This window comes from Poecile atricapillus, chromosome 1, assembly GCF_030490865.1.
Source record: "Poecile atricapillus isolate bPoeAtr1 chromosome 1, bPoeAtr1.hap1, whole genome shotgun sequence".
Classification (NCBI taxonomy): domain Eukaryota; kingdom Metazoa; phylum Chordata; class Aves; order Passeriformes; family Paridae; genus Poecile; species Poecile atricapillus.
In genome coordinates this window covers 70,782,023-71,070,380 of record NC_081249.1, presented here as the reverse complement: position 1 = coordinate 71,070,380, position 288,358 = coordinate 70,782,023, and the positions used below count along the sequence as shown (strand labels likewise).

Below are 288,358 nucleotides of genomic sequence, written 5' to 3'. Positions count from 1 at the left end.
ATATTGTATAAGTATCAAACAACCAGCACAAGTCAAAGAGATGTTTTTACCATCAACAGGAGTAACCAAAACAAACCAGAAAGCAACTTAAATAATTTAAGTTCTTCAGCTCTTAAATCTACTTCACTGTGGTGGACCAACAGTGTTAGGCTGAGATCCTGACTGACACAGGGTGGGGTAACACAAGCCAATACCAAGATCCTGGGAACCATTTTCAACACCAGTCCAATATGTGTGTGAAGGTAGTGAGCTGAAAAATGCTGGTACCTGGAATGAGACTACATCACTATATAGTGCAAAAATCATCCTCCAGTGCACATCTTTCTCTCTCTTACCTATGGACTGCCCTAGACAGAGAGCCTGGCTCAGAACACACAGGCAGGAGCACGGCTGCACCTCTGAACACAGAGAGCTAAGGACATGAGCAGTACTTAGTTCCCTGCCTCTTATTTAGCACTGCATCTGTGGCCTGGAGAGTAAGAGAAATGCAAAATGCTTCTGGAGGATTGGGGCATGCTGGGGACACTGCAGTTACAAAAAAAACCCCATGGCAGTTGGTCAGAAGTGGTGATTCATGTGGGAATTGTCCTGCTATGGAGACAAAGAGCAATATGAAGGGAGAAATTTGAGAAGGAAGGGGAAGGTTTACAGAAGGTATTTTATGGGGAAAGGGGAGGTAGCACAAACAAGGATCAAGGGCACAATCCTGCAATTCCCCTTCTCTCCCATCTGACATTAGCAATTTCTTTCATAGTGTGAATGATTTTATGGGATAGGATTTGGCAACAGCTGGTGTTTTCTTGCAAAGTGCATTAGACCACTCTGAAGTGACTATCACATTCCCCAGGATCTCAGCTTACATCGTTTAAAATCTGACAATAATTTTGCTGTTATCTCTGCAGAGCTCCACATTGCACCACACATAACTAACAAAGAGACTAACAAAGACATAAATTAGCCTGTCCTAAGAGATAAATTAGCCTGTTCTAAAATGAAAAAAGTACAGGCTGTTCCTTTTGCTTCACTGAAGCTTTAACTAAAACTCTGGTGTGGTTTAATCCCAGCTGGCAACTAAGTACCATACAGATGCTTTGCTCACCCATCTTCTCCCAGTGGGATAAGGAGAAAAATCAGAAAGAATGTGAAACCCATTGGTTGAGATGAGAATAGGTTAGAAAATGTAATTAAACAACAATAACTTTCATGCAAAGGAATAAAACAAAAAGAGAGATAGAAACAAAACCCAAGTGAAACAAGTGATGCACAACACAGCTGCTGACCAATGTCCAGCCCACCCATGGGCGGCAACCAGCCCCTCCCACCAGCTTATATACTGCACATGACATTCTGTGGTATGGGATATCCTTTTGGCTAGTTTGGCTCAGCTGTCCTTGCTGTGCTGCCTCCCAGCTTCCAGTGCGCCTCCTTGTTGGCAAAGCATGGAAAACTGAAATGTGCTTGATTTAGAGCAGGCACTACTTAGCAACAACTACAACATCAGCGTGTTATCAACATCATTCTCATACTAAATCCAAAACACAGCACTGTGCCAGCTACCAGGAAGAAAATTAACTCTGTCCCAGACAAAACAGCAATTTAAATACTAACTTTGTTATTTCCTTCCTCATGGGAGACCAGAGTGCTAAAGCTCTGACCTTTGCTATTTTCCACCAGCTGTCATATCTGAAATAGGTGGTGATTGGTATATGTAGCCAGCTGTAACATTCTCCTGTAAGAAAAAATAAACTAGATCTTACCACTGAGAGGGGCCTGAGGCACATTCATGCCCTCCTGTGAGATCACCAGAGGAGATCAAAACACCTGGCCCATCCTCCCATGAGTGTAATCATCACCTATCAGAAATAATGCCTTATTTTGGTTTCACTTGGGTGGAGAAAGTTTCTACAGGTAATTTTAGGGAAGACAACTAAGCCTCCTTTGTTTCTAGTCTGACCTTCATGGCTGCACTTTTTTTTTGCACATAAACAAATCTAGGTCTTCACAGACAATGTGAAATCCTCCTTTCTCACAACTCTGGTGTACCTCCATCCCAACCAACTTGCTCAAAGTTCCAAACAATGACCATCTTCTGCTAAACTGATCAAAAAGAAGACAAAAAATGCTAATGAACTAGATCACCCCATTAAAGATTTAGCTCAAGACTGCTAAAGGGTGAATATATCCATTAAATACAGACTTAGAAGAAAAATGTCAATCTACTGTACCAAATAATTGTGTGAGTTGTTATATTTCTTAGCTGAGGCAGAAATAATTGCTGAATAATCGTGTGTGTAACAAAAATATTGCTGAGTGAATTAACACTTTTTTCAAAAAATATTTTAAAATCTTACAAAAGATCAAATATTTCAAAATCTGACATGCATGTCTTCAATTCTGTCTGTTATTCCAAGGGTTCATACAAACTGAGCAACTAGACACTGTTTAAACTCTTAAATAAAATGCTCTTTTGCCTTATAAAGCCTAGAGTTTGTGTATTTTAACAGAAAAACTAATCCAGTATTTTAGAAACTCCGCTTTTGAGAGTAGGGTCCAAGGGCCCCCAAAAACTGTGAAGTTCAGTGATCATGGGCTAGTTTTAGATATGTTATATATCAGGTTTTTTTGGAAGTGCTGCTGTGCTTCCATTAATGGAAAATACAATCCAAACCTGAGCATCCATATTATACTTTATAATCTGTATTATACTTTATAATTTATAATTATACTTTATAAATCTGTGCCTGTTGCCTTGGAGGTCATGAAAAAAATCACATCTAAGAAACAGGAAAACAATCAAGAAAGGACAGAGAAACAAAAGGTTTTTGAGTTGTCCCCAAAAATGCCAAATTCACCCCAGTGTAATTCTGCTGAAAACAATGGAACTACACAGGAGATTAACTTTTCCCACTGTCTTTACACAACAGTAAGAAGATAGGAAAACTATTTTATCCTGCACATTTTCATGTAGGTTAACAGAATTTTGCTATGTTGGATTGAGGGGATTTTTATTACTTTTGCATTCCTGCAAATGATTACTTTCTTAATCTTTGGAAATCCTGTTTCCAACAAGAGATTCTGCGTGGTGTTGAGAGGGTGACAATCCTGACACAGGAGAGGAAGGGGCAAGAATGAACACTGACAATACCAAGCCTCAGCATTCACAATGACTGCCAGAGCACTCCCCAGGTAACAGTAATTTCCTATAAGCTCATTAAGGGATAAATCTGACTTCTTATAATTCAGTTTCTGATAGCAAGCAATAAGAAGTTGTTTTGCAAATAGACAGCTGATGGAGCTCTCGTACCTCTGGGAATACAAGGTGAGGGCAGCTTCCAAAGCAATGATGGTAAAAGCTCCCTGTGAGCTCCTTGGTGTGAGGAAGGCTCTGCCTTAAATCCCCACCGAGATGATCAGTGTGATGGGGCAGAAATGCATTACCTTGCAGCCCTCAGCATCAGGAGCTGCAGTTCTGCCAGGTCCTAAAAGAGATGCACAAAGGAGGCTCCTCCTTGCAACAACTACCCACCCTCCTTAGCAGGCCCACACAGGCTGCTCATCACCATGTCACCATCACCCCGCTGTCACCTCCCCGACACAGCAGTGAGATCACAGGATGAGATCTCCCAAGGGTTTCTGCAGGAGCTGCGTTAAGCACCAAGGTGCAGCCGCAGAAGACATCAAGTAGACGAAATTCTTTGGCTTAGATCAAATCACCACAGCTTTATGCAGTACTTATGAAAGCAAAATTAATATTCTCATGAAATAACAAGGAAATACTCACTACTTGAGTTTTTTCACTCTGCTGATGTGTGTGGTTTTACCTACAATAAAAAATTTTATCTGATTACCAAAATAATTTGCTGAGAAAGGCAGTGCAGTAAACTTGCCCTAGCTCTGCTTTTTCTCTTGTTTTTAAAGCTAGATCATTACTAGATCATTAGGGCATATGCAGAATAGAAAAACAGCAAATCATTTGCCAGAGAGAAAGGCATTGGATTTCTGTAAGAAAAACGCTTACATTTAAAAATATATACATCTACTTCAGCTAGCAACAGACCGAAGTGTAAGAAAGTGTACATTCCTTTGAGTAATAAATCATACTTGGCAGTCTCTTTGGGAGAGCTATGTTAAGTACTAGTCTCCCAATAGTAACACACAAGCTATTGAAATTTCATAAACTTTCTAAAATGGCATACATGAGAAAAAAATCAAAGTAAAGCAGTTGGCATGAAGTAAGTTTGTATAACAAATAATTCCAGGAAGTGTGAAAAAATGTATTGTGCATCCCTGTGCTTGAAGGCAGAGCTGAAATTCAGCGAGAGGCCTTTGCAAAGGGAGGGTGGTGCTGCAGCAATCTGCTAGCACATCTATAGAGCAGAGCCCAGATAAGCCATCAGAAAAGGAGAATAAGCTCATGTGCACAGTCCTGCTCTTCATCCACCCTACCAACACACTGCAGCCTGTGAGTCACTCAAAAATCCTGTAGAGACACAGACAATAGTTATTTGCTTAAATACACTATGAAACGTGTCGCAGTTAGTGCTCTCTCCACCTGTAAGCGCTAAAAGCATCAGGATACTCATAAAACATCTCCCACAAACAACTGCAGTGACCACGGGATCTGCTGTTTAGCTCGTACTTACATTACAGCATCGGCCGGGACAAAACTCAGCATTTAACTATTTCTTCGTAAGCTGCTTCCACATGCTCGTCTGCTCATTGTGCCATTCCTTCCATTGATTGCTTGTGTTTGACAGCATCTGGACTGCAAAATGATCCTTTGCCCCCCACTTTTGCAAAATCAGCAGGCTGCGGAGGGATGCGTGACCACTGCTGCAGCCGATGTATTCAAACAGCCCAATGCAGCAGAGGTTTTAGCTCCCCCTTCCCAGCCTGGGCTTTTTCTTTCTTTGTCTGTGTGGGGTTTTTTTTTAAAGAGATATGGTCCTGAATAACCTCAGGTTTCAGGAGCACAATACAAGTTCCAGACATGGGATAGTCAAACAGATGTGGAAGGATATCAAGACAGAACGCCAAAATAACACAATTTTAAGAGATGTTACTAAAGGCGTAACATGCATTTGAACTGTTTCCTGTAAGAGATCAAATTTTGTGATTGGTTCTGTTTAATTCAAATTTTTCTTGACATTTTGCTGCTTTATTTCTTCACTTTTTTTCATTTTTCTAACTTACACAATAAATAGGCTTTCTGCTTATTTATTTCACTCTTTGACTCCCCTTCTGTGTCAAAAAATGTTTACATTTTAAATGTTCACAATTTGAAGAAGTCCTCTGTTAAAACTTCTGTCTATATAGTAGTTTTAGAAAATATCTTTACTGTTCTGCCTCTGTTTTGCCGACATGGTATGCTCACAGTCTTTAGAACTTACTTTAAAATAATTTTGTCGGTGCTGATTACATCAAGAGTCAAAAGTCTGTGGGCTACCAGTAGCATCTCCTGTGTGGTTTCTCTTTCCCAAGCTAGCACAGGTAGCTGTTAGCACTTCCGCATTTTCAAACTTATCTCCTGATTAACTTCGCATTCATATTCCTATTCATGTGATCAATTGCTTAAAGCAGACCTCAGCAATTAAGGCGTTTCTAAGATTTTTCATTCTCTCCCCTTGGTCACTCATGTTAACCTGTCAGGTTGTCCTCCAGGAAAACCAAGAAACCTTTCCTTTGAGAGCCCTTCTAATCTTGTCAGTTGTGTTTTTGAATGCCACATTCAAGTGCAGAATGCTGCCCCTCCCCTGGATCTAGCAGCCTACTGCCAGAAACACATCATTCCAACCTGTCAGTTTTCCTTTAAAATGCTGGACTAACACAGCACTTCACAAGAGCTTCAGGACTGGCTGAAAGGATGAGATTAGGGATTTCTACAGAATCTGGAGCTCTCTTTTCCCTCTGCACTCCTGAGCTGCACAGGTGATGGACTAGAAATATCTGCTCTATGGGTAATGTCAGCAGAGGCAGAAAAAACAAACACAAAGTGCTAATTCAGCTTTGTACAGACAGAGGACTCCTCCTTAGACAACTCCTGGACTTTACTACAACTCTGCTGCTTTTGATTAGAATAACTTGTTTTCCTGCCAAGGAGCTGAGGCTGACTTCTGTCATGTTGAAGGTCAAAGTAACATTGCAAATACTAAGAGGTTAGTGCTGCATTGTATAAAAGAAAATATTACTCTTCCAAGGAAAAGAAGTCTGTTCTATATTAAAGTACATCTGATAGTAAGTGAAATGATTTGTGTTATCAGGAGCAATTTAACAGAGAAGGACAACATCCTTATATTTGGAGTCCTGATCATGAAAGTTCAAGAGGATCTGAGCATAAGTAAGCAACAACACTGTTGCTACAATATTGCTTTTTGCTGCATAGAGATCAAAGAAAACACATTTTTCTGGTCATGGTATCTCACCTTTAACAACAGAAACAGCAAGAAGCCCTCTCTGAGTTCAAGTAAACAAAAGGACATTGTAACCAGGCAGAGCATACTGTTTAGCCAGGAAAACATGTGGTGCCAGTCTCCAGAACATTGCTCCACTGGATAAGCTCCTGCAGCACAATGATCTCACACAGCTGTCGTGTTGCTCCTAAGTTTCACTGCCAAAAGGACTGGCCCCAATGCAGTGGCACTCTGAGAACGATCTTCCTGAACAGGACACGCGTGTCAGCCGCAACTGCCCGTGGCCATGCTGGCCACATAGGCCAGCAGCATGGCATCAGTCCTGTTTATCAATGTCACATTCTGCATGCAGCAAAAAATCCATATAGGGGGGTGGCAATGAAGCTACAGATGACACAGGAAGCATTGCAAGGATAGGAGGCAATGGTCAAAATAAAAATGCTTTAAGAGCACTCTGTCACAAAGTGCTCAAATCCTTTTTAAGCAGCAGGCATAAAGAGCCCTCCTTTGAAATTCCATTCCTAGAGTGAAAATAGATTGCGAACGACTAGCATTATTAGCAATCTTCTTATAGAAGAATGTCATCTGAGGGCAGCCCTATGTCTGAAAACTGAGCCTGGAAAAAGCAGCTGGGCTTCCCTTGTGAGAAGCTGGTGAAGGGCAAATTTCCCCTCCAGGGACATTTAAAAAACAGAGGCAAAAATAAATATTTGATTGATGCATTCAGCATCCCAGCTGTGAAAATCAAGTAAAATTAGAAGGCTCATTGCTGCTGCTGAGTTTGGTATGACTTTTATGGTGCTGACATGGGTGAAGTGCAGCCAGCTACTCAAACTGATGGCCTGTGAGGCTGATACCTTGTAAAGTTCACCTGCCTCCTCTTTCAGTCAGAAACATTTTTCTTATTTCTCTTCCTCTTTAATTTCACTTCCCTCCTCCTCAAATGGGACAGCTCCTCTCACACAGCACCCTCAGCATTAGCAGCCGCTCTATGTTGTCCCTGAAGGGAGAGGCACAAAGTCACATCCCCTGATGCCCCTTGGGCATTCACTATGGCAGTGGTGGAATGGGGACAGCTGGGTTCCCACTGGGCTGGAGACAGCCAAAACCACCTCACTCACCCTGCCACGTACAGGGCCACTGTCACATTCCAGTACAAGCAAATGATTTCATCATCCAGATGCAACTCACAGCCACTCCTGTAATGAGGGGAACTGAAATCTTCCTCAAGTGGTCGTGTATTGCATCTAGGTAACAGACCCAGTTCAGAAGGTACAAGAGCACTCTGACAGCTTTAACTGTGGAAAATCTCATAAGAGCTGACCCAACCACCCTGAGAAATATGAAACAAAATGCAAAATCTTAATCAAAATTAGTTTTTATAGTGAGCTCTATTTCCTCCACCGTTTTATTGGATTTTCCCAAGCATTGCAAGATCACACTCCTCAGCTGTAGAAGGAGGACTTGGCAATTTTCTGTTTAATTCTTCTCCCCAGCCCCCAGCATAGCCAGCCTCCAATTAAAGGGAATAAAAATGAAAGTCAGCCATAAAACCTTCCTACAAAATCCATGCACTATGTGACAGCCAAGATTAAGTGGAGTCTTTGAAGCTGGTGAAGGTATAACAGATAACTAATCAGTGACACTTGGAGATAAGTTCAGTTGTTGACCACCTGAAATAATTTTTCTAAATATCAACAATACTGACAGGGTTTTAATCCTCTGAGGTTAAATATATGGAGCTGCATTAGCTGGATCTTGTAGTAAGATCACTGTAATACTTGGAACAGCAAATTCTTCACAACCTGCTTCAGCTGTCTCAAATGACTCACGTGTGGTTTAAAGCTGCTGCAAGGAAGAAGTTTTTTAAAAAGACAAAATATGAGGAAGGTGTTATCTAACTGAAAATTCTCCAGTACTGTGAGTGCCAAGACACCTGATTTTCTTCTGTTTTAGGTTGAAATTGTGAATTCTCATTTTGTAATTGATCATATCTGCGGTAGACCTCTTGTTAACCTAGATAAAAAGACAAAAATGTAATAAATTAACATTTCTAGGCTGTGATCCAGGATGATTAAAATACCATCTTGCCCAGGCTATTAGTGCCATAACAATTATAATGCCAGCAAGGCCAGGCAATTAGTGATTGTGTGATTAAAATACCAGCCTTGTCTTCTAGAGCCAGAGTGATTAGTATGTTGCCCGTCCTAGCTATTAGTGTTAGCACCACCAATGGTGTGGAATTTTATATTCCTTTGAGAATTAATTTAGGCTCATATTAGCTTGACATGATGCTTTTCTTTTACCTATTCTTTACCTCATTGAAATACGCATATTTCAAATATTTACATAATCATATGAAAAAAAAAATATTTTTGTTTGTTTGTACCACCATGATAATGGAAGGTTTAACATATTGTCTGTATAGGAGGAGTCATGAAAAGACTGGATTATCAAGTAGGAATTCCAAGAAGGGAAATTAAAACAATGATGAAATTTGTTCACCCTCTGACTAAAATGCCAGCTCAGTCAGTCCCTGGCATGCAGCCAGAGCTGTGCAGCCTGACTGACCCCATTTGCCCAAGGCAGTGGATGCATTAACCACTGCAGTGCACTGCAGCCCTCCCTCCATCCTGAGGTGGATGCAAAACGTGTGGGTGGCTCAATGGGGAGAGTTGGCTTTGATACCAAGTGTTCAAATCCAGGAGATGGGCTTTTTCTATGATAAATACTGAAAACATCAATGAAAGGCAAAATTTAACATTAAGGGCAAAAATGTCATGGCAGAGACCTTGGCTTAGGCTGTCCAGAAAAAGTGGTGCCACCTTTGGGTGGGGTAGAAGCAGAGACCTACAGAAGGCTGAAGCCATGTCACAGCAGATTGTTGGGCTGTAGCACTCAGGCCATAGTCTTCAACTCAGAATTGCACCTGAACTGCATCCTAGGATCTGTGTAGTATTTATATTTATGTATTTCTATTTATACACTCCATACTTACTATATAATCATATATGTATATTGGCCATTTACTGCAAGTCTGCATTTTCCATTATTTAATCCACTCTCCGGATATCCATTCAGTCTTATTCTGTGACCACTTTGAATTCCTAAAAAGCCTTTGTCAGTGGACTCAAATGCCTTTGGAATTGTAAATAGACAGTACTTCCTGTACCCCCTTATGCTGTTCCTCTCAGTTCAAGTAAGCATGTGAGCTGTGATTCACACTCACAAAATTCATGTTGGCTTTCTCATAGTGTCACAGTTATTCATGTGTCCTCTTATTTTATTCTTTATTATAAATCTTGTAGAAGTGTCCTGTAGAGATAATGAACATACCAGTCTGAAGTTCCTGTTGGAACCCTTTGTGAAAAATGGTCCCATTGGTTGTTTTCCAGCACTGTGAGAAGCAAAGGGTTTTGAAGGGAAAGTTGCAAGCATAGACAGCTATTCAGGTATTTTCTTAAAGAGTTGTTAAATTAATTGATTTTTGAAAATGTCTAGGCCCTGGCGATCTGTTATTCTTCATTTTCTCTACTGTTCTATGTATATTTCACTCCAAGGCAGCAACTCTGCATACTTTCTGTCTGGAAAGATGCCAGCATGGAGATTTTCCTGTGCTTTATTGTGGTGAACAAAGATACAAATAACTGAATCAGCTTTTCCTGTGATGGGCTTATTTGTTTTGTTTACCATGGAAGAGTTTGAAAAACTAGGTAGAATTAGTTTTGCACTTTTGCAGGTTGTTCATCAGCAATCAGCTCAGAGCTGTGTCACTTCCAGTCTCGGCTTATTTATTAATTTGCCTCTCCTACATGAGAAGATGTTTCACCTAAGCACTGGTAGCTAACCTTCAACATGACATCACAGGGAGTGTAAGGTAGGCATGAGCTAGCATGAACTACTGTGTTCAACAGTCAGGCAAGAGCCATGCTTAACACATTATTTCCCACAATTTAAATACCAAAGAAATTTATTCCAGAGAGAAAGATGAAGACCCGCACATAACCATTTGCAGACCCCCAGTGGATGTAAGTAAAGCTTTGGGAAAAATTTTAGGGGCCTCTCTCTCTTGTACCTGCTCACAGGAAATCATGGCAGGACAGAAGAGCAGGCTGTGTGAAATGAGGGGTAGCATGAGTCAGATTGCAGGGTCAACACTCTGCACCCTGCCTCCATACAGCAGTCAGAGAAAATATTATTAATTATTGCAGCAAATAATAGTAAAAATACCATGCAAAATGCAGATATGTTATATTTAATGTGTATATTCAATAGATAAATAAATACAATGGAGTTTTAATGTACTTATTATTTCTTATTAATTATAAGAAACAAATCTGTTTATTTCCAAAAACTAAAAACAAATTTGATAATCTTAATAATTATTATGAAAGTTGTTGATAACATTTATCTGCTGACATAGTGCAGCTATGAAGAGGGAAAACGTGATCTACACAGGACAGAAAATGGTAAGTTACTAATGAGTGAGAGCTAATTACAAGATTCTATCTGATTCTGATTTAGTCCCAGTTAAGCAGGATGCCAAGAAGACATGGAGAACAGATTCAGAGAAGCCCTAGCAATACAGCTAGAGAAACAGTACTCACCTTAAAAGAAAGAGACTAAACCTGCTTAATTTGTTCATCAAATGAAGGTGAAAAAAAATAAGACCGGTCATCCAGAAAAAGCCATGGATAGCCAGGAAGCAGAATGTATTTTTAATACTGGACAGTATTCATTCCTTATTTGCAAATGCTCTTCTCATTTTTTTATGCATTTTTTTTTCCTTTTTTTGTGTGTCTGTTCCACATTTCATCTTTTTTTTTAGCAAAACTTATCCTTGAGTGTAAAGTTAAGAAGTATTTCCCTCCCAAACAATCTTCCTAAATCAGCTTTCACAAACTTCTTGATAACCAGCTCTGCCCTTTGTCTTCCAAGGGCATGTAGTGACAGGACAAGGGGCAGTGGCTTTAAACTGAAAGAGGGCAGGTTTAGATTAGATATTGGGTTACTGGGAAGAAATTCTTTGCCATGGCAGTGGTAAGACACTGGAACAGGTTGCCCAGAGAAGTTGTGGATGTCCTGTCCTCTGAAGTGTTCTTCAAAACCAGGTTGGATAGGGGCTTGTGAGCAAGCTGGTCTAGAATCCCTGCCCACAGCAGAGGTGTTGGAACTGAATGATCCTTAAGGTCCCTTCCAACCCAAACCATTCTGTGATTCTGTGAGAATTGTTCCAGTGAGTCATACCAAGCTCATGAGCCACAAGATCAGCACTGTCATTGCAGGGCCATTTGGTCAGAGCTCTTGGTTACATTCCTGTCTCTCTCAGGTGCAGTCTCTGAAGGGCTGGGCACCTCTATGATGAGCTCAGAGAAAATAGATCCCCTGCACCATTCAGTGGTAGTGGCACCAAGTGTCTGAGGGCAAGGGAAACTGAAGTGCTTTAACAGTGCTGATACTCTCAAGGCTTTTAGTCACCTGTAAGAAGAATGGGGCAGCTCGCCCCTCTCTGAGCCACCTTGAGCCGGTGAACTCAGGAAATCTGCCTACGATGATGGCACAGTAGTTCAGATATTTTCTTCCTGGTCTCTTTGTCAAAACAAATTTTGTTAGTTTCTTTGTGCTTTCTGCAGGAATTGTTTGACAATGACAGCTGGTGAGCAAGTCTTTAAATGGTGCGTAGGATCCTAGGGGGCAAAACTGGCAACTATAGCAGAGGAACCACATCACTGCATCACTTAATTCAGAGCCTTCACGGTAGAGTTATGGCATCTGAGAAGTCAGGACACTAAAACAGAGCAAATACTGACTACGTGATTAGCTGTGATTAGCATAATCTTGATCCCAAGCTATTAAACTCTGCTGAGAAGCAATATATATTAGCTTAGGCTGGCTGCCACATAAACACTTGGAGCAGGAAAAGTGTGAGCAGATGTTGGTCTACAAAAAATCATGTAGCCATATCATTTGCCTGCATGCACGGATTTATCTCTAATTAAATTTTGCAGATGACACCAATTTGGGAGAAAATTACTGAATACACTTGAGTACAGGCCATTCAGAAGGATGTAGACAGGATGGAAGAATGGTCCAGCCTTGTGAAATTCAAGGACAAATGTTCCTGGAAAGGAAGAGCCTCTGGCACCTGTGCAGACTGATCCTGCCTGGCTAGTGGTGGCAGCCCTGTGGAGAAGCAAGTGAGCAGCAAGACGAGTGTGAGCTAGCAGTGCTCTGGCACCAAAGAAGGCCAACAGATATTGTGCTGGGGCAGAGCCAGAGATTGTTCCCCTCTACTCTGCACTTATTATATTACTGCTAGGCCCTGAATACAGGAGAAGTATTGACTATAATTGGATCAAGTTCAGCAGAGGCACCACTTTGGTGAGAGCTGGAGCACTGGCTCTATAAGGAGGAGCCAGTGGACTGCTGGGAGGATTGGCTCTATAAGGAGGAGTGGGATTGCTCAGCCTGAGCCAAGATAGAGAGACCTAACTGCTCCTGGTGCCAACAGGGAGGTCACTGAGGCAGAGCCAGGTTCTTCAGCAATGAAAGACAGGAAGATGGGAACTAGTAGGTATACTTTGAAAGAATAAAAGTTAAAAACAGTGTGCCAGTTTGGGCTGGAATAGAGTTAATTTTCTTCACAGTAGCTGGTAGGGGCTGTGCTGGAAACTGTTGATACCACAGAGATGTTTTCCTTAAATGCTGAGCAGGGCTTGCACAGGGTCAAGGCCTTTTCTGCCTCTCATACCACCTCACCATCAAGGAGGCTGAGGGTGCACAAGGATCTGGGAAGGGACAGTGCCAGGATATCTGACTTCAACTGGCCAAAGGAATATTCCAGACCATATGGCATCATGCTCATCAATAAAACTGTGAATGGAGGTTGGCAGGGAGTCAGCTGCTCAGGGACTTGACTGTGCATTGGCTGGTGGGTGATGAGCAACTGTTTTCATTTTCATACATATTTTTTTTCTCTGTGTGTGCTTTTTTTTTGCTCTATCTTTGATGTTTTGGTGTTTAAGGTTTTTTTCCCTTACAATTAAAAAAAAAACAACTTTTAAAATATTGAACTGGTTTTATCTGAGCACATTAGTTTCTTTCTCACTTTCACCTTTCAGATTCTTTCCCCCATCCCACTGTAGGGGAGTGAGCAAGCAACAGTGTAGTGCTTTATTGCTGGCTGAAGTTAAACTGCAACAACTGAATAGAAGTTTGTCCCCATGAGGATACCCAAGCAGAGGCACACGTTGTCCAAAGAGGTGATACACTCTCCATCTTTAAGGGTTTTCAAGCCCTGATTGAATGAAGCTCTTATCAGCCTGGTTTGACCTCAAAGCTGACTCTGCTGGGAGAGAAAGTTGTACCAGAGGCCTCCTGTGGACCCCCTGTTTATATTGCAGTCCTATGATCCCATGATCCTTCAAATCCATCCTCCAGTCCATTGAAATTCTGGGCAGACATCACAGCAACAGCTCCACTTCTGCCCTGGAAGCTTGTGCAGAGCCACCTCTCGCTGTACCTTAACTTGTACTTGCCTGAGGTCCAGTCTCAGCGCTGCAGCTGCCCGTCAGCAAGCAGGCTGAAACATTTCTCAGATTTCTTTGGTCACTGAGTGGGAGAAGCTTATTCTTCCCTCCTCATAGTAGTTCTTGGCTTAAAAAATCCTGAACAAATAAAGAAATTAACAAAACATTGCACCTTTCTCTTACTTTCATATATGCAAACAAGTAGGAAATGACTGATGAGAGCTCCTTTATCTCTCCATTTAGAAGCTTAAATGGGAATTTGAGCTATCTGCCTTGAAGACACACATGTAGGTACGTTTCCATTAGATACTCCAGAAGGTAATAAAAATCCCACTTATGAGCAGTATGTGAGTTTACATTTGTATCTGATTCTCTTCTCAGTTTGTCTCATGCATAGTTCATGGCTAAAGTTTTATTCCCAGACCAAATGCATTGTTCATATTTTTTATGAAACTAGAATCTTCAAATTTCTTCAAACTCATAGTTTCAGTATTTTTGATTGACAAAAATCCAGAATGCATGATAAAAACAAGAAACATTGAATTATATAAGCGTATACTGACATTTCTTTAACTCCAAAAAAATAATGCTACAGGAATAGATAAAAATTTGCAACATTACTGCCAGAGGAAGAATGAAAGAATGTCCCTCAAATTGTGATGAAAAAACTCTTGTGTTGGGACTCTGTGTCACTGAAAGGACTGAGAATTACATCTACACAATGAATATAGGCACTAATTACTCAGAAAACTGAATTTTCATGCTATATGTTTTCTAAATATAAGCAGGTGCTCATGTTTGCACCAGCACTGGCATTGAGTAATAACCATAGAATCATAGTCATAGAAAGCCAGTCATACCCTGGGCTGCATCAGAAGAAGTGTGGCCAGCAGTTCAAGGGAAATGATTCTGCCCCTCTACTCCTCTCTCATAATATCCCACCTTAAGTGCTGTGTCCAGGTCTGTGGCTCCCAATACAAGAACGATGTGGCCCTGTTTGAGCAAGTCTGGAGGAGGGCCATGAAGATGATTAAAGGGCTGGAGCACCTCTCCTGTGAAGACAGGCTGAGAGAGTTGGAGTTGTTCAGTCTAGCTAGAGAGGAGAAGCCTCTGGGTAGACCTTAGAGCAGCCTTCAAGTACTTAAAGGGAGCCTACAGGAAAGACAGGGAGGGACGGTTTATCAGGGCTTGTAGTGCTAGAACAAGAGCAAATAGTCTAAAACTGAAAGAGAGTTGATCTAGATTAGAGTTAGGGAGAAGTTCTTCCACTGGTGAGGCAGTGGAACAGGTTTCACAGAAAAGTTGTTGCCCATTCCTGGAAATATTCAAGGCCGGGTTGTATGAGGCTTTGACCAACCAGTCTCTCCTCATGGCAGAGGGTTTGGAATGAGATGAACATTAAGGAACCTTCCAACCCAAACCATTCTACGGTTCTATGATAATCATAGAATCATGAAATCGTTAGATTGGAAAAGGTCATTGCGTCAAAACTTTAGCCAAGCACTGCCAAGTCCACCAAAAAAAAAAAAAAATGTAACTAAGCCCCACATCCACAAATTTTTTGAACACTTCTAGGGAAGATGATTTCACCACATCTCTGGCCAGTCTTTTCCAATGCACAACCATCCTTTCAGAGAAGAAATTATTCATAATATGCAAACTAAACTTTCCCTAATGCAGGTTGAGGCCATTTCCTCTCATCCTGTCACTTGTTACTTCGGAGATCAACCCCCACCTGGCTACAACCTCCTTTCTGGCAGCTGTAGAGAGGGACTAGGTTCCCCATGAACCTCCTTTTCTCCAGGCTAAGGAACGCAGTTCCTTCAGCTGCTCCTCATGGCAACTATGTTCCAGACACTGCACCAGTTTTGCTGCTTTGCTTTGGACACACTCCAGCACCTCAATATCTTGCAGTCACAGCGTTGTTTATTTTCTTCTTGTTAATTTGCGCTTATATTCCCTTTTTCACTTCCAGTCGGCTTCCCTGGTGTGCGCAGCTTTGCTGCGGGAGCAGAGGAACCGAGGGATGCTCTCCGTTGCCACCAGGAGAGGTCCCCCCAGCCCCGTCAGCAGGGGCTGCCGGCCGGGCTGCGGCTGAGCCCGGCGTCACCTCAGTCTCCACAGCCGCTGCTGGCATCCTGAGAAAGCCACCTCGTCAGTCTTGGGCGCCTAAAACGAGCACCTGGCTACGAAATTTATTTATGGGGTTTTCATCCCCCCACAAGGGATGTATCTGTATTGCGAATAAGAACAGGAATAGTAAGATCCAGCAGAGAGCAGAGTCTGCTTGTAGCTAATCCACCCAAAGTGTGTCATGGTTCTTTTACCTGAGAAGGTATTTAAAATAGTGGTCCTTGTAAATTCTTGCCTCGTAATCTCATCTTTGCACTTATATGTGCCTGTGTTTGAAAGACTGGAGTTACATGTGTGTGTCTTTTAATAGAGTATGTTAGAAAAAAGAACAAAACAAAATAATAAAACTAGAACAAGGAGGCAGAAAAAAGACATTGACTAAATAGTTAAAGTAATTTAGAAAAATATTCTTTCTCTAGTAAGCCCTCAAATAATTATTGTCTCTTCTCTCCAAAACTATTTTTAAAATTATAAGTGGTGTGCAAATATTTTACTGCCAAGCATGGGCCCTTAGCAAATGGATGTGCAAAAACTTTTTCACACAGCACTTGTCACTGAATCATATTTGGAGCTGCGTTTTGGTAGGCACCAAGATGACTTCAGGCAAGGGTGTGCTCCAGGTGAATTTTGAATATGAATAAAGGTCCGTGGTAGTGAAAGTGACACATACTTCTGCAATATTCATCAACATGAAAGGCAGGTGCAGGCAGCAGCAAATTAACCATCCTGTTAGGTTTGGTAAATGTTGCATCTCAGTGGTTGTCACTCATTTTTTAAAAATTAATTAAGAATCATGTGAGAGACCAACTTGTTGCAAATTAATTGCTATTGCAAAAGGTAATGGGTGAGGAACAGATTGGCCTAGTTGTACAATTAGAAAGAACCAGGGGATAAATTCGGTGAGATTGTGCCCTAGCCTAAATCCAACAAAGCATGCATTCAATTTTAAGTCTGTAAGCAATTCACTGACATCAGTATGATTATTCTCATGTTTGAAACTATGCACCAGTAAAAATGCCATACAGGATTGGACCTCTCCCTTCAATACCCTCAGAGTGTTCACACAATAGTGCTCTTTGTAGTGTCTGAAAATCTGGTTCCTCAGCTTCCTTTGCCTGCAGTGATACTGTGTCCTGTGAGAAACAGGGCATTTTGGGCCTGGTCCTGCCATGATCTCCCCTTAGGCAGATGTCAAAGCCATGAAGAGTTTCTACAGCCCAAACCTCTTAAAGCCTGTTTGCACTAACTGCAGTGATGAATCCAGGTGCCTGTTGCGTTCTTTCCCCACCAAACTGATTTTGGAAATACAGCAAAACTACTTCAAGTAATCCAAGACCATTGCTGCGTCAGGGGAACAGATTTAGCTTGCAAAAAAATTAGGCAGTGCCTTGTCTTGACAAAATGCCCTGTTCACTTACAGCCTCAAAATTCCATAAGTGACTTATGATTAGGACACTGTAAGAATACAGTCCGGTAGACTTAAATGTTTGTTTACTGTCATGGAGTTACTTTACCTTTAAGGAAAGTTGGAGTTGCTGGGGACTGCCTGGAGTCTTTCTCATGACCAATTATCGGTCATTGCTGAGAATTGACAGCAGTTTTAGCCATTGAAAAGTGGGATCAACTTGTGAACCCCACCTTAAAGTAAAAAAAAAAAAAAAAAAAACCAGAACTCTGTTGTTCTCTTTGTTGCTTGGTTGTGAAAGGTAGCAGAGCTCCGGCTGGCCTCCGGTTCCCTGCCCAGGCCATGCGGCCGTGCGGGGGCTGGGCTGGGCTGGGCCTGCCGTTCTCCCGGCCGGGAGATGGGGCCTGCGGGGGGCTTGCCCCGGGCCAGGTCGGGCCGGGCCGGGCCCGGCCCAATCTCTGGCTCGGCTGCAGGTTTTGCTGTAACTACATTCACTAGAAAACTGCTGAATGAAGAAAGAGAGGGGCTCTGGGCCTGCAGCAAGCAGAGACAGTGACCACACTCTCTAGAGCAGCTATAAGGAACTTTTCATCGCAGACGGCTCCAGCTCCTGTTCAGCAGAGATCACCGAACCATCTACAAAAGCTTGGGCAAGATTTTAACTCTTTCTTATCCAGATGAGACTTGCGGATTAATCTTTTTATCCAGAGAGAGAAAAGGAGAGTGATCAACATGAAAAGAGACTTTATAAACTACTAGTGGCAAGAAAGAAAAGAAACTTCAAGAAAGGTAGAGAATTAAGAAGATGCTTTAATTAAGCTGAAATATCTTTCTTTTAAAACTATGGGGATGGACAATGAAGTCCTGAAAAGAACTCCTTTAATTCATGATGGAGTATGGGGAGGAATAGAGTGTTCAAAGTGTAAATTTGAGTAAAAAGTAGAGTAATTATGGTATAGTGAAGTGCTGAGAGATTTGAAGCCTTGAGAGGCAATGAGAAAACTGTTTTCTAGTGAAGCTCACAGAAACAGATGAAGAATACTTTTTGCCTTTCAATAACTTATCCTTAAAAATGCTATCCCCAAACTAATGACCCATAACACATTTCAGAGTGATGTGGAATGGGAGGGGTGGGCTCTAATAACAGCAGCTCTGAGCAGCTGATATCAGAGAAACGGGAAACTATAACAAAAATAGTTTTCTTGTGAGAAACTCCATAAATTAACAGAAAGGAACTTCTGTTTCTCTACAAAGACTGATGAAGAGACTGTAGAAGGAATTGGGACTGTTTAAACCATCAAAATTCTAAAGTTTTTGTCTCTGTTGTCATGTGAACAAAAGAATGGTGGGCAGTAAGAAATGAAAAGGTTTTTCTGGAAGTTTATTCTGGTGTTCTTATTATTGTAGTTTGTCAATAAACTTTCTTTATTCCTTTTAAATTTTATGCCTGGTTTGCTCTTGTTTTAATCCATATCTCACAGCAAAAAATAAGTAATTCTTTTTTCCCCTTTTTATTAATTACTGGTTTAAAACCACGACATTTACTTAAGCTCCCTAAAACTCTTGCTTAATTCCCAGATAAAAAATGTTCAGTAAGTACACAGCACTGTTACCAAGCGAAACCGGGGAATGAGGCTGTGCTGGAATGTGCCTCAGTACCAAACCCCAGAGAGGTACTGCAACACACAGAGCACAGTGCCTATGTTTGCATGCACTAGTCATAAATGCTTCAGCTTTAGCACTGGATGACCCTGGGGGAAATGAAGTAACCTTTTAAGTGACTGATTAGAAGGGGAAGATGCTGTCCTGTCATTAACGAGTAACTGAAAAGAGGAATAAATTTCCAATCCAAAGACATGAACTAAAAGAATTTGAATTACTTTCTGATGCTAAGTATATCAGGCATTTGGACAGCGGCCATCACTGCAAAGCTCCTGTGTGGTGAGCCAGGAGTCAAGTTCACCACAGAACTGTCACCACGGAGGAGTGGGTGAGGAGTGTCCTTCCCAAAAGGCACCAGCACACTGGTCACATGGACTTGTGTTGGAGCTCAGTAACACTGTAAGTCAGAAGCTTTACAAAGTGCCAGGTTGATGTTTCACAGTAGTGCCTTCAGCCATGGCACTGGCTTTTTGTTTGGATATTAAAGTTAGGAAAAATATTTGTGTGTATTCCTGCAGGCATCTTATTCCACTCCGAGAAAGGGGCTGACCCTCTAAAAGGGGCTGCTGCAGAGATTAGAGCACAAATTTCAGAAGCAGTTGCCTTGAGTCTGCTGTCAGCTTTGTACTTAAACAATTTAAAGTTCTGAAATTTGTATTTAGTGGATATTTCTAACGTGAATGGAAAATGCAAGAGAGGGCTTATATACAAACACAGATTGGAGTTTTGAAGCCAAGTGTCTTCTAAAAATCTTATCAATTGTGTAGAAAGAACTTGAACAAACCCATCCGTTTGCATCAGCTTTGAAGAAAGAAAACATATGAAAACCTTCTTAAGGCACACATTCTGTGTTATTAAACTATGATCACACATATTTGTATAGAATGGCTTTTCCAATTTTTTTTTCATATTTCATTGTCTTACTTTACAATGATTAGTACCAGAATTACTGTAGAAATGAGCAAACTATATCATATAAAGTGCATATGTCAGTGAAAATTCATGATGGAAGCACATGAAATATGTAAATAGATATAGAAGGCAATAGTAAAGTCTCAGTAGCAGAGTGTGTGCTACACAATTATCACCACTGCAGTTGCTCTTGGGTGTTATGTTTTCCCCCATCACTTCATTACCTCTTTGTTTTTTATTCTCTTCCACAACATGGAAACAGTGGTTCCAAGATGTGGTTGCTGCCATGGGGTGCAGAAGGTGCCTTCTGTCCTTTCTCTTCACCTTCTGCACAACTCTGACTTTACATTAGGGAGTGGCCCTCCTGCTGCTTTATGAGCTGAAGTGTAGGACTGACTTCTCCAAAACAGATGTTTCTAGAAATGCCCCATAATCTGCAAAAAACCCCAAGTCCCTGAATATGTTTTTTATGTCATTGATACTAATTCAAATCTCATCACTGCAGCACAAATTACAGCTTAATTTGGCCTTTGCTGGATTTGAAGCAATAAGGGAAAACGTGTGTAATCATTAACATCTGTGAATTTGCACATTTTGAGGCACGATTTTAAATTAAATGAATGTGCTCTCTGAAGATCTTATATCATAAGATACAAGATCCTACATAAATCCTACAGCTATACTGAAATCTGAGGTGCAAACAACAGTAAAGCTTTGTCTTCAAATGCTCACAAGAATGTTCATAAAATATTCTACATTGGGCAGTTGCTTTATCATAAAAAATCAGAAAAACCTAGAGCCCATTGTGTTGGGAGTAGGACAGATCAGAAATACATACATAAAGACAGTGTTTTTAGGAAGAGGTAATAAAGACCATATTTGGATAATATAGACCATATTACCTCTATTCATGTACTTCATCTTGTTTATCTCCTTAAATGGTCACTGCTACTGTAGCACTAGACACTGCCCAGAGGCAGGATTCTTAGTGTGAATTTTCATTTTTTTTCTTTAATACATTCAAAATGTTTTAACACATCTAGGAGTTCACTAGTAACCCGCCTGTTATGTAGCAGACATTTTGATTTTTAAATAATCATTGCACATTTGAAAATGCCTAATCAATCTGCTCTGTGCCTCTGCTCATTGAAAAGTGGGGCTGCACAGAAGTGTTGTTCCCACAATCCAGCAAATGGGTCTGGACAATAGTGGAAATATTCCAACCATTTCCCCATCATCCTATTTAAAACTGTACCCACACACTGAGAACCATTTAAACATTTTAATCCTGTTAAATGTTTGGACCCATAGAGGACAAATTTGTGCCTAAGCACTGGAGTTGCCTTTGTAAAGTTTAAAGGGTTTTCTTTTTATTTTTTATGTCTCTGCCTGAAGCACAACTAGTTGCCAAGGTTGCCAAGGTGCTTCATCATCTGCATCCAGCTCCCTGACTGGCCAGGCGAGGCATCTCTTGGAGTTCACTCTAGCGTTAGCCTGACTCACATCTCCAGATGTCCTTCCTACGAAATCCATGTATCTGAGGTGAAATGGCTGGCATGCACATGGGTTCACCCCAAAATGTGATCCAGACATGGCCTTTGTGCACATTCTGAGCCAGAAACTCAAATGTTTCCCTGGTTATGGTGTCTAGACATAGGCTTAATGCTTCTGGGACAATAATTTACCTTTTCCTGCACATAGGTTTCTCATTGGCATAGTGGAGGTAAAATGGTGCTGCTGTCCATGTTGCTTGCTGTTGGGGGTAAGAACAGTCTCCTGAGCTCCTTGTTGAGAGTTGACATGCATACTCTAATTTCTGTTTAGATCTTTATCCAGTATTGTAATTAACACACACACAATAATTTGTTGCAAGGTGTTAGGGCATCTATATAGACTATATCATACTTCAGAGTATGAGAAATCAAAAGGGCAGATAAAATTGAAGTTTGATCTCTCTAGGATATGTAATGTGTGTTTCTCTGCTACAACCTGGCTGTGGTGATGGCTGTGGTGATGCCACATACCACAGAAATGTAGAACGCTTATAAAAAAAAGTATGTCACACCACCTGTTCTCATCCAGCTTTTCTTTTTTTTTTAACTAAAGCAACTGCAAGTGAAAAGTAGACTTTCAAGCCAAAGAAACACTTCAGCCAGCATCCAATTTCAAAGGGTTCATATTAAAATTGTATGAAGAGAAATCCAACAGGAATAACTCTGGGAATTCAAAAGCACAAAAGCTGGCAGTTTCAAATTCCATTCTGGAAGATGACCTATTTTTAGAGACAAATGAAAAATTCTGCTTCAATTTAAAACTGTTCTATTTCTGGAGCTCCAGACATCTGCCTTCTCAATAAAAATGAGTAATAATAATAACTACAACATGTGAACATTTTCCTTCTCTCAAGGTCTTGCAACCTTAAAAAAAAACATTTCTAACAGTTGCTGCAGTGATTGCATCCATGGCCACACTCACCATAAGTGATGTTAACTTAAACTTCTGGCAGAAAATTTTGTTAGGAATTATTCTGGGAAAATAAATTAAATGCAAGCTGTCAGGAAAAGTGTGCATCTGAACACCTGATTTTCATTTATAACATTGGATTAGGTTCATCTCATCCTGAAGGCAGGAAAAACATCATCTGAATCCATCTGTGAAAAGCTGAATAAATGATAACTATGCAAGAATGTAGAAATTCCCTTTCAACTAGAAGTAAACAAAATGGGTCACTGGTAATTAAATTATTGATTAACTTGGCCTGCCACACATTCCACAATGCTAACTGATGTTTATGTATTTAGACAACGCATCTCAGCACACTTTTGAATACAGGAGCCCTGATCATTTGAACAGGTAGTAACTTCACAGTTAATATATAAATATTGTTTTTAAAGTTCAGTTCTTTCTGGACCCGAAGGAAAAGGGAAAAAAGATGGTGAGTTTTAGTTCTGTAAGCAGGAGTACTCTGTGAGTAAAGCCTTTTCTACCATCACATTTTCTAACCAAACTCCTTTGGCTCTACATTCAGAAGAGCTTTATTACAGCTGAAGCAATGCTACACATATAAAGGAAGATACAAGTGTGGGGGCCAGGCTGCCACATACACACGTGTATCACACAGTTGTATATACACACAAAGGTGTGTGATAATTTTGCATCCTTCTCTAGATGAACATGCCATAGCTATTGCCTTCAGCTAACATGCAACATCCATATTATGCTGATATCACTAATTCATGGCTGATGAATGTGCTTTCAGCCAGTAATTTTGGTAAAATAAGTAAATACACATATAAGTACTTCAAAACTATTATCAGTTTTGCCCAAAAGTGTAATAAATTACATTCTTACAACAGTGAAGAAGTAGAATATTACAATTGCTACATCACTTGAATGATTTTTTTCAACAAAGGGTTACAACTCTCAAGTAAAAAGTCATTGTTGTGAAAGATGACACAATTGTCTCAAAAAAAAAATTAAGGCAAATCCATCTTTATGCAACTAAATGTGTATTTCCTTAAACAGTCACATCTGTAAAGAAGACATTAGTTCTGTTTGTGGACAGAAATAGTCTCAAATAAAAAGGATTGAATCCAAAATTAGCTATCTCAGCCAAAACCAGGACAGCCTCACTTTCAGTGTGTTTGCACCTAAACTAGTTCTTTTTTTCCTCACTAGTTCCTGTATTGCTAGTTGCCAGTACAGCAACTCATTTTCATTACAGAAATCTGAACTGTGAAACAAGAGCAATATAATAGTTAATCAAATACTATACAAATAGAAGCATTTGTACCATGGCCTTAAGGGCATTGGCTGATTTTAGATCGGAGTTTTATCTTGTACATCATATCATCTACTGTAATATTTGAATATAAATATGAGTGAAGACATTGAGGTAAGCAGCACCAAAGCAACTTCAGCAGCATCTCCAGTGTCTTGGTTTTGCAAAACAGCTGCATATAAGGCCACTTTTTTTTCCTTTCTTTCTTTATTCATTATACTAATGTTACCTAGGCTTACCCATTTTGAGGTGCCTGTTCCAATTCCTTTTTTGGGAACATGTCAAGGTGAGAAGCCAAATACAGCTTCTGACAAGAATAACTCAGCAAGAGTGTTCTCAGAGAGGGACCCTTAGATGGGTTTGTTATTTCATCCTAAGCAAAATTTGCAGCTGTTAGGTGCTGACTGAAGACATTCCAAATTTTTCCTTTTTGTTGTGGATCTTTGGCTATCGTTAGTTTTGTATATGTCTGCCCAACATGTCTTGACAGCTACATGATCTCATATTATCTGATAAGAAAACATAGAATAATTTACTATTATTAATTATAAACTCCCTTAAGTGCTACTTTGCAAATGCAAAATGAGCAAAGTCTACTCACATAAAATGAGCAACATATGAGTATGCCCTGACAAGTTTTGCCTTTATTCCCAGCAAAATCTCTTTTCCTTATGACTTCACTCCATCTGGTTCTGGGGAAGGAAAGATAAAAGGGTGCTGGGCTCTGCTGCACATGCTCTGCTCACCCATGGGTACCTCTCTGAGCTACCTCAAACTGTGCAGGCAACACAGCTGTTGGGATGCTGAAGGCACTCTGCCTCTTGGTGTCACGCTTCCCAGCACCCACAGGGCTGGGAGCATCCTGGTCTAGGAACACAGCTATAATAAAAGGGCTGGAATAAAATTTAAAATTAAAGTAGACATGTAAAAAATCAAAAGAAAGCCAAGTTTTCCCCTCTTTCTACAGCTGCACAGAGGCTTGTGGGCATGTCTCTGTGCTTTACTACCAATGGTTGCACATCTGCCAAACCCATCTCCCAAGCCTGGCAGACCTTCAAGGTGCCTGTATTAACAGAGTCCTGAGTTTTAGGGAATAAATTTTTCTGAGAAGCATTAAGTATCTCATACTACACTAGCATGTTTACATGGATGTCAGTCCTGAGCTGGCCCTTGTCTGGCAGGTTCAAAATGCAAGTGCCCACACCTGCCCATACAGACACAGCACAAGGGTCTGTATTTTTCTTCTCTCCATATACATGCAGATACATTCCTTCCCAGTCCCTCAGAACTGTTTTTCCAATGAATTTAACATCTCTAGCTCTAAGATAAAGCCTGTGCTTCTTTCTTTTTCATTAAGCCAAACTCTCTCACGGTGAATATGGATATAAACTTGCAAACCATTATTTCTTTCTCTAGTAGTTTTATGGATGAAATTCAGCTCTGGCACAGATGGCTGTATATATCATCTTGTCCTAGATGAAAAGATTGCAGAAAAAGGCACTGCAGGATTTTCTATCCAAAGTAGCTCAAACTCTTAGGAGAAAGGTCCCAGCTCCACTACTTAGTTGCTGCATAGTGCTCCAGCCTCCAGCAGTGACTTTGGGGGTGTGTTGCTGTGAAGTCAGCGACCCCCAGAGCTATGCAGTTTGCCTGGCAGCAAGACATGAAGGTCTAAGTCTGCAAATGCTAAACCACAGGCTGCTCTCTCCTAACCTCTTTGTGCTGAACCTCTAATACTGCTGCAGAAAACTTTGTGATCTATCTGCTCCTGGCACATTGCTCCTTAGACTTCAGTAACAGAACTCACAGGAGCCTTTAAGCCTACCAAAAAACCCCAAAAAACACCTCTCATTTATCAGGAGCATTTATGATCTAATATTTCAATCTCTTCATGGATTAAGCTAACTAAATGGAGGTAAAAAGTGGTTTTGCTGCAATGCCAATTCAGCTGTGAGGTTCCTGCAATTCAGCATGAAGGAGGTTTATCAAATCCCCTGTTAATACACTACAGTAGTGAGTCCCAAGCTAAGACTGATAGAATGAAATACCTTTTGATTATAGAGCAGACTTTCAAATGAAGCTGTAAGTGCTTAATTCTTTGCCTTGAGATTATATCTGAACATTTTTTTACAAATCTCAATCCCTCTGAACTTTAAAACTTTACAATAGCGTAATTGATTTTAATCTTTCCTGAGCATTTATCTGATATATGAAATGAGATATTTTATATTGTGATTCAGCCCTCAGGCTTTAACATTTGTAGATACAGTTACTGTGAGAAATAGAATGTAAAATCAAAAATCATATCTCTAATGACAGTGTTAGATTTCTCAGTTTATGATTTTAATACTGTGATTAATATACAGCCTCTGTGCTTGATGTAAAAGGAGCCCACAATTGGGAGATCTTCTGTCCAGTGTAGCACAAACCAATATTAATATTTGACTTCACTGAAATATATTATCAAGTACACTAACTCAGCTATGCAGGACTGTTTATAATACAGGATTTAAAAAACAGTATTTAGGCTCTTCAGCACTTCTGCCAGTGAATGTGACTGTCATTTTAATGCAATGTCAAACTCCACAGAAGGGTTAAATGCTTGGAGCACTGCTGTGGAATGAGGCCACATGAACATCTAGGTGATGGATCAAAAATCAAATTCATTACCAAAATTAGATATTGAAGTGTCCACACTACATGGTGGAGTCTGAAGCATCTACAAATGGGATATTTACAGGAGAGCACATTGACTGTGTAGCCAAATACAAGAACTAGTAGAAAATGGGAAGGGTTGGTCCCATTGTCATCCTGTGGGCCTGAGGGCCCTGCTGCCAGATCTGCAGCCAGCTTCAATCAAAAACATGTATGGGTGCACTTTGATTAAAAAATAGTTTGAATTGCATAAAAATTTTGCATTAGATTATCCCATCTTTCAAGCAAACAGATTAAAATATGGATTGGTTGTATTCAGCCAGAATCACTGTTTCATCTACCATCAGTGAAGCAAAGCAGGACACTTTGGGAAACTACTTGCAGCTTTCAGATTGTCTACCTAAATCTAGCCTGCTTAGACTTGTCCTCACCAGAGAACAACCATGGCTCATGAGATCCTCCACAGCGTCAGGGCTGGCTATGATGAGGGCAGAAGTGGGGTGGCTGGAAAGCAAGAGGCTTAGCCCTTTCATCAGTCTTTATGCAGTGGAGGAATGTTAAGGAGCTTTCACCAAATACAGCTGCTCCACTCATCCAGAAATTGTGAAGGCAGTTGGGGCAGTCAGGTGAATCCCCCCAGGGCTCACTTGGCCAATGCTGGCACAAGTAGATGTAATTTCAATCTCACAGGTCAGCAGAGGTGAAGTTGTGAAAGGATGTATCTCCTGCTTTTTAAGGCAGGAAAATCATAAATTATAAACTGAATGTAATGTCTACAAAAAGCTAACTGAGGTATCTTCACCTTGATTTACATGATGCAGTACTTAGAATTGTGCCCTAATACTGATTGAAAATGGAGGGGATGCATGCTTCATAAGAAAGCTATGGGAGCCAAACCTAGAAAATACACCAAAACATTTGTTTGTTTGTTTTCTCAGTTTTTCTTTTTTCCTAAATTACTTACTTTATGGCTACACCACCAGGTGCCAGTCAAGAGTGGGATGAAAGGATACAAAAATAAAGCTGTAGTTTGTGCATTTGAGGACCCAGGTGCCATTCTAATATGAGATGTTGTATTCTGACTACAAAGCATCTCAGGGTTTAGGACACAGAAAACAAACAGGATCAAGTGCAAACACTACAAAGACTAATTTTAGCCTTTAGCTTCTTATTTCCCTGTTTTGAACTGAAACAGAAACTGCAGGGAAAAAAAAATCCTGGGTGCTAAATCTCCATCTTGGATACATGGATATTTCTCTGTTATATGACACTCTCCAACCTGTCATGTTCTGCTATCACTCAAAACCATTTATAACTTGTTAGCAAGGTGGCGAAAGGGAGGTGAATATTTTCCCAGAATAGTATTTCCACATTTTATTGAAGATAAATGTCTTGATCATTTTAAGACCACATAAAATAGTGCAGCAAAATAGCCTTCTTTGACATCTGGAAAAAAATTCATTTGCTAGAAGATGCTAGAATGTCAGGCATAAATTACTTCAACCAAAGTCAGATTGACCATTGACAGGAACAAAACACATGCCACAGATTTCTTAATAATTTCATAGCTATTATTAATATATTAGAAATAATATTGTAGGAAAAACTCTGTGGAAGCTAGAGGAAACTCAGGCTGGGGAAGAGTAAGCTACTGTGGCCTTGATGCAGATTTCCCTAGGAAACATGCATTGCTTAAATTCTGAAGGGAAATCAATTTATGATTTTTACAATGTTCATGTATTTTCATCATGCTTTTCAGAAACTGCCCCAAATTATGTATTCAATTATTATATTTATATAATGTGAGTGACTGAAGAAGGTACATTTGGTATGTCTTTGTGAATTAATGTAGATGTAAGTCCTGCCACCATGTATAAAAACTTAAGATGTAACTAATAAATAATCAGTGAAATACAGTGAGAAAAATAGAAGGCATAATGAAAAATACAATGAATGTTGACTTCATCTCTGCAGTCCAGGTAAGAAAATATAATCCTCCTTAAGAGCTTAGCAAAGCATCTATAAAAGACTCAGTCTTGAAGCCCTGAATTAGAAGAAACTTGGCATCTGTGCCAGCATCTGCTGAATCAAAGTTCACATTGAAATTAGGTTTCCCTCTTCCAAATTTTCAGTTTTCTTTGTTTCTTTCAACCCTCCTTTCCCCTGCACCCAACACCACACAGCCTATTTTTTCCTTATTTGTTGCCAGAATGCAGAAAAGTTCTTTGAGCATTTTTCCCAGCCCCATCTGAGGGAAAACATCAAACTAAGTGAAATGCAAATAAAAATGCCATCTGTTTTCACATGTTTTAAAGTGTCTGACTTTTTTTGTTTATAATTTTTAAAATTGCCTAATTTTAAAACCTCAGACTTTAAATGATATCTTCATTATGCCATGAAAACTAGCAAGAAAGCAAAGGATGAAGAAAACAGGTTTTTAAATGAACATTTTCTTTTTCCCTGACAAGCTTTAACAGAAGCAGCTGCAAGAATGAAATAGTTAATTAGCTGTATGATAGCTAACCCTTTGGATGCCAACTTTAATCTACATTTTTTAAAGCAATCAAAATGTTTTGTGCACTTGCCCTACTTGCTTCCCAAGTTAAGCTTTTGGGATGAGTACATTCTCCTCTCCTCAGCTGAACACCAAAATGAAAGCTCTGTGCTCTACTTTTGCATGTGTTTTGCTACTAGTTACACTGCTGTCCCAGAAGAATAACTGAGAGAAGTTATGACCACTAAGTCACTGTCACTCCTGTGTCCAAAAATGCAGTCTTTGTGTGAAAATAAATTGCTGAGGTCCTACTCCAGACACAACTGGGCACTATGATAAATAAAGAAAAAAATGACAAACAAAAAAAAATTTAAACAAAAATACCCCAAGGTTTTGTGGGTTGTGTTTCTAACATTTCCTGAAGTCCGATCTTGAGATGATGTACATCAGTAAGGGCATAAAACTAGGCTGTACAACAATCACATATGGTGGAGAAGAGATGGGGTCCAGAAAATGAATATCAGCCACTTTTGCAGCCCCTTTATCCCAGGCTTCTAAATGGCCAAATTAACCCCCGGCATCACATGTAAGTCTAATTCTACAGAGTGAGAGCAAGACCACAGTGGGAGGTACTACTGAGGCTGTCCCATGTCCTTGGGATCCCTGTCCCAATGGGCATACATTTCTTCACGATATGGAGGTCCCCAGACAGTTGGGTTTTTTGAGCACCACGTGCAGCCTGCTAACACACAAAGGCTGAAGACAGAAGGATTTGGCCTGATTTAGCTGTACATCACTCAGGCTCCCATCTGATTTCTTTAGGAGCAGGAAACCACAGGTGCCTCGAGGCAGAGCAGGGCTGGGGCACAAAGAAGAAAGTGGCAGTGGCAAGCAGCCACAAGCCTCCCCAGGCACCACCTTGCAGAGATGCCACAGCTGCAGGAGCCACAGGCTGCTCTCAGAGCTCCAGCCACCGCTGCTGCATGGGACTCTCATGGCAAAAACAGAAAAGCCACCCACCCTTAGTTAAGAGGCATCGTGGTCACCTCCTGGGGCGATGCTTCCTGCTGCAGTGCGGTGCAACCTGCAGGGCTGCCTGTCATGCTGAGACATAGTTTGCTTTTCTTTGCAAAGCAGAAGTGCCTTTGATCCACAGCCTGGATTAAAATTCAACTTTGAAGGTTTTTTAAGCGGTGCTACATTTAAAACTTTCCTATAAAATAATTTCAAGACCCAACAATTACCTTAGAAAAAGGGTTTCCAAGTTCCACAGCTGTGTTGCTGCAACCTTCTTTCACAGACGCTTGGCTTGGAGTAGGATTTCCTTTCTAAACTCCAAATATAGCATCCCCCAATCCACATTTTACCTTTGGACACCTCAGGTAGGTCCCAAGATACAAGCTGAAAGTTATTTCCCTAGATAAATGCAACCACCTCAAAAAAAGTGGGGTTAGATGGAAACATGAATGGCAGCCATGAGCTCCAGCACACAAGCCTGGTGCCAGTGAGATGGGCTACTCCTACTCCTCTGTGAGCATCAAATATAGCCCAGGGTCCTACACACATCTTTCACTGAACAAGGAATTAGCCAATTGTATAAGAAATTTGATCCTTTGCACTACTTTGGAGTACTGTTTTTTGGATACTTTTGGCAGCCTATTTAACCTATTTGGTTAAAGACACTAAAACCAGATCAGGCTGCCTGATTTCATTACTGTTCTAGAAGTGTATTATATCCTTGTTGGCTGAAAACTGTTAATTAATGGCAGTCGCTGGGAAACAACCTGCCAAATTAGAATAAGGTCATTGCAATTTGCACCCAATAAAGGAGAAAATGTATTAAAATACATCCCCAGGAAAACACATCATTAAATGGATGGCACACAAGATAATTCAAGGGTTGCATAACATTACAATCTAGCCAAGTACACATGCACTGAAAAATATTTGCTGATCATCTAAGGAAATGTTCAGGAATTTTAGAAGATTTTTAGAGCACATTACTGTTAGTCCTCTGTAAACACCATTTACAACACTTTAAACACCTCAGTGACTTTTGCTGAGCAAAAGATCACTGCTGTTCCAAAGTGTGTTTATGTGTTTTTACTACTCTGGTTACTTTTACATCTTTAACTGTTTGTCTTCCAAGACCCCTATCCATCTGCCCAACTCATACTCCCTCTCTGAGGCTACCTTTTTTCTGAAATCCTTTGTGATGCTCTATTTGTTTCAGATGACAGCTAATTCTCCTCATTCTACATAGACAAAGTGGGGTTGGTTAGATTAATATTTAACCAGGCCAGAAATTACTGAGATCATCTAACCTAACTCTCTGAATAACACCAGCCACAGGACTGCCTTGAATTAAATTCCCTCTCAACTGGAGGAGACCTCTAGAAACACATATGAACTTGATTTAAATTATTCCAGTGATGGTAAATCCACCACAACCCATGATAAACTGTTCCAGAGTTTAATTAACATCTCTATTAAAAATGTGTGCTTTATTTGTAGTTTACATTTATCTGCTTCATCTTCCACCAACTGGAGGCTATTAAAGCCTAGTTTGTTTCAGAGTTCAAAAAGCCTTTTCACAGTGAGTTTCTGGTTTTGATATAGGTACTTAAGCATTCATTGAGTCTCACCCCAAGGCAAGTTTTTGAGGACTCTGATCATTACTACAGCCCTTCACCTTCGTGACATGTAGACATAAGACCCTGGGACTATATTTTTTCTCTAAGTTCTGTGACCATCTAAAGCCATAAACAATATTTCAGGTTAAATTTTCAGCCTATATTCCACTGGTAGCACACCCAAAGAAGGAAAGTGTATTTTTCAACAAAGCATCATGTTCTGATAAAAATAGTTTTAAAAATTTCCTGCATAGGAGACTGAGACAGGGTGACAAACATCACAGCAAACATCTATCAGGACACCATTTATGAATTGGAGTGTTACTACTAGTAGCATCAAGCTGTTCTTACTAATGGCAGGTAATGGTACACTCAAGTACTGAGACACAGATGATCCTACATTTATAACCTCTCTCTTTCGTAGTTTATTTATTCCCCAAGCATCTCAATATCAGAACAAAGTTTTATATAAGAGCACTGAGAATCATTTTATACTATTTTTTACACAGATCAGCTTGACAGACATATTAAAATATATAAGTATATTTCAGTATTTAAAGATTTTTTTATTTTTTTTTTAAATGTTCTTCCTTCCCTCAAAAGATCTTGAAGTGAGCTTTACATATTCTGAGTCCATTACAGATATATCACCTTATATCTTCATCTACAAAGATAATCATGAGTGGAAAATAAATCACATTTTTTCTACAGCTCCTTGGAACTTCTAGAAACTTTGACATTTGGAATATATCAAAACTGTCTTTAAACAGTAAATCATGGATTTCTGAACTGAAAAATATTGCTCCCTCATGATGTGCTCTGTAGAATATTTTAGATTTTATTCTTTCATAGCTGTACATCAAAGTAATATTAAATTTAGAAACAAGAACATAAATATCCCCAGCAGTAATTTTCTGCTACTTCCATGAATTGTGAACATTTTGGACAGGAACAAGGCACACTAATCACAGATCCTCAAAGTCTGCTGAGATCAGCAATAGAGCTACCTCTGGCTTCAATGTCTCTGAGCCAGTCCCTTAACACTAGGACTGAAATGTTTCATCCACAGGTTTTGAAAAAAAAAACCGTAAAATTATTTTAAAAAATAATTCACTGTTGTACAGAATAGCTAGTTTTCCTGATTATCTGAAGCTGTTAGTTTTAGCAAATAAATAAGTAAACCAAAAAAAAAAAACCCCAAAACAGAACAGCTCAGGTTGGGAAATAGAGAATATGGGTACTCGTGTAAGAGAGTGCAGACTCCCCATCTCACAGATCAGAAGTGACTCTACCAGTAAATCTCTAATGGTCACCTTAATACACTGAACTTTTTTTATACAACTTCTCCCATATGGGCACATGTTTGAAATCAAACTCTTCTTCACTGAGGTGGAAGAGAATTTATTAATATTTCTGGAGCTCTGTAATATATATATATATATAATATAAATTCTACATCCTGGGGCATTCTGTTGAATTGAGCAATGTTTCTTCTGATTGTTCCTATAGGACTGAGTCACCTTTACCAAGAGATGTTCACATGTGAATGTTTGCAGGACATAAGGTTGTTATACAGAGCTGTAGCAGTTCGGGTTTGAAAGTGTGTGTAGTTTTATCCAGTAAGACAACCTTACTAGCAAGGCCTCAAGCATGACATGCAGCTTCTTTTGAAATCTTAGTGTGCTCTGCAGAAAGCTGGGTATTATTTATTTTTCAGGAAAGATCCCAAAATATGTGAGGGAAAATTGCCAGAAGGCTATGACTTCAAGGACCTTCAAATTTTTTAAATTTTCAAGCATTTTCAAGTTTTAGTCTGATGATGAGGCATCCATTCTATAATCTTGCTTCTGTGCTATCTGATAGTGAGTTGTTTTTATTTCATCTTTCAGTCTACATTTCATCTTTGCTACACTGTGGACTTGCCTTTTTAAGTTTAAACAAGCCTGGTACAGGGCAGATCCCATCTCTCAACTCTCTTATTTCTGGCTTTCTCTGTGACCTCAGGAAGGCAATTCTATTTCCATACAACCATACAAATAAACTCACATACTTTCTCAAACTTCAGGGCCAGAAACATTTTAAAACTAGGACTGGGAGTTTCTCTGGAAACTTACCAACTTATTCTGGAATAATTACTTCAATAAATTCCAGTAGCTTCGCAAGTGTGGGCACACCCTTGAAATGGAGACAACAATTCTGCAGTAAAGGGTAAATTCCACAACAAATCCTTTCCATAAATTACTGCCTCAGCAAGGATATAACGATTCCTCTACATCAACACATCTGGTCTTGTTTTTAATATCTGCCAAAAGATTTTGAAAGGATATTTTTGATATGAGGTGACTTTGTCCTCCTTTGTTGTTGTTATGGTAATAATTCTGACCTGTTCCTTTTAAAAATTATTTGAAGATCTTTACCTAGAAGGGTTCACCAAATCAAGACATTATTACCATAATTACTCTTGTGTTAATTGGAAATTTTATTTGCTCTTTTCATGACAGTAAGAACAAACTGGCTCTCTTTGCTTTTTTACATCAACGGGGTGCCCTTGTTATACAGTAATTATTTTATTCTTCAATACTTCTATTACTTTGTAAATGGTTTAGCTGTCTTTTGGGTAACTGGTTGCATTCCACACCCAGTGTGCTTACCTATCATAGCATTAATTTCTGGATTCCATCTTGATGTTTTTTGAAGCCTTTTCAGCAGATAAGCAATATTTTAAAATACACCTTTTTTTCTCCCTGAAATTGTGATAAACATATTTAAACATAACAATATGACAAGTATGCAGTGAAACAAATGATAGCAAAATTTCGCCACATGGTACCTGTCTGCAAGCATGCACATGTCTGTATGTGCACATGTATTAGCCAGTGTAAACACTGGCAACTGACATTTTACCATCCCAAAGTCATAAATGTTAGTTTTAAGGAAATTGCACAGAGAACGTGCCAAAAACATTTTCCTTTGATCAAAGTTGATAGTTCAATCGACCATTGAACCAAATGAAAATCATTTACACCGGGGATGACTTAGAGCAGTGGAAAAAAGTGAAAGGTGTTGTTATTAAAATATGATCAAAAGGAAGAAGTGTTGGTAGTGCATTTAAAGAAGACAAAGTGAAATAGCTTTCCATTTCTTTACCTAAAAGTATTTTCAAGACTTGCCATTAGGGTTCCCATTCTTCTCCTGTAAGCATTTAAAATCTTCACAGGAGCTAAGGCCAAAGGTCACATAGTATATACCCTGAGATCTGAAGGACACAGGAAACTCCAGGCATACTTCAGAGAATGAGGGTGATCATAGCACAGTGGGAATTCATCTGTCCTGTGGTTATTTGGAGAAGTGCAGAGCACGGAGCTTGGAGTTACATTTCCTGCTGGTGTTGTTCCCCCCACCTCCTGCTTGTTCACCTCCTCCTGCAGCCAGAAGCTACAGCAGTGCTGGCAGCCTTCTGCTCAAGTCTTATCATGAGAACTGCATCTGAATCACCTGCAAGTCACGGCTGAAAGGCTACAAGCTTCCTCACCCCAGGCTATGAGATACATGGAAGTGTTTAAACAAAGCTGATTTCAAAGGCCACGGTAATTTTTGGTCCTGATCCTTTTGGCCTTAGTGCAATTCCAGAGAGCTGAGTAGTCGGTCATGCAGCACAAGTGGTATAATGCATTTTGTATATCTTATCCAGTTTTACCACTTAAAGCAGTAGAATTAAAAAGCAATCAACCAAAAAGTAGTTCTTAATCACTACTCCTTGGTAGGGTGGGAAAGGGCAGGAGGAACGAAATCACTATGAATATCAAACTAACCAAGATCTCATTAAGTGAGTACAGTCTTCTACAGTGCTTCAACTACTGGCCCACCTCAGTGCCTTCAGGGAACTTTTCACATCCTCATGAGGCCTTCAGGCCCTCATCCTCCTCTGGAAAAAGAGACATTTGAGGGTGTGTCTGCCACTAACCTCTCTCTCAGGCACCCCCAGGAGAACCTGTCTCAGGTGGCAGAAGGCAGGGCTTGTGCAGCAAAAGTCAGGACTAAGAACCACTTCAGGGCTTCCTCCACTGGCCAAGCAGCATTCCCCGAAATATCTGCGGTAGAGCTTCAAGTCATTCTGTTTTGCAGAGAGCTGGAATGTCCTCAGAGGAGGACAGTGCACCCCCACACTGCAGACTGACACGTGAAATGGAGATAACACATCTTGCTTACAGATGGCTTCCTTGGACCCTGATAGCAACATAGGATGACAGCACAGTGCTAAGTCCAGGAAAATTTGTTCCTCACCACGCTGTTCATTCAAATTGCCTCTGCTTGAGTTAGGCATACTTTTCTGCAGTTACCTTGGGATGAGCACTCAGCTGGACCCTGGAATAAACACAAGGGGTAGGGACTGACATAATTCCCGATGAACCAAGGAGGATATGAGATATCTGCCCAGAGAGGGAGTCTCTAGGTTCACAGAATGGCAAAGAAAGTGTTATTTCCTTTAAAAAGACCTTTACAGGAGATTTTCACACACACATTTCCCAACCAAGAGTATATCACATAAGTTTTACCATGGGAAGGGGAAACCCGGGGCATTCTGATAACCCAGAAAAACCTGTTTAAAACTTCTGAGCTTAGGGCATCTGCATATAAAATATTCTTAAAAGGTGGGCGTATGCATGGAACAACTACATCAGATTATACCCACTTCCACCTCCTACAAAATTACAAATGCAAAATAGGGAGGCTACATGTAAAAGAGAGAACTACAATTGTCTGCATCAAGATAGACACAAGTTTCAGGAAATTATTTTGGCACGAGACTTGGAATACTAAATTGAAATATAATGATAAAGCATAGAACCATGACACATCTTCAGGTTAGATAAGGCTGCACAGCATAAAACTGTAGAACACTGTTTTTGTGCCATGGCAGGTGGCTAAAGATTCCTGCCAGACAAATGACAGCTGAGAGACAGCAGCACTTAGAGAACATAAATCACACTAACCAATTGTAATATTCAGAAATTCTAACTAGTAAGAGCTCAAGTTACTCTATGGGTGGGCAGAATGAAATAGACTTTGAAATCCATAAGGAAGTACAAGACTTAAAATATGGGAACAGGGCTGATTTTTCATACTAATTGACGAACCCTCTAATTCTGTTCACGGTATCTTCTATCTTGCCCTCCTACTGAAAGGAGCAGATACTTACTGAGAAACATGTGAAAATGTGCTTCAGCACACTGTACACATGATATTTTGAAATTAAAATTTACATTAGGAAGTCTTCAATTTAAAGTAAATAAATGTTACTTTCTAGTAAAGTGAATAGCTCTATTTACTTCAACCAGCAGATGAGGCAAGCAAAAAAACCAAAAATTCCCTATGTTTTCCACCTTTTGTAACTTGAGTACTTTCAAATTTCTTAAGTAATTTAATTTAAACACTCGTATTTTATTTTCCAGCATCTGTGTTGCTTGTTCAGTGATAACATTTTGTCACCCATGTCATAAACATAAGCATCTTCATTTTGTTTTGTTGTCAGTCTATGTCCCTCACGCATGACGAAAAGCTTATAAGCTGAATAGGAGTTTCATGCATTTTTAATAATTTGAATACATTTTCTGGAGAAATTAAAAGGAAAGACTAAATTAAATAGAGGGATCACAAATAACTCAGAATTTACAGCACACTGTATCTTTTGTTTGAGCAAGCATATTTTTACAAAAGAAGTCCCCAACATAATGCCTGCATTTGATGAGAATATGTAGAGATTCTACCTTAGAGAGAGTCCACTTCTTTATGTATGGACTATGAAACTGGATGTCAAGCACAAGTCAACTTGTGGCTTTCAGGAATTTTTGTGAGGATTTTATATGCTGGGATTTTTTTCTGCTATGATCTGTTAAAGGAATTTGTGTTTTATTTTGAAGCATCTTTTGAGGCTTTGGGCTATGCCATCTCAGTAGGACTTTGTATAACATCAGGGCATATGTAGAACAATTCAATGAGAAAGGAAGTGTCAGATTACTAAAAAATTTGGGCTTGCTCTAGTTATCACTGGTTTACACTCCAGTAAGGGAATAGTGAACAGTGAGAAGTCAGAGTAAGGAACTCTCTGAAGAAAACTCAGCAGTCCTATCAACGTGAGGAGAGTGGGAGACTTCACAGTGTGATTTGTAGGTAATGTGGTAAAAATAAGACCTCCAGCAAATTCAAACAAATCCAGACTTGTCAAGACTTGCATTTATTTTTGCAAGTAATGGAATTTTCAATTGAAAAAGGTCTAAAAGGACAGTAGGGCAAACTTAAGAACTGTTTTTTGAAGTTAATTACCCTTTATATAACTCCTTATGTCTCCACCTTCTATGCTATTTGTAAAAATACCAAAATTATTATCATGCAAGGAGACTCCTTTGCTCCCTTTCTCCCTATTGTACTGAAAATTATTTCCAGATATCAATAAAGGAATACACTTCATATTAGTATCAATACAAAATTCTTACATATTCCCATACCTACTAGCTTATTTTGACAGCTGTCCATTTTGGGGGGCTAAAGAATTTATTAAGTAGATCCAGGTATTTCCTTGGTACAAAAATTGGGCAAGGTCTCAGCTCCCTGGCACAGCATCATTCAAGCAATGGGAAGTAGAGTTGCAAATTCTGCACCTAAGCCAGCCTTCAACCCAAGAGCTTTCTCACCACATCTTTTTCTGCAGTGCTGGACCACAGTAGCCTTTATTCTGTTCTCACTTTCTGCTGCTTATTTCAGAGTTCCTTCAGTATTTCTATTGTTGTGGTCATCAAAGCACACATTCTCCTGTACATCCCCATACTGACTTCATACTGACAAACATCTGTAAGATGCTTCTGATTCTTTCAGGCAGTTAAAGAAGTTTATTTTTCTCTTCTGTTTACCTCAAAAGAAGGATCTCATTGCACTAAGGGCTGAGAAAGAAGTTGATGTGTCTCAGCTAAGTTCTGGTAGCTGCTTATGCCTGTTCTAAATGCAAACTTCAACAGAACAAAAGGATCTAAGCCAAAGTGTGTAGTAATACCATAATCTAGCAGCGCACATAGGGAAAATTATTCTGTTTCAACTGTTATATTAACAAGATGAAAAGTCCAAGCTATTGCCTTCTAAAGGATTTAACCCATTACAGATGCTAAACCTGCCACTGTTACGTGAACTGTAGCAGATCACTATTAAATGTGATTAACAGTTGCCAAGTATTTGTAACAGTTACCAATATATTTGTAATTATTTGGAGGAAGTGCAGCAGGTATTATATAGAAATAGTGGCACTTTATACAGGAGACCTTGTGACAATTAAATCCGGTCCCACCCTCAGCATGGCTGCTTGCAGCAGTCTCCTCCCTATGGGCTGAAATCTGGCAGCTGGACAGGCATAGAAATCCTATGTGGGCTGTATCCTTTGGCTATTCCAGGGCACTTTGTCCATTACAGCAGTTCCCTGAGATACACATATGGCTCTTCGCAAATGCCAGAAAGGGAAGAAATGGGCTTTTGCTTCAGACCTCTGTGAGGTAGCATTGACTAACCGCACCATCTAACACAGAGCTCAAAAATTTGTTGGCTAAATGGAAGTCATCCCACCATGCCCACGCATACTGCAGTCACATCTCCCAATGGCAACGTGTGGATAACATGCTTGTTATTAAAGACCTTTTTATTTTGTAAAAGGACTTTTACAAAAGGTGTTGTACTGCTTACAGCAGTAGTAACTTACTTGTTACTACTTGGGGTGAAGCCTTCCTGTGCTGAGGACTGCAGAGCGATGGTGTGGCCACACAGGAATACCCAAAACCTTCCTAGATAATTCTGCTATGGCAAACCCACATCAAGGGAGAGGCTTTGGTCTTTCTAGATAAAGTGTTATTTAAGTTTCTTTGCCCTCTCCAATCCCACCAGAGTCAGCATGCAATTGTACTTTTCTCATTCCTTGTACTCAAGAAATTTTAAGAATGTAGGGAATTATGACTAACAGCCCCACTTTCCCTGCCTGAAAGCATTCACAAAGGACCGGTCACATCTGTCAAAAATGTTTAGAAATCAAGCCAGACAACATTACAAATCGTAGGTTAAATGGGATCTCAGATGTAAACTTTATTGCCTTCTAAAATAGCTGTAGATAAAGCATTCCTGTAACACAGTTTTTAAAGATTCTCAGCGTCTCACAAAGCATATTTTACAAAAATAAATGATCAAGTCTTTCCAAACTCAGTGAAAGTTATCCAGTCTTCAGCCCATCCCACAAGTTCAGCAAGTAACATTTAACCCACACAGTCGGAACAGACTAATTTACTTCCATTTTTTACAGCTGAGCTAAGGACCGTCTTTTCTTTCATTCTTGTGTTGTGTCCCACATATATCAGCCTACTTTACATGTGAAAAGAATACCTTCAAGATGGATTAATTCCCACAAGAGATTATTACTAATATATATGCATATGAAGCATGAAAAAGATGAAATAACAGCAAACTAAAAAATACCAGTTCAGATTTATCCTCCTCTAACTAGGTAGGGAAGGAAAGTCATCCCCCATAAAGTGTTTTATGGACTGGAATTTAAGACCTCCAGAGGCACATCAAGTGAGTGTATTGCTGAGCATTCATAGTTTCAAACAACAGGAGTAGCCAAGGTAATTTTTTCATTTATACGGCAGGAGGATATATTGAATTTTCAAATAGTGATAGTTCATTGTGAAAGAGTGGCCCTCACTCTCACTATTTCTTCCCTTTTATAAAGACACAGTTAGCACAGATGCAGGAAAATTTCATTATGCCTGAATATCAGATATAAAACAATCTTTTCAAGAAATATTCAGCCTTGACAAAACACAAAATAATTTCAGATATGCACATTTGTCTCTGGCAGATTTTGGTTTTCATCATGAGGATGCAAAGATGTCATTCACCATCATCCCATTCTGCTTAAGATGCTGACAGAGCACTTCTAGTACACATTGCTGTGGTGGCTTAGCAAAACTAGGAGCTCCAACTGTCTGCTCCACCTCTTTGAAAGAAGAGTCCTTTAAGGGTGATCTAAAACAAAGTCTTGCCACTTTTGTGCCAAGTCTAGGATTTTGATAACCCCTCTTTATGCACTGCTTAAATGAAGTGAAAGACCCTGTGTCAGGAGAGGTTAAGATTGGATATCAGGAAAAGGTTTTTCCACCAGAGGGTGGTTGGGCACTGGAACAGGCTCCCTGGGGCAGTGGTCACAGCACCAGTCTGGCAGAACTCAAGAAGTCTTTGGACAATGCTCTCAGGCACATGGGGTAGTTCTTGGGCTGTCCTGTGTAGTGCCAGGAGTTGGACTCGATTATCCCTGTGGGTCCCTTCCAACTCAGGATGTTCCATGATTCTATGCTTCTAAGAGGTAGGTCTGGACAGAAGCCCCTGAAGAGCTGTTCCTGCTCTCTCCATTGGGAGAACACAAGCAGTTAGCTGGGAATGGTGTGGTGACCTCTTGGAGGTGGGTCTCAAGATCTGTGTGAACTCATCTGTGTGGTTTTCAGTGCTACCTTTCTTATTTTGCATCCAGTGAATCTTCAGCTTTTACCAACTTTCTGCATGTTGTTTACATACCAGATTTCCTGAGGGATCTTTGCTCTCCATGCCAGAAGAGAGAGGGAAAAAAAGAACCTTTGGCTACTTTTGCTGCCCTCCTTTCTAGAACTCCTTCATCATGAAACATTAAAACTTTTTCCCACAAGGCATCAAACAACATTATCATTATCTTTAATTACAAACTAACCTGCTTTATTTTTATAATTAAAGGGAAGTAAATCACATTTAGAGTTTAACCGTGAGCTTCTGTGGAAGACAGTGGTTAAGTTAAATCACTTATTGGAAATACAAAATACTATTCACAAAAGATGAAGGTGAAATGGACATAAGGACAGACAAATATGAATCATACTCTCAGTACCTTCTATTTCAACATAAGTTTCTGTATGTTTTCAGCATGAAGAGAAAGAGCCTAGCTCTCAAAAGTAGTTGGGGTAACCATATCATGACACTAAAATACAGCTTTAGAATTATGTTTCTTGTGAAATAGGGATGAAAATTACTGTTGGCACATCCTTAATTAAAAGGTAGCTATCAAAGCCTTTTAAACCAGAGAGATTACCAGTTCCCAAAGTGTAAAGCTTGTAGTCTCCTCCTTCTGTACAATGCACATGTCTGTTCTCAAAGTGTGTGTGCTGGCGAAGCAACACATGAAAGTTGTAGATATCAAAATGGCAAGAGATACAGAGCACGACCATGACTTTCAAATGATTAAAGATCCAGCAATTAGCACAACTATTTATATTGATTCTGTCCATTCCGAGGTGGCATGATATGCTGCTCCCTACGTGTCAGGCTGAAGGGATCAAGGAGCACATGATGTGCTGCACACTGCCTTTCCCACAGGATGGCAGGCAGCATCTGCTGCCTGACTCAGAGCAGATCACAGCCCCACCAGGCAGCCCAAGCCAAAGGCAGCCAGTGCTCACTGACCAGAGACCCAGGGGCAGCTACTGCCCATGCAGGCAGGGCCCCAGGGAACCTGCACAGGCTGTGCCTTGGCACAGAAGGGCTCTCTGCCGAGCAGAATATGCAGGCAAGCTGTTTTTCAGCACAGGAGTCAACAGCCCCACAAAACCTTTGTGTGATCTGAGTCTGGCAACACTGAGCTTTAGCCAGGCTGAACCAGCAGGGCTGAAGGAAGAGCAGATGTGCAGAGCTGATCTACACGCTGTGTTGGCATAGCCCCAAACTTCTGGCAATTAAGTCACTTTCCCATAGCTGCCTGAAAGATAAGCTTTTAACAGTGTGAAAATGCTGTAGTAAATCATAGTGCCAATAACATACACAAACATATTTACAGCACTAAGGATCCTAAATGGTTCTTACATCAGAACCTTTCATTTTATGTTGCAAAAGATAGGGTCTTTATTATAGCGCTTGATTTTTGTAATTCTGTCTATGAGTTACTGTAACATTATTACATGAGTTACTGTAACTTTTCAGGGTTGCTCTGTAAATGTAAAGTCTTGCATGAAAATGTAGCACTGATCTGTAAATCTCTGTGCATTTTCACAAATACCGCAGCAAACCTCTTAATTGCAGATTATTGTTTTAATGCAAATTTCAACACATTTTCATCTGTGTTCACCTGCCACTCTGCCCACTGAATTTCTCAGTGCTAGAGATGTCTTCCAGTGATTTATGATGGGAGATTTCCATCTTCCACTGGCTTTCATTCTTAGAGTGATGTGTGGGCCATCATCAGGAAAAGACAGAAAAAATTCCTATGTAATGGGATTTGGCCTATATTTGCACACTCCTATCAACATGATGAGTCTAGGAAATCAGTGTATTTGAAATGACACAACAATTCCTCAAATGACGAGTATTTTATACATTCAGATAGTAGAGGTGTTCTGAGGCTTCTTGAAGCTGCATCTGTCATCAAGTATATCCTGAACCCACTGCTGGCTAAAGATTTTTCCTGGCAGCATAAATAGCATGAGCGGTACTGGGCACTTCACTATTCAGACAGGTTTACAGAACAAAAGCCTCTTGTTTTCAATCAGCCAAAATTCTAACACCACCAAGCACCAAGCCTTTGAGTAATTAGATCTTCCGCCAGGTACAGCGTACAGCTTTGTGAAGTGGGACACCAGGAGCAGGTTGGGCTCTCTGAATGAACAATGAGCAGTTGTCCTGTACATTTATCGGGATGCTGTAAGATCCCCTCTTGTCCCCTAGGTATACCAGTCTCAGAGATATTGGATGTCCCATCATTGCCTCCTTACCAGTGTATGTTCACTGTTTTTTCTGTGGCTGAAGAAGAGGTATAAAATGAAATAATACTTATTCTTTATTTTTGAACTATTTATGTATATTTATCCAGTAGAGATAGGAAGTGAAATAAAGAGCACGCATATCAAATGGATTGTTCTAGCTGTTTCCTTATGCCAGTAAGGTGCTTGTTCATCAATACTGCATGGATAAATCACATGAATAACTGCCTCACAAATGCCCAGCAACACAAATTTTCTTTCTCCAACCAGAACATCTCCAGGTAGCACATGACAGAAGTGCCTGCTGCCCAGCATGACAGAACTGAGGAATGCCTGCATGAAGCCTGACAAAGTAGTATCAGACAACTTGCTTCTGATCACCTCAGAAGATGGCACAGCTATTAAACCAGCACTTGGTGTCGATACAATGCCAAGCCCATAGGCAAATCTGCATTTTCTTCCACCAGCCCCTCACTGAATCCTCCAGAGGAGAAGCCAAAGCTCTTGATGTTGGTGGCCTTTCTGCCTCCTACAGAAAGAGAAGCTGCAAGAAAGTGCTGCTCTTTGGCTATGGCTGTAACTCAGGTCATAGAGTGAAGTAAGACTGGGCATTGCCTTATGTGCTTTATTGAATTTAAGTGGTTGGCACTTTACAAACACTTTCCAGCATTTGAAAGGGAAGGTAAAACAGGTTCTTCCATTAGACTCTCTGCAAAGAAATTTGAATACTGGCACAATTTTGTTCGGCACGAAGGTTACCTCTGTAGGAAGCCCAGTGCCTCACCAAGGCTGGAGAAGTCAGTGTTGCTGCAGTTTACCAGAATGTGAGTACAGCATAGCTGTACAGAACAGGTACTTACAGCTGATCTGAATTATTTGTTTTTCATTATCTGAAAAAACAGTATACCGTGGACAGACATACAGAAGCTGATGAAATAACAAGTTTTATTCACTTTAAGTAAGCAAATACAGCAAAGATCATCAAAGATCAGGAAATAAGAACAAACCTTTCTCAGAAATCGTTTCATACATGTTTTTCCTGTTGTAGTGATGAGTGATGTTTTGTGAACCTTTCACTGATACTAGTACTAAATAAGTATCATGAAGTCATAAGTGTTTTAGTCTTACTACAATCTTTTGCAGAAACAGTCAGTGCCATTCCAGAGCTGTCACTTTTGTACCATGGAGGATAGAGGATGTCTTCTTCTAAAATACTGTACTCAGTTTTGATCCCCACTACACAAAAAAAAAAATTGAACAGGTTGGAGAAGGGCTACAAAGATGATCAAAGGACTGGGAAACCTGCCATTTGAGGAAAGACTGAGAGAAAAGGGCTTGTTTAGCCTTGAGAAAAGAAGGCTTAGGGGAGACCTTATCATCATATTCCAGTATTCAAAGTATGGCTACAAAGAAAATGGGGACTGCCTTTTTGCAAGGAGTCACATGGAAAAAATAAGAGGTAATGGGCACAAGTTACTCCTGGGGAGATTCCAACTGAACATGAGTAAACATTTTTCACAATGAGAAAAACTAATCACTGGAATAGTATCTTGGGGGAAGTGGTGGATTACCCAACATTGGACAATTTTATGATTTGGCCAAACAGGGTTCTGGGCCACCTTGTCTTGGCCATGCTTTTGTGGAGAAAGTTTGGACCAGATGACCCTTGATGTCCTTTCTAACTTGATATTTTATGATTGACTCTATGCTTCTATGATTGAAAATAACTTATGACAGTGGATGCCACAAAGCAGACTGATTCTCAGAGGCCTGAGGTCTGCTCTGTGTTCACCTCTCCTGTCTCACAGGACCCATTTTGTCATCCCCTTCCTCTTTTAAGACATACAGATTCTCTACTGAATACTCCAGTCTGCTCTGAGAAGAAGTAGGTATTTCAGAAGACAGAGAAAAGGATGTGAAAATACAGAGAGTTTCAAGCATTTCTGCTCCTTCTTCTGCTAGAGAAGTAACATCTACTCTGCAAGTAACATTTGTTCTGGCTTGCAGGAGAAAGGCAGGGGCAGTGTACGGCCAGATGCTGCAGGTTCATGAGGAACAGAATAAAAGATCTGTATTGTGATCGCTGCAAACTGTTACACTGACATAGCAGCAGCATCTAAAATTTCTGAAAACACTTATTACTGCTGATGGTGACCTCAGTAACCAACCCAGAATTACCCTATAGATATATTCCCATTCTGCAGCTTCTTGTAGACTGCATCTTCACATAACTCCTGCTTTAAAAAGCAGCCCAACATGCCAGAGGGCTTAGCCTAGACATTTGCTGTGGTCTTGTGGAACATATAGGAATCCAATATCTCACAGATCATGGCACCCTTCAATTGCTAATTATTACTACTAAAACTCAAAACAAAATCCCAGGTGTTGGTATAGAACAAATTTTCCCTGCTTATTTCAGGATGAGAATTCACGGGTGTCAAATAAAACAAGTCACAAGGTCTAGAAAAAACAAAAGAAGGAATTGCTTCATCCAACATGATGTTAGGTTGCAGAACAATAGGGGCATTATCATGTTACTGGTGGTTTTGGCCATGATATGAAGTTCAGTTCATTCCTTGATAAAAGTGTGTATTTAATAAACAAGCACATAGAATAGGTCAGAGGCTGGGATATATCACTTAAATAACAGCTCCACATTTCTACAGCTCAACATGTTGAGAGAGAGCAAGTTTGTCACGCAAGAATATATCAATAAATAAAGCACTTTGTTATGCAATGGCATGTTCCACAGAATAATGATTCTAAGAAATCACTTTTCTGTGGAAAATCAGTAAGGAATTAAAAAAGCTGCCCTCTCATCACTTATGGCTTTGAAGATATTAGAACTTATGGTTGCTTTTCCTGAGGCATCTTCACTGAGTCTTTACAGTCTCTTGTTTTTTCCATTGTTTTCAACTATTTTTTGAAAGCTGATTGCTTTTTAGAGGAACGCAAAGAGCTTTAAGGTGAGGAAGAGTGCAAAAATGTATCTAGGGAAAACATACCAAAACTTTGCAAATCATGAACTAGGAAATGTGTGTTAAAGCAGATACAGAACTCCAGACTAAAAACAGATGAATGTCAGAAGAACATCTGCTTTGAAAGAAGTTGGCAGCAGATTAGCTGAGCCTGATCTCTTTTATAACCTCTGCTCTTTTGTTTATATTTTCCTTATTTGTTTGATATTTTTATGGCTGTAGCTAATATGGAAGATTTCTTAAGGACACTAGGATAAAGCTGTGAATACTTCATACAGGAAAAGTATAGTTTATCATCTATAACCAGGAAACGGGGGGAGGGGGGGAAGAAAAAGAGCAAATCTATCAACTCTTTCAAAGTCAAATATGTGAAAAAAAAATAATGTATTGCAACTGGGACTGCAGACAGTTGCTTAGGGATTAGATCTAGTTACTATTTCTTCTGAGACATCGATCCTGTTCAGATGTCTTCTTAATGATTGTGCTGTTTATCAAAGCTGCTTGTTTAAGAGTGGTCACAATCTTCTTGTCTTTAATTTCTTCAAATGAACCTACTCTTCTCTGGGAGATGAAACTCAGCCAAAAATTACACTAATGCTGCTCTACAAGTTAGTTACCATATCATCATCTGAGGACAGGTTCTTTATGTCTGAATATCCAAAAATAACATGCAGGTTAGGCCTCAATTCAGAAATATGCATTTATTTATGTCTTATTGACTGTCTCCTACTTAAAGATATGGCCATATAAGCACTTTGCTATATGGATATACGGATGGAATTAAATAAATCTCAAGTCTCTCCCCCTTTTGACTTTTGAATACAAGTTTTTAGTGACTAAGATTAGGCTCTTCACTGCAGAGGGATTAAATGCCCACAGTTTGTGGTCATTCCATAAGGAACTGGAACTGCTCAGCACAGAAACTTGGATTTTTACAGTATGTAAAATATCTATGTACAGTATATATTCCAAAGTACAGTATGTACTTTGGAATATAGGATTTGATATAGGCAGCACAGGGTTTTTCATTTGAACTACTGAAGTGAACTCCCAGATGCCAAAGTAATGACAAAGGAAACTAGAATTGTATCATTAAGGGCTGCACTAATATAATTCACAGGAAACTACAAGAAGTATTTGAGCATCTTGACTAATGCATTCCTACAGGTTCATACTTTAACTAAATAGGTACTGAATCAAAGTTCTGGTGTAAAAGAGTATTTTAGAAAACAACTTAAAATAAAGCAGTAATGAAAAAACAATTCCAAATAGAACACTGACCAAAAAGAAGTCAGTAAACTTGTTCTTAGTTTGTTCTTGATTACCTGTGGGGAAAATAAAGGCTGGGAAAGAGGGCCAATTCTGCTTAATATTGGCAGAAAAAAGGGAAAAGGAAGGGAGAAGTAGTACAAGATCTGTGAAATAGACTGAGAGTGTTCAATTTAAATGGGGAAAATTCTGAGCTATGAAAGGCAAAACTGAACAAATTCTTGAAGAGAGAAATGTGGTGATGTGATTGCAATGTCTCTATGATCAGACGTGTATTTATAAACAACATTTTGTCAAAAATAAGGACATTCTTTTTAGTTGCAGCTAACTAATTATTTTGCTAGAGTTTCCTTAGGGGAATGCTTCTGAAACTCTGCTTTGATAACAACTAGGCAGGTGGCCAGCTATGATCTCTGCTCTGAATCACTGAATTGTACATCTCAGGTTTCTCTATTCTCTCTCTTTCCACTTAGCCAGATTTCACTGCATCTTCTATAGAGCAGTTACAATTGGATTTGGAGTTCTGGGGAGTTTATATTGTTTTTGCAAAATTCGGCATCTCATGGGTGAAACCTCAACATGCTTTAAGAGTAAAGGCTGGATAATAAAGTGCTTTGAAGAAAAGAGTGTGTTATAAGGTACGTAATTTTTCTTTAAAGTAGGATGAGAATACAGTGCTTCAAAAATATCTGCTGGCTTCTAAAACACAAATTACAGAATCATCGAATCTCCTGTTTCAGCTGCATGAACAATACTTTTAATCAAGCTTCAGCAGCCTTGGGGAAGTCAATTCACTGACACAACTCCACCAGCACCTCTGGAAAGAGTGCTAGGTTATTAAAGTTTGCAGGCTGGTGCAGAACTTCACCCACCCTAACAGGCAGAAAATCACAGTGGACGATTTCAGTACAAGTGAAAAACTATGTGGAAGAAGGAAGGAACGTCCTGTCTTTATTTAATGAAACAAAAAAGAATGAAGACATGACAGAAGCCTCTTTCTTTACTTTTTGGATATGTGTGAGGACAGGTAAGGGCTGTGAAACTTCAGTGCACTGATATGTGTGAGGACAGGTAAGGGCTGTGAAACTTCAGTGCACTGTAAAGTGAAAAGCACACTATTGCCCTTGGAATGCTTGTTATTCATGTTAATCTTCAAGAATACTTTTAATACAGAAACTTTTGAAGTTTCAAAACCAGATTATTTTGGTTTGGAATTCATGAAGAATTGTTTTGCATTATTTCAGGTATGGTATTGCAAACAATTATTTTTACATTATTCTAAGGGGATAGGAAAACATACTGAGGGGAACTGGATGGCCATCCAGCATAAATTGACACAATTCCTTCAATATAATTTTAGCTAAAACTTACACAGCTGAGAATCTAACACAGTGAGAAAAGGTAACTTGCCTCCAGTCATAGCCATGTAATAGAATCAGGAATAAAACCACAATTTCTGACTCCCAATCACAGGTAAATTAGCTATTACTTCCTACAGCATGCATCTACATTATCCTTGAAGACAACCTCAAAGCCAAATTCCCAACCTTCCACATTATCTAGATGTGGCAATGCCTTTGAGGCTTCCCTTAGAGTGATCCACCTGGTGAGCCAAGAACTAAAAATCTCCATTTTGCTTAGATCTTAAGGTACTCATAAGGGAACAAATCAAAGCTGTCTCCTATGAAGACCCATGGAGCGAAAAAACCCCACAAGCAAACTGCAATAAAAATTCAGGACCAAAGACAGGCAAAACAAAGCTGGTTTTTTCCACCCAAGTCATGGGGTCAGAGATCTGCTATTGCAGAACACATAAATGGCAGACAGAATTTTTCTCCTTGAAAGTCAAAAACTAATGAAACTACATCCAAAGCTAGTATTAACTAGAGCAAGTTGCACTGCAATTGACTGTGCAGAGTGTTGTAGATTAGGATGAGTCTGATGACACTCTAGGTGATAACAGTGAGCCAGTTTTTCAGGAAATGCCAAAGGGTCTTGGTTTTTCTGCCTAAAGGTTCTGTATCTGAAGTTCTTAAACATTATGACTCTTAAGGAGCTTGCAAGTGATGAAGCAGGAAGTGGGAGTGGGTATCAGCAACACCTGGACTAACAACACCCATGTGAGCAGAAGCAGGATGTTAGCTTTTATCGGGATGGCAATGCAGATAATGCAGGAGGTTGGATTTGGGTATTCTAAAGCATCTCTCCTGACCACAGGACTGACTTGCCTCACGGAACAATATCCTCTAATGCTTTAGGAGAGTGATGATCACTTCTTACATCAGCTGGGACCAGGACAGATAAGCATTGCTTCAGAGACAGTGCTGATCTGCCATAAAAGGTGAAAATGGTCTTCCAGCTCTATAAATCAGCATCTCACCATTTATTATCAGGAGACAGCAGCCACAGTAGCTGTGTATGATGAAGGCTTGTAACTGCACCAATGCTGCTTGTGTGATATTTGTGCCACATTAAGAAAGGCTGCAGCAAGCACAAACAGTGGCTGCATGGCCAGTGAGTGGGCCTTAACAACAGCACTGCTTTTCTGGTGGTGATTCCTGGCCTCCTCTCTGAACATCTGCTGGAGCTCCCATGTACTGAGGGAAAGCAAAGGGAAGAGGTGCAGACAGCACCTGTATAAAGCAACATGATAAATCATTTGATGTATATGATTCAAGTATATAAGGCATAGCTTGAATATTAGATATGCTAAAAATGGAGCAGGGGTACAAACCCCTTTATTTGTTTTGATTGTTTCTTCCACAAATAATTTTTCCCAAGATTTAGTTATATTTAAGAAACTTCTCCAGAAAGTTCTTATTTCTATCAACTATCTTTCATGGCTTTGACCCAGTTAAGTGCTGGATATGAATAGCAGCCCTGGACTTTGTTCCATTTCCCTAAAAATTCTTAAGGAGGAATCTGAGAGCCTGAGATCCTCATACGGTAAAAAGAGAAGGATAAACCCACTAAATGTTACTCAAGGAAGATTCTGTCTAAATTTAGAAAAATTCAGGTAATTAATTAGGAAGAGAGCATCTCCCTCTGCAGGACTTCAGAGACACCTCTCTGGTTTTGCACAGGAATCACAGAAAAGCTTCTTCCAGAAAAGCTTTTTAGATACCTAGAGAGTGAGTAAAGCTGGGTCCCCTGTTTCAGTAATTTCTGTTCCTACCCCAATCATTTCAGTGATTAAAATCAAGCATCTAGAGAGGAACCTAGTGTATTTCAGGCCAATTTTGCTTCAACGCCTTGCTAGGTTAGTGACTACAGGAGAAAGCACGAGCTGATGTTCAAAAAGTGCAAAATTGAAGTGTCATCTTAGGTACATTCTGTCTCTGGCTCTAGTCTGTTCTGTCCTTTATACAAATCACAAAATATCATTATCAGCTTTTGGAAAAATATCGAACTATAGAGACAATTGTTTTTACTGTTACACACGTCTGGCCAAATTTTGAGGAGCCATAGGATAGGAAATAGCAGATGGTTCAAGCTGACAGGGTCCACAGTGAATGGTAATGTCATAAATGCAAAATGCAACTCTTAACCTTTAGAAGGTTAATAATTAATAATTAAGGCAACATTTAACCTTACTTCTATTTTTCATATGTATGAAAGAAAGATCAAAGATCTCTAATAAACCATCAGGACTTGCTTTTGCTTAAAATCCAGAGAAATAAGAAGTGCTTTCTGTGAAGAGCATTGCTCTTAAAACTATTGAAATTAAAGAGGTTATTTTAGTTCTGCACAGTCCACCCATAAATTTTATTTCAATATAAGCATTTCCAGTTTTACCACGAAAGCTACAAATGGAATTTTATCAAAAAACTTTCTGGTGATAGAGAGTTGTAAGTCAGAAGAGCACAAATTAATGTTGAAAGAGAAGTAAGCAGCCAGGATAATTTTCTTTTATTTATAATAGATGGAAGTGGAAATTAGAGAAAGAGAGAAATATATGGTTTGTTCCTGTTTCTTTCCCAGCAGTGTATACCTGAAATACCAGATTCATAATCTGCATCGTACTCCTTTGTACGTGCATCATCTCTTCTCCGCCTCAGTTACCTGAACATCCCTCAAAGGCCCTCCTGGATAGGTGACACAAACCAATATTTAAACTCCGTCCAGCTAGCAACAAAATTACATTCTGCAGCACCCTTTGTAAGGTTCTCGAGTCTTTCTAGGAATGTTCCTTGCCATCTCCGGGAGGCAGAGTGCTCCTTGGTTGCCCGGTGCTGCCCACAGTGCACCATCCCACCAGCAGAAGGCTCCCTATCCCACCGAGTGCCGGGGAGCAGCATCCCCGAGCAGAGCCAGGCGAGGCAGGAGGCTGCAGCTCACACACCAGGAGCAGAACGAGGGATCTATCCTCTCCCCATTATCCTCTGAAGCTTTGCTTTTGTTTTAAAGCTCAAGGCGACTATGTCTAGCATATCGCCTCTTTCTACTTTTGCCTTTTAAATGAATTCTCGGTTACTCGGTGTGCAAATATTTGCATGCCTCTGCCGGTTGACAGGGTGGTATCACTTTCATCTGCACGTGTGGTATGCCCAAAGTATGGGGCATGCGTGGATGGGAACTTCGGTGACACCTTCAGTATGGCTGGTTATCCTAAAATCCATCCTGCTTGATGCTCGTAGGTTTCATTAACAGATGAAGTACAGAGGGCTGCATTAATCTCTGTGCTGAAAGCTAACTTAGCCTCAGATCACAAAATGTGAAACTCAGTAGTACATTTCTTCAGCCATTTTTCTGCACTGCAAGAGACAAAGTCACAGCAGCCTTGAGGATTCCCCTGCCCACCAGGGCTACACAGAACCCTCGAGCAATCCCAGGGACTATGACCTGCAGCAGCACAGAGAATGTCTGCCCATATATTTTCATGCCCCAAAAGCCTCCCTCTGATGAAGCTTCAAATCTACCCTAGCTAAAAAATGCCTTTACACTGAAAAACACTTCTGTGAGTTACTTATGGCAGCTTTACAGCTCATTTACGCAAAGGAATCATGAACCACAGATGAATCAGGCTCAAATAAAATGATTTGCAAAAGGCCACACAGTAAGCAGCAGGGAGGACGTGAGCCAGGGACTAAGAGCATGCTCTTTTGTGCTTGGTTTTGCCAGTGCAAAAATCCAATGCCAGTGTGCAAAATACACAATTTTCTCTGCTCCAAAGCTCAACAAAGAGACAAACAAAAGTAGTTTTCTCTCGTCTCTTACAGCAGCCTAGCAAACCGACCTTCATGTCTGCCTTTCAGAACTTTATGGAAAATTGTAACTTTCTTTTGCAGACAAAATTATAAAGCATCTTTTAAAGAAAACTTTATAGCTGCACTATTCTCCCTTCTCTGGAGGAAACTTAAATGTGGTAAAGACTTTGAAGTGAGCCTTGGGTTTGTTACAATGGACTAACCTGATTAGAAATCATGCAAACTCTTGCTGCTCTTTAGCTGCATTCCCCCACAGGCTGTATTACAGCTCTCTAACCAGTCCCACAGCATTGAATGATGTCATGGGATCTGCAGCTCAGCGAGATGAAAGGGATAAAGCGGAACCCGCTGGCACTGGGGAAAGCTTCCAACACACAATCCACAACACAGCTTGGGAACTCAAAAGCTACAGATCCAGCCACTCAACCCCAAGCATTTCAGAATCGTGTGCATTCTCCCAGCACAAGCAAGGAAAGGGAGAAAAGAGCTAGTGCAGAGCACTGAGAGGCAGAATTTGAGTGCAACTACCTGCTGGAAAAGGAGCTCTTTTTCCTCGCCAAAGCACTGCCTTTGATGTACGGCAACTGATCACTGATCAGATTACAGGCATTTGGTCTCAGTGCTCGTCTGCCTTTGATCTGCATGGTTAATTTTATTTTCCCGGATTTGGAGTTTCGTCTGGGCTTGTGCTGACATACTTTTTTTTTTTTTTTTTTTTTTTTTTTTTTTTTTAAGGACGTAAAAGCATTTAATACAGAAGTTCTGGCGGTGTGAAATTAAGCTGCAGAAACTCTGGCACTGGAAAACTTCATCAGATAACAGGTACTGAATTTTGGGGTTTTTTTTCTGTTTTGTGTTGCAAGATTTTTCGAAATTATAAAGTTCACATAATCGATAATACTACACATCGTCGTGTGTACAAAGTTCAAAAGATTGTAATTTATGCAGCATTTTGTTTGCAGCTCTTGGGCAGAATTATATTGAGAACAGACTGTCTAGAATAATAGAAAACTGAAGCAAACCCTGCTTCAATGCTTTGGGGATACAAAGGGTTTTGGGTTGCACTGCTCATTCATACCATCTATAGCTTTGTAAATTTATATTTGAATACATGTATGACATGACTCAGGGGAGTACTTATTTTCTAAGAGAAGACCAACCTTATCTCCTACACACTGTCGTACTTTGTTTGCTCTCAGTGTTTATTAAAACAGCTTATTAAACTGTGCCTTCTTCAAGAAACACTTTTAAGCCTAATAGTTCCATACTTGAGATGAAAAAAAGTCTCCACTTCCACAACTTATTAGAACTAAATTTATAAACATGACATCCTTATACACAAAAGGAAATGGCTTTAAGATTGTAGAGATTATAGTTCAGCTGTACCATATGAAATCTTGAAAATAAAAGTAATCTTTTAACCTGATGATAGAAGTTTCCTCTAAGGCATTTTAATAAATATATTAGAGATCCCTTAGGTTTGTCTGGAGCCAGAAGCTAGTTTTGCTGAACTCTGTAGAAGTTTTTCTGCATTTTAGTGATGCAATTTCCATTCACAGTGTTTGTATTCTGTTCCTCAAACTCATATTTATGAAAAGTATTGTGTTGAAGAAATTTTAAGACATCTACTCCAGGAATTCATTATAAGGGAACAATCTTTTGAAGGTTTAGGATTATTCACATATTTGCAGTTTTAAAGGGCCAGGTCTCTGTGTGAGTTTGGGCCAAATCCATGAGTGTTCTGTGCCTGCAGCTGGAATCAGACTGTTAAAATAAGACAAACTCCTTCTGTAGTATTTAAATATAATTTAGATTTTCAGAAGAACTTAGAACCCATAATTGGGACCAGACTTGCAAACATTCCAGACACTGAGGTCTTTGAAGGTCTAGTCTTAATGGTAGCTAGTAATACTGAGTTATATATTCTTAAATCCAAATTTAAGTATTTATAAATCTTAAATACATTTATAACAAATTGCAACTAATAGTCAGCATAAATTACAGCTGTTAAGCATTACTTGAAAACTATTCTTTGAGAGGTCTACCAGTCCACAGGACCATCAAGATCTTCATATTTCAGTATGCACCACAGTGCAACATGCAAACCCAAATTTTAACAGTCTGCTTGCATCTAAGATCAAGTTATCAACACTTCCAGATAAATGTAGTTAGCTTTCATTAGTCAGTCTGCAAAATTTGTTTCTTCTAATTAAAACTATATTTGTATATATAGAACTTCCATTTACTGACTATCAAGAGATAATATGCCAGACACAGATTAACTAGGCTTGACTTGGTATCATTTAGTTTTCTATGCCACCAATTAATTCATATTCTCACTTAACAAGTCAATTATAAGGAAAGTAATTAGCACTGTATGAATAATATGTGTATAGCTGTCAAGGAAGAATATAATTTAAGGCATAGCCAAAGCAAAATTTAGTATTTCTCCCTAACAATGATGCACTAAAACATGTTCCTTTAACCCTGAAAAGTTACAGGGTTTATGGCTTTATTTATTAATTCTGTGCTTCACTGATAATCTTCTCTTCCTTTCCAGTCCCCTCTTGCTTATTGCTTGTTTTCCAATATGTACAATTATTTTCTGAGGAAAATTGTTTCTAAGCCTTATCTCTTTATTTAAAAAAATAACACGAGGAGTCTTTTTCTCAGAAGACAAAATTACTATGGAAGTCTAATACAATTAAACTATCACTACAAGGATCTGACCTATCACACACATGGGTGAAATTGCACACAGAAGGAACACTGGTTAATCAGATAGATTACAGTGTTGAGTAGGATTTGCATAGATAATTATTTGCAACATTTGGGCCCTGAAAATGTATTTAAGAAACAAAGTTTTTTTCATTTTGCAAAAAGTCCCTAGGATTTTAGGTAATCTCCACAGATATTTAAACAAAGATGGGCGTCGACCCAATTAAACTGAAAAATATCTTTGTTTGTCTTTATGTAAGTGAGGCTGAAATGAAAATACACTTGAACACATTCAAGCATGGTGGGAAGAGGATTTTCAGCATTTTTGTTATTTTACATAGCAGTTCTCTGACAGTTTAGCCTGTCATTGATCTGACTTCTAAAGATTAAATAGTAATAATTCTTGGCACTAGTAACTTGCTTTTACTAAGAGCTGTATAAACATTAATTAATCCTCAGGCTTAAGCCTTCAGAAACAAAAAGTTCACAATGCTTTTTCAAGCAAATCTGACTAGGAAACTCACCAGTGTATGATTTATTTATTAAAATAGCTTGAGCAATTTCTGATTATAAATGGATCCATTTCCAAACAGTGTGCCTTAGATAACATCATAAACATATTTTAAGGTTTGTAATAGTTAAGATTATCAAAAGACATTGCACAGTTATACTGACATCAGTTTCCAACAGCTGTCATAACAAGAGTAGATCTATCTCACAGTTGACTGGGGGAACTGTGTTAGCATTTGAGATATGGAGATAACAACTTCCTATTGCTGTACAATTTCTGCTTCCACATCAGATATGTCACGCAACTTAGTCTTATCAAAGGGGTCAGCTGAAACTGCTTTCCAAATATTTCTTTTTTGCTTTCTCTGTTGTAGTGAGAATCTCTGTACTAATTTCAACAATTCACTTTTTCAATTTCCTGAGAAGCATCATGATTTAAAACAAAGTAAATACCACAATTTTCAACATCTTTCAGTGATGAATGGAACTGATTAATCCATTTTACATTCAGAGGAAAGATTTTACATGCTGCAACAAGGACTTAAAGACTTAAGTTTCAGTGTTAGAGACAGCATGTTGCTCTGAGTTCATTAGCATAGGAACCCACTGTCTGATGAAAGTCTTAATGTTTCTTTATATGCTAATCCTGGGTGTTTAGTCAACACTTCAAGAACTCTGGGGTATTTTAATACCTTTGTCTAACTATAGTACTTTAAGACAAGTATCTGAAACATACATGATGATTTTACTAAGAAAAACTCATGCAATAGTTTCACTGGTGGCTCCAGAAAATAGATAACATACAAAAGATTGTCTGTAAACAGTGAGACTGTGTACAGTGCTCAGTGCTGTGCAGCAGCTGCTATTCACAACAGATGCACTGCTGTCGCGCCATTCCTCACTGACATTCCAGCCTCTTGCAGATCTCCTCCTGGCAAGGGTCCTGAAGCAAAACTCTTCTTTGAAGGCCCTTTAGAAGATAATTACATGAAAACCCCTGTTCATTCTGAGTTGTTTGGGTTTTATAATTGAAAACAACTAGTTTTGTAGCAATCATTTCTCTCTTTGCATACAACTTGCTGGATTTCAATGAGCTCTCCTTGTTTTTAGAGAAGCCCATGAGGCTGGTGATCTTCAAAATTTTGTCTGTGAGGAGGTCCAAATATTCTGTTTATTTGAAAATGTTTTACTTCCCAGTATTAGCATTTGTTCATTTTTTCAGAGCCTAACACAGTTCCTTATGTTTCTATACGGTTGTCTAGACTGTAAGTGGATCATTAACCTTTTCATTAGAAGTAAAACTAATGACCTGAAACCCCTGCAGCAGCAGTTCTTTTACCAAGGTCCCCAAGACTGGTTTCACCAATGCTGGAGCATTACTAACTTCAGAAAAGCTCCTAATTTGTGTCACAGTAAGTAGCAGTAACACCCAACCTTGCGACTGCAAAAAATTTACTATCCATGAAGGGCTGGATTTCTCCATTTCTCCATGGATACTCGCATTTGGTATTGACACTGTGCTTATATCTGGGTAACTTATTATTTGCAGAGTGGATAAAATATTCCAGGCTCTGAAGTAGAAGGAAAAAAAAGCTACTCAAGTTCTTTGGAAAGGAGGGCTTGCAGAAAGGAGAATTTGCAGTGTGTTGTCAGAAAGCCTCAGTCATGTTTTTTGGGCAGGAGAGGTGGAAAGGGCTTTGCTGAGTTACAAAGACTCATTCTACACTCACCTGAACAGTGGCCAAGGGCCAGCCCCTTTTGAGCAGCCCAGCAACCACAAGCCTTGAGCATCCTCTGAGGGGGAGCAGCAATGCCAAGGCTGCAGTCCCAAAGCCAGACATGGAGTCCAGGCAAAGTCCAGTCTGGAGGCAGGGGTGGGCACAGGAGTGCCTGAGTGAGTGCCCTGCTATCCCTATAAAAGGGACACCAGTGCCTCACTTGTGATTCACCCTGGCTTCGTACCGCTGGTATGAGGCACACACCCCAACTCACACCCTCCCAGCATGGACACACGGCACAATCCATCCATGAATCCATGATTCTGTGACTCCGTGATTCTGTGAATCCATGAATCCATGAATCCATCCATGAATCCATCCATGAATCCATCCATCCATCCATCCATCCATCCATCCATCCATCCATGAATCCATCCATCCATCCATGAATCCATCCATGAATCCATCCATCCATCCATCCATCCATCCATCCATCCATCCATCCATCCATCCATCCATCCATCCATCCATCCATCCATCCATCCATCCATCCATCCATCCATCCATCCATCCATCCATCCATCCATCCATCCATCCATCCATCCATCCATCCCATTGGCTGCCCGTGCTCAGCTGACGGCCGGGCCCGGGGCGGGCGCGCCGTTGCCGGGGTGACGGGCCGGGCGCCGAGGGGCGGCGGGCCGGGGCCAGGGCCGGGCTCGGTCCCGGGCCCGGGGGCGGTGCGGGGCGAGCGCTCCTGGGCCGGTCGGGGCGGCCGCAGCCGCGGTGTGGCAGGTGGGTGCGAGCGGCAGCCGGGCGGGCCCGGGCCCCCACCGCAGAGCGGGGCGGCCACGGGAGAGCAGCGGCTCCCCCCGCCACCCCCGGGCCCCGCGGCCCGGCCGGGCTCCGCGGCCGCCCCGCCTGGCACCGACCGGCGCTGCCTGCCCCCGGGGCCCGCGGCGGGCGGCGAGGGGAGGGAGGTGATGGGAGCGAGCTCCGCGGAAAGCGCAGGCTGCGGGGCAGGGGGGAGGGCTCAGCCGGGCGCCCTCCTCCCCGAAGCCGTGGCTCCGAGCCGGCCCCGGTGGGTACGCGGGGCACGGCGCAGCCACGGAGCCGCGGCTGCCGCTGCTGGGTTCTGCGGGTCCCGACAGCCCAGGAGGAGCTGCTCCGCGCCCCGGAGTGCGGCGAACAAAAAGCCCTGGAAAGCTGGCCTTTCATGTTCGCAAGCGCTTCTCGCGTCTGCTGCGTAAATAGGCTGCTGTTTGCTTCAAACAATTTTATAGCCGGAGTTGAAGGAATAGGAGCACCTAACTTTTTCTTTCGGCTGGTAAGAGGTTTAAAAGCCCCAGTTACGGTTCGGTTTATTGAAAAGGTTTTGATTGTTCGGCTTCCTTTCCTTATGGCTGTCCCCATGGCTTGGACCGCAGGCTTTACCTGATGTTTGTGAAAAGTCTAAGTACTTATTTACTGCCTTTATATTTGCAACTACTTTAGGTGGGTGCTTTTATCAAGTTTATAAAGTGGTCCAATAGCATTTAATATAGTGGCAAATTGATTCAGTCTGTAGGTAGGTTTCTTAACTACTGCATAATCTCTTTCAAGCATACCTTCACCACTGTGTGTAAAGCAAGTTACCTGGGTATGCTACCTGGGAGCTTGTAACCATAAAAGAAAAGGGTTGGGGTTTGGGGGGTTGTTGTTGTTTTTGTTTTCAGTTGGTTGTTTGGTTTATTGGGTTTTTTTGACCTCCTTTAGACCAAGAAGTAAGCTTCTTTATTAATTTACTAGTAAGATGCTTAAAATGTCAGTTAAGGAGGTAATAAGTCACTTTTGCTCACTTTCAACAGCTTGCAATCCTAATAAAAGAGAATGGTGTGAATGAAAGTAACTCATGTCTGTGGTTTTTAAGACATTGCATGCCATCTAAAACTGCTCAAGGCTGGCTGGATAAATGTAGCGTATTGGCATTGCACCATTGCAAGGTGTAGTAACTGTTTTAACCATCCCAATGCTTTATAATTCATGATCCCTAAAAATTATTTTGAAAAAGAACTATTAATATATTTTTGGTGTAAATGAAGTGTGAGTATGGCATTCTCAATGTATTACTTGTTCACATATCTGAGTACAAAAGTACAAGTGCATCTTAACACTGAGCTTTCATCTAGCAAACCAGCATCTGCTAGAACTTGAGACGGGCGAGATGTATTAAATAGAAGCAGCAACATTTTTTTTTTACCACAGTTTTGATGTTGTAGGAGTAGGCTCATCAACTTTGGTGAGAGTGGGAGTTCTTGTGTGAATCACAGGCTCTGATCATCTAAAAAAGCTTTGTTTATGTGTAGGAAAAATGTTGCCACATTGCACCTTTGTTACAATATTTCACTCTAATGTCAAATAATGATAAGCTGGATATGTTGAAGAACACAAACGATAAACTGCTTTATCACCATTATTCCTGTAAAGACAAGTACTTCAATCAACATAACTTGAAGCATGTGGTACTCAGAAGAAGCACAAATATTTCCTGGCTGTGTCTTGTGGTCCTGTCTTTTTGTCACCTCCGTCAGCTCCTAAAATACATCTAAGTGTTTTCACTAGCAAGGTTCTAACTTTAATTTGCTACCTTTATCTTTACAAAATCAGAAATAAATCCATAGCTGCCTAATACAATTTCATGTATGGCAGCTTTGTAAAATACAGATCTCTTCAATGTGATATTTAATGTGATGAATGTGCCCTAGCTGACAGTATGGAGTTTTTTTCCCCACATTTCTCAGAAAAGTTGGAGCAAATGTGGTCAGACAAGACCTCTGAGGGAAGAGGGAATAGGGAAGACTACAAGGGTTGTGGGCAGCGTGTAAAGGGAAGGTGTTCCAGACCTGTGAGACAGAAATAACAATGTGCAGCGCTGTAGTGGAAGTTCTTGCCCCCAAATTGCTCCCTTTCTTTGTCTTTGTCATTGTAGAAGTGTAAGTACTTTCCCTTCTCTCGTTTCTTGCCCGGGGGGCACTGAGTCTGCTAAAACCATCTGCCACTCCTTGTTTTATTGCATGCAGTTGACAGCTGCGGGTGGGAAGTAGGTGGTTAGAAAAGGAGCTGAGACCCTATATGTTGGATACCAGAGACCTCTGTTGGCAAGATAAGATGATTATGTTTTCATCCCTCTTCCTTACCCAGAACTTCTCAGAGTACTCTGCCAGTGTTATAGAGCGTGTGAAAAGTGGCCGTCAAGTAAAAATATCAAATCAAATATGGGAAATTTCTAAGACCTGTGAATTAACTGGGAATTCGCAACTTCATGTTAAGTGAATGTAAAGCTGTGACCCTTCACCATTTCTGAAGTTTCCCTTAGAAGATGGGATGTTGACTTCAAGGTTTTGATGCTTCTGTGTCTAAGAAACCTGCTAGTCAGCCATAATTTAGTCATGCTGCTTTGATTCTTGAGGTGGTGTGTCTTTCACAGTGGAACTTTTAAGTTTTTTGGAGAGAAAAAATAAAAATTTTTCTGACATGGACTTTGAAGTAAAATGATGACTATTTAAGCAAGCTGGTAAATGTAAGAGTAAATTTTAGGGGGCAATGGATTCTAGAACCCGAAAAGGCCGGAGGTTCTTCCACAATACATTTATTACATGTTTCTAATTTATTGTTTGATATTGCCCTCTTTATGCATATGCATAGTAGGCCCCAAATGGCCTTAAAATTATGCAACCACATTTCCTAACACGTTCTCCATCCTGTGTTCAGAGCATTATCAGTAATGATTGCTTTTCCCTGAGTATTTTAGGCAAGCATATTACTGTTAAACTAGTAAGATGTATTTGGAATGATTTAGTGACCTCAAAAAACTCTGCCCACAGGTTTCTTTCTTATAATAAAATCGAGTATAACTGAACTCTACATTTTAATTATCTGTATCTGGACAAGAGCAAATAGTCTTTAAAGGTATGGAACTTCTGTTTACTCACACAGGTTTTAGAGTCAAAAAACTGCTAATAACTTCTTACTTGAAAGCGTGAGGTGAATGGCTGGCGTCCAACAGACATCAGTATAAAGCCACTTGACATCATGAGAGAAGAAAGTTGCCCAGTAGCAACCTATTATTAAGTGCTGCAGTCTCTGTTTTTTAAGCAGGACTTTTGACCAAACTGGAGATTGAAACAGGAAACATGCAGCTGACACAGTTCTCTCTCCTTTGGGACTTGTATTCAATATAATGAGTTATTAATGTGCCCTAACCATGAAGGTGCCTTTCAATTATTTTTATCAAAATGTTGTCATAAAAGAAACATTTTATTTGTCCTCTTAACAATGGTTATTTCTTGTACACTGGCTCATTTCTTTCTCACATGTTAGCGTATAGTCTTTTATATTGTTTTGGTAGGAGTGGTGACAATGGGCACAATGATGGCACGATAGAGTACCATAGGCATTCATCCACATCTGCTGAAATTATTTAATTGTGTTTTGATGCTACTGAAGTGCTCTGAAGTTTAAGGTCTATAAATCTGCAAGCTTCTGTTGGAGTCTTTGCTGATTATAGAAGACGTATTTTATAGAAGATATCTCGTATTCTCGGCGTGAAGCTATAAGATCTCATGAAACTAGTAATGATCACTGAAAAACACTGAAGCTTAGTTATGTGCAGGATAAGCTGGAGAAGTCCTTGATAGTTTGATGCCAGTTATAAAATACTTGATTTTGAGAATTTACTCTGGGCCATGGAACTCCTGGTGATTAGACTTGCCAAGACTTTTACAAAGGCAGTAGATTTTCTTTTAAATAGAGAATATTTCACAACTGCAATCAAATTTCACACCTAAGTGGGCAAAAAGTATTTTGGTGCAGGATGGTTTACCACGTTCTTTTTATGTTCTAAAAGTCTTTGAGGTGCTTGCTATAAGAAGTTCATCTTATAACAGGGCAATTCCAAAACTGAAATACAAGATGTCAGCATGACTAGAAAGATTTTTAATGCTGCTTTTTGTTCTGTTCTGGCATCTGTGATCCAGAATACTAAAAGATGAAAATACGTAAATATTAAATCTTCAAGTTATTGCATATTGGAGAAAAGGGTTAATATACCTGAATTACATTAAGCTAATATAATTTTATTGCAAATAATTCGTCTGCAGGACAGTTAATTGGGCTGTTCTTAATTTTCTTTATTTTTTCCATGCTTCAGGTGACTTGCACAGTAAAAACAGACTTCTTAGATTGTTACAGCTCCATATTTTAGATCATTAGGCTTAGAACAGGTCACCGCTATTTTTTGTATTGAAAATTCTATGTGAAACTTGATACAAAAATATACAATTATTACACTCTTCAGTTTCTTTTTGATATGTTACACATCTATTTTCAGAAGGAAAAGTAAATATTTAAACTTAAAATAAAAGTAACTTTTAACCTTAGGAAGAATCCTGGTTTTGAAATTTTGGTAGTATTCTAGAGGTGGTCATAATTACATTAGAACTGTAGTATGATTTAACTGTTTTTTAATTTTTAAAGAATATATATGACTTGGAGTAATCACTTGACATTCAAATCTAAGAAATTAAATTATATTTACAACTTTATTTCCCTTGCACACTTCTGTAAAGTTTTAACTCCTATAGCAATTAAGAAAACACATTAAGTATTTATTTTTTCCACTAAACTCTATTACATTAAATCAAAAAGTTAATGGGGATTTTCCTCCCAAATCCCATTAATTTCAGCATGATTCTTTGAATCAAAATTTAATCAGTTTATTTAATTTAACTCTTAGACTTTTAGCTTTACTTTCTCCGAATCAAATGAGGTCAATCTTGTTTTACAGGACTGCTTTTCTCTAATGCAGCATAGAGTTGTTTATTGTATTATGATTCTTAGTTATTTTTTTATTTCTTCATATATTACTCTTGAATTTCTGTAGCATTTCAAAGGGAATGAACAGCAAAATTGAACAGGATCAAAATTAAGGTTTTCTTGATACTTATTTCAAGGTTACTGAGGCGCAAAGTCTCACAATTTGTCTCTTATCTAATCTGGTTTTACTTAGAAGATATACAGTTACTTTTTGGATAGAAGATATAATGTATGGTGAGTGTATTTACCCATTTTGTATGCATGGAAAAACAGATGAGAAATGTTTCTTGGACTTTCTGAATTCCCTTAACAGTATTTTTACTGTTTCTGTCCACTGTTTGCTATTACTAGAAATCGTTTCGTTCATGCATACCTATTTTTTTCAGCATTAGAATTGTCAGCTTCTCACGACTTCAAAACTTTAAATTTTTTTTTGACTCTCCTTTTTCATTTTTCTACTTGTTCTACAGTACTTTTTACACTAAGCTGTATTTTGGTCATCCAGAATTATTTCTGAGTTTTTTCCATTTAATGTTTCTTGCCTTAATTTTTTTCCTTCAGACTTAAAAAATAAACCTATGTCAAATACTATATCTTCATGTATTCGTATTCCTTGAGAGTATGTCCTTTTTACCCATGTTGACATACATTTAATCTGATAATTGTCATTAGCCCATAGACCATTACCATCATTAAGTGAGAATAATGCTGTCTGACATATGTCTACCTGCTCTGTTCTTTCTAGTATAGTTTTGCTCATTTTACACTTGAAAATACAGCTTATCTTAAAAAATATCAATAGTGACACTGAAGCATAGTTCCTTCTTATCGATTAGAATTCATTGACTAGGATGTTCATGCAGTAAAATGTGAAATTGTGTGGTAATTATAGTTTGTGTTCATTCTGGTTGTATATTTTTGAAAATGTGTTATGCTTGCAGTAGTTCCATGTTGGAAAGCATTTTGCAACTGTTCTTAATGTTTTTCTCTTCTTTTCCTTTTGTTTTGGGTTCCATCCTTTCATTTGTCAGTCTCTACTCATAAATTATAAAAACTACATGGCATATTTGAAGAAATTTATTTTTGTCTGTTGATCATATACTTATTTGAGTGTCTAACAAGGAAGAAACATGTTAGGGATGTTAGATTAGTAAATGTTGATGTTCTCTAATCTAGACTGATAGCCACCTTTTCTTTTGAGATTTTAAACTATGGAAACTTTGTGTTTATTTTCTTGTCTTCAAAAGGCATATGATTTTTATAGCATATGTTTGTTGCTTAGCAGCTTCCAGGAATCCATCTGAAAATATTAATGGCATTGACAGATTGTATTTTGACATGCCAAGTGTCATGAAGTATGATGGACATGTGACTTCTGCAGTTTAAAAGATGTAAATATATATTTTTTTTCTTTTTATATTTTTCTAGGGTGAAAGGTTTAATCACAAGAAATGGATGCTAAAGGATTACAAGGAGATGATAAACTGAAGGTGCTTGTCATTTTAATAGCATATTTGGTAAGTTAAAGATTAATATTTTTCCCCCATGTTGAAAAAATTGTACTGAACACAAGATCTGTGTCTTTTACACATGACTGCTAACACTAAAGGTCTTCAAATGCTGCATGCAGACAATTGCTTATACATTTTATTGATTTCAGCTTAAGTTTGGTCTACTGATTCATATAATTTTTGGCTGCTCCTCACACACAATTATAAAATTTTACCTTGTGAGCCTCTTCATGGACAAAGGAATGGACTAGAACAGAAAATAAAGGTGAATATAGTGCTGGGGAGGTGATCCTGCTTCACAGGTGGCCAGCTGTTACTCCACTGTGCTGTGTACATAGTTTAGGTGTTTGGAGTATTCAGTTTATGGACAGAATGTAGCATAGCACACAATTACATTGCCTGTTCATTGTACTTTGGCTTGCTGTAGAGCAAAGGGTAATTAATAATTCAGAAAGTTATTTTTAAGATCAAAGCATGGATTTATTTCTCAGATTTAATATATTTTGATGAATTTACCCTTTTTTTGGTTTTGTTGTTGGTTTGGGTTTTTTAGCTAAGCAAGGTAATTTGTGAGACTGGAGACTGCAGAGAACAAGAATTTAGGGACCAGTCGGGAAACTGTATCCTCTGCAAACAATGTGGGCCTGGAATGGAACTCTCAAAGGTAACAAAATCATGCTTTCTTGAATTTACTTTATTTCTGATAAGTGCATTTACATATGTGATCGAAAATAATGGATATCTGCACTTACATGAAAAGATTTATTGTTTTGGCATTTGAGCCTTTTGCAGTTTTTCAAGAACCATGTTATCTGCTTCATTTTATACTAAATGCTCAGTTCATAAAATGATGATGCCACTAATAAAGTAGGCAGTACCATCTGGATGGGCTCTCAAATTATTGATTTAAAGGTGAGTTAGTGCTACAAAGGAGGAAAGAAACTACAAAGGGCAAAAAAAAAGAAAACTACAAGGAGTTAAGACTGAATAACCTTACTCTGTAGAAGAGAATGTGAAAAATTAATTTCAAATGTGAATTTCTACCAGTGATTGGTAGAGACTGCTGACATGGAGTGCCTTAATTCTTACAGTGTTGACATTGACAATCGGTTCTGGATTTTAGGTGAGAAAGTTTAAATATTTTATATATGACTCCTAGTTTTAACAGAATGGTTTATAATAAAATGGTCATAAGTACACAAATACAGAATAAGATTCAAATGAGAGCTAATACATTTCCTTAGAACAGGAGGGAGATAGGTGATTGTTCTGTTTTCACTAGGTTTCTGGTTGGAGCACTTTTGGGAGCCATATTTGAGTCAGACTTGATTTCTTTGTTTTACAATTCATTAAAAATGCTATAAACCTAATTCTTATCTTTATACCATGCAAAGTAATTGAAAAGGTTGAGGCCAGAAAAATACATGATAATATTTAGAAATCACATAAGAAATTCTTGTTAATATCATGGAGAAGGAAATACTATTGTGAATCTTATGCAATTGTATTTTGCTTTTATAACAACTGCATCTCTTCCAAAAGAAAATCCCCATAAAAGTTTTTTAATTACTAGGTTTTTAGGACAGTGGAAATTAATCAATGGAGATGAATGCTGCCTGGGATTATGGGCTAGGATTCAGTAGAACTAGAAAGTTAACTTGGCAAAATTTTCAACAAAATTTCAAGTCTGAATGCAAGTCACAAGGTGAATCTTAGTTGTTTTCAGTTCAGAGAAAGCAGGTGCTGTGCATGAGCAGGGATAGTGAACAATGAAGGAAGATATAGCTGAAAGAAGGAGAAGGCAGGGGTGTGTTGGGATTCACTAACTCAGTTACTGGAGGTGAAAGAGACAAAATGAGTTGCATGTCTTGGGAGACTGGATGTCTTCAGGAGGGAACATGTCCTGCCAGAGACATGAGGAGAGTATGGCAAAAAAAAGTGCAGGGTGGTGTAAGGAAGGGTGAGTAGACCTATGAAGACTCATGCATGTGTAAAACCCTTTCTTCAGTGTCCAGCTCTAAACCCACATCTTGCCCATTGTTGGAGGGTGAAGTTGTGACCCTGCCATAACTGTGCAGTCAGATCCACACCTGAGAGGTGGGGCCATGAAGAGCATGCCCTTTGCTTGCTGAAGGACAGACTCTGACTTTCACTTCTACTGATAGTGTAAAAAGGATGGTGCAGGTGGAACTTAGGGTGTTTAGGGGAATTCGAAATGTTCTTTTGAAAATTTTTAACAAGAACCATTACTAAGTTTGGTGTGTGTATGTTCAAACTGCAGGGGGGAAAAGAAGCTTTCAGTTGATGTTTCTATCCTACTATGTTCAGCTGTGAAAAAAGGCACAAGTTAAGTATTGTTGCTTGCCTGCGATTTGAAGGGATTTACTGAAATTGAGTGACACATTTTCTCTATCTCTTGACCCCCTGTGGTGAGTGTTCAGTGCGTTAACAGAAATATTTGGTTTCACACTTTAGTTGGAATCCCTTTGTATGTTGGGCGGTATTAGTTAAGGTTTGGTCATAAAAGCAATGCTGTTAAAGCGGAGATTTGGACATGACTTACGACATGGATGTGGTTTTGTTTGGATTTTTTCAGGTTGGCCTTAAATTTGAGAGCTCAAAGGTTCTAGGGGGTGTTTTAATTTATAAAGGCACTTGTAAATACGGCACTTTGTAACAGTGGCCAGTACTATGTGCATTTATATAGTCAGATAATATACTTATCCAGTTGGCAAATAAAACCCAAAAGCATAAAAATTAAGGCCCTCAATAATTACACTCAATTTAATAAAGAAATACTAAACAAAATCAGCAAGTTTATAGTTTACAGTAGTACATTATTCAAGTTATGGTTTTGCTTCACCTATTTTTGTTTGCTGTCTGATAGTCCTGATTCTTAGGACTAGTTTGGTGTTTTTGAAAATATGAATGCTTGATTAATTTCACTATGTAAGCAATTACTTCTCACAGACATTAACAGACTTTCAAAAATATTTTTTTCTTCTATGCCAGAAATGAAATAACAGATTTTGCTCAAACCTAAATTAGTGGAATCATAATTTCCTTCATAAATATAGGCACAATTTTCTGTGAATCATAGTGAAAGATGTGATGCTGTGGCTGTAACTGAAATGTGGTTGAAAATAGTCATGTAGAACTACAGCTTGAAGCAACAAATATGTAAAGTCAGTGGTCAGAACACAAAGGGAAGAGGTGTTTAATGATACACTTGAAGTAATTTGGAGCCCAGGAGAAGTTTTGTTTCCTTGGTTTTTTACATATGAGAAAGCAATGGTATATTAATGCTATAGTTCAATAACAGCTTCTTAACACTAAATAATGTGTCAGTTTTCCTATTAAATATTTAATGCTCATGGATAAAGCTAAATCTATTACTGGATGGGTGAGCAGAATTGTGCGTCTAAGTGTATAGTAAAATACAATGTTAGTGGTGGGGATTTTTGTTCTGTTCCCCCTGAGTGTTCTAAGTAATTGACAGACAGGTTTCTTTTTATCTTCTAACAAAACACATCAGCCTATATTGTTGAATGCAAAAGTCCAGCTTTTCTCATTTTGTGTATGAGAAATTACTCTATCTCAGTTACAATCTAAATATGTAGTTTTCTTTCTTGTCATGACTGACTTTACAGAAATCCAGGGCAAAAACCCAGCTGTACAGAGTGCATATATGTATGTCTTTGTATGTATATACTTATTTTTGCAACTATTATTTACAAATTCAGTTATATATATATATATATATATATATAATATATATATATATATATATATATATATATAATATATATATATTATATATATATATATATATTTGTTGCTATAGTATATGAGCATTTCACCATTCTAAATTAAGGAAATATCCTTTCTCAATTTATACATGAGACACTAATAAAAATCAACTTGCTCATAGTAATGCAGGAATTTTTTGGTAGAACTGAGTAGACAGGCCGTAGAGTGGAACAGAAGCTTTCTCTTCACAAAGCACCATAAGATAAAGGGTGATGGGCACAAATTGTACCAGGAGAATTTCTTTTTTACAGTAAGAACATTTGTTCCCTGAAGCATTCTCCCTAGAGTCGTTGTCACTGGGAGCTTTTAGGATGCAACTGGACAGGGTGCTAGATCAGCTCAGGCCCCTGAACCATGAAAATTTGAATCCGACGTTCTTTCAAGTTTCCTTCCAACCTGGCTTTTCTGTGGATTCAATAGTGAATGTTTTAGTTTTTTGGTTGCTCAGTCTATTGGACTGACCTTCCTGTATAGGTAAGCAACTTCAGACACCCTTAATAGCATGAAACAAAACAAAACCAGCAAAAAACCCAGCTGTATTTCATGTAACTAATTTTGAATCTAGACCATTCTTGTTGGCTTTTCTTGTCACAGTTTAATGGGGCTCTCTTTTCAAAATGTTTTTAAAGTAACTTTTTCTTCCTTAAAGTAAGAAAGAAATAGTACCACCCTTAGCTTTTCCTTTCTGATTTCCTATATACTGTTCTAACAACAATGCTGCAACATTACATTAGCTTAGAATTAAAATCCAGTGATCAGTTATGTAATTGTATTTTTATTAAGTACTTTTAACATATTGCTATCAGAAGAAAGGAAACTTTGTTAATGTATCAATAGAACTGATGGGGAAGAGAGTGAAAGCTGCTTCCCGTATTTTTTGCTTCTATTTGTTAATTAAAATTAAAAAATCTCTGTATAGCCTTTTCTTCTCATCAACATGTGTCTTTGGTAATGTTTGTGAAGCCTTTGAATCACTGAATTAGCTTAGTTTTCAGTGTGCAGTCTTTGTTTCAGGTTTTTTTGTTTGGGGGTTTTTGTTAGGTTCTTTGTTTTTTTTCCTTTTTTTTTGTTAAGCTGTGCTTTCTTCTGGGGTGAGAGACTGAAATGGTTGTGTTGATTCAGAAGGAAGCGTTTGCTTCATGTGCCTCAGCATTATTGTATTTCTCATTCATTTAGAAGAGAGCAAAGCATCCATCACACAATTGAGCACAAATCATTTAATATCTTTCATTCTTGAAGTGGCTTCAGTTTGTCAGTGCCTGAATAGTCATTGGTTTGGCTTGATAGTAACTACCTTTCATCCTATCTTATATAAGTTTCTGAAATAATCAAACCTTATTGAAGTTTATACAAACCACAATTAATGCAGAAAATGAACAAACAAGCGTGACACAGTTTGCATTTCAGCCTTTTTTAAAAATGTTCAAGTACACAAACGAAGTACCAGTCCTTTCACCATCATTTTAAGTTATCAGCTGAACCAGTACCCTGAGGACAATATATGACAAGGAAAGAGTAGAAACCAAGGGATGAAAGGGAGAGTGCCTGAAGCCAGCATAGCCATCAAGTAAGCCATGATAAATACTGTCACTGAGAGACAGCTGCTGTACACAGAGCTGGTGCTACAGAGGCAGCCTGATGGTTGCTAAGCTGGGGCTGTGTATCACAGCTTGCTTCCTTGTACCAGGGATATGGTGAAGAAAGAGACCTACCTGTTGTCTCAGAAAAAGGAATTGTGAATTAAACAGGCAGGTACTGTTTAAAACTACTCCTGGATGTGGTAGTCTTGACACAGAACATCAGAGTGCTGTGCTGGGGCTGACATGTTGTCACAGCAAAGCCACCGAGAGCAGCTGCTACCATGTTTAGCAGTCACTCTTCACTTTTCAAAGCAACAGAGCTGCTTGTGAGGAAGCCTGCCAGATCTCAGCTCAGGAGATGCCAACATGTGTTTCTGGAAACTGGAGCAGCTGCATGTAGGCATGTCAAACCATCTTCACTGAGAAACTTTTCTGACCCTAGCTGTGCACTTTGACACAGCAGCTAAGTCATGCTGTTTCAGCCTGTCCTGCTCAGAGACTTCTGCTGATATATCCAACTCATTATTGGATTTTAGATGAGGCTGACCCACAGCCTGAGGTACTTTAGGAAGCTAAAACTGTGTGCTATTTAACAAGGCCATGTACTCAAAGGTATTAAGAAAAACTTCATTTCCCAGCACCAGTGTAGTGACGCAACAGCAATTAAAAGTGTCTTAATGCCGGGAAGACTTTTTCTTGAGAATACCCAAGTATTCTTGTAATCATCATGGCATTAGTGGAACTGCTCTGCCGGTGCTGTCTAGGGACTTACATAGGTTGTGGATAATCAGTGGAATGAGAAACAGTTCTAAAATGTACTTGCAGATTATGATCTTAATGATGCCTTGTCATGGGGTAACTTTACCTTTAAGGTGGTTTTGAGAGCTAAGGAAGTTAAAGTTGCTGGTGACTGATGGGAGTCTTTTCTCCTGACCAATTATCGGTCATTACTGAGAATTGACAGCAGTTTTGACCATTGAAAAGTGAGATCAACTTGTGAACCCTACCTTAAGATGTAAAGCCAGAGCAGTCTTGGCTCCCTTTGTTTCCTGGCTGTGAAAGGTAACAGAGCTCCGGCTGGCCTCTCGCTCTCTGCCTGGCCATGCAGCCCGGGCGGGGGCTGGGCTGGGCCCAGCGGCTCCCGGCCGGGAGATGGGGCCTGCGGGGCTTGCCCCGGGCTCTGGCCGGGCCAGGCCGGTCCCTGGCTCGGCTGCAGTTTTTGCTGTGACTGAATTCACCAGACACTGCCGAGTAAAGAAAGAGAAAAAGCTCTGGACCTGCGGCGTGCTGAAACAGCGACTACACTCTCCAGAGCAGCCATGGGGAATTTTCTATCGCAGACAGCTCCAGCTGCTGCACCGGCAGAGATCACAGAACCATCTACAAAGCCTGGGCAAGATTTTAACCCTTTCATTACCCAGATGAGACTTGCAGATTAAATTTTTTTTATCCAGAGAAGGAAAAAGAGAGTAATCAACATGAAAAGAGACTTTATAAACTACCAGTGACAGGAAAGAAAAGAAGCTTCAGAAAAGGTAGAGAATAAGGAGATGCTTTTATAAGCTGAAATATCTTTCTGTTAAAGCTATGGAGATGGACAATAAAGTCCTGAAAGGACTCCTTTAATTCATTTTAGAGTATGTAGGGAGGAATGGAGTGTTCAAAGTGTAAATTTTGAGTTAAAAGTAGAATAATTGTGGTACAGTGAAGTGCTGGAAGATTTGAAGCCTTGAGAGGCAATGAGAAAACTGTTTTCTAGTGGAGCTCACAGAGACAGATGAAGAGAACTTTTGCCTTTGAATAACTCATTCTTAAAATGACATGTCTAAACTCATGGCCCATACACACCTCAGAGTGATGTGAAATGGGAGGAGTGAGCTCTGATACCAGCATTTCTGGGCAGCTAACATCAGGGCAATAGAAAACTATAACAGAAATAGTTTTCTTGTGAGAAACTCTATAGATTAGCAGAAAGAGACTTCTGTTTCTCTACAAAGACTGATGAAAAGACTCTAGCAAGAATTGGGACTGTTTTAAACACCAAAGTTCCAAAGTTTTTGTCTCTGTTGTCATGTGAACAAGGGAATGGTGAATAGTAGGGGATAAAAAGGATTTTCTGGAAGTTTATTCTGGTGTTCTTATTATCATAGTTTGTTAGTAAACTTTCTTTATTCCTTTTAAGTTTTAAGTCTGTTTTGCTCTTGTTCTAATCCATATCTCACAGCAAGAAATAAATAATTTTTTTTTAATTACTGGTTTAAAACCATGACATGCCTGAAAGCATTTTTTTAAATGAAATTTGAGGTTATTTTAATTGAAATAATGTTTAAAATCTAATTTACTTTTCATTTAGTGTCTGTGTTGGATTCAACTTTTAGGGAAAAACCATACCACTTAACTCCAGTACCCTTTATAGTCTGCTCGACTTAGATTGTTCTGACTGGATCAGTGTTTGGGTAGTACATAGTGAAAGAGAATTTTAACAGTGGCCTGGGAGTTCTTGAAGAGGTGTCTGCATTATTCTGTGCTTTTAATATTTTTAGCAAGAAACAAAATTATGAGTTTGGTTAACTAATGTGCTACAGATTTCTAGGCAGCCTTGACCAATCACCCCACTTGATACTTCAGTGAAACACTTCTGAACAGATTTGTTCTGGAGATACATAAATTAAAGGTAAAGAGATGGCACATTACTGCAATAGTGAAAGCTGTATAGATATCAAGAAAATTGAGGTGCATTTGAATTTTGAAGATTTTTTTTTAATTGACTTGAATTCAGTTTTCTAAAGAAGTGTTTCAGTTTTTTGTGGCTTGTGCTCTGCAACTTATGGAGAGAAAATTTTCATTAATTAAAAAGGGAAAGTGGAAAGGGAGGAGTTTTCTAAGTGTTCTTCACAAAAAACTTCACAACAGCAAAAATAAAGACAGCATATATTTGTGCTCTTTTTTTTTTCTGGCACAAAAATAAAAAACGTTTTTTTGAAATCTAGTTAATTGATATTACAAATTTTGTTTCTCTTTTCTGCAGTCCTAAGGTAAAATGCCACAAGAGATAAGCTCTCTTTTAAAGTTAAGAGTGGGAGGATGGAAAGGGTTAGGGGAAGATGGGAGCTATTCAGATCTCACCAGCCATATAACTTGACAGCTTTGTAAATAGAACGCTGAGAAAACTGGTGCACATCAGTTTTGCACATGGACTGATAAAAGATGAACATTCAATTGTTTGTATCTTTGCTGGACTGCTAAATTATAAAGTCCAAGATTTCAAAGGGTTTGAATCCATCATCTAAATCATATCCTTCAGTTTAGGGAATGTGGTTAATTATGAGTACAGATCTGTTTGAAGTTCTGCCTGGTCTACAAACTTAAATGTTTATTTGCACCTGCCAGGCAGTTACCTCAAATATTATGTGAACATAAAAAGCATATACATGAAGTTTTAGTTGTTATGAATTGGTATCTGTGGAATTCCTGGCAAGGACTTAGAAGCCATCTTTGACAAGATGGGAGACTGTAAATTCCTTGGGCAGAAGATTTCTTTATATTGCATCCACCATTTTTATAGCTTTAAAGTAAACCATTCCATGATGCCATGGATCACTAGGATGTGTCCATACATCCAGCTATAGCAAAGAGGTCTGATCTAGAAACAATCTACTCAGTTTTGATAGTTTGGGCCAGTGAGTGAAAGCATTTAATTCTAACTTTTATTTCCTGCTTGTTTTTTGGTCCAAGGCTTCAAAGGTAGTCTAGAAAGGGAAAACTTATAATTAAGTTAATTCAAGTCTTGTATTTGAAAGTTTGGTAGGATTTAGGAGGGACTGATTCCAAGTGATTTATCAAAAGATCCAAATAGATATGGTTTAACTGAGTTGTAGAATATATTCCATAACACTACTATTTGGATAAGCTAACTGGAAAGATTAGGTATTTAGAAAGAGTGTATTAAAGATTAATGATATTCAATGAAAAAGCTTAAATAAACTTAGGGAGAGCAAAATCTAACACAAGTTAGTTTGGTTCCAGTCCCTGGTGGTAATCATATAGCTTTGTATACAGTCTTAAAATTACATAAATTAAATGGAGTGTAAAAATTAACACAGGAAGATACAGCTACAACTGTCATGGCTTTGGCATTGATTCCGAGTAGAAACTTGTCAATTTTAAATAAAATGGTACAAAATGTTCTACATCTGAAGGAAGTAAAAAAAGAAATATTTTTATATATTTTTTTAAACTTTTTGCCTACCAACTTTAATATGGTCCCAGTGTATCACAGGAGGACTGTGCCATGCAGTACATGAAATTGTAGGATGCTTTTTATTGTTGTTTCTAACTGCAATGATTTGCCTGTCTGCTCCTTGATCTGAAAAATACTCAGTAGTAACAAACTATATTTCAGCTAAAAGAAAGCAAAACAAAAACTAAAAATGATTGTTCAAATTTGTGGATCTAGAGACAGAGGAAGAAGATGATTTTTAATGTCTTTTTGTAGTTGCTTTCATAAATTGTTCATTTTCTGCATACTTGAGGGATTGTTCTTCAGAGGAAAGTTTATTCTTATCATAAAGGAAAGTAAAAATTCTTAGAATGTCCTGTAAAATGCGTCCGAAGTTGTTTATTGTTACTTTATCATTGCAGGTAAGAGACACTATAAAATTCATATTAGCCAGCTTGATCACAGAGCTTGTCCCATAGATGCTTTCTTAGCACAAAGCCTTGGAGAATCCAAGCATGTTGGATCATGGAGAATCTGAGTGTTTCTAAAGTTTAAAAGCTTTTTTATTGCAGCAGATTTTGTTAGGTTGGTGACTTTGGAAAAAGTTGTTTATATGCATCAAACACATGCATCATGCACGTTTATATGCATCAAACTGGTGGAAACTTTCTCTGAAGTTGCCCTAGTTGAAGATTTCCTGCAGCTTTCCCACTGGGAAGATGCTCTATGCTTCCACTGAAAATAAATACAGGAGAGCAAGTTCCGCATATTGTGCGTTTCCTAATAAGTTCATTCTGGCAATTTGTTGTATTCCGTTGCGGTTTTGTGGTGTATCACTAATGCATCAAATTGAATTTCAAAGTACCAAAAAAAAATTGATAGAATATATGGATGTTGAGAGGGAATAACAGCTCCTAGTAACTTGACAACTCCTAAGAAGTTGATTGTTAGCTCTTGGTAATCAGCTCATAAGATTCAGTCCCCGAACTATTACATATGGCTTGGTGTTTATCTTTCAGCTTGTCCATTGTATTAGGTGTCCTTTTGCAAAGGAATGGAAGTAATACATTTAAACTGCTAAATTTGGCAGAAATAACCAACCATAAAAATATTGCTTGGGTAGTAAAATATCGTGCCTCCCTGTGATCTGCAGATCTATTAAACTTTTCCAACAGTTTGAGAACTGTTAGAACTGTAGTGGGTTGAGTTTTTGAGATTCTTAGTGGCTAAGCAACATTTCATGCCGAGCTGATGGTCATTAACCAGCTCTGGTTTATTTGGTAACAGAAGTCCTAAGCTTTTGAAGATCAGTGCACTCTCTTTGGCAATTAACTTTGTTCACATTAGCTATGAACCTTAATATCAAAGTGCTTCTTTGCTGTTTTTGTAACTGAGTAAGTGCCTTTATACCTCACTTGTCCCAGTTTCTTCTCTTTCACATGACTGACCTAATTAAAAAACAGACAGCTCAATAATTCTACCATAAGCTAGTAATAATGAAACTGTGGGAGTCCTTGAAGCCCTTTATCATTCAAATACACAGTGGTTTCATGAATAAAGTGGATGACTAAGTATTACTTATAGAAGTAAGGGAGATTATTAGCAGTGGAAGACACATTTGAACTTGCTGAAAGGATGGCTTTTGTCTCAAGAAAGACCTACTCTCAGTAATAATTACACTAGGTCTTCATTTTATCCCAGCATTCTCTTCTTGTTCATGCTTTCAGTGACTGAATAGTTTGCTATTGCTTGTTAATCCCTACAGGAATGCGGCTTTGGATACGGGGAGGATGCACAGTGCATGACATGCAGGCCAAACAGATTCAAGGAGGACTGGGGCTTTCAGAAGTGCAAGCCTTGTCTGGATTGTGCATTGGTTAACCGGTTTCAGAAGGCCAACTGCTCTGCCACCAGCAATACGCTGTGTGGGGACTGTTTACCAGGGTAAGACCATTTCTGAAGATGAGACGTGAACAAATTCTAACCTAATTTACATTAAAATTACTTGCTCATGTTTTCTGGATAAATGTTGGTACCCTTAGTGTATATATGTCCTATGTTCTAATCTTGGCCTTACTGTATTATCTGAGCATGTAATCTCTGAATTGTTGTAGTAATTACCTACAAAAATGGTTTTATAATTACCTACTTGGTCTGTGAGAGTACTGTCTTTACAGCACCTGAGCAAAATCTCTCAAACAGCGTTACTGGTGACTTAGTTTGTTGTTATAAATAATTAAACATTTGGAAACACGCAGAGCTACCTTCTTCAAAAATGATCACATTATTTGTTTGCATTTTTTCTCCAGCTTAGGTCAATGCCTAACACTTCTCATGCACATACATTCTTAAGTCAAAAGCAATGTCTGTGCTTTACTGTCTGAAATTTCCTTTACCTTTCTTTTCTTTAAAATTCATAGAGCCTGATCCTAGCTGAGACTCATAAATTAAGCTGAAAGAGTTGTTTACAGAAACTGCTGTTAAAAATCAAGAGCAGTGCTTAGTTTCTTGTCCTGCCATCCCAAAACCCTGTTGCCAGTTTTCTCTGCTTGTAGTATTAAATCTTAAGATCTCTAAAAGGCTATCCTTTACATTGTTGCCAAGTTCCAATACTATAAACACCTGCCGTGAATTTGTGAAAAGACATTTTTGTTGCTTTTCTGAACTGGATATTTAACTGATAGGAGTAGTGTATGTGAACTGATTTGCAATTGTAACAGCCTTTGTATTTTCAGAGTATATATTTCAGACACACTTAAAAGTTCATACATTTGTTTAGTTATCTATATTTCAGCTGTTTTATTTTATTTTTTTTTTAATACCAACTATCAAATATCTGAACACTGTTGAAGCTTCTGCCGTTACTCCTTCTTGAGCCAGAGGTGAAATCTCTTCATTTAAAAGCACTTAGTAAAGGTTTGGTAACTAATCCTAGCTTAAGTCACTGCATAAGAAGGTGCAGCCCCAGGCATTATAGATGTTACAACCACTTTTGATACTGCTTGCAGCCACATGGTGAATTGATTTATGCTCTTATGGCATATTAATATATATGTATTGTAGGACTTACTTGGTTGTCAGCAGGGAGAAGATTTTCTTCTTCTGCAAACAATATAAGCTGAAATTTGGAAGATGAGAAAGGAATAAAAAAGAAGCCACATTAGGACTTGAATTAAGGGTAAAGCTAAACTGGAGGACCTGGGAATGCTTCTCAGTATTCTGGTCTAGAATGCATCTTACACAGGTGTGTTGAGCGTGTTTTAAAATGAGAGCTGCTCCCACAACCTGAGTTTTCTGGCAGCAAAATTGGAAACAGGAGGACGGAGGGAGTCATGGCCATGGCAAGGGTAGTCACAAGGCATCTGTTCTGGATGTTTTGGGTAACAGAACTTTAGAGCACACCACCACTCATACCTGTCCTTTAGTTAAGATGCTTCCTAAATGAATGGATGATACAGCTAGCCTGACCGAATAGTTTAGCTGATATTTTACCTCTCAGCACTCTTATTTAATTCTGTTTTGCATAAGTTTGTTTCTAACATGCCATTCTCTATTGTTCAGCTTCAGAACACTACAGTGAGCTAAAAACAAATATTAACATATTTTGTTCAGAGTAAATGATCACAGTGACCCCTTCAGTCTTGCAGCCTATGGATCTGTTTCTGTTCACATTGTTAAAGCAGGAGTTTCTTGAGCAGTTGGAAAGCTGTTTGCTTTAGCTGATAAAAGCTTCATACTTTAATGGCATTTGCAATGTTAAGGATATAACATCAGTAGAGTTAGTACCTCTTATTTGATGTGCCACTACCACTACAGAAAAAATATTCATGTACTCATCTTGAACAGGCCACTGCTGCTGATTCTGTCTTAGTACTAATGAATGGTTGAAAGACAGATAGACCTGTTTGATCAGGAGCTGTAGGTTAAGTTCTTTAGAGGATGTCATACCTAAAAATTTGAAATACAGCATTCTAAAGTTGTGATTTTTTTCTTTGGTGCTACTCTTTTTCCCTGATTTGGAGCGTAGGGTTTTGCCAGTCACTGCAGTTAGTATGCTCTTTAAACATAAGCTCAGTAATAAAGTTCTAGAAGGGTCTTTAAATAAAATATCACTGATATCCAGCTTGTTATGTATTTTTAGAGGTGATAATTACCTTGTAATATATTGATCAATCACTTCACTTTTATTTTTTAGACATGTAACTAAGCTTGCATAAGGTAAGTTCTTAACAAGTGTAATGTATGTTGTGATCTGTGTGGAAAATGAGATCTTGCTTTCTGTCCAAAATATCCGGATTTTTTTATTTCTTCTGTGAATATGAGACTATAGTGACCATGCATTTGGACTAACAGATCAAGAAATCTTCCTCAGTTTATTTTAGATCTGTCTTGTACTATTAATTAATAGCTACTGTACTTTTGTTTACTTTTATTTTCTTCTATTTCCTGATTATTTGCATTGAGACACAGATTGACAAAACTTGCAGTTATAGAAGATTTTGTTAAAACACCTGATTAATTTTGTGAGGAATAATAACTGGTTTTCATTAATACTTTTTTCACGTTCTTCTGTCTTCTAGATTTTATAGGAAGACTAAGCTTGGAGGCTTTCAAGACATGGAATGTGTTCCTTGTGGTGATCCTCCTCCTCCCTATGAGCCTCACTGTAAGTGCTGATTCTCCTTTAGAGTGTTTTCTCTTTTAACTTTAAAGCCTGGCAGAAAAAATGAGAAAAACTCATTTTCTTGTTAGTAAATGATTTTGCTCATATATTTCAGCAGGTCCAGTACTGTCATTGAGAAGTTCCCACAGATAGCCAGTCCCTTGTCCTGTCACATTCCTGTCACACCACGTGGTCAGGGAGTCTTGACTACACTTCTGATCTCGTCTTATAATTTTTTTAATTTCTGTGTTAATGCCAAAAGAAAAGCAATCTTCCTAGACTCTCTGCCCACTGTCAGGTAAGGTAGTATATTTTCCTGACACCAAAAAAGGTGTTTGTTGATACCTTTAAAAATAAATTTTATATTAAGGTTACAGTGAGAGTTATATAGATAATAACTTTATATTCCTGTATACTGTTAAAAGGAAAAAAGTAATTGATTTCTCTATTTGTTTTTGCCAATGAGAGAATTAGAAACTCTTCAAAAGGAGAGAACCTCTTTATTCTGTAGCAGAAGCCTTGTTTACCACTTCTTCCAAGACTGTTGGTGGTCTACATCACATCATGTTTTTAATTCAATGAAGAGTGAACTATTATTTTTATGTTTATTGCTGTCTACCTTATAAAATGAAAAATACATGTAATTCAAGATAATTATGTGAAAAACCTTGGGCTTACTTGTTTGTTTCTGTAACTGTGAAGTTATGTTTTAGGATTTTTTTCCTGTAGTTCAAACAGAACATTGTTTATAGAATGAATTGTCAGATTTGTGAAATACTTTATGCTACTTTAATAAATACATACTGTTTTTTATAAATATGCTTTATTTTTTTAAATTGTGTAGAACTAAAATAGAACCAGAAGTATATTATTGTGCATTTTTCAATAGTTTTATATTGTATTAACTTCAATGAAATAAGGATTGTTCCTCTTCAGCATTTCATATATTGCTTAGATAGTCTTTTTTCAAATAAACCAAACTTTCTTCTTCGTTTTCCATCCTAGTTTTAGTGCCTTTTAGGTAATAAACTTATTAAACCAGATTTTCAAACATTTTCCACATTTATAAAAACTCTTAAGAACTGCAACATTCAAAGCCAGTAAATCAAAGAATAAGTCAAATAAGTTCTAATGTTTGTAGCAGTAACTCATGCCCATGTATAGCATAAGCTTAGAAAGTAAATTCAAAAATGTTAAACTATTCTTGTAGTCTAGACAATATCTTAGAGTGTTTAGAAAGAATGTTCTTCATATCAAACACTGTTAGATTTGATGCCAAGAATGAAAATGAAATACTGGTCTGGACTTACTGAAGTAAATCACTGAAATTCAATGAGTTGCAGAAGTTATTTCTAGACAGAGTATGAAACAGACAGGCCATTTAATATATTCATGTATTTTAATTCTTTCAACTGGCAAATTCAGTATTATCCCCTTCATCTGCTTTTACTCTTTTTATCTGAAAAAAAAAGAAAGTTAGTGAAATGTAAAGTGCAGCAATGTTGTTCAAATGGAGGATCTCTAACTCATAAATTCATTTTTTGTGGTTTTTTTCTCTTTTCTTGTTTGTTCCTTTCCAAGAAAGAATGCTCTTCAAACATCAGTTCTGTTCTCTAGCATAATCAAAGAAAGGGAAGAAGAAATTATCTCCCTTATCATTCGGCTTTGACTGTAATTAGTGACTTGTGTATTTCATATTTTTCGAAGTCAGAAATTATTATTTTGAAAAGGTGATGAAAGAACAGTTTCCAAGTATTCTGAAATAACTCAGATTGTTTAGTTTATAGTGATTTGGCTTTTGTAATTGAGCCTAAGCTTGGATCTTAAATTGAACCATTAGGAAGCTATTATTCATTTTAAATGGACAACAGGCAACCCCATGGAAAAGAGCATTTTCTCTGGCACAAGCTGTAGTGGTAAATCCAGATTAGAAATGTTTTTGTTCCCTACTCTCATGGCTGGCACAACACCTTTGGCTAAATAACAGAAGTGGTAACAGCAAAATTGTGGGAATTGGCAAATATTTCTAGCTTTTACAAAAGCAGTAATAATAAAAGGTTTGAAATCATTAAAATGTTTGTTATTTGCATACTATAACCGCCCATTAAAATCCTAAATAGCAGAAATCCTACCATGAAGTACGGTTGCCATATGGTACTGTGGTTTTCAGAAGGCTTTTGTTCAGAATTTGTGTTGGTTCTTCAGGTTCTAACAGCAGTTGCTTCAGTTTTGGAAAGTGTACATGCCTTCCTCAAGCAGCCTAGGAAGTTTTTCCTACAACAGTAGCTAAATGAACTGGAGTACTTTTGAATTTTACTTAGCATAAATAGGGAGAAGTCTAAGTCCAAGTAAAAAACATGATTCTGTAAGGATACATAAATAACAGTGTGTGGAACTTTTTCCATGTAATGCTGAAAATGTTAGTGGTCTATTTCAACAATGGATATATTTTGATAGTTAAGACTACATTACTTGAAGCTAAGTGGAGAAAGACTATTAAGTGTGTGGCACAAGCCCTCAATGATCAGAGAACTAAGTTGTAATTCTCTGCCTTTCTTATCCTTCTCTCTTTCCACTGTGAAACAGAAAGTCAAATATTAGTGCAGCTAGCTCTTATGTTACAGATGAAAAGGAAAAGTTTAAATGTCCTGTTTCAATGAATTAATTGTCCTTCAAGGTGTGTGGCAATCTTTTGTTTGCTTAAGAACATTACCATAAGGGCACAAAGGCTCACAGCCCCCTACCTGGACCACAGGTTCATGTTAAAGCTGAGACGTGGATCAAATTCTTTCTAGTAGCTGTTGATTATTACCCGGTTAGCTATAAATCTAAATACTTGCTTTTATCTCCTTTCTGTAGACATTTTAAAACAGATCTGGTTTAAATATTTACTCATGAAAAAATGAGTTTGTGAATTGCTAGAGGCAAAGTTGAAAGGATTCTATAATGAACAAGTTAAGAGAGTATTAGAGGCCAGGAGAATTGCTATCACCTTTGTGCAAACTTTAAAGGGGGACACAATGACTTATGTGTGGTTTTAAAATGTTAGAAAATTAAATACACAATTATATAGTTATATGTTAATTTACTTAGTTTCAGGTAAATAAACTGTAAATACCAATCTTATGTATAAGGTCAGCATCTAAACATTAGAAATGAAAGCATGTTTTTAAAATTGTGATTTTTGCTCACTTCGTAAACTGAAGACTTTTTTTCATCTGCATAACAGAATATGAATTTTTTGAACTGGGAATTAGAGTGGAATTAGAATTTATTAAAGATGTACATTCTGAAATAGAAGGTAATGTAGAGTGTCTAAAAATGTTGAAACAAATGTTGATATGGTTCAATGATTCTTTTCTCTTAGTACAAATTTAGATTTGCAGAGTTCACTCTCGTGTCTGCTCAGACCTCTGTTGTACTTTCAACATGGTTATGCTTCAACTGTTACTGAAATTGCTCAGTAAGCTAGATTATGAAGCTATCTGTGATAGAAAAATAATTAAAATAACTCCCTTCTTAGGGTTATTTTTAAATCTAATGAGCTCATTGACCTCAAAACAACTGTGGTGGCACAAGTTAAGGAGAGATGTGGGAATGATTCAGGTAATGAGCAGATTTTTCAAGATATCATTGCTTTCTTGGAACAACCACTATCTTTTCAGCTACTCTGTCTTAAAAAATAAACAAAAAAAACCCCACCATTAGAAACCATACTTACTTTCTTTCTGTCGTCAGAAGATGGCAGATTAAAATTGAAGCAAGAGAATGATTAAGTCAGCTATTCTTAAAAGTAGTTCCTTTTGTATTGTTCAGCACAAAATGCAGAAAAGCCCCAGGGTCACAAGAATCCTTTAGGTTCTGGACAGACTTTCTACTAAGCAGAAGAGCCTGTGACATGGAACTTTTTTGAGATGTATTACAAAAATAGTTCCTAGAACTTCCACATTACTGTTCCCTTCTGTATCAATCTGAAATCAGTGGTGCTCCTCTTTTATGTGCAATTTCAGTGTAGAATTTGGCTGTACAAACAGTTAATTTGGAATAAATCGTGAGAGTCAGGGAAATGAGGAAATTAACACCTAGGCACAGGGGAACATTTTATAGCCAAATGGCCACCAGAAGAACAAACTTGTCCCTTTTTTTTTATTCCTCTAGTAACCACACTGTTACATTTATAAATATACTAATTGTTTACACCATGAAAAAATTCACTGTCTGTCCAGGCAAATTCCTTCTTTCTCCAGGACTATTTCTGCTTGTCTTCATGGCATAGATCAAGGAGCATGGGAAGCTGGCGGGGGACAGTATGGGGGAGGGATACCAGTCTGTGTGGAGCTTGGGAAACTAGCCTCTACATGTTCCAGGAAATAAACACATTCTTTGCTTCAATGAAGCAGAAATGTTTTGTTGAATAAGTCACAGCAGTAGACATATCTGCAGTTTGATTGTAACATCATGTGCATTTGAAATAAACTGGCATTCCAGTCTAAAATTGTGACTTTTTTTGCCATGAGCCATATTGATTTCAATTATGGAGTGTCTCAAACTAGAAAAGAAAAGTTTTTTACTAAGTGAGGAATAAAAGTAGAGACTGTGTTTTTTTAAGACAAAATACATAAAGAAGATCATTAAATGTGGAAACATTACATATTCTTGAGGCATCCATACCTGCTTTAAATTTTGTTCATTTAAGGAGCTCCTATGGCATTTTGACTGCCTTAACTAAGATTGATCACAAAGCTCCGTTTACAGTTTTCATGTGTAGATTTTTTTATTAGTTACTTTCTGTATGTTTGCAGTATTGTTTTTTCTGAGAACTAAATATAAGTGTCCTGGAGCTGAGTGTCACTCTTCAAATCTATAACGTATGTTGTTTCACTAATGGAAAGCACTATTTAAGGGACAAAATCTGGTGTTATTTCCTTCTTCCTGGAGTTAAAAGTAGATGGTGTAGGAAAAGTAAGATTCCATATAAATCTACTTATTTTCATTAACAAGATTAGGATCTGTGACTTTGTAAACTTTCATGTGAGTGTAGTGGGTATTGGAGATGTGCAAGGACTAAACATCAGAACAAAGATAAAAAGCTAGAAATTGCAGTCTGCAGAGTTATAACTTACATTGTTTTGTAAGGGGGGAGCTAGAAGCTTGCTGGAAACAGGACTATTCTGAAAATGCTTTCACTAGTGGTAAAACAAAAAATTACACTGTCTCAGCTTTGCTGAAGCTTTCTTATTTCATTAAACATAAATACAGCTTTTTAACTTGAGAGTAATTTTTGGATGACATTCAACTCCACATTAGTTCCACTGTTTATAAAGGGGAATTTTTATTTATTTGTGTCACTTTCTTCTTTCTGTTTACAGAATTTTGTGATTTTAAAGCTGTCAGACTCCAGATAATGTTTTTCCATCAATTAAGTTTTTCTGTAATTTTATTTGGTTGCTTTGCACAGTAAACTTTGTATTACTAATGCAAAGCAGCCTTTGAAGGAGGTTGCTTACATGCACATGAGGCAACTGGCATCCGAAAGTATATAGCAAGTGAAATTATTCTTAATTATTTGGTTCTGTTCCAACATATATCTCCTTCTTGTTTCAGTGTTTGTTCTGATTTGAGGTTACCTAACAGCATCTCTCATAATCCTCTTTGCCATTTTGAACACTGTGATAGAAAGCAGGTGGAATATTGTATAAACTTTTCACAACATTCATAAGCAGTTACAGCTAATTTAAGTACAGATAATAGCATCATTAGCTTATAAATATCAATACGGTTTTATTTCAGAGACATTACCTTCCCATTATTTCAAAACTGAAATGTAGACTTTTGTAAAAATGTAGCAAGCCAGTCTGATATTTTCCATATGTGACCTGATGGTAGAGTAACTTATCTTCAGGAAGTCTGAAAGGAATTCCACAAGGTATTTCAGAGAGATGAGAATTTTTATTCATGTCTTAAAAGGTTTTATTACAATTTTAGTTTTTCACTCATCATAAAGAGAGTTAACCTAGGAAACCTAAATGCTTTCAATTCATTGTCCTTGATAATTGAGATACTTCTGACCCATTGGGGTTCATGTATAACTTAGAGTCAAACAGTTCCTTTTCTTACAGTTCTGAAATTACTTTATTTATTGGGCTCCTCTTCTAAAAAAAAAGTTGCAAAAAAAGAGAGGGCAAATTTTTCTTTAATTACAGAGGTATTACCGCTAAAATGAGTTTAAATAGTTAAGTGTTACTTAGTGGAGAGGAAACTCAAATACATTGCATTTTAACCATGTTCTAAAACTTCCCCAACTTACTGTCATCAACTTTCCTTGCGTGGACCTCTCATTTCTCTGCCTGTATGTATGGAAGTACTTCATTATGTAGCTTGTTACCACTACACATGTATTATAGTTAGTAGACAGAAAAGGTGTTTCCCTCATTTCTACTTGCTATCCTGTCTAGTCCTCTTAAAAAAAAATAACAAAAGCTCTCAGGGAATCAAGTCATTTTAAACTGTTGAACTCCTGCCCACTTTTTGCACTATCCTTAGATGTTTTCTACCATTCAGTTTATTTTTTACAGTGGAATGGGGTTTTTTTAGCAAAAATATTTCTAATCATATCTGTTACAGCTTAATTCTGCCAAACTGTAGGTGTAAGGGCTCTTCCAGTGAATTGATTTACTGACTAGTAACTTCTGTAGAAGTACTCAGTATGCCATATCTGCTCTATTATGAAAGCCTACAGTAACCTCAAGTAATGAGTGTTTGAAATTTCTTGATCTTCTTTGAAACTCTTACAATAAGCAGAGTCTTTATTTTGTGCCTGCTACCTAAAGTCTAACCTAAAGCTAACCTAAAGTCTTTCTTTGCACAATGAAATTTTATTTCACTAAGTGTGTTTGAAGTAGCCCAGTTCAAGCTACAAACTGAAAGAACTAGGTGGGTAGTGAATGCTTTGGGGGTATCTTAAGTTAGGAAACTGCCCTGTCAAGTATCTAGAGCTATGCAAGGCATAAATGCTCAAATAGTCCCAAGATTCTGACTCTAGAATTGCATCACCAACTGTCCTGCTTGACAGCTGCCTAACTGTGCAAACATTTAAAAGCTCAAGAGACCTACACCACCATTTCATTTGGTCTCCAGGAGTATTCCACTAATTCTGGGTCCAGGTGGCTTGGACACATTGCAGCTTTAGCTTAGGCCAAAAGGTTTGTGATTCAGCTGCTTTGCCCTGACTGCCCGGGAAGGAAGTACATATGCATGGACTGGGCAGGATGCTCTAAACAGGTGTATAACTGGACAATATAGACCCCTTTCTCTATCACAGTTGATCCAAGGGGTAATGGAATTGGAATTTAAGGAGGCACCTCCAAATTTCTCTGTACCCTTCAGTGGTCATCCAAAGACTTCTGCAACACTGAGCTGTTGCATGTGCCGCTGGCACTGAAGCCATCAGGATCTACTGAATAAGCTAATTGCTCTGTTGCTCATCTCTGAACAGTCTGTTCTATGGTGCCCTCCGATGCCAAACTCAGCAGACCAGGTTGGGATAATATCTGGGAGTCCTTTTCTTGGTGACTTCTTTGAGTCCAGAATTCTTTGCTTTCCATGTGTAGTGTGCTGTTACTCTTTGATTCTGACATCAGAAGTGTGTTCCTGTCACACGTGGGTTCCCAGCACTGTGGATGCAGCCCAGGTATTGCCATGCTTGGCACTGCAGGGCCTGGGCCTGTTTGTGATCCTGGTTTCATGCCTTCTCAAATGAGCAAGTTTCAGTACAGCTCAGTGGATCGAAGATCACTTGTTGAGATAATTACACTATACATAATTTTCAGATTCTGACTGCAACCCAGTCATGGTTAAATAATAGAGTCTCATTTACTACTCACAGCTTTTCAAAATGAGGGGGAAAGCATATTTGCAGTATTTCCTGTTTGGATATCCTGATAAAAGTATACCAGTAAGACTGTTCTTCTTAAATAGAAATTGTTCAAACAGTTAAAAATTTTGGTTGTGTTTTTGAAGGACAGTTCAGGCTATAAGTCATTGAATTTCCATTTAAATTATTATCTGACTAATCAACTCAACTCTATTCCCTATTTCTGCTTTATGTGTGTAAAGTACAGGTGACTGGGTCAGATTTTCTATTTCAATTATTCTTCTCTTTAATCTCAAATAATGGGCAGTCCTCTGTTTTGGTTGTCACTGCCTTTGTATTATTAGATGCATTGAGACTGACTGGCAAATCATAAAGGTCTGTTGATAACATCCAGTGGAAACTTAAAGAGCTGACTATGACACTGTAAAGGCTCTGCAAAGGTTTAATGCATTACTTCATGCACTGTAATGAGTAATCCTCTACATCACGGAATGAATCTACACAAAAGAATCACTAGAAGACATTCTGCTTTGTTAATTGGTGTGGGTTTAGCCTCTTCTAATTCAGAAATGTATTGTCTTTTTGTCTTTCCTTCATGTAATTATTTTTTGTGTAAAAAGACAAAATATCCTTGATACACAAGTAAATATTTCTGTGGAGTATGCAAGACCAGGGTATGGTTCAGTAACAGAGCTTGCAGTTGAGGTATAAAGCCAAACAAAATTTGGATTTTAACACATATGTCTTGGTAGTATTTCTTTCTGGAGGATTTAGAGAACTTGCTTTGAATCCCTCTTTTCTGTGTGTCATTTTCTAAGTAAATTGTTGTACCTTTCCTTTAACTACATATGGAAATTATAATATGTGATTTTTCTTTTGACTAAACATGGTTTGTTAGATTGATTTCACACAAATATATTCCATAATCCCATAATTAGGGCTGTGTGAGACAGATCCTGACACATTCTTCTGGATCAAAATATACGTAAAAAGTGCCATACTGAAGAGTTTTTATATATATGAGTATATATGACAGACCACTGTAGCTCTTGTAACGGAGGAAAAACACCAAACTGGAAAAGCTTGGTTCTTTCCTAGTCCTTTCCTGCTGTTACTTTGTGCAGGCTTGTGATGTAACACAAGTGGGATGCAGCCATAAGGTTTTCTCTTCTAGAATTGGGTGAGCTTGTGTCCCACCCTTGTGCTGATTGTCTCTCACAAACATTGCTGCAGTTACAAAAGGCTTTCTTACAGTCAAACATCTCCTGTCGTTCTACATCGCTCTTTCAAGTTCTGAGTTAAGAACTGAGTTTGCTTTGTTGATTGAACACCTATCAGAGCACTTGCTCTTTATTATTGAGGATATGGATCATTTCTTTAATGCCTGCATCACACTAATCTCTGGATCTGTGCAAGACTTTTCCTTCCTGACAGTTTTGTATTCTTTGGGAAAAACTGCTTTTTCCTTCCTTGCCATGGAAGGCTAGATTTTTGAGAACAGGGAATTTGCTTTCCATTGCTTTTAACTATTACGTATTTTAAGCATGGTGAATGTTGCCAGTGGCCCATAGGTGTGATAGTTGTCATTTTTGGTTGCTAAAAACAATTTCAGAATTGTAAATTTAGGAGTTATTGTAAACTTTTTAAGATACATGATAAGAATAGAATTGTGGGCTTTTTTTTTTCAATTTGCTTTCCTAGGTGAACACAGTGTATCCATACTGTTGTCACTTATCCCTATTTAATCCTTTTGACCATGATGACAAGTTTCTGTCTGTGCTGGCAGAATAACAGATCTCAGACAAAGAATTTTCAGATTTCACAAAAACAAATGAATGAGTAGTGAAGAGAGAGCCACATTAGTGCACTTACTGAGGTGAGAAGGTTGTAGCATAAGCTCCTATCATATTTGTTGATGGCAGAACATGTACAGAAAAGAAAATAATGGAAAGCAAATTATAATTTCTGAACCTCATGAAACTGTTCATTTATTATGATTGGGTGGGGAAAGAACAGAAAAATTTGAATACTAAAGTCTGAAACTTTAAGAAAATCATCTGCTCTAGTATAAAATTTAGATTAGTATTAGCAGTCCCTACTTAGGGAGGTGTTAGCAATATAAATAATAAATTATTTCAGAGTGAGCAGATATAATGTAAATGGCTCCATAATACAGATGGAAATCATAGAATTAATTAGGAATAGAAATGTCTTTTTTTAACACTACTTTTTCATAATCTCTTGAAATGTTATATATAAAATATATATGGTAATAATCCAGTAAAACTTAAAGCAGATGAAGTTGATGGGATGTTTGGCCAAGCTGAATTGCAGAGAGGCCTTGGCTGTCTAGTTTCAGCATGAGAATTGCACTAATTATATGTAATCCGTTTTTCTCTGCTAAAGCATATATTAATGTATTTTGGAGAGAACACAGTATTCTACAGTGTTCTTTGAAAATATATTCCTTGTTTCTTGCTAGAATATGATAGAAAGTAGACATCTTAAAATGAAAGTACAAATGTCAATGTGTGATTTTTAAAATAAATTGAATCAAATTTTATTTATTTAATGAATTCACATCAGAAGCTCGTGCAGCTGATAATAGGAGTTCACATAAGCAGTGTCCATCTGGCATTCAGAAGGTTGTATCTGATCAGTTCGTGACAACATATAGGGCATATTTTGTATCTTTGTTCTAACTCACAGCTGGCAACTCTATCTGCTAATCCCAGTGAAAGCTGCAGCTGGAAGTGCAAAACTACCTTTGAACTTGCATATCCTTCCTCAGAGATGTCTGAAGTCTTAGAGATGTGTTTCTTTTATGCTTCCTGTTAAATTAGGGAATGAATTGTTGCATTAAGAGTGAAGTCAGGCAATTAATCCTCAAATATACCAATTGTAAGACCATGTTTAATATAGTGAAAGAAAGCTAAGAATGACTAAAAATGCTTAATTTTGCATATTTTTATGTAATAAAAACTTACTGTAGAGTTCACATCATTGTTACATCTAAAAAAATCCTTCTTATAGAATGATGAGGTAATCACTGTATTCACTTCTAGCTTGTTCATCTAAAATATGAACAAGCAGTTTGCAAGCATATTTAGTTTTGTTTCTTGACACTTTTAAGTACAGTTAGAACATTAAATTCTCAGCTGCAGAGTATGAGAATTTCAATATGTTTTTTCAAAGCAGCTTACCATACTTCGGTTTCTAGTAGTAACTTGTGCAACCTTTCATCTTATGAGTCAATCCTATAATTAGTATCCTTCTTTGCCAGAGGCATACTGCATGTTTGTTTTAGGTACAGAAAGTCTGCAAGAAATTTAACTTAATCATTACTTTTTAATGTAAGAGCTGGTTAGCTCAATTACGCTAGATTAAAGTGAACTTGAAATTCCTGAGTTACAGAGAAGGGGCTAATCTGTGACCTGTAGTGAATAAGTACCATTTCCTATGTGTTTTTTCATTGTGTGCACTTACTAATGTGGGTAGCCCTTCAGCCCAGGCTTGCAGTGACTATAAGCAATTATCTATTTTCTGTATGGAGTGGATTTGCAATGTTCTTATTTAATTTAGGTTATTCAAAATTATTCCATGATTGCACACATTGCAGCAAAGATGCAAAATGTTTTTTTCTGTAAACTTTTGCTTTATTGTTTTTAGGGGTAATCTGAAAAAAATAAATAGTGGTTACAGCTTTTCAGTATTTTTTAGACAATTTCTAATTACAGAAGCATCAGACTGTTTTAAATATATTAATTTAATAACACGCTCTTAAGCTGCATTCAGACTGAAAATACTGGTTCAAATTTATCTCTCATGATCACACAGGGAATAGTTGCATTAAACAGCACTTCAGAAGCACTGAGTTTTGGTACCTCTGGTATAAATCCATTCTGACTGTGACTTTGGGTATAGAGTCCAAGCTGTGACTGCCATTTGAATATTAAATACTGCTAAACAAGTGCATAGTAGTGTGTTGGGGGTTTTATTCTGCTTGGTGCTGGTAGGTACTATTTGACTCGATGATCTTAAAGGTCTTTTTCAACTTCTAAGGATTCTATGATTCTAAGTTGGTCAGCTACAAAATTCTTTGGCTGTGCACTTGAATTTATTGTTTTTAAGAAAATACAGTAGAAAATGTATCCATCTGGGATCAAACTTCCCATACTGCCAACTCTCTATTAAGAAAGCCATTGTCAAGTAAAAGAACACTGAAATACAGCAGTGGTAGGACTGGAGTTACCTGGAGGACTGAAATGTATTTGAAGAGGGATAAGATGCAATAACCTAATAACAAGAGTTGTGTGCTGAGGACCTTAGCAGTAATGATTCATTATAAACCAACGCCTCATGAGCTGGGAGCAGCCTAGGTCCCAGTCTCAGAAGGGCCTAGTGTTCCTACAGATCACTTTTATCCTTCAAACTGTTGTCCTCTGCTTTGTTCACCTTTAATTTTTTCGTGTGACAGACCTCACACATTCTCACTCTTCCTAGTTCACTTGTGCTAAAGCAGTGTCCTGCCAAACTCCTCTTTTACAAAGATCATAGACTAATCTCACATGTTATTTTGGGCAGCGACATGTTCCTTTGAGGTATAGGCTGTGACTTTACTAAAAACATGAGCTTTTTGTTAGAGCTTTTTTAACTAAAGGGTTGTGTCCACCAGTTTTAGTAAAGTTTCATTTCAGTCCAGTGGTATGTTTCTATGTGCATATTACTGAAAGTGATTTATAGTTACCCTGTCTGCATGTGGAAATTTAAGATGGAATTAATGCACCCTAATTTGGGCATCTAAAAGTTAATGCTTGGAACTGAAGTTGTTAGCCCAAAATCTCAATCAGGGGTGAGAATTAGGTACCTCAAGAGTTCAGGCAAGCCAGATAAGGTAAGCTTCAGTGACTAACACTAAGCATAGTGTTAGTTAAGCTTTTTAAGTCTTCTAAGAATAATTACTTCTCAGGAGATTCTGTTCCTGGCTTTGTTTTAGAAAGAGCCTAAAATTACTAGCTCTGGCTTTGTCTTCAGACCTTCAGACTTCTATACTTATGAATTTCACTTAGATGCCAATTTCAGGTTGGATGAAAACTGCAATTCAACATTGAATGATTGTGTCTGACTTGCTAAAACCTGATCTTACTCTTTTTTCTTTTAAATTAATTTTAAGGAGGAAAATTACTTTTTAGAGTGTAGATTTTTTTCACTCCTGCTATATAAATAAAAACACAAATAAAAATTAAGAAAAATATTTTTCTTACTTTTTGATAAAATGTCACTTACAAACCAAAGCCCATATTCTAGGAGAACTTGCTAAAGTTGGAATATGCCAGAATTGAGGCCTGCAACCATAATGAGATTCCCTCATGTATAGTGACTCTAATACAGATTGTGTTTGCATTGTTGCATATTTTTTCCCACTGGGCCTTTGTTCATTTAAGGCACAGAATAGGCAAAATCTATAGTTCTGTAAGTCTCACTTTATTTGCTACACACTATTTTATATTCCATGCAGAATGTGAGGTATTAAATACTGCTGGACTTTTCTGGGTTTCTGCCACTTTAAAGAAGTTGTTACAGATTTTGCAGTTGTGACTGACTTTTATCTTCTCAATGGAAGTGGCGTAAAATGTTTAACATCTGTTAACAAAATGAAACAGAGGAAGTCAAAGGCCCTCAAAACCCTTCATTGTTTCTTGACAAAACCAGAGCAGGATGCCACCTTCTAGACTGTGAATATGTATAATGGCTACATCTATGATTTGGTGATCAGACGTTCTCTCTATATTCAGTGTAGAGATCAAGGGTGGTGTTTAAAACAAATCAGACCCTAAAAGAACCTTTCTCCTACCCACACTACCCCCTGCCCTCCCCATCCCCTGTAGAGAAAGTGCAGGTGATTCCCTCCAAAGCAGATCTTTGGATTGGTCAGATGAATCTCACTTTCAGAGCTTGACTTTTCAAAGACAACCTTTCAGAATGTCTTCTGTATTCCATGGCTAATTCCTATTGACTTCTATTAAAGAGGGGAGGTGTTAAGTTTCAGATTAAGTAATATACTAAAGCAAGGATCTTGTATATAGCAGCCTTTTGTTCTGTATAACTTGACTTTGTCCCCACAGCTTTAAGTGGTGAATCTATTACTGCTTTTCATAGCTATTGTTATTTCTGGTGTCAAAGCTACAGCTTTTTCTTTTGTTCCATTAATAAAATTTGCATGTGCATGTGTGCACAGGATGCACACTGATGCACTGTAGGTAACTTTCTTTGCAGTAAATCAAAGATTTATGCATTTATGGTATCTGCAGTAATACAATGAGCTGAGGATGCGTAGCTGACTTCTAAAGGTGTTAACCTCTGTGTTACAGAATTTTGAAAATTTGTATTTAATCCCATGTATTTCACATTACTTACTCCACAAAAAAGTGTTTTTAAAAGATCCTGAGATTGCAATGTTAAAAATTAAAACAATTAAAATCTAGTAGTGTTAGTTATGCAACTCTTAACCTTAATTCAGAATTCTAATTCAGCTCAGTGGAGTGTATTATGAAACTGTCTTAATTACATAAACATACTTTTTGTTTCCCCCAGTGCAGACTTATTTCTCCCCCCAACTTGTGCCTTGTGTGGAGAATTTAAGGTATCCTACTGATATTTAAACATAATTGTAAACAAGAAAAATGTAAGTGCTGAGCAAGCCTAAGTCTAGTTTATTTAGTTTTGTTCCAGTCAACATATCACGTGATTGTTGGCTGTGCAAAGAGGGGCCCTTACTACTTCTGACAAAACTTTTCAACTGGGCAAATTCTACTGGAGAGAAGAAAAAAGCTTTTACCTAGCTCAGCTTCTAGCCTAGTGGCTAAAACAATCTCCACTAAGGTGGTAGAAGAGTCTTCATTTCATTTTTCTTGGCAAAGAGCTCTTAAACTTACTCAGAAATTACCTCCTCTTTCAAGAGTTGCATCTGAAAGGCATTATAAGCCATGCTTGTGATTTGTCTCTAATTTCAAAATAAGATCATGGACTTTTGTTCTCCGTAGAGTTTTAAGAGAAGTGGAAGCTCCTCTCTGCCTCTGAGTAATTTATGGGAAGAGCAAAGTACATAATCCTTCTCCAGGTTTCTGTAGCTATAGGCTGAGCATGGTGACATAAGGAACTGTGTTACTCATATGACAGATATTTCAGATTCTATTCTGTATTTAACCTTTTCTTCACAATGTATAGGAAGTATGTGACCTAATACAGACCTCTAGCTTCACAGTTTGATTTGGATTTTAGAATTACAGATTTTTACACCTTAACTTTTGAGTACTTAAGCCTTGTCCCTTTGTCACTTTTCCAAATGGATACCAAAATACAATGGCGTCAATCTTTTATGTGATTTTTAGATTATTCTAATTATTTGCAATCTGAAAGTTGTAGGTCTTCTGTATTTTATTTTTCATTTATTCTCTCAATCTGGAAATAACCTTTTTAAAATGTAATGTAATAAATTGTCCAGTGTTGAACACACATGCACACACACATGTATTTTCAGATCTCTTTGAGTACTGATTTTTTATTAGTCATATCTCATAACTGGGCTCTTTCTGTGTGGGATTTCTAATACTTGGAAGAATTTCCTTAGCATTTATATTTTTCATATTTAGTAACAAAAAATATTAGTACATTACAGAGAGTTTGAAGAGAGAAGATGTTTCTAGCTATCAGGATTTCATTTTCCTTCCCCAGCTATTTCAGATTTTAATTTTAGGCCAGGAGGCAACAAGGGAAAAGTTTATGAAACTTTATTGAATTTTCTGGTAGCTGCTGGAAGATCTAGCTGTCTGGAATAGATAAGTTATTTGGCCAATTCAAGAAGTTTCTTTTTGAGCAAAATAAGGAAATTATTACTGCACCTTATTTGATATTCAAACAGAGTAGTTTTTTAATTGTATCATTTATTGATATATTTGTTCTTTAATATATAATCACTATTTTCTAGAGCTTTAGAAACTTTATGAATGAAATGTATCACAGCATACTCTGTTATTCTGGTGACAGAACAGCTTGCAAACAGAAGTGACATACCTGAGTACTGTTGCCATTACAAAGCATTTTTAAAGCAAGAACAAATGCCATAGTTCTTGAAAATGTATTGCATAGACTGACTATTAGTTATGTTTATGGAAATTTGTGTCAACAAACTTAGGACACAGGCTTGCAATCATTATGAAATATTTTGCTTTACTCCCTGGGTGTTACCACAGCTGAGCCAGGGTAAGGAGGGAAATATTTGGGATGGAAAGTGAAGTGTTAGAATTACTTCTTGTTGAATCAGAGAGGGACAAAAGCTCTTTTATGACCAATTTACATTTCATTTTGTGCTTTACTGGGATTTGTACAAATAAATACATAGATAGATGTATGTTCCCTGCCTAGGGGCAGGCTTAGGTCCTCTAGCAGCGCTCAGTCATGGTCACAGCACAGAGCTCTCCACACTGTCATATTTCAACCTACTGAAAACCAACCTATGCACCAATCTACAACCTCATCACACAGCAGCTATAAGAGCTTGTTTGAATCTTTTGGAACAGAGCTGTAACCTCTCTGCATGGAGTTCACAATGTTCAGTTACAGATTTGATTAAGGAAAGAGGATTATTCTCCATTGGCAAATGAGACAACCTTCAGACATGCTTATTCTTCTACTTACCTGTGTGTCATTGCCATTTTACTAGTGAATATACAGGTAGATTCTGAAGGGTTCATGGTCCCCCTCTCCTCCCTTAGCAAATAGGTGATGGCAGTAGTTCCCACATGAACAAGGTTTGCTTTTCAGCAATGCAAACTCCTCCTCTGCTTATGTGAGCAGAGTCTGGTGTGTTTTGAGACTGAGAGCAATAGAGTGTGTACAGAGACTAAAAAGAAGAGAAACTGTCATTAACAGACCAAATGGACTCAAATTCTGCACAGGGACGTTTTTGTTCTCTAACCAGTCCTAAAGATTAAATGGGACCACACATACAGAATGCAAAATAAAAAGATACAAAAAATACTTCCTGCTTTCATTTTCTGTTGAAAAGATGAGACAGCTTTCATAGCCTGTGTGGGATAGATACATTCTACAGTTGGATTTGAACAATGGAATAGTCTAAAATAGTGAGTTCTATTTCACACAACGTCTGGTAATTAATGTGGTTAAAAGTACAAATTAGAGGTGATGTAAGAAAATAGATTTTCTACTGTATCTAGCAATCTCATATGTTCTGACATAAGTTTTATGGGACATTATTTTAACACATTAAAACACCTAAAAAAGAAGTTGCATTTTCAAGAGAACAGACATTGCCCACCTGTCAGAGATGCAAAGGTACTTTCTAGAAGCAAAAGTCATAAAGGTAATTGTTGGCAACACTGCAGTCATTTACAGCAACATAGACTTACTGCCATAAGACCATGCTGGGTGTTTCCAGTTTATGGAGGAGAGATTTGTCTTTTCTTATTAATAACCAGTTATGTTGTGGGGTAGAATGTGTAGTTTAGTGATGACACAAATTTTATCCCACTTCCTCTGATTTTTTTTTTTTCTTACTCTCAGGGTTTTTCAGGTTATTTGAGGGTAGCAGTCCTTTGAGCTCTTACTGTCATGGACTTTTATATTCACATGGCTAGACAGTTCTCAAAGTCAAAAGTTTTATGTATGAAACAATGTTACTTTTGTACCCATATAGTGGCTCAATTTAGATCACCATGGTAATATCGAGATTTCACATGTCTGAATTGCTAAAAGGAAAATGTGTGGCAGAGGTTGGCTATGCCTTACAGACATTGTGGTGTGTGTCCAGTACTGTGGAGTTCATATATATTTTAAATTCACATACACAGTGCAATTGTTCTACTATTTTAAACATAAAAGGCTGTCAGCAGCTGGGGTTTGTGAAAATACACAGTGCAAGAGAAATGGTCTTGGAAGGGAATAAATCACATTTCAAAGATTTTAATTTATAAGCATATTTCTCAGGATTTCCAAACAATGGATAAATACTTGAATAGTCATTTTCTCCCCTAGGGCTTTTTGGTACATTTATTAAAAAAATAACAAAACCAGCAAAATAAAACAAACAAAAAGAAAAAACTGTAGGCCATTAACTAAAGGCTTTATAGTCAGCACTTGGAGTACGTTTGAAAAATGTGGTTTGACATGATGAACTTTTGGGTGTGGGCCGTGCATGCAAAAAGCTGTCTTTTTACAGATGCTGGGAGACTCTGTCCCCACCATTTACCACAGTCTCCAACAGTAATGTTTAATAAAGTTTCCTACCTCCTGCTTGAAAGATCAGGAGAAGGGAGGCAATCTGCTGCTTTGTAAAGACTCAAAGATATATTCAGGGAAAGTTGCTTTGTGTTAATGCTCAGTAGTATATAAAACATATGCATTTTATCTATATATACAGATCTTACACATGTAGTATTTGAAGTGTCTATATCATATATAAGGGTATATAATACATCATTTTGCTTATTTGGGGCTAGGTAAACATACTGACTTCTTATTTTTAAATGAATATAAACATCTTTACTTATTTTTTGGTGGTTTTCTTTTTCAAAATGAAGGATTTTCAAAGTGAACCACATTGCCTTACATTGACTTGCCTGTTCTGCAGATCAAGAGCACACACACACAGATAGCCACTGCAGTTCAGCTGACAGGCAGTGACTTGTTAAATTACATAGCTTGAGGGTATGTCTGAGCCCTCAATTCTTGTCAAATTAAGGTTGATATCACTGAGTTGGGCCATTCAAGTAAAGGTAATGGGCAACTTAATATTCCACATTTTATTCTCCTCAACTTTACAAGTTAGTATATGTTTCTTGTATCCACGGAAGAAACATACAGTGTTGCAAGTTCTGTTCTCATATGCTTGATCTACCACAAAAAGCTTTCTTTTTGGTTTGCTGATTCCAGTAGCAACTGTAGTTAATCATGGTTCTGGAAAAAAGAAAAAAAAAATGGAGAAAATAAACATAAAATCAGTGACAAAGGAAGTCTTTTTACATTTTGCCCTGTCTCTTGTTGTTTGGTATAATAGGCTGAAAATTCAGCTATTCTGTTTATTGGCAGAAATTTTAGTGATACAGCTGGGATTCATATGTTCCATATTAACTGAGTTATTGCTGTTTAACTGTCTTGGATTAACAGAAACTTTACTTGCTTTTAAGGACCACACCTTTGCATATACTGCCATTATAATGTAATATTGGTAATTAAGGGAAGAATGTGTATTTAAACTTACTGCTCAAAATTATGCAGGAGACATTTTGATATTTTGGGTAATTCTTCAACATTAACAAATTTTCAGAATATGTTAAAACTAAAAATTAAAAAATGAAATAAATTTCTTAAATAAAATATGGATAATATGCCCATGCTTTCCAGAATCAGAAAACAGTGTGCACCTCCTCCCTCCTTTCTGAATGTATCCCATCCAGTTCACAAAGTGTTTAATTGCATATTTTAATTTAATCATGTAACCATCTAATAGATGTAAGTACAAGTTCAAATTTAAAATGCAACTCCTTGCTTTACTGAAGTGGAACCATGAAGTCTGTGAAAAGAAAGAGTTTATGAAAATGCATACATGTGTGAGTAACACTGAAAGCAGAGTTCAGCAATGCCCAACGGGCCACTTCTACAATAGCAATCCACTTCTGAAATGTTGGTCTCTGCAGGGAAGATCACTATCATTATAATTAGAGCTAGACTACAATGGACTGCTCAGAGTAGCTATTCCAAAAAGTTCTTTGAAGGTGAAAATGAGTGGTAGGCATTCTCAGGAATAGAAAATTGCTTTCTCAAGTGAAAAAAAATCCACCAAATAAAACAAATCTTTGATAGCTAGATGGCTAAAAAATAATTAAATTTTGCTCATATTTAAAATTAAATCACTGCACTTCCTGTTAGAATATTGCTGATGGTCATTAAGAAAATACATAATTTTTATTTTCCTAGAATACATAATATGTAACCATACTTGAAAATAGATGTGTTTTGTGAGCAAATGAAGAGACAAAAATATAGAAACTCCATCTCCTATGCTCTATTTCTTTTTTGCCCTTTAAAATTGCCAATTCTTTTTTCTGGAAATTATGAAGGCCTAATTACTAAGAACTGTTTAGTGCTCTTGTGTACATTAATACAAATAGATGTATTGGTATGAAAAATATTTGAAGATGTTCTGATCAGGTTTTTTTTTGTCTGGTTTTTAAATACTTGTCCAGTCTGTCTTTAACCTTCTAAAAGAAACTAGATCAGACAGTTGACTAAAACTGAAAACCTGATACCAAAGCACAGTCTGATCATACCAAAGCCAGCACACATTGCTATACAGACAGGATTTTATATAGATTTACTGCTTCTCACAGATATCCTGGAACTTCATGTAGAAATTTCTTCAGTCTGCTAAAACTATAAACTTAAAACCACAGTTGCAAGAATCCTAGAAACTGAGAGAAAAGTTTTCTCTGTGGAAGATTGAGGTGCCCCTGCCAAGAGCATTCAAATTAGGACAAAATGATTATGACACTTACTGCATTTTCATTAAAATTAACATTGACAATTTGGAAAAGAGGCCATAGAACTTAGCTCTGTGCGTAAAGGAGTTCTAGAAGAACATGAGGAAAAGGATAGGTAATAACTATGTAAGAGAAAGTATAACTGAGCCAGTGGTCAGTCAGTCTCAGAGTTACTAAAGTGTCCTGATGTTCAGAGTGCACCTCCTGTGTTTTAGTTTGTGTCCATCACCTCTGGTCTGAAAAAAGAACCTGGCTCTGTCTTCTCTGCACACTCCCTCCAAGGGATTTATTTATATTTATACAAATACAATATATTTATAAATTTATACAAATTGATGAGGTTCCCCTGAGCCTTCTCGAGCTTGAGCAATCCCAGCTCTCTCAAACTTTGATCGCAGGAGAGAGCATCTCCAATTCCTCAGTCATTTCTGTGGCTCTCTGTTTGTACTTCTTTCTTCTTGCTCCACTCTGTGCAATTTGGCAAGTTGAAAGCATGTAAAAAAGATCTGCTATAAATTTGCTCTTCAGATTTTGATGTGACAGTGGAACATAATAGTTCAAATTGAAGGTAAATGGAAATGTTTTAGCAGATGTAAATGCGGCAACCCTTGTTTCTCTTTATGCTGAAATCAGGAAATGAGCAACTAAACTTTTTTTCTTCTGTATAATGGCCATAATCTGATCTCTCTACCTTTTTTAATTACCGTATTTACTAGCAACTACATGATACCATAAGCTCTAGAAACTGTGTTTATTTAATACATGTGGTGGGTTATTTCTTTAATTTTCTGGAATCTTTATTTCATAGAATATAGTGTTTTCTTTGGTACTGAGTGGTCTAAAGTCTTAGAATTAAGTCGACTTTTCAAAATGCCTAGGTTTTGTCAGTCCCTATAGGCATTATAACAAAGCAATATGGTATCACAAACCCTTTGGTGCCCATGTTTGATGTGTGTAGAGGAAATACCATAACTATTGCAGAAAAGTATTCCTGAGTAATACAAGTCCACTCTTTGCACTGACTAAGCTAGGAAGTTCTCTCCTGCCATTATGAAATTGCAGTAACCATATTGAACAATTGTATTTACGAAAAATTTGATTAGAGGTTTTAATATACTCTGGCATTTATCTCACAATTTAAACTTATGACTGCATGGTCCATTTCTAAGGATATTATAGTCTTTAGGTTTTAACCAAATATCTTCTGGGGTAAATAGGCACAGTAACTTATTTTTGTAAGTTAGTAAAATATGGTTTGTGGTTTCTTAAAATTTTGCTGCCATAGAAGTACTCTATGTTTTATTCCTTTTTCTCATTGAATTTAGAAGGACTTCAAAGTAAATTGAAATTGGTGGGCTGACAAGATTCAGAGGCTGTTTAAAAAATAATTTCATTTAAAAATCTATAATTTAAGACAGTTTCAGCAGCTGTAGTTAAAGTTTTGATCCTTTAAAAATATTTTTCACTTTCCACCTAAAAACATCTGTGGCTGGAAACGATGGTTGAGTCTTCATTAATTTGGGTATGAAGTCAATCTGTTGAATGTTGACTAGAGGTATCTAGTATTAAAAAAAAAAATCACTGAAGAAAAAGAGTTGGCAGAGTTGAAATCCTGGGTTTGGTCTTGGAAATGACCATGGTGTCATGACATATACAACAAAGCAGGATCATAATTTTGACTGCATTTGGACTTCTGCGGGTGTCTCAGTGCCCAGAAAGTTTCCTTATTAAGGGAAGTTCATGTATTTGTGACTCCCTCTAGTGGATCACTCTCTCACCTCTACCCTAGGAAATGTTCTCCATATTAAATTCATGTGACATTATACATTCAGATGTCTTTGTTTTCATGGTGAGGATCTGATTCCATTCTCATGGACAGTATGAATGTGTTTGTGTACATCTTCACCCATTATCACACAGTTTGCAATATATCTTTTCTAAGATTCCTTTTCATACTGAGCGTGCTGACAATATATCTATCTGTGCAACTAATGTTGCACATAGAAATACATTCTCTTTTTTTCAGAGAACATTCTCTTCTTTTCTGTGCCACAAACAAAAGTCTGTTTCCCAGACTTTCTATTACATGACTATGCTCTAGAAATGACTGCAGACATTTGCCTTAATTATTATTTAATTATATTTCAGGTACCACCAAGGTAAATCTTGTGAAGATCCCTTCAACTGCTTCCAGTCCTCGAGACACTGCTCTGGCAGCTGTTATCTGCAGTGCACTTGCAACAGTGCTCTTGGCTCTTCTCATCCTTTGTGTTATCTATTGCAAGAGGCAGTTCATGGAGAAGAAACCAAGCTGTGAGTTTCCAATTATTACTGTTTCTTGGTAATATTTTTAGAGTGGTATTAGTTTGGCAGATATCTCTGTAGGTAAAGAAATGAAACTTATACATCATTTAAGCAAGTTTAGCACTGAGCTGGTCAACGTAGCAGAGCCCAGGACTTCATCCAAGTTTGCCAGCTCAGTGTGGGAACATTTTCTCCTGCTACAGAGAAAATACTGTGGAAATGCCCAGAAAACCTCCAGTTGTATCAACTCCATGCCATACTCTGCTAGATGCTGCACAGATGCATTTGGATCATTCATGATCCAAGATGGGACATTACAGAGTTGCAATGTCAATGTGGAAATACCAGTTTGGAAGATCTGTGCATCAACTGCTATTGTGAAACACAGATTAGGTCATCAAGACAATGAATGTGGCCAGTGTAGATGAGAGATTTGTCCTTAAAAGTTTTGGTTTTATGGGCATATTCAAGATTAATTAAATGCCTAAGACAGATTTGTAAATTTCTTTTAAATCCCTAACAGCTCATCAATGTAATTTGTTTATAATAAACATTTTTTTGCTTCTTAATTTAAATTAAGAAAGAAAAAAGTGAAAAGCACTTTAGTTCCCATTTATAGTTTTAAAAAAATATATTTAAATATGTTTATAGCGTCTAATAGATAACACTGGATGTGAAACTAGAATACTCTCTAGGATGAATTGATGTTATTGCTGCTTTCAGCACAAACAGAAGTTAAAAGGTTTATAGAGGCATTGTAAGAATTGTTCCTAACCTAGAATTTGCTTTACACATGAGTTTTGAGAAATTCTGACACAGTGAATTCAGACTTCATTTAGTGAAGTGCAATAACTTGTTTGCCTTGGCCTGCAATTATAGAGATTAAAGGAAGTCTGCTGTTAATATAAAGCTCTTGAAGATAATGTAAACAAAATCCCAGTGGCTGAAAGCTGACTCTGGAAAATTTCAGATGGGAAGCACTGAGAATCATTCACCACTGCAAAAATGTAACAGTGAATAAGATATACTCTCAAATCATCAAAATGAGAGCTGATGTCTTCCTAGAAGAGGCTGTAGTTGAACCAGCTCTTCTAGGGTTTGTTGCAAACCTGGGGGTTAAGTTATTGGAAGCCACATGGTCACTGTGGATCTTTCAACTGGAAAATGTATGGACATACTTTATAGCATGACAATTACATGTTCTGTGAAGATAGAGGGCTCTGAGCAGGAAAAAGGGTAACACTTTACTGATATAGATTTTTATTCACTTTGTTCCAAGGGTCTCTGAGATCACAAGACATTCACTACAATGGCTCTGAATTATCATGTTTTGATAGACCACGGCTAAGTGAATATGACCACAGAACATGTTGCCAGTGCCAAAGAAGTACATCACAGACATGTGGTATGTTAGATCTACTGAAAGGTGACTTTATTTTATCTAACACTTGAGTTGTGAAAATAACATTTAACTGCAGAGCTAACACTGTCAAACTACCCTTTGTCCTAGGCTAATTTCTTAATAAGCAGAAACAATTTTTAAGAAGCTATTTGGGCTTTTTTTTTGTTTTTTCCTTTATTCATTTCAGTGTCTTCACTTGAAAAAAAAATTGAAATGTCTATTACATTTATTTCTGATAAAAATAGCACTGCGTCTGGCTTTGAGACTTAAATTAGTGTGAAGGATTTACCAGAGAGTATCTAAGAATGTGCAATGTATTCTAAAGTGCATTAACAACCCAGACAATTGAAATCCTTGCCATTTTTTTAAGTTATATCAGAACAGATGCAGTTATGACATTAAGAAATACGTAATTTAACACAAAAGCACAGGCTTAAATATTATCCTGATAGCTTAACTCAGAATGTTTCCACTTATGTGTATTCAACTGAGAAGAAAATTAATTTAAAAAATAGGTATTCATGACTGACTTCTGTATTACTTCTAGAGAAAGGACTTGGCTTTCATAAATATTTCAATTTTAAAGGAATAAAGTTTTTTTAAAAAATGTTTTTACAGCAAGAAATCTCTTTCCTCAATCCATGTATTATAATGTAACTGGCAAACTAATACTCAAGTTTGAAAAAGAACAGAGACTAAGTTTATACAGAGCTTTGACAGTTTTAACACTATTGAATTAATTTCCATTCCCTAGGACCAGTTCACTTGATTCCCTCCCTGTGCTGTGATGAAACCTGTAGCATGGAGCACAGCAGTCACAGCTGTGCTTTCCACTCACAAACCACGCTCAATGAAAGGTAACTTAGTTTTACAAGTGTGTATTAAACATGAAGTATTTTTTAATTAATATACAGAGACAACAGCTGCTTGAAGTGGAATGAGGGATTTTGATGAACTGTACCCATATCATCCCAAGTTCTGCAAGAATAGGTTTATGGTGAAAAAATTAATTATTACTTAGTAAATGCTGACTTGATCCATGTGTTTCTCTGAAGAAGTGGCTTCTCTCACAAACAGATAATATTCCTTTTACTCTGTGGCTTCTTTGGGGCTTTGGCCACCCCCTCTTCTGTTAATGGTTAGCAAGAGTTGCTGCATAAACCCATGAATTGGGGGAACTGAGGTACAATTCACAAGTGGCATAGAGATTATTATTTTTTAAAGAAAGTGTTTAGGACTGCAAGATTTGAAATATCTATTATTTCTGAATTTCCAGCAGGTTTTAACCTTTATTTTCTCCCGATTAGCTGAGTTTACGTGCAGTAGTAGAGTAGTTATTTTTACAGCAGGGCCATGAGCTAAATATATAACATTTATGGTGTCCTTCAGAGTTTCCTGGTTACAGATTTTAACACAGGATATATTTATTTCTTTAACTAGAATAATTTTCCATATAAGGTTTAAATTGTTCTTCAGCTGTTTTGTTCTTATGGCCACAAGTAAATAAAAATGTAGAGGGAGCTTCTTCATAAGTACTGTTTGTGTAAGGTGACTTAGTGACCTAAGTACAATATCTAAGTTTTCTATAATAACTTGTTTAAATACCAACAAGCTTGAGTCATCTTTGTATACCACTGAGGCTGACAAATTGAGAGTTGTATACTTTTTGAGAAGTCTTTTGGTTAAGGCTTTAAAAATAACTGTAATATCCATGCTATGTGGACATCAAAGATTCTGTGGTTCCTTCCAGTAGAAATGGAGCTTGTGCCAATTTCCTTTGCCAGAATAATGTATTTCCTTCAATTGTGGTGCAATGTCCTGACTTTTGGCCTCATCTCTGAAAATGCTTTGTGTGTATGTCAAAGCTATTACAGCATTATGTGTTGGAAATGAGTAAGGCTGCTCAAAAACTGTTATAGGCCTGTTAATGTGGGATAAGTTTTGTTACACTGCATATCAGACTTAATATAGCCTTTGCATTTTAAAAATCTGTAGAAGGTGTTTGGAAATAAAACATATTGGTATAAATTCCTGGTTTTGTTAATACTTATTTTGGTGTATATATAGTGAAAAACACTAGTGGCCTTTCAACAGTGTTTGCCACATGTCACTGTTATTGTGCACTTTAAATTTACTTGAGGTAGATAACACTGAGTTTCCATTCTACTTTCTTCCATTTTCCACAAAATAAAAATAATGCTTGCTCTTCTTTAATATTATGTCCTTTCCACATAAAAGAGAATAGAAGAAAAACTTTTTGCATTTTGAAGGCTAGGCAGAACAAACTGAAAAATCCAGTTTTCAGGTTTAAAGCAAACACAAGGTTTCAAGAAGCCTTGTTGCCTATTCCATTCTCCTAGTCTGAAGCCACTTTATTTCTTTTACTTCCGTATTAGATATTACTTCCATACTTAGATATTTGTCTATCTACAGTTTGGGGAGAAAAAAAACCCAAACCAACCGAACCTCCCCTGGTGTTGGAGACTGTAGACTCTGCTCAGCCATCTTTGTTGCTGCACTTTAAGACTGCTACATCTTAATACTCCCCTCTCTGTGCGCTCGGAAAAAAAAACTCCTTCTTCTTTGTGACAGTGTTTATATCTGAACAGTACTATAGTATTTTTTGTCATATTTCTGACCCTAAACAACCCCAGCTGTAGTTCATGTTTTGTGGAATCCTGGATTCACTGTCTGAAGTAGTGTTCACCAGAGCTTTTGTCATTTCCAGACAAGGAATTAAGTAATTAAAATACTGATAATATTTTCTGGAATGCTTTGTAAACCACGTGCCTTTTATCCTTCCACAGAGCTCCTGATTCTGTTGGAGAAATGATTCCTGCTTTCCTTGGTTCTCTTTCACACTCTACCAGTGGAGACATTCCAGATGCTTGGCCTCTTATGCAAAACTCAGCTTGTTGTGACAGCATTTCTCTCTGTGAATCATATTCAGAACTGACTGGAGGATCTGCAAAATCCTGCAGCCTTGAGACTGAAAATGCAGCTGCTGTTGAATTGGATAATAACCAGGAACTAAGTGAAATACTTATTTCAGCTAAGTCTCTTGATGGAAATGGTGCAAAGTCCTTTGAAATCTCTGAACACAGAACATGCAGAGAAGCTTCATCACTTCAGAACTCTGTGACTGCTGAAAGCCAGCCAAAGTGTAATGGAACAACAAATGACTCTACAGACTGATAAAGAGGTAAAAAACATCACTACAGAGGAATGAGAATGAGTGCTCCAGGCATGTAGAGCCAGATAAAAATAGAGTTGTAAGAAGTTTCAGGGTTCTATTTCTCCATAGGTTACACCTAGCTATTGCTGAGATAAATTAAACCTCTACAAGAGATCGAGCAGTTTCACATTTTTAAATCATTAACTGAATTTGAAAGGTGTAATTACGCAAACCGTGGTGTTGAAATAATACTAACCAGAATACAGGGGTAAGTCTGTACACCGGTCAGCTTTTATCAAGGAATTCTTTCATTAAATTTCAAGGGAAAAACTAATAGTCTTATGATCAAACCATTGTGTAAGGATAGCCTTTGTTTATGAGTAAGAACTGAGCAATTGGCTTTGCTTATTGCAAACAAAGCATAAAAGACGTACAAGTGTTCATCTAAAAATATTTATGGAGCCTTTCTGTGGAGTAAATGCAGTAGTAGTAGAAACACAAGAGAATCTCAAATGCCTTATAATGCCATTTATATTCCCATGTCATCAGATAAAACATAAGTTAATCTGTAAAATACAAATTTATCTGTAAAAGCTCAGAGAAAATGCAGGTCTGAGGTCAAAATGCAAAGAGGTGACAAACAATTGTCTTAACTATGCAAGAGTGGAACTGTTGCAAAAAGTCACTCTGCTACTGCTTCAACATTATCTCTTTTTGAATATTTTCCATATTTTTAAAATGGAATTTTTACTTTTGGAAGTAATCTGGAGCCTCAAGGAAATAATCTGTGAAAGGATCCAAAATTATGGCCTGTGTCCTGATAGAAAGTGGTGTTGTTTCTCCAGGCTTATGCAGGCTGTGGCTGGAAAGCTGAAAGATTCCCCTGTACATGAACTCAGAGGCAGGAACCCAAGAAGTTGCCACTAATATTAATAATGCACCAAACTTAATTAAGAATATTATGCTATCTGTAATTATGAAAATTTTGGGCCATCTGCAGAAGTAAAACGGCATTCCTTTGATCCTTTTCCATTTGGTTTGCATTAACACTTTTGTGTTATTCCTAAATATGAAGTAGAAAATAATTAGTATTTAGCAAAAACCACGCATACTCTGAAAACATGTAAGTGCAATAGTTTCTTTGTAAATCTGGCCTTAATTGTTTGGCTGACATTGTCAAGAGGAGGAAAGGGACGGGAACTGACTGTTAAATCAAGGATTGTTTTGCCATTGACTTCAACGGAACTTGTCACCCTGAAAATCTGCTGCCATCACTGACAATATCAGCCTTATCCAGGTGGCACATATTTCTCTCAGTGTATTATTTACAGTACAAAGTTTTGTCTGTAACCATGCTGGGCAGTGCCTGCCCACATGTGAGATGGCAGCACTGGCAGTTTTATTTCTGTGTGTGCCCAATCTCATTTGGTGACAGTTATATTCTGTAGCTGTGTGTACGAAGGGACAGTGACCCGGACACCACTTCAGATCTCAACACTTCTAGTTCCCAGCAGCTCTTGATGTTTTATGGGAATGTATTTCCATATTAACAAGGTTTTCAAAATCAGAAGTTTGTGGGTGTTTTCCCACCAAACCATGCATCAGCTTCAGAGGTATGCAATTAATATTATTTAAGAGTTTTCTTAGGTCAAAAGACCCACAGAATTTCAAAATATGGCTACAAAAATTAGCTTTTATTTCACTATACTTGTTATGGTATCTGAACTGTAAATTTTCTTATAGATTCCTATGTGTATGGAGACAGCTTTTCTAGCATCTCAAAATGCAGGATGCTTTGATAGTTTTCTTCTGTCCTCTATAACTACTGAGATTTGTGTATAATTTTGAATAATCTAGGTCTTCAGGAGGGTTAAGTTTTTCTTCATTTTTTTTTCCTAGAATAGACCCTACTGATTAATTTTGTACAATTTCTCCATGTTCAGACTTTACAGTGCATAATTAGTGCATTTTTGGCAGAGAAATTTCAGTAGTGTTCATGGCACAGGACCAGGACTGGGCTTACCTGAGATGTATCTTCAGGATGAACACTGGCCAGCTGTACAACCCCAAGACAATTATTTCATCTCGGTCCATAGCATATTTTCCCATCTTTCATGCCTTTTTGAAATATTTTGAGGCAAGAATGGTCTTTGTACTCCCTGTGGATGTATTACAGTCTTGCATAGGTCATTGTTTTATTATTATACTTCAAAGGAATAACATAAAATCAGAATATAGCAAATTTTTATTTATGTACAGACAAGTCTAAGCTTTTTAATGTGGTTTTAATACAGGTTTAATCATCAGGTTTAGGTGAATTTTACAGCAACCAGTAAGTATACCTCTACTCTTTTAGTGTTTACCCTAATATAGAAGTACATGCAGGTTTCTTATGAACTTATGTAACCACTCTCCTGTCACTTTTTTTAGGAACTGGAGTGATTTCTCTCAGCTTAAAGCTGAATGCTTCCTCTACACTCCCCTGCTGATATTCATCAAACATAGTCTGGTCTTCAGTGTTGCATGGATTTCAAACCAGCTGGAAAAAAATGGCATCATTTCACACTTTCTGAGCAGTTGTGTCTGAGCTGTAACAGCTGGGAAGTTAAACTTCAAGAAGCATCCTATGAGGACCCTGAAAGTGGATTTATGACCTTTTCAATCTCTCTTTCTATTTCCTCAGAGTCTCAAAATGTCTAATGGAGTGAGCTTAATGGTATATGTAAATACAGCAAGAAATAAAAATACTTCAGTGTGTTTAGGGGGGTCTCAAATGTGGCTACATATGGGGTCAGAAGATGTAGGACAACACAGTACCAGTTACTCTGCCTGCAGATTTGTGCATGCATTAGGATTTCTTTTTCTGCTGGTTCTAATTTTAAGTAATATTCCTGCTATTGAAGGAGATAAAAAAAATCCATTTCTGTTTATAAAAGGATCACCTATTAATAAACTGAAGCTTTTATTATATATTACATTATATTCAATAAACTAGTTTGGGGAGTTAGAGAATTAGCATGTTACAGTAGGTGTGGTTGAAGTCCCCTCCATCCAATTATTACATTTTTGGGAGGTGGCATTGTTCTGTTAAGTGTAGCAGGAGATTAGCTTTAAATTAGATTTAGTTTAATGAAGGTCAGACATATAGATAAGGACATTGTGTTTAATTAGTAGTCTCAGTATTGGAATACAGCACTTCTTGTTATAGCATATAATTTTGAATGTTGAAATAATTGTAATCAACTGTCGAATCAAAATGTCAGACTATAGCAGATGTGCCATGAAAGTATTTATACAGTGAGACTGTTACCAAGATTTTTTATTAATGCATTATTTTTAAGGGTCAAGCTCTGTGGTGAACTAATTCCTTCATTTAGGAGTCCCTTGCATTCAAGATGCTCTGTCCTTCTCACTGTAGTACTGTGTCAAGTCAAATTTTCCACACAAAATATAAAAATTTGTTTGCTTTATCACATCCCTTAATATATTTTATTTTTTTTCAGCCATTTTCACCCCTAAAATAGTTTTTGCTTCTGTGGATAATCCCAGTAACCTCTACTGATTCATTACACTCAACAGGCTCACACATGCCTGTGATGAACTCTAGCAATTATTCCTTAAAGTACCTGATGTGCCTTGACTAAAGCAAAGCAATCAGCAAAACAGATGCAAATTGGCAATAAATATTACTCATCTTTCCACACAGGGTTTGTGTGGCAATGGAAATGTTGAGACAGTATTAAGAATCCATTATGGAAAAAGACTTTTGTTTTGAAGCACGCAGAAGAGGGTTGGACCTGCGCAAGAATAGCTAAAAACAGTACAGGCAGCCATGGCAGAGAGATGCTCCAGCTCTTCAACAGTGAGATTATTCATTTGTGCAAAAGCCATGAGTAACAGTTCCCAAATTCGAACCAAACTGAACAAGTTACCCAAGTGATTTTTTTTTTTTGCTGTTGTTTGGCAACAGCAAAAAATGTTGTTTGGCAAACACTTCTTTGGTGTTTTAAGAAGTAGATACCACCTTTTGGTCACTGATGGAAAAATAAGCAGTTATACAGTAAAATTACTCAGATAAATACTTTCACATATATGTTTAAATATGAGTAGTTTTGAATAATTTCTTTGTATACTTTCATACATTTAAGAAGTTACAAAACATTATTTTTCACTACATGTGCATGAAGAGACGTGCTTCTTTGTATATACTTTGTAAATAGAAAAATATCCAATGTGCATTTCAGTATATGGCAAAATATTTTTAGAACATTCAGAGATTCAACTTTTCACAAATAACAGTTCTTGAAAAAGCGATGTTCAAAGATTTTGCCAACATCTGCCACAGTATGTTTTCTCATTGGAATTTAAACTTTGTATAATTGTTTTTATCCAGCAACCCTAGAGAAAGATACTTTTCTTTTTTTTTTTTTTTAGTGAGTGAAAGCTTGAGAGTGAATTGGGAGGGAAAAATTAAGAGAGTATTTTTTAAAATATATGTGTATATTTTGTACATACTTTTTTTTCTTAATTTAACCAAATTGGTCTTTTGTATATTGCCTGTGGCAAGCAATGTTGTACATGCCAATAGAAAACATCCACTATCACTGCATTGAGACCGCCCACATGACATGTCTAGGGACTTAACAGTGCTGTTTTAAATACTCCTCTAACAAATGTAAATTAAAATCTTGTATAAATTGTTTTGTAATACTTTTTCTACTTGTGAATAAAACGTTCAGTGAAATGACCAGTCTTGGTTTGTTGACCTCAAATTAATAATAGCTTTCTGTAGAAATTTAGTGATGAATTCTTCTAATTCTTTTAGAATTCCATAATGGTGTAATTATCTTAAGGCTATGGTAGAATTCAGTGCATCTTTGTCTTGAGATGTTTGTGGTTTAGCAGTAACGTTATTCTTCAAGCAGGAGGACCCCGAAGAAGCAGTAAGTTAACATCAATGCCTAAAATCATAGTGCTTCAAAACTGTTTAAAAATTCTGCTTCTCAAGAAAGGGGTGTCAGAAAAAAAGCTGTGGAAAAAGACAGATTGCTGTCTTTACAATGTCTTAGAAAAGAGCACGTGGTGCTCCACACTACTGGGTTGTCTCTGACAACACAGATAAGCAAATAATGAAAGGAGCTGTATTTTTGAAGCAGGATTGGAGTCATGGCCCCAGTTTAAATGATTAAGAAAGGAATGGAACAGTCTGACTGACAAGAGTAGAAGACTGAGAAGAAAGAGTAATTTGATAATTGTATAAAATTGGTCCTAATGATAAAGTCATAAGCAGTGACTGGAAACTGAATCCAGATAGGGATTGCCGATAACATAAAGCCAAGGAGCTTGTGCTGGAGTATGAAAGCACTCTTGATTTTTGGGGGGAAAGTTTGGGGGAGACTCAAAAGCTGCTTTGTCCCTGTCTCTGATTTAGTTGAGCAAATTACACATTGGTTCTTCTCAGTGTAATGCTGTTATTTCTACATTATTTGAAGTACATAAATCAGAGCTTAACTGAGGATCACCTGCCCAGAATAGCAAGGACTCCTTATACCCTATGTCCATGTGCTGCCCTCCTGAGCAGTTTCCTACTTGTTTTCAGCTGTGACTGTCACAAGTGGCAGCAGTTCATGTGCTCAGGCCCACCTGAGTGTCCTTGGAGTTCACCTGGAGGTCTGCAAGTCTGGTAGGACGAGAAGCACCTGGCATGTTTGGGAGGTCACTCTGTGCCAAGACAGGGATCTTTGTGACTCTCAGCACTGCCAGGACTGCGATGGATTTATGCAAAAATTTGAAAAAATATAATCAATAAACAAACAGGAATTGAAAGACAGATACTCTATCTGGAAACGAAGTACAACACAGAACACATGACATACATGACCACAACATTTGCACAGACATTTGCTCATAGCAATTACTATATCAATGTCATTAACAAAGCTGCAATTTTCCATCCAAGCTTTCCAGAAGGTCTACAAAAAACCCACCCACCCCAAAATCTTTTGCATTGCATTCCTATTCAGTACAACAGCATTTCCTGCCTTTTCTACAAGGTAGACCAAGCCCTTAATCCAGTGCTCCTCATCCTACCAGGAGTTTGAGATCACATGGCTTTTCCCTTTGTTGTGGTCTCTTTGAGGGCCTTTGGTTTGCATTCCTATGAAGTCCCTCCAAGCAACAACCTCCATGCATTAAATTAATCCTCTCACTGTCTTTGGTGATGGAGGTTTAGATCACTACCTGCAGCACATTCCAGCGCAGACACTGCTGCTTTGTTTTGCCCTTTTAACAAAGGGGGATTGAAGGAGGGTGCAGTGTTTTATCAGGCACGGAGCAAGCTGAGGCTGGGCACTGCAGAGCAGAGCCACACAATGCACACTTTGTGCTGGCAATTTAATCCATATTTAGTTTTGGCCTGAGTGATGGTAAAACCCATTAGCTCTTCACATAGCAGCACATGAGCCATTTCAATTATGTCTGATAAGGTAGCGCTTTCAATAGGATAAAAATAATCGTGGGTGGATTTGCTGGGGAGCCTGCTGCTTTCCACAACAGCAGTGAATGATGGGATTAGAAGAAATGTTTTCTAATAGCCTACTGATGGAGAGGGTGGCAGATTGGGGGCACACTGAGGTTTCTACACAGAACCACAGCTTCAACAGCAGGGTCAGTCATGTAGGACTGAAGGAGTTTTCCCATCATTTGATTTTCTAAATCCTTATCACAGTGGGATTTTTTTTTTTTTTTGGTTGATCTGACAAAAGGAGATTTGACTTGTTCAAATGGTTATAAATGACATTTTTTTAAAGCATTGGTGGAAAAGCAGACAAAAAGAGAAGGTAGCTTTTAGAAAGTGCTTCCCCTGAGCCTCAGTCTTTGTGGAGTTTTCCATTTCTTTTGCCCAGCTCTCAGTCTCAGTTTATGGATGGACAATTCACATGCTATTTAGTATGCAAAAATTCCCCTATGCTTAATAGCTAATATATCAAAATCTGGTTGTAACCAACAGTTTAAGGGAGAACACTGATTTACAGCTTAGAAAAAAAAATTAAACCATTGGAATTCCAGAGATCATTTTGATTTGCCCCAGATCTGTATCACACACATAATTGGAACATAACAGTAAACATATATAAATACAGAAAATGTACAAAATAAAAAACTTGTCGCCTTGCACATGGCCTGAGGCAGGCCATTGTCCAGGTCAGTTAGTAATTTTATTCCTAAATCCTTAAATTTGAGGAAATTATAGAACACTGGACCAATTCAGGGGAGACCTGTACACCACCCAAGTACTTATTCTCCATGTGGCAGAGACTGCAAAATGAACTGAGAAAATTAAAAAAAAAAAAAAAAAACCAAAAAAAACAACTAAAGATTCTGTTTCAATTTTTTAAAATGCCTTTCAGCCCAGGCATCCATGTGCCCTAGACATTTCATAGGCCAATACAGGAGCCTTAGGGGGGGGAAAACGTTCCACACAATGGGTATTTTACAGACCAATATTGAACAAAACAGCAGCAGCAAAGGTTATTTGTTATCAAAATGAGAAAAGGATATTTAGCTTTTAGTGCACAAAAAAAGAGCAAAAGGGGCCATTACATTGCAAAACATATTTTAAAAGCCAAAGTAAAGCACTAGTCTACAGCCACCTTACTTCTCTAACTTCATGTTCACCTAAACACACATAAACTCTGCAGCAGCCCAAAGCAAAACGAGGCAGATCTGGAATCAGCAGAGAAACAGTATTTACCATGCCAGTTTTGTCCATACCTTGCAAATGTGCTTTCTTGCATATTGATGTTGATTCCAGCAACATCTGGTAGCTGAGTTTCAGCAGAAGGTTTCAGCTTGACCATTTGTTTGGCCGTTTGTTGTCTCTCTGTTGCAAGAGAAAAAAGGAAGTTTTTGACCAGCCTGGTGCTGGTTTATGTTGTTAGATACAACAGTAGTTGTGTTGCTTTATCAGAGTTTCAGCTTTATTAAACCTTTTTCCTAAGGATGTTCAACAGTTAAAGTTAAGGGGACGTTGCACCAGTACAAGAGTGAGAATGTTTTTCTGACTGAAATACTAAAGCAGACCCATAATATTCCAGAAATATCACTTGCATTTTGCCAAAATTCATCACATTGTTTTGATATTTTGAGACTACAAAGAGACAAAAAATCCTTGATCAAAAAAAATTTATACACCTTAACAAAATGTGAAAATTCACAGAAATGGTCTCTAGGAAGGTTTGTGCAGCTACTCTCCATGTTAAACTCTCAATTTAATCTCAGTTTAAATATACCTTTAAACATACTTTAAACCTTGGAGGATCTGTTGCTTACTCAAAGAGGACTAATCAACTTTTTATGGGCAAGAACTACCTCAAAGTTATCTTCATACTCTGTTTTTCAACTGGCAGAACAGATGGACTCAGGCAAAAGAGACTCTAACTCCTTTGGGTGATAAAATGTTTATTGTATTGATGGGTTAATAGAAGCAAGCCCTGTGGGCTCAGGCCTCTCATTATACAATGAGAGAAGCTGTAGGATCTAGAGGAAAGAGTTCAAGAATGCCATAAATTACATCTCCTGTGGCTTTCAACAACAAAGAGATAGCGTTGGAGTTTACTCAAGGTGTTGGCAAGTGCTGTAGTAGGGATTTCTTAAAAATATCTGAGTGCCAGATGATGTCTCCTAACACACAGAGTGTCACTGATGAGAGCTTGTGGCATTTATGGCCCAGATGCTTTCTTTTCCTAAAGGAATCTTTTTGTTGCCTTCCTGCAGTGAGTGGACTCTGGGCAGTGGGGGCAGCAGCAACAGCTGCAAGAGGCAGGGAAGAAAAGGGATCAGTGCTGGCACTTCCAGCACACACTGCTGCCTCTTGCAGCTGATTTCCCTCTGCAAGTCCAGAGGTGCTGACATAGGCTATGAAAGTGCTTGGAAGCCCAAAAATCCCCAAAGATTCAATACTGCCCCTTCTGCAGATGTATCAGTGTTGTAACTGCAGCAGCTGAGAGAGATAAGTAAAAAGAAATTATTATCATCTGTTAGCTGAGGGGGTGACCCAAAAACAACTAAAAGTTTTGGACACAAGGCTTCCTTGGATCTGCTTTCTAATGTTTGCTTTCATCTGGTTAAAGGTCTACAGTTGCTGCAGCTCCTCTGAGGATACTCCTGCAGTCCTTACCTGATCTTACGGAAGACAAGTTGGCTTTCAGTTTGGCCTTGTCACACTCCATGCTGAGAGAGCTGGAGGGTTTAAATGCCTGACAGTCTCTGTTATTTTCCTAATTACCTCAGTGTCATAGGGTAGCTTTACCTTTAAGGTGGTTTTGAGAGCTAAGGAAGTTGAAGCTGCTGGTGGCTGATGGGTGTCTTTTCTCCTGACCAAGTATCAGTCATTTCTAAAATTGACAGCAGTTTTGACCATTAAAAAGTGAATTCAACCTGTGAACACCCCCTTAAGAAGTACAGTCAGAGCTGTCTTGTCCTCTTTTGTTTCCGGCTTTTGAGAAGGTAACAAGGGTCTGTCCTAGCCTCCTCCATCCCCCCCCCCCCCCCCTTCCCCCTCGGCCGGACAAGGCCGCAGAGGACGAAAGGGAGCAGAGGGGAGGAAAGGAAGGCAGAGCTGGCAGCCTGGTTTAGTTTTCAGTTTCTGCTGCTGGACTGAAACCTGACACCATGAACTCTTGCAGCTTTTCTAAAGCTTTTAATTCTTTTACTACCTGGATAAAACGTACAGATTACTCCTTTTTCCCAGAAAAACAGAGAAAGAGAGACAATCAACATGAAGAAGACATCATAGAACCACGAAAAACAGTGAGGAAAATAGTTAAGTTTTAAATAAGAAAGAGAGAATAAGGAGATGCTTTACAGCTGAAATACCTTTCTGTTAAAGCTATGGAGATGGACAATAGTAGTTTAAAAAGACTCCTTTAATTCATGACTAGAGTATTGAGAGGAATAGAGCGTTCAAAGTAGCAAAGGAGAGAGTACTTGTGATACAGTGAGTTGCTGGAACTGGGTAGAGCGAAGATTTTGAAACCTTAGAGGCAATGAGAAAACTGTTTTCCAGGAAAGCTCACAGAGACAGATGAAGAAGACTTTTGCCTTTGAATGACTTGTCCTTAAAATGACATCCCTAAACTCATGGCCCATACACACCTCAGAGTGATGTGAAATGGGAGGAGAAGAACTGATGACAGATTTCCAGGCAGCTGACATCAGAGCAATAGAAAACTATAACAAGAAATAGTTTTCTTGTGAGAAACTCTATAAGTTAGCAGAAAGAGACTTCTGTTTCTCTACAAAGACTGATGAAAAGACTGTAGCAAGAACTGGGACTGTTCTTAACCACCAAAGTTCTAAAGTTTTTTTTGTCCCTATGTTGTCATGTGTACAAAGAAATGGTCAAGTAGTAAGAGATAAAAGGGTTTTCTGGAAGTTTATTCTGGTGTTCTTATTCTTGTAGTTTGTTAATAAACTGTCTTTATTCCTTTTAAGTTTTAAGCCTGTTTTGCTCTTGTTCTAATCCATATCTCACAGCAAAAAATAAGTAATTTTTTAGTTACTGGTTTAAAACCACAACACTCAGGTTTTGGACAAAACAAAAAAAAGACTGCATTCAGATTTTGCTTAACTTGCATTACATGTTTTCGTGGAAAAAAAAGACAGATGTCCTAATGCCACCCAGAAGATGGCCCTGGAATCAGCTACTGCTTCATGATGTTACTGCTGCTCTGTCCTCTGGCCCAGTAACCAGGCCAGGAAAAAAATTTTAAAAACCACATCTTTGACCAGATCAACCCCATCCCACACCAACAACCCATTCTTTAAAAGTCTGCTATTGAACCACTGCCTATGGGTAGTTCAAACAAAAGAAAACAAAAAGGGGGAGAAAAAGAGACAAGAGGAAAAAAACTGCATAAAAGTTGTACTGGAGAATCATTCAGCAAAATTCCCACTTGTGTATTAAAAGCTTAGCTAAATAACCCTGGGCTGCATGGGAAAACAAGTAGGAAAGAAAACTCTTCTATTCTCTAGAACTACCCTGCCCTTCAAGCATACCAGACATTTTAACTTCTTAGTCTTCATAATATATCCATTTTGTGAAGAAGACATGCTGCATTTACCCCTTTTTCTTGACACAGGAGGATTTGTCCTCCCCATCCCCTGCCCTGTGTTAGAAATAGTAACACACTGAAGACTCTTTCCACTCAGGAAAGGAATGTCTCTCTCTTATCCCCTCTCCTCCTGTTTTATTGGCTCTTTCCTGCCCATCTGCCATATTTATCACTGCTGCAATTGTCAGGTACTTGTTTGTCTGCTTTCCTCCAAGCCTGTGTTTCCCATTCTCTTCAACTGCCTTGTCTGATCCCCCACTGCCACCAGAAAACAGAATTGGGGGTTTAATTTCATTAATTTAGAAGATGTAACACATGCACAAGGTAAAGCTTGTTTTTAGAAATTTCACATTCAAAGCCAACGTTCCCAGGGATTTATTTGGTTGGACTCCTATCTCTGGGCAGCTGCTTCTGAAATGGAAGATAATGGTAAAGTGCCTAAAATGGTGATTTTTAAGCGCATGCCCTGATCGGGACTTTTCTGTAAGAACCCTCCATGAAAACTAGGTACAGGAGCTGGTCACTGCAGCAAGCCAGAGCTATCCATGATGGTATGTAAAAATTGCTGATAACAGGACTTACTCTCAGCTGCTGCAAAAAAAAAAAATAACTGTAGAAAAGATTAGACAGGTCAGTTGGGAAGTCTGATGGTTTAAATGGACTGGGAACACAAAGCCGTCCTCTTTTTTGGCCTGGAACAGTCACTTTCTCTTCCCTGAGATAATCTTACCATGAAATACTATAGCAAAACAAATAATCCTTCATATCAGATCTACTTTGCACACCTGGTATTTCTACTCAATTTCCTAAATGGGTGATTCAAAGCAGGTTGGGCTGACCTGTTAGTTGAGACCCAGCAGGGCATTCCCTCCTGTGCTCTTAGGCTGGTGGAAAACAGCACCAAAGAGCAAAGGAGTTACAGCAGAAAGGATGACACAGTTAAATTAGTCTCCTGCTTAGAACTGCCCAAATCACATCCAAGTTATTTGGTTATACTCAGTTCAACAGAAATTACTTTAACTCTAATGTTTTAAAACACTTCAAAAACTTAAGAACAGCAAGATGGAAGAAGTGGAAGAATCTCATCTAATTTTGGCCAAAACAGGCAAGAGTCCCCATGGGCACTGGGAGGGATTGCCTGGGCAGGGAAACACCTACATACTGCCTGCAGGCTCGCTGGCAGCACCCCACTGCCACCTCGGACCCTCATCTCTTCAACATCACCAGCTATTGCTGGTGAACAGGTCCAGTGTAAACAATAGAATTGTATCTTTTTATATTATGCTGTTACAATCTTTATACTTCTAGAGGAAAGGAAACTACAGGGCCCTAAAATGGGGTCTTTCAAGAGCCCCTTCAGCTGTTAATCAGGGCTGGGCTCTGGCTGATCCAGGCCCTCTGCAGCTCCTCACTTGCCCACAGTGAAGGCAGAAGCGATGCCATGGCCATGGCACACAGCAGCTCCTCTGTCTGTCCCTGCAGCAGGAGCAATCCTGTGTTATCCTGGCACCTGACCCTCCCTTTGATTTGCAAAATGATTTGTTGGTGTTTGCTCAAAGTCTTCCAGTGGGTGAATGGCTTTTACACAAGAAACATGTACACCACTGCAATGTCCTGCCCTGCTGTGACATGTGGCCACAAAGGAGCGTTTGCACTTGGTCTGTTTGGCTCTTTATTAGGTGATGGAGTGGGAAACTGCAAACGGGCGCCGATGTGGGGGCCTTTTCCTTAGCACTACTCATGGACCTCCAGCAGCTGAAGAATGTACTTCTCTCTGCAATTAATCCATCAGTTTGTAGCGTATGGAAGTCCAGATTCAGGACCATGTGAAAATGTTACCACTACCACGTGCAAGCTCTTCCAGCGTTCTTCTGGGCAGGGATTTTTTGCTCCTCTTATGCTTTAAGTAAGCAAAAAGAGAAGTCTCAGGCTGACCTGGACAAGGAGGGGGATTCCAAACAGCACAGAGGGCTGGCATAGCTGGCAGACAGCTCAGTGCAGCACTGAGGAGTAGAAGCCATGGGAAAGTGAAACATATTATCAGCAGTGCCAAAGGGGAAAAATAGACAAGATGGAAAGCAGGATGTACAAAACAGATCCTAGAAAAGAGTGAAATTTGTATCATGACATCTGGGATTATATGAAGACAGGGATAGTGGGCTCTCTATAAACGCTTCTGAAAGTAAAGTAAGTCTGAGTAAGGTATTCAGGTGATTTACATGTTTCCAGTCAAAATAAAAGATCTCAACACTTGTCTCAACCCTCAGCAAGGTTTAATTGCTTTTTTAGAGCTTTTTGAATTCCTTTTTGAATGAGCACAGCTGTGCCATACACATTTCAGTTCAATCCACCCCCTGAGAACACACTTCCCAATCCCTGAGTTCAGCAAGGCAGCTGAGGATGTGACTTGAGTGCCTGCCTGCAGCAGCTTCACCTTGACCATCCTGACTCCCCTGGACCAGCTTGCTGTAATGGCCCTTTAATTATCTCTTCCTTTGCTAGCTGATCCCACCTCACTGATGTGAGTGTGGAACTCAGACCTGGAACTGTAATTTAAATATTGTAAACTTCCAGCTGAGCCGGCCAACTATTGTCACTTCAGCATCCCTTCTCTGGGAGAGACAGAAGAGGCATGCAAGACTCAGGCTAACAGGAAAAGCCACTGAAGGCATAAACACTCTTGGGACATTGACACTGAGGCTGTGCTGCTGAGCAGCAAGAGCAGGCCCAGACTCCACTGGTACAGCCCTCTCATGGAAAAACCTCCAATTATCAACTTCACCACCTCAGTGTCACCAGTGCCGAGATTTTTGTGGACATCTTCCAGTCCCTGCAGGAGAGATGGCAATTCAGCAGCCTCACTCATAATGATCCTGAAAGTGGAGTGAGATGTGGAGGCTGCTGGCAAACACCCCAGCACTCCTGAAGAGTAAGAAAATACCAGTTTGGCTGCCATGGGCCCTGCCAAGAGATGTCACAAGCCCCAGATAACCTCTGGGCATATTAACACCTACTGTTTTCTTAACAGTGGCCATACTGAATCCAGTGTTTCCTTCCACTTCGAGCCAGTTTATTCACATTTAACTTGCTTAAAGCAGTAATAATGAAGAGAGAAGTTACAGACAGATCACCCCTGCCAGACACTTGTCTGCCTTTCTGTTACTGTTCTGTTTGTATTATTTTTTGGTACAAATAGCAGTGTCCAGGAGGCTGTAGTGTTTATGGTATAGTAATAGGAAAAAGGCAAATAAAAGGTGGGAGGAGTTGGCTGCAGAGATAGAATTTGTCTCTCCCAGCACCAGCTTTGCAGGGCTGGAGAGCAACACCCTGAGTCCAGGTGGAATTTCTCTCTAGGCTAAGTCAGTATTAACAAGGTAGATTTATCTGGAGGATTTACTGAGGTTTGATTTCAGGTCAGTGGAGGTTGGTAAGGAGCAGCAGCAGTACAAATAGAAAGACCCAAAACTGGCTTTGATGATCTGGCATAACAAGGAATTTACTCCAATATGCAGACAACTAAAGCTTTTTCTACCCCATCATTTTCCCCAACATTCAGGGGGAAATAAAACAGAATTCCAGGATGTCAGCCAAACCACCAGCTCAAACTTCCTAGTTCTCCTATTTCCATGTTCATACTGTGATTTACAGGTCTTGATAAATAAACTATCCAGGAGCTCACTTTTAACAAAGCCTCTCAACAATCACAGCAGCCCCATGCTGACTTTGGCCCTTAAACACTGTTCCCAAGGTCCAGAGCTAATGCAGCATTCACACACACATCCTTTAGCTGCCTGAGAGCACTGGAGCTGGAGCACCAGAGGGGCCTTTGGGTGAGCACAGTGTGAGCTGAGGGTCACCTTCCCCAGTCCTGACCTTGATAAAAGGTGCACAGCCTCTCTGCTCCAGCCTTAAACCCCAGATGAATAATGGAAAAGGAAGAGCCAAGCTCAAGGGTCCTGTTTGCTTCAGCAAGTCATGCACTTCTGAAGAGTTGCCCTAGAGTGACCTTTTCTGTGGGGTGTGGTGACTGGAATCGGAAAGGTTCTCAGCTGGCACAAAGGCACCTGACAGACAGTGAATGAGTTCTAAAAAGCGGGGGGGGGGGGGGGGGGGGATTGCAGCTTTTACTGGCCCATTTTAATTCGTGAAAGTTGTTCTTTTTTTCTTTTTTCTTTTTTTTCTTTTTTCCACATAAAGCAGATAAAGCTGGAGACGCAGTAAGAAAGAAACATGAATCAGGCTATAGCCAGAGAGGCACAGGTGCCAGACCAGCTGACAGACACTTGTGACAGACCAAGGGAAAGGCATGGAAAATGGGATAGCTCACAAGGGAAGAAACTGAATGTCAAATTAGCTATTTCCCTGTACTCAGCCAGCCTACATATACATTTTTCATGTACATTTGAGATTGTCAGAAACAAACAAACAAAAAAATAAATAAAAGCTGGTTTTCTTGGAAAACAGAATTACAAACTGAACAGACTATTAAAACAACTTTGTCTTGGGAATTTGGCTTAAACACCAGATTAAATCACAGATAGCTAATTTGATTAAGTAGAACAAGTTATCTAAATCCCTACTTAGGGAAAGCATCGCCAGCAATTCAGCACTGTTTTGCAAAAGACCTTCAATTTCAGTTTCAGTCAGAGCAATACCTACAGCCACAGGGCACTGCTCCATGCACGAGGGTCACGTTTGCTGGGCAGGCTTCAGGGCAAGACAGCAAATTAAATTTACAGGAGATAAGAAGAAAATTTGCTTTGATGGTAAGGAATCATGTATGATCAGAACTTACCTTGTCACCATCAGCTGAGGTTACAGACCGCAATGGCACTGCCTCTTTCTTGCAATGGCACCTCCAGTTCTTAGGGAATTCCTTCCCCAACCTCCCTGTGTCAGCATGGAGAGAAAAGGCAATATATTTGTGCAGATGTTAAGAGACAATGAACTGTCACTTCAACTCTCATTTGTAATGAGTAGGATTTACTCTGGCTAGCATGAATCATTTTGATAACATATATAATTAGTTTTACGGAAGTTTTAGTATGTTATAAAAGCTGCTCTATCACTTGTGTTCCCCTAGGGCTGTCTTATAAAATTATTTTGTTACAACTGTATTCTCCTTGGAAGTGAATTGCAGACAACTGAGAACATCTGTATGTCAGAAGCATTGCAAGCCAAGGCATTCAAGGCAATTTTAAGGCCTTTTTTGTTTCTAAAATCCATGTGAATAAATGCAGGCACTTCTGGGCTCCAGCCCTATCAGCTGCCCAAAGCTGAGGACACCCTCTGCTCCCAGGCTGTCGCTCAGCCGCCTCCACACAGCCCCTGGCTGTCCACAGCAGATGCTGCAGCTCAGCAACCCACGAGCTGAGATGCTGTCAAAAGACCTTGGGGAAAAACACTCAACAGGTATAAATAATACAAGTCTTTAATAACTTCATTTGAGCTACAGGAAGGTATGTTGGATGAGGATTTGTGTCTGCACAGGGAGTTGCAAAGTGAGTTAACTAGATTCCATTTCTGTGAGGAAGAAAAGTGGGGCTGGTAGGAGAGTGCACTATGTGAAATCAGCAAGCCCTTCTGATCTTACACACATTTTTCTATTTCATATGTATTTTAAATACTGAAAGTAAGTTATGATTGAGCCTTGTGGCTGCTTCTGAAGAATTACATTAATAAATAGAGTATTTTTAAGAATTGCCCTGCTAATCTGCTGTATGTCAGAAGAGCTTGATGAATTTAAGGGCTGCTGCAAACATCAGCCAAACAATGGCTTCTGACCATTTTCAAGGGACAAGTGCTTCAAACAGCTACCTGATATATTATTCATGAAGAGCTGCTGCCTGCAGAGTATTGAGGACAGCTGTCCTGTGGCCTGTGGGGGGCTCATCCATCCCAACTTGGCCCAGTTTGGCAATGCTTCACTTTCTTAGTGGATCACATTCAGTGGATCAATTAGTGGATCAATTTGAGGAATTGTCATTTCCCCAAAGCTTTCCCTCAGCACAGGGAAGGTGGATGAGAAATGCTGTTTGAGCATGATACAAACTCCAGGCTGAACGGGTACCAGCAGTAGCAGCTGTGGACAGGGTGGGAAGAACCTGCCATGCTGCCATTTTGCTTTTTCCTCTGACACAACCCCTGGGTCTAGCACAGCCCAAAGCATCCCTCACCTCCTCCTTACCCACTAGGTCATGTCCCACTGCAGCTGTAAGAGCAGTGGAGATGGGGGCATTTAGAGGTGTCTAAGGAGTGAAGTGAAAGTGCCGTAAGGAGTCAGAGGGACAAGGGCCAAAAGGCACTTCATAGAACCCAAGATGTCCTGAAGATTAATTGAGAGCATCTTCTGTGGCGATTTTAATGTTGTACTTTGTGATGCTGTCAATGATACCTGAACTCAGTCATGTATGACAACTGAAAAATTGTAACATTAAAAAATAAAAAATAAAAAAAAATAGTTAGTGCTTTGAGGTGTTCTGAGAAGAAACCAGGGTTCCTGACACTTCTATTCCAGCCATTTGTGCTCTATCTCTAGTAAATGGAGCAACAAAAGGCACATAAGAGTTGGTTCCTCCCCATCCTTAGACCGGTAGGATATATATTCCATTTTGAAGATGTCTGCTTCTTCTCATCAAGAGTGAAGGTGGCCAGAATGGCAAGTTTTAGACACTCACAAGCTGCCTTAGAAGCTACTGGCTCTTTGGCAACTGCTGGCAAGAGGTTTCCCACTCCCTTCCCCTCTGTGCTTTCAAATCGACACAGCAGCAGAGCACCTACCAGTCATCCTGTCAGATATGTATCGCCACTTTGCTTCTGGTTTAAGTAGTTTGTCTCCAAGAGATTTTTTGGATACTTCCTCCAAACAAGAAGTCCTAATGATTTCCTACACCCGTGCAGCTCCATGTGCCAGCTTGTTGAGGAGCAGCCACAGAGGACTTGAAAGTAAACAAATCTCAGCCCGGGGAAGATCAGAAGGGCCGACAGACAGCCCTGCTGGTGCTGATTTATATTTCCTTATCTTTTATCTCCCTCCCTCTCCTCCTGGAGCACACTAGCTGTTCTCCCACGGTCCTTCTCCCAGGGAAATCCATGTGCTTGCCTTCTGCTATTGTGCATCTTCAATTCTCAAGTTCTTTAACTCTTGAATTCTTTCTAATTTCAACGCAATACTCCCCTTTCACTACACTGCAAACCTGCTGGGGTAAAGCGCTGATTTGAACTTGTTCCCAACAGCACACAAATAAATCCCTGGCTCTGGGTACATAAAATCTCCAATACTTTGCCCAGAAGCAATCTGAAATAGCAGACATACAGTGCCTCCCACTTCACAGCAAGCAGAGGAGGTGCTTTGGCTGACACTGCTTTTCCAGCTCTCCACGGAAGACAAGGGGAAGCTGCCAGCAGGACAGTTATCCAGCAAGCACAGACTTGCTACCTTCGTGGAAAAACCTCCTTCCAAAGACACTCTTCTCACTCACAGCTTGTTGGACCACAAAAGGTGGCTTTGCCCTGGTGTAAGTGAGGCTACAGGGCTTCTCTGAATTAATCTGAATTAGGGCAGGTTTTTCAGAAAACAGTCCAGTTCTGATGTACGTTTCTGCTGCTGATCAGTCAACCCCAGCTCTTCTCATATGTTGTCCCTGCTGTCAACATATAAACTAGAAATCAGGTGCACCTTTATCTAATTTCAGCTACCAGCTCTTGTTAAACAGTTGTTCTCAGATCAATGTTCAATCTTTCAAATTTGTGCTTCTGTATCATCATTAGGTTAATCTTAGGACAGACTAAGATGCATGTTTTCTGAGCCATCAATGTTGCTGTTACGATCATCTCTCCATTTCCATCTTAAGTGTCATCTATAATACTAAGCTCTCTTACTTTGACATAAATTCATTTCTCATTTTTGCACACTGATTTAGATTCTGACTTGCTGTACAAGCAGCTATTTAACATCTGTAGAAAAGATTTTATCAGCACATGATGTGAATTCTTCCATCTGGCATTCCACTGAACACAAAGCAGAAACATTTTTGAACACCTCTACCTTTTCTGTTACTGGCAGTGCTGTAATTTCCATTTTAGACTTACTGCTGTGGAAAGAAAGCCCTCTTACTCTGCCCAAGTCTTTAACTCAGAGGTTTTTTTTTGCTTCTGTATCAACCCATTACCATGTCTCATTTCTAATCTACACTCAATTCTTCCCTGCCTGATTTCCCTTCTCTTCCCTGCCTTCTTAACTGCTGCCTTTTCCTTCTGTTATCTTCTTTGGTGTTTAGGGAACTTCATCCAACACCAGCTGTATTTATGTCACCTGAAAGCAATTATTACACAATATTTCAGTCTATCTTATGTGAATCAGGAAAATAATCACATCAAACATTTAAAAAAAAACCAAACCAGCAAAGTTCACACCTCAAACTTCCAAACATAATCCACCTGTGCCTTTCTGATGTGTTGTAATTATGTGTTATTATTTCAGGATTGCATAAGGGTATAATTTCTTCTGAAGATGTTCACTACTTATTTTCCATAGCAGCTAAAATCCAAAACATTGTAAAATTTCGGATTAAAAGCATGATGCTGAGTTACAGTATTATAAACCAAACTTTTGGATAGCTGGTTCAGCAGTCCCAGTGGGAAAGCATGGAATGCTGGAAAAGGATTACAGTGGTTTTTACATTTATGAAGAGTTACACTGCTGGTCACAAGAGAGGTCTCATGTTACTGAGAGTACACATTATTTGCTGAAAAATAAAAGTCTCTTGAAAAGAAAAAAAAAAAAGGAAAAAGCATCAGACATTTGAACAGCTGGAAGCATTTTTAGAAACTATCAAAAAAAGAAAAAAATTTAGAATAATATTTCCCCTTCTCTAGTAAGCCTCGTGGTGGTGGTATAATATGTTCCCTAGAGGCTTAATCATGTCTACTGTTCAATCCTCAAAGGTTATTTCATTAAAAAAAAAAAAAATCAGTGGAGTCAATGGAGTTTCTTCATAAAAGAACCTGAAGCCATCATTCTGAGATGTATTTATTTTTCTACCATCTTTGTCAGACATCCCACAAGTTATAAATCTGAGCAATAAGCTGCAATCCACCATCCTTTGGCAAAAAGGCAAGATTTTCTTCCTTTCTTTGATGGTATCTGATTTCACATTAGGAAGAAACTGTTTGATGCCACTCTGATAAAACCTTGAAAAGACTGTTGTTTGCAGAAGGATCAAATGAGGTGGTGAATTAACGAATAGCAGCCATGACCATAAAACAATGTGACTACTACATATAGTTTGAAGAGGTATCTGTACACCAAATCCAATACCACTTGAATTTCTTTCAAATTGAAATGCAGGGGCAATCTCTTAATTGTAAATGCTCTGCTTATTCCGCTAATTATGATGCTTTATTTTCTTTACCGCAGTGCTTCCAGAGCCCTGTCAGCACGAGGATTTCCGTTTGCTAAGTTCTTTTTGTCACAATGAATCTTTCAACGTGTGCCAGCTCCAGATAAACATAATCGTTAGTTTGTTCCAGTACAAAACCCAGGCAACAAACAATTCGAGGCTCCCTTAGCAACACCCTTGAATTCCCTTTGAAATACACTTCCATTAAATACCCCACTATGGGTTGTTAAATTTACATTCATCAGCTATTGTATACTTCACAGGCCTTCCCATCTTCACAAAGTGGTTTTACTCACACCTTAACTGACACTTTGTGGGTTTTTTAATGACTTTACTTACAGCAAAATGCCCACCTAGTTTGTTAAGCAAAACCATTCACTCTTCCCTCTCAGGGAACAACTGCAGACACACAATGCAGCCAGTCAGCGGCACAGGCCAGAAGCCTGGTTGTGGTACATGTCTGAAAATGCACCTACTATGGTTTAATCAAAGCATCTAAAAATGTCTAAACCCACCTCTACCAGAATGACAGCACTACTCACACAAGGCAACCTCCACCTTGCAAAAACAGGTAGTGAAAAAAACAGGGTAAAAATATCAAACAATATCCTTTTGCACAGATTCTGCTAAAAAGAGGGCAAATTATCCAATCAGCTCTCACTCTTGTTTATCCCTTCCCAAACATCCTCTTTTTCTGACTGGGTTCTTTTACCTTTACTTGCTTCTCTCTCAGTTATTTGCCCTCTTTCAACTTTCATTCTCTTCCTCTCTTGCTTCTTTCACTGCATTTCTGCTGAGCAGAACAACTACAATACCTAACAACCTACAGAAGACCCCTAAACAAGGCCATTCCTACAGAAAAAATCACCAGTTTTCTTTTTTTTTTTTCCACCCAAAACACCCTCAAACACTATTTCCTAATTTACTTAGAGGGAAAAAGAAAAACCTACTGACAACATTCCCTTTGTTCATCATCCACTATATAATGTGCAACCTTACCAAACTGTTACAGTCTACCCTGGAAAAACATATTTATTTTGAATTCTTTTCTTTCCCCTCCAAAACCTGCCCTCTTTTACTTTAAACAGTTCCCCAAACTCATCCACTCATCATTAAAAGGAAACTCCGTGTGAACAAACTTGCAGTGACCAGATCATCTGTGGGGTACCCATTTTACTCCTTTGTCTCTCTAATGTGTTGCAACATATCTCTTTCCTCCTCACCCAAAATTCTCCATTACAGACCAGCAGGACTACAGGTTTACTTGTCCCATCTTTCTCTTCCCTATCTCAAATACAGCTCCTAGTTTTTCACTTCTTCCCTTCCAATTTTCCCTTTGTTTCAAACACAATTTGCTCTTCCCCAATACAGGACTCCTATAAGAAACATGGTTAAACAAAGTTAAAGAAAATCCATGAGCACCTGAGAAAGACCTGTGTGAACGGTTCTGGGCCATAACATCACGAGGTAAGTCCTAATAGTGAATCCGTGCATGTACAGAAAGACCTTTCATACCCTTCCAGACACCATGAAGATGAGTTCAATTTCCATTTACTCTCTTCCAACAAGATCAAATTTTCTAACAGTACACTCTAGAGGATTTGTTCTCTCAAATTCCATGTTTAAGCTCGCATGCAATGGAAAACAGTCATCTTCACAAATGAAACCAGGTGATCCAATGAAAGTATTTATTACTGTTCCACCAACATGAACAGTCAAACTCTAAAAGCGTTCACCAAAAAGAGAAACCAGTCACAACAATATTTTATCCACAATTATGAAAACATACGCAATCTTCCATAAAATAATTCAGTCCTGTTGTTATGAGTCCATGATAAATGTTTCAAAGTCATGGTCTAAGTCTGAAACAAGGGCGTCCACAAAATCTTCAACTGAAGGGGATTTCTGAAGCATACCTACAAAAAAGCAAGACAAGAGAATTTTCATCAGGATGCTGTGACCTTGACAGTTTGGTCAGTGGTAACACTTACTGATAACTAACTTTTAATATCACTATACAACAGAAACAGCTATCAGATTTCTTTGTCAAGAAAAAATATATGCAATTATCGTGTAGAGAGATTATTAAATTTCAAGACACCTGTTACACATTTTCACAAAGTTGACAGGTTTCAAGACTGTTAATTGATTTTTGTCATCATGACCTTTTTAAAGAGGGAATTATATCTGCTCCAAAGCAACTTAACTTCAGACTCAGTCATTCTTAAATGACTGAAATAAATTAGTGATTGAGCAGGTACATAAATCTTTATCTGCTAAGTTTCAGTTCTGATCAAGCCAGGAAAAAAAAATTCTCAAAGCATTACACACCTTAGAACCGTTCAATTTAATACTTAAAGTACAGCTGTATCTGAAATTTTTGACAAGGCACAAAACATAAACAAAAGCATTTTCAATATACCACATTTTAGTTTTGCTTTTTTTTAGAGTGTTAGACTTACCTTTTCTTAAAAATTTAAATTACTGTATCTTTTAGCTGTAGCACTTGGCTACACTATAACAGACAAGAAAATTAGCATAATGAGTATGTATTAGAAGTATTAGAATCATGCCCATGTACTTTGTCAGGTAATTTTATAAACAGAGAAGCTAAAAACTTCACCTCTTCCTCTCCAGAATCCAAATTTTTAGACAGCATGAGAACATACCCTTTAAATTCTTTTCAGATGTTTCTTTGTATTTAGCATCACATATAGTTGGTCTTTTCACTGTTATTAACATTTTCAAGATTACACATGAAAATTTACTGCATAACTTCTACCAGGAAAAAAAACAACCAAAAAACCAACAGTACAACTGCCAAATAATGTAAAATTCAATCTTTGTATTTCTTTGAAGTGATCTTTCTGACATCTGCCAATGTAAATATAACCTTGTTTTACCCTTTCTGATCAGTGTACCTACTGAACATTAACTTACATTCTTTCACATCCTCAACAATATTTGCTTTTGGTGGAAATTATAATTGCATGCTGCTAAAAGACTATCATCTTTTACTATAACACAATGATTCAAAACCCATCAGGAAACAGAACAGCTCAAAGTAAATTGGTGTGAGCAACCAGAAAGAATTTTCTTGCTAAGACCTTACAGAATTCCATTTCAATCTAATTTAAACACTTGTTACAAGTGTCAACACAAACTGCCATGGCCCAGTAGATTAATAGCAAGCAACAAAAGGAAAACAAATCTCACACTATATATAGATTGACTGAAATGCTGTTAAATGAAGTTTGCATCAAGCTATTTTCAAAATGAAAGAGAACAGAATTAATATTTCAAAGTACTTAGTAAACTTGTTACTCTACTCTACTCTAATGTTAGAAAAATCATGGTGGAATTACTTGTAGTTAACAATGAAAAATGGCTCACTATGTGCTGGGCTGAGAAACAGATGTGTGCAGATACCCAGCTACTGATCTGAGCTCCCCAGAGAGCCATGGCCTCCTGCAGACTTTTTCTCTCAGGTTCCTGGCTGAGGAACATGCATATTTGCTCCCTAACAGCCTTGGAAAAATTCCAGTTAAATTCATATTTTCCTGCAGTTTTCACAGAAGAGGAGAGAGTGCCTTAAGAAGATGACAGGGATGGCAGCCCACTGGAACATATACCATCATTCCTTTTTCACCAGATATCACAATGGAGAGATGACTAAAATGCTGCTGCACAGATGGTACATAAAGATGGCCATAACCACCACTCTCTGAGGCCCATTACACAAAACTCCCCTTCCAATACTGACTTCATAAAAAATAGCCAGTCTGGACAATGTTCAGCCAATTCTTTGACACACTAACAATTTTTCTGCCAGTTATCAATACATTGCAAAAAAAAAAGAGCCAATAGTATAATGACAGGCAGAAGTTATCTTTCAGGAGATTTAATTTTCCCTATTACATAAAAATGGCAAATCATAACAAAAACATTCCAACCCTGGATATTACAAAATGAGTAAGAGAAATGTAATTAACTACAGTATACTTGGATGTATTTTAGTGCAGCTGAATACAGTCTTACCAAATATCACTCAAAACTTGTTACAAATTGTATTTATCTATTAAAACCAGGTTTGCTTTAAATATGTTGGAGATTCCAAAATCATTCTGGCAATGGTGATGTCAAATGACCTCCTGTCCAGTAGTTCCAGCTTTCGATAACAAAAACAGATTTCTTGCATTAGTGGTTTATTGCATTCCTATTTTCCCAACACTGACATCAAAAGCAGACTTCGCTTTTGCAAAGAAGGGACAAAGAGTAACTGAGGTCATTGCTAAAGAACTCCTACTGTAGTGAAATGATGGTGCCCTCGTTAAATAAATAACTACAGATTTTAGAGTAGACAGCTCCAAAAGAAACAGGCAATGATGGTATTTCTGTGTTTTAACCTCTTACTCTACACTGATGTGCTAAAGAGTGGTCATGTCTCTCTTCAAACCCCATTAAAATATATCAAAGCAAGATCAGCTTTGATATATTGTAAGTACTCAGCACTTCAGTCTAAATGATTTAGTAAGATGTCCACAAAGTCTGATGGTTGCAGTTTTCAAATTTAGGAGTGTATTTTAATATGTTCAGCCCAACTCTTATTTCAGCTCAGTCTCTCCCAAGCCTAAGGCAACTGCATAGCTTATCTTTGCTGCTTTGAAGTTTCTTTCACATTACAGCACTGTGGTTAACCACGCCCTTTTGAGAGATGGTTAGCTATAACCTACAATCACTGAAAATTGAGAGAAGGATAAAGCCTGTGGCAAAATTTGGCCTCTATCCCCTGGAACACTAATTATTTTGGGTCCATGTAGTTTGAGTTAACATATGTTACCGTTCACATCACCTTCTAGGATTTATGCGTATTTCTTACACTTCCAAAGAGATGTATAATCACTAGCTGAAGATTTTTGCAGCCTCTTCAAATTATAGTTACTCCATGAAGTACAGTCTGAGGCATGGGAAAGCAAATTTTCAAACAGCATTGGAGCAAATGGGTGTTTATTTACACAGCCAGTTGGTTTGGTTACCATGCAGGCACAGGGCTGAGTATGATTGCAGTGTAATAGGGCATCAACAAAGCAAGAACACAACCTCACATGCATTTTGCACAAGGACTTCTTCAGAAGCCCCAAGGGCAATGTGACTGCACCAAGGCTGCAGGAGAATTGCACTCCACAATATACTCTCAGTTCCCAAAACATCCAACCCAGTAGTTTTCACACTGCAATTCACTTTCTGCCTATGCACCTGGGTTTCTTTCCAGCCAGGGAGTGCCAAGGGAGAGAGGGAGGAATGGTGCACACCTGAATCTTGTTCAGACCTGCAACCAGCACACAACTGGACCTGGAAAGGACACCTGGGTTATATAACTTTAAAGGAATTTGGAATCCCTAATGCCATGTAGTCCTAGGAAGAAGAAAATCCACAAGAGCTATATTGTCAATACAAAATGACAGAGGAATCAAGTTCTTCTTGAAATGTACTTTTTCTCTAAGGAAAAATTAGAAGAAAATAAGCCTCTTGGACAAAACATTGTTGACCCATTTTCAATTGCTCCTGATATTCATATTTGTGACTATTTCTGAATTTCATTGACTATCAAGGGGTAAGATAAAAAAAGGTCACCAGAAAATGTTTAAAAAGTTTTCAAAAAAACCTCTATAATTTTGGTTTTTTTTAAAGGAAACAAATACCAAGAGAATCAAATGCAAACAAAAACAACAACAACAAAAAAGTATATTGTGTTTCCTAATTAAAGACTAGTTCAAACAGGAACCTTGTCATTAACTCCACAGGTCAGATCCTTTATCTTTCCTTATCAGTACATCTATGGAATCATGTTGGAGAAAGATGAAAAGCTAGGGTCATATCCAAACACAAAAGAAAAATAATAGACAGATTCTGAGAAGAAAATCATAACAAAGAAACTGCGTAAATGAAATGTGCTCATGAAATAACCTGCTATCAAAAAACCAATGAACATGGCTAACTTCCTAATGAGGTATGGAAGCACTTCAAGGGTGAGGCTGCAGATGTGCATCCGAAAGCCAGACATGTGCAAGCCCACATAAAAAACCACCTGAAATAACAACCTAAAGAAGTTTTTGAAATAGGGCACTAGTGAGCACAGAATCTGGACTGTTTCTCTGAAGAGGAGTAAAATCAACAAGCTTTAAAGTTTGGTGGAATCTGTCTTTAATCAGATATCTTTTGTTATTTGCTGTGGGAGCACAGTTTTGCAATTGATGGAAACCAACAAGAGACAGGAATCAAGTAGTTGGAATATTGGTAATGAAAAAAAGCAGCAAGAGGAATCAGAAGCTCACTGAACCTAAACAAACTGAATTGTTCCTACTTTTCTCTATAAATTCTCTTTTTTTGTAATAAATAAAGACCAATCAAGTATATATATAACTTTTTTTCATCAGGTGTGTTCTATGATTTAGCTTCCAATAATCCAAATCAATCAGCAATCAAGTTATTGTCTTGTCAAAACACCTGAGTCACCCTGATTTCATTCTTCAGGGAGTCGTTCAAGCATGTTAAGTTTTTCACTTAACTACTTTTACTGTGTACATATGAACATTGGGATACACACAAAGAATCTGCTGATGAACACTGGTTATTTTTTATAATCTTGAATATCAGGATTTCTGTATAAAGAGTGTAAAAGTGAAATTCAGAATAGAAAAGTGACCAGGGAGATAATTTGAAGCAAGGAAGGTGTATAGATCATGGTACAACTTAAGAAAACTGGGAATAAACATGCCCAGAAGCCCTGGCAGGATGCACCCCTGAGTGCTAAGGGAGCTGGCAGATGGCATTGCTAGGCAACTCTCTATTAAAATAGGAGAGGTCCCAAAAGACTGGAAAAAAGTGAAAGTCATGTCTATCTTCAGGAAGAGCAAGCAGCAGAACTCAAGGAACTGAGGCTGGTCAGTTTCACCTCAGACCCTAGCAAAGTGTTGGACCAGCTAATCCTGCAAACTGTTTTTAGACTCATGAACAGTAAAATAATCAGGAATACTCACCATGCATTCACCAAAGGCATGTCATGCTTAAATAACTGATAATCTTAGATGATGAAATAACTGGCCTGGCAGAAAAGGGGAGAGCAGTGCACATCACCTCCTTGGACTTCAGTGAGCCCTTTGACACTGTCTCCAGTAAGATCCTATCACATGCAAGGGGGAAAGCCAGTTTTACTTCCATAGATTTTCCGTAGGACCATCCACAGATGAATTTTGAAACTTCATTCAAGTAGTACTTGATTCAAGGAAGCACACTGCCAGCAACTTCAACATAGTTTCCAGGACATTGCAGGAAAATTCCATGCTTAGTAAAATAAAGATTTTATCCCAGAAAGAGATCATAAGCATATCTGTTGTTTAAAAACAGTTTTCTTTCTCCACCATATGATTTACAGTGTAAAAATTGGACATGCTTGTAAAGATGCATATTCCTGTCATGCAACTTCTTAATCCACAGTTCTGGGCTACAGTTTTTCAAGGTAACAAACACAAACTCTTCAAGAACGGTACAGAAAAGTAAGTTCAGGAAGTCATATTGAATAAAAAGTAACCCTGTAGATCAGAAACATAAATAGACAACCTAAGGAATATGTAGCTGCTTAATACATGATCAGTCTAAGGAGAGCAGAGGTCATGGCCTCAAATATAAACAGATAGGTCAAAGAACTGAAATGTTCCGGTCGTGAAACTGTGCCAATCTCATGATGAAATACAGACACGTTACCACTGTCTTCCTTATCTGTAGAAAAAGTCCCACAAGTTCCAGTCTGCTAAAACTGAGTGACAGAGACCAGTGAATTCATATTCATTCTTAATACTAAGAATTTCAGAGAAAAAATGAAAGATGTGCCAGGACTTAGCAAGTGCTCATCTTAGGAACAGCAAAAATAATGTTTGGTTTGAATTCTGCAACATTATACAGAAAAGTCTTGACCCTGATTTCACAGATTTGAGATGAAGTTAGCAGCTTCCAAACTTGTTTAATTCTCCTGGCATTGTTTTTTAAGGTATGAACACAGAGTATTTTTGCTATGGATATGAATGACTTTTAAGTGTTATTTTCCAGGTTCAAAAGGCAAATATGGTAGTGATATGAATAATGAATTACATTTCTTTATTACAGTTGTCAGAACTGTATTACATGAAAACGTACACTTGAAGTACTGAGACAGCCAAAGACATTTTGATGACACTGAAATGATATGGCTAACACAAGTTCAATTTCTCCTATACAAAGTAAGTAACTAGAGATATAATAAATTCCATTTATGGAAAAGTTACTACTTTATTGTATCCAAGAAATTACGTAATCTACCTTCCTTCAAGTTTATTCTGAATTCTTTAGACAGCTTTGTAATACAAACCTTTCCAACACTTCAGCCCAGCTATCTGTGTGTATTCCACGTACCACAAGGAGTTCTACTGACCATGATACAACGGTGATGACCAGTCACTTAAATTTTTCTTTCATAAATCCAGTGAACATCATAATTAAACTAAAAAGACCAAGCAGCTAAGTTGAAGTTTCTTCCTTTTGCAGGACAATAAAACAGTTAGAATTTATTTCCTACCTTGCACCATCAGCATGGGCTCCTTTGCACCGCCGTGTGCCAGCATCTCTCTACGATAGCGCTCCCCCATTGCCCTGGAGAAAAACAGGTGTTAGAGCCATCTGCAAACACAACCTGTCCTGCCTTCACTCAGGTTTGCTTCTAGGATCTCTACAGAATTCACAGACAGAGACCAAATGAAATTTTCCACCCTGAAACAATGACTGATGCCATGTTGACTCCTCAAATTCAAATTACATTTAAAATCCCACTATGAGGAACTGAACTAGACAAATGTAATAATTATGAGTGTGTGTTGGTGCTTATAGAAGTTACTTTGCAAACAACATTTCAGGCTTCATTGTGCCAAAGGGAAAAAGTTGCTCTGTTACAATGTCCTGAACATTCAGCAAAGGTATAGGAATGCTTACAGTTTGTGACCTCACAATTTGCTTTTTAATTTCACAAAGCAAAACGAGTAGGTTAACTATACTGAGCTTTGAAGTTGGTGACATGAAGCTTGTTTAATATCCACAGTTGCTTTGATTTCAATAGAAAATTACAAGCAATTAGGCATCTATTAATTTCAAGCTCTCTAATTACATCTAAATAGGGATTTCAGTGCCTCCCAATTGACACACCTGTATTTTAAAACATTGACACATTTTTTTTGCACCAATGAACATATCCCAAAGTGTGTATATATAAATATATATATATACATACATATATATATATATATCTGCGGTGATTTCCTGCTTTGTAGTCCTCTTAAAATCAAGAAAAATGCTAAAAAACTAATTTGCATCAAAAAAGCCCACCAACCTAATTTGTTTCAGGTTTTCCAGAAGCAACTAGCATTTCATCCTATTTAACATTTCTGTGTTTTTACCTATCAAATGGGTTCTGAGCAAAACACTGTTTCCACACCATAGAGGCAACAGCCCTGGACATGAGGTAGGAGTAGTATTTGGCACCATAGCCCACGAGGTGACTGAATCGCAGCTGCCAGGCCTGTAAGAAGGAAAAAAAAACAAACCCCACGTTATCTCCTAAATTCTTCATATTGTTCAAGATTTTCTTATGTATGGTGGAAGAAATCTGATACTATTAATGACAAACAAAAAAGAAAAAAAAATAGCCACCAGAAATAAATCCCAGAATGAACAATCCTTTATTGGAAGAAGCATTTTTCAGTCTAAATGCTGTATATACAATATGCTGATCATCAAGATTGAAACTATATATAAATAGGGTCAGAAGGGGAGAAAATCAAGCAGTAAAATAAATTACTCATATTTGATATGAGTAGTTCTACTGTTGTAGTTCTACTGGTTGTGAACAAAACCCACAATTACCTTGTTAATAGTAACACAATATTTTATAATCTTCCATGTGGGTAAGTGCAGTATCCCACTCGGAAAAGTCCAATCTATAACTTTTGTGAGAAACAAAATGGTAATAGTGACTTGTGTTTAATGCTATAAAAAAAATACAGCATTCCACATGGCAACAATCTTAGAGGTACACAAATTCCATCCACACACAAAGCTATAATTCACAGACTTGTCTGAACATTTTTAAATGTGTATATATATATATAGCAGATTATAATCCACAATTATATTGCTATTCATTTATGTATTGTTACTTCACATAATGACTCATTCAAGTGATGATAGACTTATGTTTTAATGCTGCTTAGTATTGACTGTTTCCTTATGTTTTCTTAGCAAAGAAAATCAGAACTATCAGCCTTAACTTCACCAAAATCAAGATACCTTTTTCTTTGTATTTCCCTGACTGCAACAGAATAATTTAAATTGTGACAGACCTCCAAAAGTCATCTGGTCCAACCCTCACTCAAAGCAAAGTGAGCTTTGAAGAGATTTATCAGGGCTCTGTCTAAAGTCCCCAAGCATGAAGATTTCATCACCTCTTCAGTGTGATGTGTAAAGGCTAGTAGGTCCAGAATGAAATGCTGTTTCCCAACAGATTCAGGCATAGTTTTTGAAATGAGAATGGATGACTGTATAAAGGAAGGAATACGAAACTTCCTTTGCTGTTGGCGCTGAGGAAACTCCAGAGAGAAAACAAGTACCCTAACTTATTTGTCCTATCCAAAGTCAAAACTCTTAACATTCTCGTGATATGTCTGCTGTCATGATTTTTGCAGGTACTAGAAAAAACAGAGTTTCAAAGAGGAAGTAAAGATAAAAAATAATGTATTAAATTTAAATCCATGGGCTGAGAGGTGCTTGTTTTTATGCTACAGTCAGTGTCTGAAATCCTGATAAAGCCAAACAAAAAAGTGAAAGGACGTATGTAATTTTCCAAAACTATTTGTCTTTGTGACTCTTTAGCATACTGTAATTAACAAACTCCTCATTTTTTACAGCTGAAATAAACTACGCTTCTTTATTCAAGAAAGTGCTGATTATTATCTTAATCTCCATTACCCAAACAGATGTATGTGTATTCTAAAAAAAATGACCAACTGAAAGGGTAAAAAAAGTATGTCTTTTAGTTAGTCTTTTTTTTCCTTAAAAGAAAAGGGAGCCAATGGTGCCTCAGCCAACATTACTTTGAACAGCTGATGAGAAACAAGTGGCTGGCTATGCTACCTTTTCTTAGCAATACCTACAAATTAAGTTTTCGAAGTTAGCTGTAGGTTCAGCCATTCAAAAGCTCCTTTTTACAAGATGGTTACCTCCACCCTAAGACAGGTGCCCAAAACAAATGGAATGTGCCATGGGTGAGCAATTGAGCCTGTACAGGTGACCTACACAACTAAAGTAGGAGTAGCAAGGTTAAATGAGATGAAAAAAAATTTCTAGTCTTCAATTTTCCTATCGTGATGCAGGGTACAAATTCTTAAAAATTATTAACCTTTTTTTTCTCTTTTTTTAAGGTAAAGCACTGTACTGTGTCTCATTGTAATGCAAGCATGTTACAACATCCAGCTTGGACACAGAGTGTCCACATTGCTTTGAAAGGTATTTTGCTTGCCATGTTTATACTTTGTATCTATAGTTTTTCTAACTAGTCCCTTAATTACAACTAAAATCATTAAACTAAAAGCACAATTTGAAACAGAGCAGAGAGACTACATTTTTAGAAGACAAAGCAGGAAAAATGTCAGTTTCTTTTATAGTAAGTTTTTAAAGTTGTGATTAGAAGTTTCTACTCTCTGTCTCTGAAATGTGGAAAATTTTAGTGATGAATTGGTTTCACATACTCAGAAATAGTTTTTAGGCTACAAAAAAACCCCACAATTTCCAGGTGTTTGGCATTGTGAAGGATATTTCTACCTCTCCCATCAGAAAATAATTACTTTGATAATCATATAAGCTGTAACTAAGACAGTATGTCTTCCTTGAAAGCTCAGATTACATTGTTCACTCAAATGCTATTGGCATTTAATGATCTGCACCTAAACCAGCTCATCTGCACTTCCAGGTTGATCAACTATTCAATTTATTTGGTTTGTTGTAACTCTGTATCACAATTAAGCAAAGAGAAAAGAACAACTCAGCAATCTGTCCAAGACCAAAAGCTTGATTTCAAAGTCTGCACCTAAAACAAGGCTCAGTATCCTCTCCTCAATTTTGTCTGACCTTGTCTTTGCTACTAAGCTTTACTAACAAATTTCACATTGCTTCCTCTCAGAAAAGGAATGGATACAGAAAGAACAGGGAATGACACTGCTCATCTCCCTGCCTGCATCTACGGAGGCTTGCAAATATGATGAAGTAGAAATCTCAAAAATTCATTTGGAACAGGACAGTATCTAAAACAATAAATAGAAATGGAGAATGAGTCAAACTCAAACTAAGATTGATTTCCCACTGGAAATAGCAGTAAAGGAAAAGCAATAATAAACAGTGCTGTTCCCTACTGAAATTTGAAGCCTATATTTAATTTTTTTTTTTTTAATCCGTACAGTTTTTCCCCACTCTAGAGCCTGAATAACTCTACCATGTCATCATTTCCTGTCACTGCTTTTGTCCCAGTCCTCACACAAAGCTCCCGATCAGGAATTCCCAATCTTCAATATTACCCAGAACTCATTACATTATTCAAGTACATTTATTGATTCTATGCTGTCCTAACAATTAGTTTTTCAAGACTGGACTCAGCTACCTATAAAAATATATTTAAACATTAAAACACCCATCCTCTACCCTAATTCACAAGGAGCTACCTGCCCACATAAAAAAAACTCTTCCTCTCCTCCTACTTCATACAGACGAGACTACGACCTAGGCAATAAAATATTAAAACGCACATGAATATATAGGCTACAGCTCCATCAAAAAGTTCAATGATGAATAAAAAGACACCCCCCATCACTGTAAATGTATTTAAAACTAAATGATTGACCTGTAGCATAAAAGTCCATTTCTCCATTTTAATAAATTCAGCTATAAGATGACTTGATTTCTTGTGTTATTTCCAACAAAGAGTCATTTCTTCATTAAAAAAAAAAAAAAAAAGAAATATCAAATTCCCTTTTGGACAGGGTAAAGGCTAGACATGTAGAACTAGGGCAGTCTACTTATTAAATGTTATATTTTTGGTAAGCAGCTAAAAAGTTAATGAAACTCTGAGTAATCGCTTACTTCAAAAAGTTCCATGAACCCATTCCAGAAGTTTATAAAACACTGCATTTTACAGCATAGCCCATGGGTTATGATAATATGCCATCCACAGGTCATGTTCATGCCTGCTTTTCATTCAGCAAAACAGACTGCAATAAAGGTGTGTGACTGATCCACTGCTGTTATTAAACAGGCTTTTTTTCCACCAACATTATCAATCTTCTCTTATAACCATGTCTGAAGCATTTCCAAAATTCCATGTGTAACGGCTTTCCACCCCATCATGTGAAAACAAAAATACCTTACCAATATTTTATTTCTCACACCCTATCAGGATTTTTTTTAATGTCCTTGTAGAATACATTCTTAGGGTAAGATTCAGTTCATTTTACTTTAGCTACCTTAAACTGTGTCTTGCCCAAACTAGTCACATAGGCCTTCCTTTATAGTAGAGGACAGAAATATTTATCCTATTATCTTTTGAGAGGATAGGATTACTGCTTTAGGAGAAATCTGAATAATCTACTATACCTTCCATCTTCTATTCAAAAGTTAAGTCCCTTCATTCATTTTAACAATGTCGTAGGATCAGTTAAATGAAACTATTTTGCAGGCTACATTAGTTTAGGATTCAATTATTTGAATTTTAAATTTACAACTTGATATTGTCACAACAATAATCTGATACAAAAAATTTATATGTGATGGTAAAAAGAATAAATTGAAAGAAAATCTGTAGGTAGCTTAATATAGACTAAGCTAGATTTTGCTTGAATGTGGGTAAACATTGTTCCAGGGAACTCCTCTAAGAATATCAAGAATCAGTGCTACAAAATCTACTACATCTTTTGAAAAGAAATCCCACAGAAATTCTTGACTATTGCTTGGACTTCTCAAAACATTCTTCCAGCAGTTTCTGCTGTGACTTTAGATACTTTCAAGTATATTTATGTCCATATTGTTTTGCATCTTAAGACAAAAAACACAAGTGAGAACCTGAAAAGACCCAATACTAAGTGGGAAGTATTTTTGTCATTTAAGACTTCTAATTACAAAATGTGTGCTGCAGTAATCAAGTCAATGAGCAAGTTGTTGAACTGTTCCCATGAAGAACAATATTTGATGGAGATGATATCTGGGGCCCTCTCCCTTCTTAATTAAAATCTCATTCTGGCAGAGAACCCACCAAAGGAGCAGCCAACTTATCTCCTTTAGGGCCAATGGGTAGAGAACCCCTTGTGTCTAGCACTGACTTGATACTATTGCTCCTAATGCCCTTGAATTTAGCTATCAGGAGGGGTGGAAAACTCCTGAGAGTCAAGGGGAAGCTGCAGGCTCTGGCTCCTTGGAGCCAGGAGATAAGGGAGATTAGCACGGGAATCAGCACAGGCTATTTCCCTCTGCTTAGACCAAGGTTTATCAGTGCCAGTGGAAATCCAGGACAACGCTGCTCTGCCACGCAGACAAGCATACTTTGGCCAGTGCTTTGAAGATGTCCTTGACTCATTCTCACTCAAACAAATGGTTTGGTAAGTATCAGAGTTTGCAAACTGTTTGTGCCAGTAGCTACCTCTGGGGAAAAGCTGGAGCACTCCCTGACTGTAGAAACAACTCTCTCCATAGGTATGCAGCAGCTTGCTCGGTCAACTTACATTCTGGATTTTTGACCTCAACTCCTCTAATGGGTATTACAGAATTACATCATCATTCTTCTGGAGTTTCATAATAATAATAAAATGCACTAAAGAATCACTTTCTTTCCTGCAGTTTCTAATCTTGCTTAGAATAACAGAAAACTAATTTCAAGAAACCTCATCTCATGCTGCGCCTCTAACTTACTTACTATCAGTACTCTTCAGTTTTCCAGTGCTGCGCATTTCTGTGTTAGGAATAGAGAGAACACAAAGTAAACCAAACCAGAGACACAGTTGACATTTCAGAAAGTGAGTCAAGAAAGAGATTAAGATTTCAATTTATAACACTTCCGTGTTTTTATTATAAAATGGTAAATAAATCTAGCAAGGCAGGGAATGCAAATATTTTTGCAGTTGTTTACACTAAGGAAGAGGAAAGGAATTTAACATGCAATTAACCACTTAGGTGATTCTAGACACGTACCATATGGTCTTTGAATTACTTAGAGAAAAATATTTCATTTTTATTTATAAACTATTCATGAATTTGAGCTGCTTATAACAAAATCATTTGAAACTATTTACTCTATACCCTCTTCTTGCCTCCCCAGAAAGGGACTGAGGGAAAGAGATGTGGGTGATAATAAAGAACAGTGATATCAAAAATCTGTATGTATGATTTGCATTGCTTCACAATCTTTAAAAGACGCAGAGATATGAAAATAGATTCTTTATTGTGTTCCTTAACTGATCTTTTTTGGACAAGTTAAGAGACAGTGTTACTTGTAAACATTATAACTAGTCTTTAGAGTAAAAGATAAGAATTTTGAAAACAGATGATTTTCAAACAAATTCTTCATGTCATATCATGCAATTCTACACAGACATACATACACATGCAATACCCCCTCTTCAATTACAATTAGTAATTTCTATTATTGCCGAAGCTTTAAATTCATAAGCCTGAGATAAGTAGAATCAGGTACAGACTTGCACTGAAGCCCAAATTTTTTATACTACTTTTCCAATTACACCTGATTGTAAGTATTGACCTATTATTTTAAAATAAACATCATGAACGCTGCTTAAGATAAGCCCTTACAAAATTCAAGAAATACCTTAAGAACACGGCAACTGCAAAATATATTTGCAAGTACAAATTCATCAAGTATCTGAACCAACACTGGAAGATAAAATCACTATCTGTTTACAGCATTATTTACTATCTTTTGCTAGAGTCATTCTAGGAACAGATTTAAGGGATCATGACTCTAATCCTTAATCTGCCATAAGTGCAATGTGAATTTAAAGAAATTAGTCACCCCACCTTGCATCTGTGAAGTAAGGGTGTTAATAGTTCCTCTGTCTTGTTCCTTTCTGTTTTGACTTTTCATAGAAAGGACAGTCTCTCACTGCACCTGAAGAGAATTTCATTTCAGACTCTCTAGGCTGTGTTTATGGCAATGATGTATTCAGTTGTATCTATCACTGTCAAATATAGCTCCATTAGTGTAGTCTTGGCGGGAAAAAGAACATGTAAGCCATGAAAACAGAACCATATCAAAGTAGATGAAGCTATCTGTGTTTTCATATATATGTACAGTATATCTAAATATATTCAAAAGGTTAACAGGACACATATACAACTACTTCTTGCACCATTTCTTAAAATGGTTCACTACCTGGTAAATATGGTAAATACTGTCACTAAAGTATGTTTGAGTTTCATGGTACTAACACTTGGAAAAAGAATTTCCTCAAAAGTGCTTCATATCTTATGATATCTGTAAACACTCTACTGCTGAAGATAGTTGCCCAGCGAATAGTGTCATATAACCACTGGAAAACAAATCTTCACGGTATTTGTTATCAGCATTTTCTTTATCATAAAATTAACTCAACTCCACAAAGACAGAAACCTAAACAAATGTTGAAAGGTGACTTTAAGAGCTTTTGAAAATCCCAGCATCTACTTAATACTGACCTCAGCAGGGCACCAATCTTCCTGAAATAGTGTTTAGCTATTAATTATTTATAGAACTATCACTTCCCCAGAGTTCACTGTGCATTCCTTTATTAATCTTTTCCTTAGACCCAGATTCTTCAGCTTGATTTTACAGTATACTTTTAAGAAGGTTCATATGAAAACTAATCCAGGGACTTGCACTCCGTATAAACAACTTTAGTTTCCAACATAGCAAGGTAAAAAATCACCTTGAAGGGGTTACACAAACTTCAAGGGGTTCTGTAATAACATATGACTTCATCTCTCTTCAAAACTCAAGAAAGTGCAATATGAGCAACATCATTACTTCTCAAATAACTGCAGAGGGAGAAAAAGTGGAAAAGCCAACCTCTATGAAGGTTCTCTGGCTTTACTATGAAACTTATGTCTCTGTGTTCTACAACAGTAGTTTCTTTAAAACTGCCTGTAAGAGAGATGCAAGACACACTGGGTGTCTGCTTTCCTCTTCAACAAATGAGGAAAAAAATTAACAATACTTTAAAAGATTAGATACTATCCATAGTCAGATTTGCTACAATTATATATTTTTCCCCTCCTTCTATTTTCTCATTAATAAGAAACAAATAATCACACCCTCAATTCCAAGTAATGTTTTCATAAAGGTTTTCAATACCATTCATACATGCTCATATGAATTTCTCTTTGCTACCCAAATACTGGATTTCCTTAACTTTCCTCACAGTTCATGTTACCAAGCTGGACAGATTCCTGGTGATGTCTACTTAATAAGCCCCTGTCTGACACTAAGCTTTCAGTTGCTTTGTCAGAATGTTTTCTGTGTGTTGACTCAGCCACAAATCTACAATCTGCTTGTACAATTATGATTTGCAAGTGTCAGAAAGCTTGCTAAGCATAGAGTTATGCTATCAATTGCTTACATCATGTTTCCAAGATCAATCAATGTCTTAGGAAGAAAGTGGATTTTTTTTTCACCTTAGGTAGTTCTGAACTAAACTGAGGTTATTTTGCTCACTTGATTGTTCTCAAGGTACTTTATGAGCTGCTTAATAATTGCTTCTACTACTTTTTGAGTGACAAAATCTGAACAATTAGTCTATAGTTCCCAAGTTCTTCTCCCTTCATAAGAACAGTTACCGTAACATTGCTACTTCTTCATGAGCTTATGAGTGATAATTCCTCCAAGTCACTGTTTTGACAAGCTTCAATATACTGACAGACTGACTACATCTAACCTAATCATTCTCTCTGTTTTATTCCACAATCTCAGTACTGTTCCAATCCATCTCAAAAATTGCATTTATTACTTACCTAATCAAAATTCACTTACTGTTCAAAAAATCCTGAGGCAGAATAGAATATCACTTTCTCTGGCATTTATTGTTGTTCTTTCTCCCACTCTCCTCTTGCTTCTTGAGTAATTATGGAATTCTATTACCTTCTCTACTTGCAATCTACAACTCAGCATTTCTAGCCTTTTTTGTTCTGAATACTTGCATTCTTTTAGCAATTATCTCTAGTCATATAAAGACTTCTACTTTTCATTATCTTAATAAAGTTTTAAAAGGCTTGGTCCTTTACTGCCAAATATTTTTTGCATCAGGATGGTTTGTATCCTTGGTTCAGTCTCTTGGATAACTACATAATGTCTTTTGAATCACCATACTTAGCTACGTTCCAGTTCCAGCAAATATCTGTCAGCTTTCTTCTTTCTGATGCATTGCTTTTAATCATTATTGCTGGGTTTGGTTTCTATGCTGCTTGAAACTTCCGCAGTTTTTCTTCTGGCTCATTAGAACTTCCCCTGTATTCTGGTTTTCACACTTTTATGTGGCTTTTACTTTTCTAATAACCTCTCTTTGTCAGATAGATATACAAGCTTTTTCTCCCACTGAGTTCTTCTTAGCACTTTATTGATGAGCACCATAAACTTTATTCCCTCATCTGCCACCCAGAACTGTTTTTTTTAAATGCAATAGCACCAATTCTACCAGTTTAACTGGTTTTTCTACCAATTTCTTTTAATTTGCTTTCAGTTTTGCTTAGATTCTAAGGTTACATCATAGTTTAGCCTATAAATCTAAAATAAATTTTAGAAGGTTTTAGACAGAATAAATATGAAGTGAAATTACAGTTTAAAATTTAATAGGCAGCCACTACTTAGCCTTCCTTACCAATAATTTTAAGATTTACGTTCACACTTGAGTTACGTTTTCAGAATTCAAAACCACTTTTACCATCAGAGGTTAAAGGTTATCACTTATTTACTTTAAGCCAGCTGCCTCATTGCTTGCTCAGTCTGACTATTTATTCTTTTTATATGCATTACTGATATTCACATGAAATTTTATACAGAAACAATTATATATAACTGCACATTAGTAGTCACCCCAAAAACGTAACAAGAAATCCTAAGACAACAGGTGCCACAAGGACATAGATGGTAGATTCTACAGCAAGATAGTTCACCCAAACTGCCAGCCAGCCCTCAGTAAGCTGAGGAATAAGCCTGTTTAAACTACACTCTCTTGCAGACAGGTTCTCTTCAATAACAACAAAACAGGAGGCTTTGGCTCATGGCAACCATGTGTGATGCAAAAACTATTTTCTCTCTGTAGAGAAGCCAGTTCTGCCTATTGACATCAACTTCTCCTCAGCCAACCAAACACCCATGCCTCTGCATGTTCCCCGTTAATGAAAAACTTGTGTTTTCAGCACCCATGGCAAGCCACATCTTCCCATAGTGCCTGACAGCCTCCCTGAGCAAGCACTCCAAATGTTAGGTTGCATCTCATCCATTGATTTCCTTTGTCAGGAACATGACAGACATAACCATAGCAAGTTAAGACAAGGACCTAGGTGGAGCCTTCCAAGGTCAGGATCCCTGTCTGGGCAGAGTCCTCCCAGCTGCAGGAAGAAGACAGACTAACAACCACATTGGTGATACACCATTTTCATACCTGTCTTTGCTCTAGGGTATCTCTCACAATACTTGCCTTGTCTTCTGTTGGCAAACTTGGCTGGCTAACATTTTTGGTCTCACAGGTGTTTTGGTCTTTCCAAACACTAGCAACAACTAGCAACAATAGGCCATGCTGCCAAAGAAACTTGCACTCTGGACAAAACTATATAACCATAATCAAACCTGTAACCTGATGCACATTTTATGGCACCAGTAAAGGTGGTCCTTCTAAACTAGCATGCATTTTTAATATGCTAAAACAAAAAGGTACACAGCAAATTATTCAGTGTTCCAAAAAATATCAAAGGCACCCTATATACCAACATGTTGCCTCTTATCAAATATGATTATAATGATATGTTAATTCCATCATGACACTTTCTGCTCAAGCACTGTACAAGAAATGCAGCTGTTTCTGAAAGAAAAGCCAACTGGAAAATCACATAATTTTAAAAAATAAAAAAGAGACTATTAGGCAATGATCTAAAAAAGAACCCAGATTCACTATGTCTAACTCTTCAAAACCATTTTTCCCCACAGTCACCATCAAACCAGCATCTCCCACCAAAATTCCATATTAGAAAAGGTTACTACAATGCACAGCTAATTAATAGGTAAGTCCATAATAATTTTCTGAAAATAAGAATCAATAACTAAAACTACTTAGAAAGAAAATAAAGGTATGATGATCTGGGCAGCTGGTGTTTATTGTATAACCACTTCATTATTGAGAGCTCTTTGCTGTAACTGCAGGAGGCTGCAAACTCCGTATCATTGCAGAGTCTGTTTATCCTGTGTGTCATTTTCTGTTACAATATTGAACCAAATCCCCAGCAGGAGATAGCAATTATTATGTTTGGCAGAGGACTAGCAATGGCACACCATTAAGTTTTGATGACTGTCTCAAAGGAAAGTAGTTTTCAAGTCTGATCCTGGGGCACATGAGGCGAATAAGCAACAGATTATAGGGAGAAACTTTGATCATGTCTCAGATTGATCAAAGGGTCACCTGATACATGTTCAAAAGCCTCTCTGGGCATCCTGAGGACAAAGGTAGAAGAGACCAGAGGAGACACTCTAAAAGCAGACAATATCATCAACTGCAAGGCAGGCCATAATAAATGAAAACTGACTTCACAAGAGATAAGAAATAAGCTATGATTTGAAGAAAAGTTTGGGGCAAAAGCAGAGTACTTTATTCCCCACAGTGCACAGATTTCGACACAATGTACATTCGGGAAGAAATGGCTGGAAAAAGTATGACCATTTTTATTTTATCTTGTTTTTTAGAAGAACCAAAAGGAAGACTGTTTGGTTTTTAAAGGTATTGCAAGGACCCAAGAGTCCAGCCTGTGCAAAACGGCTCTTCATTTTCCAAACCCAGCAACACTAATCTCCTCTGGCAACAAAACTTGCCAGACACTACAAAAACAGGCAGATACATTTCCTTGCCCCCTGCCTGGAGTCATCACCTTCTGGATTCAGTAACAGAGCAATGAAATCCCAGTGGAATTTCATCCTCCAGAAGCCAGCAGTAAATTCTGTATACTTTTGAACAGATAAGCAATGGCCAGCCAGAAATCGAGATTTGCATTATTCAGACAAACAAAGTCTAGTGGGGTGCTGTTTCTCTGTGCTTCCATCTGACTTCCTTTCTGCCTTGCATGTGGGCACCAGCTCCCGTGCCTGTCTGCATCAACGCAGCCAATGCAAACACTGATGTGTGCAATGCCTGCTGCCCCAGTGCCTGCAAAATCTGTTTGAATAGCAAATATAGACCTCAACAGGATTTATTTTCCACTATCGCTCAACAGGACTTTTTTTGCATTATCCCTCCTACAGTTGGCAAGTAACACATGATGCTTAGGTTTCCCGCAAATAGGTACATCCCATAGGTGCAGCAGCATTTATTTATAATGTTTTTATTACTAGGTGTAGTTTATATGCCTTATTTTGAAAGCACTGTAACAAAAAGATACATGCAAATTGTCCTATTATCTGAGCTGTGCCTGAGAATGACAGAAATTCATCTGCTGAAGACACATGCTGTGGCTCTACTTCAGAAAGTAAGTGCACAATAAGACTGAAGGCCAACCGAGTACAGTCAGAGGATATTTACCGAGTTTACTTGCCTGTCAAGAGCAGTAAAAGAGAATTAGGGTTCATCAGGAAGGGATAAGAATGGATAATAATAATAATAATTGCAGCCCTGACAGACAATGCTGCTACAGAAAAATCACATTAATGCAGTGATGATCTTCACTAAGGAAGAATTACTTTATCCAACACCACTAACTTAAGATATAGAAGCCTGACTTAGTAATACAAAACTGAATCTAAATGTATAGAGAACAGATAAAATTAAACTAATCAAAACACTTTGTTTTCTCTGCCAACTCTGTAAGTACCTAGCCAAATAACAGATGAAAATAAAAACTGCTCCCTACTTCTGTATTTCAATGTCTAGCTCTGAAATCAAATGAAAGGAAGAAATACATTCTCTTCACTTAAAAACCCCAACCTTCACTTTCAAGGCTTTTTTTTTTTTTATCTGGACTACAAATTAAACTGCAAACCTGTCTCAAGTTTGGAAGAAAGGACAGCAAAACAAACTACAGACATTAATTGCTCTACAGAGTACTAATGTTATTCTAACGCAATTTTTCACTAAGTTTTACTGAAATTTAAACTGTCTTACAGTTCTTGACAGTAATTTTACATGCAATAAATGTAAGCATAAACTTTCTGTCTATTCGTAAGTTCACAGCACAATTTGCTGGGATTCAGTTCCATGCCAAAACTTGCTGTCCCACTTCAGAATGATCACAGCGTCACTACAAGATGTTACACTCTTTTGGAGGTGTGAGCAGTGGCAGCACAATTTTGAAAAGGAAATGGATCTCCCAACACTGTTCTCAGAGAAGGAAAGACACAATTTGCTAAGGAGAAAAGTACATTTTTTGAGAAGCAGAAAAAGGATTTGAGTATTCTGACCACAGTGACAAACAGTGACAGGGGGCCAAGATCCAAGCAGGAATTCAGCTTCACACAGACCAGGAAATCCTATGACTGTTGTCTATGCAAACTGCTCTCACGTGAAGTACAGAACAAACACATGTCATGATGAAGATCAAAATTACATCGCTCAATAGAACTCTAGGCTTTTACACTTTCAGATAACACATGAAAGGATAAATGACATGACAAAGGTCATAGGAACACAGAGTATGAGAAAATGTGAGAAAAACACACACTTCCGTTTCCTGCCTCACACTTTTCTCTCCATACAAACATCAATGTGCAGCACAGTGTTTTGCTGCCTTTTATAAGCAGCCTTTGAGAAGTCAGAATAAATCCTCTTTTCAATATATTGTTTCCAGTGCCTTCTTTATTAAGAAATAAAAGCAAGGTAATGAAGTTGATCATTATGAGACTATACCTATACGAAAACAAGTACATTCATTACATTTTGATTTTGGGCTGAAAATTTCAAACACACTACTCTCTGGAAAAAGTGAGTGAAAGAAAGAAAACTCTTTCAGTATAACAATACAGCAAGAAGCATGTAAGTGTGTAGGGCAAGAGTCAGGAAGAGGGAGGGATATTAATATGCTATCAAAGAAAAGGTGCAGTTTATACATTTATTCTGTTGCTACTCACTGTATTATGTACATATGGCAATCCATAAACTTTCTCCTGTGTTTCCTTTAAAATTTCTGTAGTTGACTTTTTTAGAGGGTGTTTACCATGGTAGATTTGGTCCAAGACAGCATAAAATACCTGAAGAAAAAAAATACATTTGACTTTGGCACATGTTATTGGCATATGAAAACCAAAAAAGACACAAAGAAAAGAACATGAGAGATGGACTAGGGAGAGGGAATAGTTTAAATATATATGGTTTGGAAATCTTCTATCATTAGTATAACATACTAATGTTATACAAGGAGAGAAACAGGTTTTTGGAGTACACCAACCACCACCACGACCTTTTATGAATCCATTATTTAGGTCACTTAGCAGACTGAGAGTACTAAATTGTCTGCATTTTTTAAATAAATTAAGAGCTGTGCCTAAAGCCCTCCAGCAGTTACCCTTTTCAAGAAAAGTGTTTTTAAACAGATTTAATAAAAAAAAAACAACACTATTTTTATGTTATTTTAAATTTATTTAAGTGGACACTGCAAAGTAAGCTATTTCAAGACATGTACATGCAGCCATGGGAATACTCCAACCCTACAGGGGTTATGTTATGTTATGGCTCAGTGAACATAAAAATTATATTAAGAATATTATAGAATCAATGAGGTTGAAGACCTCCAAGATTACCAAGTCCAACCTTTGACCTAAAAGCACCATGCCCACTACACAGAGCTGCTGATGCTACTGAGTTTCTGCTACACCCCTGCAACAGTGTAGTACTAAGGCAGGTTTTTCCTTTATTTTAGCTCTCACCTTCAGAGCAATAAATTGATAAAGTGTAAGCTTAGCTCAAAGCAAACTGCATCAGGAGGGTACTATGCCAGAAGTAAGAGCTTCTCCATAAGCAATTTTTATGCATGTGAGTTACAGCAGAATGCAGGTACATGACTGAGGTGTTTCGAGAGTGGGAAAGCAGCACCATTAAAAAGACTTCCCAAGCAAAGACTGCACAGCGGAGTCTCTGGCACTGTAACAAAAACCATGAAACAGGCATGGATGGAAGAAATTATTTCAGCCTCTTTTTTTTTAGCATGAAGATTTCCTATTTTGTGGAAGAGCAAGGAAGACAGAGGACACCCACTGCTGTGCAACACAAGATATTATTGAGAAATTTGATGGATCCAGATGTTTAAGGGAAGAGGTCAGGTCATCCTGTGGTAAGCACATTTCATAGGAAAGTTAACAATAAAGAGCCTCAAAAAGTTTTTTTTGCAAGGAATGAAGCAAATCATTTCTTTAAAGATTCAGGCCCAGTCATACTCCCAGGGTGCAATGCCATCCCAAATGACATAAACACACTGTTCCAGGAACTATAAACACAAAATTTTATGGAGAAAAAGTTGTTTGGATGTTTTATGTTATCTATATAAACACAACCCCATGAACCTCTGAAAAGATTCTTTATTATAAAATTTGAGATTAAAAACTTTAATAATTTACCAGAATTCAGAATATTTTTATTTGTTCTGGATACAACATGTAGTTTCACCAAAGTTGTGACTGTTTCTAAAGGAGTATATTCCTTCTGTTTGAATAAGCTGCCTTCTAACATGCAGATTTCTGATAAACCCTTTGACAGTCTCTATTGACAAATAACAAATGTGCACATTGATTTTTTTCCAAGAAAAACTAAGGGTTATAACCAGAGGGAGTGAATAAACTGTGACTTGCAGGAGCTACTCCTTGATTTCCTGCATACTTCCTACAAGGCTAATGAGGAGAAGAGAGGTTAGTAAAACCCAACTTGCACAACCACCCATTAATGACATTGCAAGTTTTGCGTCCCAGGTAGCAACACTGAACAAGACATGTAAGCACTCAACTTTGTCCATCTACGTACACAGAGTAGGCAGCAATCACCTGTTCAGACTAAATATACAAAAAGAAACCTACACTTCACTGCAAAAACTACAATACTTTTTTCACTTTTATTTATCTAAGAAGGGAAAGAGGCTTTACAATGGCTTTGCATCCCTAGTCATTAGAATCCCATTCTTTTTTTTTTTACACAGTTTAACAAAAGCTACAGGTTTATGGTAGTAAGGGTGACTGAGAGTATGACCCACAGTAAGTACCATGAATAGACCTGGAAATCACCTGACGTAATAGTCCTAAAAAGCTCACTTTCTCCTGTCACCTCAGACCTTTTTAACTGCAGTAGTCATTTCACACTAACTTCCCCTCTCCTCTCTACAAAACCCAAATCAAACATGAGGAACTTCAACAATTGACAATAGACTTCAGTGTCAAGCCTCAGCAGAGCCTTGATCCTCTTTTTCTATTGCCCATCTTTGTTTGGACCAGTCTGCAGTTGCTCTTCAGTGCTCCTCACAAGATGGGGGAACTGCATCTGCACTGCAGGGGACCTTCTCTAAAGTGAAATTTGGAGTGAAGTAGTTTGTGGTCAAGGAGCAAAATCTCAACTCATAGCTAGGAAGTGGGTAAATGTCAACTGAAGGCCAGAAATATTCTGCCTAAAGAACAATGTGGTGACAGGAAAATGAGTCACTGAAGTCAGCTATAAGCTCTCCCTTGATCCTGGCACATGTACAGTGTGGGAAGAAAGCTATGAGCCAGGCCACCTGGACAGTGTGGTTAAAAAAACCATCCCTGAAAATAAACTTGGATGAACTTTATACCCATAAGCATTTCCATCTACAAACCACAGTTCTGTCTGTTTGCACAGACCTTTGAAATGCAAAAAGGAAATACATCTCAGGACCACAGCATTTTAGGTGATACATCTGAAGAGCAAGCTAATACTTAATATCAAGCAGTAGATAGAGGATGATTTTTAATTTCAGTAAAACACATCTCTCAAGAGACTAAAAAATATAATAATGCCATCAAAGTGTTATTTATTTTCATACTGTCTCTCTATTTCACACTTACATTGGTATTTATTAGTTTCACTTGATTCCAGTTCTTTCTAGTTCCTTGTCTGCTTAATAGCATTAATATGCACACACTTAGGCATTTTCCAGTGAAGTTACTACTGACTAAAATACTCTGGGATTCAATCTGCCTGGCAAAAGCCTTAGGAAAAGATGTATGGACTCTCCTATCTTTCCTTCTGAGCAACTGATTACACGACCTAAAAGAAAATTCAGAGGTATTATAGTTATGAAAAAGCAGCAATACTTCTTACTTTCACATGCCAATAGTCTTATTTTCTGAACAGACCACAGAAGAACCTCCAGGTGTTTTCCACACTGCTGGAATATTTGTCAGCATTTTTAATTCTTTTAAAGGTCAAATACAGCTAACATAGCATCTAGTCATCAAAACAGAATATAGCTGTTGCAAAATCTGAAGGAATGGTATTAGAATCATCGTTCACAGTATTTTCAGGCATATAGTTAGCAGAACATGCATACTTTGACATCTGCAAATTAAAATATATTTTGCTTCAGTTAATTATTCTACTCTTTAATCTGCATGACTAACAATATGCACTCCTAAAATGGAATATATTAGCTTTATATTTGCCATGCAGTCAACCTCTCTGGGACATTTTTTTTCTGAATTATTCAACAGAACAGCTCTGCCAATCTGTCTCTTTGAAATGAGTGCACACTTCTGCAGGTTTTTTCACTTCACATCTCCAGAAACATAGTGCTGGAAAGTAGGAAATTAATAATATTATTCAGTATGGAATTGTGGTCATGGGTTGAAACTAGTTGAACATAATTTACACAAGAAAAATTTGATGGCAAGCAGCCTGCTAAATCACTGCATCACTGCCAGCACCAGTCAATCATTAGGCACCCAAGGGAATCTGAGCCCACCAGAAGTGGGTGTTCTTGGGCCACAGGGTGTGGAGTGACTCCAAGACAGACTCTAAAGAGACTCCAGGAGAAGCTGAGGGCCAACAGCAGCAGGGGCACTGCACAGCCCGAGCACAAGCAACTGATGAAATAATTTTTCCTTTCGGAATACTCTCTCCAGCAACACAAAACAGGGAAGACATGTCACTTATGAATACATCTGTGACTTATATTGCTTGATATCCAATCTCATTTAGTTTCCACAATGCCAACTTGGTCTCAAACCTTGACAAGATCATAAAAAATACATACAAAAAGCTGAAAAGAATTCTGTTAGATCGATACATAACTGTTATGGATAAAGACATCAGAAGAGAATGGGTGCATATGAAAGGCCTTGATCAACACTTCGGTGGTTACTAATTTGTACATGTGTTGTACTCTCACGAATAAAGGTCCATGATTAAGCATTCACAGTATAAATTTTGTTTCAATTCAGAATTATTATTTTTCCAATAAAAACCTCCTGTATTAATTATTTATATTCTTGCCCACATTCTTTGTGGATTATCAGACATCTCTATGAGAGCCTTTCAAAGCCAGCAGTATGCATTTCAAAAATCAGACCTGCAGACAGGGTGCAGTTATATTTTCATGTCACCTAGGCATAGCCACAGGTAACACCTGCCCAGCCAACACTGGCTGCTGACAGCCAGCACTGCACTGAAAGCACAATTCAGAAGTCCATTAACTTTAACCAATGAAAAATGCATGTATACACTGAAAACAGTGCTCAGTCTGGCTTTGACAAGTGTAAATGTCATGTATGCAACTTACAGACTTCTGATTAAAGTCTTCTATGTAACTACATGGAGAAAACTGCAAATATTTAAGTTTCTCTTTCAGATCAGCTTCAGTTAACCAGCCCAACTCATGTTTGCAGACAGGGCTGTGATCATTTGGCCACTTCTCAAAGGAAGAAATACCAAAAACCTGTAAATTTGTTTCTTTCCGCATCTCAGTAACCAACCTTCACTAAGGTACTAGCAGACTTACCTCACCTAAACACCAGGTTAATTGTAGAAGGAAAAGTTGTATGCTTTGGGCTTAAGGCAAAATAAAGAAGAAAACATAATCACAAAAATCACATAGCCAAAACTTCTAGCATACTAAATGCAGCCAAGTGCTCACTGTAAAAAAAGCTTGGCTGGATGCTAATGCTACTGTACCCATCTGAGAACTGCTGATGCAGGACTGAAAAAGGCCAAATACTATTTTAGATATAAGTCTAATTTCCTTTACTTCCTTTGAAGAACAGCATCATTGATTGTTTATGGAAATGACTGGTCAATCACACCTACCCACAGAAAATAAAGGTTTACAAATTTAGTTACTCCTCCTAACACAGTGGTAGAGAAGTCTTACATCCTTACAGCTCAGCCAGCAATTTTGATGTGACAAGTGGCCACTTTCATGTGGAGCTGCAGAACACAAGGAGCTCAGATCACACTGTAGTAAATAAAGGTGCTGGTTTGATTTTACTATGGTAGCCTGTACCTCTCAGTCCTACTATATTTTAATGATCCAAGGTACACAATACTTCCTCTTCTTCAAGTACTCCTTAAATGATTCCATTAATTCAAGAACTCAATCTTAAACCAACATTTGCGAATTCTGATTATCCAAACACTTTCAAAAGCTGTGATTTTCATGATATTTTCCTATCGACATAAGTATTTAGGTTTAAGCAGACAACACAGAGTATGTTCAGAAAAACAAACAGAACAATTAATAAAAAAATAAATTTTAATTAATTTACATATACTTAGATAACACCTCTACATTAAAGTAAAAAGCTTGGTCAAATTATAAGAACTAAAATATGTTTTATAAGTGCTGAATAGAGAGTAGAAACTAGAATGCAAAATACGTACCTGGAGCTGCATATCAGCTGCAGCACACACCTTTTTGGACTCACAAAGTCTTGACACCATGTTTTTTGGTAGTGGCTTGAAAAAAAAAATCAGATCAAATTTAGACTTATTGCTTATTTGCAAATTGTATTTAAATAGTTAATTACTAGAAGAGGCTGAAGATACAAAAAAAAAAAACCCTGCTGGTAAAAAAACACATTTGAAGTGCTTCACATTGAGGAAGGAAACATTTTCTGAACAAAGCATTAAATGGTCACTTAAGATATCAGCATTAATCCACATAGCAATAGAGAAATCACTAAGTGAAACATGTTTGTTTTTCTATAAACTGATTCCATATTCCTTTATATGTCTGTTAAAGATGTTATTACTATTTTTAGACATAAAGAACAGACTGGGGCAGTTAAAGCCCACCCACATCATATAACTCATAATACTGAGCTTAATAATACTGGGTTTTCATAACTTCAACTGAGACAGCATCAGACCTTCTACCCACATAAAAATATTTAATTGTACTGAACGGTAAATATCTACCCTTTGAAATTTTTAACCAACTTAAATTTATTCCACATCTATGGCAATAAAATTATCCATGCCACCACACACTGAAAAGTCAGAAACACTCTTCAGGTCATCAAATAAATTTTTTTACTTTCCATCTACATGTCTGCAAATAAATCCAAAGACTTTATAATGCCAGAGTTTTAAGAATATCTGTCTATGAATGCATGACCTTACACTCCTTCCACCACTTGCTGAAGCTTTTCAATAGATGTTTTTCCTAACAAACATTTTCCTTTTCCTAGCAGCTTCCTTAACCAAACAAATGAAATATGGTTAAAATAACTGCATTCTTGCTGAAATATTAAGAAAGATACTACAAGTTGTACAATGTTATAGAGATGTTAGGTGTTAAGCTTGACTCCATAATCATACCTATGCTTTTATAGTTTGTTGAAGCATTCAAGAAATAATCCAAGAAGGTCTAGTGATATGGCAGAGCCATATGTTTAGATTCTCTGCAAATGATCTGATTTCAAAACAAGCAATGTTCACAGAATAGAAACCCAGCTCTACAGAAGTTACATCTAAGTGATGAAAATTTTATCAACTGGCTCTAGAATCTCTAAGTTGAAGCAGGCAAGAAAAATTCTTTGGTTGCACAGCTGCTTTATGCAGTACTTGCTAAGGCTTGCAACCCCTTCTCCAAATCAAAAGTTAGCTAGGTCAAGCATGGTATAGAACCAGAGAATTTAATAAGGCAGAAAGTAAAGTAGGAAAAAAGTTACAACTGGTTAAAGTATTTTGGTTGGACAATTACTCTCTCTATGAATGTCTCTGTCTCATCCTCTTACACAAGTATGGCACACCCTTCAGTGTCCTTTCATCTTGGAACTAAACTACATCTGGGTTTGCAATAACACAGGTTCAACAAGGAAACCTATAGAATTTTGAACAGATTTTGTAAGGCACAAAACCTATCAGCAAGTTTTGGCAGCTTTTTGGAGGCTTTTTTTCTTTCCTTATGAACTAGTACAACATGGAATTAAACAAAACTGACTTCTTCTAGAACATCTGTATGTTGAATACAGCACAGTATGAGAAAACTGGATGGAAATTCTTAAAATGTAATTTGTCAGTGTTGAAGACCTGAACAACCAAAAGCTTAGCAAGAGCAAATAGTCACAGAATGCCCAGGTTGGAAGAGACTTTCAAGATCATCGAGTCCAACCCAGCCCTAACACCTCAATTAAACCATGGCCCCAAGTGCCATATCCAGACATTTTTTAAACATATCCAGGGATGGTGACTCCACCACCTCCCTGGGCAAACCATTCCAGCACTTAATCACTCCCTCCATGAAAAACTTTTTCCTAATATCCAACCTGTATTTCCCTTGGTGCAGCTTGAGACTGTGTCCTCTCATTCTGTCAGCTGCTGCCTGGAGAAAGAGACCGATGCCCACCTAACCACAGCCTCCTTTCAAGAAGTTGTTGAGGGTGATAAGGTCACCTCTGAGTCTCCTCCTCTCCAGGCTAAACAACCCCAGCTCCCTCAGCTGCTCCTCAAAGGGCTCGTGTTCTAAGCCCCTCACCAGCCTTGCTGCCCTCCTCTGGATGTGTTCAAGCATCTCAACGTCCTTCCCAAACTGAGGGGCCCAGAAATGGATGAATATGTATGTTTTACAGAGTTATCATTTAAGAGTGTTAAAGTCAAGTGCTCTCCTACCAGTAAAGTAAAACCAGCTCTTTCAATGTAATGGTGTTTCAATTTTATATTTCTTCTCTATTAAATGATGGCAAGAGGAAGTTCTTGAGACCAAGTAAAATATAGGCAATTCTACCAAGAGTCTCCAAGATAATTCTGTTAACTTTTTTTGTAGCCATATGAATGTCAAATAAATAATGTCAATCTACTGTCCACTGAAGAGCAAGTCCTACTGTTTGAGCAGATTAAAATCAACAAGAAAGTACAAATCATTCTTATGACTACACCTGATGATAAAAAGACAAAGGAGGAAAAAACATTTATGTCTTTCTTAAATCTATCAGTGATACTAACCTGGCTCAAAGATTGTGTTATAATTCACAAGCCTAACCTGGCTCAAAGATTGTGTGATTATAATTCACAAGCCAAGTAGAATTTGGCACCAGAAAAACACTGCCAAAATCAGATTAAATTGAAAGAATTTAAGATGATAAAGAAGTCACTTATTTTTCCCAAAACATTTTTATCTTCTTAAGATTTCAAGGAAGCAAAATTTGACTCCAGAGGGTTTTTCAAAGATCACAACTCCACTCCAAGGTATGTATCTATGAATTTCATGCACACATGATATGCTGTGGTCTTAAACTGGCGCATGTACTGTTTCAGACAATAGAAACTATTCCTCCTTGCTTCATTACAATCTGACAAAGCTGCTTAAGAAGCAGCTGAATTAATTACAAAAAGGCATCAGCATTCTTATTTCACTTCTGAAAGATGAACTCTGAAAAACCAGAATGAGACGGTCATGTTCCTTCTAAAATAAATACTTCACAGAGCTTTGGCTAAAGCTATGTCATTGAATAACCATTCAAATTTTAAAATTTAAATACTACATGCTTTACTTTGAGATCCACTTCTCTATTTTTCTCCATTAAGTAACTTTAAGATCTTGGAATTCATTTTCCAGCATGTTTTTCATGGTGGCTAAAAGAACAGAATTCCCTGTGTCCCAAAGCATGCTTAACTTCTTACCGTTGTGTAGTAACTGCAACACATTACAACTGTTTACTATCTGTGGGTTTATTCTTGTAATCATGCTAACACAATACTGTCTTTGTAATTCCATCTCTGTGAAAAATGAACTCAGTTCAAATTTGAACAGCTGAAACACTGGCCTTTGTTCAAGAGAGCCTCCAAAGACACACAAGCTTAAAATGACTTAGCTCAGACCTACCACATATCTCTGCACTTTACAAATGAAATTAAACAATCACAGAGATACAGAATGGCACCCATGCACCAGATTGCTTAACTGTAATGCTCTCATTTTGGTATGGCTTGGCTTCATGAGCTTACCTGACTAGTCCAACTTTAGTAATTATTTACTACAGTCCTCTCTATTTATTCATTTTATCTCAAGGATTTTTTGGTTTGAGTCATGCTTCAGATGAAAGGAAAACTAGACTTGCTATCATCTTGAAACAGATTTGTACTGGCCAGCTTTTTCAACCAAGTTCAGAAGACTTGCTCCTTTTGACAAAAGAGCTTGGAAGCTTTGTCACTCCTCGACATTCAACAGCATAATCTTTCAAAAGGGACAGAAGGCAGAGACAAGCTTTCTATAAACTTTAAGATATTTTGGACCAGAACCTCATGATCTATATCTAAATGAACTCTCATCTTTGAAGGTCTGCCCATCAATTTCTTTTTCTGCAATGCTACTGAAATAAAATTTTCAACAGTTTGCATGTTTTAATAATCAAAATATCTGTTTCCCCTCCTATTCCCACAAGCATAAGCACTGATTTTAAGTGCAGATCCTCTAAGAAGAGTCTTTTTACAACTGACTTCTATAGCAATGGCTAATATGAGATTACACTGACAAGTTTTTCTGATGCAACTATGTTAAGTAGGAATATTAAAAACCACACCACCTGAAGTCTACATGCAAAAACTGAAGTGTAGATGCAGCAAGACCAAGTGAAGGATGCTTTGTCAAATTATCTGCATTGCCTCCAACACAAACTGGATCAGTAGCATGTCCTCATTCTGCCAACATCCAGCAGAGCTCTGTTCGTGTAGTTGTTGCAGAAAAGATCCTTCTAGTACAGAAAAGATCAGTCTCTTAATTCATAAGAAGAAAATTAATGGAAGTTCTCATATAGAAAAACATATTGATAAAATGGTTTCACAATTTTCATGTTAACTTTTTCGTTTGCTTTCCTTACTTCCTGTTGAAAAGGGAGTCAAGTGGATGCTTTTTATTTCAAATAAATCAAAAACTGGAGGAATAACCAAAAAGAAATCTAATTTCATATTTGCACAACAGAAGAATTAATCAAGGAACAAGCAGAGAAGGTAAACCACAAAGATCTTTGCAAGGTTGAAAATCTAAGAGATGGGATTTTCAAGTCAAAGTATTTCATAACATATACACAACAGAAAAGATTACTTCCATTTATTTGTATTTAAATGACAAACATAGAAATATGATATCAGATTCTTAAAATCAGCTTAGATGAACCAACATAAGCAAAAGCAGATTTATATATGTTGGGTAATAGCTTAAAAATGCATTCTAAAATTAAAGCAATTGAAGCAATTAAAAGGAAGCCATCTAAAGCTCTCAAAAGCCACAGAGCAGTTTCAAGCTGCTCTTCTCATCTTCCAGCGTAATACATTCTTGCCTCCTTCAAGACTGAATTTCTACATCAAACCTCTCTCAATTGCTCTCTGAAAGGGGAAGATTTCACCACCAATAAACAAAAGTAGTTTATGGAAATGCCAAATGGGACACAGTGTCTGGTTCTTAGCTTTTGCACTGAAACTAAACATGGTTTAGATTTGTCAAGTCATTTTGAAAATACAAAGCCATAAATAATGTTTTAAATGTTTTACAAATCTCTTTCAGATGTTTTAGTGAAGCTCATTCCCTGAACTCATATGCAATCAGATTAACTCCATGCTGTTTAAACACTACATGAACTTTATAGAGAACATTAGAAAGCCCTATTTCTGTATGTGGATTCAAATAGATAAATGATCAACAGTCCTGAACTGAGGTTAACTGCCAGGTTTCAAAGAGACTTTTCTTAGTGCAATCAATTCTGCAGAAACAATTTCTCTGTTAAAAAAAGAAAAACACCCAAAAACTACAGAGCAAATTTCTCAGACAGTATCTATTAAAATAGAAGTTAACCAACATATTTTCCTAACTGTTCAATGGAGGAAAACATAATTCTACTTCCATAATACTGAAATACACTGAATGCCTAGTACTGGATAAAAAGTTCCAATGAAGTATAACACTACGCAACTTAGGAGGAATTTTTGAAATGTCTGTATTAATATATATAATCTTCTATTGCCATGTCTTAAAGCAACCACCAAAAGTCAACTTGTTTCAAAGAGCACTGTTTTCCAAATTCCCCATATAAAGAAGATCCTTGCAATAGACTGATAAAGAATAATTTCATGTAAGAACAGTATCAGAGTTTTAATACAGAAATTCATGATTGACAGAATGTAACTAATCCTAATATAATCGTAAATAGAGAAGTATATTTTTCATCACAAAATACTTCAATCACTGCCCTACACTGTGCTAAAAATGGAAATTTTGAAACACTGTAGATCGCTTCCATTTACGTCTGTGATTGGCTACCTGAGCCTTATTTTAAGACAGACTTTAGAGAGTTCAATGACAAACCCTATTTTTGTCATAACTTACCTGTAATTCTATTAAACCATTCCAAACAACTTGATTCACACAGAAGTTGTTCACCTACTACACACTGTAGGGAAAAAAGGCTGAAAGTTTTAAATGTGTAATTGGAACCCTGGACATAAGAACCTAGTATTCTTCCACAGATTACATTTATCCTTTTTGCAATGACAACATTAACACTTTTTCTGAATAACTGAAATTGTAATACTAAAATAATTTTCTCTATTGTTTATTTCTATTTTAAACATTATTAACATATGTAAATATTATTCTTTTCCTACACACATTTATTCCTATTTTCAATATTCTACATATTTTTCCCTACCTGTCCTGTTTTATAATGCCTTGCAAACTGGTTAACCACTCGATAGTCATTTGCAAAGTACTCCATCAGAATTGAGGGAACTTCAGCAAAATCAGTAGCACATCTGGTTCCTAGAGGTAGAATAATTATACACATTAGCATTTGCTATTTCCACTAACACAAATAGTTAACTCTTCCCAAAGGGTTTTGCAGCTTTCAGTTTGGACTTTTGGTGAACTTTAATGTTCTTTCATTTATTAAGTCAATATTTTATTTCCATTATTGTACATACTGCCAGAAAAGCTTCATTATGATCCTACACATTTCACTATAAATCACAAAGTAAAACAAAATATTTGAACAGCTGGGAGAGGCACCTTATAAAGCTCTGGATCACACCCTTTTTAAACTAAACCAGACTGCAGACAAACTGGCCCTACATGAAACACCAGATCAATTTAAGTGTCCTAAACCTAAATTAAACTACAATGTAAATAAAACTCTGCCTTAATCTCATTCACAGTTACAAGTTTTAGCTTCCATCTGTTTTCTGAGCTTACTTATGCTTTATATTAACCTCACTTTATAAAACTGAGTCATTCATTCAAGGAACACTCTTGCAGATTGAAGACATGTTCTATGTAACTGCAATGAGGTAATATTTTAGCTGTTACTATTTTCAAAAAGCACTTTCCCAAAAGCCTTATTTATTCCAATCTTTATCAGCATCTTACCCAATGGAAGTTATTAAAAAGTGTAACACATTGCCAAATCAAAGCTGAGTTTCTGATTTCTGTATTAAGGTTAGCAATGTAAAAGCTGTTGCTTTCATAGTGGATCCACTGAGTCATCACCTCTATCCCTGTCTGCCAGGCACCATGTCAACATTCAGAATTATTCTTAAATCGCAGTATGCTTTTACAATTTTTTTGAAGACTAGTTTTTAAAATCACTCCTTTGACCTCTACAAACCTTCCTAATTTTTAATCTTAATTTATAATCTGTTTATACTCAATGATTCAGAGTGATACTGCTCTTTAGTATAAATAGCATTTATCACACTTTTTTACCCACTACACTGAGAGAAACTGTATTCTCTCTGAGCCACCATTATCCAAAGGCAACGTGAAGGCTAAGAAATCATCTGCTCTAGTTCTTCTCTGTACCTGCTGCAGATTGAATTCACCTTCAGACTAGACACATAAAACTGTGCCCGAACATTGCATGATGTTTCACTAGTACCTTTACCATTCTAATACTTACTGCTGTTAGATACAGCTCTGATGTAATTTCAAATCACACTGGACCTTTTCACAGACACATTAGCTATATGCACTTCTGCACTGACACATAAAACTATGAATCTGTCCACCACTGCTGAAAAAGCCATTTGATATCAAAAATTCTCCTTAAATTCTGAAAATGCATCATCTGCACTGTCTAGTTCTGAATTAAAGTAAGGCAAGAGAGAGCAAGAAATATGTCAAATTACTTCAGCTCATCTCAAATAGAATGTCAAATATTTTGTTCTCACAATAGCCTGTAGTCATCTTGTTTTCAAACTTTACCACCCTTGTGTTCCATGAGAGCAGACAGCTCTAACAGACATCCCTGGGACAAGCCCTTTGATTGTAACACATTCCAAATCCACAAAAAAAGGATTCTCTGCAGAAACAACACCACTGACCTCCAACCTCCAATGCTGCTTTTACAATGATAGATCTGGAGTGAAATCCTGTGGGATTCAGGACTACCTGGAGCTAAGGCAACACAGAAACCATACACAGGGTCTCCTGGAAAGTCTGAGCCTCAAAATTAGCCACTTCCTGCCCCTTCAGGAGTTTGACATGCAGACACACATGATTCAGCAGAAGAGGAGAAGTTGCTATTTTGGGCATATAAGTATTCCTGTAGCTCAAGATGAGTAAGGCTATATGAGTGGAAGGAGTAGGGGAGAGCCCTTAGCTGTCCCCAAGACTATACAGAGCTTATTCTGAAGGAATTATGCAGTGTTCATCTGTTTTAACCATGTCCAGTAGTGATATAAAACAGTTCAGTCAATTTTAATTTTAAACAGACAGCTTAAAGAAAAAGACTTTTTTTGCCACTGGGTGCAAAGATGTCTATTGATAAAACATTAACTGCACCATGGACACCCCTTCGTATCACTAGCATAAAAATGGTAAAACATTAAAAAATAATTCTTCAGACAAGGGAGTTAAAATATCATCTATTTGGTTGTTTGTTTTCTTTTCTTTTCTTTTAAATAAGTAAACATCTACTACACTTGAGATTTCCAGCACACTATTATAGAAAATAATATACCAAGCTGTCCACAAGTTAAAAAAAAAAAAAGAAGCATGCCAAGCAGTCTTAGCCAGCATGGATCTTTGACCTGTTTGCCACAACTGCAGAAGGTTACAGAAGCCGGAGACCTGCCAGCCAGTAGTCTCACTACTCTTCGCAAGACCTAATTCACTAATTTTCCTTCATTCATTTTCCTAAGTCATTTCCAACCCAGGATTCATTGTGGTTTTACACTTGGTACAACCTATTTCCCAACCTCCAACTATTCTACTGATTATAAACTCCACATAAGACAAACTTGCAAGAGTGGATATCACCAATAGAAAGATCAACAGTACATAAAAAAGAGACAGCAATATCTAATTCTCATTAGAAAACGGATATTCAAGTGTTTTTTGGTCGAGTTTTACATAATATCTGAGGATCTGACTCTATATTCTCAAATCGTCAAGGGTACAGAAATATTAACATGACAACCATTTTTGGTTCATATTATTTTTATTCTTTTTTTTTTTTTTCTGTGTATTTTTAAAATCTACTTTCTTCTGGAAATTAAACATTGGACTAAAACAAAAAAAAATCACTATTACAACTTCCTTACCAGTGACATGTTGGTACCGAGTTCTTCCCAGCATAGAATGCATAGCATGTCCCATTTCGTGGAAGAGATTCTCCATCATACCAGGACTTAGTAGCGTTGGTGTACCTCTTGCTGAATTAGGAAGGCTCAGCATAAGAACAACTACAGGTAGCTGGTACTCTCCATTTTCCTTTAGCCTGCCTCCTCGAACTGTAAAGTGACAGTCCTTTTCAAGGTAAAAGCAAACATGGACAGCCAATGTCATTATATCAATGATGTTAAAACAATGATTAAATTAAACTAATCTGTTAAATCAAATCTGAACATATACTCAGTTATACAAGTAGAATTCAGTGATCATTAACAGTGCTGTTGAATAGCAGCACTGTTTCTTCATCCTTATTATGCTTCAAATTCATAAGGAAATTATTTCATACAGCAAAGACTGTGTTGCTTTTAGAAAATAAAATTATTTCTTTATGTTTTAGAATTATTTAGAAAACCGTTCAAATTTTCTAACAGGTATCACTAATGCCAAGAAATTTACTGATGTGTCAAATACATAATTTGTACATACAAACTAAGTTCTCTCCTCAGCCTTCAGCAGTAACTTCTTTATAAAATATACCACACAGCACTACTAGTTTATTGTGAAATACTAGCAAATCAGTTATATATTAAACTAACAGATTTAGAGTTTGTCCACTCATCACCTCACTAAAGGTGGTAATTTGCAGACGCTTCTACTGAGTGAAGTGTCTACTGTACTGCATCCTATTGCCAATATACTGGCACTAAGTAGTGACTGAGCCACAACAGTTAGAACCATCCACAATTTTAAGGAGAATTTAGAATCAAAATTAGTTGAGTGTAAAGATTAGAAAGTGTTAATGTCAGATTGTTCCTACTTGTAAACAGTAGGCCAGAAAATAAGTGTTTAAATATCTACCATTACTCTAAACAGAATTCTATGATATTTCATAATGCCTGCTACTCTGTACCACAGAGTCTGAGTTCAGCCTATTGGATAATGTTTTTTTAAACAAAAGCTTGCCCTAAAACATATTTTACTTAAATCCACATGTGAAGTTACAGACATTCCCTGTTTAAATTTATTTTAAAATGAGGCAAGTTTTACTAAATTTACATTGAACGCAAATGGCACTAACGCTACAGTCATTACTTATATAAAACCTAAGCTGAAGTCAGATCCTAAATGTTACCTGATGTGGTTTGTCAGGTCGCTGGAAGAAGTCACAATAGATGTACCCCAGCAAACCTTCGGTTTCATGAACAACAGCCTGAAGAAAAAAAGAGTATCATTTCTATAGTGAAAGCACTGATAATGTGTAAACTGAAGACCTAATATTCAAATCCCAAGACTTATAATGAATAAATAACAAACAAACTGGGAATAATTAATATAAAATCCATTGGTAATTTTAACTGAAAAAAAATGTACAAAATTCACATCTTGTATTTCAAACTAGAGACATTTCTGCATTTCACTCAAAACTAGCTATGCACAGATTAGTATTAAAAGTACTTTCTGTATTTCTACTGTCCGTAGACTCCAAATGGGAAACAGAAGCAGATACATCATGAAAACAAAAACAGAAAGGGTAAGGAGTAATTATAAATTGACCCATAGTATATAAAGAACAGCATTTCTTGCTGGAGGCTCAGTGGAGAAGATCTGGCAGTGAATAAATGCAGGAAGACAACAGAGGAACTTAGGAACCTGATGAGTAAGTTATTGTGCAAGTTTTTATTTCCACCCTCCCCTAAAAAGAGGGCAGAAAAATAAAAGCAAAAATCAATCTCAAAGTAAAGATGACTTTCAGGGCAAAAAAATGAGTCAATGACACACAACTGCTAGGACAGACACCTACAGCATTCTACTCATCTATGGTCATCTATAAATTGAAACTAAATAAACTAACAGGGCTCATTCAGAAAAGTGCAACAATAATCACCAAACACAGAAATTGTTTCTGATTCAGGCACCCTTGACACAGAGTTATTACTAAAACATAAAACATCAACTCTCCAAAAAGCACTTAAAGAGATGATAAAGCTCTTGAGGTCTAACTTCAACTAAAATTAGACAACTAGTTTGGCTTTTGATATCCAAGGTAGGTATCCAAGTAATTTTTTTTTTAAGTTTGATTTATAGTTCATAGGAATGCACTATCTTGTTTATTTTCCCTTTGGTTTCAGATGCTGGGAACAAGAACACTTACCAACTTTCGAACATCTTCAGACCAAATCTCTCCTCTCTTTGTCTGTTCTGCATAGAGAGAGATCCCTAGGAGCTGACTGAACAAAGAGTTCAAACCTTCCATGCATGCCCCGAGAGAGAAAAATGGACAGTACAAGCCAGGATCAATGTTGTACCTAAGGGAATACAAGAATCACATACCAGTCAGTCAGCAGAGCTACACAAACTACAGCACTCACCTTCAAGCCACAGGATGTCACAAAATACTCCAGCTCAGCCCAAAGGCCGTCAGCAAGCATGTTTGGCTTTATTTTTCAAATAATGAAACCAAGTTACAGGCACAGTGCTTTGCAGTACTTCAATATTTTTTAATATTCAAATCTGGATACCAAATTCAACAGATGTTGACTATGATTTTCAGAAATGTGGTGAACATGTAGCCCAAACAGACCATGGCAACATGATGGGTGGCCAAGCAGTGGTTTTTGATATTCAAAAGGCCACTGGCACTCAAGTACCTTTCCCACGCCAAGGCTGCATCGTGTGACTGATCAGAAAAACAAGCTGGCTTTGGCTGTGGTGCAAGCCAAATCCTCAGCTAGGGCAGGAAACCAACTGGTAAGCACTGCTGATTCTGCAGTCTTGTCTTTCACTACAGCAACAGAAACACCAAGTAGACACAATCACCTCCCACACAAAAATCACACCTCAAGCTCTGGGGACTCTGTTGAACCTGTAGAAAATATCTTACAGCTGTGAGCCACCTGAAAATTTTAGTATGTGACATGGATTTCAAACATGGCCAAGTTTCCTGAGCCTAACCTCAACCAACTATGTTCAAAATGCTGTAGCACAGAAGACACTCATAGGCAGGAAGACATCATGCATATGCATGCACACATATAAACTTGAGAATGAACAAAAAATTGAAAAAGAAGTTCAGAGATGTATGCAGTCTGTAAAAGGGTTTACACTCCCCTGAGACTCTGCCCCTAAAAAGTAAACACACTACAAGTGAATCAAGCAAATAAATGCTTTGAGAAGCTACACCTTTCACAAGCTGATCAGCACCACACAACTCTTTTGAGACAAGAGTAAAATCAGAACTGGAATTTGTTTGTAGTTGTGTGTGCACCCCAAACAGCAAAAAATACTCTTGCCTCATTTCACATACAAAGCCCAAGTGTTATTTTATACCATTTGCTAGGGTCTCAGAGAAAAGACAGATTAACTCTAAACAATCACAGCCACTGAAATTTAAACATGCACCAGCTAGACTACAATAGCTGGACACCAAAGATGAGAACCATGCTGTTTTTAGGGCTGTGATCAAAAGGTTTAATTACAGACCAGCTGTGAAAGAGCCCCTGCCCACACACCTACCCTTCCTTCCTTCCCACTCCCACAGAGAAAGCAGCCCACTGGGGATACTTCATTTGCCAAAATGCTGCTTACAACTGCAGCTCTGTCTCTGAACTGTGAGGCACAGCAGGGTGGAGTTACTACATGGAGTAAGCCATGATATAGTGAGGCACAAGATTTTTCTTATTTTCACACCACAAATGCATGAAGCTAAAACTAGCGTATTCCATTCTATACTTAACTATACTGGAACACAGAAAATAAAACAGATTTTGCTTCTGTCATATTGACACATTTTTTCAAGATCTTCACACTCAAATTCATACTCTGCATGTTTCCATATGCACATTTTACTTCTTACTCAAAAGGTCATTACACCCAAGGAAATAAGCCTGACATAAATCACTTTAGATCAAGTTTGATAAAAAGACTGAAAGCAAGTCTCTAAAAGAAAGCAGAAGAGATGAGTTAATTTTCATGTAAGCCACAGAAACTTGGAGTATAAAGGATACTGACTGACCTGCAAAGCTCCCCCTTCCACCTCAAAGTACAGAATTACAGGGTATGTGTTGAATATCCTAAGAATTTTAGTCAGTAATTCCTAAGAATTGCAATGCTCTCAACAGTGGCACTTTTTGGAAAGCTTTAGGAGGTAAATCTGAGATCTCTCCACACATTTATAGAATCGCCCAGTGATCGCCCAGACTATTACCGTGAAAACTGAAACACACCACTAAATCGTTCAGATGTCCTGATTCTGCTCTGAAGCTCTCCCTATATACAGACAAGACCTGTTAAAACAACCCTTCTTTTGGCAGAAAATCATAAGAACCTCCATAATAGTTCAGAACTGTTCTTTGTCATATCACTTTAAAATCTTGTACTATCATCCTATATGCCACTATGAATAGTATGCTGAGTTTTCCATTTGCAATTCTAAGAATTGCTTCTTCAACTAATATCTGGCTACAAAAGTACTGTCTCAATACACAACACAGACAAGCTCAAGTGGTTTCATTGCACAAGGGCTCTCTGCAGGGCTTTTTTGCTGAGTGCATTTTAATCAGTGCTGCCAAAGCTATGCTTATGTGCAAAGCCTGCACACCCTCCTCCCCCCAGACATCCAGCATCATTCAGGGTTCCTGTGCCATTTCCTCCCTGTCCAGTGGGAGAAGAGAGACAAGCATATGAGGTATTTCAATAAAGAACCCATATGATACAGTACTAGAAGCACACACTTCAGTCAATCAAAATTTAACACTACCAACAGCTCACACTCATAACAAAACATCAGATTTTCACAGCTGCAAGAAATTAAAACATGTAACTCCCAACAGTGAGTTCATCTGCAGGATAAGAGAACATAAAAATAATATGAAATTAAAAAACAGCACCCTTGAAAACATTTCTTGAAATTAGATAACTTTTACACAAGAAATAAGAAAAATCAAAAGATGTGTAGAGACTGCTCAAAATTTTCTAAAGAGCTGAATTTTTTTGATGGACCAGCTAACCCTGGAAACCATTTCCAAATACATGAAAGACAAGAAAGTCACCAGGAGTACTCAGCATAGATTCACCAAAGGCAAGTCATGCTTAAATAACCTGATAACCTTATATGATGAAATAATTGGCCTGGCAGAAAAGGGGAGAGAAGTGCACGTCACCTCCCCAGACTTCAGTGAGTCCTTTTGCGCTTCCTGTGTCAAATGATCCCATAAGATCCTTGCAGAGAAGCTGTCAATGTATGGGCTGGATAAGCAGACAGAAAACTGGCTGAATGGCAGGGCCCAGAGGGAGGTGATCAGTGCCACAATGGCTGCTTGGAGGCCAAGGACCAGCAGTGCGCTCCAGAGGTCAATACCGGGTCCAGTCCTGTCCAGTTGTTGGCAGGTAACACCAAACTGTCATCTAATCTGGGAGGAGTGGCTGATCTGTCAGAGGGCCTTGCTTCCAGCCACTGGGACCTTTACAGGTTTACACGATAAATGAACTTCAAGAAGTTCAAAAGGTTCTCCCCTGCACCTTGGGAGGACAACCCCAGGCACCAATATGTGCTGGAGGACACCCAGACCCAGCAAGAAAGGAGTTTTGCAGACAGGGACCTGAGGGTCCTGGTGGACGCCAAGTTAAACACGATCCAGCGAGGGCCCCTTGCCACAAAGAAGGTGAACAGCATCCCGGGTGCATTGGGAAGAGCATGGCCAGCATGCTGAGGGAGATGATCCTTCTGCTCTACTCAGCACTGTGTCCAGTGTTGAAGTGGTGTGGCCAGTGCTTGGCTCATCAGAAAAAGAGAGACACAGCCATGCTGGTTTGGCCTGGGAAAGAGAAGGCTCAGAGGGATCTTAATAAGGATTAGAAATTCCTGAAGGGAGGGTGCATAGAGGACAGAGCCAGGCTCTTCTCAGTGCTGCCCAGCAACAGGATCAGATGCAATGGGCACAGAACGGCGCATGAGATGTTGCATCTTAACATCAGGAAACATTTTTTTCCCAGTGAGGATTAGCAAGCAGTGGCACAGGTTACCCCTAGAGTCTATGGAGTCCTGTAGCTTGGAGATACTGAAGAGGGGCCCGGACGTGATCCTGGACACTCAGCTCTAGGGGACCCTGCTTTAGCAGGGGGCTGGACCAGATGACCTCTGGAGCAAACTTCCAACCTCACCTATTATGTGAAGGTGTCATATGGAACCTAGGACTAAGAGCACACAGCTGCAATATGAGATAGATTCCAGCTTTATCAGAGGAAGACAATGTTCCGTACTAACTGCAAAGGATTACAACATTAGCTTGAAATACTGGATTAATGTGTTTGCTGGAGGGGTGGGAAAATACAACCTCTGAAACTAATTTTCACGTAATTTCATTCCTGTCAAGAACACGAATACATACTAGCAGGAGAAAGCAATGATATTTCTTCATGAATAGAATAGCTGACACTAATATATTGCAGGGAGAAGATCAATGCCTACTTCTTCCTCATTCTCAGTACTCCTTTAATGTGCAGAATGTCCCCATGACCCTACCCGAGGATGAAAAGGATGTGAAGAAGGCTTTCTGATAAGTACTTTGTAATATACTGCCACTGTCCTAAGTGGGGTGAGGGGTTGGGGTGGTGGCAGGAAATCAGTCTGTAACAGTTTCGTCCTTTGAAAAAGCATTATACTTATCTACCCTCCCACCCTGAAAAATAGCAGTAACAGACTATAATGCCTTAAGGCAGACTCCCCAGAGAAACTAGCCCCCTACTCTGGCTAATATTTGAAGATGTCACAATCTTGACATTTTGAGTACAATGAAGTCCTGACTAAACAACCACTTTAATAGAAACTACACAAAGTTAATGTCAGTCCCTTCTGGTAGAACATTGTCTCCCACATTTAATGAAAGATGTGTGTTAATGTTGTTCTTGCCAACGGAAAGTCTAAAAAAGTTTTGAAAAACTACATTTTTTAATGCAGAATGCCAGAACAAAAATGTTTCTAGTTTGGATCTCAATTGTCCATTTCTGCCTCGCCTATTACACCACTGTGCAAAAAAAGATCAAAGCTGAAGTTAGTGAAAAAATCCTCAAATACCACTAGTGTTTAGAATGCCACAGATCCAATACTAAAATTAATTTTGGACACACCTGGCAGCCAGTGCAGATTATATTATATACCTTGAGTTATCTGGAATCCATTGTTTGTTTGCTAGCCAGTGCAGTGTCCTAGGAGTTATGAAGAAAGGGGTTAAAACCCATAATATAGTGCAATTATCACAATCAAATGATAATAACCAGTAATATTTCAAAATGAGTACTGGCTACTGAAAAAAAAAAAGCCACTCCTCCAATAAGTGTGTAATGCATCTTCAAAAACCTTTGTCTACATACCAGTCTATACCCACTAAGCAGTAATCATTCCAGACACCAAAACACAGATTCAATTCCCAAGTTTTGAATTTGGTCCTACCTCATACATGAACTCTACTTTCACAAATTTAGTACAACCAACTATAACTGAAGAAAACCTAACCCCAAACTTGCACTGATTCCAGGAAAACTTTCTCTTTGGGCTTACTTAAGAACAGCAATTAGCCAAAACCTCAGCCATCTGAAACTGATGTTCTCTAACCAAAACCTCAGTTCCTGGAATTATTACTGATAGGCGATCTTACTTTTCAGTGGCAAGAGCAAACTTATGACTGACTCTTTTCTGAGCATCTACCTTCAAATTTAATGCTACTCACTGGAAAATAAAAGGTGTAACACTAGGCAAGATTAGAGGACAATGAGGAAAAGGGAAGAAATTAAAAGATTTGAAACTTCCCCAAAAAATAAAAATACTCAATGAACAGAACAGGAAATGCTGCAATCTCTACTAGATCTCTAAAATTTAAATGTGGCATATGAGTGTGGGTAGAAAAGTATTTGGAAGTGTTTACAAATTAGATGTTCCCTGGCTGAAGATTCTTGGTTGATTTCAGACACTCAAATGGTAGCAGTCATTAGCAACTTCATTGTTTCCAGATGACAAAAAAAAAGCATCTGTTAGCTAGCAAATGATTACCCAATCTCAGTTACTGACAGCTTCATCACATTAGTGGAACTGCAGGAATATATTTCCCAGGCATAGTACTTTGGCATTCAAATTCATACCAATCTAAAAACATGGTAGCTCAACCTCCTGGCAGCAATGGCGACTGTGATTGTGACAGCAATCCAAACTTCTCTTCCCTCAGTCCTTTGAATGAAAATTCTCATGCTGTTAAAGGGTCTCAAGTTGTATCTTCAAAACACACTCTGACCTGGGCCAAATTTTCTAAAAGACCACATAAAACTTCAGGACTAAGACTTCTCTCAATACACTACTTTAGCATTTTAAATTGCCCAGTTACAAAGACAGAGCTTGTCTGTGTAGGATGCAGAGCCTTTTTGAGGGCTGATCCAAGACTGTAAAATTAATTTCTTCTGAAGCTAAAGGGAAAACTTCAAGTACCCCATCTTCTATCCCAGGTGTATGGTGCTTCTTTGATCCCTTTTTTTCAAACATGAAACCAAGTGTATTTGTTAATGCAGACTAAAGCCTTCCAACAAAACCCTACCAAAACCAAGGCATTCCTGTCTTGGCAGGGGGTTGGGCTAGATTATCTCCAGAGGTCTCTTTCAACCCTAACGATTTTGTGATTCTGGGATTCCACTGCACATTACTTTTCAATCAACATAATGAAAGGACAACAACTTCAGTTAATGAATTAGCTGACACTGCCTGACTCTACATAAAAAGGAGTAGTCTTTCCAAAGTGCTATAGCTTAGCCTTCCCCTGAAATGCTCACTAGTCAGCAATCTTCATAATCTATAGGTTAATAAATGTTGGTGACCCTACTGTGCATATAATTATTTTTATTACACATGTTAAAGCGGCAACCATTCTAAGAATCACTTCATGCACAATTTTCAAGCTGTTATTAATTGTGAGCTTGAATAGTTGTACAGCTTTGTGCCTTCTATTTAAAACAAACAGTAAAAAACTGAAATAAAACTTCAAGAAGCAGCTGCTTTATTATGAGCACACTCTTTGGCAAGCTGCCTCCACATTTATTCAGACAAGTTATGATTTTATCTCCTACAGGAAGTGCACTCAAGTATTTTTGGGAAAAGGAATCAGAAAGGAAATTATCATGACCCACACTGAACTACAGTAACAGACACCCTGCTACCAGTAAAATTTCTGCTAAGGGTTACTGCTGCTAGGAAGAAAGGTTAATGTTCTGCAGACAGACAGCATCTAGTGACAGTAACTACTGCAAAGAAGAACTGGAAGACAGGTATTCTTGTGTGTCACAATTTGCAGCCCCAGAAGAGCTGACAGACTCTGCAGCAGGGAGAACGATGCACATAGCAGAGTAACATCACCAGCAAAATGTTGTACTGCTGTCTCCAAAGCCAGCAAACATGTGGAAATGTGGTTACAGCACTTCCTAAGGAACAAAAATAATTCAGGGCAGCTATGCAAGCCAGGGCAAGAAGTGAACACACTGTCTGGATACACTTTTGCTTAAAATGTGAGTTCTGGGCCTTTGGATGCCTATGTCACAAGAAAAGGGCAAACACAAATATTATAACACTTTCAAGCTTAATAAGGTATCAATTGTAACTAGCACAAGTCTAGAGCTCAGCTATAACCTTTTGCTTCTTTCTGGAACTTGGGCTTTCCTGACTGGACTGCATGTTGTATAGATGAATACCAAAAAGATGAAGAGCACTGCATTTTCTATGGGAATATGCCTTTGAAAATGCAGGCAAAAGAGATGTATCTCAGACGATGTTAACTTTGCAGAGAACTACATACTCCAGTCAAAAAGATTTCTTACCATGTAACATTTCTTTTACTGTATCTCAGGTAAAAAAACTGCAGGTACGGACTGATTTTTGATATTTGCAATTTGCACAGCTACAAAAAGATTTTCCCAACTAACCTTGAACTTGACTACATAAATTTTCTTAAGCCACTATATGAAACTTAAAGGATCTGAATCTAATTCTGGAAGATCAGGAAAAGGAAATATCAAAACTTCTATCCGTTACAGACATACACACACCCATCAGAAAACACAATGATTAATCTGAAAAAGACTTCCTGAAATCAAGGATTTTGTACATGCCTAGATATGAATATTTTTTTTTAAAAGGTTGCTTTTAGTTTTGATGTAGGAAATGTAACGTTTATGTAAAAAAAAGTGGACACCAACACACACTCACCTTTGCATAAATCAGTAACAGCACCAACAAATATATACATGAACTCCTCTACAGTGGAAAAGAATATTTTTCTCTCTGCCAGACTTTCAGTTAAGCTGCTTTGACTTAAGAAAGATAAAAATCAAGACTCAAAGAGGTCCCTTTTATTGTAATAATGAACCCTAAATTATTTGTTTCTCCTGCAGAACTGCATAACTCTCATGCTTACATGTTGAAAAATGTAAAAGACTGAGATACATAAACTTGAACATAATAGGATTGCTCTGTATTCATTGTGTATATTCCAGTAACATAATTCACTATGAACATCTGATTTCAAATGCCAAAGCCTTTGTATTTATAACAGAGCCCAAGAAAGAATGAAAATTTTCTTATACACTCTATGTCCAAATGTGAGCCCAGTAATTTTACGAAATCTCGGTACCCTCCTAACAAAAGCAGAAATATCAAAGAAAGCTGTAGTTTCTTTAATGGAAATTCCTGCTTTTTATTAAAGGATAAACTACATTTAAGAAATCCAGACACTTTACTTTCACAGTTTACAGCCCAGCAGTATTTTTAAGAGAAGCAAAATAGCTAAACCAATTAAAAAAAAAGATTATAAAAAGAAGTTAACTGACACAATGAGGTTTGGTTATTCTTCAAGAACAGTAGGCTTCAAACAAAAAGGCTGTGCCCCTGTGAGAGACAAAGATGTAGTATGTGATTATAAATAATTATTTCTAAGCTTGTATGACTTCACTGAGTCTAACTAAAATGCAGACTCCTAAAATCACTTTCATTTAAGCTGTATCTGTGGAACAAGGCTAAGACTGTTTTGTGCAACATGACTTTCATCTATTCTATTAAGAATGCTTTTTATAAAATTGAACATTAGGGATATTTGTATCAGGATCCCTGCTCTTCAGAACACAAGCATTCAGACTCTTAACAATCACAAATTAGCTGCCAGGCAAAAATTCTTATAAGTGGCTATTAAATGTAGTCCCTGATATATCCTGACTTCTTTGGGGTTTTTTTGTGAGAAAAATTATTACTCTGTTGACATCCACAAAAAATATAGAAGACAAAGTTAACTATCTCTAATAAAACAGATCCTGTCAAAACTTTCAAAGAAACTTGAAAAGATCTAGTTACTGAAGATAAAAAGTGAGATGAACCCCTCAGGTTAACTTGAAGAGATCAAGACAAGGAAAACCCCTTCCAATTTTCATTACATGCCAGACTATGAAATTTAATTATTTACCTAAAGAGAGACTCTTAACCATGATTTATAGAAGACTCTGGATTTCTTAAGTATAAAAACAATAATAGTAATAATAGAAAGCCTTTGTACTCTCATCAACCATAAAGTAGCACCTGTTTTTCACATTCCTTTTTTACTTTCTGTTAATTGTACTTCCTAGAATATTTTGGAGGAGGTCAAGGGGTAATTTGGAATATTTTTATCAACACTGCACGCAACTTTTAGATTTGACTTAGTTTTCAAATCAACCATTTCTTTGTTCTTCCACAGTATTTTGAATAAAGAAGTAATTCTTGAAAGCTGAATTCTGCCTCACAGCAATGCTTTTCAATAACTTTCAGGTTTCCCTCCAAAAAGCTTAATTCACCAGTTTTAGTGACTGGTGAGTTTAAAGTGACTTAAACCTACATTAGCTGATTTAACAGAAGGTTACCTTCCCTTTCTTATAAATTGTTTGTTACAGAAAGTTCTCCTTCTCTCTGAGCACTTTGGTTAAAAGACTTCCTGGTTACATTTTGCATTACTTTTCCACTTCAGCTTTCAAATTGAACAGAGTGACAGGTTTCTCACACGTTCTGCAAAGGGTCTGGGCTATATTTCCACATGGCATTCCTGAGACAGAACAGTCTTTCATGAAACTAAAAAATAAACTTACAAAAAGCAGCCATGAACAAGTTTCTTTACTAGTAACTCGCAAACATCAATATTAGTTGCAGCTTTCAGGAACTTGTGAAACAACCAGTCCCATTTTCATACCTTGGTACTGAACCTCCTCCTCTGAAAAACCCAGAAGTGGTGACCACCCTCCCCAGAAGCCAGTAACCTACATACAGTCCCAACAAGAAAGGAGGTGATTTAATCCTAATTTCTGCTAAGATGGCACCCCAAGATCCAAAAAAGCTGTCATGGTGGCTTCTCTTTCCTAACATCAGGAAACTAACTTATTTTTGTACTGATCTGTCATCCTCAAGGCTGGTCTTATTTCCTTTCTTTGTAGTCCTAAAGAAAGGGACCAGCACAGAGTCAGTAATCTGCAAGCACATCCCAGCTTCAAGGTGAATAAAATCTGGGACATTTTGGCAAAATTCCACAGCGAATTATAGCCAGTGAAGTCAACCCAGCCTGGCAAGAACCACAGGTTAAGGAAACAGGAGTCAATATCAAATACACAAAGCTCACTGCTGATGGTTCTGAACATTTTTTGTGCAGAACAGTTCTGCACCTCTGTCAGACGTGACTAAGCACAGCCAATCCTACCTTCAAGGCTGACTTCAAAAAGTCTCCCACAGCATTTTGGGGCGATTTTCTATTGTGTTTTTTCCTCTGACCTAGAAGAAGTCAGCAGGACTACCACATCTTTGCAAGATCAGGGACTTGTGAATTACAGCTGCATTTACTGAGAAGTAATGCAATTTAATTAATACCTGGGTACTTGTCTGCACTAAAATGCAACGCTATTATTTTTATAATATACGTATTAGACATTTTCTTGTTAGATGCTGAAGCATGTTCTAGCATTCACTGGTTTATTACCCTTAGCCTGCCAAAATTCTTGAGGTTCTCCTAATTACTCTATCTTCTTTTAAGATACTACTACCCTGATTTTCAGACTTTTGTCTCCTGTTTCTCTTAACAGTACATTTATACCGGTATGTATTTTCCCTGCCTCTTAAACTATAGCTACAAAAACACTATCTTAACTGTAGGTTTAAAGCCAGAGAGGCTACTTAACATAGTCTGGGAAAAAAAAAAAAAGTAAAATATCCTGTTCCCATCAATGGGAGGCTTACACTTTTGAAGTAGGATCAAGTTTCCAGGGAAAAGACTTGGTGAAAGCTGACAGAATCAAAATTGTTGCGGCCGGGTTTAGACAGAAAAACCGCAACTGTGTGGCTTGAGTCTGCAGCGTCTCCTGCTGATCAAGTGGCAGAACAGCAGCGACGGTCGGAAATGCCGTGGAAAGCAGCGACAAAAAACAACCCAGTGCGACAGCAAATAGCATCAAAACTCTACAGCCCAAACGCGTGAGGGCATCCTGCATCCTTCAGAAGTAAATATCTACCTCTCAAAACTAGTGAAGGATTTGTTTCCTTAATCCTGTTACAGTGAAGACTAAATGTATATTTAGAAGATAAAATATATAAATACAGTTAAAATATACAACATGCTGCAAATATAAAACAGACACATTGAAAAAATGTCATGAGTTTCAGTGTTATATGAGATGCAGCTGGTCAAAATCTGGAGGACTAAAGTGGAATGGTTGAATAGGTCAAACTAAGGCACAGTAAACATTTTCCAGCAGACACACTAATTTTCAATCTAATATTTCTTGCACCCCCTAGTGCTGAGTTACTTAATCAAGAACTAAATCCCCGTATTCTCTTCCTTTATACCTACATTTGTAATCTGCTTCTTATGTACCTGACAATACCTAGGAAACTGTGGGTCTGTACTTCAGCTGGAGCCATGGTGACAAACATAGTCCAAAAGGAATACCCAAAAGCATACATTTGCTTCCATTTCAGTAAAAATGTTTTACTAAGCAGAAGAGAAATTCCTAATACAAAAATCCACCACACAAACTACCACTAAGTCCCAAAACATGAGAGACAAATACATAAGCCATGCTCTGTGCAGCATTACTACAAATACAACCATGGCATTTCTGTTAAAGACCTAAAGCTAAAAGTAAATTTCTTCCTAAAGAAAGAAATCCTCAAAGCACAAAAATAAAAAACATAATAGACTAAACAAAGAACAAGAGAAATGCATGACAGTTAAGTGCATCTTGCTTGAAAACATATTTTGTGATTACAAGTTGAAAAAATGCAAAATAAAATCGAAGTTATTTATTGAGCTTATACATTTAAAATATATATATTTTTTTTTTAAAAAAAGCATTCAATCACTTTCTCATGGGAAAAAACCTACCAACCAAGAAAGACAACATCACTTTTCCTTAGATGAATAATTTAATACTACAAGATAATTGGCTTAGTTAGGATGAGAGTAACAACAAATAGCCAAAAGTCAAACTCCAGCCAAGCATGAATGTTTGTGTGACAGATACAGCTCTCATCTTCCAGTTACAAAAGTGCTGAACTGAACATACGATAGCATCCACAGGGTATTCAAGAAGGGATGTGGTCAAACAAGGTAAGAACAAATACAAGATAAAGGATAGGAGATTCCATTTGGGTAACAAGGCATTTAGGGTACAGACATGACAAGGTATATTCCCATCCTCTGGTTGCTGTATGAATACTCTGACTACTGTCTAGTTTCATAAAGCACAGTCCTTGACACTCTGCAGGGGAAATGTTAGTTTTACTTTACAGAGCTGACTATCCACTACCCTGTTAAACACCCACAATATGAGCAGAATAAATGTAAAGCCTTGTTCAGTCAGTTAGATCAAACACTTTTTCCAAGGACAGACAACCATCCAGATAACAGAACTGTGAAAAATCTACACTACTGTGCTAAAGCAAAGCAGCTCTGCACACAATAGAAAGGAAACTACTATTTTTTTCCCCTGGTCTTGTAGGTTCTTGTATACCTGCCAGAAACAAGTAGTCCTGCCCAAACTGGAGGGAGAAAAACATTGGGCCCCAACCCTGCATTGTAATCAAGGAGGCCCTACATAGATTCAGGAGACTCTTCACACTGATCCAACTTCCAGACTTGGTGCCTGGATACAAAAAAAACCAGCGAAGATACACTTCGAATGTCTATGTCTGTTTTATCTGCAGCTCTCCCTTCACAAAGCCACTGTGCAATTCTTAAAGTAACTTAATTGGGTCTCTTACAAAGGCCTCCAAGGAAAGGAAACATTTTTCTTTCTAATGCCAAAAAGAGCAGAATAATCTACTTGTGATCATCAGTAACTCAATTATGAGATGGTTAGCTTCATGAGGTGATCTAAGAAGGACAGTAAGACTAAGGACAATCAGCATCAGAAGACACTCCTCCAGGAGAAGTAACAAACACAGTGCCTTCTACACCTAATGCTCTAACTCTTGTGGCACACACCAGTTCTGAAAACAACCTGGCCAGCTGCTGACAATCCTTCCATACTATGTCTATACTGTCACAGCTTTCCAGACCCAGAGAAAACTACTGTTTTAATCAGATACATCCAGTCTCTTTTTTTAAAAAACAAAAAACTGTAGATCTGCAGTGAAGGAACATTTTTTTCTAACCCCCTTGTGAGAGCAGAATAATTTTCAATTATCTTATCCAACAGAAACTTAAAAGGTGACTGCTGCTGATCTAATAAAGGCAACATGCAGGGCTTACATCTTTCAGAGCTGACATCTCATTATGTGCAAAGGCCCTGTGCACTATTTAAATCTGTGTTAAGGATTTATTTCCCAGTCTTTGCAAGAGAGATAAGAACGATTCTATCCATAAGCAGCAAAGATTTACTGAACAAGTTGCTATTTCAAGCATGTAGAAGAGGATAAAGTTGTACATTTGGTAAGAAGCACAATGAAGTTAAAATTATAAGAGGAGTTGAATTGTAGTCAGTGTTCAAAATTTATTTTTAAACAATACTACAGCCCAGCTAAGAACTAAAAGCAAAACAATAAAGATCTTCTATCTGTTCTGAAACTACTTCATCCTCTTTATCTTCAGAGAGGGCCAATACTTCCCTGCATAACAACACAAGGGCCATGGAATACCATACAGGCATTTCAGCAGTAACTAAAAAATGTTACAAAATGTTACTCTCCCACTAGATAATATTTATTTTTTCATATTGAGGTACATCTTCGAAGAAAGAAATCCTGTTTATATTGAGTACTTTTTTTGTCTTTATTGCAAGGACACTCATTTACATTACAATCAGGAACATAAGGAGCTTACCTCTCAGCACGAAGGACTCCACTGTAGTAGGGGTGATCCCATGGCATCAGCATCTGAAAGAGAATTCCAGCTTATAATTACAACAATGGACAACAAGTGAACTCAAAGTAAGTTTTGCTTCGCTTGAGTATTTTTGCAGTTTCAGCAAGTCACAGAATTTTAAAACATAATGGGAAACAGGGCTCAAACCAAAAATAGCATCATATACCATAACCTGAAAACTTTTTTAACATTTCTTGAAGATCGGTCTTCTCATACAACTATATGATAGGACTTCATATCAGATTTCAAGAAATACACTCAGTTCAAATAAAAAGATAAACCTAGATATGTACAGCATTAAGATACATTTAATGTAGTATATAAACTGGACTTGAATCTAACCTAAAGTACAGCCTTTATTTCTCAAATGAGTCAATTAATTCAAAGCAAAGTGATACTCCCTTTCACTGCTTTATGTTCTGGTTTTCTCAATATTACTTTGTACAAACCAACAGCTCTCTCAATACTTGGTTTTAATACAGCAACTAAGTAGTCACAAAGCATTTGAAGCCAGAAGAGAGAATGTTTCTAATTCTACTACATCTTGTACACTAAAGTAGAAGTAATTGTAGAACATGATTACCTTATACAATATTTTTTTTAAAGAAACAAAACAATCACATATGGAAATGTAACTTACTGAATTGTGGGGGTTGAGCTTCATTTTCATCTTTGTCATCATTTCAAAGTCTTTTTGAGTTCTGAAAAATATTTTTATGAGGAAAATGTTAATGGAAGATTTTTGAGCAGTGAAATACATGATAATATTCCATCCTAATAAAATGTCCATCATCAGAGATTTATAGTACTATTTAGAATGACTATACAAAATGGCAGGCCCTCATACAAGAGTAGAAAAACCTTTTCACTCTGCTGCTGCCATTCAAGTATTTTCAAATTACGTCACTCTTCTTTCAGTTGTACAGCTCCAAAGCACTGCCATTCTTACAACACACCTAATTTATACCCAGTGATGAGACTGTTCTGTGCTGTGTGGAGCTCAGGGTGGCAAGAGGGACAAACAGGGAAATTTGTTTTGAGATGCAAAATATATGGAGTTGTGCATATGGCATCAAGACCAGGAAAGGTGTTCTGCACTTCAACTTCGTCTTCTTGTTTGCTGTACACTGCATTTCTTACATTCAGTCCTGGGTGTTCTCTGATCACAGACACAGAATTTATTCTAAGTAAATAGCCTTCTCTCAAAATTTTTGGGAAGTCTCAGTTTTTGTTTCATTAGAGCACATAATAGCAGCACTGACTAATTTATTAGTGCACAAGTCCCTCTATTCTTGAAATAAAGGGTATGGTTAAAAAAACACTTAGTGAAAAAGACATACCTTTTAGACAACTGCTCAGAAAGCTTCTCCAGAAATTGTCTTACTGTTTCTAGATGGAAGGAAAAAATATTAAAATTATTTTTCCCTAAAGGATGTTAAATTTACATGAGAATATTCCAAACAAAATTTCCTTTAGATTTTTAATAAATTACTCCATTGACATGATTTCAAGAGAATTTAGTACTACGTTTACTTTGTTACGTGCTGAGATAATGACACCTTCATAATCTAAGGGGTGATCATCAATTCTGAACCAAAACACCATATCCTCTTCAGTGAGTACTGTTACAGTGAGCACTGAGTATGGCATAGAGCAAAATGTAACTGCAATAAAACACTTCACTGGAAGAAGTATGTGTAAACTTAGCTAAAGAAACTAACAACCTTTGACCTCACACATTACAAATCTGATTTCTCAACATGTCTTTCCATACATGCCTTATACCTGGATTTTTGGCCATTGTTCCCTGAAGAGCCCTATGAGCAAAGGTGTCATAGCCAACCAACTGCGCCAGGCTGTTTCGGCTTGCAAGCAATTCCTCCAATCGAGCCAACTGCTGAGTGTTTGAGTGGAGGAAAATCTTGTAAGCAGCTTCTCGCACCTAATACAAGGGAAAAAAAAAAAAAGGCAAGTTACATTGCTACAGAGCAATTTTTAACTGTAACAAGTGATGCAACTGAAGATCTGGCACAACAGCCCTATTTCACTGATACTGTTGGGAAAAGGCCTAAAGCCTTTTAACAATAGTAGTTACAATTGCTTGACAATTACAGCTCTCTTACCCATTAAAACTGGAATGAGGAAATGCAATGAGACAGCCTAAGAAATCAAGACTGCCAAAAAGGGTCCCGCTCTCTACTCCTGTCAACAGTTTCTCATCAACTCCCTCTTTATGCCAACATCTGTGCTTTTCAGACCTCTCTGTGGGCTGTCTTAACTCATTAAAACTTCTGAAAATAAACCCAAATTGTTCTCTGCATATCAGTTAAGTTTGTTTATGGAAGGATCTGAAAAGAAAAAGAGATGGGGTCAGGGGAGAGTAAAGAGAGGAAGAGAAAAGCCTTATTTCTTTTGTAGTAGGAAACTATTAGTCTGCCCATCTGCCCACAGACTTTCTCCCTTTCTCGTGTTTTTAGATAGTTTGGGTCTTTTCATGACTGAAAATAAAACTACCTGGAGACTCTTAAAATTTGATAAAATGCTTTTATGTTCCACAAACCAATCACAAATAATTTTATTTTCTACATATGGAATAAACTCAAGAAATCCAGCAACAACTTATACTTGCCTACATCTGGACTAAGCTTCTCTCTACATAGTATAAGTGAAGGAAGAAAACTGGAATGTTTTAATATGCTCCTGATCCTAGAATTGTATCTAAAAGTCTAAGGAGCCACTGCCACATTTCAATGAATCTAAATTAATTTTATATTTATAACTCTAAATTAATTTTTAGAAAAACAACATTAACAATAACTAAAGTAAGATTTTTTTTCAGAATAATTCAGGTTGGAGGGAACTTCATGAGGTCTCTAATTCAACCTCCTTCACAAAGCGGAGACAGCTATGAGCTAAGACCAAGTCACACAAAGCTTTGTCCAGTCTGGTCCTGAAACCCTGCATATATGGGAGAAACAGCATGTCCTCACTATTTTACTGCTTGGGTATTGTGAGCAGGAAAAGCTTCTCCAACTGGCACTTCTCATCTTAACCTGTGACTTTTGATACTTGTTCTCCTATCATGCACCACGCTGAAGAGCATGGCTCTATCTTCCCCATGTCATCCTTGTAGGTACTGGCAGAGTGCTGTCAGGGGCCCCCCAAACCCTCTCTGCTACAGGGTGAACAAGCCCAAATCCCTCTGCCCTTCCTCACAGTGTAAGCACTCCCATTACTGCCCATCTTGGTGGCCTCCTGAAGAGTGGGGGTCTAATCTCTTCCCTGGGGCTCTGAGAAGTCCAGATGCTGTGGGTCCCTTTGCTGCCAGGGTCGCTGCTGGCTCATGCCCAGTTTTCTGCTCACCAACACTGTGGGCCTCTGCCAGCCAGGCAGTCCAAGCCTGCCCTATAACCAGGAATTCTCCATTTCCAGGTGTATGATTTTTCTCTTATCCTTTTGGAATTACGTAAGACTGCCACTGAAGCATTACCCCAGCTTTTAGGCTACTCTGAATGTCAGCCTTGACCTTCAAGTGTATTGATTGTTCCTCCCTATTTGCTCTTTCCTGCAAATCTGGTAGGCAAGCCCTCGTCACTTCCTCTACATCACTGATAAATGTGTTAATGAGGGAACCCAGAACAGACTCCTGCAAGAGTTCCTCCACTACCAGTCTTCCTGTAGGGTGCATGTCAACCACTACTCTCTGAGTGTGATCATGAAATTAGTTTTTTCACCTATCTGGTTTTCGACCAATCCAGCCTGTAATCTCCTACCTTGGACCAAAATCACTGATGAACATTGAGGCAAAAGAAAGTGATGAGCATCTCAGCCTTATCTGTCTGCTGCCACTGTCATCCACCTTACCCAGCACTGAGTCCACGTTTTCCTTGCTCAGGCTTTTAGAACCAATACATCAGTAACTGTCCCGTTGTTTTTGATGTCCCTTCCAAGTCACAGCTGCAGCTGAGCTTTGACCTTCCCTACATCATCCTACACATACAGGCATTGTTTCTACATTCCTCCCGTGGATCTTGTACCTGATTCCACTCCATGTATGCTATATGCTATTTTGGAGATGAAGCTTTGTTAAGAGTTGTCTGCTTGTCAAGCCTTTACCCTTCAGAACAGCATTTAATGGGATTCTACCTCTGAATAAACTGAAGTGTGCTTGCCTAAAATCCAGACTGTATTCTGCCCCTCTTCCTCCTCCAGCCTTTCAGGATCTGCACAGCCATTATTTCATACCTGCTACTATCAAATATGCCATTGATCATTACACTCTACAAAAGTTTTTCCTTGTTAGTAATAACAGTGCATTTGCCTCACTAACACATCAAATAACTGATATTAATCAAATAACTGCACCTCTGGCATAAAGGATGCTAAGCAAAGTGAAGGAATACAAACCAGATCATCAGGACAATCAGCATGTAGACCAGCAACTCGTAAGTAATTGCCTTCAGCTGTAAAATTATACCGAATATGTTCTGGCAAAACATGTTTGTCAATCTTGTTGGGAATGTGAGTTCCTATCAGAAATTCATTACATAAATCCAATATTCTGACATTGAGGTCGACTGCCTTTTTACGCTGTAAGAAAAATAAAGCACAAAATAATATCTTCAGACACAGTACAAGCAGAACTCAAAGTTTTTAAACCTTAAGGGCTCTTTCAAAAATGAGGCAGAAAATACAACACTTAAGATTATACCTACAGAATCAACGAAGACATAATGCAGGGCAAATCAACAAGATCAGATTCTCACAAAGCATTCATATTTCAAAGAAAATACCCATGTTTCTGCAGTAAGAAAATGTACAGTGAAGTTCAAGTAGAATTTACATAATCTTTGCTAGCTTGTAACTGATTGCTATGTAAAACATTGAATAAAAAAAGAAGCTTCTTTGAGAGAGATACCCTAAAACACATACAGAATTAAGTACTCTTCTTCCTGTTTGTATTGTGTTGTTTTCTGGAGACTGTAAACTATTTACAGTATTTCAATCCTTCTCTTAGGAGTTTGTGATTTAGAGTTTTATCACTATCATTATAGTATTTCACACATTTAATCATGCAAGATTTGCTTCAGTGAACTTGCTCACATTAGTAGAGTATGGTCTCTATTGGGTTCATAGCTAAAAAAAACAAAGGCTGAGGGTACACATACAACATAACTTTTAGAGTCCAAAGAATGGCAATGTGATCTCTGTCCTCCCATTCCTACCCTTTATCTTTAAAATATATCTTTGAGTTTTATTTTAAAAGGCAGAAATTCTTTGTAGCAGAAGTAAACTTCAACTTACAGCAAGGAAGGATTTCTAAAGTCTTAAATAAGAATTGAAAATAAACACTGAGCAGCAAGCAAGAAAAGTGGGATAGGCAGAGGAGGAAGAGAAAAACATGCAAAAATAAATGAAATTGTAACTGAAAGGAGATGAAGCACCATAGAATCAATAGTCAAATCAGACAAACCCCAGAGCTGAAGTTTCAGGGCTGTTCTTTGGACAAAGAAATTGCAAAAATATATTCTAGAATCATTTTCTAGGTCACAGAACACCATTAAAACCATGATCGTCAGAATAACTCTATAGCATCAATCTGGTAGAAAAGCTTTTGTACAGATCTTTTTGGAGGGGATGACTCAAATGAAAAAGAAATTAACCTTATACAGTGACAGGAACTATGAACAGATAGAGCATCCATATCACAGAACATGGTGTAAGCTGCTAGGTTTGGAATATCCATCACTAACTACTGCAAAACTATGTAAAAGCTCCAAGACAGGTAATCAGGCCATGCTCAGATATTCAATTTTGAACAAGATTTACAACTTCTGGTTATGTGAGCACCCCAGGAGTGCTTGGACACACACCTGACCCCTTCTAACACACTCCACTTGATTAATCTGCCAACAAAGTGCACAGAGTGCTGCTTTTCCCTCTCTGTAAATATGTTGTTCTGACAGCTGAGCAGCCATCTTAAATATCTGATGTAGACACCAAAGAAAGAAAACAGGATCCCAGGACTTGCTTATAACTCCTCAGAACTGAAAGGAATGATGAGGACCAAACCAGGAAGAACAACCAACTATGTAAAAACTTCCTTTAGAAGTGATTTAAAATAGACAAAATTAATCACTTCTAAGGCGACAAAGCTCCACACAGGACAAAATGACCCAGAATTACGTGATTTCATGTCCCACATGTTTCATTATCTGGTCTTTGTAGACAGACAAATTTCTGTTCATAGATTGTAGCCAGAAATTACCTTTTCTTCATCCAAATGAATGCCACTGATCTCAAAATCAAACATAAAAAGTTCTGCCACTCGCCTAAAAATACAGTAAACCCCTGTTAAAACAGCCTCATTTGATAGTAAGCATCATTTCTTAACAGATTTTGCCTTTAGTAGTTATTTATGCTTCATGTCTTTCACAGAGAATATTGCCACAGTTATATGAATCTTTTTATTAGAGACAAATATTTCCTATGTTTTAGGTCCTTAACAATTTACTCAGTGAGAAACAATTTGTCCTTTGTTCTTAGTTTAGTCATTTGCTTTGAAAACATCCTTCAAAATTATTCCAGTACCTTAATTTAGATGTTCAACCAATTTGTACAAATTACCATTTTAATTTCCTTTCACACTTAATTTATCTTAACATCAGAAAAATACCTTTCCAAACCTAACGTCTTTGATCATGGTGAAAGAAGGAAGGAGGAAATAACTTGTGCATTAAGCTTGTCTAACCATGTCAGTGAATAAATAATTCAAAACTATAACTGCACAAACAGCTAATAAAACCTATTACAGCAATCATAAAGTAAGATTTCAATAAATACACTGCTAAACTGATTTTGAAAAATGTAAATAAACTTCCATAAAGTGAAATCAAGTTATATATGGTTCCCTAATTTTATTCCTAAAAATATTGATATATACATCACAGTACAGTATATAGTTTTAATCAAAATAATATTATTGATGAAAATATTAAGTTTGCATTTTTTTGTTCCTGCAAGATCTCAGTCATTCAGCATAAATGTATCTTGTGCTCTACAGTTACAGACATTCTCCCAAGATTATACAACTGCAAACTACCTAACCCCTGTGCAGGTAATTTGGTAGTGACTAATAAATTAAAAATGGAGATGTAGCATGTTTTCCAAAACTGCATTTATTAATTTAAGAAAACACAAAATATAAGTACAATAAGGAACAATATATACCATCTAAGAACCTAAATCTACAAGAGTCTATTTACAATCTATAAAGATCTACAAGCATTAATAAGTACCTGGTTTCTGGATCTAAGGTACTCATTACAGTTTCATCAGCTAGCAGACGTCTCAGACTCTGACACAGTTCAACATCTGTATTTAATCTGAAAAGATACAGAGTAAAAGAATCATGTGTTAGCAACAGACTAATATTTCAGTTTCTTGGTATTACTCATTCAAAGGCAGTATTTAGTAAAATGACATTAAAAGCCAAGGACTGTATTTTCAAAATGCTTTCTGGTTCACAATCACAGTTAAAAAGTAGAAAATTTCTATACAGAGCATGTGTGGACAAAACAGCATGGAAACAGGTGTTTTTGTGCATCTGACAGAAAAATACTTTTGGACTGCATTTTGTAGCAATATGAACAAATCTAACATTGCTTATTTTTTTATGAACAAAGATAAACACAATGAGAGCATAAAGGTGGGAGAACCATTTTCTAATCCTTACTTTGGAAACACTCCATTAAAGGAAAACCTGTGCTCAAATTTACCATCAGATAAATGTGCTGCTGACTGCCACTGTGACAGACTAAGAGCTTACTATCCCCAGAACATCTCCACACATCAAGCACTGTCCCCATGCAGACAACACTGTGTCCATCGGATTTATCCTGCACTCCCAGGTGGGATACAGTGGGCAACAAAACAAAATAGTTTATGAGCCTCTCAAGATAATGTGTGAATAATTTCTTCTTTCTACAAATTTTATATCTGAAGTGGTATTCAGATATTAAAATCATATTGTTATACATGGTGTGTTAATCAAATTCCTTAGAAATCCACTTTCAAGTATTTTGTACATAAACTTTGCAACCATTAGAGAATTATCACAAGTCCTAGAAAAATGTTACTTGAGCCTTTGATGGGCTTCAGTGACACAAAGTCATAAACTGCAACTAAAATAGAAAAACCTTTCAGGAAATACTGTAACAAAACTAAACCCTTAAATGTCTGTAACAGAGGACTGAAACTTTGTTCCCATGCATAAATATTTTTTTGATTGCTGTTTTCATAGATGATCATACAGTAATTTTTAAAGCTGTGTATGGAAATAGAAAAAAAAAAAAAAACTAAGAAAAAAGAAGAAAACATACTTCTCTACCACAGTACCAATGTTTCTGCAAGCTTCTTCAGCAGCCTCTCTGAATGCAAAGTCAGGGTGGGCAACTTTTACAAAATCAGCCTGATACATTAGAAGAAGAAAACAGTGAGGCAAAACCACAAATAATAAAAAAAAATCCTGGCTTATAAATACATTGCATTCAAGTACTTGTATTTATATTAATATTTATTTCTACAGTTCTATGCAATCACTTAGGAGAATTTGCCTTTTCTTGTCTAAAATATAAAGCTGATTGGGAAACTTCGCTGACAATTATTAAACTACACAGTGCCTGTTTCTTTCCAATAAACATCATTAATTCATACACCTCTTAAAACATTTTAAGTAGTGTGTATCTTACGAGTCCATACAACACAGAGCTACTCCAACATATTTAAATGTTATTTTAAAAGATTTTTAAAACTTAATTTTCTAGTTAAGAAGAAAGTACACCACCAAATGTGCATACTTCCTAATAGGAAAAAATACTGCTTTTTTTGTAAATCTCAGAATATTTCAGGGGGCTGGTTTATAAGGCTAGAAGGATGCTAAAAATGGCTGGGGAGCTAGGGGCTTCCAGGACTGCTGACATAAATTCAGTGTGGTTTTAGCATTGACATGATAGACTTCAAAGATTAAGAATATATTTAAAGTCTAGGAATATACTGAAGACATTAAGCACAACTTCACAGAAAGTACATGCAACAAGCTGACAGTGTAAAATATGATTGCAGCTTGATTGAAAAGGCAGCCTTAGAAATCTTACACACTTAAAATTTTAGCATTCCTAAGGATTCCTTTCTAAAATCCTGTATAATACTGACAGAAAAGGTGCTGAATGAAAGATATCAAAATCCTTAAAACAGATAACGATCACCAAATAACTTCCAAACAGTTCTGCAGGCTGTGCATGTGTGAACATAAAAAGCCTGAATATAGTACAAAAGAGATAATTTTAACTCAGCAGTCTGATACAAAACTATGGCCATTGAATTCTGACACAAATGTTTTACTCAGGTATTGACTGACTGATTGATTGGTTAAGCATAATTAGACATAGTCTACACAAAACATAAGAACTAGTGACTTGACACAGCTTTTAAGTACTTTCAGAACGAAAAAGTGCCCAGCACAAAAGATGTGCTAATTCTACAAAAGAATAAGATAGGAGAACTGAAAACACACAGAGACATTCAAATGTGAAAACCCAAGTGACCTTAAAAAACCTATTCACCAAGAACTGATTTTAGTATGAAGGTTGATTCTGCTTCCTTCCAGCAAAGAATGATGCTTTGATAAAAGATATACTTTGGGCAAATTTCTGGAGAGCAAAATGAAATGCTGTATTAAACTTAAAATTTTGTGATGCAGAATATCAGACCAAGTACTCTAAATCTGTGAACCACAAAAACTACGATCTAAGAAATTGCTGCCTTTTTCTTCTGTTAATAAAAAAGTGATAATGTTGATTTTCATCTGCTGCCTTTACTCTGAAAGCTCTTTATGGTCCTTCACCTCTGAATGATCATAATTTAAAACATGTGCATTGCCACTGCAACTTTACCTCTGAAATAAAAACTTTCTTTTCCACAAGAAAGCAACGCTGGAGAGCTTATGTATTAATAATGCAACAGAAACACAAGTATGATTTCACTGTTGTTTTTCTTGTTGTAGCTTCTATACAATTTTTGCATCTGTCTTAAAAATAACTGGACAGTTTAACAGGATTTGTACTTAGCTATCATTTGGTAAAAGCCTTTGTAATTCACTTTCAATGAATTTAATTTTCTGTCTTAACACAAAACTTCATGGAACTGATCTGCTATATACCACAGTGCAGAAAATCATAAAATGGAACATGATGTAAGCTAAGCCCTTTTAAAAGAATTTATGTAAAAATAAAAAAAGTAATGTACCAAGTCTGCTACTCTGCACAGGCTATCTGAAAGCTCATCAAAGATCATCACAGTCTCTGGCCCAGGTGGTGTTGAACACGCCTTTTGGACAAGCTGTTCTGATTCTTGCAATGCTTTGTGCTGTGCTTCTTGAAATCCTTCTGGACAGCTCAGTTCTGGAACACCAAACAGACCCTGCAGTACAGAACACAATGAAAACACATCACTACTGCCCTCCTTGATTTCTGCACCTTTGTTTCAAGACTGAATTGTCACTACAGAATTTTACCAAAATTACCCTAGCTAGCATATTGTAACACTTTACCAGTGTGCCAGCAGCACCAAATATCAAGAGATTGCTGGCAATAGGACAATTGTCTCAGGCTCACTAAATGACCCCCCCAATATTGGAAAAAGACCTCAAAGGAATAATCAACAATTGAAAATGTTTGTGGAATGAAAAGTATTATTCCTGAAGTTCCTCCCAAGCTTGGCTCTGTCCCACAAGGCAAGGTGAACACACTTATTTGTGCAGGGTAAATGCAGATGGCACTTACATTCTGCATTTGTGGAAGAGATTTAGGGAGGTTCTACCACAGATCAAACAAAATTACTAATGCTAGCAGACAGAGAAGTTCCACAGTGCAGGCCTACAACAGGAAAAAGATTTCAAAGAACCACAGAATCCACTGAGCTGGTAGTGATGCCTAGAGATTGTTGGTTTTTATGTATTCTTCATGTATTTGTAGCTGTTAATACATAGTTACAACTTCTAGTACTTTTCCAGCTCCCTTTTTCACAGTTAGAAAACTCCTATTGATGCATTCCTGAAATTCTGTTTAGTTTTTCCTGTTAGTTTAGCAAGGACACTTTATTTTGCACCATGTATCATAGACATAACAAAATGTAGAGTTAGAAGATCAAAGGCGGGGGGGACAGGACTCCAATGGGGCTGAACCCAGGGCAGAAATTATCTAACCCAACTGCTCTTCTAATTGGACAATATTTGATAGGTATACTAATCAACTAACCTTATAAAAATTGTGGAACTACTGTATCACATGTACATATTGCCATGTTGTGCACTTCAAAGGCTTTCAATTAAAGACCTGCTTTTATGTTATCATTTTAACACTGTTTGGAAAAGTTTTGTGTTGAATTCCACATGACAGAAGGGACCCACAAGGATCACTGAAGTCCAGTTCCTGGCCCTGCACAGCACCCTCCCCAAGAGTCACACCATGGGCCCGAGAGTACTGTCCAAATACTTCTTGAACTCTGTCAGGCTTGATGCTGTGACCACTGCCCTGGGGAGCCTGGTCCAGTGCCCAACCATACCCTGGGTGAAAAACCTTATCCGAGTAATTCTTTAATTTCATTTAAGTTAAAGCAACATCTCTTCAAGCAATACACTCCCTTTGCAACTGCCCAACTACAACACAAGCATCTCCTCACCCCCTGACTACAGCTTCAAACAGTGAAAGGTATGTGATTTCACATAATATCTATCCCTTCCCAAATTCAACCTCAGTATCTAAAAATCACAACCTGGATTTTCAAATCTGCAGTACAGTCAGTTTATAATCTACTTTCTGCAAACTCCTGGTATTATAGCAGTCAGCTGCAGGTTTGCATACAGCTTGCTAGCATTTATCCAAATAAAACAAAAAGCTACAAATTGACAGCTCATCTGTACAAGTATGTATTCTGAAGCAAAAGCAACCCTTCAGGTATGCATCTGGAACATTTTGGGTTGCTTCTTCCTCTTTTCCTTCTGTCACTGCTGTTAAAAGCACCTTTTTCTTTTGCTAAAGAAAGAAAACCTTTCCTCAGACTTCCCATGTTTTAATTTATTATTTGGGAACAGGAACTGAACACTGAAAAAGGAATTTTTTTTATGTTTGTGTGTACACAAACATAAATATACTTGTATCACAGCACTCTTGAATAATGTTTGCTGGGTAAGACACTCGAGACTGCCCCTTCACTCAGATCCTCAGCCAGATGCTGTAATGTCCTGCAATATCCCTGAGAGCTCCAGGTCTTCCTGCTGCCCTACATCATTACCCATCCTCCCAATCGAGCTCTTCCTGTGAATGCAGTGCTGTGACCAGGATGTATCTCCTCTTAGAGATAAATTAGCCATCGAACTCCTTTTACATATGGTATCAAGTTTAACATAAAAATGTTAAAATTACCAAAAAATGAATCCCGGTGCAGTTCTCTCTGTTCTTTAATGGCATTGGCTGCATGGCTGATACATTTTTGTTTTCACTTGGTCTCAGCATTTACATCCTATTTGGTACAGTCTCTTTGTGAGCCTGAAATACACACCTGTATTCCAAAAGAACTGTGGGCCAAGTGAATCAAGTGGAACCCATTCCCTATATCTGCCAAATGGACAATATTAACTGGATTACTTCCTGAAGCAAGACTCACACCAGTGTGCTTGCGAAGGCATGAGAACCTGAAGAAAGTTTTCCCAAGCAAGTGCCAGATTATAAACAGAGAGGTTAGATTTGTCTCCCTAAAACCCAAAGTTCAACAGCTCCACCAGGCTGGGCACCATGGCAGGAACAGCTGAGTCAGCGGGCAAACACCTGGATTTTACAGCTGCACCTATTCTGTATGCACTGTGCCATCTTACCCTCTCCGGGAGCCTGTTGATTCCCTGGACACACATTAACAAACGTCCCTGACTCACCCTAAAAAGATACGCATCAGAAAACCCGACTGTCACCAAATCACCAGAGAAATCTCTTTTTTTGCCACAGGCAAAACATCAAGAATAACGCTCAGGCAAGAGAATGCGAGCAGCGTGGCTGCTCCTGAAGCACTGTCTGAGTGCAGTAGCGTGCCTCTGACAGGGTAGCCGGCAGGGAAGGGGTAATGGAAGGGGCAATCTCACTTTATGGACAAATGGGCACCACTGAGGGTCAAAGCGTTCCCACGTACAAGGCCATCACTGTTAAACGCTTCTGTGTCCAAAAGTCATAACGTTTACCAGAACCCATATAAGCTCCTATATTAAAAGTAAAATTAAAAAAAAAAATAAAATCACTCAAGATAAAAGTTACAGCCCAAAAAAGTCCCTTAAAACGGTTCAGAGAAGCAGAGCGAAGCACAAGGCTGCCAGCGGGCAGGCCCGGCCTTCCCCTCCCGCCGCTCACCGTGTCCCTGCCCGCCGCGCCGCCGCGCAGCGGCTGCTGCTGCTGCTGCTTCGCATCGAAGGCGGTGCCCACGGGGCACCAGCTGGTGCTGACTGCCCGGCCGCCCTGCCCCGCCGCCCGGCCCCGCAGCGCCCGGCCCAGCGCCGCGGGCAGCGCCCGCCGGCAGCCGCCCAGCATGGCGGAGCGGGCCCGGCACAGCCGCGGCCTCCGCACGCCCCGCTCGGCCGCGACCTCCGCGCGTCCCTGCTGAGGGAGGAGCGGCAGCGGGAGGCGGAGGGAAGCGGAGGGAGGCGGAGGGAGGCGGAGAGAAGCGGAGGGAGGTGGAGGGAGGCGGAGCTCTCGCTTCTCACCGCCCCTCAGCCCGCCGGACGCCTCTGCCTCTGGCTCTCAGCGCTCCCCCGGCCTGCGCCGCTCCCCGGCTCACCAGCGCCCGACCCGGCCGCACCGGGGAGTCTGGCGGCTGATATCTGCCCTACACGTTCTCCAGTCAAACCTTAAGGCCCTTTTAAAACGGTTTTTCGGTCTAGATGTTCCTGTGATACAAACTTGGCGGCGTGTGGCTTACGGGGGGAAAAATTGCCGTCTTGCTGAAAAATTCACATAATCCTTTCCTCCGCCTGAGTGCCCTTGTGCCTCCGTCGCTGTCATCTGAGAAGTGCAGCTGTTCCTCCTGAATTAACGCACCGTGCCCTTTCCGTCTGGATCTGTGCTCCACACTCGGGGTTCAACTACTGTGGGAACAAGCCCACATTCCCCTGGCACCCTGAGGTGCTGAGGGAAAGCCAGGCCTTGTGCTCCCAACACCGCATTTGCACTGAATTTCGTGATGCTCGCCCATCTCCATTGGCATCTCTACTTTATTCTCTTCTAAGAGAAATGAATGAGACTTCCCAACTTTTTTTTAATATTTTTGAGTTTTAGAAGAAAGGGGGACAGGGGGAAGAAAAAAAAAAATTAGGGGAAAAAAATTACAGAATTAATGTTTTACGGCATGGGAGATTTCTGTTGATCAGTTCTCTGGCATGGCTGCTTCTGTGTTGATTAAATATTATCTTTAATATGGGAGAATTTGTTTTGCACCAGCTAATTCTGAAGTACAGCAGCTTTATGCTGTATTTTTGCACTGGCCTTGAAGATCTCCCCACATCAGAGAATCCACATGACACTTTGTCCTATCACTCAGTTTTGCTCAATTTCAGACCGTGACTACACAGAGAGCAAAGAACCATATTTAAAAGCTGTAAATGAAACAATGAAACTTGCTTACACCACACAGCAAGCAGCTTCTGTAGAGGTATCAAATTACACTAATTTCAAGTTTAAAAATTATTTTAAAGTGGTTGGATGCAAACTAAGTTTCAAGCCCATCTACATGTGCCACATTGGAAGATACAAACTGGCTTGGAAGCAACTGTTGCTTTTTGTTTATACAAGATGTCCCACACAACATAATTATGGAACTTCTGTCTTTTATTTCATCCCACTTCGCTTTAAAATTCGTTTGTCAGAACTAGGGCACACACCCTGTGACAGTAAGTCACCAAACCACTAATGTGTTAAGCCCAGCACTGTATATTCTGAAGGCTTGTCCTCTCTTGTGCAGAAGCTGTTCCTGAAGACAACCATTTTCTGTTGAATCCAGCAGAAATTGTCCAGCAGATTAACAGCTTTCTTAGGAAGGGCTGAAGGGCATGGGCATGCAGCATTCAGGGATAATGTGGAATTATGGGGTGGGCAGCAGCTGTGGCTCCAGTGGGTCAGCGGTGCTGAACAGGAGGAACCCAGAGAAGGTGGTGTCATCATCACCGTCTGCAAACAGCCCATTGAAAGCCTCTCCTTGGTGGGCCTGCAGCCACACCTCGTCTCCTCCCTGCAGCTCGAGGATGGTGGCTCCCGAGGCCTGGTCCTCTCCACTCTGGTACCTGTCCACCGTGTGCAGCATCTTGATGCCGTTCTTAACGAGAGCTACTCGCACGTTCCTTGAGTAGACAGTGATGTGGTAGGTGAAATAGTAAACACCGGGGTGTCTGCAGGTGAACTTGCCAGTAGCTGAGTTGAAGTCATTCAGACTGTTGTACAGCACCTTGTCAAACTTGATCGGGCGATTCGGAGGGGGAAACTTGGTGTTGGCTGTAAGGCCAACACTGAAAGCACTCCTTGGCAGGACTCCTGGGGCACCTACATTCCCCTTGTCTCCCCTGTCTCCTTTCAAGCCTCTTTCCCCCTGAATTCCTGGATTACCCTGTGGCCCTATACCTCCAATATTACCTTTAGGACCTGGATTACCAATCGGGCCAATTGGCCCTGGGAAACCAACTCTTCCAGGATGGCCAATTTCACCTTTTGTCCCTTTTGGACCTATGGGTCCAATGTCTCCTTTTAACCCCTTTTGTCCCTGCAGTCCCAGCTCTCCCTTCTGACCTTTGTAACCCACTGATCCTATAAATCCTTTTGGTCCCAGTTTCCCAGGTGGTCCTCTTTCTCCTTTATCTCCTTTGTTCCCCTTCTCTTCAACAGTCCCATTGGTTCCTAAAGGGGGAAAAAAACCAAAACAACCAAGTAATAACAAAAACAAAACAACTCCACAACTTTTTTTGTGATTCTCCATTGGAAGGCACAAACTGAGTTTCATCATGAGGAGATACATGTGCAGGTGTGCATCTCCACTCATACGATGCTGGACTGTACACACAGTTTCTCGTACATTTAAGTGCAGGATAAGCAAATGTCTGAAGAGCCTGTTATTTTGTTAGAAAACAGGTACTTTGGCTGGCAGCAGCAAGAATAAGCTCAAAGAAAGGAAGGTGTCTATGGTCTGGTTATAGCGCTGACAGCTCACATCATCTCATACAAAAGCAGCATCTCTCCAAGCTTTTTTACAGCCTTTGGTATACAAAATGGGGGACTGTTCACAAAACAGAGGAAGAGGAAGGGTTTTTTATTTACAGCATCCTGAACTTGCTTGCCACATGTTTCTACATATAATTTCTATCTATAATTTCTACTTTTGTTGGGTTACATAGATTGCTACTGCAGCAAACTAAAGGCTTCTTTTCCTGGTTACCTGGCACCCTATGCTTTACCCTTCACCCACCATTGATCTGATGATCAAAGCCTTCAAAACTGCTCTGGTTGTTGCTCAGGGTTTTGAAGGTGAAGATCTCATGATATGAAAGGTGCTTTAGCAGTTGATGGACAAAAGACACCACAAAGAACATATGCTCAATCCATCGGGAAAAGAAGCTGATCAATTCTGCTCAATGGCCTTTGGCTTCTCAAAGCCAGTTAGGAATAATGCTGTTTGTACAGTTTGTTGTTCTCAATTTAGAAATTAATTTAAAATACATGAGGTTGTATGATGAGTTCACAAACACAAGGGCAGCAGTTCATAGACAAATATTAAATTGAAACATTTCTCTGACCTCGTTCGCCTTTCTCTCCATTGACACCATCTTTTCCTGGACTGCCAGGAACTCCTGGTTCACCTAGTACAGAATGAAAAACAGATTTTCATTAAACAAATTATCAGAAAATTTTGGAAGAGTCCTTCTTTAATCTTTCCTCTTCAAGGAAAGATTACAAACAGTAATGTAAAGCATACCCTTATTCCTGACTTTCAGTATCTGCCATTGCTGACACTTTTATCTTATGGAGAGATTGACGAAGAGCAGAGAAACTCTGCTTGAGGACAGTGCTTTTTGGATGCAGAAGGAATCCTTGGCATAAAGAGGTAAGTTATTGAGACATGTACAGTCGTTATAACCTGGCAAGGATTACCAGCTTGCCAGGAGGCAAGAGGAGGCAGCTTCTCTTGTTGCTTCCATCCATGGAAATTCAGAAAGAAGCATTGCTGGGACACGAAGCCAAGCAGTGAAACAAGGATATGGTTTAGTGGTGGGCCTGGCAGTGCTGGGTTAATGATTGGACTAGATTGTCTTAGAGGTCTTTTCCAGCTGTAATGATTCCATGATTCTATGAATGGTGAACTCTCACATCAAAAAGACACATGTGCAGGAGTTTGACAGATGGTAATGGATTATTACAGTGGAATAATAATGCCTATAAAGCTGAGGAAGGCATTCACACTCTTGATCCCTGTACCTAGCATGACATGGACTTTCCACTGCTCTACAGAGAGCAATTACAGAATTATTATTTTTGTAGTACAGAGGTAGTATAGAAGACCAAGAGGGTCATGATCAAATAACTGGATATATCCTGAGAGCAGCAACAGAAGAAAAATAGAGTCAGCAGTTTGGTGGTAATCACAGTCCAAGAGTAACTCTCCAGCCATATGGACATTTCTTTATCATTTTCCTGCACAATGGGTACATCCCAGCATCTGCTGAAATTTCATTGACTTGGTAAGAAATAAAATGAATTCTCATGTATTAAACCAAAAGAGTATAAAGTATACTACATAGAGTATAAAGAATGGTGCATCCACCCCACTTTGTTCAAACAAAGAATAGTCAGTATAGTCATAAGAGATGAATTTAGGAAAAAAGTTGGGTATGAGAATCCAACGGTATCATGATAACCCACTGGAGTGCAGGAAGGGGCTTTAGAAAATAAATTAAAATAAGAAAGCTCTAGGTTTACTATTTTTCATACCTTTTTGGAACTCTGCACACAAAAAAAAAGGGCAGTTAAGTGTATGTGCCTATTCAGATGATAATGGAAATCTTTGTTTCTTTCTGTATTTTAAAATGTGATGAAGTGTTACCTGTCCACACACCTGCGGATTTATCACCTTGTGCAACCCAGACCTTGATAGTCCAGCATGGATACAAGGGCCATCATTAACCTAAGGCTTAAGGTATTATGGGGGTGATTAGCTTTAGGATGCTGAGATTACCTCTGGCTTTGATATCTCATACAAATCTCTATTATAGCTTGCTGGAGCAGACATAAATCCTACATTGTTGTTCAATAGTCTCTATTTCTGAACTTGCTCTAGTGACTCTTGAGTTATTACAAGTAAGCACACTCAGCATCAAGTCCTACAAATGTATAATTTAGATAAAAAAGAGAAATCTTCTTACCACTGAATATTTCCTAACATACCAAACAAGTTATCATTTGTTGCTTTTTTTGTTTAGTGGGCTTGAAGCTCTTTGCAGAAATATAGTTTCTATCTTAGAAGAGTAGGAGTAGGTTTGCAGGCTTTAAATTTTTCAAACAGACTTGAAAATACTCCCATGATAGAATGTAAAGCCTTTTTTTCTTTTGTTTTTATCCCATGAACCTGACATCTCCATAGTATTTGCTGTCTTGCTTTCATTATTAAGCCTTTCTTTATATTTTCTTCTTCAAACAGCTAAATGATAAATGTCTGAAATGTTTTCTGAAGGCTAGGCAGAATAATCCCATTCATGCAGAGTAACTATAGACAAATTTGGGAGTGAATGGCCTTGCATTTGCTATATTAAATCATTCATTTTGAACATAGTACCTGTATCTCCCTTGTCTCCTTTTGACCCATCACGTCCATCACGACCAGGTATGCCATTGTACCCAGGATTGCCAGGGATGCCAGGAAACCCTTGGGTGCAGACGTCCTGGTTTTGTGTTTCTGCTGTGCTGACTACAATAGCCAGCAGTACAATCCAGCTTTTCATTCTTTAGATAGGTTATATGACTTTGGCTGAAATATTTAAGAAGAAAAAGTACATCTGACTATGTCCGCCTCAGAAAGGAATGCAGGGTGGTGGAGGAAGGAAAAGAAGGAAATGGATTTTCATCATGTCTATTCTTTTGTTTTATTTATAAATCTCTATATAGCATTAATTACAGTCCTGGAGACTACCAAATGCTATTTTAAATACTTATTTAATGGAGATATCAGTCATAGCATCATTCTACATTTAAAATATTAGCTTTACACAATTCTCCATCCACATTTCTCCCTGCAACTACTTGTGACTACACAGGTACCTTTCATCTCACAGGAGATGGTGCCATGGGAAGTGAGCTAAGGCAATTCAACCCCCTCATTCAGCACAAGGCAATCACTTTTTTTAATTTTTTTTAATTTTTTTTTTTGTTACTATTAACTCAAATTAGTCCCCTACTGGGTTAATAAACTGAATGACCTCAGAGGAGGGGTTAGAGCTGGAGCAGTGTGAGATGAGGGCAAAGGTGTGAGGGATCAAGTAAGAGCTTTTTGGCAAAAACAAGTCTTTAGCTGGGTGCTCCCAATTCGTGCAACTTTGCTACTAAAAGTCCAGTTTACATTTATGTTTTCAAGAGAGTGCCTCCTATATACTTTCTTTTAATATAGGCCCATTGAAATACATTAAGACTTAATCCTGGACACAGCTAGTTTAATTGAATGCAAGAGCAATTGTTGGGATTAGACTCATGAATAAAAAGCACATAGCAACAAAATCAGTACCTGTTTTATTTGGAATTAAGATTCATAAATGTCTAAGGCACAGAAGCTTCAGCTGTATAGGTTAAATACTTAAACAGGTAAAAGTGATTGAGTATGAGTAAATTGTATACAATTTGGCTTTGGAATTGGTTCTTTTATTAATGAGGAGTAAGATCACTATTTCTTTTGCAATATTAACTAGCATTAACTAAAAAATTATGTCTTCCCTTTAATCTCTTCACCACAATTTCTCACTCTTATGAAACAATGCAAACAAGTACCTTGTAGAGAGACACCAGTATGTCCTCAATAAGAATAATTGCATCCTTAACCTAATTTATAGACTAAGACTTTAGCTTTGGGACATGTTCCTTAATATTTTTATTCTGTGTTCAGAAAAGTTCCCCATTTTGGAACCATTATTAGAAAAGATTCATGGTGTCTTTGTCAATGGATTTACTCAGAGATGTTTGATCACCATCCAGAAAAATCCCACATTGTCTGCTGCTGCTGGTTGGCAGTAAAGAAAGGTGAAAATAGATGAAACATTTTCTCCTTCTGAGGTATATAAATATTTGCTACCTTAGTCAAAGGACCCCAGGAAAGTGAAAAAGGAAGAAGTGCTCTGTATGACACTGTTAGGATATGATGCATCCCATGGAGAAGTCTGACAGTCCTTGTCCACTTACAGAGAGCCCCATTCCCAGTTGTCTAGAGAAGCTTTTCTTGCCTAAAGAACAGGCAACGTGGTCCCCACACATGCATTCCACAACCTGACATCAATATCATCACATATATAGGACCTTTGTTCTTACCTTGTTCACTTGGTACTTGCAGTGTTCTTGGGCATCTTTAAACTGAGCATAAAAGCTTCATCTAAAGGAATGCACCTGCCGATATGTGCCTTGAGGACAAGCACTTGTTTGGTCACTAAATTCTCAAAGGTCAGTGATTTAATTTTGAGAGCTGTTCAATAATTAAAACAGAGGTTTAAAGTGGAATCTTTCTATTTATTCCAATATTAAGCTGAAGTGCCCATACTTTGCCTTTTACCACTGTTACGTGAAAGAAAAATGTTAAAATAGATTAATAAGGCTTTGATTTCCCTGTTCCTTTGTAAATACATCACACAAATATGATAGCTGGGTTGATTTGTGCAATGGAAGGAGTGTCACACTATTATTATGCTGCTAAAATATGTAATGAAGTTCATTTCTGAATCAAGTAATTTACAATGGATTTAGGGGAAAAATATGGAAATTAAAACTAAAAATGCTGAGAATGTAGCATTACAATTATTAGGAGATTATGGAAAAGAGGTAACAAGGTTGAATTAAAGTAAATAAATAGAATTACAAAGTTTATCATGTGTCATTAGCAGGCTCCCTATCTAGTTGTTTAAGCAACAGTCAAAGCTATTGCGCTGCTAAATTATATATTATTGGTAAATAATATGAAAAAGCCATAATTCAATTAATGACTATGTTTTCTTGAAGCTACTGAAACTGCTGCTAAGGACTAGTGGAAGTCAACTGAGCTTATCATCAACTCCCTGAACGCTGATCATCAACAGTGAAGGATAAAACCAAAAGTAACAGGAGTTAATGTGTTAGAAGAAGTGGCCTTAATTCACCCTTGTTGGTTCAAGTGACTGCAAACAGTGACTGAGGGTGTCACCACACTGCAAAGAAGCGACACGTGCGCTCTGCACATATCACAGAACGTGCCCTCAGCACCGCAGAGAAACGAGGTTTTCTGTCAGATCTTCACCACCACCCTGTGGCCACAGCGAAATATTGCAAGAATTGAGTTGCCCTGGCTTGAACCTGGGACATCGTGTCCACCGCCCTCTGAGGAAAAGGAAGGACCATGTGCAGCAATTCGCTGCTCTACTCGACTGAACTTCTATAGCCAAATTACGCTCGCTGCTATGCTGAGAAGAAGAAACGAGAGCCACAATGAATAATTCTTTCCTCTTTACCCATTAAGCAGCATCTGAAATTTTCTGTCTGCTTAGCCTCAGCCTCCTTTCTCATTTAAAAGTTTGAGTCATTAAAAAACAGCCCATCCTGCCAGTTAGGATTAACATCATTTATTACTTACCTATATCTTGATGGACTCTGCAGTTAGTCTGGTTCGATGCATTTTAACAGACAACCAAGAAAACTGCTGTAGAAACAGCCTTAAAGACCGAAGTTTCATTGAGCTGCTTTTTAGTGCCTTGTTTCATCACAGAATAATGATTTGAAAATAATTACATAGGAGCAAGAGTTCATCATTTGCTCTTAAAAAACATTGCATCTGGAAGGCGGGAGATGCAGGGGTTTTTAGATTGATTCCTGTGCTAATTACCTTTGTTAGGAGATTGAATATGACAGCAGTGACTATGATGGTTAATTAGATATACCTGACCTTATTAGCAGAGCAGTTTGTAGACATTACAATTTCCAGTAATTCAGTATTTCTAAATCTGGGTGTGCTTATAGGAAGGGGCCATGGTGCACCTGGGGCTCCTCCTTTCCCCTTAAGCAGTTTCAGCTTTCCTGAAAAAAAACCCCTGGGAGAAACAGTTGATAAATCCTACATCACCTTGTGTTTGGAGAGAAAGACAGCCCTTGAAGTGTAGTGGTACTCCTTCCTCTGCCCTCTCAGCTCTGCTCTCCTGAACCTCACTGACATGACTCCAGTGATGTAGATGGACGCCTTCCAACCTCTGCTTGTCCACAGGGTGGTTTGACTGCCATTGCATGTGTCCCACTCCGAATGCTTAAAACATTAAAATGACTCAGATAAATCTTGTCCAGGTGTCAATCACACACACACACACACACACCAAGAGGCACAACAGAAATGTAGGCTGAAATGATGCAATGTAAACAGAGGGAAGGAGAGATGGATGCGGGTCACCTGTCTGGTGCAACCTGCTGTAGCTGCCAGCAGAGACATTTGGGAATGCCACATGGAGTCTACAAAGGAGATGTAGGTGGAAACACATATACACACAAACACACACACACACATCTGTTTTTTAAAATCAGAGCCTAAATACCTAATAGTGGCAGTACATGAGTTCTCAGCCCAGGCACTGGACAAATTCTGATTGCAGTGAACTAAACAGAGATTTAAGATTAACAAAAAAAGTATTGCACTGACAGTTTATATGGTTTTATCACATTCTCACAATTACATATCCTCTAGATAGTTAGAGTAACTAGATTTTGTAAAGCATTTATTTGTGTAAGGAGTATTTGTGTCCTTGTCCCTGTTACCAAGCACAGATCATTATGCAGCCTTTGGAAAAAACCTAAACAAACAACAACAACAACAAATCTAAGACAAGCAGTGCTAATTCTGTGCAAGCTAAAAGCTCCATCTGATAGATCAGCCCTCAAGGAACTTAAAAGCTGATAGTATGGAACAATCTACAGGATTTAGCCTGACTGCCCAAGCATGAAATAAAATGCACAAATGAGCTCACCCGGGCCAGATGAACCACAGGGTCCTTAGAAAGCCTATTGACTGCTGCATCCTACTCCAGTGCTTGCTTGGGGTATGTTTTTATGTTATCCAATCTACCTCACTAAGTGCTCAAACTGCCTTTTACTTTAATGTTGGAGCACTCAACACACATCCCACCTCAGCAGCAACTGCCTTGGGAGGCTGCTTGAAAAACTCTCATCTTTGAGATGAACCAAGAAATAGAAAAGCCTGGATGTTGGAAAGAGGGATAAAGAATTAGCAAATCAACTACTGTGCAAGCATTTGAACTCGTCAAAACATTTATAATAACAAGATTTCAGCAAAGTATGTTATTTTGTAAAGCTGGTGTGTCTCAGCAAAACACAATTTTTGACACAGCCTGGAGCAGGAAGGACACAAGCATACCTTTCAGATGTGTCCCTCTGCCCTGTCAGAATACTGATACAAAAAATTTCCCTGAATCAGAGAAGTCAAATCCTGAGCTGTGTTGCTTCGTGCTCTATCAATCAGGCAGGAAAGACTGTTCACACACATGTGCAGAACATGCCTTTTGGGTGATTCCCTTTAAATGGTTTTACACTTGTTCCAATGAAAATGGAATTTAATCCTCCTTACCTGCACTGCAGACTACTTAACTCACCATCCTCTGTTAGCAGGAGCTTTATTAGCACAGAAGCAGCACCTGCATGTATTCCAAGGGGTACTGGGTGAATTCTCTGCCAGGACAAGGTAAAGCTCAGTAATCACAGGCTGAGACACCAGCAAGTATGGGCTTTGCCTAAACAATGAAGACTTCAATACCAGAACCAGGCTTAGGAGTTGTTTAAATGAACTCGTGCTGGGAAGTACTGAAGCTGTTACTGGGAAACCAAAAGAGGATGGTGTGACTTTTTTCTTTAAAATGCTACAGGAAATATGACACTTGATACATTTTTGCATCATGAAGGAAATTTTGTAGACAATAAAGAAAACCCCAACAATTTTAAAACTGCGCAATAAAGTTTTATAAGACATAGATGAGGAACTTCCACTTTGTATATTATTTAATTCAAACATGTACAATAAAAGAAAAATAATATGAATGTAAGTTTGTACTTATTTCCAGAAAATAAATTCATTTGACAAACAATGTTCAAAGAGTAAATAAACCTTGCAATGCAGTTACTCCAGAACAAATGCACACCAAGCTACTGCAGTCCTATACGTTGTACTTCAGCTGTCAACAGCCAATTCCTCTGCTCTGCAGCCAGGACACTTCATTTACAATGTGTAACAGCACACACACGGGGTAAGATGCACAAAGCAATGTATGGAAGGTTCAATGTTACAAAACACTTACCAAAATAAAATATATATGCAAGTTATCCCTAGTATTTACAACAAAAAGTTTTAAATTAGAGATCGTTCAGAAGGCATCTCCTACATACAAATGCCACACATACAGGAAAAAAAAAAGCAGAAAGGCAGTCAAGAGAAAGGTACTGTGTTAGTTATGGCTAAAGACCTTTGGCTCCAAAATTGTGATATAATTATTTCCAAAAGACAACTAAAACGTGGAACATTTGAGAAGTCTGTCTTTGAACTCAGTTCTTACACTGACCACTAAAATTCAATGTGAAATTTAGCATGGCAAGAGCCACTTGTAAAACAATCTTATTATTTTATACATCAAATGCTCTGAGTTGGATGCAATTATGGTTTGGCATTTTCCTAACTCAGTGGGAATACATTTGAGGACAATTATATTTTACTGCATCTCATGCAAAAAGTCTGAGGTTATCTGCTCAGCAGGCCATCAGGAAGGCTCTGGCTGGGCTTTGTCGAAATGAGGCACAAATGTTCTTAGCAGTTGCCCTAGAATTTTTTATAGTAACTTAAAGCATGCAAGTGGAAAAGAACAGATGTTGCCATCACAGCTTTCTGATTATATATATATATATATATATATATGTATATATATATATATATATATGTAAGTTTTATTACCAGAAGGAGAATCGGGACAAAAGTTGCCAGAATTCAAACTTGTACATTTTAGTTGCAACTCCTTCCCAACTCCTTCCCACAGACTCTGAAGTGTGGGAAGTCCACAGTAAATATTTGTCTTAATTGTTGAATAATATAATTGTGTGTTTTCATTTCAATGTAATTTGTTTAAAAGACTATGGCATAGTATAAATTTGGCCTGTCTTACTATATTCGATCTTAAATCTGTTGCAAGGTCATACTGCGAATAAAGACAAAGGGAACATTACAAAACAACCATGTCTATATGAAGGGTAGTATATGTAAAACTGTCCTGAGTAATCTGCACCATGAAATATTTTCTTTTTAGCTCTTTGAAATTCACTTCTTGAGAAAAAACCATATGCAAACATTTCTGTTTGTTTTTAGGGCTAAGGCACCAGCACTAATACATGGGAAGAGCCTTCATGGGCACTGACATGCCAGAAGAAAGATCCCCAAACCTTTTTTTTGCAGCACTCTACAGAACCAAGCACTGGAAGGAAGTAGGTTTCAGCAAAGACACATGCAAGTGTGGATCTCATAATGTCTTCAGGTCCAGCTGGCAAAGTTTCTGGGTAAGCACTGCAATCCAACTTCAGTCTTCTTTTGCACTTAGAACAAGTCTTTCAAAATGTGATTATGAAAAACATCATCTTCACTCTCACCATACGTGCATCTCGTTGGTTTACAGGCCTGAACGTGGCAAGCACCCACAAAAATGGGTATGTAAGAAATGGAAAAGGCTTACTCATTTGAGGGGAAGGGCGTGCATCCATGCCTGCATTTGGAAGTCTGCTCCTATGTTTAAACTGAGCATTTAGAATTATCTATTTTAAAAAATCTGAGCAGCAATGGCTGGCTTAAACATCAAGAGAAATATACAAGCAGCTTCTTTCACTGACTTCCACATGCATTTTCTTTCAGCTGGATCATTACAAATGTCAGTGTGCACTTCCAGTTCTTAACTTGTTTAGGTTATCTCCCATTGCTATGGGAAAGCACAAGCAGTGAAGTTCACTATGCAGGGCACAATTTGGCTGAGCATACCAGACTTAGCCTTATTGCTGAGCTATATACACAAGGCATTTGAAATGTACAGTTGTCAAAAGATGTCATTTAAAATCAAAACCATGAACCTGGGCTTTGCGGAAGTGGCTACAAACTTGTGAAATCACAAACCCTGATTACTAGTGGGCTTCACAACACTGATGATAAATAAAAATATGGAGGTAACAATAGTTGTAGGAAGAAATACATCTTTAAAATAAGGCTTTTTTACATTGTTGTTAAAATGCCTAGCATTCAGCCCCTTGTTTGTTTTTCATATATTACAGACTCATGACAAAGCTGATTGTGCCCATTGTCAAAGAATACCCTTGGATCTATGCTAATCATCAGGTAATGCCCCTAATCAGCAGCATAGGATAAAGTATTGTAAAGACATTCATAGCAAATCAGTTCTGAAACATACTGGGTCTTTATTTCCTTCCATATTCCCAGCAGTCTTGTCATCCTTTATGAGACCAAGCGAGCAGAAATTATCAGTGCTACAAATATCAGGATCCTCTTTCTACCTGGTGGCTTTTTAGAAGTTATTCTCCCAGATCAACTTCATGCCATAGACGAACTGAAGCAATGCAAATCATGGATTGCTTATGCTGGCCAGAGCTGTCCTTAATCAAGTCAGGTTCTTCCCCTTCCAATGGAGACTGATGACACCAAGACAAAAATCCATCTCTGGTCCACACAATTTCTTTGTCCCTTCCAGTAAGGATTTATCTTTCTTTTTGAAGTTATTGGTCAAAACCCATTGTCAATTAACTGTGTACAAGAAGCATGGATCCAGACCACTTCAATACATTTACATTACTATTTATTAATTTTCTAAGTCCAGCTATATGAATAAAAAGCATGAGACCTATGTAACATAGCCAGCAGTCACCATGTACTGTCTCAACTCTGATTTTGTACATTCACATTATCTCTGTGAGAAAATAAAAATGTGTTTTTTACACAGAGAAATAAGCATATTGGAAATACAAAGAAGAGTCTCCCAGGTGAAGAAATGTGTGAAAAAGTGATATAAAAGCTCTACACTGAAGAGCGTACATGCATGCAATATATTGCTCTGATTGAAATTAATCAGAGATACCCTGGGCTGCTCTTGTTTCCACTTGTGTGCAATAAATGCACACATATCTTTACAGTCCATTTCACACTCTGTTCATGTTTCTATAGGACAGAATGAAATTTCCCTGTTCCAATCTGGAATATGGTAAGGCCTTGCGGGATGTTCTCCTGCCATTTGGCAATGTAATGAAAAAAGACAGGAAGGATTAGGGTTCACTAAATTCTGCAATAGCTGGCTAATCGCATGGGATATCTCCACCAGATTTTAATGGGTGTTCTGTGCTCAGTGCTCCAGAAGGAAGTAGAAAATTCTCCTAAGACTCCTTGCTGATACATCCCTAAGGAAAAATTCCTCCCTATCCAAAATTTGGCCATCAATACAAGGTTAAGAAAAATGAAATGTTACAATGACCTGCATGATTCCATCACTACTTCAACATAACTAAGAAACAGAGATCAAATACTGCTGTCTCTGAGTAACAGCAAGTCGTCTTTGTCAGAAGAGAGACTGCTCTTCATCAGCAATGCTGACACTTGGCAACGTGGACTTCAGAGCAGCCTCAACAAACTTCTTTCTTACCAAGACAAAGGCTGCATTCCTGGCTCAAGGGAACCCAAGGTTCTGCCTCCGAAACGAGAGATTTGCTGAGCTCAAGTAAGCTCGACTGTGTCTCCAAGGTCCTCCTCTGGAGTGAGTCTCCCTCTGTGCTGATGTCCTTTCAAGTCCTTGGCCTCTCACTTTTTAAAGGGAGTGAGTTTGTTGAAGGTATGCCAGAAGAGGGATGGCTTCCGCTTGGGCTCTGCCAGGGCAAAGACCTGCTGCTGTGGGACGCTGGTAGGCACGGTGATGTGTCGCTGGTGAAGGGGATGCAGGGTTTGGTGTGGAGGAGGCACAGGACACCCGTTATAGCTCACACCTGCAGAAGAACAGTTGGAGAAAGTGCCTGAGTCAGCCAGGGAAATTTAAGCACAGAGCCAGGGGACATGATGAATTTTGCCGTGATCTTGAATGACAGAACTACAAAGGGTCACCTTTCTGATGTTTGACTTTTTAATTGCTGCATTGATTTGGCTTAAGAAGACAACAATACCAATAAAAATAGTATTACAGAAATACCAAAAACAAGCAGCAGTTTCACACAGGTGGACTATATCGTTTGCACAAGTAAATCTTGGTATTTCAAAGAAATTACTTCATACAGCAGATACTAGTACTTCAGTCCACTCTCAGAGTAAGGCTGGGTAAAATACTGCTACCAACAAGAATGCTATTTCTTCAATTTGAAATATGTTTTTCTGGGTTAATGCTCTTAAGACTTTGAGCTTTGTGCATTCTGAACAGAATCTCCTAATCACAAACTTTAGCCAGTCCCCTGAAAATCCAGACAGGTTCTAGGGGTATCGATTGATTAATAAAGAGTAAATGCTTTAAGAATATTAATCCCAGGGAACAGACGACGGCGTAACATCAACTCCTTCACTCCCAAACTCAGACTTAAATCTTGTTCCACTTTCTTCTCAGCACACTAGAGATTTACCTGAGTTTGACTTTAAGATGGAAGAGGACAAAATCTGTTGTAATTTGTTTCTGTTGGGATTATTTTCTGAGAGAGGAAATTAATAAAAAAGCTATTTCCTGATAAACAAGCTTCTGGTCCATCCTTCCTTCTACAGGGATGCCAGAAGAAGCCATTTTGACTGTTACTGTAAATAATATAACAATGTAGCTTGCAAAAAGAATTTTAGGACATTTTAAAGGCGGCTCAGAATTGGTAAAGAAGAACAAGCGGTTTGAGTAAAAACAAAGGAAGGAATCGTAACACTCATTTCTAATTTAACCTATGCATCCAACTCCTCACAACCTTACCTGACCTCAAGTTTCTTCTCTAATATACAGAATACTGACTTGTCTGAAGAAGCTCAGGGAGCTGATTTAGCAGTTTACAAAGATATGGGAATTTAATATTAAAACACCAGTTAATGGCAATTATTTGGCTGCATGTAAACCACAAAAAATGTTTTTAAGAGACAAAAACTCAGTCACAGCCAGACTGTGCTTTCGTAATGAAAGGATCGATGGAACACAGTAAGAAGGTAACACAATTCTGAACACCCACCTTTAATTTTTCCTTGCCTTGACTTACGGGCATTCTGCATGGCTTGTTTCTTCTGGTTTTCTGAGATTTCCATACCTATGGTAAAGTGTAAATTAAGGCACTAGTACAAAACTACTGTATCTAATACTTGATTACATTAAATTAAATAAGTAAACTGTATCTTAAACAATTTTTAGTAAATCTTAGCAGCAATACACCTGAAGTTTTTAGAAGTATGTTTTATATTGTCATATGAACTTAAAGAGGGTTTTCCACAGGGATAATGACAGATAAGTCCAGATAACAAGAGATCTCAAAAAACATTTCTGAAATCTACAAGTCATCAAGTAATAGATCACAAATGCAGAATCCTTTTGTTTTTCACTCACTCTGAGCTAACCTGGGTAACAAACTGGAGTCACTGCTATTGCACTAGTACAAATTTGGGTGTCTTTCCCTTCACTCAGAGGAGAGTATCACAAAATCTGGCAGACACTGAAGCAGGCTGTGTTGTGGTTTTGGCTGCATCATTCTCGGGCTGGATCCCTCACTCAGGTTTCTCATGCACTGTTCACACACTCGTGTAACTTACATGAAGCGTGTGGGTAACCCTACACTATTTACTGTCGTGTGACAGGTATATGGCTGAGCTGTGGTGAGTACAGAGATGACAGACATCTGCTAGAAGGTGGCACCAGAGACTGGTGCTGTCTGGAGCCGAGGTAGAGGCACTCCAGTTTCCTCTCTCTGTGCACAACACAGTTGAGACACATGGAAATGTCACATTTGCACAAGGTGACAACAGGGTGTGCATGCTGTTTCATTTCATGCTGGGCATAAGGCTGCACTCATTCCACACATATGAACAGATAGAGCACAGAAGTTGTGGTTCAATGCCAGAATGAAGTGCCTACTTCAGTTCAATTTTGCATCTTCCCTCACTTCTCTGTATTTTTAAAACTCCCTTTGTTTTTTATCCTGAACTTACGAAAAAGTTATTACAAATCAGCCTATTAAAACATCCATAATTTTTGGGTAGCAGTTTATTTTATTCTGCAGGCATTGTTTTTGGTTTTTTTCTCTTATAGAAACACGGAAACAGATTTTAAAAAATGAAAGCAATTTCATCAAGAGAGATCAGACCACTTTCTTAGGGTTACCATTAGTGGTTTGGAGAAGGATTTTCTGGCTGTGGCCTTTTCTCTCATATATTCACAAAAGCTAAGAAAAGCTAGATATGGTTTGAGAGACAATGACTCACACCAAAGTGTCTTTGAAAATAGAAGTAAAATGCCATTTGCAGTCCTGAATTGAAAGAGTATTATTTGTTCTCTGAGTGGTCAGATTAGAGGCTTTGTGTATAGTCCAGCAAGATAGCTTACAAAATCAACAAGACAAATTTAAACCTGAGGTTGAGAATAGTGCCATTTTTCCATTGGTTTTGGCAAAAGGAAATGTTCAATTATGCCAAATAAAGAAGAAATTTTAGAAAAGAAACAGTCTTCTGGTTAATGGAGAAAGCATCCAAGCCACTGTGACTCACAAGACCAAATGGACATTAGCTATTACAACTCAACTACCTTTCCTCTGGTTCATCATACCTGTCTCAAAACAGGATCATCAGAACAGTGAGTTGCAACACTTGAAAAGCAACTTTACAGAAGGCTGGATGTTACATGGGCAGAAAAGACTGCATGTGCTTACATGCCATTATCAAACATACAGTTTTTCTTTTAACTGGGTTTGGTTTTTGGTTTTTTTCACTATATTTCATTGTGCCTGAAGTGCATCAAGCACAATGGACCCTCCTTGTACAATTCTTGCACTCAGCAACCATGGGAATTTGTGATCCAGCCCCAAAATAAAGGTTAGTGCTATTATAACAAATCTCACTGCCAGTGCCACCACTGTTGAATGGTTACTCTTTTGAATATCGTATGTTGATTTTTCATGAGGCTCCAGCAGAATAAATAGTTTAGGGTTGTAGCTGCTACACCTTGCTACACAGTTTCCTCATGCTTGGGGATTTCTGCAGCAGTGTCACTTAGGAGAAATAGAAACACCAAGACAGACCTGTGGCTGCCCAGGGCAGAGCCTCAGTAGCTGCCTGACAGACAGTATGTCACTTGCTCAACATACTCTCCCAGTGCTCCACAAAGTAACCATCCAGAGGTGGTGCAGAACTCAAGAATGCTTCTTAGAAAGGATGGAAATGGAAGCGTTCCTTTGTTCACTTTTTATCTTCTTTATCCCAGTCTTGCTCACAAAAGTGCAGGACCTGTGTTTTACTCAGTAGCATCCTTCCATGTCACTGTATTATGGTTCTCATTGTATACTGGAGTGGAGTCGTTCTGTAACCTTGTTGTAAGAGGAACTGTGTGGACAATTATGATCAGACCCTCAGCATTGCTCTATTAGCCTCTGATCACCTTCACCCTTTTGCAATATCCACTATTTTAGAGTTCTGTTTGGGTAAATTAGGGAAGGCAGCTACCTCCCATTCCCATGAGCACAAGGTGACAGAGCAGACTTCACGCAGAGCAAGGCATGAAAGCCATCAGCATTGTGCCCACCAACACTGACTGTAATGTCACACTGTGACATTCAGCACTGGAGAAGAGTCAGGTTTGCAAAGTCTGAGGGAAGTTTAGCTGTGGTTCCTTCATCGTTTACTCTAGATTCAAGATGCCTGGGATTAATTGGAACAGTTGGTGGAATGTGGAAGGGTTAAAACTTATTTTATAACTAGAATTACTTGGCAAACCTTTAAGTATTTTCTCCTGCTTATGAACTACCTAAAATACATGCGGAAAAGGCCTTATTTTCATCATACTTAAAACAGTATCAAACAAGAGAAAGCCATTAAGATCAAAAGGGTTATATTTGCAATGTAAGGGTTATTCCTATCTTCCTATTATTGTGACTAGCTGTTTCAAAAGAACATGGAATACAAGATTTGGCATCTTGTTTAAGTTTTAATAATTTCTGAAGTGTATCATCCACTTCACTGCATTTCCAGTGTTAACCTGATGCAAAGCCTTAGCCTCAAGAGTGTTACTGAAAAGCAGATCTCATGCAGCCAACATACAGACAGATGCACCAACATGACTTTTTAGAAATACTAAAAAGAGTCTTTTTTTTTTTAATTAGTGTTGCTGCTTTCTTTGTATATGTTTTGCCAATGAAATTTTGCTGGAGCTTTTGTCACTGATCTTGAAGGAAACATGAAACAATGCAAAACCAAAGAAGCAACTCTAACTATACATTGACAAAGAAGACACACTTCTCCTCAGTGTCCCACAGGCTGCAGGTATGGACCAGTATAACTGGTCCTAGGATTTACTACCTTTTTTTCCTGCCCACTCAAGGTTTGGCTTCATTTCTCTGTGCACTGCCCAGTGCTGCTATTGCTGGGTCTGTAGTTAATGACACCATACAACTGCAGGGGCCTCTTGGACACAGAAGGTGCCACTGTATGACATAGACAGTATAAATCTACAATTATTGCTGCTTGGCTTTCTAAGAAAGTGTCCTTTATGAACAGATATTTTTTACCAATCGTTCATACAAAAGTGCTAGGATTTTAGATGGATTTTTATTATTGATTGGTCTTTGTGAATTGCATCTTGTCATATCTCATCTCTCATTTTGCTCCAAAATGCACCAGAATCATATGCATGATGCTACTGGACCTTTGGCCCACAGTGACAGGGCAAACACACCTGAAAAGGGTTCACTTACACAGCTAAACATCATGTCAGGTAAGAAAGGGACACCAGCTCAAGAAGATAGAGTGCACATTTGTACAAAACAAAGAACTACAAAAGCAAGTTTGTTTTAACCACTGTTTAGAAATCATTCCACTCACCCATTTCCTTGTCTTCTCGAACTCTTCTCCTTTCACTTTCACATGCCTCCATCCATCTCTTTTTATCCTCCTGTTTTTTTGCACAGAACAAATGAATCTCTTCTGTTGTTCTGTTTATTATCTTAAAAGCATTCTTGACATTGATGTTAAAGTCTTTGTCTCTACCATCTTCAGTGTCCACAACTTCCGTCTCATCCATGTCAATACGATCCTTGTAATACAAGATGTCCCTTCTCAGCAAGTCCTTCTTACAGAAGACAAGCTGATGGTCAAAAAGGAAGAAAGTCCTCTGCTGGCTTTTACCTTGTTTTGATATTTTGGTCAGTTCTCCTGAGTGGATCAGTTCTGAGCTTCTGGCTAGCACATCTGGTCCCTAGGAAGATAGATATGTAGAAATACAGATATACGTAGTAAGCAAATCATATTTTAAGATCTCACTCTGTGTGTAACCAGTCTCACTATATAATCAAGTCTAAAGTTCACTCACTTTTTTTGTATTTTTATTATTATATTTGAAAATGTCACACAATGTAAATAATATCACAGAGGTAAATTCAATCAATGTGGTTCTGCTCTACTTTGTTTCTGCATAAACAGAGGGAAACATTTAAGTTAGTGAAACAGGTTCCCATTCTGATGGAACTAACAAAATTCCAAATGAGATTTAAAAAGCATTTTTAGAAGTTCCATTTTGACATCTCATCTCAAAGGCGAGTGTCCATATTAATACATGCTGCTCTTTCTGGATTATAAACAAGGTTAATCAGTAACAGAAACATTGCAAATGAAGTAACTGGACTTTCAACTGAGCAATGACCACTTGAAAAGCAGACACCATAAACAACCACCTACGCAGAAAGACCTATCCTGCAGGGGACACCAAGTATTGTATACAGTACCTTTGCCCAGGAAAAGCACAGGCTGACACTCACCTCCCAGTCTACGATAGAGACTTGCCAACGTGCAATCTTGTCTATGCTTTCTAGTCTCCGTTTTCGCTCGTTGATCAGGCATGCCACATTCTTCATGGCCTCATATGCGGCTTTTATGTTGCTATAATCACTGGGAAATGCAGGCACATTTCAAGGATCACTTATACAAAGGACATGATGCAACCACAGTCCCTGCAGTATTAGCCCACATTATCCACTTATCCCTCTACTCAGGTACTTAAAAAAGAGGAAACTGATTCCTGCTATTCCAAGCCCCACACAGTAGCCTGTACAGTTCAGTGTTCTGTACTGCTGGGCTTGTCTAGAAGCAAATTATTAGACTGGTGAAAGGAGCAAAGGAGACAGAACTGCAACACTCTAGTCTCTACTGAAAACAATGGTAGAGCACTCACTGGCCTTAGCAATAGCTGCATTTCACTAAAGGACTGTGTTTTTAAGCAAGATTTTAGTGGGATTGTTTTGGGAAGGGATTGTTAATCACACTTAACAACTGTATTTTCTCCTTCTTGCTCCAAATGGCTGGGTCAATGTACATAAATGGGGAATACTTGGTGGACATGAAAAAAAACAAAAGCAACCCCCCACAGGATGAGAGAGGAACACAAGAACACCAGAGAGAGGAATTAATGGAGACAATATGAAGAAAGAATCCCATTTCCATGGGACAAATGTGTGAGAGCCATGATGGCAAACTGCCTCTTCCTGCTTCAGGACTAATACAATCAACTCAGGCCAATCCTCCAGCCAATCCTCCTGTCCTTCTTCCAATGCTCTTCTCTCCTTCTTTCCTGAGCTCCCAACATGCCTACAGATCTCCCCAAGCTTGCAGGCAGTCTTTTTCTTTCCTCTGAATAGCATTCATCACTCCTTCACCTTCATCAAATGGAATCTCTCAGAAGACAGAAGGGAAGAGACATATTTCTTGCCAAAGGAGTCCCAGCAGAGCAGCTGATTTTCCTCTTTTATCAGAATGCCTCTTGCAGAAAAGGGAGCCAGAGCCAACAGCATGAACCAGAAATAAATCCTGCCAAGGGGTTAGCCTTGCTGTACTTTTTATCTGCTTCTGTCTCAGTTCCAATTTTCATTGGCTGCTGCTGATGGATGTGCTTCCTTTCTGAATGTGTGCATTCTCTCCTCTCTTTATTTATATCTGTGGAAACTCTATTCTGCCACACTGAATACAGAAAGTGAGATTAACAACAGCAGGATCCTACTGATGTCAGGGAGATGTCCCACAGGGTGACTACATGATATCCATACTGCTACACTTGCCCTTCTTTATCTCAGTTCCTTTTTTCTCTGTTGGTATTTACTCCAGACTTGCTACACAACTTGTTGCCTTCAGAGCAGGCTTTTCATATTGGAATTTCAATTTTTTTATGAAAGCAATATGCTACCAAAACCCCCAGCTGGCTGGAGCTTTCCCAAGGCTCCATGTGGGCGTAGGCCTGCATGTTTGTGAGCATCTCTGCACAGTGGGCACCCCTCTGTGCTTGAAGGCATCTCTGGATGCTGTGCCGCACAAGAGGAAATCAGGTACTAGGGTGGAAGGTGGCAAGACCTCACTGTCACTTTATCTGCAGGTTTAATAGCTCACAGAATAACCTTTCTAAAATTAGTAGCAGTGAAGGAGAAACTTGTTAGTCATTGTTACTGCAGCACTTCCCAGGTAGTCACTGAATTGAACTGAATAGACGTATTTCACATCTAAATGTCAGTGCTTTACACACCTCGTATTTTGCCCCTGGCAAAAATCCTGTGGTCTCCAAGAGGAGTTTTCTCAAGGTTAAACTACTGACTCTGGCCAAGGAAGCACTGCTTCAGGCTGCATTTGGACTTTGAGCACAGGGGTCACAATGGAATATTTTTCTTGCAATTATACAAGGTAAAAAGATAGACACCTATAGATAAAATCTTAATTTAGTCAAAGATTTAATCAGGGCAGGGGGTATACCACGAAGGCTAATAATCTGCAACTTCAATTTTTATTTATGCCAACTATATCTGTATATCTGTATATCTGTATATCTGTACTTTATATATCTGTATCTGTACTTTACTGCCAATTAAGGCAATGTTTATTACTACTAAGTTTCTAAAACAAATTAACTCCAAACTTGCTCAAGTTGTGTTTTTTTCCTAAGGTACTCTTTACTTTTTCTTACATCCACAACTTTTATGACTCTTCCCCTCTTCTTCTCTGGATTTCCTTCTTGATTTCTTTTGACACATTGGCCTTTTTTTCACTCTAAATTACACATCCCTCCCTGCATCCTATTTAAACACCATCTTCTTTTCCTTCTCCCTCTTTGACTTACTCCTCCTCATTGTGTCTTGCATCCTCTCAGTCCCCTGTGCTGCATTTTCAGAAAATGTTTCTGTGATTGACTGTGATGGTTCCAAGATGCCCTGTTTAGTGTGGTCCATGGCAGTTTTGTTCCTCATCTCAAAAGTTTCACTGTTGTGTCTCCCAGAAAATTTGAGTAATTAGGTGTTACTACTGTTATAGAATTTGTTATTTTAGTTCTCTCACCTGTGCTCCTGAGTGGTGTATTTGAGCAATTCTGCAAGTTGCAGAGGATATTTGCAGATTTTCTGAACAGGAGTGAGCAGAAAACCATCAATGGCAATGTCAATCATCTGCTGAAGCAAGCGACAGGCCTCAAAGAAGTGGCGGTATTTTCCCTGCTTCATCAGTTTGGAGAGTTCAATGCAGGCACTGGGATGATTGTTACAATACTCTGAATAAATAGCAAAGCCTTCTTGCTATTAAAAAAAAAAAAAAAGTTACAACTTTACTGAAGTATTTATCTATAAAGGAGAAAAGCTATTTTTTAAATATCTATTATATATAATTAGATTAAGTAATCCATTTCCATATTGTTTCCAGGCTGATCAGCCTTGCAAGTATGCATTAATCTACTTTGTAGCTGTCAAAATTATGTACCCTTCTTGGTCAGAACACAGAAGTTAAGGTGTCTCCTTGAATAAGGATAATCAAACCCATTTTAATAAGTATTTTTCTTTGGGGAAGACAGCTGTAGTCTCTATTAGCGAGTCTCTATCGAGAACTCACAGCCTATCTCCCCACTACCTACCTTCCTTAATGTCTTTATGAAGTTTTTGCATGTTGAAAATGAGATTACTGCAAATAATCCAGCCCTCATGTGTGATCATTAAAGTTTTGACAAGGAACCTTAAGACTGTTTACAAAATTACGTGATTGCTAAAGATGAGGAGAAATCTAAAACAAATATTTAATTAATTGCAAGTTAATTTACATTCTAAAATGCTGCCACTTTAGTATTTAAGAAGCACTTGTTAGTAAAATCCCCTCCTAATATGGTAAATTGTCTTTTTAATATCATACTTTGTTAATTTCATACATAAAATCAACTTTTTCAACCTACATGTTGAAGAAAACATGACCCTATTTCACTTAGATGAGGTTCTTCTTTGTTGTACTGTTTCTCAAGATCCTTCAGAAACTTCCTTTGGAACTTGTAAATATCTTCAATATTTCCAAAAATGGTGCTTAACTGAGCTGTGGTGAACATTCCTGTATGTTTGCGACACTGCCGAATGTAACCCTGAAATGAAATAAAAAACACTCCTTAGTCTGAGGATGTGAGACAGGTCCTACCCTGAACAAAATCATTTGAGCTGGCAAGACCCCTGTGGTCTCCAGGCAAGGGAGTGGTTTCCCAGCCCCCTACACACAGAAGCACAAGTTCAGATTTGCATCTGAGATGTTCACATGTGGATTCTTGGGGTACCCCAAGTGAACCAGGGAACCTCCCGAGTGTAAAGCCCACTGGCACCTCCCTGTTACGAGTACACTGCAGGGACTGAACCTCCAGGGATAGCTGCTGTGCTCACAGTCTCACAGCAGCTACGGCACCAGGGCTCAGGGAGTGCAAAGGTTAACTGCTGTGATGGGGGATATCTGCCAGGCTCCTCAGTTTGGCTGCTGTCAGGCAGGCCTCCCGAAAACAGCTTTGGGAGCACAGCTGAAGTAGCCTTGCAGTTGCTCTTGTGAGGTTTACCAGGAAGCAACACTCACTGTTGCTGGCACTGTTAAGAATATTCTTGTCTCCTCCACAGCCATCTGCTCTGAGAGCTGTGCAGTGGCTGCGCTGCAAGCCAGCTACCGCATTTCCTACTGCACAAACAAGGAAAGCTAATTCCTGTGTGGCTCCTGTAATGTAGACTGCAGACACTTTGTGAATGTAAAACATGTTTTATGGGTATACTCTAGCTTCATGATCCTGGCTACAAACAGCCTAAGTGATTCATTCTAGGGCTGAGCTTGCAAATTTGGGTTACTATCTGTGTAGCTTTTCTGGTTGAGTCTCACTTGAGTGTATTTTCAGCCTTATGTTCTACTTGCACCACCCTACAGACTCACTCTGAGGACAGCACACTATCTCTACCCCACATATTGAGCAAGGCCCATTACTTCTCTTCTTGGAAAATGTGTGCTTGTTCTCTTGTACTAAATTCAGAGGCCTGCCAAATATTAGAAACCAGGTATGGGATAAACGTATTAGAGAAAATTAATTAATTAATAAATGCCTAAGCCTTAACAGGTCAGTAAAATATGAGAGTCATGTCCTAGAACTCAGCTAACCATGTCAGCAACACAGCAGAGAGTACGAATTCTTCCTTGATCTTTCATGCACGCAATCAATCTTACTAGCTTAAGTAAATAATGAATATAAATTACAACATTTACAATTAATGTTTTAAAATTAGCCAGTTAGTAACCAATTTTTTTCCTTTCTCTCCCTTTTTTTCTGTCTTCAAGATACATAAAAAAGTCCTGATCTAAAATGGAAAAAAAAAAAATCAAAACATACTGCTGCCTTGTCTACTTTGCTGTGAATGAAATAATCTAATGGTAAGGGTGGACTAAAGGATGACAGCATGACAAATACAAGGACAGACCTAGCAAACTAAGGCTACAAAGAATATTTCTGTAGGTTACTTAGCACCATTCCAGATGCAAACCATAAAGACAAGTCAAATACAAGTCACATGCATCACATCTCAAGTCAGAAGAGGCAAACTTCAGTGAAAAATATTAAGAAGCTTCTTTCCTGAGTGTGAGCCTCCAACAAATATTGAGAAAAAATGCAGAAAATCATCCCCATTTTATGGTTCAAACAAGCAAGGTAGATCTAAAACACACCTAGATTTTTTCATAACTCCTAAGCAGCCAGTAAAATTCTCCTTGCTTGAGAAAACAGGAAAAAAAAACACTTAGCAAATACTCTTTCCAAGTTACTTCCAAGAAGTTTTGTCACTGAAATGTAAATTATTTTACTACAGTTACTCAATGTTTTCTATACAGTGGCAAAAAGCTCTAAATAAATTAGACTTTCTTCTCTCATTTATTATGGAAATAGCAGTCAGAGAGACACTTTTTCGCTGTCAAAAATGGAAGTTTTTTAAAAAGAAAGGAAGCAATGGCTCAAGGCAGTCATCAGAGAGGAAAGCCGTAAGAGGAAACAAAGAATCTGACAGACACCATCAGAAGCGCAATTTTGGGAGTATTTTGATATGAGAAACCACTGTGGTTCTCAACTTATATGGAATGATTTGCTCTCATTAGGTCAGCAGAACACCCTCAGGTTAAAGCATGTACCTCACAGATGTCCTTGAGATGCTTGATATAGACCCGTTCTGTTTTCATAATTTCCTGTATAACGTTGGTTCTCATCTGATCCCTGTTTTCAGCTATTTTCTGGCGATGCTTGCTAATATCTGAATCTTGTTCTTCGTCCTGGAGATTACTACAATTTTCTGGCACTTCTTCCTGATTAACTCGCAGCTGCAGCCAGAACAAACAAAGCAATTAGAGTGAAGCAGAAAGTTTTACAAAATGTGGTAAAACTGCTACCAACTTCTTTTAACTAAGCGAAGAGTGGATACAGACATATTCTTACCTTACAAAGGGGGCTTCAGAACAGGATTTATCTCACTGTACTCACTGCATATTCAAATAAAGTGTTGAGAATTCTGTCTGATTAAATACATGACTTTCTACCTTAGAGAGAGAGAGACCATGTTGTGCTGTCCATGCTCTCTTCAGAGTTAATCTTATTTCTGACCCTTACTAATAGTTGATGTGTTTGGCAAAGTTAGCATAAGGGTAAAAATTACAAAAGTAGACACTCAACCACTTTTAAATAGTTTCCCTGTGCCCCATCTGTATGATGTAGATAGCAGCACCTCCTTTTTTGACTTCTGTCTGAGTACCCGTGTTGTCTAGAGATGTAGGAAGGGGAAAGGGAGGAACCACCTGCTGCACTTTGTGTATGTAGTACTTCATGCAGTGTGGCCAAAGTTTCCCTACAGGTTCTCAAAAGGTAGTTAAAATTATTTTCTAAAACATACTTCAATTTTTTACCATCTCAGAGTTATACTGTCATTAATCTGGGTGAGTTCTGACTGTGGAGTTCAGACTGTGAACCAGATTTCTGCACAATGTCATTGATAATAAATTAAGCCCTATTTTACCAAGAAAACCCTGCAGCATAGCTCTCTCCAACCCTTATGAGAACTGTTGTGTCCTCTCTGTACACACTGACTTTCTGGTTGACCTTTCTGCTCTTGTTTGAATTTCTTGTTTGAGAAATTCCTTTGGTTATAAACAAAGAAGAGAAAAGAGAAGTTGTCAGAGGAGCTAAGGGATCTTAGGTGTGACTCTCTACTGCTTTTTTCCTTGTCAAGTCCTTAAGGACCACTGATGTTCAGGTATAAACACACTGAGGATCAGGTGTGACATGTAATGCCACGACAACTGTTGCACTCTCCTAAGAATCTTGCAATGGTGCAAAAGCAAGAAGCAAAAGATTTACTCACCCTGACAAAGCTGGCTGGAAACCAGGCTTCCTTGTCCTCATTTCTTCCCCACCACCAGTCTTTGTTGGAAGCTTCTAGAACTCTAATGACATCTCCAGCTTTGAAGCCCAGCTCTTGATCATCCATAGTGACATGGTCCCACAGAGCCTCTGCATAGACGATGGTGCCATCGCTTATCAGCTAAGATAGGAAGAAAATGAGATAGTGAAGGACAGAAGACAAGCTATGAAGTGTTCATAAACTACAAAGAGATCAACATAACTCATCAGATTGCCTACTATTACACCTGTTACAGGATAAAACTAAAATTTCAGATTTTCAGAAATCTATGCACATACTCATTAATGAAAACAATTAGACTCCTGCTCCAGATCACTTACATAGGGTAACAGTTAAGTCTGCGATGGTTTAAAACCCAGCGGGAAAATTAAACCAACTCAAACTGTCCTCTTTCCCCCACTCCCTTCCTACAGTGGAGGAAACACTAGGAGAGATTATAGAAGGAAACACAATTTACTGAAAAACCACAATAGCCACAACAATGCTAGTAAAAGAGTGCACAAAAGAAAGTTTCACCCACAAAAGGGTATTTACCACCAAGCAAACAAAAATGCCTCCCAAAGAAACTAGCTACTGCCATTGAATTTTTAATGACTATGAAATCTCAGACCGTGTAAAACATCCCTCCACATCCCCCATCCCTGTCCCTGCCCTCCCTGTCCTGTCACTCCAGCAAGGCAAAGCCCCGGACATTACCTCATTAATTGCAAGCTGTTCCCCTCCGGGCTGCAGGTACCTGGGAGCAGCTTGGCAGAGCTCCTCGAAGCTGTAATCTTCCTCACTGCCATTGTCATCCACCAAGGCTGAAGATTCAGTCCCACCATCTGCAGCAACTAAAACAAAAGTGCAACAGCTGTTTGCTTCATCATTTTTATGATTCAAAGAAAGACAACAATGCAGGAGGAATTGCTGAGAAATTGCCTTTGTTGACACGAATAAAACAATAACAGCAGAAGTGGTGGGCAGCAGAGCTCTCAGGAAAACCACCTTTCCGTCATTAAAAACATTTTACTCTTCTTTAGAATTTTCTCTTTTAGCAGCTGATAAAACTGAGAAACTTCTGTACGCAAAAACCCCAGAACTACAATAATTCCTTACTTATTTTTTCCCAGAGGAAACCTTAAATGATCTGTATCAGAAGGAAGGCCCCGGTGCTATTTCCCAGGTGGCAGATAAGAGAGCCCCGGCAGCCCCCAGCAGTCAATGGGGACACTGTGACCCCCAGGCCGGGTGCCCTCACACCGTCACATCCCCTGCAGGGACTTAAGGACACAGTGGTTCCCATGGTTTGGGTGATACCCGTGAGAGGAGTGGGCAGCCCTCGTGCAGCCCCAGCTCTGCGCTGGCTGCTGCCACCTCTCCCATGCACTGCTCAGTGCTGGACTGTGTCCAAGTGGGCTTGCCTCTCAAAGCCGCCTGGAATGTTTAAACCACCCAGGATCAGGAAGCATTCATGACCAGTAGCCCCGTGCTTGAGTGCACTCTCTGGTCCTTGTTAATTTATCCTTAAAGATTTATTCTTATGGCAAGTCCAAGCTGTGAACTAGAGAGTCTGAAGATCATACAGTGCTCAAAAATGCATTAAAAATAAGCCAAATTCAGAATAGGTTGCTAGCACTGAACTTCTTTGCTAAAGGTTAATGTATCCCAAGTAATTTGCCACACAGTCAACACAGCAGCTCTTACTCCTGGGTGCCTGGGAAGGGACATTTAAACAGAATTACTGAACCTGCCAATTCCAAAAAGCAGCAAGGCTGAGCAGCAGGATCCTGACACTGCCTCTCCTCTACTGTGCTTCAGACCTGGGTACTGGCTGTCAGCTGAGATTTGGGCTCTGGATGGATAAGAGTCACAAAGAGACCACACCTGGCTTTACTCCATGCACCTACTATCACCAGGCACTCTGTTGCCATCTGCTATTTACATTAGAGGGAGAAATACCGGAACCCCCTCTTCAGGGCACACATACCATCACCAGCATCTTTGCTCATTTGAGCATTAATTTGCCAGAGGGATCAAAGCAGATCTCCACACAGATTCACTAAAAAACTTTCAAGATTTTTCTTTCCATTAAAAATGGAAAAATATGGCATAGTCTTGATACAATAGAACATGACTATTAACCATTCTCTTCTACTCCCTAGCATTTTAAATACACATTCACATTAACAGTATAATCTGCCTAAGGAGGAAGGATGCAGAACTCCCATTTAAAAAAATCAACATTTTTTTCCCCTGCAAACTCATTAATCTGAGCACTGATAAACTTGCAAAACTTACTGAAAATACTTTATTAAAAAATCTGCAAGTAGATATGTCATTAAATCAGTTTTTATCTTATAAAGCAAAATCCAAAAAATTAATCCCAGTGATCCTTTACACATTTCCACTGTACTCTCTGTATTGTCTGTGGGGTTGTTCCAGTAATAATAGCATTTCAAAATAACCTAATTCATTTGACTCCAGACAAAAAAACCCCACAATTTTGGGACAGAAAGATGTTTTGTTATTCTGTACCAAATGAACAAGCTTACATTGACTTTGTAGAGTAGAATCAAGTAAAATCTTGCATTCTGCATCTTTTTGTCTATTGTATACAGACAGAAATACCAGAGGGAGGGGTGTGCTTTCCTGGTCACGAAAAACTTAAAAGACAGCCTGGGATTGATGCAGATCTCCTAGCAGCTTTTCACCACTGCTGCAGGTTCCCATGAACGACAGAGAGTAAGTGTCATCAGACTCAGGCCCCCTGACTGCCACAGTTTACCAGTTCAATCGAAAAACACCGCGAAAAAAGCAAGAGCGAGCATGTTCTACTCACACGTACCCATCTGAAGGCTCTCCAGACTCCAAAACCGTGCCATCGCCCCCCTGGCTACCATGCTGCCGTCAGACCTCTAACAGGTGATGATGCTGAGTCCTACAGGGCTGGCGGAGGATCACAAGAGGCTCTGAGCTCCCCACAGCTCGGAGGAACAGGCTGTCAGCTGCCTTCAGCTCCCGGCGGTGCCTCCGAGGCCGAGGCGGGCTGGGAGCTGCCAGCGGCGCCCTCAGCCGCGCAGCCTGGCTGCCGAGAGCTCCCGGCTCTCTGACATCATGGGGTGCCCTTAGGGAGGAAGTTCCAGAAAAGAAACAAAAACCTGGCTGTGCCTGGCCCTGGCCGCGCTGCGCCTGCAGCCGCTCAGATCGCTCCCACAGAGCCTGAACATGGTGAACACAGCAAGCCAGGGAGTGCATTTGTTTTTCATTAAAGCAGCTAAATGCGATTTCGATCTATATTCAAATGACTGCAATCCAGAGGGAGAGATTATTTGGATGGGAGTTGGGAGTTCCTTGTATTACAACACTCTTCAGAGTATCGGTCTGTCTTTGTCATACTATACCAGCTAAAATTCCAGTAGAAGTAAACAATTAAGGTACTTTTTGCATAATTTCACTTGCTCCACAGGCAAACACTGGATCATTTTTTAGGGCACAAGCAGCACAAGTGTTAAGGCTGCAGCAGATTGCTCCCAGGAAAACAGGGGAGGAGAGAGACATTTTCTCACTGAAACTAGAAACTTAATTCAGCTGCTCTATGAAATAGGGAATAAAGCAGGAAAGCACTCAAACCATCCATTTTTCTCCAGGTCTGAGCCGGCCAGAACACAACCTCATTCATTCACCATAGGCCAGCATTCACCCTTGCATCTGTGTCCTCCCGCAGTGAAGCTGGATCAGTCCATGCACTGGAAGCAAAGGCAGGAGCCGTTCCCACCAGGAGAGCGCAAAGCCTGATGGATCCTATGTCTGTACACACTGCCATGCCTACAGTTTGGAAAGCCCCAAAAATTTAGAGGCTTCTTCTGTCCCTGAAAACTGTTGCTCAGCTGAGCCTGTCCAGTAACTGGGGACTGCCTCCTCCAGGGATGTGTACACAAAACTCTGGAGGCATTTCTGCACACAGCAACTTCTCAACACCCACTGAAATCACATGGTTTTCCGCAGCGTTGCCTCAGACAGAGAAGGAAAGGGGCCAAACATCGTCCTGCAATATTAATGCCGTTTTCCAGCAAAAGTCCTATTTGTGCTGCGCTGCACGGGAGACTGACAGAAATCATCTTCCGAATCTCTCAAACTTCCCTATTATTTCTTGCTGCAAGGACTCTAGTTGGATAGGACAATACAAACAAGCTACTACATAAGATCTTCATACACAATATTTTTCTTGGCATAAACCATTTAAAAAAAAGGCAAGCTGGCAAACAGAAGTGACATGGATGACACTGAAGCACTGATGGATCCTGAGACTTGCAAGTGAAAATTTCACGCTTTTAATCAAGCCAGAGCGCAAGCTCTTTGCCATGTCAAACCCCTGCCCATCAGGGAAAAACAGTTCAACTGCCAAAGGAAAACCAGATCAAATCCCACACAGCTCTTTTACAAGACAGTTTAATAAAAACTTCTGAAAAACAGCCCAACACTCTTTCAGTCTGATTTTTGTAGAAAGGAACAGACTGTGTGCTTTTGCTCAACGACTAACCTAATGCCCCTGTGGGATGCTGCTGGGATGGAGAGGGGGGCTTCTCTCCCTCCTTTGCATGGGCACATCTGGCAAACTGAACCACCACGAAAATACTCATTTGTGGTAAGGTGGTGGTGGCTTCATTTCCTTGTAGATCAGCCAGGGACAGGAGGAGGCACATGCTGCCCTTTGTAGTGGCAGTCCACAGTGACCTTGTCCAAATGCATGCTGAGCTGGCTTAACCACTGCACAGAGCACCCTAAAAAGGCTGTGGGTAGCACTTACTAAAATACTAAAAGCTAGTTTATCCACCTCAAGAAAATTCAGTTCTAGAAATACTCTGGTATCGTAGAACCCTCCATCCTGGGGCAGACCACAGGTCATCCCCAACCACTTCTCTGACAACAGCCAGCAGCAGATGCCTAGGGAGGAACATAAAAATAGATGAGGCGTGTGATGACACTGTTCTGATGTACTTCTCTAAAATCCAGTTATCTGCAGATCAGTCAGATCCCTCCTGGGGCAGAAATTATATCTTTGTGTTTAATGAACTGGATTTTTCAAACCACTTTCTGAATTTTTTTAACTGTTGGGATGTGAAATATAATGTGTAGCAATTAGTTTAATGGTTTAATTTTACAGACTGTGAAAACTATCTTTTATTTTGAGCTTGCTCTCTGATGATTTCATTTGGTGCCCTTTAGTTCTTAAATTATTTGAAACAATAACTATTATCTGTTCATTTTTCCTATGCCAAACAGACTTTTATTCTCCTATTGTCCTTTTTTTCCATGTTGCAGAGCCCAAGCCACATTAATCACTCCTCTCAGAGACACACACTGGGTCGATTTTCTTGTCCTTCTGCTTTTCTCTGTATCGTCCCCTGTAAAAAATGCCTTTTGGGATGGAAAGGAACGGGGAGATGGCCCCCACACACCAGTGGCACAATTGGGCCTTCTGTTTTGTTCTCTATTCATTTCTTACAAACTCCTGCCCTTTTATTTACTGTTTTGACTGTTACTATGCACTGCACTGATTCTGTAAATGTCTCTTAAGATTGCAAGATCTCTGCCTGAACGGCAATATCCAGTTCAAAGTCCATCCTTCTGTAAGCACATCAGGCTCTTTTCCTCCTCCACATGAGTTACCTTGACTTGACCAACACCTGACGCCAGTGCAGTGCCTCATGTCTCACTTTTACCACTGTGAATAATTCAGCACACCAGCAAGAATTAACATTTCGTTTTATACCTCCCTTCCCACATCATTCGTGCAGACACTGAACATCTGATTCCACTCATGAGCTCTCTCTTTAAGAAAACCAACCACTCTCCTAAGTCATTCCTGAGCTGTGCTCCACACAGGTCACATTCTAGTCCCACACAAATATATGCAAAAAAAGATGGATTCGTTTTTACGATGAGTATAAAAATTCCTCTGCAGTGACAAATAGGCAACCTATTTAATATAATTTTAAACTTGTAACCCTTCAAGTGCAAGAGTGGCAATGTAAACCACAAGGGCAGTTTCCCTTGTGTTGTATGATTCTTGCTCTGCTTCCTACAGATGATGATTCACTGTCTTGTAACCTCTGTTTTTCTAAAAATTTACATCTCCACTTTTATCTGCCATTGCTATAAGAAGAAAGCATGTAATGTCTTAGCTTTTAGCAAGTAACTAAAGATACCATTGGTTTTCTGTGCTTGGGGTTAGAATTACTTTCTACAATAAAGGGCTTTTGTGCTATCAAATTTCACTGTGCATGAGCAAACAAAAAACTCCCACATGTTCAAAGACAAGGAAGTGCCTTGTGATTTAAGAGAAAAAAGGAAAGAGATCAGAATGTGTGACACTAGTCACTTTAATATTTTCTTCTGGAGCTACTTAAAAGATCTTTGCAACTGCTTGCAAAGTGAAGTCCATGATGAAGACCCTCCCCACTTGCCTTCAGAGTTTTGATTTCAGAAACTTTTCCTGCTCCACTTCTATGGTTATTGTAAAGTCTCATAAAAGTCACATCTAACATAATCAAGGTTGCTTTCACTTCATTGTTCTTAAAAGTGGCAGAAATTTTGGTTTCTGTATTTGTCATCCTGATGCTTAACTTTAGGAGACCAGTTATTCAAAACCTAAACACCTGGGGAGATATTGCTCTCAGGAAGTTGTCTAGGTAACTAATACTATTTCATGTGGCTTACAAATATGAATTGGAAAGGATAACTAAAAATAGAAAAAAAAAATAGAAAAACTAATTCCTACTCTGTGATAAAAAAAGAGCCTCTTTTTTTCACAAACTATGTTATGGCAGACCTGTTATTCTGTGAGCGGTCCTTCTGGAATCAAGGACTGACACCACTTGTATAACCTCAGCAAGAGTCACAGCATTCTATGTCTAATTTACCTCAGTGCCTGATCTGAACTCATTAAGTGTACTAAGGAGCATGCAGCACAACACACTGCAGATGCAGGTTTTAAAGTAGTTCCCAGTCTTTTACCACAATATAAATTAAAAGGAAAATACAAATGGAGTGTATATGACCGCCTTGGTTAGAGAGAAGTTGTGAAGCTTTCAGCACTGTTTATTCCAAACCACCCACATCATCACTGGGGGCATGGTTTTGGCAGAAGTAGCCAGGCACTGGAAACCAAAGTTTGCCATCTTGCTGGATCTCTTCAGGGAGAAGGTATTGGGATCAGCCAAGTGGACCCAGCCCCTCTCCACCACTGTCAGTCCCTTTCCCATTTCTTCAGGGCACTGTTTTAAGACACGGTGCTGACGGACAGCGACGATGAATCTGAGATGCCACTCAGAAAAAGCAAAATAGTGACAAAGTGGCACAGAGCCAAGCCCAGCTGAGCTACACAGAGTCTAAACTCCAGAAGAGCCCAACTGGAGCGGCATCGGTGCCAGAGGCAGCTGTGGAGAATCGAACCAGCAAAGCAGAGCGGTCTGAGGTGGTGAAGTGGCACAACGCGATGATCAGTCTTCTGAGGGGTTTGCTTGTCCTACTCTTTGCTGTTTTCCAGCTGGGGTAGGGGAGAACATTAAGCAGTCAAAGCTCTCCTTGACATACTTCCTTTATGTCCCAAATACCATGTGGCCCAGATGCAGGAACAGTAACTACATTGCCTTTGTGTGAAAACGACAGCAGGCACTGTCTTCAGGAAGTGCTGGGGTTTTTTTCACAGTGGTAAATGCCCTTTTTTGTGGGTAGAGCACCCTCTTTTTGCATACTTTTTGCTATTAACACTAAAATCGCTGTTGTCATTGCAATTTTAGTATTTTGTAATCTCATCATTTCTCCTTATTGTCCCTTCATTACTGGAAGGGGCAGGGGGAAAGGTAGTGGCTTATTTGGAGTTTAGTTCCCTAAACAAGCTGTCTAAACCAGCACAATAATTTATCTCAGAATTCCAGAATATTCTGAGTTGGAAGGGACCCACGAAGATCAAGTCCAACCCTTAAGTGAATGGCCCATATGGGGCTCAAACCCACAGCCTAGGCATTATCAACTGGATGCTCCAATCAGCTGAGCTCATCTCAGGGAGTAAGTCCCTCTTATTGCCATAGTTAGAAATTCCCAAGTCTGCTTCTTGAAGAGCACCTCCTGAAAAAAACTGTCATGTTCTATTCAAAACAGGAGTATTCAATCTTAACATGTCCTTACATAAACTAATTTGTAGTTAAAACATTTTTGGCAGAATTTGGATGTCATTGCAGCTAGAGCTTAGTTAAGAACCATAGAAGCCAAGTTACTGACTTGTAAACATACATGTAATTTTCATAAACATTGAAAATGCTATTTGTTAAGTTTCCCACTTCAGTCATGGGAAGCCTTGATTCAGAAGGTTCAAGGTGAAGGTTCTCAACAGTGCTTTGTTCACTATTAACAGTGAAAGATATGAAGTGAGAATTTTGCTTTTATTTCTAACTTTTGGCAGTGTCTGAAGGAACACAAATGGTGTTAACCCAGGTTCTTCTGGTCCCACCTGTGAGAAAAGGTTCCACTACTACTAGACTAGTTAATAAACAACTTCTATTAAATACAGATAGCATTGCATGCTAAGAGTAAACAATTACAGAAAAATTATGTAGGATACATCAGTGAGCCTATTAAAAGTGCAATGCTTCCAAAAAGGCAATTTTTCCAAAAGCCTGTCCCTCATGTACCAGAGTTCTAGTTAGGCTACACTCACCAGTAAGCCTTAATTATTTAAGGCTTGCCTATCAAAGTAAAGCTGAATGCATGGCAAACAGAAAATTAAAAATACATGTGTGGTGTGGCTAGGGTTCAGGTATGAACTCAAGCATATTAGAACTTACTTCCTTCATAATCTATCAACTTTAGACAATCATATGAGTGAGAGAGTGAAGAATACAGGTTTGTAAGTGGTACAGAAAAATAAACCATAGCAATGTCAAAGACTAGATGTGAAAAAAAGAAGTTTTACATGAGAACAGCAGCTACTAGTATGAAACTCACAAAACAAAGCAACTTTGCTGGGTATTACTTTGTCACTGAGTTGATTTGCACCCTTTTATCCTCCATGTTATATTCTAATTCTTGCTTAGCCTGGGGTGTGGCTTTCTGATCTACAAAGTTAAAAATACTCATCTTACCATTAGATGTTCTCATCTGCCGCCTCCGTCCCACCCGGTCCAGGCCGATGGGGGTACTTTGTGAGAAGGTGAGTGGCCGGAACCTGGCTGAAACAGCCTTGTACGGGGGCACCTTGTGTGCTGGAACGGGTGGCCGTGTCACAGGCTACCAAGGAAACAGGAAAATCCAGTATTAGTAAAGCTATGGGAAAGTGCAACTGAGCAAAGCTCAGGTATGAAGTAAGGTTTCTCCAGATAGTCCAGGTAATTACACGGGCAGTAAAATCCCCTATGTTGAAGTGGCATTGCCTAAACACTGCATACCATGTCCACCAACATCACAGAACAAGTTTTATTACCTTACAATTCTTTGTTACATTAAAAACTCCTGAACCTTCTGTTGTGGTCAGACACGCTCTGTAATTTTCATCTTGTAATACTATTTTTTGAAGACAATCAGAAGGCTGGAGCACCTCTTCTATGAAGATTACACTGAGAGAGCTGGGGCTGTTCAGCCTAGAGAAGAAGGCTCCAGGGAGACCTCACGATGGCCTTTCTGTTCTCAAGGGGAACTACAAGAAAGCTGGACAGGGACTTTTTACAATGGCATGTAGTCATAGGACAAGGGGGAATAGCTTTCAACTGAAGGAAGGTCAAACTGGAACAGGTTTTCTGCAGAGGCAGTGGGTTTCTGCTTTCACCAGTTAAATATATTGCTTGTCGGTAAAAAAAACAAGACAATAATAATTGTCTAAATGATGCTCTGTTTTGAGTTCCCAGGAGTCTTGTAAGAAAGAGGTAATACTAAGTTTATTGCAACTTTTTCTCAAAGCCATTTCTTTTGGATTAATCATTCATTTGTTGAATTATAATTGGAAAACCTACCCGTTTTATTTGCAAATTGAGTCTGATTTTTATGTTGTCCCTGAACAACTCCACATTAGCCAGGCTGATTGATCTTTCATAAGCATTCAACACTAAATAGTCAGGCTTCAGCACATGAACTTCAGAGAAACTTGTCTTTAGATCTTATTGTTCAGTCGCTACTGTTCTTCAATCAAGTAATCTGAAACATCAGGGTGGTTTTTTAATGAGGGGTGGTTTTTTAATGAACTATCTCTTGACACTCTGTTACAAAACCCATGACAGTATTGTTTGGAAATGTTTTCTCACACCTAAGCCATCAGACCAAAACAAAAAACAGCATAGAGGGAATTAGCTTTGTACTTTTTAAATATTCCCATGGGTTTTCAAAGCTTTAAAAAAAAAAACCTCACCAGTGTGAAATGCAGTCTTTGACAGCCCCTCACATAAAGTACTTCTAGCGCATATATGCCTCCCTAATGAATCCTTTTTCACATTCCAGCTGAAAGTTTACTTTTTATTATGACTGCCAAAAACCTCAGTGTGTACAGAACTGATTCATTGAAAAATTCATCTTAAAACCTCATTTCCTAAGTGCCTGATCAGTATATCAGGATCCTTCACCACAAAAAGTCTGATTTGTTTAGCTAATAGATGTGACAGCAATTACTGTATGCAAACAACTGGCTGAGTAAGCAAAAGAGGCTATTTATTTCTGGGCAACTAAAATTTTCTTATAAGGCTTCAATCCTGATCCTTTCCCTGGACAGACATGGATGTGCTTTTACTCCGTGGTAGTCCTGGGAAGGCCATAATTTGGTTTAATAATGTGCCCTTGTTAGGAATGCTCCACAGTTTTGGTCTTGACCACAGTGATCCAGCAATGTGCTAATTTAACCCCAGCCAAGCCCTCATGGCAGCACTGGAGGATGGAAAGAGTCAACTCAAATAGCTTCCTTGATGCATGTTCCTTCACTATTAAAATGATGCGAACAAAGTTTGAAAAGAGAGCAATTTGGTTTCAGCACTAAATGAAGGGCCTGAAGAGTGTTTAATACCTTATACAGTACAGCAAGTTACCAGTACTTACTATCCCTTGAAATCCATCTATTATTCTTGAGTGAGATGGGCTAGAATTTGTAACAATTTTCCTCTTCTTTTTTTTTTTTTTTTTCCTCCTTCCAAGTTAAGAGACAGAATTTTAAAACATCTTAATTACATATGATTTGAAACAAAGGTCTGCCTGGGTAAAAGGCTTATTGGCTTCAGCTGGAGTTTTGCATCAAGATGCATTTTTTCAGCAGGGACTTATAAAGAAAAAGTATGTAATACACAGTGTTCATGTTACAAAATGTTTTTCACAGGAAACTGAAAATCCTGCCATTGTTTCAGCACTTTACTATCACTAAACTTCTCAGCAGGAGATGAATTGGCTTGAGAAAGACTAACAGAAGTCAAACTGCACTAATAACCACCAGAATAAATTTTTTTGAGGATGCAAATACTAATTCTTTTCTCTGTTACTATATCAGCTTGACAATTGCTTTAGGCAGAAGTCCTCCAGCTTTCCAGGAAAGTAGAAAATACCTGATGAGTGCAGTCTTACAAAAGCCTGTGAGCCTGAAGCTCTGCAACCAAGTGCAAGATGAGGCCATGATTACCAGCACAACACTAAGTTCCTCTACACATTGTACTTGCTCAGCAATACCTCCAGGGAGAAAGGAGCAATTTTTAGCTTTCAGAAGTTTTTAATTTCTCACTCTTTTACTTTAGCCAACAGAGATGGTAAATATAGGTACTACTCAAGTACACACTGCTTGTTTATAGGTTTTCTAGCTTTATTTCATCTGATTGACTTAGTAGTACATGGACAGACATTGTGTTCATGTTGTCAGTTTTCTTAAATTCTTAATTTCATTTATTTCCCAGCTTATTACCAATTTTCTCAAGCAATGTCTTCATTAGTTTTAAGTATCTTTGCTATGCCAAAGCCAAGAATTTGAACACCACTTTTAATGCTACAGTTTTTGAACAGGCCTGCTTTCAGATAATTTGAAATGATCAATGATAATGTGTTATCATTGTGTTTGATTGTAGTACTCTGTTCCTCAGGCCCAACACCCTATAAGGAGACTAAACACACATCTGTTTTACACACAAATAAGTCCTTATAGACCAACACGAGACATAATGACCATGCCAAGAAAGAAATCAGATTAATTTATAATACAGAAAAGATTATCCCAAAGTCAGTATCAGGTTTGTTCCATGCTGTATTTTTAGCAAGAAGAGAAAGTAATTAGTGACCAGGAAAGCAGTATTCTAAGTACATGACGTCAGCTTGACAAAAGGGAAGGAAGAGAAGGAAGCATCCATTCTATTTTCTAGGCTGAAGACAGAGATAAGGAAGTGAGAGGGTCTTTTGCAGTTTGCAGAGCACATCTTTTTATCTTACTTGTGTCAGCAGATTTTCTCTCTCTTCTACTTGATCGTCTCCATAGAAATTGACCCCACCTATTACAGAGATGGGTCTTCTTTTTCGCCCTCTGTGGTAGCCTACAGTACTGCTTTGGATCACAGAACCAACAGATGCCAGTCCTGGCTGATTTTCTCCATCTGTGCAGTCTGTCTTCTGAGACTCCACTGCAACTGCATCTTCTGGTATAGAGAAACTTCGGATCGACATTTGGCCATAGTCTGAGAGAGGTCTGGGCCGGGATCTTTTTCCAGAGCCCCATTTCCTGGGTGTGACCTTTTGTGAGTCTGCCTTTTCTTCATCCTGGGACGTGGACCTCTTCCAGTGGTCATCAGAAACAACCTTTTTAAATGTGAACAAGTCAAATAAGCCATGGAATTTTCTGACAGTTAATGATTTGCGAGTTTGTCATATGGCAGATCAACTTAACATGTCTAAACAGAAGGAGTTACCATAAATACAACAAATGCAATTGACAATTCAGGAAGAAATAACTTCGCAAAGCAGAGACATCACAATGCTTGTGATGAATAAGGTAAACACCCAACAATCAGTACCTCTTTGGCAGACAAGACTGATAATACTAAAAATTTGCCTATTACCTCAGCAGTTCCTATCACAAACACTGATTTCAAGGAACAGTATCTTGGAAAGATAGCTTTGTGCTAACAGGACTTGTTTCTATGCACAAGTTGGATATTACGGGTGACACCAGTAAAAATAACTCAACTGTGTTTTTTTACTTTTTACCAAGACTTGTGACAATAGGACAAGGGGCAACAATTTTAAACTGAAAGAAGGTAGGTTTAGATTACATATTATGAAGACATTCTTGACCATGAGGGTGGTGAGGCACCAGAACAGGTTGCCCAGGGAAACAGTGGATGTTCAAGGCCAGGTTGGATTGGGATCTGAGGAACCTGGTCTATTGAAAGGTGTCCCTGTCCATGGCTAGTGGGCCGGGACTGGATGATATTTAAGGTCCCTTCCAAGCTAACCCATTCTATGATACTTCACTGTTTCACCTCTGTTCAGTGATGAAAATGGACAGCAAGGCTGCAGTTTGACCGCTTGCAGATCCATGTAACTGTAAGCTAATACCAGGCTGGGCAGTCACACTCCCTCCTACCATTCACTCGCACAGTCCCACTTGGTCAGATCAAGAGATTCTGCAGCCAGGAGTGAATTAGGTGAGCAAGCTCATCCAGTTTGGAAGGGAGAAGCTCTCTTCCCATATGCTCTGGGAGGTTAAAGTCATACAGATTATATCAGAGATATATTATGGCACAAACACAGGAAAAAATGATGGGTTTAGATAGGAAGCTTGGAAAATGAGCATGTTGTTCTTATTAAAAAGTACATCTGGCTCTTTGAGGTTAATGCCTTTAAGTATCACAACTGCAGTGGTATTACAAGTTTGTAAATAAAATAACCTCAGCTGAAATACTTGGTTGGTAGAGGGAACATTTTTAAGCATTTCAATGCATTTAAAGTAATACTGTTGTAATTTTTTCCTATAAAAATTCTTGCAATTTTTCAGAAAAAAAATCTGCACACAAAAATTTATATTCACTTTTCCCTCAAATTTCTGATTTATTTATCTGGCTTTTCCCAGCTCCTTTATAAAAATAGAAAAGAAAGAGAGAAAGCTAGTAAAGAGAAAAGCATAATTTTGTCTAACTATATTTTGTTCAGCTGTTCCAGACCAGATGAAGGCGTTCCAGATATTGCATAAGCAAAGCAAAGATCCAGCCCAGAAGCAGCCTTTTACAAAGATGTCTGTGACAGAGGATTTATCTTCTGTCACCCACTTGTCCACCTGCCATTTTCAGTCAGGCCACTACAAATCCAATGAATCTTTTTTAAGTCACATGATACAGTGGGGGCAGATGTTGCTTTTTGTTTGAAAGACAGTTTAAGATTAATTACATGGTATGAAAGCACTTCAGCCAATGAGCAGAGTTACTAAACAGTCAATATTTTAACATGATTACTGCAATTATGAAAAAAAGTATCAACATCACACATTGTTTTACATTCAATTATTTCACTTGTAGCATGAAACTTGTTCTAAATTAGAGTACTTAAAAAAAAATTGGTTTCTATGGCATGACACCTGTCACTCAAGCAAGAACTTCAGGTTCTCTATAGATTTGTGTTCAGGACCAGTTTTAACAGTGCATTTAATTAAGCAGAGGAGCCACTGCCCGGCTGGTGCATTAACACAGCTTCAGCAAAGCTGTCCCTTAAGCACAACCCCTCCAAGTCTGAGCAGCAGAGCCACAGGTTAAATAAGGTTCTTACCTCAGAATCAGACACAGGTAAAGGGTCTCCACATATGCAGTGACTGAGAAAGGAGCTCATGAGAGTCATTTTATGGTTTTTTTTCGCAAAGTCTTGTCCATAAGAGCTAGAAATGTGAGCACTCTCTCTGCATAACCAGCCAGGCAAAGTTCATACCATGATCCTGTACTTTTAGACTGAGGGAAGGACACGTCACACGTCATCTCATAATCTGCTGCTTACACCCTTATCTTGAGCAATAACATTTGCAGAGGACTACATTCATTCTGCAGGACTCCACCTACAGTACTGATCCAAATGACAGCCAGATTAATCTCTGCTGTACAACAAACAATGCTGAAGGATGTGTGTCTTTAGTCTTAGATCTATAAACTGCACTGAATAATACTAAAAGAGAAAACATAATCCTGTCACTGCAAAAACCAGGGGAAACTGAACTGATAACCTCACATCCCTCTAAGTGGCCTTCTCAAGCAGGACCTGATCAAGTGACCACTTACTAGCAAGAAAAAAAATATCCAGTACACCACTCATAGGCTCCAGTACTGCAGTCACTTAAGCATAAGTGTGACTCTTGATATCAAGAAAAAAATTCTGAGGAAACAATTGTATTCCACCTGTGACTGGCTTTATACTGGTGCACCACTGCTGACCTCAAATTACCTTCTCCTAACGAATCTTGCATAAGTGAAAGCAGGTTGATGTTATACAATTATTACTGGGAACATCTACAGATGTGTAGAGATATACCTGGCACTTCATGTAGGATGAAAATCAAAATCTCATGCACTGGCTCATTCATTGTAAATGCTGGTCAAAATTTTCAAAGCATTTTGAGATTTCTGAGAAGTTAAGATATAAGATTAATCCACATTGGATTTTCTGAAATTCACACCTGCTAGACTAGCAACAGCACATGATCACAATACTAGCAATCAAGATTATTAGTCTTGCCTTTTAGGCTGTATCCTCAGATAGGTTTCTTCTGAGTGCAAATGCAAACAGCTCTGCTCGTTTGTGCTGATGCAAATGAATTAATTTTATCTGGATAACTAAATTCCTACGATAGCAAATTCGTTAAATCATTGTATTTCAACTGCTTTCCTGACAGCAGTGTATCTATAAATACAACCATTTAAAATGAACATTTACTTCAATCCAGGTTACACTTATATTTGCTATTGTTCCCTTCCAATATGTCACTCTTAGCTGCAGATTCCCACATTTAAATTTCAATTCTGCAATGGAGCTGTCTGTACATTAACTAGATAATAAAGCTGTCATCATAGCCAGGAGAAATCTAGGATGAAATTTCATTGCCTGAACATAAGCACCCAGGGCCATTTCAAATGTTCAAAGGAATCTAAGATAACTCTACGTGCCACACATCATGCAGGTATGACACAGGACCTATGGGAGGCCTGGGCCATCCAGAAGCAGCCCCTGGGGACAAAGGGAAGCCTGTCAGGACATCTCCAGTGCTGGGTCTTTTATGTTCCAGGAATCAAGCTGGACCCCTTAACAAGGGCATTGGCCAAGCCTACCGAGTGACCATCCAGGCAGCACTACAAGCAGGAACCAGGTGTCAAGCAGGATTTCAGGTAGGTTTAGATGGAGCTACAACCATGTTCCCCAATGCTGTGGGCAACCCTGCTGGTCCCCACTTCCTGCTCCAGAAATGTGCAGCTTCACCATGAGGTATTTGACAGCTGCTCCTCACTTCACTTGACAGCTATTTTTAGTTGGGTTCAACCCCAGGTGCCACATCCAGGTGCTGTCAATGCTGTCTTCCCCAGGACCCCCTGACCACACCCAACAGGCTACAGTGGGGGCTCTCCCAGGCTGCTCCCAGGTAAACAACTACACCACAGAGTCTGTGCCCAGCCAGATCAAACCCCTCCCATGCCTGGGCCCAGACTGATTTCCCAATCCATGTACAGCAACTTCAAGGACTTGATCATGATCTCGCTCAGCTCAACTTGGCACTGGTACAACCCTGCTCCATTTAATGGCACATGACTGCTATTGGCATTCTCTGTACTCATTAATAACCAAGGTAAGCAACATCAGCATAAAGTGTTTAATCACTGAAATCTTAGCTTAGCCTTTAGAGCCCAGTTCTCCAACTATTACTCAGACCATTGTGTACCTTTGATAAATTCAGCACTCAGAACTGATTTCAGAGGAAGTGCTGCCCAAAGAGCACAAGATCTGATTTGTAGAGTAGTGATAAAATATTGCTTATGTGGATGCAACTTTTATCAGTGATATGGCAAAGAAATTGCCAGTACCTGAAATTGCATGGCAGGACTTTCACTGATGCAGATACACAAACCATGAATAACCATTCATCCTCTATACCTGACCCCATTCCCTACTGCAAAGAAAGACCACACTAGAAGTCTGACCCAACAGAACCTGCTGCTGGTCAGCTTCCTGCTGTTGGGACACTTTTGAGGGCTGACACCATCATAGCAAAGTTAAAACAAGCCCTGGGTGATTTTTTTTATTATTATTATTATTATTATTATTTTTGGTCTATGTGTTTGGCCAATACAAATCCCCACTTTATAAAGGTCTTGATGACTGTGTACATTACTGAGGCTCCCTGATCTCCACTAATCTGCATTTCAACCCCTACTGTTTACTATTTGGATTTTTAAAATTTTATCTTTATGCTCCAAATGCAATAATGTTCTATAACATTCACTTACAGACAAATACAAAGGTATAAGGGGACACTTCTCTCCTGAAACGTTTTGCCTACCTGGTAATCTTCTGGGAAGTCACAAGTAGGGACCTCTTGGACAAAGACTCCCAGCCTTCCTTCTACTTCTCCAGGAAAAACAGAATCCTGACTCTACTTCTCATTTTTCTGCCTTTTTTTTTTTTTTTTTTGGGGGGGGGGGTGGGTGGGGGAATTGTTTATTTTCCTTAGCTACACAGTAAGTTGCAATACTGCTTGTTCTGTTATCTCTGTATGTTTGAGCTGCCTGGCTGAAATGTAATTTTGCTAACTACTGCTGCCTCCTTCTAACCCAGAGAAAACAAATAATCAAAATCTAACAATACCTATACAAAAATACATATTAATTTCCAAGTGCAATTTATTAAAATGTGTGATAAATTAAACAGATGATGATTCTGACTGAGTTAAAAGGAAAACCTGAGTAGGCTGAGAAGTTTTGGAACACAATTACTACATATTCTCAGTGAAAAGTTTTGATGGGCAGTCAGTCGTGTTCTGTAAATTACAAGGCTTGAAACTATCACAATATTTGCACTAGGTCATGCAGGTATCTTTGTATTTTGATCAAGAATATACATTTCTGCATATATTTAGGGGTCTATATAAAAATGTACAAATTTCTTACACTAGCAATGACAGCTATATATTATAATTGGTGACTATGAAACAGCTATTATTTCTGCATAAGACAGAAGCTGCCAAATCTTATGAACTCAGCAGTAATATTAGAATTGGCTTTTCAGTTTACACAAGCCACCAAACATAAAAAGGGCCACGGGATTGTGACCTAGTAGCTATAAATTTTTTACCACCTTGACTTAACACAGTAAAAGTCTGGACATGTCTCCACCCAGGTACATGATAAAAGCTAACTGCTGCACTTTTTTTTGTTGATAAATAGCAGTTGGGAGAGCATTAGTTGAAGTCCATTTATGAATACTAAATGAGGTCAAAAGCTTGTTTTATGTTTCATGGACATGATCAATACTTTTTTTTTTTTTGCAAACTGTTGCAACAGACACAGAGATTATGAAACTCTGGATAAATAAAGCATCCTGCAGAAAATTCATTTACTGCCATTCATTTATTCAATTTCTAGATTTTATAAAATTATTCTGAATTGTTAAGAGAGCCCAGTGACCCCTGTTGATCCAACAGTGATTCCACAGCAATAGCTACCATGGAAATGACTGCTTTTGCTGTAAAAGAAAGCACATTTTAAGTAATTGCATCTTCAATCACAAGCAAACTGGAATTATTAAACCAGTCCAACTCAAGAAAATTTCCATGTCTTCCTTTCTAATTAAATGCAAATTGCACTATATTCTTTTTCTTTACATCCCTCTGCCACTAACATCTTTTCTTTTTAATAAGCCTTTGAGAAGACCCCACATAAATGCATTGATTATCTATCCCTAGAATACCAAGGGCAATTTGAGCAGTGGCCTGCAAGACAGCAAAATACAATCCATGAAACAACTGCAAAAAGCACATGCTTAAATTACACCTATATAGACAGGCAAAGCAGAAACAATCAAATACAACCCTGGCCAACATTTAAACTAAGTTTTAGCTGCTTGGAGGAAAACCTGCCTTTTATCTTCCACTTTGGCGACCCCCTGCCCCCCTCCCCCAGAATTTGTCTGGAGCCACAGTTTAAAAATTTGCAAAGTGTTGCTTCTGAGGGGGACTCCCTAAAGCAATACCACTGCACTACACCAGTATAAGCTCACAGAATAGACACAGGAAATACTATGCATTTTAGTAAAGAAAAAATATATTACTGTGCCCTGTGACACAGCAAAAGCAACCCCCATTAGCAATACAAACTGCTGTAGTAAAACACTCATTTTAGAATTTTTAAAAATTGGGAAAAAAAGTTTATATAATTCTCCTCTTGGGATCCCAAAGCATTTGTGGTGTTCTGACTAACAAATACACCTATAAAACCACATTAAGAGACCAGGCTATATAGATACAAAGAAAATTTAGCCATATATTTTCTAAGGCCTTTTAATGCAGGTTTGCTTCATTTAACCTGATCCTTGAAAGCCTGCTTATTGCAATCAATGATAAAGCATAAAGCTTTCCCTCTCAGCAATATGCCTCACCAAGATTAGCGAGTTCACCTTGGTAATATGCATGTTTCACAGATAAGGAACAGATACAAAGTTAAGCCATGTAGATGTACAGGGCAGGACTGGAAATAACAAGTGGATCTCAGGATCCTCAAATCTGTTCCTCAGCTTCAAGGATTTCCTTTTTCCTCTCCTCTAATTCATTTCCAGAACCAAATCAGCTAGCATATTTCTGAATGGCAGAGGGGAGGAGTTTGCAGGGAAATGTACTTCCTTTGCAGAAATAATCTTATCACTTATATAAAAATCCCAATGTGCTAAAACCAGAAAACCATTTCCTCTAGTTTTCTGGTGACTTGATACTTGGGGATGGCTGAATGATGCTCTTATACTGTCCCTTCTTTCCTTTAGTATCTGAACTGGAATAGCAAGTATGTGGTGTATATTAAAGGGGTATTAATATTCTCTGCTTCTTTTAGATGTACACACATTAATAACTCCTAAATAAATCCCTAAGTATTTTCTCAGAACACCCCAGAACAAGTAACAGGTCTAAAACAAAAATTTAACTTCCCTTTATTTGGCAAAATGAGAAACTTCTTTCAGGCTATCTTCGTAATACCCACTGGCAAATCTCAAAAGCCAGATGATAACCACAGGTTGGAAATGGAACTTTATGCTAGCAAAGCAAAACATAAAAAGCCATAAGCCTCTGCCTTTATTCAGAGTCTCTCCAAAATGAGGTCCTCTGGTTCCTCACTCTCTCCACCCTTCCAGAGCAAAGCTGCGTATTTCCTCCCCAAGTCCTAGCAGCAGTCACAAACACAGACTGCGAGGGGTGGAGCTGCCTTGGGCAACTCTACCTCTGCCAACTATTACTTCCTAGAGCATGAGGTGGGGGCACGGCTGCTGTGCTCGCTTCCCCCAGCACTCGGCTGGTCTCCAGCCTGCCACAGCATCCTGGTGCCACAAGCAACACAGCAGCCTCCAGATGCCAGAAAGGTAAAATGCAGGTGGCTCGGTATCACTTTGGGTATCTCAACCACCTAGAACTGAAATGGATTTTCAGTGCCAACAACTCACCACACTTAATGCAAGAAACCAAATCACATGGCCAGAGGTGTTCCATGTTCCACTTCCTGGGGTACTATTTATTACTCCTGATCCCAGGGTGAGCAACAGCTGGGTATTACTGAGGTGCCACTGGAAAGCTACAGCAGAGTCAAATATGAGACTCTGGAAAGGCAGAGGTGCACAAATGCAATAAAGAAAGGGTGCAGCTTGCCCCAGGCTGACTGCAGTGAGGTCCACCTGAGCTCTCCCTGTCACCATCCAAAACATTTCTGCAGGGATGACAGTAACTCCTCTATTATCCTACAGTTTTCAGGAATGGCCAATTTTATTAAGAACTGCAGTTACTTGGTATAAAATTTAACCCAATCCAGAATTCAGACTACCATCATGACTGCCTGGTTTTTCTTCTTCCTAGCAGTGGATATAGCAACAAATGATAATGGGCTGCACCAAATGGATGAAAGCTCTGCTGCTGAAAGTTTTTGCTGCGATAGGAAGATACTTCTGCCATTTGAGGGCTCCTTGCTGCATTATTGCAGCAATGGATTCTGCAATTTAGGTTTGTAGCAATGCAGTGGTTTCTAGTCTAGCTGTGGGCAAATGCATCTGGAAGTCACTCACTGAGTGACTGTGGGGACATTGTGTGAATGCATCCTGACTTGTGCAGAGCAGCTCAGAGTTTAGTGCAAATCCACTGTTCCCTGGTCTAACTGAAACCTCAGTTTTCTGTAAGATGCTGTTGAAAGCCTGTGATGGGGTTCTGCTGCTCTGCCCCCAGGCAAGACCAGAATGCCCCTGGAGAGGTGAGCCCTCACTCCAAATTACAAGTCCATTAGGAGTAAACCCAGTTTAAGAGATTCCCCCCACTACTTCATCTAACTATCCTTCACAGTTTATCACATTTACAGTTATACATTAACACCTTAGGTTGATTAAGCTACACTCTAAAGTGCACGTGGATGAACCAGAGGTGAATAAATCCAAAAGGAAGGGTTCAAAGAGCTGAAAGCAGCTAGCTCCCAGGTGTGCTCATGCCCAGCCCCACAGCACTCAGGAACGTGAGGCAGGCACTACAGATGATGACCCTCAGATCCTGGCTGCTGTTTGCTCCTTGCAGACAATTGAACATGAGTACATCCAGCTACCACCCCTTGGTCCTTCACTGTGAGGACACTTTTTGAAGCTAGAAATAGTAAAGACAAACAGCGAGGCAATATCTGAGTCCTCTATATCCCACCCATAAAGCTCTTCTTCCTCTTCATCTTTATAAGCTGTCCTCCAAGTTAAGCCCTGTGTGCTTAATATTCAGAGCCCAGAGACCTGTCCAGGACAAAACAGTTCAACTCTGCCAACAGCTGAGCACTGGGGACTTTATGGTATGGACTAGTTGGGACCAGCAGCTTTTGTATGGCATGAACATAAATGAGTTGACAGACAGGTCTTAGAATATTTAAAATATTGTCTGCAAATAAACTGTGACTCAACCATAATTACAGCAGAGCTACCTCTTCGCTGTAATTTATCATTCACTTATGGCCATGCAGATAAGGTACTCAAGTAATAAAAAGTCTGGTGTACTGTGAAGCCAGATGCCAGCAAGGCAACCTAAATTCCATTCTCTATGAGATTGTGAAAGACTAGGTGAAATGTCAAATAACTTGATTTTTACTTTTTTGTAACAAATTCAGAACAGTGTTTTGTTCAGGCAGCCTCAGTGGCTGACACACACCAGTCCAAAGCAGACTAAATTTTTTTATTATTATTCCAGTGACATGGGGCTCTTTCTTCATGAAAGCAAAGACCATGTGAAACACTCTAAACAAGTACAAGCTTGTACCTAATAATCTCTTCATGCTATTTAAAAGCAACATATTGAATATAAATGACAGTAGCATGAAGCAGACAGTGGCAAAGCATGGGATGTCACAGGTGAGTTTTGGTGACTCACACCTCTGTAGCTTCGGAAGTGCTGAGGCATGGATCTAGGCTGCACTTAATTAGCTCTTCCCTGGGAAACAACCTCTGTCAGGAACAAAAACCAAGAAATCTCCCCTGCTCCAGTCCAAATCTTGCATTTTGGTGAAACCATCAAAGTAACAGAGGTGACAGGACCTCAAGACTCAATCATGAAAGAAAAAAAAACAACCCAAAACATCAATTCTGATGAACAAATAGATGTCCTTGCATGAATACTGCAAAATCAGCTTTACACTGGTGGGGAAATATAAGTAGAAATATTTAGTTTCCATATTTGGGAAAATACAGAGATTCCAAATTCCACAGATTTCATTTGCTGACTGATCTACTAGATGAGTGAGTAAGGGAATAAACTACACTTACTTACAGCTATGGCAGCCAGACCTGGAAAGAGATCCTATTTCAGCCTGACTGGTTAGGGCCTTCTAAGCTTTGTACCAAAATACATCTTCAAGCTTTAGTGGCTGTACCAGAATACATACTGGCTTATACATGAAATCCGAACAGAAAGGCAGATCCATGAAACATGGAAACAGTGCACAGTTGTCCATCAACACAGTGTATTTAAGGTTCAGACAAAATTTTTAAAATGTGTGATGTCCATGGCTCCACACTACATCTCAAATGATTGCTGAGAGAGAACTCAGCACTCAGCCATCATAGAACAACCTGCTGGGCAAGTACAGTAATGTAATGTGGAGGTGTAAGGTAAAAATGAATTGTAGTCAAAAGTTCAAACCCCAGTGACCTCATTGTGTGAATATGTGGCATTCAGAAAAGTGCCTACAGGCTGAATAAACTCCAATTAAAAAATAACCTGGCATAAGTATCTTTGGTGCCAAGCTAGCTCCATGCTGAGGGAAGCATGCTGTAAAGCAGGAAATTAAATCCTCCAAAGAAACGGTAGGATGAAACCATACCACTCTACCTGTTTTGCAGTCACTCTGAGTGCCACAGCTTTAGCGTTGTGTATGAGATGAGAAACAGGCATGGAAAAAAGAAACAACAGACTTTATACTCCTTGTGTAGTAAGATAAAAGCAGACCATGTCCTGCACAGCTCCTGCTTCCTGCTTTAGTTTGGAGCTACTACCTCCAAAAACCTTGTTTTTTTCATCAGAAGAGGGGTCTGTCTGGATGCAGCTACACCATGTGAGTGGCCACAGCTGTTTTTACAAAGCATAGGGCTCCAGGCAGTGCTCACAGCAGAGTGAGACCTTACAGCCAAGGGGCCTATTCCCTGGGCACCACTTCCTCCATCTTTTGCACAGATCCATCCCATATTGCCTGCATACCCACTACACAAACCCAGAGCTGCCACAGAGCTGTCTGTATTTTAGACAACTGAAGCAAGCACTAAGAGACACTCACAATTACCCTAAAATATGTTATAATATAAAGAGAAAGCTTAAATTGCATGTTAGATAATAACAGAACGTGGTGTTAAAACTAAAAACTGCAGTAACTTTTGTCCACCCGATGTACACACATTCATGTAAAAACTGTACTGGTTTGTTGGGAGCCAAAGGGAAGGACCAGATTAATTTCATCTGGGTCATGATGGCAGCTCACCACTAGATGGTAGATGAGTAGCATTAATTCCACCTCCCATTTTATTCGTGAGAAATACAACTGGCATCCATCCACACAGTGTGAAAGCTTCTCCTTGCATGTAAGTGAGAGTTTTGGAAAATATGGATGGTAGGAACAGTTCTAGGGCTCCAGAAGAGGAATAACCTCTGAGCCCAGACATTTATACACACTGAGTTTATTTTTTCAACCTTTGCATTGCTGCAAACGCAACAGTAAACAAAATTGACTTTCTCCAGCAGAAGGACAATACTGATAAGCTCTGTAACCATTTTCAGTTAGTTTGCAAAAACTATGCCAAGCTTTTAAAAGAAGAACAGCTTCACAGACATTTTAAAACTTCACAGCATGAAAGGCTGAAGCTTGTGCAGCTGCAGTATTGCATTGCCTATCTCATACCTAAGGTCTAAGATACTTTAGTCAAACTGAGGTGGCTTAAAAGATATACCCACTTTGTGAATGACATGCATATTTATACAGATCCAGGTGGATTTTTGCCCCAGTGAGCTGGGGCTGAGCTAACCTCACTGCTTCAGACAGCTGCATGTCTGACAGCTCTTCACCAAAGATGCCAAATCATTACAACTCTGTGTCAACTCACACCATGTTTTAGGAGGGGGCATAGTGTTATCATGTGAATTTACCTCAGAAGTGCTGCAATATATCTATCTACCCATTCACTGAGAGCATGAAATCACCCATTAGGTGCCGTGAAAACAGTGTCTTCACCAAAACAGTAGCAACACACTCAGCCCAGCATCCAAACTACTGCTGTCTGCAGTTGGCAAACAAATTAATAAGCAAGCAGTTTACCCTCAGTATGGTCATCACTGCACAGCAAAAACATTGGATACAACTGAATGCTTAAACCTCTGTACTGTGTCTTTCACGCCACACTGCTCTACAAATATTACCATGTTCTGCAAGGTTTCCACAGGCCAAGTGTTTTACAGAAAGTTGACACTACTTCAGAACACATGGACTCTTTAAAAAAGAGCTTTCAGTTTTGAAGGAAACACAGCCAGACCCTGCTCAAGCTGGTAAAATCTGACACGGCCACATGACAAGGTGGTGTATCTGCAGGGTGCAATGAGCTGCCCTTGAAAACGCACATGAATAGCTTTGCTGCCAAAACTTCCTTTTATATTAATGTGCAAAGAAAAAATAATTGTACATTAGCATCCAAAGAGAATATTTAAAGGAAATAATTGCTGTCAGCATATTTTGGCAATAACAAGCTGCAGCAGCCATTACTTTGCATTGTTTGCATTGTTTTGCATTAATAAAGACAAAACCCAGTAGGAAATATACATCACTTCTGAAGGATTTTGCTTTCTTTCTTACCTCTTCCTTTTTCTCTTCAGTACCAGAGGCTAAATTTAGGCTCAGCTGAGAGTGGCTGCTTATGCCACTGTCTTCATTTCCATCATCATAGTACACAGTTTGCACTGAGTCCTGGAAGCAAACAGGATTCCTGCCCAACTTCAGCCCCGGTACCTCAACTCTCTCTTCGCTCTCCGATGAGCTCAGCGACAATGTGCTGTGATGGTTTGGACACTGGAAATTCATACTGCACTTGACTTTCCCTGCAGTTGGACTTTGAGGCTTTGGAGTCGTTGGCCTGACTGGAAGGTGAAGGTTTTCGGCTTCATCTGTACACTGCTGGGTAGCTTTCGGTTCATCTGAGTCCGAATAAAAGACTTCATTGGGAAATGGACTAATGTCGTTCAGAGTAGGTGAAAAGCTATCAGAGTCTGGGATACCTGATGACGTCCTGAGGCTTTTATCTTCAGTGACAGCTACATTCATTTCAGCCTCTTTATCCTGAGCAATCACAGGGCTCTGCAGGCAAGGTGTTCCTGGCAGGGAAGAGTTGGGACTGGATACCGAGGAGGCGCATCTCTTCCTGTCATGATCCGTGCTGCTGGAAACCCTGCGGGAGTAGTCATCATGCAGCCTGCTGTTAGACCTTGTTCTCTGGGACAGCTCACTGGGAGAAGGAGACGTGTTCTTGGGGCCATCCTTCTTCCTTGCAACATCTGTAACATTACTGACAAATTTCAAAACTCTGTCAAAATCCTTTGCTCTGATGGGGCTCTTCCATCGCTTGGATCTCCTCTCAGGGTTTCCACCACTTTTGTCAGAGTCAGCAGAGGCAACACTCACAGTCCTTACTGGCATCTGCTTTTCATTTGCAACCTTCAGATCAGCAAGGTTTGAGGTGGACTTCCGTTTGAATGAGCTTTTCTTCAGAAAGTTCAAATTATCTGAACTTCTGCTTCTCCAATAAATGATCCTGTTGTTTTCAGAGTCTTTGACAAAAATTTCACAGATCTTTGGCTCTTCAGTGACAGGTGATGTTGGCCTAACAGAGTTGTGGTGACTCTGAACTTTATCTGTGTCCAGCAAGTTTATGCGACCAGCACCGTAAGCCCGCCTGATGCTGCGTGAGCGGTGAGTGTTCCGCAGGAAGGACTCATCGCTCTCCTCCACATCTGAGCAGTCAGAAGCTAAACCATCCACTGCATTCTGGAAATCATGCAGAGGCCCTGAATAGGAATACCTGTTAGTCTGAACTCGCACCATTGCTCCATTCGAACCATGTTTGCCTATGCTGTTCTCATTTAAGATGTCTGAGCATTCCCTTGCTTGAATTCCTTGTTGAACTGAAGATTTCAACTTCTTGAAAGATCCCATCTTTCTGATAGAAGAAAAGGCATTCCACGTGGATGAGTTGCCCATCAAAACCAGAGAACGAGGCCTGTCAGAGCTGGAATTAGCCCGTTTCCGAGGAGTGGTGAAAAAGCGCATGATTTTGGAAGGGCTGAGTTTATCTTCTTGAAATTCCTCCTCAGGACTGTTGCTAGTGCTGTGTCCCCCATTATGACTGGCACAGGTAGTTTGGTTTTGGGGCTCTTTATTATCCATAACTATACAAGTAACGGTGGTGCCATTTCCACAGCCATTTGGAAATGTTGTCATGCTCTCAATGCTGTAGGCATGGAGGTGAAGGCTGGAGTAGCTCAAAGCAACACTGCTGTCTCCACCAGCTGACCTCGCTGCCTCCCCTTCATCTGCTGCACCTTGCCTTGCCTTGCCTTCACATCGACTGGGTGAGCTGAGCTCCTCAGGCGGTGCTGCCTGCATCAGGAAAACAAAAGCCACCATTAAGAAACTTTCTTACGAAGTCCCCCAGTAAAAGAAGTTTCAGCTACATTGTAAGAAATAAAAACACACACAAAAGGATGGAGTTCTTCTATGGCAAACAGAAGTGTGTTGCAGGGGTGCAGAGGAGGCATTTGTAACTCAAAGTATAACTGCATTCATTTAGCAATTTAAGAGACCAGAATAATTTCAATATGTACTTGTTTCTCTAATGCTAATCAGTTAATAAATTCAGTACGACTAACACACCTACCTTACAATGGTAAATACAATCCTCACATGCACTTCAGAGAAAGAAATTCCCAGCAACAGCAATCCAGCCTTCCTCCTCAGGTGCTCAGCACTGAGCCCCAAGACACATGGGAGGTTTTAATCTAAAGCATGTTCATCAAATGATATCTAATTCTCAAACAGGAGGCAAGGAAGAGGAAAACAGGCATAATTTTTCCTAGACTTGCTTTCTGTTGGAAGACTGTGTGACACTTCACTGACTTATCTGTCCCCTGGCACATAAAATCCTAAAAAATTACATCAAGTGCACAGCAAAGTCTTTTTCCCTACAAAATAAAACAAGAATTAAAAGCAGTACACCCAGAAGCCACCCTATGCTGTGGTGACAGCAAGATGAAAACTCAAAGCTGAAAGTGACTGGAGTGTTTGGAACATGTGTAAGGGACCTCCTCCTCCGCTGAGCCTGGGAGATCCAGCAGACCAGATCACACTCCAGTGCCTGGGAAGGCTGTGGGGGTACCACCGACCATGTGTCTCCTGCCCCACACAGGGGTCTTTGCCAGGCAGGCAGGCGTTTTCCCCACCATGGTAAACAATTCCCCGAAAACCACCGGGATGCGCAGGCTGAAGCTAGCACCTTAAAAACAAAGCTCGTGGCACGGTTCTTTCAGCAAGGGGCAGTGGGATGCCACTGTCGTCCGGGGTCATGGGGGGATTTCCCCCTCGCCCCGAAGCAAGGAGAAAAGGCGTACAGCTGTGCTTTGGGGAAGGAGGCTGCCCCGGACCCTTCTTTGTCTCCTTCCCATGGCAAGGGCGGCTGGATTTCGGAGGGCAGTGGGGCCGGGGGGTTTGGGCGAGTCGGAGGCGCAGCGGCAGAAGGTGCAGGAGCCCTCCGGGGGCTCCATCGCGGGGACACCTCCGGGGCGCCCGGCGGGACCCACAGAGCCAGTCCCCATCTCCACGTGAAACGCGGCAGCTGCGGAGCCCGTGCCCGCTGGCTTTCAGGCTGCTTCCTCCTGAGAGAAAGCACTTGCAAAGTTTTGCGAACCTCTGCTCCTCCGCGGATAAAAGGATTTGCTTGCGCTTCAGCGAGACGCCTGGAATATCCCCCGCCGCAGTTTTTAATCCCCGCTATTGAGGGGTCGCGGCGGAGGCTACCGGGCCGCAGGGCAGGACAGAGCCGGACCGAGCCCCGCCGCAGCGGCACCGGGCCGGACAAAAGCGCCCAGGTACCGCTCGCAACTTTCCGCGCGGAAAGAAAACACGGAACGAAATACGACCGCAAGGCACTGCTCTCCGCAGGGAAGCTGCCGCAGAAAGCGGCTCTGGGAGAAACTCCACCTGAGCGGGCAGAAGGGGAGCGGGGGTGGGGGGCAGGCGGCAGAACAAACACAGCGAGGCGAGATTAAAAACCCAGCTGGTAGCGTGGAGCACGCAACAGCTTCCCCGGGAGGCGACCCCGGAGCAGCGCCCTTACCTGGGGAGAGCCGGGGCTCCCCACCGCCGCCGCCGCGCGTCCCGGCCGCTGCCCGCTCCCGCATCGCTATGGCAGCAGCGCCCGGCGGGGCGGAGCGGGGCGGGGCTCCCGCGCACCCCCGGCTGCTCCCGCCGCTCCCGGCCCCGCGCCGGCCGCCACAGGGACTGCCGCCGGGGCTCCCGCTCCCTGGAAGGAGCCTGCCTTGCTTCCCTCCGCCAGAGGAAAGAACGGCCGTGTTTAGGACCTTAAAAGTTCCCTCGATGGTGCCCCGCCTCTCCGTCCATAGGTCCGTATGCCTTGCTCACGAGTGCAGCTTGCACGGTCCATTGACCAAACTCACGCTTGGTTCCCAGGCTCCCTTTCCGTCCAAAACTTGGACGACTTTTTGGCTTGCTGGTATTCCTCAGGCTTAACAGCAGGAACAACATTTTATGCACAATCTGAGCAGAGTTCATATACTACAAGGAAAGTTTTGTGAGACAGTGTCTTAAAGCCCTGTGTCATTACTCCTGGCAAGGACCTGTACGAGCTGGTAGTCTCCTCGCTCAGAAAGTTTATTGTCCGAAAAATATCTCTACACTTGGACTGGAACTGTAGATATAACTTCAACATTAGTTATAATTGTAGCTCAGGTAAGATACAAAAAGAAATTGGAACAAGACAGACTGCATGGCAGAGAAGATGCCTTAAAGAACTAGCAAAGGCCATCAGCCCCACTGCCTCTCCTCCGAGACTGGTGTGACTGCACATGCAGTGTAATTACTTCTCTGGAGAGCAGTACAGACACACTCTCAAAGGCAAGGTGTAGTTAGGGGATGAGGCAAACAAATGGGCTTAAGGGATGCAGGTCAAATGAGGTAGCAAATAACTGGGAGTGACCACAGAACTCTCCGGCAGTCAGCAGCAGCAGGTATAGCCTGCCACCAGCCCTGCTCTTGCAGCCACAGCTTTCTGCTACACCCCATGGAAGGAATGAGTTTGGAATAATGACTCAAATGAGGGGGGAAAGTGGTTGCTTTACAGTGCTGGGCATGGGAAGCAAAGGAGAAATAAATTCTTTCTGGAAATGCTGACATTGTATGGAGAGGGTCCATATGGACTACGGCTGGTGATCTGTGTTAGCTTGGGATTGCCTGGAGAAGTTCTTGTGTCAGTGCAGACAAGAAGTATCTGCTTCAGACCTTGGGAAAGGGACATTTCTGAACTCAGTGAAGTTGATTAACAGGGAAGAGAAGGTCCTTAGTGGCAACATTATGAGGAAAATTTCATTTATATGGGACAAGAAGCATGTCAGAAGTTAGGTTAAAAGTCACTTTCAACAGGTCTTATAGACTTGTCTCATTGCCTCCCTGGTATCTATAAGGATTTGTGCTTGTCATTTAAAAACTTCTAACAGCATTATTCAACCCTGGGTTCCAATGGATTTGTGTTCTTATGTTCTTTAAGTTCATTTCCAGAGATATCCCAGGAATATGCATCACGCTCCCTTTGAATGTACTTTTTAATCCACAACTTCTGCCTGCTCAGAGAAAGGAACCTTCAGTTCCTCAGGTGTCTTCTATCAACCAGCTTGACAAAAAGCAGAGAAAACTGTTGAGCTGAATCGAGCTCATTTGGTCCTTTCCTTTATCCAGCCAACAGTGTTTCTGAAACTCAAGAAATCCTGATAACTGAGATCTGAAAATATCTTTTAAATGAATTTGAAGTACATCAACGGATTAAACAGGCTTGAAGAGCTAGAAATTATCAAAGAAGTTATTGACAGATTAACAAAGTGCTCACAAAAACTTCATTTCCTTGGAAAGCCACACTAAAACTCACTTTAGATAATAAGGTAAGAATTTATATTGCATGTTGTATTTTTTAAATGTCACTACATTTAAGGAAGAAAATACCTAAAAAGTTGCAGTTACAGATATAAAAGTATCTAGTCAATTAGATGTTCATCAAGTTTCTGATAGTAAATAGTTTTAATCTTTCAGACTGGTTCATCCTACTTTTCTGCTAGTAGTCTGGTAAAACCCTCTTCAAAATCTTGCAGGTTCACTGATTCAGTCAGCCCTTTCACATGTATGTACTATTCAGAGAAGCTTGGATGCAGTACACTAAAGAGTGTGTCTGAGAACAGGATTAACTTCCTGTGCTGGAGACCAATAATTAACAAAATCTTTTCTTAATCTGAATTCATTTTTTTTTCTGAAGGCTGATAAATGTATATAGTATTTGGGTGCCGTCACACCAAGGTGTAGTAAAATAATGCAAATTTATCAAACTCCCATGAGAAAAAAGGCAAACCTCTTTTCCAGCTATAAACTTAAACCCCTTTTAATTTCATACAAGCTGTAATGTTTCCTCAAGTTACAAACCAAAGTTTCAGAAGATTAGTGCTTCTATATTAAGGTTTTTCTACAGTCCTAAAAAAGCAAAATGAGAGTACAGTTAACATTTGCCACCAAGAATCCTTGCTAATGCAAACCAATTCATAGCACTTGCATGGGTATTTCTGGAAGACTGAGCTATATACTCTGTTATTTACAGGTTAATATTTTGCCTCCAGATGAACAACAAAAGCTGCAGTGAACAGAGGGGCAGTGCCAGCAGTACATGTTATGTTTGATCAAGTACAGCAATTTATGAAGGAGGGAACTTCCAGAATAAATTCCAGATTGGTATATGCGTGAGATTTCTAATAGTGATTTGACATCACACTTAGTGCAACAAAAATGAAATGCTTGTTTTAGAAGCACTAAGTCTGTTCTTTAAAAGAGGTTTAACGCACATGTGACAAGGAGTGAGAAGGATTATTCCAAGTATAATACAGGTGGGAAAGGATTACAAAAAATGTGACATGGGAGAATGAATATAGTTTTAAAGATGACCTTCCCCTGGCTTTTAATTGGTAGTGATACATCTCTTAGATTTTTCAGAATAGCAAAGGGCACATTTATATAATGAAGTCACACACAGAAATCTGAAAAGCCTAAATAAGAACGATTCTATCTACTTAGTTTAGACATTCTCTCTTCCACTCTTGCAACAGTTATATCTTTCATGTTTCTTTTATAAATATGTCCTAAAAGTCTACTTCAAAGTAGTGATTTTTTAAAAAAAGGACTCTTGAAAGAGAATACAAACAAAAAATTCAAAAGGAATAACTTCAGTAAAACATAAAAGCATTTGTCCAACTTCCACAGTTACTAGGCAAAATGGCAAAGGAAATGACTCTCTAAGACATACTCTAAATTAAAGAATGACCAAATTCAATTATTAAGATGCAGGATTACTGAAAAAAGAGATCCCCTGGCTTTAAGTGACTTTTTTTTCCAGGCTGCAGTACATAGCTAAGACTCCAGTTGTGCAATTTTCACCTTCCTTTTAGATCCCAGGCAAAGTGTCTTCTGCAAGCAATTAACCTCCAAGGAATCTTTGCATACTGACAGGTCCCACAGGGGGAATTAAGCTGAGTCATATATCTATTGAAGTTAAAGACAACTCCCCCACCAACTTCACTGGGAGTAGGATCAAAATCTCCATTTTTTTTTAGTTTAGAAATGAGTGAAGAGTAGACTGTGTATGCAAGTTCAAACTAACATAGGCAGCTAATTATTTTAATCTGGTTTTCTTTATATAAACTATGTGACATTAGTGTAGAATTTTTCCATTTTTGTATATCTGCAAGCAAATTAATAATAATAAATTGAAACAGATTTTCCAAAACCAAGACCTTTGTCGTCTTGGCACTGAAAAAGTCCAAGATGACAAAATGAATGACATTCCTAAGAAAAACACTGAAAGGACAGCCTGACTTAAATTGCTGCATTAACTTCTTGATTTGACAGTGAAAGTTCCCCTTACCCACATGCAGGAGGCTGGTGTGCAGCTTCCTAAAGGCCCTTTTGCTTGCATTTACTTTGCTGCTGATAAAAGCAATTACTGACCCACGTGAGAAAAGTTTATCACAGTTTGGTATAAATCACAATACACAACAAACTGTTTCCCCCTCTAATCTTCTTTTAAATGTGCTTTGCTGAGGCTGAGCTTGCTCAGCTCTCTTAAACACAGGGACCTAATTTAGGGAGAACACAATAGTCCAATGGAGTGACGCCATCAATGAAAAATGACCCTTGTGTACCAGGTTACCATTATCCCATCTCCGAGTTGCTCTTACTCACCCACCTACACCACTACAGCTGCATGCAACTTAATGATGGCTTCAGCCTTTCAGGCTGCTAGAATGCTATTTATAACCCTGCAGGGTCTGACTGCCATGCTATTCTTCTTCCCCATCCTCAAGAGGCATTATTCAGACAGCATGACATGGAGAGATGGCTGGTACTACAGAAGAGCAGTTTCCAATAAACAGATCATTGTGTTTTAACATAAAGAAGACTTCCAGTTGCCAATTAGGAAGGCTGAATTCCACCTTTATTTTGTGTCTCACAAAACATAAGAAGTAGGAAGAGAAGACTATGGAGATGAAAAGTTGACAGAAATAGGAAGGAAAAGAGATTAGTTAGTAATCTATTTTTTTCTTTTTTTTTCCCCTCCACTGTATGTTTTTCATTTTCTTCTTTTCTTGAAAAATGTTATATTTTCTGTTAGATGGATGTACATTAAAGTGATATGGACTGGTTGGGAAGAACAGGCAAGAATTCAGAGTTAGAACTGTCCCACTGCAGCTTTTTGCTTTCTCTTCCTGCTCTGCTCTAGCTACCTTCCTTTCCTATGTCACACTCACTGCAGAGTCTGATGGCCCTACAGCCCTTCTGTATTTGTTTTCCTTGCTCGAAATAATAGCACGCAAAAGTGACTATTAGCAGCTCTTTAGCAACCTTCTTCCCCACCCGCTTAATTACCCTGCCATCCCCTCTTCTCTTGTCAAAACTGTTCTTCCAAAATTACCTGAGGATATGAGGGCATCTTGTTATGCAACAAGGAGGCAAGAAAAAAATAAAAAATACATAGAGGAAGGTTCTTGAGGAGTTTGAGGGCTGAGGACCAGCTGCAGTGGATGATTGAATGAATCAGACCAGGGGCTGGAGTGAGAGCGAGCAGCATTTTTGAGTGTGGGCCATAGCAAGGGGTTTATTTGATTTTGGGGTGATGATGCTTCTCCCTGGGCTCAGGGAGGAATCACAAGCAACACTCAGTGCTCACTTAAATCATTGAGGTGTGCTGAAGGGAGGCTGCAGAGGCACAGTGTATATACATCAGATATTAGAAAAGTGAAGCAGGTAGTGGACTGTGTTAGGAATGATGCCTCATCAGTAGAAATTATGCAAAGATACATAAGAGCCTCTTGCTTCTGATGCTTATTATAAGAAAAAAACAAGTCAGCAGAATAATTGGCCATGACACAACAGAAGTCAAATTAGCATGACACTACAGAAATACTCACCTGGTTACAGTGTGGCTATGGACCTTGGGTACCTTTGTGCTGGCCAGAGCAAAAAACCATGAACAATTACAGCTTTTGATATGCTTATGAGAGCAGAACAGTGAATATTTCAGTAAGATTAAGAAAAAGAGAAACAGGTTGTGCTTGGTGGGAAGGATTGAGGCATCCTGTTGATAGGAGGTTCCTAGGTGATATTGATTCATGGCCTTCAAGAACCACACAGTTGCTCAGGGTTTATTTCTCAGTACCAATACTTTTCTTTTTTTAGTCTATCTCTACAATGAAAAACTTGTTATTTTTGTTGCAGTCTGAAGTAAATTAACATTCATGGCCATATTTCTTGTGCCAAGTGATTGAATTACCATCTTCACTATGTTTCTCTTTCAGACAAAAAAATCATCATCTTGCAAATTCTACCTTTAGTTTGTCAGTTTCTATTTTTTGTTTGAATTTACTCTATCAAGAATGCCTTGGATCAGAAAAGTTAGGAAAAAATAATCTGAGCAAAGCAGGTGACAAGGGCTGCAACAGCATTTATGTGCTTGGTCTTTTCAATAACATTCATTCTCTGAATTTAACCTGCCAGAAGACCTCAAAGCAATTATAAACCTCCATCTAATAGTCATGATTCTGTTTTTCTGCTGTTGTAGTAACTAATTATTTTCTTTATTATTAATACTAAACTCAAAAATATTTTTTTTAAAAGTATGGATGATCACATAAAGCAAACTATTTAATCTAGAAAAGAAGTTACCTAATTTTAAAGACACTGAAAACATACAATACCATTCACTTGAAAATTTGTCTGGACAGAGAATCAGACACAAATTTATAAATTTTGGACTAGCTCATTTGTCCTGTTTTAAAGAAAGCTGTACATATTAAATTAGAACTTTTATCTGTGGTGTATCCAAGGAAATCTCTTGCAATCTTACATTTTTTGTAATATTTCAATTGTTTTTAGGAATTAATACAAATAACACGTATTAACTGCCTCTGTAAGATATAGCAGCTACAAAAGTTAGTCACATTTGATGGCAAATCAGATTATTTTTAAGATCAGAACACTATAATCATGCAACTACCTTTCTATTAGAACAGCAAGGAAGAAATTTTAGCTTTAGTAGCCTGAGATGGAGTTAGTTATGTGTATCTATGGTACCAAATTGCATAACTGCCTGAAGTGGGGGTACTGGAACCAGTGCTCCAGGAGAATTTTATGGCTATTGGCTCAGACACCCATATTCCTATAACTAGTATTAAAACATCTCTGTATTCTTATACCACCAAAAGTAATGGCAAATTATCTGAAGAAAAGGAAACATCCTTTTCAGGCAGGAGACATGTCTTTATGAAGTCTTCCCTAGGGTTGGAGAAGATAGATTCTGGAATTTGTTTCTCTCTAACCCTAGCAGTTCAGCATACTTTTCTCAGTTTAAGTGCCATATGTGTAAAATATGTGATGATAGGAGTAGTGCCTTATAACCTATGGGTCTGCAAAGACCAATCCATCAATGCGCCTCTGGCACTTTGATGCTTACAGTGATGATAGCTATAAAAAGTGTACGCATAGGGAAAATAATCCATTATCTACCCATGCAGAGGACAAACCCTAAATTCCATTTTTTGAAAGGAGTTCAGATTCAAGTGCCTATTTCAAGATTGAACTGACTATTTTGATGATGGTCCATTAATCTTTTAAACTGGAGTTTGCAGATTTGGCTAATAATTTATGTCTTGTAAGAGCACAGGATATCTCTGAACCTGAAAGATTACACATAGCCTTACTAAAAAGTTAATTTATGTTGGTGAGCTGTCTTTGCTTTGGTTCCTGTCAATGACACTGTCCTTTTTAAAAAGACCTTACACTTGAGGTTCAGAAAATCAATTGAGGAAAACTAGCCATTCCCTCAACATGCTGGGGTACATGATTAAAGTACTAAGGTGGAGATATGAACCACGTTTCTAGTTCCAGTACAAAAGGGAGGCAGTTTGCACAAATTCTATCCTAGGATCTGTCTTTTATCTAAGCAATACTGAATACCTGAGCCAGATCCCTTCCGACCTCTTGCCTTTCATTACATAATTCAGCAAACTTCATTTCTACGCCAGGACAGAAATGTTTGCCTTTTTGCCTTGTTACCACACACTGACCCAGAGGTGCTTTTGCTCCCCATTGATCACTTGATCCTGTTCACTTCATCTCCTTTAATCTACTTGGTCTCTAAGGATGAAGGTAGAATTGGTGGCTCCTGCCAACCTAAGAGCATGCTACCACCTAAAGGGAGAGACGCTGGGCATGCCTTCTGCTTTTTCCCTCCAGGCTGTGAGCTGAAGCAGCTCCCCTGGCTGTACCCAAGCTGTTGCTGGGCAGGAGGTGGAAGCAGGCATCCAAGGGCGGGGGGGAAGCGCAGGAACAAAAGTGGAAATGCTTTCCACAAGCAACAGGACTCCTGAAATGGGTCCAGACTTGAAGTTTTTGCTCAGGAGCTGCTCAAGAGTGCTGTAAATTGGAAAGGGCTGGGGAAACATACCCAGCTGAGTTGCGCTCAGCAATTCTCCATGTGCTCTGCTTCTGCCACAGGGTGCCAGAATATGTGGGTGGGAGGTGGGTATGTGAGTGGTGGTGCTGGGGGGTGCCTGTAGCAGATTCACACAAGACATAAATAAACACCAAATTCTGTGGCAACATCACAAACAGAAAACATTTTTCACAGTGTTCTCTGGAAAAGCAGGGAAGTACTTTCTCCAGAAAACAGTTAATTTAATTTTTTTATGATGCATTGTTGTGTCAGACTCAGAGATTATGATCAATCATTAAGGTAAATAGAGATTTTAATCTGCTTTGCATTCGATCTCTAATTCAGTTTCAATTCTAGCCTCACCACAAAATAGTGTAAATATAATCACAATGCACAGCAATCAGGATTGCTGTGTACCTCAAAACAACCATTTGTAAAATAATTCAGTAAAGATGTTGCCTAACTCTTTTTTGATGCAACAAAAATCTTGGCAGGCCAATCTATGCTAAAGTAGTTTATTCAGTCTCATTGGTAGGATGAACTCTGCATAGAGGCTAACATTTAGTATTGTGCTGGAATCAGTTGGTTTAAAGCCTGTTTTCACCAGTCTCTGCAGCAGCGGGGAACAGGGCCTCCCTGTCTGTGCCTGCAGCCAAACCATATGCAGCATATGTTCTGCTGAGGCACTGCTGACACCCCCTGTCAGCATCTGGTAATTTTCCTAGCAGCGACAAGACATAGATGAAAGTTTTAACTCTAAAAGTCCTGAAGAGCCACAGACAGTACATTCCAGAATTATTGTTTTAACCAAAGACCCAGAGATGCACCTTTGTAGCCAGCCTATTTCAGCGGGCTGCAGTACCATCTTTATACTTCACTGTACCAGGCCAAGGGAAGATGCTTCATTTGTGAGAAATCCTGCTGTTGCTCAGCTCATAAGTGGCTCCTGGTTCAGTGTTCATCCCTCAAAGTCACAGATGCTGCTGACTGAGAAATACTGAAATAACAGTCATCCTGCTCCATGCACAATAATCTACGTCTTGATTTTCCACAATTAATCAAAATATGTCATACAAATAAACACTTGGATATTATTCAAAATTGACTATTATGTCTTTTACTGTACTGAAGGCTAAGAAACCCTCCCTAAGGCTTACAGTAAGACACCATGACTTCTACTAAATCATTCACCATCCCAATGAAGCATATTCTCTCTTTTCTCTCTTCCGAGTCTTGCTTCTCTCATTGCCTAGAGCTCCAAAGCTACACCACTGTTACTAGTAGAAACCAACAAGCAATTTTTAGCCAAATCTCATTTTACTGGAACCTCTAAGCTTTTGAGAGCTTATTAGTTCAGACTTAACCTGGTATTAAATGAGAGAGAGTGAAATCCAGGCTTTATAGCAAGCATTAAACAGCTTTGCTAACACATAGTAATGAAAAGCAATTAGCATACGACCAAGCCCAGGCTCATTTCACTTAAACCAGGAACTGTTTTCCCAGGGAGGATATTGAATGCTTGTGACTGCTTTCTGCTGCAGTATTCTTACATGGAATCATGTGGTGCTTTCATCCTATGCTGAGAGTTTTGGAAAATACTTCACTGGCATCAGCAGCCCACTTTTGTTCCTGTAAACTTCTACCTATTTCCTGACTTCCCTTAATGGGTGAACAGTTCTTAACTTTTAAGTTGTTAGCTTAGCTAATTATGCTTAAAGTTACAGAGAAACCTCTCTAATTTACCAAAGACCCCTAAAAGCTCAGTTTTGTTTGGGTTTTTTGCTTATTCCCCAGAAAAGCACAGCAGCCAACTTGACAGCCATTACTCCAAGAAAACTGTCAGTCAGCAAGTTGCTTAATCCTCAGTTTACTTGCATACTGATTTCATCTTGCAAACCATTTAAGTAGGTGATTCTCTACTGCCGCATGCTTAAAATCACACTGATCTCAAAAGATAATCTACAATAAATGCGTGTGCACCTCATAGTTAAACTGGGGGAGTAAGGGCAAAGGCCAACAGAGTGATTGTTTATTTTCAAAAGATACGTTTATTAACACACAGGTGTACTTGAATTAAAGTGAGACTGCTCTAACAGTCCTTAGAACAGAACTGTGGCTTGGTCAGCCTTAAGTGAAAGTCTGAAAGCAAAATTAAGGTTTAGTTTGGAGTTCTGAATTACCACTGTTTGCAAGTGATACCAGGACCTAAATCAAAGAGTATCTCCTTCCCTGTTTAGTAGGAAATGCAGGAGCTGCCATTTTGGAAGTAATTTTCCTTGTTTGTACATGCAATTAAACCACATTACTTTAAGTTTTCAGGTCCTGTTTTTTTCCTTGCAAACAATTGAAGATTATGGTTTTCATCTGCATGCAAAACAGTGCGAGAAGCTTTTTAGAAACAGTATGTTACAACAATTTTTCAATGCCAAATACATTACAACACAGACAAATGTTACCATCTTCTCCTGAAAAAAGTCTCATAGAAAAAGTAATAATTAGTACTGTAGTTTGCACAGGCTACACCTGTCACATTAAGATACATTTGGTCACTCCATATTTGTCCTGGCTTCCCAAAATGTGAGCAACAGATCAACTTAGTACCCTTCAACAAAGTCTGCCTTTCTAAGAGGCAGTGGAGGACAGTGCTCCAGCCCAATGCCATCAGTGATGACACACCAGTACACACAGCCACCAGTGGCTCAGCTCTATGGCTAGAAGGGCTTCTGCCCAAGGAGTGTGGGTCCAGGAAGCTGGGGTAATGCCAGGGAATTTGTCCCCCAATGCCATTGCCAGTGGGATCCCCTTGAAGTCACAGAGTACAAGCAGCTAGTTGCACGGTGTGTGAGCTCCGCAGTGAATAATGCCCAAATGGCTTTGCTAGATGAACTGCACAGATTATCTACAACTCTGAAAACCATATACACATTAACAGAGGGACAAACTGCACTGCAGCCAACACACAAAACTTTAGATATTTTGATATTAGTCTCAGTCACGGTTTTGCACTTAACTGAAAAAACTAATAAAAGCATAATTATAAAATGTAATTAATTACTGCCATATATACCTAAATGGTTATGTCTTCCAGCAACCAGTAACTGCAAGGTCTGCTCTTCTGGATAGTATTTAATCTGAATACATGAAAATCTATTGCACAAAATATTGTCCAGTTACAGTACAAACCTTGTTCCAGAAAACCTGCTTGGTTTTTGAAAGAGCCTGTTGTTGCCTGGATTCTGGGCTCAGTTCTGCTTAAGTAAGCCCTTAAATGCCTCTAGAAGGAAAAGGGACTCAGCATGATCCAGACATAGTCAGTACCTTGTGGGATTGAGCCTTGAGTTAATGTATAACAAATGGCTGCACAGCAGTGTGAGAAATCAGCAAGTTAAACATTCACCTGGAATAACTGTAACACAGAAGGAAGAATATTTACAGCACCATTTCATTAAAACTTTGTCTTGAAGAGTCTCGTATGAAGCTTTCCTATATATTTACCAATCAAAAGGAAAGGTTTGGGAGTGTGCTGGTGAAAGTAAAATTAAGTAGTTGAGGCAGAAATAATCTGAAATTGTAACCAAAGCCTTCTAGTTAAATATCGTGCAGATTGTGGTCTGGTTATTATCAACTGGAATCTACCCTGAGCAAGCTGCACCTGACAGCAAGGACAAAATGGATGACCCAGAATGGTACATGCTGAATATCATGTGTGAAAGTGAAAATAAAAAGGAACCTCTAAACTTTATCACCCAGCTTTAGTACTGGGAGGTGTCAGCAGCAGAACCAAATACCAAAGTCATACCTGGTGATACTGAAGCAGATGAAAGAGGCAGAACTCAAAGGCATGATTAAGTCTTTGAGAGCTGCAAAGTGGCACAGGAAGGCAACCGGGTGTGCAGCAGACACTGCTGCTGGGGAGAGGAGTTATGCCAGTGGCAGAACAGTGTGGAACGCCAGATAGACTCCGGCCAGAAATGTGCCAGGGACATGCGCCTCCCTGCTTTTCCTGCCTGGTGTTCAGTGGGGGTGCAGCTACACTTTCCCAGAGACCTACATGTACTCTGAGAGCCTGGCATCACATACAGAAATATAGAGTGCCCCTGGCTTTGTGCTCTCCAGTCAGAAGGACCTGTACAGCTCTCTCTTGTATATCCCTGTATAGGAGACACAGTTCTATATTACCAAAGATCTGCTGGGATGTGATTCAATCTTCCCTTTTCCTCCACAGAATATATAATCGGCTTTAAATTGCATTTTTTTCTGTGTTAGATGTGAAGAATAACTGCAATTGTGAATGCAAGAGAATACTAATTCAAAGAGAGATTAATTTCTGTCTTCTGGCTCTCATAGTTATTCCAAGAATAATCAAAATGAGAATCTTTAATGGCAATATCATATTAATTTCTTAAAAGTGGAAATGCCAGCAGATTTCCTTAATAATAGGTTTACATATCCAAGATAATTTTCAAAACCTAATTAATAATTTATAATGAAGTATGAGGCTTCATATTATGTCTCATGTTCATGTTCAATAATCTGAAACTCATACATTATGGAATTCCCTATTACTAGTTAAATTCATTTTAGCTGAATGCTCTGCTGGGATCCCAGCACCAAGAAAGTTAACTGTGTGAGAGGATAAAGACAGAATAACAGCTCTGCAATGTCTGACTTATGTTCAAGGCCTTCACTGAAAAGGAGGAAGCAAACTCCTCAGAGCCATGGTCTTCTCATGCAAGACTGGGCTTTTACTATTTTAAGCCTTCTGAGTCAGACACAAGGTCCACAAAAGTTAAGGGGACTTTCCTCTGCTCCTATAAATCTTTAAGTAAAGATTATCAAAAAGGCTAAATCCAAGTAATTTCCTTGGTCTCAGGTCACTCACCAGGGTGCTCATCTAGGGTGTTGTCATATAAATACTGATTTAGATCATGGTGCTGAGAGGGGAGAAAATGAAGAAAATCCTAAATATATCTTTGTGGTCTGAAAATTTAGGAGAAACTGAAATGCAAATAACACTATGTTGCTCCAGTCAATCTGCAACTTACAGAATAGCAGGTTGAGTTGAGGTTGGAAGACACCTCTGGATATCATCCAGTCTGGCCCCTCTCACAGAAGGGTGGAGGTTGGAAGACACCTGTGGAGGTTACCTTGTCTATTCCCCTGCTCAAAGCAGGGTCAGCTAGAGCAGGCAACCAGAGCTGCATCCTATCAAGTTTTAAATAGTATTTTGAAGTCTACAAGGATGGAAATTCCACAACATCTGTGGGCAGCCTGTTCCAGTATTTCAGTAATTTCAGAAATTTCTTGTATTTCAGTTTGTGCAGATTGTCTCTTGCCCTTTTACTGGACACCAGTGAGAAGAGTCTGTCTCTGCTCTCATTATCCTCTTAACTGTTTTACTCCCATAAGGTATTTATGCACATTAATAAGATCCCCTCAACATCTTCTTCTCCAGGATGAATGGTCCCAGCTCTCTTAGCCTCTCATCATATGTCAGATGCTCTAGTCAGTGTAACAGGTACTACTCCTAGTTTTACATCCCCTGCAAACATGCTAAGGGTACACTGTCCCATCAAGAGTGGAGATGTTAACCAGTACTGGCCACAGCACTGGTGTCTGAGGTACAACACTAGTGCCTGGCTTCCAGATGGACTTCATGCCATTGATAACACATCTTAGAACCCAGTGGTTCACCCAGCTTTACATCCCCTGACTATCCACTTGCCTAGTCCAGGCTTTATCAGTTTGCCCAGAAGAATGTTATCAGAAAGAGTGCCAAAAATTTTGCTGAAATCCACTGCTCTCCCCTTGTCCTTGGAGCTGGTCATTTTGTTGTTGAAGGTTATCAGCTTGAGCAGGTATGATTTCCCCTTTGCAAATCCATGTTGACTACTCCAAATCCCTTTCTTGTCCTTCATATATTTGGAAATGGCTTCTAGGAAGATTTGATCCACCTCCTTTCTGGGACTGAGCTGAGTCTGTTTAGCCTATTGTTTCCCAGCTCTTCATTCCTATTCACAGAGGCTACCCTGTAGCCCCCACAGACCAAACCCTGCCATGTAAACCCATTACACTTTTGTATTCTTCCATTCGATGTTTAAGCTACCAGGAACTCCTTGTTCACCCATGCAGGCCTCCTGCCATCCTTTCTTGATTTCCTGCTTGTTGGATTGGAGCATTCAAGTCGGCTCTTGAAAGTCAACTACCTATCTTCACTCCAAGATGTTATACAACAGAAATCTTCCAAGGATATTCCTGAAGAGGCCAAAGCCTCCTGTCTTGAGGCCCATGGCTGTGATTCTGCTATTTGTCCTGTTTCCCCCTCTAAGAATCTTGTACTCCATCACTATGGGTCACTGCAGCCAAAGCTCCTCCCAGCCTTCACATGCTCAGCTAGCTCATGTCTTGTTTGTAAGCTCAGGGAGGTCCAGCAGTGTTGTTTCTCCTTGGCCCCTCAGCACCAGGGTTAGGAACTTATCCTCAATGCACTCCAGGATTGCCTGTGCCCTGCAGTGTTGTCTCCCTGGTGAATATGGGAATGGTTTAAGTTGCCCATGACAACCAGGATTTCCATCATGGGATGGTTTAGCATCTGGTAAAGTTCACGTGGCTGCAGAATGCCTGCCTTTGTTTGGTCCTGGTTGGAAACCTGTTACATTTTCAGAGGACTATTCCCTCTCTGGAAACTACTATTGCATTTTACAACCACTGCCAGCAGTCTCAGCCAAAGCAAAGAAGACTTAGAAGGCTTAGACACTAAACACACAGTAATATTTTCATACTGGTGACCTGAGTCTGGACAAGTTAATAAAACAACACATCTTTCCCATGCTCTATATGTGCCACAAGTACAAGAGTTGACTTCCAGGGCCTTTGTTCCACTACTTTTTGTTATCTCAAAGTTCAGTTGAAAAATATGGAAACATGGAACATCCAGTTCACCTATCAACAGTTCATGCCAAGTCTTCTACTATAGTCAGAACACAGAAAAACAGCAACAAAATAAATTGAAAAAAGAAAGAAGAAAAAAGTAGTCATGTCTGCATGTTGCTGTATCAATTACATTAAGGCTTCTCAGTCTTAACAGCTCCACACAATACAAAGCAGGCCCTGAAAGAAGGGCAATTCCCCCTGCAAATATTTAGGTTAGCAACTGCAAAGTAATCCAGGCACAGCGCTATTCATAAGACCAATTCATCACCAGGTCATACAAGGCAATTAGGCCTGGACACTAGATGCAGAGGGGAACAGATTAACAACCACCAAGATGTTTTAAGTGATCCTGGTTTATTTTTAACAATATTTTAAAGCCTCTGAGAAGATTAATTCCTCAACCCAAGCCTCAGCATTCCCTTGCTGCTGCCAAGGTAAAATGATGTACTAATTGAATTCTCAGGACAGGAATATTCTTTGTAGGACTTTGTAGGACACCATTTTGATGCTGCTAATGTCAGTGCACAAAAAATACCACTTGATTTCTTTGCAATAGGATGAAAAAGTTCCTACAATTTTCTCTCTTCCTCATTCTGTTTTTCATGCCCTCATGCAGAAAAGACACAATAGATTATATCCATAAAAGCAAAACCTGCTAATGTGTATTCTTCAACCATGAGATCTGTTTCATAGGGAAGATTGTAAAACCTTCAACAAGTACATTATCTCTTTGGTGTTAACAAGATAAATAAGACCTTTTCTTACACTGAAAATAAAATGCAACCAATAGAATAAAATACAATAAATATATCTATTGTGAAACATAGCAGATAAAAAGTCCATATTTAAAACTAAAAGAAAAGTGAAATATCCAAGACAAAATCTTTAGCCATATTTCTGAATCTTGTTTTCAAAAAAAAATTGTTAGGAAGGACCTGCTGTATTAAATTGGATGAAAGGCCGTCTAACTAACTCTCTTGTCTCCAAATGGATTAAGGAGGAACAAGAAACAAGATCAACACAGAAAAATTTTCCCTTTATTTTACTTTCCCATCTTCTGGGAGTCTACAGTTTAGTCTTCCTAAATCACAGGCTGCATTCAGAATGTACTGTTTTCTAGTTCTCTTGGGGCAGTTTTCCACAATTTTTCTGCTTCCTCTCTGCTTTAATTATTTAGATTCTATATCCTGATATTCCACTGACTTTCTCATAATTCTTTCCCATAGTTAACTGGTATTGTGATCTATATTCCTTTTGGCTTGATTTTAATCTCCTGCCCAGATGATGCTATGTCTATTTGAAAAGCTAGTTGCACTGGAGAGTGCTGAGAGCTGGGTGCCTCCAGCCTCCAAAATATAGATGTTGAAAGAGATCAAGTAACAAACAGGGAGGATGGGTTTCCAGGAGAAAATTAGAAAAGGAAACACAGCTGGCAAGACAACACATAGCCAGATATTTAAGTTAGGTTTCTGGACTATTGCCTAAATATTTAAATGGTGGTCATACTCTCTTCTTGTACCACTAGAGGGGATTTTAAAATCTCACTGATTTTAAAATCTGACTGTAATACGTGAATTATACATACATAATTAATTACTTAAAAGCCTTATATTCTCAATGTTTTGTTTTCTAGCTTCTCTACATGCTTCTCGTATTTTACACTGTCATTCAGGTTTTAAGTAAGATATTTAACTCAGCTTCCTTACAAGCTGAAGTCAATGCCACCAATTTCCCAACATTGGCTCAGCAGCCAGTGCACCAGGAAGTATAAATTCCATGTTAACCTTTTCTCCAGTGTGTTCCACAAGTGTGTGACAATGAGGTATTTAGCAAACTTGGCTATTTTCTTCCTGGATAGCTAAGCTGCTCCATCAGCAACATAAAAATGTTTTAACAACACAGCAACAAACCATGCAGTGTGCCATGGAGCCACAGAGCCCTTGGTTCATTGTTGGGAGGTTACTTTTAATTACAAGGTCCTGATTAACACACTGGAACAAGGCAATAGCTTACTTCAAACAGTTCCAAATCATTGTACTTAAAAATGCTGACCCTTGTCATAAGCAAGGACAAGTGATGAAAACAAAAGGAAAACTGTTTTGGCTCTGAGTGAATTCCAAGTTCCACAACGGAACTTTGCAGAAACCCAGTAGTTATAAAAGCCAGCTTTCAAACATTAATTTTGTAGTACTATAAGCAGCCAAACTCTTCCCATTAGTAGGCCAAATCCCCAGCTGCTGGTATCATTCAGGAACTCTCTTTTAAACAAGGTTTCTGTACAAGAGTTTCTATTTTAACTCTTGCATTAATTTTTTTCTAGTTGGTGCAACCTAGCGTATCCTCCTCTTTGTCCTCCTCCTCCTCATTACTATCATTATCATCTAAATCTGGTTTATTTGGTCTGTTAACTGACTGAAGCATTTTACTCATATATTTTGCCCAGAGGCAGCATTATCTGTTTCTTAGAGAAAGCATTCTGGTTGTAATTCAGTCTCTGCAATACTTTAATGCAAGTACAGATCCTGGCTTCATTTGAAGCTCTTAGCTGCAGTTCTTCTATATGGAAGTAAAACATGAAATTACCATAATTAGGATGTAATTGAAAATACAAGAGAATAAGGAAGTAGACTCCTCATCACAGCCATGTTAAGCATGATAAAAATTAATCCAGAAGCTTTTGTAGAGAAGATTCTTTCCTAAGAAAGAAGGAAACAATGGACAAAATGTGGGCTAAGATGAGCAGCTTCTGCACTGCTGCCTCAAGGGGGTACCTGGGTGAGTTGCTGAACATCTGAACTTTGAACATTTCAACAGACTCTTATTTTCTGCTGCTGCACATGCATGAAAGCCTCCTTTATTTTCTCATCCCAGGAAACGGAAGCCATATGAAAGAGAACACCTTCAGAATACGTAAGCAGTGCTGGCAAGTTTTATCTAGAGCCATAGAATACAAACAAAATAGAAACCACTGGAATGATTAATTTGTGCAAATCTCTACTCCTTAATTTAATTAGAAAACAAATGATAAATCTGACCAAGATAAATGATCAATTACTTATTAAAGCTAACAGGGTGCAGCTGATAGGGCCTGGTAGATAAGTCAAAGTCACTTTATAGCTAGAGTTCAATGGGCAAGTCCAATAGGATGGTTTGGGTGAATGAAAGACATGAGGTGGCTTTAAATAAGACAGCTGGTTCTTGCACATCAAATTAACTCATTCTTGATGCTACCTGTGCAGTGGGAAGTTGGCCTCCCAATAGCAGTGCTGGTAGCCAGGAGCATATGTAAGGTAAGCCCTGTGTTGGAAAGCCAGGTTACAGTGTAGTTAAACTGCTCCCAAATTTGTTTAATGCAGTTAATCAAATCCAGCTTGCTTTCAGAGACCATAAAGCATTTCAATAACATGAAATAAAAGTAAGAAAAAAAAATACAGAAATGTCAAATACGGCATTCTGACTAACAAAAAGATGAGATGCCAGATGAGATCAATGAGCCTTGCCTTGAAGCAAAGCAATGGTTCCACAGACGGCATTGCAACTGGAGGTTAGGCACTTTCCAGTTGACTCAGGTACAGAGGACAGATGTGGCACAGACATGCATCTCAGACATAAGTGATACTGTCCAGGTGTAAATCTCTCTCACCACCCCCTGCTCTGAGCCAACACACAGCTTGGAGGAAGTGGTCTGTATTAGCAGGGATTGAATTTGCTCCTGGTTGGACCCAGGATAAATGAGCTGCTGACACAGTAGGTACCAGCCTTTCTCTGGCGTTCCTATGGTCTGAGTACTCCTCAGCTCTCCTGCTGAACCTCAGGCTCAACGGGACTGTTAGACCAAGTGACTAATCAAACAAAGCTCTTCATTACAGTTGTCTCCATCTATGGTCAACCTACTTAAGACTCCAAATATTCTCATAAAACTTGCACAAAATTTACTCAAATTCAAAATCAAAGGTTGCTATGGAACATGTGGTGAGAGCAATACTAAGAAAATTGACTGTTTCAAGGATTAAGAGTCCTGAACAGACATCTTGGAACAAAGATGGATTTTGAAAAAAAAATTGGTGCTTTTCATTAGCAAGAGGTATAACATTCTTCTTCTCTTCTTTTTCCCCTCCAGGAAGACAGAGAAGGGAAAAAGACAGAGGGATGTTAAATGATGTAATACATCAGACATATAATTCTTCATAATGATATAGGTGCTTTCTGTGTTAACTGGGCACTCTGTGCCAACAGTATAAGTACATACAGATTTAGGAGGCTCTGTCTGTTCAACAGACTGGCTGCTGATCTGAAGTTTGCACAGCACCTGGAGCTGGATTAAAATTGTGTGATGAGTAAGTCTTCTTATCACAAAAATCTTTATAATCATCTGTTGTCATGGCTTCAAGTAATGACACTTTGGGTAGCAAAAGTAAGCCATGTTTTGTGTTCCTATGGAATCACCATTGCATTTGACTAATAAGAATTGAGAGGATCAGACCCATAAATAATTTTCCTTCTGTTTAACATAATCCAGCTAATATAAATGAAACAATTCTTCCAGAACTGCATACCTACGTACAATATTAATACTTTGAGAACAACAGCAAAATCAAATTCTCAAAAGACCAAATAATATAAAAGACTGTCTCTGTCCAAGAACAGAACAGTAACCAAAATGAGACATTTCATGTGCATTAGCAAGGATGGTTAAATACAGACTGATAACTATGTGAGCACACAACAGAAAATGTGATGTTTGTATTTGTAAAGGAGGAGGTTTGCCTGGGAAATTAACTGACTTTTTAGTCTGACTCTGAACTTAATAAGATTTTACAGTCAAATCTGAAGACAGGATCGGCTGAGATGTGGGGAACTGTGTTCCAAGTGAAGAGGAATCATGTACCATAAAGAAGTTGATGACAGTAGAGAGGAGATGTAGCTGTGCACAGTGAAAAGAAGAAAGGCAATTTCAGGGATCAATCAGGGAACCAGGAGGAGGAAAAAGTGATGTGGTGGTCCTTATGAGTGTAGCAGTCAGGGCAAACACCACTGAGGCCCAAAGAAATCGTTCACTGAGCCTGTGATTAAGCAGCCCCTTGCCTCTGCGGGGACTGTTGTTCCCTGATCAACTATGACCCCTTCTCCTTGTCTTCAAGTTTAACAAGTCTGTTCTATATTGAGCCACAGACCAGGAATCAGTGACAGAAAACACACTTATTGTAGAGTAACATGTTTTTATAGAGGAATAAACTTTGTAGAGATAATGAATTTTGCGTCACAGACAGTTTACCTCCCTGTTTCTTCCTGATACAGACTGTTCCCTGCTGGGGGGAACTCAGTAGCTTTCATTGATTTTTTGCTCCATGGGCTTTTTCCTTCAGTAATACCTCGTCATTCACCACCACCAGATACCTCTTCTGTAGAGAAAGGATTGTAATTTTCCTCTGAGAAGCTTCTCAGCCTGGCATTTTCATCTGAGATGAGATCCTCAAAGCTTAATTATTTCCTCCTGATTTTCTTTTCTTTTTAAGGGGGAAGGCAAAAAGTATTTGGGTTTTTTTCCTCGTGGATTCTTTTACAGAATGTCAGTATGGTTCAGATGATGGACCAAAGAATTAATTTTGTTTGCTTTTTTCCACAAAATTCATAGGCAAAGGACACAAACATACCTGGAAAGCTCTTCCAGTCTCTGCCTCGCCCAGCACAGAGCTGCTCAAATGGGCACTCTTAAAGCCCTGAGAGCTAAAGTCACACCTCTCCTCACGCTCATAAGGTTTAACATAGGAGCTATTTAAACTCTTCCAGGAAGGTCAAAGGAAAGACTTACAATCAATATAACATCATACACTTCCCATCCTCATTACCTTCCTACCACATCTGGTACTGGTGTTTTGTCATGAAGATTTTAAGTGTGTGTTTGTTCCTTGTGTGTACATAGTAATCCATCAGAGCATTCTTAGATTAATACAGTGTAAGACCATGACATGAGCCAGGTTCACTCCTTGATTACATGCTTGTCTCAGCACTTCGCAATTCTACATTATGCTAGAGAAGAACAATTTCATGCAGGAAAAAAAAATCTCTTTTCTTTTAATAAGTGGTGCCAGCCACTAAATCTCTACATAGGGTGGTAAACCTGTCATAACTAGAAATAAAATACCTTAATCGGCAGATTCAATCTTGTGTGATTTTTCTTTTTGCTTCACTCTACTAATTGGTCAGTTGTGCCAGATAATTTGCTTAAATCCAAAACAGACAAGGAAGCCTTAAAATAACATTTCAATGGTCAGGCTGTGCAATTTGTGTTACTGGTTTTACACGGTGGAGATTTCCATTGTCTTGGCTACTCATTGAATATATTGGCTTATAAAACTAGAGGTCTGTCCATGAGGAAATAATCTGTCTGCTGCCCCAGCAGTGCAAAGTACACACTGATTTCCTTGAAGATGGGGTTACTTTTGACAGTTGCAGAAAAGGGTCTTGAGCCTGCCATTACTAAATCAATTCATTACACAACTGCCATTCAAAAGCTGTCTACGCTTCACAAAGCATATGAGGATTGCTGCTGCTCTATACTACCATAGGAGCTCAGCCACAGCTGTAATTCCCATCTAGTTGGGAAGCTTGTTAAAATCCTCTAATTAAAACCCTCCAAGGCCTTATTCAAGTCCTTCTCGCAGCCCTTGACCTTCTCCCCTCAGCTGGGACACATACAGGTATGGCAATCTGCTATATCACAGCGCACAGGAAAAGCATTGTGGTGTCCAGCTCCTAGATTTTCCCATAAATACTTATGTCTTTCACACTTACTATTGTGTTGAATAGACTACAATGACACTATATCATGAAATGTAGCACTTCTGGATCACCTATCTGCTGAGCTGCTTTTATATTGCTATTATTTTCTTAAGAAAAGAAAAGTTTCAATTCTTGGAATTATTAATTGGGCGGGGAATAGACAAAAATACTGCATCTTCATTTGCTCGTAATAACAATTTTTCAAGCATCACAAACATTTCAGATACAGTAACATCAAATGATTCTAATTATCATAAATAATTTCCCTTTATCCCCTTTCCTTTAAGTATTGCATGCAAAAAACATGCATGCAACTTATTAAGAGACACCAGCTTTTTTCTGAGTCACAGCCTCAGTTTATCAGAACTGCTTCATAAATTCTTGGAAATGAGTTCTGCTTATGTTCTTCCAGGACTCTGAAAACAGAATATGCAGAAAGAGTGGCATCAAGGACTGGCAAACCACCCTGTTCCTTGTGTGCTGGAATCTAAAGGACAGTTATATTTAGAAGACAAAAACTGCAGGAGAAACAGGGACTAAAACTGATACAGTAAATAGACAACGTTCTTTTCAAATCTCATGGGACAACATGTTGGTATTCTACTCGAGGAGAAACAAAACCTTGTAATTAAATATGTGATTCTCTGGGAAGATTTATTGCCCCGCTGAGAACAGATGACATGTAATGCCACTATCAGGAATGACATTGCAAACTGGAAGAAAGGCAGCAAGTACCAATTACCCACTCACAATTTGGCATATTTGATTGTTATTAATTCAAAATTTTTTTGCTGATTGTACTAATCACCAAAAAAAGAAAAAGCCTTTGGAAAGGATTTATAATGTCTACAAGGAAATCTTCATTTCCCTGAGAAGGGCATCAAATCGTGTGCCATGTCTTCAGGAAATATGCCTATCAATTTGTTTCACCTAAGGACATGAAAGAAGAGGGCAAGGGAAAACTAACTTGGTTTGACATTCCCTTGTGAGCCTTACCTGCTCAAACAGTACATTCTTCCATCCAGAAATGTAGTCTGATTAGAAAAGAAGGAATTAGACCATTGCCATTCTCTATAACCTGTGACTGAGCCTGCCAGAGGCTGCAGTGAGCCAAGGAGACCCTCAGGCGTGCTGCTGCCATGCATGTGCACATCCTGCACACGGGATGTGGGGCATGGCCCATCATGGCCATGAGACAAAATCCCTGCCCATAGGCAGAAACACATGGCTCTCCTAGAGCTTCTCAGGATTCCTGTATGTCCAACAAGGAATTTAGTTCAGAGAGCGACAAGTGTCTACACCACACAGTGCAGTCACAATTTTATGTCTACCTCATCATTCTCCTGGAGAAACTGGCTGTTCATGGCATGGACAGGTGCACGGTTTACTGGGTAAAAGCTAGATGGCTGAGGCCAGAGTGTGGTGGTGAATGTACATCCACCTGGCAGGTGGTCAGCAGCTGTGTTTTCAAGGGCTCACTACAGGGGCCAGCCCTGTTTAATATCTTTATTGGCTATCTAGAGGGAGGGATACTCAGGATTTATCTTAGAATAACTTCATGCTAATTTCAGGCAGAATCAAAGAACTCTATCCTGGAGCTCTTATCTATGATATTAGCTGCAGTGAGGCAGAGTGGAGGCCTGCCAAGGTGAATGGGAATTCAGAGAGCTTTGGATGAGATCCCATAAGAGCAAAAGGCTGCAGAAGTGAGACTCAAAGCAGACCACTGGCCACCATAGTAAAGTCAGCCAGGCTCACTCTACTGTTAATACTGTTGTAGTGACATGACACACTGGGGTACATCTTTGCTGGACTCCAGGCTTCCATGTGATGATTTAGGGACCTGAACATTTGGGGAAGGAAACAGCAGGAGGTACCAACTGCCCCGGCACACAGCATGGAGCAAGAGCTGCATCTGGGGGGAATGTAGGGTCTCACCCACTCCTTCCAGTCCCCTTGAAAATCCCTATAAGGTGAGTTGAAGAGCTTTAAGTTACTGCCATAATTCTACTATTAATTTTTCACATGTATTCAAAACCCTATGCAACACAAATTATTCTAATTTTAGGATTTAGCTTTATAACCAATTAGAACACTTAATTCACCACTCAAGGCCCAAGCTCAGGGGCACACAGCTGCCAAAAATCTTCAAGAGGGAATGTGAAGGGGAAGGGAAGAAACCCTTCTCATGTTAAGCTCTGTACAGGCAGGGGAATCATTGGGCACTTCTACAGCCACTTGCAAGGAGTAAATATACTCAGAGCTCTGCATGAATTCTGCACACTATGCCTGGCAGCAAACCTAGAACCCTAGGCAAGTCTTTCTCCTTTACAGAACATGATTGTGGAACCTGTGGCATTCCTTAGGAAACTAGTTGTGACAGGGTGCTCTCAGGTAAGGCTTGGGGAAAACAACAGTCCCCAAAGGGGTGACAGAGCAGGAAGGAGGTGGCACAGGCTGGCCAATGCGAGCATGAAACCAGCAGCAGGAGTGGACTGGGCTGGAGGAGATGTGAGAGCCATGAGGAAGGGCCATCACATCCTGAGCAGCTGAGGAGGGCAAGGGGTGGAGAGGAGAGATCTGCAAAGATAACAGAGGGGCCTCCAAGTCACGAAGCTGGGCCTTCCCAAATGGTTCCTCTCTTGGCAGTGAAGGAAAATTTAGGGAAATATGCAGATTAAACAAATGAGTGAAGACCTACAGTAACAAAGAGGTACAGTAATGTGAAAAGGCAGGCAGAAAAAAGAAAATTTCACTGAAACAGGTTATCTTTTTTTTTTTTTTTTTTTTAAAAAAAAAAAGAGTGAAAAAAACTAAAACAGCTCCAGACATTTTCAGGTCACAGGACCAGCCAGCACATACACAGCTCACCTGAGGTCTGTGGCTTTGGCAGCACTGTGTGTATTATTTTCACTGACATAAACCACTCATGAACCATTTCTCCAAAGCATTAAGCATAAACAAGCTTTGCTTTTGCATAGGTATTTCTTCCTGCCACTGTGATTTCATCTCCTAAACTAAATATTTTTATGCGTGGAACCACTGGAAGAAAACAAGTCTGAGACTTCCCACTAATTACTACATTTCCCAGGAGTTCTCCTACAGTGTCTGGAGCCAGGGTCCCCTGACACACGTTTTATTTTGTGGAGTCTTTCCATTTTATGACTTTTGAAGCAACTGGTGGTATTTATTGATCTTTCCACACAGCTGTTCTTTTCCTACAGGAGCTCAGGGATGGTTATTTTCTAGTCTGATACATGCATGAAGCCCCATTTTCTGTTTCATGGAATTGAGGAGGCAGAAGCTTTTTAGTACTCTTGAGTTTGTGGGTGTAAAGGAAGCAGAAAATGCTAAACACTGGCTTCACTTTCACAGTAAAAAATGTGCTTGTGTGATGAATTTCAAAATCCCGTGAGCTAACTATCCTAAATGAGACTGGCTATGATACTTAAGGATGGGCTGGGGAAATTGCCAGAGATCTGTGCTGGAAAAGGAGGTATGAGCCCTGAGCAGCTCTACAGGAGAAGGACGGTGGAGCATTTGCACAAAACAACACCAACTACACATGGGCAGCTTCCAGCACATCTCCTCATGTCCCAGACAACGCTTGAATCCCCCTCAGCAACTTAGACTATTCCTCAGCCGTCCTAACTAATTTCTAATATTGAGAGATCAGACATGAACACGAATGACCACACGTACATACAAGACCTGACTCATGCAATAACAAAAACCACAAGCGCTCACGACCCCCAAACAACCCCAGACTGGGGCTAGCATCCCTCGCTCGTGGATTACGTTTCCGACTCCTGCGAGGGCCGCAGTCCCACGGGACCCCGGAGCCGCAGAGCCACCCCGGGACACGGCAGCGCTCACCCTCGGAGCACCGGGGGGCTGCTGGGCGCTCCTAAATTGGCGGTGGAGCGGGGAAAGCGCACGAAAGGAAACTCGTGGGAGAAAATACCTGCCTTACCGCTCGGCCGACTCCTCAGACAGCGCAGCAGACGCTTGCGTGCACAAAGCTTCCCCAAAAATCACATCGGGATCTCCGCTCAGCACGAAGAAAAGCAGGGGCGCTCTCGCCCTCCCCGAAGCTTTCCCTCCGTGAGGATTCCCAGCCCTCCAAGCGCCCGGGGGTCCCCGGAGCCGCTCCCCTGCCTGCTCCGCTCGGGGGGAGGAACAGCTGGCAGGGTGGCAGCACAACACGCTCCATAAATTCTCCCCCAGTCTTCTGCAGACCTAAGTCCTTGAGAAAAATGCCTAAATCCCGTCGTTTGTTGACATAGTAACCACATTTAAGTTTTTGCCCCCCTCAGAAGCCCTCTGCATAAAACAATTCATCATGTGAAAGATTTATCCAGCGTGCAGCGGGCTGGTTTGTCAGAGGAAGAAATAAAGAGACTGCGCGTTTATACACTACATTTTCCACCCAGACCAAGGGCTTGCTTCGTTACAACAGATAATATTAAGGACTTCCACAAGTCTTTGAATGAAATGTAATGCCAAGTAAAAGGGGAAAAAATCATTATTCAGATAAACCTAATTTCTAACACCTAAGAGAAGTAAAACTTTTGGAACTTTTCAGGAGGTTTTGTGTTTTTGTATTTTTTTTTTTTTGTATTAATACAAAATGTTTTGTATTTTCCCTCCAACTTATTCACATGAATTTATCTGATTTCTTCGAAGATGTTTAAAACATTTTAAAAGTTGCCAACTGAATTTGTAAATCTACAGCAGATACTGTGAGAAAGAGCAGAGGGTCAGAAACAAGTAAAGCCTGTGGAAGACTTTGCTTTCCCAATTCTATGGAGATGAGCCCTATGGAGATGAGCTCTTTAGTCTCTGGGCAGTGGAGAGAAGAAAGATAAAAGAGAATTGTGCTGCAGGGATCACGTGGGGTTTAATGGGTTTTAATGCATCCCCTCATCCAAACTGCTGCCACCCTACACAGACCTGCATGCAGATTTCTTTTACTGGTAATTTAGGCTATGGGAGCAGCCTGGCAGGCTTGTGCAAACCATGCTACCCTGCAGGGCTTTTTTGACCCCAGTTGCAAAAGGATGGGGGTGGGGGTAAAATAACAAAACCCAAACCTTGGTATTTCTAGTTGAAAAGAGTCTTAAAAGCAACGTTTCAGTGTTGTAACTCAATGTTGCCTTAAAAACGACCTGATTTACAAATATCTTTCAGGGTCTAATTGTGTATTATTTACTACAGACAACTTTCTCCCTGATCAGGGTTAAATGCGTGCTTAAGCTCGGAAGCAGCAGAGCACAGAAAGAGTGAGAGATCTAGCATTTTTCTCCAGCCTTGAAATTCATTACAAGTGACCATAACCTTCCCCTCAACACCCAGGGAGCTTAATTTTCTTCACATCATGCTCCTTCTCTTCTTCCTCTCTCCCCTCCAAAACAAAAATGAAACAAACAAAACATAAACAAAACGAAACAAAAAAATCAGGTAAATTCTTAATCCACTTCTTTTTACTGGGCTGTAGCTGAGAATCATTTCCTGAGCTGTCATTTAAATAAGAAAAGAGAAGAGAGAAAGAAAGGAGAAGCTTAAATGTGCATTCACAGCTTTGGAAGTCACACTCTTTGATGACGTTTCATTACACTTTTTAAGGATAGATTCTGAAATATAGTCCCATCATCAATACATATTTCTTAAATTATCACCTGCATATATCCTGATCCCATACCAACTAGACAGGTGCTATTTAAAATATTTTATATGGTTTAAGAAACTGGTAGATATTACAAAGCTTGTAAAGCTCTGGCACAAATACCATGCTGCTGTGTATTTTACCGTGTACATGAAGACAAAATATTTTCAGTAGTCAAGGTTTGGTTAAGTTTTTAATATATTTCAAAGCAGGTCTAAAAGGGTGTACCACTAGCCCTGTACTCTGGCTCTGTGTATGATTCAGTGAAACTCATGGCAGTACTGGAAGTGTTTGTAGCTCTGGTGGCTCCGAGGTGCTGTGAGGGAGCTACACATCTGGCCAGATGATCTTTCGACTTGCTGTTGATCTCAGTTTGACACTGCACCTGGGCAGCTGGTGACTCTGAGCTGCAAGGCTCAAGGTGAGTGCCACCCTCATATTTTCCTTCCATCCCTTGCCCCAGTCTGCATTTGCCTTGTGCTGCAACTTTGCTGGGGCAACTGAGACAGTCGTTTCAGTGGGCTGATCCAGTTGAAAACCAATGCACTCAAAAGCCATCATTTTCCATTTCATCAGCTTGTTTAGCTGACCTGGCTACAGTTGTGCAACTGCTGGATGCAGTCCAGGCAGATGGGTGGGCAGTGCAGTGGGACAACAGAACAGCAGCTCCCAGTTACTCTAGGTTATTTGTATTATTAAATTCCCATCTAAGCTTGTTTGTGCCTGTGCTCTCCCAGTCAAATGGGATAACACTCTTCCCTTGTCCTACAGATTGTAAACTGGGTGTAGAAAATCAGCTTTCACAAGCTCAAAAACTCAACTTTGAATAATGTATCTTCATCTAGCAAAAAAAATGATAAAATATACTAGAAGTTAAACTCATTTATTTCTGTATATTGTGCACGCCAAACGAATATTCCAATGTTAGCAATTTTTAAGTATGAAAGTCACTCTTCCTTTTGTAAATTGAGCCCAGATACATGAAATAAGCTATTAATTTGGGGTAAGGGTGGGCTGTGAAGTCGTGTATGTTTTATATTATTTTTCAGCATAGTTTGTGCTAAGTCTGTTTAGCTTTGTTTTTCTGAAAACATTTTAACCAAAATTTGAAAATAGTCTGCTTTCACTGTTCAGTTTAAAATGATATAATTAGATTGCCTTACCACACATAGATAACTAAGAATTGTAGCAATCTGACAACATCATCCACGCAATTTCATAAGATAACAGGAAGTTGTACAAGCGCACTTACTAGACATGCTATTGAAGATGAACCTCTACACTGATGAGATGGCAGAAAAGTCCTGCCGCCTTTAGTAAAGGTGTTTTAGAAGGCAAAGGAGTGAATGAACTGAAGAAACGGGCTCTGGCCCAGAGCTGAACACAAAGCATTAGCAGCTGCTTAGTGCTATGTTTGCAAATGCTCTGGTTCCTGTAGAAACACCTAATCCTTCCTGAATTCTGGCCAGCATTTATGGTTAAGTGCAGACAGTAAAAGGCTGTTCTCATTACCTCCTTCTTATCTGTATGGTCCGTTTTGTGTGACAATGGATTTTCAGCTAGAATTTTAAAGCTTAATTATTCTGGCCACGTATTCGGCATCTATTTACATTGCAATGTGTGCCTAAGACCTATCTGCTGGGGGATGCATGGTGGAGCAGGAAGTTTGGGTACTGCCTTAGCCATAGGGAACAAAACAATACAAGGAAAGCACAGGAACCCACAAAGCCCTTAATGCAAATCATAAACTATCTATAGGCATTCTTGAACTATCCTATAGAATGTGATACTGATTTATGTCCAGCAATGGAAGTCTCAAATGTCTTTTCAACAGTGTCTGGAGGGATTAGCAGATTGTCAGAGCTGGGGCTGAGAACTCTTTCCCATTTTAGGATCGACCTCCTAGGTGCTCCAACCATAAATAGTTTCACAGAATCATTTCCTTGGGGTCCTACTCAGTCCAGCAAGACACAGCCCACAAAAAAGCCAGGAAATTCTGATGCAAACTGAAAAGGCAAAACCCAGAATAACAGCACACAGGAAACAAACAAGATTTGTGGTCCACTCTTTAAAAAGCTAAAGCTAAAATTCCTGGTTTTTGAAGGGATGCTCCTTAGCCAAAGCAGATCAATGAACTGAGCTAATTTTGTGTCTGTTCCACTTGCTCGAGCTTTCTAATCTTTGTGCACGTACCCCTGTTCAGTATGGTGTTCTGGAAAGCATCTCAGCATTATCTTATTTTTTATCTTTATAGAATGTGGGCCCTAAATACCACAGTTTTGGATATATCAGCTACAGCAAATAGACCATGACTGATGAGGTAGGCATCCTATATTCAAATGGGGATGCAAGTGCTATGTGTTTGCTGCCTACAGCTTTTGATGATGAAGCTGTGCCATTCACAGCAGCAGCTGGTGATGAAACAGCTGTTCTCTTTATGCTGGAGCTGGAGTTGGTCTGACTTCACCATTACCTGATCTATCCCACTCAATGAGCAGAAAAATCTTCATTGTCTTCCTGTGGGATTGTTTTGCCCTGTATTAGCTCCTTTACCAGCTCACCACAGATTCGAGATGAAGATCAGTGATGCTCCAAGGGAAACAGCAGGAGTGCAACCAAGAGGAAAGGGAAGAGGGGGTGCCTGGCACTTTTTGGCAGTAGTTGTCTTTTAGCCTAGTTCAAATATACTGCCTGAATGTACCCTTGGGACACAGCTAGAGATGTTGTCTGGGCCACAGATTAACAGGGTTAAGAGGTTATTTCTTTATCCCTCTCACACTTCCATGAAGATTACTGCCTCCTCAGACCTGCCAACAGTGTGGCACTTTTTGTATTCCCTCAGTCACAAAATGATCTGGAAAACAAAAATCTCTTGTGAAAATCCCCGAGGCTAGTACAGATCATTTTCACAGAACTGTGCCAGGGAGTGATGAAATGAACAATTATATCACTGCATCAGAGGGTAAGGTTTCACCAGGTGCATGCCTTAGTTAATGCCTTATTACCTCTGAAACAGGGCAGAGTCTCCTCTCTCCCTCCTGGGCAGTTGCCTTTGCCCCCACCTCATGCCAGCTCCGCTGTTCCTCTGACAATTTGATGAACCAGTTCAGCTCACTTCACTGACAGAAAATGTTTCCTTTATTTTCCCTGTTTTTTATTGCCTGTGAAATGAACTAGCTCAGACAGGAGTGACAGAGCATTCAGAACATGCAGTCAGGAGCCAGGATGGTGCTTGGGCTGGAGTGCATGGTGATGGGAAAGAAGGGAAAGAAGGGTTCAGTGTACAATGACATCTTAACATGGGTCAGCTGCAGCCTCCTCCTAACAATAGCTGTTATTGCTATTTCCTAGCTGAGCCTGAGATCTGTCCCAGCACACACTTTACAAGCCATGGTGAGGATAGATGGATGGTTTGCACAACGCTGGAGACCTTTCATCTCCTCTCAAGGAAAAGCTCTTTCTCGACATAGACAGGAACAAGTCCCAGGAAAGCGTTGATTTGTTTAAAGCTGTTGTGAAGCTCCTTTGCCCTTCAGGGCCCTGGGAGCTTTGAATCACTAAGGCATCCATTCAGATGATGCAATTCTGGTACCTGGACACACTGCCAGAGGACAGTAGGAGAAAAATCAGGAAAACCAGTGGAAGATTAAATGCTCTCTTTCATTGGGCCTTGTTACATTCATTTGAATTTCTGCCTTCTGATTTACCAGATTACCTTGGTGATTCTTGACTGCTCTACTTGCAAGCCTACACCAGCTCCATTCCAGCCCAGGTACAGATGCTGACATCATCTTCCCCCTCCTGCTGGCACTTGCCTGCTACTGAAATACAGCTGTACAGAAGAGAAAGGAAATTCAGGGAGCGTCAAATGCCAGCCTGAGTGCCAGCATATCATAGCAGGCTGGTGCAGTCACCTTTGGCTATGCTTCAGAAGGATTTGGGTAATGTCACTTCTTTTTGTATTGTATTTTGTAGCAAATACTTGTAGAGTGACATTCTGCCTCCTCCCCTGCTGGCTTTTGTACTGTGCAGGTTGCTGTAACTGGTCATATTTCAAACAGGGCTGAACACTTGTGGGAATGATTTCCAATTACTTTATAAATGTCCTGCTTACAGGAGGGCATGCCATTTTGAAGAGGTAGCTTGCCTTCTAAAAAGGAAAGTCCTTTCAAAGGTCTCCCAACATTAGTGTACATATTTCTTGCTCAGCTGACGCAGCAAGCTGAAGGACCTACATCCTGCCTTGACTGACAGTTTTGGATTTCCTCTTCTAGCCATTAATCTTCTGAATGAGAAGTACTCAGAGAGGCAGGACTCAAAGCTGTATGCTTTCCCAAACATGGCCTTCTTGTGACACTGCATCAATCAATCAATCAATCAATCAATCAAAAAATCAATCAATATTAGACCATTGTTTTTTAAATGGGTAATATATCTACATGTATATGTGTATATATGATATAAGCTGTATATATATATATATATATATATATATATATATACATATATGACATAAGCTGTGATACCAACTCCACCAGTAAACTCTGACCACTGAATGAAGTTAAAATCTGGCTGCCACAGAAAGAAGGCCTTTGCTATCCTCCTCGTCAATTTCCCTTTCCATCCATCCCCATTTCCACATTCTTCCCTCTCCCTATTTACTTGTCCTGACTTAATTCTCTGCTGTTCTTGTGAGTTGAATTGGCTTATTTTGTTATTGGAGCAGTACCAGAGCTGGCAACAAGGCAAGCAACAAAGATAGACAGTGAAGAGAAGTGAGAGGAAGAATGGGTGAAGAAGCTGGATTTCACTCTTGCCCAAAATGCAGCCTAATCAAGAGCCAGAAGGCAGGGCAGGGCACAAAGGGTCTAAAAGCCAGAGTTACAGTGAAGGTAGCAAATTGTGCTGTGCCTGTGTCTGCAGAGGATGCTGTAGCCTGAGGTACTCCCAGAGAGTCACTGTTTTCCCAACCTGGATATATACAGGTTCAAGCCAACGTGAGAGCAAAGATCTGACCATTGTCCACTTACATGTTCTAAGCAGTTTTGGCATGAGCTCCAGCACTTTCCAGTCATTCTGCACTGAGTGTTCAAACATCCACAGGAGGAAAGGGTGGTATGTGGCTGTGGGAAGCTTATCTAATTTGTCCATTTAAGTCACCTTAAATAAGTTCTCTCTTCTACAAAGCAAGTCTCGCTCTGGCAAAGCACATGGATAAGCCTGGCTTCTCAGGCCCCTGGGAATACCAGTCAGGAGAACAAACCCTCCCAGAACCTGCAGCTCCTGCAGACCTCAGCTGGTAGCTACTGTCATGCTTCCCAGGACTTACCACATGACCTGCCTTACCTGGGATTTCCAGTGAGCTGGACTATCTCATACTGAAGGGCTGATTAACTCATTATCTTGCTACAGTGGTCCCATCTCAAAAGAATGACTGAGGAAAGTGACTCCCAAGCACAAAGGGTTGGCCCTTTCCCAGCCTCTATGTGGGAATATACAAAAAGCCTTTGAGGAGCCAGCTCAAAAGACCTCATGGTATCTGTGCTGGGATCCTGACAAGATGACTTCATATATCCTGCCCCAAGGCTTTTTGAGCAATATGTATGTAAAAGCTGAAGCTAAGCATATTTTAAAACTCATCACTCCTATATGTAATCAGTGTCTTATTAGATTTCCAGCAATGCAAAGGGACTAATAGTTAATTTGGAAGCTACCTGGAAGCAGCTTTTTCTTTTATGACAGTGTTTTTCCATGTTGCTCCATGTAACTAAATTAAGTGTTCTGATAACAGTGCTAAGAGCAGTGGAAAAGCCAACATATTAAATAAACTTGGCCACCTGTCATATTTTACATGCCATCTCTTGCTCACAGCCTAGGGGTTCAAATGCCTGGCAGCTGAAGCTATGACACAGAGTGGAGAGTCCTTGGAATTCACTCCTGCTTCATCTGAATCTGAATTTGTAGACTTTTATCTGTTCGCCAGGTCAAGAAACACTGAGCTTTTTGCACAGCTGATCTGCAGCCTGGATGGTTGGAAGCCTATTGGGACCAAAGGAGAAGAGTTGCTTAGAACTACCCTGGGAAATCTTTGAACCTCAGGAGTGCAGGAAGACTTCAGTAACTGCCACCATCCAATCCAGCCACTGCACTGCCAGGATGCCAAGAAAATCAGGAGAACTTTTGGGGTTTGAGTGGTTTTCTTTTTTTTTTTGATTGCCAGGACAATATAATTCTGAACATATCTTGTTCACTGATGGATATTATGGAGTTATAGCCATGTTTTCTTTTCCAGTCCCAGCTGTCAGTTGGAGGTAAGAAGCTGGCTTCCCAAGTTGTCTGCTCCTGGAGCCTGGCAAGGCAAGGCAACATCTGTGACCAGACGGCTCAGAATAGGGCCACAACTCATCTGCAGGCACTTGAGGGCAGGAGCAGGTATGGGGAACAAAGTGTTTCCTTGTTCAGAACAGAAATATGCTTAGTCTGACATGGGTGACCACTGTCAGTGTTGTATTTACCATTTGTACCTGTAGTGACATCCCACTCTGTGAGTGTACTCAGGAAGACCAAAATCAAATTAAATTGACTGTGTTATTTAGAACACATTTACTCCTGTGTGGAGGTTCTTGATGACTTCATTGACAAATGCTGTGGAAATGTTAGTCTGTTAAGGAAGGTGAAGCAGAAGCACTTACAGATGGTAAAAGTTTAGCAGAGTGGTTGACCCCTGCAGAGTTTGGTAATGTCACCAATGTGAAGACATTGTTGCAGTCTTTCTGGTCCTCTGGAAATTCACCCTCTGTAGCTCTTTAAGGTCAGCAAAGCCACTGTGATCTGTGGAGCGTATCCCATCAGGATTTTATCTTCTGCCCCTCTGTGAGTGGCTGCACTGCCTGCTTATCCCTGCTCACAAAAACATGGCTCAGCCTAGACCTCACAAAGCTCACTCCAGACTTTTGCTGGGATAATTCTCTGAGCTGCCGGGGCCCCAGTGACATTTACACCCTGTTTTGCTAAGTAGCAGTCATGGCTCCTGCAGTCCATTGCATCGGGCCACAAGTTTAGTTGTCAGTGAGTCAAATACAGTGGCTGTTGTATCATAATCACACTGGTGCTACAACCAGCAGCCAAATGTCACTTGACACAAGACTTCAGCTTCCTACAAGCATGATTTTCTCTATTTGTAGAAGGGCAAAGAGATCAGCATGTACTTTTTATAAAGTCACAGGAAGTTACACAGAAAACAGGGGTTTTATAGAGACTCATGTTACTGTCAGAGGGAAAAACAGCATCATTTTTTTGAAAGAAATTTTTTTAAAACCCTAAACTTAGTGCCACTTACTTTGGCTTTCTTGGCACACCCTGGGGTGTTTGCCAATGGGTATGAGAATTTACACTGTTCAGATGCCTCAGAGAAGTGACTGCACTAATCAAACCACCCAAAGTGTGATTACAGCAATGACTTCCCCAGAGACTTGTGTTTTGGTTTTAAGTAAACAAATAGCCATCCAAGTAGGAGGAGGATGACTCAGATAAAATCACATAGATCTGTTATATATAGCAAGCGTTAAATATGCTTAAGGTTCCTCTGATAGTTTAAAAAGGATAGTTTAAATTATCACCCTCTGCAACTCCATAGGTTCTAATTTAACAACTACTATAAATGTATTCATTTTTAAAATAAAAATACTTCTGCTTCATTTGAACTAGGCCAAATGGCCCATTTCAAAATAAAATTTTAGTACTTTGGACACAAATAGCCTGAATTTCTTGCTAATGTTTGCTGATTTCAGAAAACAGCATTTACTTATATTCAGAAAATAAAAGGATGCAGAGTTTGCCATCTAACATTCTTCCTGTACAAACTCCAGTCCTCTGAGCTGTACTGGACCTCTAGGTTTTTCTGTGGGATGAAGCTAGCTTTCAGAGCCATGCAAACTATTCTTCAGGCACAGAAGAATTTCATTCTTGAAATGTGCTTTTTCCTCACCTACCCTCACTCACAGGGCAGTGTAGTTGGCCAAAGCTTACAACAGCTCAAAGAAATGACAGTCATGGAGCAATTTCCTTTTTGTAAATAATTTCATATAAGACTCTTTCTCACTATTTTACATCAATGCATAGATATGTGTTTCAGTTCTGGTTATGTACACCAACAAATAACAGAAACACAGTGATGCACATTGTAACACACTTTTGCAATTGCAGCTACATTTCTGGAAACTGAACTTCAGCAGCAGTTCCCTAGGGAATAACAGGAAAAGCACACTTCAACTTTGTTCCTTCTACCTGTCCTAACCTGCTTCATGTTTTCCTTAGTGTGTTCCCTCTGCAGTGTTGCAGGCAGATGGAGGGACACTTGCAAGGAGCAGAAGTCACACTTCTTCCCCCTGCCTCTCCATCCGTGCTGCAGGCACCATTAGCACAGTGGGCCAGAGAGGGCTTGGGGCTCAGGGAACAGCTGTGTTTGCCCTCTTTCCCTTTCTCATGCATGAATATAGTCACCTCTATGCAAAAAGCATTCTTAAAGTCTTCAGGAACACACAGTCAACTAAGCTGGAGAGAAAGTAATAGGGAAGAAAAACAAGGCTTGCCTCAGAAAGGCAC

General features: G+C 39.0%; 4 protein-coding genes and 1 long non-coding RNA gene across 11 annotated transcripts; 1 reads left to right on the top strand and 4 right to left on the bottom strand.

The window, feature by feature from the left end:
* Positions 1–53,241: 53,241 nt before the first annotated feature.
* Positions 53,242–111,632, top strand: TNFRSF19 (TNF receptor superfamily member 19). Of its 3 annotated transcripts, XM_058829199.1 has the most exons (11): positions 53,242–53,450; positions 53,611–53,697; positions 65,103–65,191; positions 65,739–65,849; positions 76,560–76,738; positions 79,375–79,460; positions 102,036–102,200; positions 103,471–103,596; positions 104,348–104,450; positions 106,401–106,795; positions 109,199–111,632. In XM_058829199.1, the coding sequence occupies exons 3-10, from the start codon at positions 65,126–65,128 to the stop codon at positions 106,786–106,788; spliced, it is 1,224 nt and encodes a 407-aa protein (XP_058685182.1). In that variant the 5' UTR covers positions 53,242–53,450; positions 53,611–53,697; positions 65,103–65,125; the 3' UTR covers positions 106,789–106,795; positions 109,199–111,632. The 3 variants fall into 3 exon arrangements, with proteins under 3 accessions (XP_058685182.1, XP_058685183.1, XP_058685184.1); XM_058829200.1 differs by lacking the exons at positions 53,242–53,450; positions 53,611–53,697 and adding an exon at positions 58,502–58,616; XM_058829201.1 differs by lacking the exons at positions 53,242–53,450; positions 53,611–53,697 and adding an exon at positions 58,936–59,148.
* Positions 98,043–114,651, bottom strand: LOC131574623 (uncharacterized). Of its 2 annotated transcripts, none has more exons than XR_009276550.1 (4): positions 114,542–114,651; positions 112,412–112,533; positions 108,792–108,927; positions 98,043–98,304 (listed from the first exon to the last, which is right to left on the bottom strand). It is a non-coding gene; the product is annotated as an uncharacterized LOC131574623 (long non-coding RNA). The 2 variants fall into 2 exon arrangements; XR_009276551.1 differs by lacking the exon at positions 114,542–114,651 and adding an exon at positions 113,009–113,091.
* A 14,306-nt stretch (positions 114,652–128,957) lies between these two features.
* Positions 128,958–195,785, bottom strand: MIPEP (mitochondrial intermediate peptidase). Its single transcript, XM_058829198.1, has 19 exons — positions 195,529–195,785; positions 192,380–192,553; positions 190,456–190,544; positions 189,373–189,459; positions 188,343–188,406; positions 186,482–186,664; positions 183,860–184,016; positions 183,415–183,463; positions 182,715–182,775; positions 182,033–182,085; positions 167,830–167,983; positions 166,810–166,887; positions 165,608–165,812; positions 162,721–162,830; positions 156,458–156,532; positions 150,715–150,834; positions 136,766–136,887; positions 135,895–135,968; positions 128,958–129,199 (listed from the first exon to the last, which is right to left on the bottom strand). The coding sequence occupies exons 1-19, from the start codon at positions 195,703–195,705 to the stop codon at positions 129,105–129,107; spliced, it is 2,127 nt and encodes a 708-aa protein (XP_058685181.1). The 5' UTR covers positions 195,706–195,785; the 3' UTR covers positions 128,958–129,104.
* Positions 195,786–196,429: 644 nt separating this feature from the next.
* LOC131574899 (complement C1q and tumor necrosis factor-related protein 9A-like) lies at positions 196,430–202,849 on the bottom strand. Its single transcript, XM_058829749.1, has 4 exons — positions 202,720–202,849; positions 200,984–201,175; positions 198,951–199,013; positions 196,430–198,057 (listed from the first exon to the last, which is right to left on the bottom strand). The coding sequence occupies exons 2-4, from the start codon at positions 201,147–201,149 to the stop codon at positions 197,252–197,254; spliced, it is 1,035 nt and encodes a 344-aa protein (XP_058685732.1). The 5' UTR covers positions 201,150–201,175; positions 202,720–202,849; the 3' UTR covers positions 196,430–197,251.
* A 3,515-nt stretch (positions 202,850–206,364) lies between these two features.
* Positions 206,365–252,559, bottom strand: SPATA13 (spermatogenesis associated 13). 4 transcript variants are annotated; one of them, XM_058847580.1, is made up of 13 exons: positions 252,454–252,559; positions 248,925–250,721; positions 235,789–236,151; positions 232,491–232,635; positions 224,062–224,198; positions 223,306–223,485; positions 222,086–222,271; positions 219,849–220,028; positions 218,972–219,204; positions 216,418–216,547; positions 215,486–215,858; positions 211,639–211,713; positions 206,365–210,438 (listed from the first exon to the last, which is right to left on the bottom strand). In XM_058847580.1, exons 2-13 carry the CDS (start codon positions 250,560–250,562, stop codon positions 210,257–210,259), a joined length of 3,822 nt encoding a protein of 1,273 aa, XP_058703563.1. In that variant the 5' UTR covers positions 250,563–250,721; positions 252,454–252,559; the 3' UTR covers positions 206,365–210,256. The 4 variants fall into 4 exon arrangements, with proteins under 4 accessions (XP_058703563.1, XP_058703572.1, XP_058703580.1 ...); XM_058847589.1 differs by lacking the exon at positions 252,454–252,559 and adding an exon at positions 250,999–251,057; XM_058847597.1 differs by lacking the exons at positions 248,925–250,721; positions 252,454–252,559 and adding an exon at positions 238,114–238,321.
* Positions 252,560–288,358: the final 35,799 nt, after the last annotated feature.

Excerpts from the sequence above, each read along its gene's own strand:
- LOC131574899 (XM_058829749.1), bottom strand. The coding sequence starts at position 201,149 with ATGAAAAGCTGGATTGTACTGCTGGCTATTGTAGTCAGCACAGCAGAA. Across the intron at positions 199,014-200,983 it reads AGGAGACAAGGGAGATACAG|GTGAACCAGGAGTTCCTGGC; the intron begins GTACTATGTTCA and ends ATTCTGTACTAG. Across the intron at positions 198,058-198,950 it reads TGGAGAGAAAGGCGAACGAG|GAACCAATGGGACTGTTGAA; the intron begins GTCAGAGAAATG and ends TTCCCCCTTTAG.
- SPATA13 (XM_058847580.1), bottom strand. The coding sequence starts at position 250,562 with ATGACAACATTTCCAAATGGCTGTGGAAATGGCACCACCGTTACTTGT. Across the intron at positions 232,636-235,788 it reads GAGAAAATCTGCTGACACAA|CCTGTGACACGGCCACCCGT; the intron begins GTAAGATAAAAA and ends TTTCCTTGGTAG. Across the intron at positions 223,486-224,061 it reads AACAGCTTGCAATTAATGAG|CTGATAAGCGATGGCACCAT; the intron begins GTAATGTCCGGG and ends TTCCTATCTTAG.
- MIPEP (XM_058829198.1), bottom strand. The coding sequence starts at position 195,705 with ATGCTGGGCGGCTGCCGGCGGGCGCTGCCCGCGGCGCTGGGCCGGGCG. Across the intron at positions 190,545-192,379 it reads TGTGCAGAGTAGCAGACTTG|GCTGATTTTGTAAAAGTTGC; the intron begins GTACATTACTTT and ends CTAATGTATCAG. Across the intron at positions 129,200-135,894 it reads GCCCATGCTGATGGTGCAAG|GTATGCTTCAGAAATCCCCT; the intron begins GTAGGAAATAAA and ends GCTTTTTTGTAG.
- TNFRSF19 (XM_058829199.1), top strand. The coding sequence starts at position 65,126 with ATGGATGCTAAAGGATTACAAGGAGATGATAAACTGAAGGTGCTTGTC. Across the intron at positions 76,739-79,374 it reads TGTGGGGACTGTTTACCAGG|ATTTTATAGGAAGACTAAGC; the intron begins GTAAGACCATTT and ends TCTGTCTTCTAG. Across the intron at positions 79,461-102,035 it reads TCCTCCCTATGAGCCTCACT|GTACCACCAAGGTAAATCTT; the intron begins GTAAGTGCTGAT and ends ATTATATTTCAG.